The sequence below is a fragment of the Ambystoma mexicanum genome, chromosome 3q, assembly GCF_040938575.1.
Source record: "Ambystoma mexicanum isolate Mex_15411 chromosome 3q, UKY_AmexF1_1, whole genome shotgun sequence".
Classification (NCBI taxonomy): domain Eukaryota; kingdom Metazoa; phylum Chordata; class Amphibia; order Caudata; family Ambystomatidae; genus Ambystoma; species Ambystoma mexicanum.
In genome coordinates this window covers 262,965,692-263,244,784 of record NC_090926.1, presented here as the reverse complement: position 1 = coordinate 263,244,784, position 279,093 = coordinate 262,965,692, and the positions used below count along the sequence as shown (strand labels likewise).

The following is a 279,093-nucleotide window of genomic DNA, read 5'->3' as shown; positions in this document are numbered from 1 at the left end:
TGGGCTTCCTACACTATGAACAATAACCTCCCCAGATTTACCACAGATTGGGAGGTAGTCCTGTCATTCTTGAAAGATGATTACAGAACCCAATGGTGCCCCCAGCGTCTGAGACATTTAGACTTAAGTTGAATCAAACCAGACAAAATGACCTCACAAGGATTAAAAAGCATCAAGGATCCGAGAGGGGAGGTGGGAGAGGAAAGGCGGGTGGGGAGGGGAGAAGGTTTTCAGCGGTTGGGGGGAGTTGGAAGGGGACTTACAGTTTGTTGTAAAACCAACAAAAAGATTTTTTTTAAAAACCTACCAGCTGTGCAGTGCGCTAACTCATCAAACTGACTAACTTTCACCTAAAAAACTGACCCCCAAAGTAGCATTTTGGGCCCTTCCAAGGATGAATCCCATGCCTTTATAGCACAACATGATGGCAATAACTTATGCATTGCCCCATACACTCTTAATAGACAATAAACTCATATAACAAATACAAATGATTAAATAACAAACATGCTAAGCTTTCTCAAGAAAACCTGAGGAAAGGCATGCAGGTTCTAGGGGTGCATTTTGAAATGCTTAACAGACATGAATCCCATGCTCTTCATGCCTGCATGCAGGAATATTAGCTGAGCAATACATGCCCTTAACAGGGGCCTGCAACAAGTATCTCTCCAGATGGTTTAGGCAGCAACTCCCATGATCCTTCATGAATGGCTATACTAACTAGGCCTGACAGGAGATGTCACCCAAACATTTGGCAGGCCAAATGTTGCAGATTCCTGCCTTAAAGGCTCTGCGCTTGGACACCATTAGGGAGTAGCTAGTGCCTATGGGTTTCATTCAATAGCTGAACAATGTCTTTACCCCACATTAAACTGCTCCTGATCAAATGTTAGAGAGAAGTGAGCGCTTCATGTGTTCTGGCACTGAATTGTGTAACACACCACCATCACTATCTCTACTTAACATGTTTTTTCACCCCATCAGTGTCCTTTCATGAATGGATGGCAGTTCAACACTGGGAAACACCAGGGAACTGCACATGGATTGGCCAAAGGCCTGGAAAGATATGTGAGGCTTGGTGAACATGCCTGGGGTCAAGGCAGAGTAAAAACCTCCAGGGTTATCTGGCAACAGTCTGAATACCTCCTCACCCCCGAAGCACAATGCTGTGCTCCTTACCCATTCTCCTCTGCATTCTGCCGACTTGAGGAGTGAGCTTCAGTGAGTCACTCATTTAGTGCAGCTTGCAAAAGCAGGCTGGCAAGGGGCTACCACCATCCCACTGGTGAGCCTTTTCACTAGTCCAGAAGATTACATCAGGAGCCTACAGGCTAATATTGATAAGAAATTAATAAGGAGGGTTGGGAAAATCCTACGTGTTCCTAAACCTAAGAGGTGCTTCCCTGCCTCAACAAAAGTAAGGAGCGTCTGTATCAGGATATTAAACAAAAGAGCATACTCCGTTTGTATCCAAAATCCTAAACTGACCATCACTCTCTGAACGCAATATAATGTGTTCAAGGGAGTGCTGTTAAGTTATGTAACTTTCTTTCAAAGTTTCTCAGCATAAATTCTTTAACATGCAGAATAGAAAAGGAATAAAAGGTTGAATAGCGACAGGTGTCCTCCATTCCCATATGCTGTTTCTGATCCCGACCGCCTATCCAGCACTTCTAGAAAAATGTTCAATAATGTTCCACTGCGCCACAAAAACTGAGGTGGTTCCTCTCCCATGTGTCGCTCTCCTCCCACTGTTTCACTATACAATTTTGAAAGGAGACAACTTCCTTGAGGTCTTCCAGTCCTTATATTTCCATAGTTTTAAAGAAAATACGTATTTTTCCTTGACTTCTTCTGTCTTTCACATTCAGCACTTTAGATCCTTTCCGTTTCACACCAGGGGTATGATTCTTCCCTTTGAATTCATCCACTTGTTATATTTTACTTCCACGGTTCAACTTTGCTCAAGGGGTCTGTGTTCTCCCTTTGAGTTTTCCCTTTAAGCTTGCTGTTCTTTACAATGTTCATTTTCCCACACTCGGTCTTCCTTCTACCCTTGGTATACTCTCCTGCCAGGGTATTTGTAACTTAATGTTGGGTATCCAACCCTCTCTCAACACCATTCGCATTCATATAAAATCTTCTTCTCAAGCATTGGGTCTCTGACCCACCTTTAACACTGTTAGCATATGTATTAATCTCTTCTTTAAAGTATTAGTCCAGTGCCCCTTTTCCAACAATGCTCTCATCTGTATCAGTTTCTTTACTGTCTTCAGTTGAGCCCCCACCCGTGTTATCACTGCAACACGTCATTCACCTTCACGCGCCCCGGTAACCCATTCATTCTCCATGGGCTTACCGAGTGGCTTTGGCGGTCCCCGCGTCTCGTGTTCGGCTTCTCTCTCAATCCGCTGACTGGGCGTGCGTCCTGTCAGTGTCAGCCAGTCAACTTTCTCTTTTCCTTCCTTTCGCTCTGGGCGGCTCCAGCTGCCCACGGTCATCAAGCGGTAAGCTTCCTCCAGCTCGATCTCCCTGCACACCGTTCGTGTCAGCCTCAGTGCTGCTTCTTCTGACCGCCTTGTCTCTGGTGTCCCGACCGGTGTCAGAACAAGTTCCACACAGCTTATGACTCTGCCTCTCTCCTGTACACGGAACAGCTGTGGCAACTTTAAATTTCCCGGCATTGGTCAAAGGTTTTCAAAGATTAGAACGCAGCATTGGCTTCCTGCTTCTAGTCATCTTCATTGATCCATTACACTTCCTCCTCTTCTCAGTACTAAAATGGGTTGGGGTGGTAAATAGGGTGATTGGTTGGGAAAAACTGTAAAACCATTATCTATGGCACAGTAGGCCTTACAAGTATATTGTAAAGGCACATGGGTGTCATGGTAAATTGTGGCTGCAAGGTTATTTTGGTGCAATGTTTTTCCTACCTCACTTTAGTTGGTCTTCCCCTATGTGGTCCTCCTGCAGATACCCGCCTTGGGGTTCCCTGGCCTCGAAAGAGAAGATTCCCTCCAAAGAGTCAGTGACGATATTGCTAGATTCATCACACCAGTTTCAAATCACTCAGAATTAGATAAGGGAACTCAAAAACAAAGGAGGATAAATTCAGATGGGGACGAACAAATTAGATAGCCAAATCTCGGGCTCCTCTGGCCGAGGGCTTGACATGCATGCTGCTTCTCGTCTGTTGGCAGTGAGAGGTTTGTGTCTCTGATACTCTTGCCCAGCCCTAACCATCCAGTGGCACTGACCTACAAAAATCCATTCCCTGATGTTTTTTGATGTAGCAGCTGTAGGGTAGAGACAACTTGCTTGAACAAAAAGCAACGTAAACTAACAAACCTCTAGGGTGGGGCGATAGTTTTGTAGAAGATGATTACAAACACTTCTTCAAGTGAAGGCACATGTTTACATTGGCCCATGCCCCGTTCTCATACGTTAGAAATGCAAAATATGCTGACTTGTGAAACTTTTTATTATGTTTACATTGGCCAGAAGGCAGCAGCAGAACCTGCCATTCGGTTTGCAAAGAGAGTATTTGTAGCTAGGTTCCCTGGCCCAGCAAGTGCCCCATGGCCCCCCAACACCATCATTAACAGTGAGGCATAACACTAACCTAACATTAGGCTGGAGCTGGCTTCATCAGATGATTATTCTATGGGATTTGCAAGCGGTTTGAAGCAGTTTGAAGGTAGTTTGAAGGCAGCCAGGCTCTTTTATTAGGAACGTACTTAACAGTTCCTACGCAGATTAGGGGCACGTGCAAAACAATGTATGACGTCCCTGCCTGGATTCATTACACTTGCTAGAAACGTTCCGCCCACCCCAACCGCTGCTAGCCAAAGGCACACAGAGTCTGGTTGGACTTGGACCGACAGCCAGAGCCTTCCCGTTTCTCTCTCACTGAAAGTGCTCCGGAGTCCGGAAACGCTTCATAATATTTGCTCCGGAAAATCACATGGGTGACGTCAGGAAGAGGGGGCGGGTTGTTGCTATGGTCAGTTTCTCGAATGGGAACTAGTCGCTCATCCAGTCTGATGCTCGTGGCTGGCTGTGCGCAGACGCGAGAGGGAGAGAGCAGTGTTCCATCAAATGAGGAGGCGGACTCAGGCAGGGCGGAGTGGTGTCTGGGTGGAGGGTGCTGGGCTCGAGGAGGCGGAGCGAACTCTCTAGGCAGGTGCAGGGGGTGAGTGTGCTTGGAGGAGGTGGTAAGGATGGCAAAGGGGAATGGGAACGCTGAAAAGAGTGGAGGTGGAGGAGGGGGCGAAGAGGGGGAAGACGCAGAATGTGAAATCTACATCTGTGGAGGGGGGGAGGAGGGAAGTGAGGGGCGGCATCGCAGCAGGTCTCCACCGAGGGATGATGGAGGGGGCTGGACCGGGGCAACTCTGGGTCGGGGACCCAGGAAAAGTGCATTTTGGAGGGGCTGGGGGCCTCAGGGAGCGGTGTGTCTGGGGTGGAGCAGATGCAGGGTGACAGTGTGTGGAAGGTGGTGTTGAAGCCTGATAGTCGTGTGAAGACGTTTCTGGGGGAGAATCCGATCGTGATTGCTGGATGGGTGAAGGCAGCCGTAGGGGATGTCACTCGGGTGCTAGTGGTGGCTGGGGGCCGGTTGTTGGTGGAGGGGACGGATGCTGGTAGTAAGGCTAAGATTCTGGAGGTGCGTTGTCTGGGTAGGCATGCGGTGCGAGTGTTTGACCAAAGTGGTGTGTCGTGTAAGGGGGTGCTGTATGGAGTGCCGGTGTCTGTGAATATATCTGAGGTGGAGGAGCAGCTGGCGGATGTGGGGGTGGTGGAGGCGTGGAGGTTGGGGAGGAGAGATGCACATGGGGATGTGGTGTCTACGACTGTGGCAGTGGGGTTTGCGAGGGCGGAGTGTCCGGAGGTGGTGGAGTTGGGTTACCAGAGGTTCCGTGTGAAAGTTTATGTAGCGTTGCCTTTGAGGTGTTATAAGTGTCAGCAGTTTGGATATGTGGCGAGAGTATGCAGGAATGAGAGGCACTGTGGGAGGTGTGGTGGAAATCACGATATTAAGGAATGCAAGGTGGAGACCCCGGAGAAGTGTGTGAATTGTGGGCGGGGCACTCTACTGTGTTTAGGGGGTGTGAGAGCCACAGGGTGGCGAGAGAGGTGGTGCAGGTGAGGGCGGCGGAAGATTTGTCTTATGCGGAGGCTGTGGCAAAGGTGAAACCGGTACGGGTAGTGAGTGTGCTGAGTGGGAGAGAGCCGGTGGTGGATGAGGCTGTGGGAAAGAAGAAAGTGGTGGGTGAGGTGACCGGCGTAGAAATGGTGGTTGTCCCGAGAACTGAGTTTATGTGCTTTATAGTGAGTGTGCTGGAGCTGGTTCTGGGGAATTTTTCAGTGTGTCGGATCTTACGAAAGGAGTGGTGGAAGCTGGGAGGAGGTTTTTGAGTGTTGTGGATGTGTTGGAACAGGATGTGTTTAGGATGGTTGCTAAAGTGCGGAAGCAGAGTGGGGTGTCAGCATGAGGATTTTGCAGTGGAACGCGAGGAGTTTGTTGAGGAATGGGCAGGAGTTGAAAGCGGTGTTGTGTGGGGAATTGAATGTTGATGTGGTTTGTATTCAGGAGACGTGGTTAAGGGGTGATCTGAGGTTTGTGATTCCGGGTTTTGAGTTGTTTCGTAAGGATAGGCTGGGGGGAAAGGGGGTGTGTGGCTCTGGCAGTTCGGAAGGGGTTGGTTGCAAGGGAGATTGTGGTAGATGGAGCAGTGGAGGCTATCGGGGCGGGGAATCGGGTAGGGGGGTCGGAAGTATTGGTGTTGAATTATTATAATCCGTGTGAGGTAGTGGAGGTGGGTGTGCTGTCTGGAGTGATAAGGGGACATGTGGGACCTTACGTTTTGTGTGGTGATTTCAACAGTGCCAATACGTTGTGGGGTAGTGATCGGACGGATGCGAATGGGGAACTGTTGGAGGACATGGCGGATGAATTGTGTCTGGATTTGCTGAATGATGGTTCGGGCACGCGGTTGGATGTGAGGATTGGGAAGTTGTCGTGTTCGGATCTGACCTGGGTGTCTGCTGCGTTTGCGGGTGAATGTGATTGGTAGGTGCGTGAGGATGGGGATATGGGGAGCGATCATACTGGCATTTTGGTGACTGTGAGGGGTGAGGTAGGGGTCAGGTCCCCGATGCTTGGGAGTCGGTTGAATTTTAGGAAGGCTGATTGGGAGTTGTATAAGGGATTGTGTCAGGAATTGATTGTTCCTCGGGGTAGGGATAGGGGGTGGATGAATGGAATGAGAATCTGGTGCAGGGAATGAAAGCGGCGTCAGAGGCGGCAGTTCCGGAGGTTGTGAAGGGGAACAGTGGGAAGGTCGAAGTTCCTTGGTGGTCGGTGGAATGTTCACGGGCTGTGGCAGGGCGTAAGAAGGCGAGGGCCAGGGCTGTAAGATCGGGAATGTTGGAGGATTTGTTGGCATATAAAAAGGCTAAGGCGGTGGTGCAGAGGGTGATTAGGGAAAGGAAGCGTGGATATTGGAGGGGCTATTGTGGGTCCCTGGGGAGTAATTGTGGTGTGGGTGAGTTTTGGAAGCAGTTTAAGCAGATGTCCGGGTTAATGAGGCCGCAGGGTGGTATGTCTGTGTTGTTGAAAGGGGTGGAGGTGCTCAGTGAGGATGGGGAGAAGGCGAATTTGTTGGGGGAGTATTTTGTGGGAGTGCACAGTTCAGGGAACATCCCGGAGGCGGTGAGGCTAGGTATGGCTGTGGTTGAGGAGGAGATGCGGGAGTTGTTGGCGGATGTTGAGCCTTGGGAAGAGCAGTATGAGGTTCTGTTTTCTATGATGGAGTTGAATGGGGCGATTCAGAAGGGGAAGTGGTCTAGTCCAGGGGTGGATGGGGTCATGTATGTATTTTTGCAAAAGTTGCCAGTGGAATGTAAGTTGGAGGTGTTGGCTCTGTTCAATGAGATCTGGAAGAGTGGAGTTTTGCTGAGGTTGTGGAAGAGAGCGATTTTGAAGGGTGGCAAGGGGCTCTACGGAGTGTAAGTCATATAGGCCGATTGCACTGACTGCTGTGCTGTGTAAGGTTATGGAACGGATAGTGGTTGAGCGATTGGGGTTTTACTTGGAGTCGAATGGGTGTTTGAGTGATTTTCAGAGTGGGTTCAGGAGGAATTGGTCAGTGGCAGATCCGTTAGTGAGGTTGGTGACTGGTGTGGAGGAGGCGTTGTGTGATGGGGAGCTGGTGGGGGCGTTCTTTTTGGATTTGGAGAACGCGTATGATATCGTGTGGAGGAGTGGGTTGTTGGTGAGACTGTTGGAGATGGGTGTGAAGGGGAGGATGTTTTGGTGGATTAGGGCGTTTTTGGCTGATAGGACCTTTCAGGTGAGAGTGAGGGGGGTGATGTCTGAGGTTTGGAAGATGGAGAATGGGACGCCGCAGGGCAGTGTGATTAGTGCGATGTTGTTTAATGTGATGGTTGATGGGTTGATTCAGGTTATGGCGGATATCGGGTGTCAGGTGGATTTCTTCGCAGATGATGGTATGGTATGGGTAAGAGGGAGGAGTTTGTTGTTGGTGCAGAGTCGGCTGCAAGCTGCGATAGTGCGAATGGAGGAGTGGTGTGGGAAATGGGGCTTTTCGGTGTCTGTGGATAAAAGTGTGTGTATGGTTTTCTTGAGGAGAAGAGTGCAGCAGAAGTTGGACTTGGTTTTGGAAGGTGTGAGGGTGAAGAGCGTGGAAGAGTTTCGGTACTTGGGGGTGCTTTTGGATAGGAAGTTGAACTGGAATTTGCAGGTGGAAGGTGTGGTGGATAAGTTAAACGTAGGTTGAATTTGTTGCGGGCGGTGTCTGCGAAAGAGTGGGGTGCGCAGCAGAAGTGTTTACAAATGTTGTATAAGGGGTTGATTTTGAGTGTGATGGATTTTGGATGTCAGGTGGCAGTGGGATTCACGGCGAGTCAGAAGCTACGGTTGGATAGGGTGCAGGCGAGGGCATTGAGGGTGTGTTCGGGTGTGATGAGGTCCTCTCCAGTGAATGCGGTTCAGGTGCTTGTGGGGGAGATGTCGTTGGGGTTGAGGAGGGATGCGTTGAATATGAGGTGGTGGGTGAAGTGCAGTGCGAAGAGTGTGGCTGATCCGGTGCCTGAATGTTTGCTGCATAATTGGAGGTTTGACCATTATAGGGACCGGTGGAGGGGGCACTTTGGGGTTTCACATGAGGGAGAAGGGGGTACAGTGGGGTGTGGGCGAGATGTAGGCTGTGACGGGTACGGATTTGGTGAGATGGCTGATGTGGATGATGGGGTCTCCAAAGGTGTGTTTGGAGTTGGCGAGTGTGGTGTCAAAGAAGCAGGGTTTGCGGGGTGAGATCAAGGCTTTGGGTCAGGCGTATGTGGCAGGGAAGGAAGGGTGTAAGGTGTTCACGGATGGTTCGAAGGATCCTGTGTCTGGGAGAGTGGGTATGGCGTATTATCTGGAAAGCACTGGGGAGTATAAAGTGGGGTGACTGACGAATGACGTGTCAATTTGTACGGCTGAGTTGATGGCGATTGCATTGGTGATTGATAGGCTGTGCAAGTTGGGGTTTGAGAAGGTGGTGGTGTTTTCGGATTCATTGAGTGGGTTGCAGGCGATTGTGGCAGGGGATGGTGATAGGAAGGATGTGATTTTGGACATCAGGAGGAAGATTGATCGGTGTGTGCGTGGGGGGATGGATCTCGAGTTGGCGTGGGTCCCCAGTCACAGTGGCATTTTGGGTAATGAGTTGGTGTATTTGGCGGCGGGTGCGGGTATGAGGAGAGGAGCGGTTGATGTGAGGATACCTTTGAGTGTGGATGAGGTGAAGGCTGTGGTGGTGAAGCGGGTTATGGATGAGTGGAAGGAAGGTGGGAAAGTGGGGTGAAGGGCATGTGGATGTTTGGTGTTCGTGAGAAAGTGTCTGTGAAGGTGGATGCAGGGAAACTGGAATGGAGGAGGAGGGAGGAGGCGATGCTGAACCGGTTGAGGATAGGGCATGTGGGGCTGAATGACAGTCTGTTTCGAGTGGGGAAGCCTGAGTCGAGGGACTGAGCGGTGTGTAGGGTGCCTGAGACTGTGGGACATTTTTTGCTTGCGTGTGAGAGGCATGTTGAGGAGAGAGAGTTGATGAGGGTTTGGTTGTCTGCGCTGGGAGTGGCTGAACTGAGTGGGAAGGCTTTGCTGGGAGGAGTCGGGGTGAGAGGCAGGGAGAGGAGCAGTGTGATGCTAGATTTTGTGGAGCAGACGGGGCGTTGGGAGGAGTTATGAGAAGGTGAGGGCTGTGTGTAAGATTGGTGCGGTAGGTGCACATCATCCTTTTGGATGGGGAAGCGCCTGCGTGGGTCCGCCCACGCATTCGATAATTGGAAAGAAAGAATCACACTTGCTTTTCAGCACAGCCCCCAGCCCCAAGGTCCACCCCCTGGGCACATCCACCAATTGGAGTGGTGTTCTTTACTTGGGCCTCTTTTTCTTGGTGGAAGGATCCATCGGATTATTATGAGCCATCCATTCATGCCCTCGTTTGCTGCTGTTCAATGCCCCAGTCAGACACGCGAGTTGAGGACGTGAGCTCAGCTAACAGCTGATGTCTGTGTTGAATTTCGGCAAAAACCAAAAGGGCACACTGGCAGTTCCAGCAGCAGAGGCAGTGGTGCAGGGTTGCAATCCCGAGTCCTGAACATCTGGTGTCCCCCATAACCCGTTAGTTCCACTTCCGCAGAAAGCAAGGTAAGGTAAGGCCGAGCTGATAGCAGCAAGGTGGTGTAGCGTAGCTGGTGCTATTGATCTATGCGCTGCTGTGGGCAAGAAGAAAGATGGGCAGTATCCGAAAATCATAAGATGATGAGATGTGCATGTGCTGCTGCTGCTGGGGCTGGGTTCAGGTTATTGTCCTTGTTTTTTTAATGTAAGAGCAAATCAGATAGATCAGAATCACATGTATTATTAGAGGGAGAATCATGCTTACAGCCAGAGTCTGAGCCTGTAGAAAAGTGTGCTACATGAGGTCCCGCAGCAGAGGAGCACTAAAGCAAAACTGTCCAAATGACAGGCAAGGGTCTGAATCAACTGGCAACACTCAAGAGGGCTGCACACAGCAGTCCTGGGACAGTTGGATAATTCTGTAATAGGCAGCACAGACTGAGCAAGAGGGCTACACACAGCAGTCCCGTGACAGTTTGTTAAGGATTTCAATCAGGCGACACGCACACTGTGGTCTCGGTCTAGTATTTAGCACATAACTGAAGTGTTTTTATCCTTATTTATGTGGATTCAATTTTGGGATGCTACACCACTCATATCACACCCCTTTTTCAAATTCCCCTGGGTCCCAATGGGCCATGAACCAGGCTGGTTGGTCAAATGCAATATTTATTTATTTAAAATTCAAAAGAAATCACACACTTTTTTTTTCATAACAACATTTTATTAGGTTTTACAAGTATGCATTATACACAACAACGATGTATATCAGAGGAGTGTACACAACATGAACAACGGTGCAATGTTCGTTAGTAATGCTGAAACAGTAACACAATTTGCACCATGGGATAATCTTGATCATGTGGCTGGGGCCTTGTTTGTATTCATGCATGCCCGATCTTTTCACAAAGTTAGAGATTGGAGGTCTCTACATCTAGTGTTTTCCCTCCTGTGGCTTGGGTATTTTAGAGTATTCCCCCTCGGAGCCATCTGGTTAGCGGAGGTCTTCTATTGAGGGCTGGGTATTTTGCTGCGTAGTCCAAGAATGGGGCCCAGATGTTTAGGGCTTTGTTCACGAAGCCTAACCGGATTGCCGTAACCTTTTCGGCAACTGCTATGTCCCAACATTTGGACCACCATAATGCTACTGAGGGGCCTTCTTAATTTTTCCATTTCCGGGCCATCGCGACTTTTGCTGCCAGGAGGAGGTGCTTGCACAGGCGAGGTATAGGGCCTGAGATCGGGAATGCCCCTCCCCCTGTTTCACCCAGGAGGATTATACCCGGGTGCCAGGGAATGGATAGCCCCGTGATTTCCTTAATATGGTTCAATACTTCTTTCCAGTATACCTCTGCTTTCGGGCTGGCCCAGACCATGTGGAACAGGGAGCCGGGGGATGTGCATCCGCGCCAGCAAGAAGCGGGTATGTCCGGATTGGCTCTATTTAATTGAACTGGGGTGACATAATATCTGTAGCATAGTTTGTAGCCCCCTTCCCTGGTCGTAATGCATTGAGTGCTCTTATGTAGTCTAGTCCATATTTTCTCCCACTCCTCGACATCTATCTCTCGGCCTAGGTCTTTCTCCCATTCGAGCATATACCTTTCTTTTTTTGAGGGGTCAGACCTGTCCAGTAGTCGGTAGAGAGCCGAGTTTCGGCCTCGCAGCGTTGTGGATGTTAAGGAGAGTTCTAGGGCTATCAGCTCCCTGGCGCTTCTCCTCTTAACCTCTCTGTGGGATATCCAGTGCTGGATTTGGGCATAGTGGAATCTTTGCCGCTCGTCCACTCCAAATTTTGCCTTACATCTCTCTAACAATTTGGGGATTCCTTCTTCCAAAAAAGTCACAGTTTTTGGATAGTCCTCCCTCTTTCCATGGTTCGAAACCCAGTGGGGGGTTGCCTGGTGAGAAGTTGGGATTGTTCCAGATGGGGGTGAGAGGGCCCAACGTACCCCAGACGCCCCATTTCCAGGCTGCGGCTTTCCAACTACGGACAATTGTGTTTGTCGTGGAGAGGGGGCTGCTGTTCGATTGGAGTTTTATGTTTGGTAGGTGTGGGAGCTCTGATGGGGCAACCGGGCACCAGGCCTCCTCAAGCTGGATCCACCTTGGCTGATCTGTTGTCTGGGCCCAAGTGTATGCATGCGATAATTGCGCCGCTAGGGCATATCTAGCCACGTCGGGCACTCCCAGTCCCCGTGTGCCTTCCCCCGCATCATGATTCTCCTACCAATTCGAGGCATTACCCCTCACCCCCATACGAATTCCTGTACCTTCTTTTGCAAATAGGCCATGATTGACCCCGGAATGTGAGTTGGCAGTGCTGTGCAGTAGTACAGTCACCTGGGGATTATGTTCATTTTTATGGCTGTAATCCGCCCAAACCAGGCGATTGCATGGGACTTCCAGCGCTTTAGCTCGCTATGGAATTCGTTAATTAGCTGTGGGAAGTTGTTTGAGTACAGGCGGGATGGGTCTTCGGTGATCTTTACCCCGAGGTAGTCAGGTGCCCCTTTCGCCCAGGGGATTGGCATTAGTGGGATAAGGCTGTTTTTTCCCCCTTAAAGAGATTAATTGCTAGGGCTGAGGATTTGTCCAGATTCACCCTAAACCCTGACATTGACCCAAATTCCGTGATTTCCTCCCAGAGGGGCCCCAGAGATGCCGCCAGGTCTGTTGCTGTTACTAGGACATCGTCCGCGTATAGTGTGATTTTGTATTCATGATTTCCCACTGTGATCCCCTTTATTTTCATGTTCTGCCTGACTCTCGCCGCAAAGGGTTCCATGGATAAGGCGAAAATCACCAGCGAGAGTGGGCAGCCCTGCCTAGTGCCCCTGGATATATGTATTGCCTCCGACCTGGTGCCATTGATCCGTAACTGTGTAGTTGGGGTTTGGTAGTTGGCCATTACCCACGTTATAAAGTTAGGGCCGAAGCCATAATGCTCTAGTGCCCTCCGAATATACCCCCAGTCCACCAAATCGAAAGCTTTATGAGCGTCTAAGGATATGACTGCCATTCCCACGCCCATCCTATGAGCACTTACAATGAGGTTTATTGTTCGCCTTATGTTGTCATGTGTCCCCCTCCCTGGGATGAAACCTGTTTGATCCCGGTCTATTAGATTCGGGAGAGTCGCCCCCAATATGCGTGCTAGGATCTTGGCAAAGATTATCCCGTCATTGTTCAGTAATGTAATAGGTCGATAGGATGCAGCTATTTCGGGTCTTTCCCGGTTTTATGCAGCAGTACTGTGAGCGACTCAGCCATTGATTTGGTGACCGACTTCGAAGATGGGAAGGAATTGAACAGGGCGGACATATGTGGTGCTAATATGCTTGCGTATTTTATATAGAATTTTGGGGCTAGGCCGTCCGGGCCCAGCGCGGTGTTCTTGAGGGACTTAATGGCGTCGATGGTTTCTTCAGGTGTAATAGGGGATTCCAGGGTAGCTAGTTGGTCTTTGGTTTGGGGACTAATGGGCTGCAGGAATTGTGACAGGTTGCCTAACGGTGTGGGCTGCCCAGACATTATAGCTTTGTGGTGTTGCACCAGTTCGCAAATTTTGTCTGCCTCTGAGTAGTGGATCTTGCCATCATCTCCCACCAATTTGAGAATATTATTCCTACCGTGGATCTTCTTTAATTTCTATGCTAGCACTTTATTCGCCTTATTCCCTTTACTGTAGTAGAACTGTCTAGTGTAAGCTAGTGATTTGGTGGCCCGATCGGCCCAGTGCATTTCTAGTGCTATTTTGGCTTTCCTCAGGGCTCTCTCGGTTTTCCTGGAGCTTTAGATTTTCAACTCTGCATCCCACTGCTTGACCTTTTCCTCCATTTGGCTGCAGCAATGTTCGGGATCCGCCTCTGTTCCGCTCCTAGGCTAATCAAGGACCATCTGACCACTGCCTTCATAGCATCCCGTACGATGTTGACGGGAGTGTCGACAGTCGTGTTCTCCTTGAAGTAGTTGGTTAATGTTTCGCCGATTTCCTGCCTAATGCACTCATCTAGCAGTAGGGAGTCGTTCAGTTTCCAATGTCTCTGAATGGGCAGCTTTCGGCCAGGTATGCTGAGGTTCGCTGAAACTGGGGCGTGATCGGAAATCATGCATGTGTGTATCTCTGCTTTATTTAAACATGGGTATGGTATCGCGGAGATTATTAGGAGGTCTATTCTTGAGAACCCTTTGTGTGGGCATGAGTAGTGGGTATAGTCCCTTGACGATCCGTTGAATAACCTCCAAGCGTCGACCGATTCAGTTTTCCCTGAGCAGCTTTGCCATGGATAGTGCTTGTGCAAAGTCAGCATTCGTGGGCGGGAGAGTTTTTTCCACTTGAGGGTTTGGGGTTGTGCTGAAATCCCCACCCATGATCAGGTGCCCCTCCTGAAAGGCAAGGAGGGTCGGGAATAAATCAGAGATGAATTTACTTTGGGACATGTTTGGGCTGTAGATGGAGATGATTGTGATAGGCAGTTCCTCAAACAGACCCTTGAGCAGGAGGAAACGGAGGGTGATTATGAACCTGAACAGTTCCGACACATAGCTCCTTAGGTCCAGGTCTGGGATTGAGGTCGGGATCCCCCGCAAGCGGATATTATTCCTTCGGGAAAGGTTCTCTGCATCTTCCTGTTTTGCCTCCAAGAGGTCACACCTCGCTTCTAGGCAGCGATTCTATCCCGGCCTTGCTCGCCCTTGAATCTTTGGTCGCAGATCTCGGTCTCGATTTCAGCGGTTCGGTTTTCCACAGAATCCACCCTCTTGTCGCAGGAGTTGATCTTTTTCGTGACCTCTCCCGTGCTTTTCTGGATTTCCTTTGTTAATGCGAAGAGTAACTCTTGTAGGTCCGCTTTTGTAACCATCTGTGGTGTGCTGTGGTCCGTCAAGCTATGGCTAGTGCTGGTGGCTGGGTCCTCCGGCGGGTCCCCTCTCTTGGATTTTTCCCCAGGCGTGCTGCTCATCAGGGTGGCAATATCTGTTTGCCTAGATATTTTCCTGCTTTTTGACATTTTGCTTCTACTTGGCGTGTTCTCGGCATGGGATGTGGAGTGCTTCTGGCGCTTCTCCCGAGGTTGAGTCTGCTGGCGTATGGCGGGGTCAGCCGGTGTCTGTGTTGGTGCTCCGCTTTCTGGATCTTGGCTTCCTTCACAGAGGTGTACTTGGCTGGTGCTGACAAAAGAATGTGCAGGAGAGTGGGGTAGTGAGCCCAATGAGTATGTCTGAGGTTGGGGGTTGATGTTGCCAGATCTTGCGCTTTAGCCTGGCTGCGGCTGCAGGAGCCCCTCCAATGAGCGAGGGAACGTTCGTGGGTCCAAGGACCAGGGAGCGGGGGAACCCGTGCTGTTGTAGGTTGAGTTCCTGGGTGGGCTGGTGTGCCCTTTGGGGTCCCTTGATGGGAAGCACTGTGTTAACCCCACCTGGGGAATGTAGAATGGTTGCAGGGAGAGCTTGTGGGTGAAGGGGAGACAGGCTTGCCGCCACGGCTGACCAGGCAGGAAATTATGTCCGCTTTATTTGGGTTGCCGGAGGTGGTCTGCCAGTGTCTCTAAGGGCCCCGGAGTGCAGCATGGGCCATTGCCAGGTTTGTGTTGAAAGGTGAGGGAGGGTTTGCTGCTGGATGGTAATGTCCTCTTTATTTGTGAGGAGGAAGCGGGGGTGGGGAGGACCAGGGATGGTGCGGGAAGATAACCTGGGGTCTGCGCGGGCCGCAGCAGCATAGCCCCCCTCCCCACTCCTCACCTCGTTTGATTTGGTAATGCCTCCGCCTGGGCCCCAGCTCTCAGGTGGCTGCCAGCGGCAGATCTCGGGATCCAGAGATGTGGGGATCAGCAAGACAGCAGAGTTGAGGAAGGCGGGGAGCAGGAGTTCTCTGGCCCGGGATGCAAAGGTCAGTCCTCCGATGTCTCTGTCTGGGGGCTCTGGGGTATGGGACGGGCCTCTGCTGGTCCCCAGATGGTAGGGGGGGGGATGGACCGTCTTCACACCGAATTTGGTGCGGCACGTCTTCCTCCTCTAGGCCCCCCAAAGGAGTGCTGCCAGCAGTTTGGTCGGTGCAGCTGGGCGCTGGATGGGTCCCAGCTTGCGGAGCGGGAGCCGGCAGTGAGAGGAGCACAGGGCAAGCAGAAGAGGCCTCAGAGAGACACCCGGAATTCCGCCAGGCTCACCGGTGCTGAAGCTCAGGATGGGGCAGTTCCACACATATGCGAACAATACGGTCTCCAGACCTACGCGTTCATCGGGCCATAGTGCAGGCTGTAGGGAACAGGAGCATGTTCTGGAGAGCTGGGAATCGTGCAAGTGGAAATGGGTCCAGTCCGGTGGCGAGGGCTGCTGTCTTATGCTATGGATAGAGTATGGCGGCCACCATTTTTTGACCGCGTGTGTTACGGCAGGAGGAATCGCCCGCATCTCTGCAGTCCGGCAAGGGAGGGGGACCAGTGGTCAGCGATGTCAGCTGAAGGGGTTCTCCCAATGTTCCCCAGAGTTGCAGCTGAAAACGGGGTGCTGCATCAGATATTTTCAATGCAGTGCACTGCGCCACGCCGGAGCTCCTAGGAAGTCATGCCGATCACACACTTTTAATATAGGGCAGCAGTCACCAATGGAGTGATAGTTACAAATGAGAATGTGAGCACTGCACTGGGTTTGACTTTTTAGTGGAGTACATGCACAGCACAACAGGACAGGAGCACTTTTGATTTAGGACAGATAGCACCCAACTTAAAATTTCCCCCTGCAAAGTTCCCTCAACCCACAAATAATCAATTCTGAATGGATATAAGGAAGCAGCAGGTGATCAGGAATAAGAAGCTCAGAACGTAATTCAAATCCGACCCCCCCCCCCCAAAGAAGAGTGAAAAACGGATTTGAAACTATTGCAATGTTTAAAAGGACACTCGGAAATGGATGAATAAAATAAGGAATGTGTGCAAAAACCTTGAAACAAATACAGTTCTTCACTAAAGCAACAATGTAAAGGTACTAACAATCACAAGCAATGGATTAGCAAGAGCATACAGTAGAAAAATGAATGGAAGATTTAAAACAGTTTACAATCAAAATGACACGTTGGAAACTTTGCAAATATTTCCGTTTTCCCTGTAAATCTACTAAAACAGTTTCTTTGAAAAACAGGTGAAATATTGTAAATCGATGTGGTTTTTTGGTTGGGATTAGCTATAGATCACAGGTACACTACGGAAGTCAAAGTAAGTCTCTGGCTGCTAAATTGAATGAGTTATGCAAGATCTAAGAAGGAGCACTTTCAGCAAAATGAAGCGGTTAAAAAGGAAAGGAAATAAGTTGAGACAAGAATAGTTTTACTCTACACTAGAGTATTCAGGCTAGGCCCCCAAGAAGTGACACAGTAAGCTCTAGGGTTGATTTTTGAGTTCAACCCTCTCGCCCCAGCGCCCGCCCTGCCAGAACTAGTCCGATCACTCGAACTTGGATTAATGGTTTAGGATTTCACAAGACAAAATTACTAAAGAGATGGCGCTAGCACTAGAAATCAATGGCAGGGTTTCAAGAATGATTGTATCAGGATAAGGATAGGGTCACTTAGAGAGTGGGATGAGGACAAAGACAATATAGGCTATGGGTTTAGATGGGGTGGCAATTGATACTCACAGCCCACTTTTTAGTTTTTGGATTTTGCCCAGTCAACGGTTCTGGTCACTACACAGCAGGGCACCTGGCAAACAGCTGGGCAGTTCTGGTTACCGGGTAGCACTTCTGGACTGGCAATTCTGGTCACTGGGTACAATAGGTCATCAGGGTAGCAGGATGGCAGCAGCATGCAGTGAGTGGCAGCAAGCCAGGCTGGATCAGGATGCCAAAGGTACCACAGTTCTCCCCTGGTTAATGGGAAATGTAGTGTTTTTTTATATGGTAGGCCTTACTGGGAATGGGATCAGCACTGCTTGGGTACTGCAGCGGGCCCTGGAGTAGGATCAGCAATACTTGGCCTGGTAGTTGGAGTCTGGATCTGCAAGATGACGGGTACAGGAATGCAGCACAGGAAATCAGGAAGAGTGTGTCTAGAGTCTTGTCAGGGACCCTTATTTATAGTGCATAATGACATCATCAAAGAATAGGCTGGGCCGGGTTAACTAAGCCTGCCCCTAAACTACTTGGATTGGACAGAGGTGCTAATTTCCGCCTTGCTCTCAACTGGTTGGATTTCCAAGCGGATGATGTCAGATTTATGAGGTGAGTTTTACAATGTCCAAAAACTCCCACATTTACTTTACTTAAAATACGATTTTTCCAAAAACACACATTTATATCATTGCAATCTCTTGGCAAATTATATACACAGGTTACATATTTTGTGCAGCACATATCCGTCCAATCCTCCAGTCTGTGGGACATTGTTTCGCCCTTCTGATACATTTTGGTAATTTTGAGCATGAAAGATTCGGCCTAAAATTCCACAACTTTATACACAGATGCGACTTATCCCAAGGAATGAATGTACAAAATGTTATGTTTGCAACATCGATACTTTTCTATTTATCCTCAATACTTTGCCCTTTCTGTCCCCAAGGTGTCAATGAGTTCTATCATGTCTCAAAAGAAAGCACAAGAAAAATCACTTTTAAACTGCAAAACTTTGTACAATTTTTCAAAGTCTTGCTGCAGAGATAGGAGTCTTTAAAGTTTATACCTGAAATAGTCTTTGTGACCAAATGGCAGTTCCTTTGTCCCACCCAGGACCATTTCAGTTGCCACCAACTGTCATTTCCTTCAAAGCAAGGTGGGGTTTCTCAGCTTAATTGAAGGTTTTATTGCCCCTTGACACCTCAGGCTTCCTTCCCTTGGAGCTTCCTTTTCTGGGTCCCAGCAGCGACGAAAGTCTGTTCAACCCCGTAATTATCAGGGGACTGTCCGTACCTGCTGAGAGAGAGCACTCCTTTTGGTGCCACCCCTCCAAGCAGAAAGGCACATTTTTTAAAGGTGAAATGGATTTCTTTTCAATGGAGATTTTAGCTTTTGCAGCAAAGCACCGCTACTTTTTCCACTTTCTTCCTTTTAATTCATGTTGGAACACACTGGCAATCTCCTTCAATGTGCCCCCTGGTTCCATCCTGCCCGATTTGTGCTTGGCAGGACAGTGCAGCCATTTTGTTGTTGTTGCAAAACTCTGTTTTGAGCCATGGGGCTCACAGGAGCCAGAACAACCCTTTTGTGATGTGGGGCGATGCTGTTGAGTGGGTCAATATATCCCACCCATCCCCCCGACTTCTCCTGGGCTTCCAAGTCGAGGGGGAGTCAGGCAAGTGGGGTTTCTCCATGGGACCCACCAGGATCAGGCAGGTATGAGTCCTTCCTCCATCAGAGAGCAGTGAGTCCTGCTCCTCTCATGGTCTCTGGTCGGAAAGCGGAACTACACCCCAGCTTCCTCTTGGGTGTTCCACTCATGGTGTGGAGCGACACTCCCGGATCTCCTTTGGTTTCTCCCTTCCAGGTTGCTTGGAGGCCCTCCTTGGTCCTTACATAGGCACAACCAGTCCGAATCTATGAAAGAGAACACAGACCGGTTACGACAATTTCACACTAACTGCCCACCAATCGGGTTGACAGCAGTGGGATACACAGGCATTCAATGATAACAATTGGTAATGAAAAATACTCCCTGTTACATAATTATACCAAAACTCTACCTGTTCCCTTCTGGTTCTCCTTTTTCTTTTTCTCATGTTTCAGATGTCTCCTCTGTTTGATTCTCTCTGGGCTCCTCAATTTGTTGCAAAGTGTGCCTAGGGTGACAACTCTTTAGCTGATTAATATGGACCCATTTCTCTTCTGTCAATTTGCTTTTGGGGATGCGGATTCTGTAAGCTAGGCCTGGGATGATGACCTCTTCTCCATTTTTGAACTTCAATTTCCTACGGTAGCACTGAGGCTGACCGGAAGGCTTTCTTTAGGACTGCCAAGGCCCTGAGATTTACTCTCCAGTTGGGACCGGGCTTGGCAATAACTGGGATTCAAATTAATCTCGAGTCGGTTGAGGATGTGACTGCTCATGTAAAAGGCGGAAGGAACACCTCGCACGACCCAACCATTGTGTTCAATACTTTTTTCACCTCTAGACATTTTTATTATACAACTGCTGAGCAGACGATGTTTGAATCAGGGAATTTCCAGGACCCATACCCATTGATAAACTGACTGAACAGCGGGCAGGGTCTGGTCTTTTGGGAGTTTCCTGAATAATACTTCGCTGATGAAACTTTCTTTGCTATTCAAGTCAACTCGGGCGAGGACAGACTCCTTCCCGTCATTTAACTGAATCGGGAAGAAGAGCAGTTTGCCCTTCTTCTGAATGCCAGCTACACTTGGTGCTGGTCTGTTATCAATTTTGGCTCTAAAATTAGGATTTTCAGATTGTGAATTGGTATAGAAATTCAAAGTATTTCCTTCCAGTGCGGAATGCCACTTGAGACTGGAAGGAAGATTGATTTTCAGGATTGGAGAGGAGTTCCCATCACCAGTTTGTTGTCCCACAGCAATTATTGTACCGTCGGGTATTTCATTATTCTGAAGATGAAACTTAATTTGATCTGGTTTTTGTTCAACCATGTGGCATGTGTCATTTAGACTAACATGGTTGACACTCTGTTTTAATTTTATTGGCCTGTGAGTCTAGGTCCAGAGTACCTTATTCACACAGTCTATTAGGGGAGGCACCCTATGAAGGATGTCATTCCCTAATAGATAGGGGGTTCCCTCTGGAGCCACGACTATGACCAGGTGCTTCATTTTATGTCGCCCTATTTTAATTTCCAGCTCTGCACTCCCCTCGATAGGAATTTAATTCCTGTCGAAGTTCTGGAGTTTTCCAGGAAGAGGGGTGAGAGGGATCTGGTATTCCCCCCCTTCCTGAATTTAGCTGTTCAAAGGCCCTTCTTGACAGAAGAATGGCTTGGGATCCAGTGTCCACCAGTGCTGGAATTGCACATTGCCCTTGCATTTGGACAGAGGCGTAGAATCTACCTTCTTTCTCCTCCAAAAGACAAAGGTAATGGGCATTCTGGGCAAGCTGGGTAGTCAATTTCTTTATGTTGGACTCCAACACAGGGGTAGTTTGGGCATACTTCTGTGTGGGAGTTTGGGAATCTGAAAGAAATGTTTTGCACTTGGAGATTCGAGGAGTTTCGGGCTCCTGCTTTTCTGATTCTGGGCTGCCCCACCCCCCTTTTTGTAGACAGCCACCATAATTGCTTTGGGAAGTTTGGGAATCCTCTTTTAATATTATGTCTTCTTGATGCTCATTCTGGGGTTCTAGGATGGGTCATTCAGAATCAGTCCCCACTCCCACCCAGTCTTCATCTAGATCTCTTGGGACCCATTTTTCTTTGGGAGGAGTCCCCCCTTCCCTGAAGGAGAAGCTCTTTTTCTCAGGATCCTCTAAGTATTCTTCCCCTTCAAATTGGAGGACACTAACCTCCTCCACAAACTGGGCCTTTTTGAGTTCATTATTTTTCCCACCCTCCCCCTCTGTTCCTTGGGTGACAGGTTTTCGGGGGCAGGAGATTTTAGTTCTGGTTCCTGGGGTTTTCCATGGGCGAGGAAGGAAGCTTCCTCTAGGGCTTTACACCCCTCTTGCCCCCATGCCTCCTCCTCTGGAACCGGTGAGTTGTCAGGGTTCTCGTCCCGTCATTGTTCTGGGGTGCCAGGTCCTTGGTTTGTGGGGTTCTGGGATGCCATGTTTGTCTGAGGGTTCTGTTGAGCCCTCAACATGCGACCCAGATCCTGGGTTAGTTTCTGGACCTGGCACTCCAGTTGGGATACCCGTTCCGGCTGGTACGGAGGTCTCTGGTCAACCCTTGGTGGATCACGGGAAGGGTAACTATCCCTTCTCCCATAGTACACTAGATATGGCGAATTTTGGTAACCCTCCACCCTTGGCCTCCGCTCTCCCGGATTGGGTTGTCTGGGTTCCTGAAAGCGGGGAATGAAAGGAGGGTTGTCCTGCAGGTTGGGGTTTCGTGGGTATCAGGGAAAGAAACTTAACCCAACATTTGGGGAATTCCTGTCCTCCTAAGGGAAGTTAGGAGGGGGCAGCACTTACCTGGTTGGATCCCCTCCCCCTGGACCGGGGGAGTCCATACATACCCCAGGATTGGTCTGTTGCCCTTGTATTGGGGGCTGATATAATCAGGGGAGTAAGGGATCCCGTTAGTGGGATTACCTCCCTGACTGCCACCTGTTTGTGACTGGCCAGAAGGCCTTCTGGGTCTTTGATTTTGCTTACTTTGGGCAGGTGTGTTTTTAGGCTCCCCCATCTCTAGGTCTAAAATGGGGGCAACCTTCACATCCGCCACCTTAGCAGCAGCAGGGGTGTTGGCTGGTTTGGGGTTTTTGTTCAGATTTTTATTTTCTGCAGGTTTTTGGACCTCATAAATGCAGGTTGCTTGCTCTATGGCCCAGTCCAGAGTTCTTTTCTCGTGGAAGTCCCTCACCAGCTGAGTCATAATATACTTGGGAGTGCATGAAATAAGGTGGTTACAAACTCCCTGCTATCCGTGCGCACCCTCCTAGTGGTTTGTGCCTCCTAGTGGTTTGTGCAAAGGCGCGTTTGAGCTCCAGCACAAACTCTTGTGGGGCCTGATCTTCCCCACATTGCAGATTGTAGGCCGCTTTGCGAGCCTCTGGGGGTTTCTGTGGGCGGAAAAGTGTTTCAAGATGGCCGCCCTGTAGGTGGGACGTCTTGAATGGTTCTGGTCCTCCAGTCCAGCAAAGAAACTGGAGTATTCAGGGGAGAATGTCCATTTTACATACTCGATATAGTTTTGGTTGTCTTTCATATGAAAAGTGTCCATCATCTGTTCATAGAGCTCCAGATGTTCCTAAACAGAATAGTTCGCATTTTTATGGTAGGGGGTTATGACACTCCTAAGGGCCTTAATCTGCCTTTGGTCACAACTCGCTTGAGTTTGTTTGCCTTCTTTAGCTTAGTCACCCGAGTCCACTCACTCTCAGAATCTGAGGCGCGACTAGTTGAGGTCCCCTCATGATCATCTAGGCTCTCCCGGATTCTGTGCGCTTGAGAGGGGCTCACAGAATGGTGGGGCCTAGTTTCTCCACTCCTGTGGGGCACAGGAGAGTAGTGTTCTGACTCCACCCTACTCCCAGGGTTGGCAGAGTATTCCCCCCACTGCACTAATTGGGTAGAGGTCTTCAGGATGCTCTTTTTGGACCTGATTTCATTGGGTTTTTCATTAAATTGGACCAACTGGTCCCTTGGAAAGTAATGTTTCGGTGGATCTAATTCCCTGACTCTCCCCTCATAGGAGACTTCCTTGTCAGAGATAGCAGCCTGAATGTTTGGGTATCTAGACAGGGACGCCCTTCCATCACTTTCTGAGGGGAGCTGACCTGTTATTTCCATCATGCTTGGTCTATTGAATTCTGCCGGCCTCATGGTTTCTGGCGCATGTGAACCAGTAGACACGAAGCTGACAGTGTTCACAGTATTAAATGGGTTGGAGTCCCTTAGCATAGAGGTCCATATACTATGATCAGGGGTTACCCTGTCCCTCTCTACCTGTTCGTGATCCCTCCAGATAAGATTCAATCTAGCACCCTCTTTCTCCAACCTTGCTAGTTTCTCCTTTTCAGCCCCTGCTTCTAGATAAGAAGCAAAGATCTGAGCTTTTTGTTCAGCTATCAAGGCTTTACTGGCCTCTATGACCCGCTTTTGCGCTGCCACTTATTTTTTGAGCCCATCATTCTTTTCACAGAGAGCTTCATTGTCTCTCTGCGCTTCCTATATGGTCTGGGAATACTGAGACAATTTCTGCTGCAGGAGACTCACCTCCTGAGTTTTTGCATCTTTGGTTTGGGTGTTCTCTTCCAGAGCACCTTCTACCCATCTGGCGTGTTCCAGTAGCTTCCCATACTCTATTTTCAGTTCATGTAGCTCCTGGAGGGCTAACTCTCTTCCCTGTAACTCGGTTTTTAACTTGCTTATTTCCTGGCCTAAGGCGTCTTTCTCCTGATTTAGGGTGTATCTCTGTTCAGCCAGGTCATCTCTTTGTTGCCTGATGATATTGAATTTCTAGTGCTCTTCATCAAATTCTGTTTGAGAGTGGAGGTCTCTCAAGATTAACTTATTATTTTCCTCTTTCAATTTATCTATCTGATTTTGTAGAGTAACTATAGGCTCTATTAAAATGTATTTGTTGATTTAACTTCTGTTGACTCTCTTGTAGAGAGTCAACCTTTTCCTTATACTCCTCTTTCAATGCCTCTAATTGGGTCTCTTGATCTGCATTATTGTGTGTTGGAGAGCCAAATCCTCTTTTAATTTTATGACATAGTTTGCAGATTCTACCTCCAACTCTTGGCTCTTTTGTAATGTTTGTTCCGCTAAACTTAAATCAATCTGGATCTTATTTAATAGTTCAGGTCGATTCTGCGCTAGAGTTTCATTTTCCGACTGCTTTTCCCGCATCATTCCCGTGTGGAGATACAGGTTGGCCGTGTTTCAGGCAATTTTGATTTGCTCCTCTTTCATTTTTGGGGTCATATATAGCTCGCTCAGAGCTTGGTGTAACAGGCCACCGTCCTGCCATGTATCCAGGTTCATGGCAGTGACCTGTTGGTTTATTTCCTGTAGCAGAATTTTTCATCCTGTTCTGGCCACTCACTTCTGACAATTAACTTGTGCAGAAGGTGCTACCTAGCCATATTAATTTCTACTACGGTCATTTTGGACACTTTCTTTCTTTCTTTCTTTCTTTCTTTCTTTCTTTCTTTCTTTCTTTCTTTCTTTCTTTCTTTCTTTCTTTCTCTCTGTAGTTCTTTCTTTCTGTAGTTCTTTCTTTCTTTCTTTAGTTTCCGGGTAAACAGTATTCTATTGCTTTTTCTGTCTATTTTGGGGTTGACTTAGCTTTTATTTTAGACACAGGCCTGGTACTTAGAGCATTTATTTTGAGAGGCGCTTGTACAGTGTAACCCAGTATTCCAACCACACAAAGTATTACCGCCTTGCAGGTTAGTCTGCTGTGCTAAACTGTCACAGGTGGCAACCAAAAACCCAAATCCTGGCTTACGAACCCCAGGTTTGTCAAGTATTTCAATCAGGCAACACGCGCAGCATGTTCTCGGCCTAGAATGTAGCGCCTAACTGAAGTGCGTTCCTCCTTCTTTATGTGGATTCCATTTTGGGATGGTAGACCACTCATATCACACCCCCTTTTCAAATACCCTGGGTTCCAATGGGCTATGAATCATGCTGGTTGGTCAAATGCAATATTTATTTATTTATTTATTTAAAATTCAATAGAAATCACACACTTTTAATATAGGGCAGCAATCACCAATGGAGTGATAGTTACAAATGAGAATGTGAGTAATGCACTGGGTTTGACTTTTTAATGGAGTACATGTCCAGCACAACAGGATAGGAGCACTTTTGATTTAGGACAGATAGCACCCAAGTTAGACTTTCCCCCTACAAGGTTCCCTGAACCCACAAATAATCAATTCTGAATGGATATAAGGAAGTAGCAGGTGATCAGGAATAAGAAGAAGAAAAGGGAATTCAAATCCGACCTTCACTCCTCAAATAAGAGTGAAAAACGGATTTGAAACCCTTGAAATGTTAAAAAGGACACTCGGAAATGGATGAATAAAATAAGGAATGTGTGCAAAAACCTTGAAACAAATACAGTTCTTCACTAAAGCAACAATGTATAGGTACTAACAATCATAAGCAATGGATTAGCAAGAGCATACAGTTCAAAAAATGAATGGAAAATTTAAAACAGTTTACAATCAAAATGACACGCTGGACACTTTGCAAATATTTCCATTTTCCCTCTAAATCTACTAAAACGGTTTCTTTGAAAAACGGGTGAAATATTGAAAATCGGTTGAGGGATGGTTATAGATCACAGGTACAATATGGAAGTGAAAGTAAGTCTCTGGCTGGTAAATTGAATGAGTTATGCAAGATCTAAGAAGGTGCACTTTGAGCAAAATGAAGCGGTTAAAAAGGAAAGGAAATCAGTTGAGACAAGAATAGTATTACTCTACACTAGAGTATTCAGGTTAGGCCACCAAGGAGTGACACAGTAAGCTCTAGGGTTGATTCGCGAGTTCAACTGTCATGATCTCTGCTTCCAAAAGGTCAGGGTTTTCCCAACTCCCTTGGAAGCAGATTCATAACCCAGGTTCCAAGTGCCAACCAGTCCCAATTGGGACCTTTTGGACCCAGTCCTGGTGCCAGTGGCACCAGGCTCATAAATATGCCCAGTCCCAGCGCTGGAAGCGCCGGGCTCATAATGCTTGGGTGGACTTACCTGCAGCAGACCATGCTGCTTACTTGCCTGCCAGTTGAGCCTCTGATCCTCTTCTGTTTGGAACTACTTTTCCTGTTGGGTGGGGCAGAAGCCACTCCCTAGGTTCAGAACACTGGAACTCTTCTGGAAAGCAGGAACTCTTTTCTTACCTAGGCGTGGCTGTGGAAGGAGACACCTAAGCACTACAGGAGGCTATTTAAACCACACCCGATGGATGAATCTTGCTTTGCGTTATTCTGCATCCTCTGCAACAGAACGCTCATCGTGTCTTCTGCATCTGATCCTGGGCCTAAGGAAAAAGGCTTACCATCCTGAATCCAGTCTTCAGCAACACCTATAAAGACAAGAAAGAACAGGTTAGCATTACGGTCTTCAGTGACAGCTCTTCACTTACCTGGGCCATCGGCTGTCACCAACGCCTCGCGCTGCATTCTGAAAGACAAAGGCTTACCTACTCTTCGTGCGCTCCGGAGGTCTTCACACTGCATTCCGGCATCTGAAAGGCAAAAGCTTACCAACTCTTCGCACGCTCCGGAGGTCTTCGGCGCTGCATCCCGCATCTGAAAGACAAAACAGGGTGCATTTAAAGACATTGGGGAACTTTAATACTCACGTGCCATTACTCCTTTCCACATCTAACCCAGTGGGTATTCCGGCACCCTGCAGCCGCTCCGAACTTGTACCTGCAAAATAAAAAGACAGTCAGAGCGCATCGTGAAGCAGGCAACAAGCGCTTACTTACGTGCTTCCAGGCGCTTCTATTCATCACACGGGCTCCATCTTCAACTCACTTCAGCCCGTCATCCACCATCGCCGGAACCCTGCAAAACAAGAGACATCATTACTAAAGACTTTAAAGACATTAGAATTACTCGAAACTTACCGTTCGTGCAGTAAACGACGGACAGCAGTCCTCTGAAGTCAAGAGGCCCACTCCCCTTATCCAGTGAAGAAACTGGTTACAGCACCCTGCCCCGAGGCAGATGGAGAGCACGGCGTTCACTTACCTAAGGTGAGAGCGTTAACCTTCGGGGTTCTACAGGAGAAGAGAAAGGGAAGAAGAGAGAGACATTCAATAACCCAGTTCATTAATCCCATATTTTCTATCTGCAGACATCTTACCCTTCGAGTCAAACATACAGTGCACAGAGGTCCAGCCCAAAGAGCCAGCCGTGTGTTACACGTCACCTTTGAAGATACGGTATACGCCCAGTCAAGACCGGCGCCTCTACGGGAATCAGGTGAGCGTTACAGAACGCAAAGCCTACCACAAAACTCCCGTCCAGGCGCTATGGAAACCTCGGATACCGACCAACTAGCCGAGTTACTTGGGGAACTAAGGGCAGAAGTGCATGCAGCCCGTCAGGAAACGAACGCTCTAAGAAGGGAACTGATTATTTCCAAGGAGCGAACAGATGATCTGGCTAGACAATTGCTACAGTCACAAGCCGGACAGACCCCGTTACCCGCATCTGGGGGAAATCTTCCTTCTACATTCTCTATGAATCCAGTGCAGATCAACCTACCTGGGAATGTACCTCTGGCTCCACCCGAACGATTTTCTGGTGACCCAAAGAGGTTTGCAGTATTTATCAATCAGTGCCGGTTGCATTTCTTATGCCGGCCAGCAGCCTTTCCAACTGATCAAGCTAAAGTAGCTTTCGTGCTTTCGTACCTTAGTGGCAATGCGGCAGACTGGTCGATCCCTCTAGTAAATCAGGATGATCCGGTCCTCCATGATTTTCAAGCTTTTCAGCTCAGTATGGAAAAACTGTTCTCAAGACATTCACAGGGGCAGGCCTTGGACAATGAGCTTCTTTCGTTGCGACAAGGTAATCAAGACCTTTTGGCTTATATTGCGTCTTTCAACAGACTGATAGTGGAAACTCAATGGCCTGAGGACAAAAGGATTACGCTGTTTTATAGAGGTTTACGTGGAGAGCTCAAAGATGTGTTAGCCCAAGTAGTGAATCCCCCACAAGATTGTTCGAACTATATAGACTTAGTCGTTCAAATAGATCACAGACTGCAGAACAGGAAGGCCGATCGTTCCAAGTTTGATGCTCGAGTATTTTCCAAACCGCCAACTCCTTCCAAAGGAGTAGACTCCGGGGAACCCATGCAAATAGGGGGTCTGAAAGGTCCTCTAACACAAAAGGAGCGGGAAAGGAGAAAACAGTTGAAATTATGCCTCTATTGCGGAAACTCAGGGCACTTTCTTCGAGACTGTCCGGTGAAACCTGCTAAGAAGGCAGTAGGAGCTGCAGTTACCAAAGTTACAAACTCTGAGCAGGGAAACGACCTCGCCCGACAAGAATAGAGGTCCTCTTGCCGAGCGTGAAAACCAGTTCCGTGACCTCGCATTTCGTGATACCTATGGTCCTCATTAGCCCTGATAATCCGGATCGATTACATGCAATTGAAGCTTACGTCGACAGCGGTGCCATCGGCAATTATGTGGGTCATGAAATGGTTTTGAGGATGAATCTAACTCTTTGTCCCAAGGCTGTAAAGGACGTCATTACTACGGTGGATGGTACGGAGATAGCCTCCGGGCCAGTAACGCATACCACTCAAGAAGTGACGCTAATAAGTCAAGATGGACACCATGAGAAGATCGTGTTCGATGTGATCAAGGCCCCTCAGTTTCAGATTATTCTAGGAATACCTTGGTTAGAGAAACACAATCCTCTGATCGATTGGCGAGCAAGAACGGTCCAGTTTCCAGAATGTGTCTCTACTTGTCACCCTCCACCTGGTGTTGCATTGGCAGCAATTTCTTCAGAGACTCCCCAGTTACCTCCCGAATACCTAGAATACCAAGATGTTTTCCGGAAGGATCAGGCTAACTCTCTACCTCCTCATAGGTCTTATGACTGCCAGATAGACCTGATACCTGGATCTACTCCTCCTTGTAGTAGAATTTATGCCCTCACCGAGCCTGAGAACCTTCACCTTCGACAATACCTGGATCAATACCTGGCAAATGGGTTTATTCGTCCTTCCAAGTCCCCTGCTTCTTCAGCTTTGTTCTTCGTTCCAAAAAAGGAAGGAGACCTTAGAACTTGTATAGATTATCGCTCCCTGAACCAGTTCACCGTTAAGAATAGATATCCGTTACCTTTGATCCCTGAACTCCTGGACCAAGTCAGAAAAGCATGCATATATACAAAGCTGGATCTTAGAGGAGCTTACCACTTGGTACGAGTAAAAGAGGGCGATGAATGGAAGACGGCCTTCCGCACCAAGTATGGGCTATTTGAATATCAGGTCATGCCCTTCGGACTTTGCAATGCCCCGGCCGCCTTTCAATATTTTATGAACGATGTCCTCAGAGAGCTCATAGATGTGTGTGTTGTTGTTTACATTGACGACATCCTCGTTTATTCTTCATCGGAATCTGAACATCGGAAACACGTGAAAATGGTCCTCGAAAGATTGCGTCAACACAAACTTTTCGCTAAGTTGGAAAAATGTGTTTTCAACGTGACTGAAGTTGAATTCTTGGGATTCATATTATCACCTGGCGGAGTGCGTATGGATTCAAAGAAGGTCGATGCAGTTCTCAAATGGCCATCACCATCCTCCGTAAAAGGTGTGCAAAGCATGTTAGGCTTCGCTAACTTTTACCGCAGGTTTATCCCCGAATTCTCTCGAATAGTCCAGCCCATCACTGCCTTGTTAAAGAAAAACAAACGTTTTGAATGGTCTACCGAGGCGGAACAAGCTTTCCAGGATTTGAAGACTAAATTTATCTCTGCACCAATCTTAAAACACCCTCGCCCCGAACTCCCCTACATCGTGGAAACTGATGCTTCAAGCCTTGCCATGGGGGCAGTTCTATCACAAAAGGACCCGGTAACCAATCAGTTGCATCCCGTGGCATTTTGGTCACGCAAATTCTCGCCTCCTGAAATCAATTACACGATTACTGACAAGGAACTTCTGGCTATCAAGTCTGCCTTTAAGGCTTGGCGGCATTATCTGCTGGGGGCCCGACACACCGTTACTGTGATTACGGATCACCGAAACCTGCAATATTTGAAAACCGCAAAAGCCCAATCCTCTAGACAACTCCGTTGGGCATTATTCTTTGCCGAGTTTGACTTCATAATTACCTATCGACCTGGTACAAAAAACGGTAAAGCTGATGCCCTTTCTCGGATGGGAGTGGAAGAACACTTGATCAACCCTAAACCTGTACCAATCATTCCCGAACAAAGAATTCTGGGTGTAATCGCCACACAATCCATAGAGGAAGTTAAGGATAAAGCCAGGCAACTTGTAACTCCAGCAGACATACAGAATTGGCATCTGCAAGGAAAGGACTTTGCAGTAAAGGACAACTTATTGTATTTCCAAGAACGATTATACCTACCCAGCACAGATTTACAGAAAGAAGTAATCTCTTGTTATCACGATTCTTTAATGGAAGGACATCCCGGTATAGCCAAGACCTCAGAAAAGATCAAGCGCTACTTCTGGTGGCCGTCTTGGAAAAAAGATATCAGAGACTTTATAATGTCCTGTGGAGTATGCGCCCAAAACAAGAGTCAAAAGGAAAGACCAGCAGGCCTCTTACGCCCTATTGACATCCCACCTCGCCCTTGGCATACGCTTTCTATGGACTTCATCACCGATCTACCTCCATGCTCCGGATACAATACGATTCTAGTAATCGTGGACTTATTCTCCAAGATGGCGCATTTCATTCCGCTCAAAGGCTTGCCAACAGCAGCAACTCTGGCCCGAGAATTTCTCGAAAACATCGTCCGACTGCACGGTTTTCCTTCGGTTCTAATTTCGGATCGAGGTAGTCAATTTATTTCTCATTTTTGGCGAAGTTGCTGTCGGTCGGCTCAAATTGATGTGAGACTATCGACCAGTCACCACCCTCAGACCGACGGACAAACCGAGAGGACCAATCAAACTCTGGAACAGTATTTACGCTGCATGCTGCAACAAACTGAAAAAACTTGGAAAGACATCCTTTGGATAGCCGAATATGCCTACAATAACTCTGTCCATTCGGGAACTGGGAAAACCCCGTTTTTTCTTTTGTACGGTAGTCACTCTCGAACCTTGGAGTTGGATCCCCTCCAAGATCTTGAAACACCAGCAGTAGACTACCTGCATTCTACAATCACCCAATCCTTTAAGGAAGCTGTTTCTCACCTTCAAAGGGCTAAAGAACAATACAAGAAAGGAGCAGATCAACATCGGAAGGAAGCCCCTCAATATCGAGTAGGGGATCAAGTCTGGTTATCCACCAAATATCTACCTCTAAAAGGGCCACGCACATTCAACCCAAGATACCTTGGTCCCTATTCCATCACTACCATAGTAAACCCAGTAGCGGTCAAGTTGGACTTGCCCCCGCACATGAAGATACATCCGGTCTTCCACGTCTCTCTATTAAAACCCGTGCAACCTCAAACCCGACTAACTAAATCTCCAAAACCTATCCTAGTTGATGGGGAACTCGAGTTTGAAGTCAAAAGCATTCTGGACTCCAGGATCTCCAAATCTAAACTATTTTACCTAATTTACTGGAAAGGCTACGGCCCCCAAGAGAGATCCTGGGAACCTGCTGAATATGTCCACGCTCCTCGCCTAATTAAAAGATTTCGCCGAACATTTCCTGACAAGCCAAAACCCCCGGAGAAGCCCGGTTTGGGAGGGGCCTTGACGGGGGGGTACTGTCATGATCTCTGCTTCCAAAAGGTCAGGGTTTTCCCAACTCCCTTGGAAGCAGATTCATAACCCAGGTTCCAAGTGCCAACCAGTCCCAATTGGGACCTTTTGGACCCAGTCCTGGCGCCAGTGGCACCAGGCTCATAAATATGCCCAGTCCCAGCGCTGGAAACGCTGGGCTCATAATGCTTGGGTGGACTTACCTGCAGCAGACCATGCTGCTTACTTGCCTGCCAGTTGAGCCTCTGATCCTCTTCTGTTTGGAACTACTTTTCCTGTTGGGTGGGGCAGGAGCCACTCCCTAGGTTCAGAACACTGGAACTCTTCTGGAAAGCAGGAACTCTTTTCTTACCTAGGCGTGGCTGTGGAAGGAGACACCTAAGCACTACAGGAGGCTATTTAAACCACACCCGATGGATGAATCTTGCTTTGCGTTATTCTGCATCCTCTGCAGCAGAACGCTCATCGTGTCTTCTGCATCTGATCCTGGGCCTAAGGAAAAAGGCTTACCATCCTGAATCCAGTCTTCAGCAACACCTATAAAGACAAGAAAGAACAGGTTAGCATTACGGTCTTCAGTGACAGCTCTTCACTTACCTGGGCCATCGGCTGTCACCAACGCCTCGCGCTGCATTCTGAAAGACAAAGGCTTACCTACTCTTCGTGCGCTCCGGAGGTCTTCACACTGCATTCCGGCATCTGAAAGACAAAAGCTTACCAACTCTTCGCACGCTCCGGAGGTCTTCAGCGCTGCATACCGCATCTGAAAGACAAAACAAGGTGCGTTTAAAGACATTGGGGAACTTTAATACTCACGTGCCATTACTCCTTTCCACATCTAACCCAGTGAGTATTCCGGCACCCTGCAGCCGCTCCGAACTTGTACCTGCAAAATAAAAAGACAGTTAGAGCGCATCGTGAAGCAGGAAACAAGCGCTTACTTACGTGCTTCCAGGCGCTTCTATTCATCACACGGGCCCATCATCCACCATCGCCGGAACCCTGCAAAACAAGAGACATCATTACTAAAGACTTTAAAGACATTAGAATTACTCGAAACCTACCGTTCGTGCAGTAAACGACGGACAGCAGTCCTCTGAAGTCAAGAGGCCTGCTCCCCTTATCCAGTGAAGAAACTGGTTACAGCACCCTGCCCCGAGGCAGATGGAGAGCACGGCGTTCACTTACCTAAGGTGAGAGCGTTAACCTTCGGGGTTCTACAGGAGAAGAGAAAGGGAAGAAGAGAGAGACATTCAATAACCCAGTTCATTAATCCCATATTTTCTATCTGCAGACATCTTACCCTTCGAGTCAAACATACAGTGCACAGAGGTCCAGCCCAAAGAGCCAGCCGTGTGTTACACGTCACCTTTGAAGATACGGTATACGCCCAGTCAAGACCGGCGCCTCTACGGGAATCAGGTGAGCGTTACATCAACCCTCTCGCCCCAGCGCCCGCCCTGGCAGAGCTAGTCCGATCACTCGAACTAGGATTAATGGCTTAGGATTTCACAAGACAAAATTACCAAAGAGATGGCGCTAGCACTAGAAATCAATGGCAGGGCTTCAAGAATGATTGTATCAGGATAAGGATAGGGTCACTTAGAGAGTGGGATGAGGACAAAGACAAGATAGGCTATGGGTTTAGATGGGGTGGCAATTGATACTCACAGTCCACTTTTTAGTTTTTGGATTTTGGAGAGTCAATGGTTCTGGTCACTACACGGCAGGGCACCTGGCAAACAGCTGGGCAGTTCTAGTTACCGGGTAGCACTTCTGGACTGGCAATTTTGGTCCCTGGATACCATCAGGATAGCAAGATGGCAGCAGCATGCAGTGAGTGGCAGCAAGCCAGGCTGGATCAGGATGCCAAAGGTACCACAGTTTTCCCCTGGTTAATGGGAAATTTAGTGGTTTTTTTATATGGTAGGCCTTGCTGGGAATGGGATCAGCACTGCTTGGGTGCTGCAGTGGGCCCTGGAGTAGGATCAGCAATGCCTGGCCTGTTAGTTGGAGTCTGGATCTGGAAGATGACGGGTACAGGCACGCAGCGCAGGAAATCAGGAAGAGTGTGTCTAGAGTCTTGTCAGGGATCCTTATTTATAGAGCATAATGACAACATCAAAGTATAGGCTGGGCAGGGTTAACTAAGCACGCCCCTAAACTACTTGGATTGGACAGGGGTGTTAATCTCCGCCTTGCTCTGGTATCAGGTAATATTATCCCCACCAAAAATATCACCGTACATATGGTCATCGGGAACGGCCATAGGCGATATTTTTGGTGGGGATAATTTATGCAGTAAATGGATAGGGGGGATGCGGGGGTGTCCCCCACTCCCTTTTAAAATATATGGGATTGCGGGAGTGTCCCCCGCAGGTTCCATGGGGTAATATTGCCGTACAAATATGGCGAAATCTTTGTATGGCGATATTTTTGTGGCTATATTATTACATGGAACCCTTGCTCTCAACTGGTTGGATTTCCAAGGGGATGCTGTCACATTTATGAGGTGAGTTTTACAATGTCCAAAAACTCCCACATTCACTTTACTTAAAATCCGATTTTGCCAAAAACATACATTTACACCATTGCAATCTCTTGGCAAATTATATACACAGGTTACATATTTTGTGCAGCACACATCCGTCCAATCCTCCAGTCTGTGGGACATTGTTTTGGCCTTCTGATACATTTTGGTAATTTTGAGCATGAAAGATTCGGCCTAAAATTCCACAACTTTATACACAGATATGACTTATCCCAAGGAGTGTATGTACAAAATGTTATGTTTGCAACATTGATACTTTTCTATTTATCCTCAATACTTTGCCCTTTCTGTCCCCAAGGTTTCAATTAGTTTTATCATGTATCAAAAGAAAGCACAAAGAAATCACTTTTAAACTGCAACATTTTTACAATTTTTCAAAGTCTTGCTGCAGTGATAGGAGTCTTTAAAGTTTCTCCCTGAAATAGTCTTTGTGACTAAATGGCAGTTAATTTGTCCCGCCCTGGACCATTTCAGTTGCCACCAACTGTCATTTCCTTCAAAGCAAGGTGGGGGGTTCTCCGCTTAATTGAAGGTTGTATTGCCCCTTCACATCTCAGGCTTCCTTCCCTGGCAGCTTCATTGTCTGGGTCCCAGCAGAGAGGAAAGCCTGTTCAACCCCGTTATTATCAGGGGGCTGTCAGTATCTGCTGAGAGAGAGCCCTCCTTTTGGTGCCACCCCTCCAAGCAGAAACCTGTTTATCAACTTGCAACTCCAGTCACCATTGTTTTACCCTTTAATTTCTGATCTTAGATCCAGAATTAAAGCAAGCTGGTTGCATAAAATAACCCATGTTATATAATCTCACCAGCAACAAACCCCTTCATATTGCCAAAGACTCGCAGGCTTTTATTCATCAGTGTGCTGTTCCACACACAGGCATTTGTTTTTCTTTAGTTTGTAAAAGCCCACCGTTTTACACATGGTGCTGCTGGCCTTCCTTATTAAATTCAACTTTTCATCTCCAGCAGATTCCCACACTGTCTGCAGCTATATTTATTCTCTTGAAGTGCTGGAGATAGTCTGAAGCACAGATACATTGGAACAGGCAGGGCTCAGCTAGTTAGAGCCTCTCTCTGAACAGCTGAGTTTTGGATACTTTTGCGAAGAAAATGACTGTGTTTCCCGTGTGAGTAAAAGTAAGGTTCCTGGTTGATTTTCTTTTGGTTGGTTTGACTGGGCTTGTCAATTCAGAATCATGCCTGGTTTTGCTGAGGCACAGTGAAACACACAGGGCTTGGCAGGGCTTATTCATCACAGTGGCTTTAAGGAACAGAGGGAATTAGCGTCAAAGGCGCATTTTCTAAAGGTGAAAAAGGGCTAAAGGGTTTCTTTTCAATTGAGATTTTGGCTTTTGCAGCAAAGCACCACTACTTTTTCCACTTTCTTCCTTTAATTTATGTCGGAACACACTGGCAATCTCCTTCAATGTGCCCCCTGGTTCCATCCTGCCCGATGTGTGTTTGGCAGGATGGTGCATCCATTTTTGTTGTTGTTGTAAAACGCAGTTTTGAGCCTTGGCGCTCACAGGAACCTGTGCAACCGCTTTGTGGTTTTTTCTGCGCAATTACAGCTTAATGATGCGGGGCAATGCCGTTGAGTGGGTCAATATATCCCACACATTTGAATAATTCTGGTATAGGCAGCACAGATTGAGCAAGAGGGCTGCACACAGCAGTCCTGGGACAGTGGGATAATTCTGTAACAGGCAGCACAGACTGAGCAAGAGGGATGCACACCGCAGTCCTGGGACCGTTTATGATTTTGTAATAGGCAGCACAGACTGAGCAAGAGTCCTGGGACAGTTTAAAAAAACAAAACTTTATTTAAGTTGCACAGACATACTACAAAGCATTAGTTCAGCAGTTTTACATTTACACAGGTAGTATCATATAAGCAGTTTACAAGCATGTTATATTGAAGAGTATTTACACTGTTCCGTTTTAACTATTGTTCATTTCAGTCCTGTTGTTCAAGTATTGGCGGAATCACCCCCATATATCCCTTGGTCTGTTGGTGCTGGGAAGTAAGCTAGAGTACACGTCCTCCTGGTCATTCGCCCACACCATGTCATTTAGCCATTCCTCAGTTGTTGGGGGTGCCCCGATGAAATGTTTAGCCAGCAGGAGTCCAACGTTAATGAGGTTGTGCTTTGCTACATTCATTTTGAGTACATGGCCCAATATACACATTGTTCGCTCTCAGTCCACCGACTGCTCCACCATAGCTTCAAGTAGCTCACAGACCCCAACCCAGCATTCAGAGAGCTTCCCACAGGACCATAACATGTGTATCAGGTCGGCTTCTTCGCTCCCGCAACTAGGGTGTTTCCCTGTGGCTGTTGCAGTCATTATCTTTGAGTGAGCTGGGGTGAGGTGTACTCTGTTTAGTATTTTAAAGTGAATTAGCCTAAACCTGGAGTTAAGTGATACCTGCTTCATGAGGCCGCACAGCTGTGACCAGTGTGAATCTGTGAATGGGGTCCCTACGTCTCTCTCCCAATCCCCCCTAACATCGGTCACCTGCGCCCCTCTGGATTCCAACACCATTCTATACAATGCTGAGGCAGTTTTCTTGGTCGTCCCAGTGGAGGTTATGTAATTGAGGCATGGATGTGGCTCTGGTTCTTGTGGGAATCCCTCCCATGCTACTGCAATTGCCGATCTGAGTCTAAGATGTTGCAGCTTCTGCAGTGGGGTATCCCCTATCTGAAGTTTGATGCCCTCCCAGGGTCTAAACAGGCCATTGTGATACAGGTCTCCAACCTGTATAACACCAACCTCCCGCCAGTGTGTATAATGCTGTGTATGTTGACAGGGCCAGGTAGGGTGCATTCCAGATTGGTAGTTGGGGACTGTACATGACAACATTTTGAGGTTGCTGTGTTAATCCTGCCCATGCTTGTTGCGTGACCAGTTTCGGGTCCAGGTGGTTGCAGTTTTCTCTCTTTCCAGCGGCTAATCCCTCATGTTTCCAGATCCACGTATGAGGTTTGCTGTGCGTCCCTCAACCAGTTTGCAGCATAATATGCCTGGGCGGACAGGTAATACACCTCATAGTCAGGAGCCGCAAGACCCACCCCTGCTTATAAGGTTGCGTGAGGCGTCGCCAGCTGGCCCTCACATTGCCCTTCCACACAAAGCCAGAGCTGGCACCTGTTATTTTCTCAAAGAAGAGTATGCATGGCCAGAGTGGTATTGTGCTGAAGAGGTTAAAGAGTTTAGGCAGTAGGATAATTTTTACTAGTGCCAGCCAACCCATCAGTGAAATGGGTAGGTGGTTCCAGCGATTGAGTTTGGTGCATACCGCTGCGGCTAATGCATCATAGTTGAGTGCACGAACCAGACTGGCAGTACGTGCCATTTCCACCCCTAAATATCTAACTTGTTGGGGTACCCAGTGGAGCCCGCACAGGTCACCTGGTGGGCTTGTATCATCTGTTAGCGGGAACATCTCTGACTAATTTATATTTAGTCGGAGACCACAGAATTTTTCACAAACTCCTGAACCGCTTCTAACACCTTGTGGAGATATTTTTCAGTGTTAGACATGAACAGCATGATATTGTCCGCATATAGCGTGATCAACTCTACACACCCAGCCATAGGGATACCCGCTGTCGCGTGCCGCATCCTCATGAAATGGGCCAGAGGTTCAATTACAAGTGCAAACAATAACGGGGAAAGTGGGCACCACTGCCTTGTACCCCCCGCCAGCTCCAGCACCACGGATAGGGACCCATTCACCAACACCCTAGCATATGGCCCTGTGTACAGAAGTCACACCCACTTAATGAAATTAGGGCCAAATCCATAATTATGCAACACTCTGAACAGAAATGGCTAATACACAGTGTCAAAGGTCTTCTGCATATCTAGGGATATGGCAACCACCTTATAGCCTTGTGGGATTCCTGCCAATATATTATAGAATCTGCGAGTGTTGGATGCCGTCGACCTCCACAGCACAAATCCGCCTGATCCTCGTGCACCATGCAGGGCATCACTGTGATGAGCCAGGAAGCTAGAATCTTGACGAGTTTTGCATCCGTGTTGATGAGTTATAGAGGTTGGTATGAACCGTAATCTTCAGGAGCTTTCCCGGGCTTCAACAGTAGTGTTATGACTGCTTCACACATCGACTCCGGCAATGCGCCGGTGTCCTGTGCCACGGTCCACACCGACATGAGGTGGGGCGCAAGCGTCTCAACAAATTCCTTATAGAATTCGGCTCCCAAACCGTCAGATCTGGGGGCTTTCCCACCGTGAATGTCCTTTATTGCCGCTTTTATTTCACGGAGTGTTATTGGGGTTTCTAAGGCATTGCGTGTGTCTTCAGATAGCAGTGTTATGGGGATTGCAGTGAGGTTGTCATCGATCCCCTTGTCTGTGGCCTCACTCTGAGGGGAGTAGAGACCACTATAGAAGTCATAAAACACATCACTGACCTCGCTCGCTTTCGTAACAGAAACTCCATCCTTCCTAACGATACACGGGATCGTTGTGCTACCTCTTTCTGTGCGCACCAGATGTGCTAGAAGTTTGCCTGGCCTGTCCTGTTCCCCATATCTACGAGCCGCCATATGTCTATCAAAGTAGCGCAACTCTCTGTATGCGGCCTCATGGAATTTCTCTAATTGTTTTTTAATTTCCATATTGAGCTGCGGCGATGGGTTAGCCAAGTATTCTGCCTGTAACTGGGCTATGGATTCCTCTAATCTCTTGAGTTCCCGTCTAATGTTGCGCAACACCCCAAATTCGGTGGACATTGCTGTTCCCTGCATATAAACTTTGAATGCCTACAACAGGGTAGCATGCTCAGCTACTGAGCCATCATTGGTATCAAAGACGTCTGAGATATACTGTGTTATATTTTCTCTAAAAACTGTATCTAAAGGCGACGCAGGTTTGAAGCACCATTGGGCCCTTTGGGGCTTACTATCAGGGATGTTCATAGTGATTGACATATGGGAATGATCAGTGTCCTGGGAAGAATCCGAGCTGCTAGTACCGAGATCAAAGCCATGCTAGATAACGGCCACAGGTCTATACGTGAGTGCATATCATGCACAGAGGGGTAAAAGAAAAGTAAAAGAAGGACTTCTGCATTCCGTGTACTAAGCGCCAGGTGTCCCTCAGATCCAAATCTGTGATATGCGTATGGATAGTGAAGGCGGCTTTCGTCAGAGATCTGGGAGCGGTCAACGTGCGGTCCAAGTCTGTGTTTAATATAGTATTGAATTCCCCCCCACAGAGTAGCAGTTGGGTACTTGGTGCATTTTTGAAACACATGATCATAAAATTTGGGGTCGCCAATATTGGGACCGTAATTATTCATCAGCAATACCTCAGTCCTCCCCAGTTTCCCATGCACCAATACATATCTACAATGGTAGTCACTTTCCGTCCCATAGTGCGTGAAGGAGAGCGATCTGTGTATAAGGATCATGACACCTCTGGCTTTAGTGGAATATGAGGTGTAGTAGCGGCATTCACCCCAATCTGGGGCAAACGTATATGCATGGTGATCTTGAAAATGTGTTTCATGTAAGTATAGTATCTGGGCGACTTGCTAGTTTGCGTAAGCAGCCACCTTACAAGCTTTCATAGGAAGGCCCAGGCCCCTGACATTCCAGTTTAGTAATTTTACTCCAGTGAACCTGGTATCAGCCATTGCTTTCTAAATATGGGCAATTGAGCTCCATCAACCTGTACCTATCTATGCTGTGATCATTACCTGTTGGTACTGTTCTGTGCAATTTTTTTACTTTTTCACCCCAACTCCTGGCGTCCTCCCCTCCACCACCCTCATAGTACCCCGAACTTTGACTATGAAACCCTGACCATTCGCTGACCATTCCCTCCCCCCAACAAAGCAAACTAAACTATGCACTCGCATTTGAGACTACTGTTTCCGCAGTGTCCGGGATAGCCGGCTGCTTGTTTTACAACAAATAAACTTCCCTAAACTTACCACTGTACCAGTATAGTCCTACGTTTCAATAACACATTATGAAAACTTTTAGGCATTATGAATTACAGAATTCTTTATATACGGATACATTTACCAACAGTTTTGCGCAACTTCTGCAACCCCCTGCATACTTAATGGCCTGGTCGCAGGTTACTGTTCAGTTACTAGGATAGCATCCATAATGGTTATTCACTACCACATCAAATTCTGTCGGGATCAGTCGAACATCGCTGCAGATGGCGTGTGCCTTTGCTGCACCTTCATTCCTTCTCTACTGGGGGCTGAGACTCCGGCAAGGGAATATTGGCATCGACAAACAAGGCTGCCTCCTCGGGAAATGTGAAAAGTAGGTCTTGTTTTTGAACTGCATGCGCAGTCTCGCTGGGTACAACATAGCGTAAGAAGGGATTCGATGTTCTCGCAACAGTTTCTTCACCCCTACACATGTTCATCTCTCCTGCTGGAACTCAAGTGTGTAGTTTGGAAAAATACATATTACGTTGGATCCCAGTCGGAGCTATTGCTTCTCTCTGGCTGGCCTCAATCCTAAGTCTCTGTCCCTATAGTTCATCAAGCGAGCTATAATAGGTTGAGTGAACGCACCTGGCTTAGGTCTCGCTAAGAGTGATCTATGTGCGCGCTCAATGATGAAGCAGTCCTGGGACAGTGGGATACTTCTGTAATGGGCAGCATAGACGTAGCACACAGCAGCCCTGGGACTATTGGATAATTCTGGCCGAGCAAGAGGGCTGTACACAGCAATCTGGGGACAGTGGGATAATTCTGTAATAGGCAGCACATACTGAGCAAGAGGGATACACACTGCAGTCCTGGGACCGTTGGATAATTATGTAACAGGCAGGAGAGACTGAGCAAGTGGGCTGCACACAGCAGTCTTGGGACCGTTGGATAATTCCGTAATAGGCAGCACAGACTGAGCAAGAGGGCTACACACAGCAGTCCTGGGACCGTTGGATAATTCTGTAATAGGCAGTACAGACTGAGAAAGAGGGCTGCACACAGCAGCCCAGGGACCGTTGGATATTTCTGGCTGAGTAAGAGGGCTGGACACAGCAGTCCTAGGACCATTGGATAATTCTGTAACAGGCAGCACAGACTGAGAGAGAGCGCCCCGCACAGCAGTCCTGGCAGAGTTGGATAATTCTGTAATAGGCAGCACAGAGTGAGCAAAAAGGCTTCACACAGCAGTCGGAGACAGTTGGATAATTCTGTAATAAGCAGCACAGACTGTGCAAGAAGGCTGCACAGAGTAGTCCTGGGACCGTTGGATAATTCTGTAATAGGCAGCACAGACTGAGCAAGAGGGCTGCACACAGCAGTCATGGGACAGTTAGATAATTCTGTAATACACAGCAGCCCTGGGACCGTTGGATGATTCTGTAATAGGCAGCACAGACTGAGCAAGAGGTTGCACTCAGCAGCCCTGGGACAGTTGGATAATTCTGTAATAGGCAGCACAGACTGAGCAAGAGGGCTGCGCACAGCAGTCCTGGAACAGTTGGATAATTCTGTAATAGGCAGCACAGTCTGTGCAAGAGGGTTGCACACAGCAGTCCTGGGAGCGTTGGATAATTGTGTAATACACAGCAGCCCTGGGACCGTTGGATGATTCTGTAATAGGCACCACAGACTGAGCAAGAGGTTGCACTGAGCAGCCCTGGGACAGTTGGATAATTCTGTAATAAGCAGCACAGACTGAGCAAGAGGGCTGCACACAGCAGTCCGGGGACAATGGGATAATTCTGTAATAGGCAGCACAGACTGAGTAAAGAGGGCTGCTAACAGCAATTCTGGGACCATTGGATAATTCTGCAATGGTGGTTGGGGTTTTGTTGTGCCAACTTTATTTGGTCCTGGGCCTAAATTTCAGGTTCAATGCTAGGGTGTCGCAAATGTGTGGGGGAAAAAGGAGGCAATGACCTCTACCTCTTGTTTGAAACAGCAATGTGGTTGTTTCCTCACACACAAAAAATGTGCCACACAGATTCATGGTGCTTCAACAACTTTATCTTGAAACTTCAAATAATGAAAAACAAAATTGGAAAAAACCACTGATGTGTGGTGCCTTCTCGCAAACACATGAATTTGGAAACTGCTATAGTATGGAAGTGCCCTTTGGATTACACGTGTTTCAGCACTGCAAAGTGCCTTTCTAAAATCAGGGCAATTTCTATCAAACCAAAAAACAAATGACACTGTACATGCATTGACATCAAATAATCGGTAAACAGGTTCATTGAAAACGGTTAGCAATGGATACAAGTATTGGAAAATGGTACCAAAATAAAATGATAATCACAGACATTAGGGAGGGAGGTTGGGTAGGGTGGATAGAGTTTGCAGAAACAAGGCGAAATGTAAATAAAAATAAGTCAATATTGGTTCTGTGAACATGAACATTGTCGTAAGGATATAGTCTTGAATTTTCTAACTCCAAAAATGTCCAATCAGCACAACTTTGTCTTCCCTAAGGTTACACGGCATAGCACATAGAAGCAAATTTTGCAAAACACTGAGGCCAAGAGAGAAATAGGCAAAGGTCAAATTTTAGATTCCGAAAGCATTGTGCATGATCCCATTGTCCAAAATAGTTGGTACGTCCTTTCCATAACAGGTACAAGCTGTCTATGAATGCAAAACTACCACATTGGGAAAACGTGTCCCATTAGCTTACCTAATTGCCATGTGCATTAGGTATCATATCCAAAAGTCTTAGGTTCGAATCCCTCCTGAAAAAGCACGGGGCTTAACATTACTTCTTTAGTTAACATAGTCATCCCTAATCGTACATGTGCTTGTAAAAAACAAGGAAATACCTGAACCAGGTATATGTGCAAAGAAATGTGCGCCACTGTTTTAGTTTTCAATTTTTATGCATCTATTCAATTTAGATGCTCGTTTCATGGTGACCAACAATACTGCATGTGTTCCATGAATAATGATGATGTAAACAAAGCGCTGTTGTTAGAAATGTATGTGTTGTGATTTGTTAATCCCTCCGTTAGTTTTGGCGTGTGCTCGTATGTCTTATTACTGATATAAAAAGGATCTAGTGACATGTTAGTGCGCTCCCCCCACGTCCGTCTATACGGAACGTTAGGGCTTACCTAAAAAGTGTTTGACCAGTCTCCTCATGTTGGCTGGGAGTGTTGTGCCACATATCTGGCATATAATCTGTTTCTGTGGCTACCGTGTGTCACTGCTGTCTTTCGACCGCTCCAAAGAGTGAATCCTTTTCTCGGGGGCCATGTTTTGGGCTGTAAAACCCTAAACAGGCATTGCTAAATTATCCATACTCACAGTAGTTTGTTGAAGTGGGTAGACAGCATATAAATAAAAAACCCGGTTTTGTAAAGCACTCCAAACACCTCACCTGGGAGTTCAGATATTGATTCAGATGGAAACAAAGAAGACATGGGCAAGCAAAACAAATCCAATGCAGGTTCAGATTCAATGACACAAAAAGGAAACAAGATTAGTGAATACCAAACAGGTCCGTTTTTAATTACCAACCACCCCAAAGCAGAAAATACCTTCTAAATACCTTTGTCCGGATAGTTTCAAGAGACAGACACTTGCGAGCGCTCGAATACTCACAGGGACAAACAAATAAATAATTTGGTTCTGAACCTTTCCTCAAAAGAACTAACTGACGCTGAGATAAAAATACTCAACAAGGGCCTGTCATTTGCACCTTCTTGCAAGTATGACTACTTAGAAACACAAATTGATCTCTACAAATGTATACATAAGCTTAAATTGAAAAAGTGCTTTGCAACACAAATCAAACAATATCGGGAGACACCTAGCAGACTGATGATTCAAGATATTGAAAATATTCACCTTTTGCGATCACTTGAATCAGAAGAAATTGAGATGCATGAGATCCTACATAACATAAGAATTCCACCAGTAAGCATAATGAAAGAAGACATGAAACCTAATTCCACATTCACACCACATTTGGCCCAAGAAAATATGATTGATACTTTCTATAAGGCAGTCTCAACCGACATCAATACAATAGCAGAGCAAGGCAGGAAATCTGGGAGATCGAGACAGAACATCAATAATCTAACGAAAAGGGAACAAGTGGCATTGGAAAATTTGAAGAGAGATCACACCGTAATTATAAAGGAAGCTGATAAGGGTGGAAAGATTATCGTTATGGACAGGGTTGACTACCCGCAGATGGCACAGAATCACCTAGAAATACTGTTCTGTTATGAGGAACTCCGCTCGAACCCCACCAATGAATTCAAAGTTAAACTGACCGATCTAATAAATATGTGGGAAAGGACTGATCTCAGATGAGGAAAAAGCATATCTACAGGTACATCACCAGATAGCACCAACAATACACTTTCTACAAAAATTACATAAGACATTTGTGGACATACCGGAAGGAAGGCCAATTGTCAGTGGGATTGGATGGGCAACTGAGAACATTTCGGAATTTATTGACAATACGCTATACCCAAGGGTGGCAAAGAATAAGGCTTACATAAAGGATTAAACTGACATAATCAAGACTATTCAACAAGTAAAATGGCAAACCACATAACTACTAGCGAACTGGGATGTTAGAGCATTCTATACCTCTATCAGACATGACTCAGCCATACAAACTATTGAGTACACATTCAAAGATGAGTCAGCTTCTTACTACCACTACACGCACATGCTGAAAGAAATGCTAACTGCTACATTGGAATATATCTTTCTGTTTAATGACAAATATTACCAACAAAAACGGGGAGTAGCTATGGGCATGAAGAATGCCCCGGCACTCGCAAATCTCTTCATGGGCATGTTTGAGGACAAATTTGTTTACAAGGACCCTTCATTCTCTGGCAATGTTCAACTATGGGCACGTTTTATTGATGATGTGTTTCTAATTTGGAATGGTCTGGAAGAAGAATTGGCTGATTTTCAATGAAGAATGAAAGTGAATGATCTAGGAATCCATTTTACTGGTCAAGCCAATAGTACAAGTATAGATATCCTCAACCTTGCAATTTATGTGAAAGGAGAAGACCTACTCAACAGAATCTTTTGAAAGCAAACAGAGGCCAACTCAGCACTCTACGCCAGTATGTGTCATTACCAGTCGGTCAAACGAAACATACCCAAAGGTGAATTCATTTGGGCATGTAGGAACTGTGAAGATAACACTGTATTTATTCAAGAATGTGACTAAAAAGAAAGTTTCGACAGAGAGGATATGACCACAAATGTATACAAGAAGCATATGTGAAAGCCAGTCACATGACAAGAGAACAAACAATTACACCCAACCAGAAGAAGAAAACAATGGACATGGACAAAGTGCATTTCATAACCACATTTTGTGAAAATAACTATGAAATCAGGAGAGCTCTCTCCAAAAACTGGTATTTGCTCAAGTTGGATCAACACCTGGAGAAGCATATTGATAACAAACCGAAAATCATCTTCAGAAAAGCCAAAACATTAAAAATTAACCTGTGCCCATCACTACTCCCCCACCCACCAACAACAACTACAGATACATGGTTATCAACCACAACAACAGGGTTCAGAAAATGTGGAACATGAGAGCACACAAACCTTTCAAGACGCACGCAGCACAAGAATCAAAATCACAAGCAACATTAACTGCAGAACTAAATATGTTTTCTATGGAATAATCTGCACATGGCAAAGCATTTACATTGGGAGTACCATAAGGAAATTACGGATTAGAATCCGTGAACATTTCTCAGCAATTGGGAGCCAGGACGTAAACTTACCACTAGCTCAACATTGGTAGCAAAATCACCAGCTGGGAGATAAACAAAATTTGAGATTTGTGGGACTCAGGAAAGTTGTACTTGGAAAAAGAGGACAGTTGAACTTGGAAAAAGAGGACGCAACAGGGAAACACTGCTACGACAAGCAGAAGCAGGTATGATATGTTCATTTCGTACGATAGAATTCGGATTAAACAAAGACATTGAAATGGTGCACTTTTTCTGAATGACATATAACTAAATGTTTGTCTATGAATACCAAATGTCCTGCCTGTATCTTAAATCATGATCACATTTCATTTGGCAGAGGAATTTCATTCTAATCATATGTTACTATTATAAATGTTATATTAGTCTGGTGTACACTTTTTTGAACAATGACAATGTAGATCGACATGACACATGAATGCAGCTTGAATATATGTTTCTATTGGGATAACTGTATTACATACATGCCAACCCTCCCGATTTAGGCGGGAGACTCCCGATTTTTTCATTAAAAACAATACTATTTGTTACTGTCTCCCGCCTAAAATAACAATATCCCCAATGCATTCCTATGGGGAAAATGCATTCTCCCAATTTCGGTGCTGAAATCTCCCTCTGAGGGGCTTCAGAATGTTGGCATGTCTGGTATTAGTTCATGTGAATAACTAGAAACAGTTTTTGATATTGTGACAGATTATCACCCGACACAGCAACATAGCACCATTTTTGTTTAAGAACTATATTCGCTGAGATGAACCTAAAAATGATTATATATTTATCATTCTCCACAGACACTATATTCACTCTACCACTGTCGAGACTAACGCAGTACATTTTCTATAGACACTATATTCACTCAACCACTGTCGAGACTGACGCAGTTCATGTGGGAATATAAGAAGGCGAACGCCCTGACTCAAATTTGAGAGGCTTATCCCGAAACCAGGGTGCCAATTTTTACATTTTTTTAAATTTAATGAGGAGTTGCGAACTCCACCTTTGATATGTTTTTTCTTCTGTCGCACCATTAGAAACATTTTATGCCTTTATGTGAATAATAACATTAGTTTAAAAATCGAGATTCCATTTACACGCTCTCTCCTAATTTTAACAAACTCGTGTGTTTTTTTTTCTGTTGCACCATTATTAACATTTGTGCCCCGATGGAAAAATAACATTAGCAAAAAAAATGGTTTTTTTTATTTATATTTTCTCTACCCACTTCAACGAACTACCGTGAGTATGGGTAATTTAACAATATTAGTACCTGTTTAGGGTTTTACAGCCCAAAACATGGCGCCCGAGAAAATGATTCCCTCGTTGGGGCGGTCGAAAGAGAGAAGGGACACACGATTGCCATAGAAACAGGTTATAAGCCAGATATGAGGGACAACGCACCCAGCCGACATGAGGAGACTGGACAAACACTTTTTAGGTAAGCCCTAACGTTCAGTATAGACGGACGTGTGGGGAGCGCTCTAACATATCACTAGATCCTTTTTATATCAGTAATAAGACATACGAGCACACGCCAAAACGAACAGAGGGATTAACAAAACACAACACATACATTTGTTTACATCATCATTGTTCATGGAACACATACAGTATTTTTGGTCACCATGAAACGAGCATCTAAATTGAATAGATGCATCAAAATTGAAAACTAAAACAGTGGCGCACATTTCTTTGCACATATGCCTGGATCAGGTATTTCCTTGTTTTTTACAAGCACATGTACGATTAGGGATGACTATGTTCACTAAAGCAGTAATCTTAAGCCCCGTGCTTTTTCAGGGGGGATTCGAACCCATGACTTTTGGATATGATACCTAATGCACATGGAAATTAGGTAAGCTAATGGGACACGTTTTCCCAATGTGATAGTTTTGCATTCATAGACAGCTTGTACCTGTTATGGAAAGGACGTTCCAACTCTTTTGGACAATGGGATCATGCACAATGCTTTTGGAATGCTCAAAATTGACCGTTGCCTATTACTCGTTTGGTCTTAGTGTTTGGTAAAATGTGCTTCTATGTGCTATACCGTGTAACCTTAGGGAAGACAAAGTTGTGCTGATTGGAAATTTCTGGAGTTAGAAAATTCTGGTCTATATCCTTGCAACAATGTTCATGTTCACAGAACCAATATTGACTTATTTTTATTTACATTTCTCCTTGTTTCTGCAAACTCCTATCCACCCTACCCTTGTATCCATTGCTAACCGTTTTCAGTGAACCTGTTTCCCGATTATTTGATGTCAATGCATTTACAGTATAAACAATAAGAGAGATACATGCCTATTTGATGGGGCGGAACTCTGCAAGTGGGATATCTTACAGTGCTTACAAAAACATTTTTATCATTTATATTCCTTCATTTAAATATCATCATCACACATAACAAATGTTTAAAAAGATACATAAAAAACGAAACAGCGCATACATTGTGGTTCATTAGACAAATACATTTACAAAGTATGTTTACAAAATGCCATTCTGGTGGCCAGGGTGCTTTAAACAGACATGGATTGTTTTATCCTGTTAACCTCAGGTTTTTTTTTTTTTAAATCAATATATCCTCAGGTGTTCCACCTGTTTGGTGGTTAATTTTATCAATTGATCACGTAGTACTGTTAATACAGTGTAAAAGTCTCAACATGTTTTAGTTCATAATAAAACCATTTTTTGAACTTTCTTCAGGAGTAGGACCCTGGTAGTAGTATTGGCTTGTAGCATAAGCTAGTGTTGAGGATGTCACAAACGGTGGGGAGTTCAATCCATTCCCTATCAAACAAAACAAGAAAAAGCTGGAGTGTGCTAATGATGCTTCCTAGTCCAGTTCAACTCTTTTTAATAGAATAACACCTGTGAAAGGTATGAATATTACCTGGACAGGTGTTTTCAGAGGGCGATCCTGTTCATGGGAACGTGGATAGGTGATAGCTTTCGATGCTTAGAAAATCGCTAAAACTGGGGTCAGGGGGGCTGCTATCCCCTAGTGCTACATTTAAACTGCCAAGGTTCCTTAAATTGGTGGACCAGGTATGGAGGTGTAAATCCCATTACACTCGCCTCACTTGATGCTACTCCTTTTTGCGCATGCGCGCTGCGCGTCAGGTCTAATGAGCTTGTTGCCTCTCACTTCCTCTTACTGCATATCTTACTGATAATCCTACCACATCAGTATGTTCATCATCATAACTCCATTATCCTGTTTCAATCGTGTTGATAAATCAGGGGTGTACGACATGTGAAGTAAAAATGTCCCCACTTTATACATTAACTTCTTACTGTGCCCCTTTCTCCAGCTTCCTTTCCTAAAATGAACCAACATGGGGAGTATGACGTGTGAATGAAAAATGCCATTGTTTGAGGTATAACTCCTGACTGTAAGAAACATTCTTTACGGTTTAAGTCACTCACGTGTGGCCAAACTTATTATTTATTATGTGAAATATTAAGATATGGAGTTAATACATGAATAGGTACTCTAGATGGGGCACCCCCTAATATTAGGAAGATAGATATGCAATTGGCAATTAACACGAGCCCAACAGAGTTTAGCTGGTATCCATTCCCGTGCATTTTCCAATTCCGGGCTCCTCAGACTTTGTTTGTCCTTTTACCGCCTAGATGCAACTAAGTAACTTCGAGCTATGCTCCCTAGAGCAATAATGGGAATATCAGTCCATCTATAGTCAGTATATATAAATATATTAATTAGGAGACTAAGTTGGGATTCAATTTTTTGGCAAACATCCACCTTGATGAGCCATGTAATATGAGTGTATATCTCTAGATACGTATTAACATTAGCATCTATGCCATCCAACAATGTGTGGATAGTCCATCGTTTCGAGACGTATACAGCGCCCTATCTGCTGACCACTCCAAGATGGCGCGCGCCCTAATAGCCCACACGGCAGCGAAACAAACGAGGTCCAACACACGTTATTTACTAACCAGTTGCCTAGACAACGGTTGCTAATCAGAGGGAGACGCCGCCGGCCACCAGACACAAACCGCTAGCCGATATATGCACGGAGCAACTACCCGCCGGGTAAGAACATTGAACCGGCAGGTCGCCAAACTTAACTATTCTATTCTAATTGACATTGCCTCCAGTCAATGACAACAATAACGCACGGTTCCTTATCACTTTCACTCCCAATCTCTGCACAAGCACGGACTATTAAGAATTTCCGTGTTACAGTTGAACATACCGCTTCGGCGACAGAGGATTCTGTCCATCTTTCAACAGCGGGCAACAGCACCCGCGTTTCACAACTAGAGGTATTTTGTTTTGGTATTTATATACTTACCTATCCTAGGATGTGAAGTCTTGGGCTAAGAATTTTGACACTAGTTTTACGATTCGCTCTAGATCTAATTTTATGACCATAGCAGTACCAATTGCCTTGCATTGTGACTTGCAGAACTAGCCGGTGATGGTTCATCCCCGCTTTACCAGAGCTTTTACAGCACCACTGCCACTACACACTCTACAAGTGAGGTGAGTGTAATGGGATTTACACCTCCACAACTGGTCCCCCAATTTAAGGAACCATGGCTGTTTAAATGTAGCACTAGGGGATAGTAGCCCCCTGCCCCCAGTTTTAGCAATTTGTTTTAAGCATACATATCTTTTATGCTTCCCTATTTATCAGGTACTAGGAAGGACGAAAGCTATCACCTATCCATGTTCCCATGAACAGGATCGCCCTCTGAAAAACACCTGTCCAGGTAATATGTATACCTTTCACAGGTGTTATTCTATTAAAAAGAATTGAACTGGACTAAGAAGCATCATTAGCTCACTCCAGCTTTTCCTTGTTGTTGTTTGATAGGGAATGGATTGCACTCCCCACCGTTTGTGACACCCTCAACACGGTTATAGTTCAAAGTATCAAATCAAAAGGATTGAATGACAAAAGGCTCGAGTCAAAAGGACCGAAAAACAAAAGGTTCGAAAAAACGTTTTTTTTTTGTTTTTACATTTTTTATTTTTTTGGGGGGGGGCCCAACCCCTGTTTTTGTGGTAAAAACCACTTTTTTTTACCTAAACCGAAACCCCCCAAAAATATATAATTAAAAAAAAAATTGTAACCTTTTGTTTTCGACCCTATTGACTCTCACCTTTTGCATTCAAACCTTTTGTATTCGATCCTTTGACTGGACACCCCTCAAAACTAGCTTATGCTACAAGCCAATACTACTACCAGGGTCTTACTCCTGAAGACAGCTCAAAAAATGGTTTTCTTATGAACTGAAACATGTTGAGACTTTTACACTGTATTAACAGTACTACAGTGACCAATTGATTGATAGAAATTGCCCTGATTTTAGAAATGCACTTTGTAGTGATGAAACATGTGTAATCCAAAGGGCACTAACATACTATAGCAGTTTCCAAATTCATGTGTTTGCCGAGAAGGCCCCACCACATCAGTGGTTTTTCAAATTTTGTTTTTCATTATTTGAGGTTTCAAGATAAAGTTGTTGAAGCACCATGAACCTGTGTGGCCCATTTTTTTATGTGTGAGGAAACAACCATATTGCTAATTCTGTAATAGTCAGCACAGAGTGAGCAAGAGGGCTACACACAGCGGCCCTGGCACCATTGGATAATTCTGTAATAGTCAGCACAGACTGAGCAAGAGGGCTGCACACAGCAGTCCGAGGACAGTGGGATAATTCTGTAATAGGCAGCACAGACTGAGTAAGAGGGCTGCACACAGTAGTCCTGGGATCCTTGGATAATTCTGACTGAGCAAGAGGACGGCACACAGCAGTCCTGTGACAGCTGGATAATTCTGTATTAGGCCGAACAGACTGAGCAAGAGGGCTGCACACAACAGCCCTGGCACAGATGGATGATTCTGTAATAGGCAGCACAGACTGAGCAAGAGGGCTGCACACAGCAGTCCGGGGACAGTGGGATAATTCTGTAATAGGCAGCAGTGACTGAGCAAGAGGGCTGCACACAGCAGTCCGGGGACAGTGGGATAATTCTGTAATAGGCAGCACAGACTGAGCAAGAGGGGGTTGCACACAGCAGTACTGGGACATATGGACGATTCTGTAATAGGCAGCAAAGACTGAGCAAGAGGGCTGCACACAGCAGTCCTGGGACATATGGATGATTCTGTAATAGGCAGCACAGACTGAGCAAGAGGGCTGCACACAGCAGTCCGGAGACAGTGGGATAATTCTGTAATAGGCAGCACAGACTGAGCAAGAGGGGTTGCACACAGCAGTACTGGGACATATGGACGATTCTGTAATAGGCAGCAAAGACTGAGCAAGAGGGCTGCACACAGCAGTCCTGGGACATATGGATGATTCTGTAATAGGCAGCACAGACTGAGCAAGAGGGCTGCACACAGCAGTCCGGAGACAGTGGGATAATTCTGTAATAGGCAGCACAGACTGAGCAAGAGGGGGTTGCACACAGCAGTCCTGGGACATATGGATGATTCTGTAATAGGCCGCACAGACTGAGCAAGAGGGCTGCACAGAGCCATCTGGGGACAGTAGGATAATTCTGTAATAGGCAGCACAGACTGAGCAAGAGCAGAGGCGTAGCCAGGATTGTGTAACAAGTGGGGCCTGGAGCTAGTGTAGTATGGCCCATCCTAAGGGGAGCCTGCAGAGGGACGTGCATTTGTTCAAAATGCACAGGAGCGACACGGCATACATAGGGAGCCCAAACCATTCAAGGGGTGTTCATTAGAAGAGCCAAGTCACCAACAATGCACCAAAGAAGTTTCCAATGGATTTTCATAGTGAAGTAAATTCCCCCTACACCAACCTCTCCTTCAAATAATAACAGTCAATTTGGCTTTGTTGCACCCATAAAAGCTAGTCAAACATGCTATATACCTGTTAAACATTGTTCAAGGGCCAACGTCCCTCCCCAGGCCCCAGCCTCTCGTGCACAGACACACACTCAAATACACAGACAGACCGACAGACACACACATACACATACAAACAAACACACATACACAGACAATTCATCTACCAGTCACATACCCATGCCGTTTCTCTGTCCTTAACACAGGCACCCAGAACATTCATACTGCATTTCTTTATTTATTGCATTTGTTACACGGCCAAACCCGGAGGTATCACGGCGTAGGTTACTTAGGCGCTTGGCTAGTTACAGATCATTTTACACACAGAAGAAGAACATACAAGCATATATTTCATGCAAGATGTGGGTGGAATTGACCTGGAGGGAGAGCCAGAATCATACTTGCCAGAGCCTGGTCATATTTATCAAATAGCCAGGTTTTGATCAGCCTCTTGAAGCGCTGGTGCGAGAGTTCATTTCTAATGTGACTTGAGAGGGTGTTCCAGAGCATTGGTGCTGCTACTGGAAAGCTGGAACCCCCACCCCTTTAGTCTTGAATCCAGCGACATTCAGGTGGGTGCTGGATCCAGATCTTGAAGATCTAGTCAATCGTTTTAGGATACACAGTTGTTCAGGATTCTCATTCACACCCATTCTCGCACCAATCTACATCGTTCACATTGCATTAATTCATATAAATGCACTTACAGACACCCCCTCGCATACACACTTATGTACATACACACGTGTGCACTTACACACACCCTCGCAAGCCTGTACACATACATTCATACGTACATACAATCCTAGCACACACGCATACACACAAACAAAAAAACTTTTTCTTCTGTTACTTGTTTCCCTCCAGACTCGCCACACCGCTGCCTCGTCAGCTGTTCCGTAGGCCTCTGGCTCCTGCACAGACAGAAACCAGGAAGCAGATGTAGCTTCCTGGTTCTTGACATGCACCCAGCATGGTCCGTTCTCTGGCTCATCTGCGCAATGCGTAGATTTCCCGGAGAGCAAACCCTGCTGCTCAGGCTGCACAGTGGCAGTTGTAAATGCCCACTCAGCAGTGCTGAGTGGGCATTTACAGGTTTTGGGTGGACCTTGCCCCTCAGGCCCTACCCTGTCTACGCCTATGAGCAAGAGGGTAGCACACAGCAGTCCTGGGACATATGGGTGATTCTGTAATAGGCAGCACAGACTGAGCAAGAGGGCTACATGCAGTGGCCCAGGAGAAAGCTAAAGGTTCAACAATGTTTGTCAGTCAGTCATACAGAGGGCAAGAAAAGTAGTCCAGGTGCAAGCAGCGAAAGCCAGAAACAGGAAGGTGAGCTACTTACAGGCAGAAGAACACTACTACACGGGGCAACTAGATGCAAAGAGTGAAGTGAAACAGTTGACAAGAAAATAGAAGAAAGTTGGAAACCAACTAAAGAATAAGTAAAAGTGATTTGCGCTCAAAACGGTTGATAAGCGTGCAGGCTGAAGACACTTCTACACCTATGCCAGGTGTTGTGCGCGTGCCATGTGTGCATATGTAATGCTGCAAAACCTACAGAAATGTTAGTCTGGTCATATGTGTATTTTCCCTGGGGTCTCCAGTACCTTCTGGTTATTTCCTGGTACAGATGGCCGCAGAGGTGACCTAAGAGGAGGAGAGGGGCGATACAAGTCCATGTTCGAGGGGCCCCGCTGCCTCTTATGTTAGGAGTGCCATTGGGAAGAGAAGCTATGAGGATGCAGTCAAAAGTGGCATGGCAGTGGCATGTTGTATCTTTCGTAGTTAAAACACAGTAGTAGTGGAATGGCAGTCATCATTCCTGAAGCAAGAGAAGTCCACAGATTCTGCTAGTTGCCTTTAAATATATAAATAAATGTGTAACTAAACTTTTGCACCCGATGACTCTCTAATAGCAACAAGGTTCAGACTGGCGCTGGAAGCCACTCAGCTGCATTGCCACTTGTGTCTCTCATGGGTCCTGAATGGCTCCCTCTGCTATGATGGGGAGGAGGTTGGCTCTGCAGCGTGCCGCTTCCATGGACTCCTTCTCCTGGGGCTGGAGCAGACAGGCGCTTGGTGCCATTTGATCCTCCTGAGGAGGGGCTGCCATCTTCTGCTACCACCCTGCTCACTGGCAAGAGGAACCCTCCTTGTCTTGCTCCTGCAGGAGACTGGTTAGCAACCCCACAGCTAGGAGTATATTTTTGGGGAACGAAAGATGGCACCCAGGAAACCAAGAGAACAATGGAGGTATGGTTTGAGGTCGGGAGGTGGGGTTTACCCCGAAATCGTTTTCAAATATTGTCTAATCTGGTAATAAATTTGTTGATGTCTTTTTTTTAATTAAATTGTTAATGATAAAGCATGCAACATGAAGGTTTATTGGATAGGGTTAAAAGACAAGGTTATAAGGTGAGGGGGGCTCAACCACAGCAATTACCCACTGGATCAGTACACATGGTTACAAATGAATTGGATTAAAAGACAACCGTGCAGCGCTTTAGGAGGCCTTCCTATTAGAATGTTTCCTAATACGTCCTTTCACAGATGTCTTTTTAAAAGGGCGCACCTTTCGTCGAAATCGACCATTTACATATATGTGTATATGGGGATAGGAGAAGGGGGTTTGGGGCCGGAGGGAGTGGGGGTGTTTGCTAGTCAGGGGGCATGGAGGCAGACACTCATTACAAAAAAAGGGATGAATTAATTTAGACAAAATTGCACGAGCACGTTTAGAAATGTGTCTTATGAAAAACATAGAAGCACATTTTTCGGACATTTAACCTTTAGTAGGAAAAGGTGCATTCTGAAGGACACTGTACAGGTCATATTTGTTAAAAGTACATGCAGGTTTCGAGTTTACCCCAAGGAATTCCTCAAGAAATTACCATCTAATGATATCATTTAAATTGCATTATGGCAGTAACACATAGGTAAACATAGGATAGTTAATCAAAGCAACTTTACCAGAGGGATTGGGGGTCTTCTCCAAGTAATGCATTCATATTTATTGGGAAAGGGTGACCTCAAAAAACCCATTGGGTCAGTCCTATTGTTCAAGAATGGATGGAGTTTGACGCTAATTTTATCGGGATTTTATGGTTCGATGCAAGGAATTGCTGACAAAATGAGTGGCATGCGATGTGATAGGGACGGTTGTCACTCTTGGAATGTGTTTGGAAATGTGTGAAAATTTGCATTTATGAATATTTGGTCAACAACATCCATGAGCATTGGCTGGATTTGGCAGACAATTGTAAGGCGCTTGGTAGTCAAAGAGCTATCTAATCAGTACATTGCCGAACCACCCCCCCCCCCAGCCTGATGCCTAAATCAACTGATAATATCCACCCATAATAACTATCGGAACCTCTCCCAAAGCAGCACACAGAATAATCAGCGTCAATTTTCCAGCCGCCCTCAAAACAAGTGCCAATATCCATCAGTCACACTTATTGCTCAATGTCAGTACACATCCTCACGCCTGCGCACTGTTCTGACCAGAACATAATAGCCCCAATGTAAACAGATCATTGCCCAATGCCATCGGCCCAATATAAACGATCCAGATGTCATTAAACAGTTTCTTGCCATTCACTATTCCTAGGCCCTGTCAATGTAAGCCTACAGGACCTCCAATGGTAAATCAGGTTTGATATTTGCAGTTTCAACCATGTCCCATTCATCCACATATTTTCACAATTTCCCCATTGCCACATTATTACATGGATGTACCCAGGTCGAGCAATACCAAACTCTATGCTTATAAATGTGATCATTACTGCAGTATTCAGTAAAGGGGACAGAGATGTATGCATTACCGCAACATCACTGTGATTTACTGTGAGGTGAGAATGTGTAAACATGCATTGACACTTCATTGTGGCAACTGGAAAATCTGCACATGGCGGTAACAATTTTGTGAACAAACTAATCAAATAGAAGTGTGACCTTGTTTGATATATATTTTTTTACAAATCCCCAACCGCCATGCTCAGGTCCTAGTGCACGGAGCATATGGAGGGATAGCACAAATACCTGGGAACTCATTCATATTAAATTGCGAATGCAGATTTTAGTTAATCTAAAAACAATAGCTTCAAATTTGCAAAACCCCGCACTCACAAAAAAAGGCTAGTTCCTTTAGCAAAACATAATGCCACGGGCTCCTTCCCTGCGGAGGGACTTCGTCAGGCAAATACAAACAGAACTCAATTTCCCCCATTTCCTGAATCACATGGCTCTAACCATGTGATATGGGGTCTAACTACCTATGTGCAAGTGCCCAAACATGGCAGAATATATATTCAGTGAACACACTTTAGTGCAGACAGAGTTATGGTGATCAGATTTATCAAAACAAACCCCCGTGAAATTCACTGGGTGTGGGAAGTGATGATCATCTTAACTCGGTGTGTCCCCTGTTGATATACCCCAAGATGTTATTTCGTACCTCATTGTGAAACCCTTCTGTAATATCATGTATGCTCTCATGAGCTTTGTAATTACCTCCCACACCCAGTGAATTTCAAGGGTTTTGTTTCGATAAATGCTTGAGACTGTTTCAAATTATTATTGCTACAAATAAATTCATGGCATAATCATAGGCTTTAAGCAGGAGGGCATCAGACACCCATTACAATATTCCAATTACAAATTGAAATACATGGACATCAACATATTTAAGGAATAGAACCCGAGGAGCGGGGTATTAGCGGTCTGGAAATGAGCCGGGGCGTCAGCGTAAGCACTCGGGCATTACAAGACTGGTAATGCCCCCTCTGAGGGTTCTATTGCTATTACTACCCTGGCACGTTGTACCAGGGACTAATACTTTATTTTTCTCGAGTTGAGAAACGGCATGTATACCGTTTCACAACTCGAGAAAGAAAAGGCAAAAAACATGGCTGCCATGGATTGGAGAGAAGGGCTACAAGTAGTCCCTTCTCCCTTTCCATGGTGGCTATTTGCGCAGTGGAGATGCGCTGGGAACAGTACCAGTGTTGCCAGGTCCGCTTATTATAAGCGACTTTGGGCTTGTTTTTGCCCAAAGTCGCTTATAATATTTGGAGGTCGCTTGTCGCGGTTTTCGTCCGCTTGTTGGACCGTCTGTGCGCGTGTAATTGGGCTTGTTTATATTGCTGTTAAGCCCATTACACGTCGCACAGAGCGTCCTGCACTGGGCTGCTGGCAGCATTTGACGGCAATTGCTGCTTTGTCTTGCTCTCGGGTGCGCCCTATATTTTGAATATGCTTAAGTGTTTGGCACTGATGGGATCGTTACTTGCCCACCAGGTGGCCCATCACTGCCAAAGGCCTAAACATATGCAAAAAAAGCGCACTTTAAAAGTTTTGTCATGCAGGCAGACACACTGACATGTAAAGATGTAAAGAAGGGGATTGGTTTAGTTTAACAAGCGTCACTCTATAGCAATCTTACCCTGGTGATATCCCCAGTGCTGACGCATTATCCACTAACATCCTTTATTTATTTATTTTTTGAAAACTTTTTTTTGCAAGACTGGGTTAGAGGATTATTGGAATCTATATACAACATTTTCTCAGAAAGATGTATTCAGGAAGGCCATGTTTCTTTTCAGCTTCCAATTGGCCATGTTACAATATTATATAGCGCTTTGGATTAAGGCGCTATATAAAACAATAAATACAAATATTTCAGGGCCGTATTATTTTGCAATCTGGGACTTCTAGTCACCATGCAATAAAATATTGTTGTTCTAACACACTATGTCAGTGTTCTGTCTATGTATGTTTTTCTTGTTGTGTTATGTTTCTTACTTTTGAGACCTTTCCACAACTTTTTAGGTGCACGCTTGTTTTTTCCGCTTATTTGGATGGGAGTCAGCTTGTTTTGGGCTTGTTTTGGAAGGGCATTCAGCTTATTTTTTCCTTCCGACCTGGCAACACTGAACAGTACTGTCCCCGGCACCAGTGAAGGACAGAGCAGCGCAGGTAAGTGGGGTGTGGGTATGGAGGGGAGAGGATATGTGGAAAAGATGGGTGGAGGAAGGTCAGGGGATGCGGGAGCACACTTACCTTCATTCCCAGCGAGGGAAGATGGCGGCGTCCTGCTCTGAGAAGGCTTGGAGCGGGTTATTTTCTGGTGTGATAAAGACCCTTTCTGAGCCTCCTCAACGGCTCGGAGGCTGCCACACCTCCTCGCCAGTTACTAATGGATGGTAGTCCAACAATATAGCCTTTAAAAATTCAGATTTCGCACCACTATTGATCAATGAAGAAAAATAAGTTTTCGCATTCCATTTTGTTAATCGTCTAAAAGTGAGCCTTCGCGATTTACTTTGTTTCCATTAGTACATGTTCCAGAACATATCAGAGGAGGGGACAGAACAGTGAAATTAAATACATTTTAGTTGAGATTGTTTCAGTAAGAACTATAAAGCCACAGAGTCATCATTTTGACGAGGAGTTTGTGGTGTGCCCCTTTAAGGGCCAAGGTGACGAAGGAGTCATGTGGGGTTCACCTAATAAAGATGGGTCCCTATTGGGCATGTGCCAGACACAGCACGGGACCAGTGACTAGCACTTCTTGTGCTCCAGGGCCTCACCAGGACGATGTCCCCACTACAATGGCGACGAGGCAGCAGAACCACACGTGCGTGCTGGCAGCATTTACTTGCTCGCTAAAGGAGCCTCGCCGGCCCGCTCCCACTACTCCTGCGCGCTCCGATGTGCGATAGTTAGCAGAGTGGGCGAGCATGGCCTCGCTCTTCCTACCCCCCACCTCCCTCGTGTTTTGGGCTGCCTGCAGTGACTTGGCATTGGGGAGGCCCTGAGAGCAGGGGCAGCATCCCATTTTGGCTTCCAGAGCGGGAGCTACAACAAAAGAAATCAATAAAGTAATTAAGTCACCCGGGAAGATCTGTAACGGCAACACACACCCAAAACATGTGTAGCACTTCCGGCCTTTCACCCTGCATGTCAATTGGTGCGCGCACCACGTGGCACACAGCAAAAGTTGTGAGGGACAGCCACACTACTGGAACCACATGCTACTGTGCGCTCTGTCCCTCGCTGGTGGAACAGCACGGGTTGCAGGTCCCCAAGGGAGTGCTTGTGCGCCCATGCAGGCTGCCACCACCCTGGAGGTTGGTAGTGTGGGGTCTCACAGGGTTGCAGCTCCACAAGGGAGTGCTTGTGTGCCCTATACCCCACCCTCGACATTGCATCAATACAAGCCCAGTCACCGGCTGTGCCCATACTTGAAAAGCATACTGCGTCTCGGCGACACCGGCTGTTGCTCACAGCAGCAGTAAAACATGGGAGGAAGACGATGCACCTGCAGTGGCCAGAATGCCACGTCCATCTACACACCTTGCCCCACCACAGGAATTCGACATTGTTGGGGCCCCTTCATCACTGGGACCCAGATGGATTGCGTAGATGAAGAGACTGGACATGTTCTTCAAGGCCACAGCTGAGGATGATGAAAAAACAATGACATCCGTCATGTTTACTCGGCTAGGTCGGGTGTCCACAACATTTTGCTCGGGTGTTCACAACATTTTTGAGACTTTGCGGCCTACTGACTCGTTTGATGCTGCCAAAGCAGCTCTTCAAGAATACTTTACGCCCATGGCGAATGCCAACTATGAGGACTGCTGTAAAAAAGGATGGGGAAACGCTCAACGCTTTTCATAGCAGGCTATGACGTGGAGCACGAAATGTGCCTACAACTCATACATGGCTGCTCTTCAGTTAAAATGAGATGCCAGATATTGCACGAGCCCGGAATTATGCTGGGGAGGTCTTATGAGTTGGCAGACGTTCGGACGAACAAAATGTGCTCAGCAGTGAAAGCCAAGCCGTTTAAGTGAAGGATGCATGAGCTGTGGGGAGGCAGCAGTTTCAGAGAGGAGAAAAACGCCAGCCATGGAGCAGGAAGGAAGAAAGGGTGGGGGCGATGACCCCATGTCTCAATTGCGATTATGACCTACCCCAGGCCAAGGAATGGCCAGTGAAGGGCCACGTGTGCGGACGCTGCGGCATAGCCAACCAATTTGCGTGCATCTGCAGGGAGCCGGCATCATCAATGCACTCGAGAGTGCAGGCATCCCCGAGGCCAGTGGCACAGAGATCACAGTGCAAGGTAGCCCAAGTGGAACAACCTACAGTGGAGGAGGACGAGCCGGAGGAACAAGAAGAAGACGAGGAGGACGTGTACTTCATCTCGAGCATGTCTGTCCTGCAACAATCAAGGCGATGCCACCCCAAGTGCATGGTCCACATTTGTGACTCTCCTGTACCTGTGTTGATTGATAGTGGGTCCTCAGTGAGGGTCATGGTGCAGGGCCATTATGGGCAACTGAACAATGCACCACCCCTGAGCATGACAAACGTACGCATCTTCACGTTCTGAGGGAACAGCCACTGCCCCAGGAAGGTGTGTTTGTGGCACGCGTCCATCATGAGGACACGTCCATCAGGGCCTGTTTCTTTGTCGCCAAGGGGAGCAAGGTGACCCTTTTGGGGTGTGCCACAGCCGAGGTACTGCGGATAGTGAACTTCGCATTTCGGGTGTACTTGGAGGACATCCAGGCTCTGCTTGCCAGGTAAGCAAGTGTTTTCACAGGAATTGGGAAGCTGTTGGGTGACCCTTGTACGGCTGCACATTGACAGCACGGTCCAGCACCTAAAACGCTAAAACATCAGAGGATGCTATTCCATCTGAGGGAAAAAGTGTAATGAGAACTGGACAATCTGGTCAAATTGGACATCATCGAGAAGGTGGAAGGGTCAACCCTGTGGGTCTCCCCCATTGTGGTTGCAAGAAAACCCAAACAGCCCGATGCAATACGCATCTGCGTGGACATGCGCCTTCTGAACAGAGGAATCCGACGCGAGAGAGACACTCACCCTGGATGACATCCTGGCAGACCTCTAGGGTGCGTGCTACTTTTCCAAGCTGGACCTCAGGTCCGAGTACCATCAGCTGGTGCTGGATCCTGAATCCTGCTACGTCACCACATTCACTACACACAAAGGCCTGTACAGGTATAAACGCCTGAATTTCAGCATATTTTTGGCTGCAGAGGTCTTCCAGAATAAGAACAGAGGGGTGCTTGCTGGCCTGAAAGGAGCAATAAACATCAGCAATAATATAATGGTGTATGCCGAATCAGAACCATGAACACTTGGAAAAACTGGAGAATGTCCTAAAGCGCATCCAACACCTAGTTCTCACCTTGCACTGGGACAAGTGTACATGGAAAGGAAAATCAAATTTTTTGGATTTTTGTTCCAAGAAGGAGGCATATACCCAGACCCGGCAAAGGTGAAGGACATACATGACGATTGTGCCCCGGAGAACTTGTCGGAGGTGAGTAGCTTCCTGGGGATGGCCACATATTGTGGCAGGTTCCTATGGAACCTGGCCACCTTGGCAGAACCGCTCAGGAGCCTCACAAAGGAGTGTGTGTGGCAATGGACTACACAGGAGCAAAGTGCATTTGATGACATAAAAGGGGCCCTTACAGCCGATGACACAATGGTGTTTTTCAACCCAGAGCAAACGTCGTAGATCAGCGTGGACGCCAGCCCATGTGGCCTCGGGGTAGTGCTAATGTAGTCCGATAAAACTGAATCGGATCCACCAGTGGCATTCGCCTGTAGGGCACTTTCAGCGACCGAACAGTGATATTCGCAAATTGAGAGGGAGGCCCTTTTGGTGCTATGATGCTGCAAATACGTTTACCCATAAATCTATGGTAAACCCATGAGGGTCATCACGGGTCATAAGCCCCTCATACCGATCATGACTGGGTCTTCCTCCAAACCGCCAGCGAGGATCAAGAAGTGCAGGAGTAAGACATTGAGTTAACATTTCACCCGGGGAACACCAACGCAGCAGACTATCTGTTAATGCCACCCTAGTCAAGGAAAAGCGACTACAGAAGAAGTGGAAACAGAAGAACATCTGCATAATCTAGCGGAATCAGGGGCCCCCATCTCCATGTCCATTAATGACATTAGGAAGGCTTCGGCTGAGGACGAGTGTTTCAAGATACTCCATGATGCTGGGACCATAGGAGAGTGGCAGAGAGACCTCGAAAAACTGGACAAACGCACGATAGAGGCAAGGAAGGCATTGGAGAAGATGTGGAGAGTGAGGGGAGAGCTCACGTTCAAGGAGGTTGGTTTGATGTTGAGGGGCTCAAAGATGGTAGCCCCCTCCAGCCTTGTGGAAAAGTCATTGGAACTAGCAAACAAAGGTTACCAAGGAGTCTCCAAGACCACGACGCGTCTCTGAATGAAGGTATGGTTTCCAGGCTTGGAAGAGCGGGTGGAGAATGTTGTCCACAGCTGTGTGTGGTGCTAGGCGCATTGCCACACTGACGGGAGCCGCGCATTGAGTCACTGGAAAGGAGTTGTGAGCCATGGGGGACTCTGCACTTGGACTTCAGATTGACTTGCTGGGACAATCACTTTGTGGTCCTGGTCGACCAGTGGTCAAGGTACCTTGAGGTAGAGTTTGTCAGCTCCACATCTCTGGAGGACTTAATATCAGCTTTGGAGAAGACATTTGCCACTCATGGTCTTCCGGATGGAATATGCTCTGATAATGGGCCCCCATTCCAGGGCTGAAGGTTTGCGGAATACCGGCGAGACCGTGGTATCATGCACAGGAAGATCACGCTGCTGTGGCCAAGGGCAAATGGAGAGGCAGAAAGCCAGATGTGGACACGATCTTGCTCCCCCTTATCCCTCTTCCCTTCTCTCTTTCTACGCTCCCTCCTTTCTGCTGACCACTTCCTCCTCACTGTTCCTCCCTCCCTGTGTGCCTCCTCCCGTTTCCGCTCCTTCCAACTCATGGCCCCCCTCCACTGGAACTCCTTACCTCTCTCAATCCGCTCTATTCCTACTTTTTCCTCTTTCCGCACGTCCCTTAAATCCCTCCTTCACCATTCCCCACCATGATACCCCTCCCTCTTCTCGCTTCACCTCTCCCTCCCTTTCCCTCTTCCCCCTTAAGCCTATCCCTTCTTTTTCCCCCATCCCATCCTCACCCTCACCCCTCCTTGCCTCCTCCTCCTGCTACCCTCCCCCCTCTCCCTCCTAGCTCTCCTCCACTTCTCTCCCCCTTCCCTCTGTCAAATTGCTCTACATACTGTTTTGTTGACTGATTCAAAATTGTAATTTGCTTCTTTGTTACTGTTATTGTTATATTAAATGTATCCTGTTGTTGTTAATGTGCAGTGCTTTGGTATAAAGCGCTATATAAGCCTAATAAATACAAATACAAATACAAACAAAGTCTTCAGGATAGCCCATGGACAGGGAGAATGTAAGAAACAAGTTCTGTATCAGTTCCTCTCTGAATATCGGACAACTCCTCATTGTTCCACTGGGGTGTCCCCGACGGAGGCACTGTTCCAACAATGCCCACAAGGGTTTTTGCCAGACCTCTTGACATGAACACCTGGAGTTATTGACGACGATGATGCTGCATTGGAAGAAAGAAGGAGAGCCAACTAAAGGTAGAGTGATTGGAGAAGGTTGCGACATGAGTATCTGGAGATAGGTGACCGTGTGCTAGTGGGAACCAGAAATGTTAGAGGGAAACTATCTTTGCCACACAAGCCGACCTCACTCAGAGTGATGGAAACTAAGGGGTCGATGGTGACCACATCGGATGGGAACACAATCGTAACAAGGAGCTCCTGCTTCTTTCTAAAGAGGGGACCCTTGCCGGAGTGGAGTCCTGAGCGACGCTGGAGGCCTTAGCCTCCGCCAAGGGAGCAGAGGCTGGACAGAGAGGGCCTGGACAGAGAAGAGACCAGCCCAGAAGAATCGGCAACCAGCAGTGTGGAAGACGGCACGGCTGATCAAGGAGGAGGCCTGAGCTCTGCAGAGGATGATCCTGGTGGGTAGAGGTGCTATCCTGTTTTAGAGCGCCACAGGCAGTTGATCTCTCCTGATGGCTGATGGCACCCATTGGTGCAGTTATGTAGATGGTATCGCTGAACCTGTTTGTTTAGTTATACTGTTGTCTGATAAAGAGCATGTGTTCTATTTGTTGTTCGTTTGAAATATGAAAAAGGAGGAGTGTGGTGTCCCCTTTAAGTGCCAGGGTGAAGAAGGAGTCACGTGGTGTTCACTTAATAAAGGTGGGTCCCTGCTGGGCATGTGGCAGACAGAGCACAGGACCCGTGACCAGCACTTCTTGTGTGCGTTTCTTTCTTTGTGCTGCAGGGCCTCACAAGGACGAAGCCCCCACTACAGAGCTGTTTGTTTTTCAGAAATTATAGGTGGTTTGTTTTGGGAGCCCACACATTAAGTTGCCGATTCATGGAACAAACGTGCGCCGAAAATCTTTGCGCAAGCAGGCGCAAGCAGGCGCAAGCAGACGCAAGCGCAAAAAAACAGGCGCACGCGCACGCGTGCGATTCATGGAAGTCCCTGCGCGTATTTACCTCGGGATGTGCGCCAAGCCCGTGCATGGCGCACAAGTCACTGCAACATCCCGAAAGGCGTGCGCGGCGCGCACAGTGAAAGCGCACAACCTCGGCGCATACACCAGAAAGTGGGCGGGACACGGGACGTAACGCGCGGAATGGGGAACAACGTGCGAAAATAAGGGCGTAACTGGGGATGTACTGCAGGGAAGCAGACGGAACTCCCACACGCACTCGAACCACACGTATTCATGGAATCGAATAGGGCAAAGCCACGCACAGCCAAAGACACGCACAAGCTGAAACACGTCCGTAACACGAAGGCAGGCGGTAGAGTCCCAGCGCATCACAAAAGTGGCAACATACAGCAATTGGGCCTGTGCGAGCGGGGCACGTGTATTGTTCGGGTGCGCGGGAAGTAACACATGCGATTGAGCGGGGTACATGTATTTTGGGGGTGCGCGGGAAGTTACACACGCGATTGAGCGGGGTACGTGTACATCGGGGGTGCGCGGGAAGTCACACACGCGATTGAGCGGGGCACGTGTATTTCGGGGGCGTGCGGGAAGTTACACACGCGATTGAGCGGGGTACGTGTATTTCGGGGGCGCGCGGGAAGTTACACACGCGATTGAGCGGGGTGCGTGTATTTCGGGGGTGCGCGGGAAGTTACACATAAGATTGAGCGGGGTACGTGTATTTCGGGGGTGCGCGGGAAGTTACACACACGATCACATCAGGGTACGTGTATTTCGGGGGTGCGTGGGAAGTTACACATGCAATCTCATCAGGGTACGTGTATTTTGGGGGTTTGCGGGAAGTTACACACGCGATCTCATCAGGGTACGTGTATTTCGGGGTGCGGGGGAAGTATCACACGCAACATCAGCAGGGTACTTGTATTCCAGGGGTGTGCGGGAAGTTCCACACGCAATTCCATCAGGGTACGTGTATTACAGTGGTGCGCGGGAAGTTCCACACGCGATCTCATCAGGGTACGTGTATTACAGGGGTGCGCGGGGAGCACCACATGTGAATTGCACGTGTGGGTCCTCCCAGGTGTTCCCTCTACACCCTCCACGGCCCCTGCAGGTGGCTCACACCACAGGGGCCTACCCTGCACATGTCCTGCAGGCACCCCATCCACCATGGCCATGCCCCCCAGCCAACCCACATGTCAACTTGCACTACTGCCCACCAACGCATGTCCCCCTGCACCCCCAGCCACCAGGGGCACCCTCCACCAGGCCCCCACCCATGTCTCCCACCACCCCCACCCCCCAGCCACCAGGGGCAGCCTCCACCAGGCCCCCACCCATGTCTGCCACCACCCCCATCCCCCAGCCACCAGGGGCAGCCTCCACCAGGCCCCCACCCATGTCTCCCACCACCCCCACCCCCAGCAGTGCAGGGGCACCCTCCACCAGGCCCCCACCCATGTCTCCCACCACCCCCACCCTCCAGCACTGTGGGGCACCTGCCAGCAGGCCCCCACCCATGCCTCCCACCACCCCCACCCCCCAGCAGTGCAGGGGCACCCTCCACCAGGCCCCCACCCATGTCTCCCACCACCCCCACCCCCCAGCAGTGCAGGGGCACCCTCCACCAGGCCCCCACCCATTTCTCCCACCACCCCCACCCCCCAGCACTGTGGGGCACCTGCCAGCAGGCCCCCACCCATGTCCAACTCATGTCTCCCACCACCCCCAGCCACCAGGGGCAGCCTCCACCAGGCCCCCACCCATGTCTCCAACCACCCCCACCCCCAGCACTGTGGGGCACCCTCCACCAGGCCCCCACCCATGTCTCCCACCCCCCAGCACTGTGGGACACCTGCCAGCAGGCCCCCACCCATGTCTCCCACCACCCCCAGCAGTGCAGGGACACCCTCCACCAGGCCCCCACCCATGTCTCCCACCACCCCCACCCCCCAGCACTGTGGGGCACCCTCCACCAGGCCCCCACCCATGTCTCCCACCCCCCAGCACTGTGGGACACCTGCCAGCAGGCCCCCACCCATGTCCCCCACCACCCCCAACCCCCAGCAGTGCAGGGGCACCCTCCACCAGGCCCCCACCCATGTCTCCCACCACCCCCACCCCACAGCACTGTAGGGCACCTGCCAGCAGGCCCCCACCCATGACTCCCACCACCCCCACCCGCCAGCAGTGCAGGGGCACCCACCACCAGGCCCCCACCCATGTCTCCCTGCACCCTCACCCCCCAGCCACCAGGGGCAGCCTCCACCAGGCCCCCACCCATGTCTCCCACCACCCCCACCCCCCAGCCACCAGGGGCACCCTCCACCAGGCCCCCACCAATGTCTCCCACCACCCCCACCCCCCATCAGTGCAGGGGCACCCTCCACCAGGCGCCCACCCATGTCTCCCACCCCCCCGCCCCCCGGCACTGTGGGGGCACCCTCCACCAGGCCCCCACCCATGTCTCCCACCACCCCCACCCCCCAGCACTGTGGGGCACCTGCCAGCAGGCCCCCACCCATGTGCAACTCATGTTCCCACAGCCAACATGTCATCGCAATCTAGATCCCTGGTCCCTATGGTCAGCCTCCAAATGCAAAACACCCACCCGAGTATTGCATCCACCCACTCATTAATTGCAATTACATCACAGAACACCAATTGCAAGTTCCGAAACAAACACATTTCCCTCACATACACCCAATGGGTGTCAGTGAATCTCAAAACCCATATCATGAAATGCATGAAACCAATGAGATTGAAGTTCACCAAAAAAATATGTATTAAAAGAAACATAAATAGAATCAAAAATAAAGAAACAGAAATGTGAATGTACAAAAATTAAAAGAAGCATGTCCGTGAAAAAAAGCAAAACCAAAAATAAAATTCCAAAGTAATGCTGTCCAAAGTCACTGTCCACAAAACAAAATCCAATGGGAAATAAAAAAGAAAGCCATTGCTCCATGGTTAAAATGTAAAAAAAAATACAATCCAACAGTGAACTATGTACATGGGAACAAGCCAGGGTCCATTATCCCAACAAAAGAAAGGAAACCTATCTAACTACACTAACTAATAAAATAAACTATATACAAAAATGTGGCCAATGTCCGAAAGGTCCAAATAAAATCAAAAAAAAAATGAAACCTAACACTACCTACATAACTATGTACAAGGGCAGCGGGCTAGTTTGACGGCTCACTTGTGGATGTCCCGGGCCAGGGCATCATCGAACTCCTGCTCAATGTCCCGGAGGCGGTCCTCCTCCATGGCCCCGAGGGTCCGCAGGGCCGTCGACGTGTCCACCTCCAAACCTCTGCGGATTGCCTCGAGGTACTCGGCCCGCCTCAGGGCCCTCCGCATGGAGTTGTCTGCCCTTACCATTGTGAGCCGTGCCTCTTCCGCCCGCTGCCGCTCCGCATCTATGGCGTGGCTCAACCGCTGCCACACGGAAGACACTCTCTGTCCTGGGTCCTCCTGCCCTCCGGCCGATGCCTGCCCCTCCGATGTTGAAGGCCCCGAGCCTTCATGGCTCCCACCACATTGCTGCTGCTGCTGTGCCTCTGCCCGTGCACTGCCTCCTGCTGCCTGCACATCCTCCGCCGGCTGGGGTGCAGTCGTTGTTTGGCCACCCCTGCTGGACGTCCGACTCCCGACTGTGGCAGGGATGCCTCCTCCACCAGCCTGGCCGCACCGTCAGAGGCAGCTCCACAGGGCACCCAGGTGACTGATGGGTGGGAAGATGGCACGGAGGACGACTGGCGCGTAGGGGGTCCAGTTGAGGAGGGGGTCGTAGCAAACCCCATCATACAGAGGAATCCGGCCTGGGTAACCTGTCCCAGCAGGCTGACGTGGTCAACGAGCCATTCGAGATGACGTGCAGTCTCCTCATGAAAAGACTGCAGGTCACCTCGCATGGCCCGTTGACGCAACGCCACACCAGTCAGGACAGGCTCAACCCGGACCCGGATAGCCACGTCCGCAGGCAGAGGAAGGCCAGTTGACGTGAGCTCATCCCCTGCCTGAAAACGGGTCTGGACGTAGGCATCCCTGCTGGTGCAAGATGATGCAGGCACAGAATCAGGGACAGGATTGCACACAGGCACCTCCGCGGCGGCTTGTGCTGCCTCCTGTCCCTGGTCCTGCACTGCACCACTAGCACCAGTGGGATCCCCACCTCCAGACCCCGTCTCTGGTGCTTGCACGGCCTCCTCCTCCACCAAACCCCCCACCAACCTGGATGACTCCGTGCCATCTTCCCCTGTTGGGCCCTGTGGGGTCCCAGCTGCCCCTTCTGCTGCCGAGGAGTCCAACTCCAACCTCCGCCTCTTGGACCTCCCCCCGGCAGCTGCGGCCTGGGACGCGGCACCGGACTCCTCACTCCCCGACGAGATGACAACATGGGAGGGGAGCCGGGCCTTGCGTCTCCGGCTGGCGGTGGGATCCCCGCCGCTGTGCTCCACAGCACCTTCTCCGCCCTCTTCATCAGTTGACACTGCAGACAGAGAGAAACAAAACACAGGCATCAGGGCACTGTACAATGGACACATACACACATGACAGTTGTACATGAGTGGCATTGGCAAACCTCAGACATGTCATCACAATCCCAACACACATGTCATTTCAACTCGCACACATGAGCCATACCACAGCCATATCGCAACTGCCAGCACCATCCATACACATACAACAGCATGAGCAGGCAAAGGTGAGCCAGACATCACATGCAACACAGGAAGTGCACCACACATGTACACACACCACCACACTTGCATGCATGTGTACACCTCTGCCAAGTGTCGCAGTGTTCAGACGGGCATCCATGTCACATCTGCCAATCAGGCTTCCACATACCGCTGTCACATGCATCCATGTTGCATCACTGTTGCATCCTTGTCAAATACACACACATGCACATGTACACAGTGCTGATACATGCAGCCGAAAACAACATACATGCGTGACATCACGGACATGTCTACTTACATACACATTCATCCAAACATGTGTGCCCACACAACTGCATTTGGCATGCAAGCCTACACACACAAGCACCATCCATGTCTCACACATTCCAGCCCTCGCATGTGTTAGCCCCACGGCCCTGTACACCCCCACCCATACTCGACCCCATACAAACAGATGTGCAACCTGCACACTACTGAAAAATCACCACACGCACTGCTCACAATCAGGATGCATGTACACTTACCGCTCGACTCCAGACGGGTCTGCCTCTCAAGGACCTGGACGTGGAGCGCTGGGGATATGCGTTCCAGGACCCTCATCTGTTCTTCCGACAAGTGACCCCGGCGCCCCTTGGCATCCGCTGCCTTCAAGAGGCGCCGGGCCTTGTTCAGGGTCCTGGACCTGAAGTCCTCCCAGAGCTTCTTGACATGTTGTAAGTGGCGGACTGCCACCCCCTCCGCGTTGATGGCAGTCACAATGTCAGTCCAGATCCGAGTTCGTCCTTCCTTGTCGGCGCGGGAACTTCTGAAGAGGGCATCATACTGCCCCAGGACTTGCTCCACCAGGACACCAACTTCGGTGGCACTGAAGCTGGTGCCCCTCTGCCTCTCTGGCCGGGGGTTGTCAGTGGTCTCAGATGGTGTTTGCCCCGACATGACAACCCCAGAGGCAGGAGTGGGTGGGCAACTGGGTCCTGGGGCTGGGCTGTGGAGCGATGGAATACCAGTCGGGAGTCTTCGGTTCCAGCAGGGGTGGTCACAGCAACAGCACCCCTGGCTGATGTGCAGGCAGCAAATGGCAGGGCACGTGGGCAGCAGGCAGTCAGGCAGCAGCAGATGGCAGGTGGGAGCGTGCTCGGGGCTCTGGAGGGCAGTAGTTCGGCCTTCTGGGCAGGAGCGTGGTCTTCCGTGTGCTTACGCGTGGCCAGCTTGATACAGAGTGATTTGGCACGTGAAAAATCTGCACGTCAGCGTGTAATTCGAGGAAAGGCCCTTAGCGCGTAAGCGCGTCTGCACGCATACGCATTTTCATTGGACAGAAGGCCCCTCAAGCGCAAGCGCCCCTGTGATGTGACGCGTACAGACGTGCATGGGCATTTCAGCACACGTGAAAAACTGCACGTCCGCGTGTAATACGAGGAAAGGGCCCATGCGCGTAAGCGCGCGTGAAAAACTGCACGTCCGTGTGCAATACGAGGAAAGGGCCCATGCGCGTAAGCGCGCGTGGAAAACTGCACGTCCGCGTGTAATACGAGGAAAGGGCCCATGCGTGTAAGTGACGTGACGCGCGCATGCGTTTCCCTCAGCACGGGTTAAAGGTGAGTGTTGCTGCTTCCTGTTGTTTCGCGCGCCATCACAACTTCACAGCTATCAAGGACGTATCTCTTCTTTTGGCGGGGGTATTGGCTACGCGTGTTTTTCTGCATCGCGCTAGTCAGACGGTGAGTCGCACACGTTCTTTTTCCCACTGCGGGTGCCCCTGTGTATCGCACCCATTTTCGATGTCATAGTAGCCTGCGTGTCCCACGCGTACGCGTTATTCGTGTTACTGGGTGCCACCGCTTACTGCGGGAGGTTGAATCCACGCACGTAGGCTGCAGGGTTGCGTGCACGGTTTTACTGCAGTTTTGGGGTGCCTGAGCGTTGCGTGACCCGTCACCACATCACCGGGGTCACATACAGCCTTGCAGGTGCGGGGGGCTGTTAACATCTTGCTTCCCACCCCCTTCACCCCAATTGCCCAGGTCAATTGTGGTGTACACCTCCCATTGGCACCACTCCATCTGTGCCAGCACTACTACATCTGTGCCAGCACTACTACATCTGTGCCATGGTTGGGAGGGACGCCTCAGCTGGGTGTCCTCCTCGTGGCGGGCGTGGTCGGGGACGTGGCCGTGGTGACCAGGGAGTAGGGGGACTCCAGGGTGTCCAGGGCAGCCACAGAGGGGGAAGAGGCAGGGGTGCGCCACTTGAGCCCAATGTTGTGCCATGTGTCGGTGCAGCCATGCCACCACCCCCTGTGGTTCCGGGGGATGCAGCTCCTGCATCTGGCACCCGTATGAAACGGCAGTCCGTTCCATCGACTGCCACGGGCCAAAGGGTAGTGGTAGCTGCAGGTGCAGCTGTGGACACCGCCACCCAGGCTCAGGGTCTGCCAGCGCAGGCTGCGTTGGCACTTGAAGAGCCCTTGGTAGATCTCCAACAGGCCAGAGGGGAAACCATAGGGGCATGCCGGGCTGCTCAGACCAAGACACGTGTCCCTGGGGCAGTCATGTCATCTGCTGCCCCGAACAGCCGGGTGTTGGCAAGTGCAGGGGCAGATGCACCCAACAGCACCCCGTTTGTGAGTCTGCCAACCAGGACCGTTGCGGTCAATGACCCTGCCACAGCTGATGTTGCTGCGCAGGGTCAATTAGTGGGCACCCAGCTGCCACTGACACAAGTCAGGCCTTTGATCATCCCTCCACCTGCCACTCCCTTGGCTCAATCCACTGAACCCACTAGCCATAGTGGTCAGGGCGGCATTAGCCAGCCAGGGTCTGCGCCACAGTCCAAGAGGAGGAAGGTTGCACCTGCAGCACAGGCTGGGACCCCACACACAGCCACGACCTCCTGCACGTCGAGGAAGAAGCCTTTCTGTAAGCAGGAACTGGACTTCCTCGTGGACTACGTGCGGGGCCACAGCCGTGACATGCTAGTGGGTGCCAATAGTCAGACTACGGCTGCCCAACGTGACACCCACTGGAAGCATGTTGCGGAACATGTCAGTTCATTCGGCCATGAGGTGCGCACGGCGCAGGAGTGCAAAAAGCGTTGGAATGACATCAAGCGCAGCACTAAGGCTAAGCGTGCCTCAAATTACAACTTGACTATGGTGACTGGCGGTGGGCCTGCACCAGAGGAGGAAGAACTCACTCCGCATGAGGCTCTCGTTGCGGAGTTCATACCACCTGAATTGGTCAAAGGAGTGGGAGAGATGCTGGACTTTGATGCCCAGTCCAGTAAGTGTTGATGCGTGTTTGTTGAGGACGTGTGTGTTTCACTTGTGGGATGTGTTGTGCATGATTGCTGCTACTTGTGACGTGTACATGGTTCTGATGTGTAAGTAATGCAATGCTTCCGTCATGCATGTCTCCTCTGCCTGCATGCGGGACTCCATGTGGGCATGCTCCCTTGCCCCTCCTCTGCCACTCTGCACCCCAGTTCCACCTTTGCACTGGTCTGCTTTAATCTTGCCAATGTGTAGTTTCTTGTTCATGTGTCCTGTGTAGATGCTAACTTCCAGCGTAGAAACTGCCAGACATATGCCGTGTGGTACAGCCTTAGTACTCGATGCAGGGTATCTCACTTGTACTGTGCATGGGTCAGATGTCCCGCAGGGACATGAGTGCCCATTCATGCTCCATGTGCATTGGACGCATGCCCCTATGTGTTCTTGACTGGATGATCACTGTAATATGAGCCCTTGGTTACATACATTGCCTGCCATCTCATCGGCCTCCCCATGTCAAATGTGGCTCAGTCCTGCGTTGCACACATGTTTAGGCTCTGACAATCTGTGTGGCTCACAGGCCTCAGCCTGTTCAATGGCCAATGACTCTGTCCAACTTTTGTTGTGTCTTCTTCACACGTGGGCGGCCTCCAGAGTTTTCATCATGTGTCCTGCCCACTGTCCCAGCATCATTTGCAGTGTTGTAATTTGAATCACATTAAGCTATTGATGCCAGTCAACACTGCCTGTCAATACACAGGTGTATGGTCAGCCTTTTGATACCATGCTAGGCATCCCGGCCTTGGTACTGGGGTGGAGGGGTGCTTGGCTTCTAGACATGGTACACATTGAATGCACAATGCACGTGATGTGTGAATTTGACATTGCACTGCCTTCACATTTCCTGGCACACACCATGGAGTGCTTGTACATGTAAGTAGTGAGTGGCGTACACATTTTCTGCACTGCATAGACCCACTTCCATGGAAACTGTCACCTTTCAACAGGTCTGATCACAGAAGCTATTCAAAGTAGACCCAGCATGCATGCCATGTCATATGTTGTGTGTCACATGTCTGCCCGATGCCTTTGCTGTCGGTGTGTGTGTGTGTCGTGTGCTTCTGACATGTGTAGTGACCTTTTTTCTCTCTATTTTTCAGGTGATGACGCAATGGAGGCGGAGGATGGTGTTGTCATGCCAGACACAGGGTTGGTAACACCACATCAACCCAGCACTAGTGGGGGTCGTGGGGTGGTAGGCCACGAAAACCCCCAAGTGCTGCAGTCCATCTTGTCTCTGGCTGCCTATGAGTCCAGCCTTAATGACGACTCTGACGTCCATGTTGAGTTGGATGAGCATCAAGTCCATGTGTCAGGGGTGAGTGATTCTGATGTGGACACTCCTCTGTCTGCGACACCTGCACTGAGGGATCAGACAGTCTTGGTTCCTCCGCCCGTGGTGGATCGGGACGCAGGGTCACCCTCCACACCAGTCACTGATGTGCCTGGGACATCACATCGACGGGGGCATGTAGTCGTGCAGCCGCAGGCGGTGCCAACACAGCGAGGACCCCCGGTCCTTGGGTCCCGCAGGGGTCAAGCCCGGCAACGCGGTCGCCGCGCGCAACCGCTGTATACTGAGTGGGAGCAAGACATGACTGCCGATTCCGAACGGCAGGGGGCAGCAATGGAGAACATCGCTGAGAGCCTGGAGCGTGTGGCCCGATCTGTGCTCCCCCCTGCTACGCAGGTGCTTCTCCAGCAGCAGGCGGCACGGTCCACGGCCCGCTCGCTCAGGCTGGGCATGGCGGCCTCAGACAGGGCTCGCCAGGCTGAAATGTCGTCTCTGCGTCAACCAATTTCTGCTCACGCAGAGGCGCACATGGATGCCCTGAGGGAGGAGTATGCTTCCCTCAGATCCACTTTGGGTGTCCTTATGATGTCCCAGAGGCAGCAGGCAGAGGAGAGGTTTGCACAGCTTGAGCGTACCATCTCGGCTGAGCTACAGGCTTGCCGGGAGGTGCAGTGGTTGTCCAGCCAGGCCTTGCAGGAGGAACTCCGTGTTACACATGCTACCTTGCAAGAGGAAGCACGTGTATCACGTGAGGTTCTGCATGCAGACCTATGTCACATAGCCACACAGAACCAGGCTCACCCATCCGGCAGACTTGCTGCCGACGAGGGGCAAGCTGCGGCTAGGCGTGGCCAGGCTACTGTGCCACGTCCTCCTTTACAGGATGAGCCAGACTCGGACGACCATCTATCTCCCACATAGGTCGGGCTGTGCAGGCGTTGAGCCCATGGAGTTTTTTTTTTTGGCTCAGCATCATCGCATGTGGATGTTGAGCAGCACCCTGTACCTCCCCCCTCCTGGGTGCCTCCCCTCCCTCCCGGGTCGTATGTGGCCATTTTTGATTTTTCTTTTAGTTTAGTTAGTTAAGTTTCTGTTTGATAGTTTGTTTAAATAGGTAATGTAGGTTTTCCATTGTTAGTGCAATTAGTTAATAGTTGATTTAGTTTAAAATTGCTAGTCTATTGTGCTTTCATGTGACGGTATGATATGATATGATATGATATGATATGATATGGTATTTGTAACGCGCCTATACACAAGTGTTTCAAGGCGCGACGAGGCAGGGAGGGAGGGAAACAAGGGGAAGACAGACAAACGATCCTACTAGGCCAGGTGTCATTCAGATCGCGCAAGTGCAGAGGTAAGGGGAAAAGGAGAAAGTGCAAGGGGAGGAGGTGGGGGGAAGTGCAGTACAAGGTAAGTAGCGTAATAAAATAATAAATAAGAAATAATAAATAATAAATAAAAAGGGCCAGCTGGTGGCAAGTGCGAGGTAAGTGCAGAGCAAGTGCTGGGAAGGGGGGCTGTAGGGATACAGTGACAGTCCCACAGTGCAGGGGGAGCCAGGGAGGCAGTGCAAGTGGAGAGTGGCTGGGCCCTGGACCGAGGTCGCTGAGAGTGGCCCAGATGCAGGTTTAGTGCAGAATTCAGTGGGGAGTTAAGCAGGTTTAGCAGGGGAGAGGGAGAGAGAAGGCAGAAGCGAAGAGGAAGGTTTTGAGGTACTTCCGGAACCGGAGATGGTTCTCCTCAAGTTTCAGGGAGGCAGGAAGGCTGTTCCAGAGGGAGGCCCCTGCTGCGGAGAGAGATCTACCCCCAGCTCGTTGCTTCGAGAAGCAGCTGACCATGAGGGAGTTGGAGACGGATGAGCGAAGGGCTCGTGAAGGAAGATATTTAGGAAGAGAGAGTTGAAGGTATTTAGGCCCCAGAAGGCCTTGTGGACAATGCAGAGGGTTTTGAACTTAATCCTCGCAGCCACTGGGAGCCAGTGAAGAGATTTCAGTCCTGGAGAGATACGGTCCCTGGGCTTGAGGCCAAGGACAAGTCTCGCAGTTCTGTTCTGGATAAGTTGCAGAGGGCGGAGAGTGGAGGCAGGCAGATTAAGATAGAGGCTGTTACAGTAGTCCAGCTTAGAGAGAACCAGGGCTCGGGAGACAGTGAGCTTCTGGGGGAAGGAGAGGAAGGGAAGAATACCTCTGAGGAGGTGCAGCTGGTAGTGTGACTTCTTAGAGACGTCAGATATATGAGGAGAGAAGGAGAGTGTGGAGTCGAAGATGACCCTGAGGTTTTTAGCCTTGCAGGTAGGGGCGGGAAGGGGGCCAAGGGAGGCCGGCCAGAGAGCTGCAGGGAAGGAGGGAGTGGGTGTGCCGATGAGTAGAATCTCAGTCTTACTGGCGTTAAGGCAGAGGTAATTGGCGGCACACCATTCCTGGATAGCAGACAGACAGTCGGAGATGAGGGAAGGAGAGGAGGAGGCCGAGGGTAGCCTGAAAATGAGCTGGGTATCGTCCGCATAGCACTGGAAGTGGGGGCAGAGAGCGGCGATGCGGTGGGCAAGGAGTGCCAGATACTGGTTGAAAAGCCAGGGAGAGAGGTTGGATCCCTGGGGGACACCACAGGTGGAGAAAAAGATGTCAGAGAGGAAGGAGCCCATTTGGACCTGGGAGGGTCGACCGGAAAGGAAAGAGGTCAGCCATGCCAGAGCCTGACCAGTGATACCCAGGTTATCACGGAGACGGTTGAGCAGGATGGCATGGTTGACAGTGTCAAAGGCAGAGGAGAGATCGAGCAGAATGAGAACGCAGGGAGTGTTGGAATCGAGGTTCAGGAGCAGGTCCTCACGGATGTTCAGGAGAGCAGTTTCCGTGCTTCTGGCCGCTCTGAAGCCGGATTGATGGTCATGAAGATTACCAACAGATTCAGCATGGAGGTTAAGCTGGGAGATGGCCAGTTTCTCCAGGAGTTTGCCCAGGAAGGGAGTAATGGAGATTGGGCGATAGTTGGCCGGGCAGGAGGGGTCGGAAGAGGGTTTCTTGAGGAGGGGGTGCACAAGGGAGTGCTTGAGGGGGGATGGGAAGACTCCAGAGGCGAATGAGTGGTTGCAAAAGTCAGCCAGGGCAGGAGCCAGGGAGTCGATGTGGTCCTTGATGGTTTTGGAGGAACAGGGGTGAACCTGTTTAGACGAGGCTTTCATAGATCGGACTTGTCTGGAAACCTCATCAGCAGAAAAAGGTGGAAAAGCAGAGAAGGAGTTCGGAGGGACGGCTGCAAGAGAGCAAGAGGAAGAGCCGGGAAGAGAGGGAGGGAGGAGAGCGGAGGAGAGCGAGGACAGGATGTCCTGAGTTTTTGAGATGAAGTGCGAGGCCAGTGCAGTGCAGAGGGCCTGGGAGGGGACAGGAGAGGTAGAGACTGCAGCAGGGTTGGCCAGCTCCTTGCAGATTTTAAAGAGTTCGGCCGAGTTGTTAGATGCCTCAGAGATGCGGGCTTGGATAAGGGCTCTCTTCTTGGTGAGAACGGAGAGCCGGTATTGCCTTTGGAGCAGGCGGCAGGCCAGTTTGCCAGAGGATGAACATGAAGCACGCCATTTCCTCTCTGCCACCCTGCACTTGCGTTTTAGGGTGACGAGATCCGAGTCATACCAGGAGTTACATTTGGCTTTGGGCTTCAGGCGGATTCTCATGACGGGGGCAAGGATATCGAGAGTATCAGATATAGAGGAATAGAGCATGGAGAGGGCTGTGTCAGGGTGGGAGTCAGCCGGGGGGGGAGGAGGGGGCGAGAAGGTAGCAGCGAAGGCCTCAACTGACACGCGCTTCATGGGCCGGATGACCGAGAAGGTGGGTGGCAGTGAAGAGGGTGGCTTTGCCTGTGGGGTAGGGAGGGAGAGGTGGGAGGATAGGAGAAAGTGATCGCTCCAGGAGAGAGGAGTGGAGAGAGGGAGGGAGAGGGGAAGGTCAGAAGAGATCAGAGCATCAAGAGTGTGCCCTGCAGAGTGAGTAGGCCCAGACGGGAGAATAGAGAGTGAGAGAGAGTTGCAGAGTTCGCGAAAGAGACCAGTGAGGGGACAGGAGGCATCGAGGTGGATGTTGAAGTCACCGAGAAAGAGGAGTTGGGTGGTTGAGGACAGGAGTGAGGAGGAGAGGTCAGCCCACTCAGAGAGGAAGGAGGAAATTTGACCAGGTGGCCGATAGATAGTAGCCACGGTAAGGGAATGGCTAGGAGAGAGAGAGAGTCGGCAGACAAGATATTCAAAAGAGGAGTAGGTCTGCGTAGGAGTGACAGTGGCAGGAATCCACTCAGGGAAGATAAGGGCAACACCACCCCCTGAGCGGTTGGGCCGGGGCACGGAGAGGATCTTGTAGCCGTCAGGTAGGAGTGTGTCGAAGCTGGTGGCAGAGCTGGCAGTGAACCAAGTCTCAGTGAGACCGAGGACGTCGAGGTCCAGTTCCTCAAGAAGGCGACAGATATCAGAGGAGTGCTTGATGGCAGAGCGAGAATTTAGAGTGCCAATGTGGAGAAGGTTGCCACCCTTGAAAAACTTCCGGGGAGGGGTACAGATCAGAGGTACGCCCTGCGGAGGTGTTAGAGAAGGAGTTGAAGAGGGAGCAAGAGAAGGGGCAGGGAGGGAGGGGAGAGGCAAGGTAGCCGAGGACAGAGGAGGGGGGACAGCGGGAGCGGAGAGGAAGTTGATGAGGCATGGGAAGCGTCTATCAAAGAGGTGAAGGTTGGCCTGAGGGCCTTGGACCAAGACGGTCCCGTTAGCATAGGCGGTGCTTTGCGGCTTTTGAAGGCATCCACTGTCTGTTCCAGCTGGGCCCTTCATGGTTGTCTTGTGTATGTGTTTGCTGCTTGGGGTCCTTGACTCACATATGCCACTCCTGCCTCCCTTATCCATGGGCTCGCAAGGATGGTTCGGTGTTACAGAATATTACACAAGGGCTCTGGACTGTCATATCTGTGGCATGTCTGGTGCTGTGTGACTTGTGTTGACACCCCTAGTGGGGATGATTTTGGTGTCATTGTCCACTGTTCGGCTTTTGCTAGATGGGGTGTGTCATGAATAATGTGTACATTGATTGCTATGCATTGTGTAGTATGTTTCATATCTTTCCTGTACACGTGCTTGTTGCAATTCATGCTGTAGATAGTGTACCACACTTTGGATGTGAAAGACGGACTGATGGTGTGATTTGTGATGTGACTCTCTGACATGGTCAAGTAATGGGATGCCTGATGAGACACACACAGATGACTTTGAAGCATTAATCATGTGTTGCATGCCCTTGCTGCAGGGGGATGAACCTCCAGAGCACCTTTGCCAGCAGACATGGCCCATTGGACGACGGAAATCTGGACCCGTTTGTTGGTGCCCACATGCACATGTGTGCACAAGCAGAGGCACAGTGATTGCAGACCCACATCCTAGAACTGCTGACATGTTCCAAGGAACTCCAGGCAAGGTGAGCATCACAGGGGGGCCACGACACAGCAAAGCTTGCACCAGGCGATTGCACATGCAGGCTTAGTCACAGCACTGAGGGTGAACTTAGACGAATATTGGTGTTGAAGCACACAATGCAGCTCAGATGTGTTTGTGGACTGATGGCTGTTGATAGTAGGGTTGTCTGGGATGCAGGGGCAGTGGCACATACCCTCCGGTACACCAAGGTCCATTGAGGCACTTGTATCAACCATGTAGCCTTCCGAGACATGGAAAGGGTCAGCTCACAGGGACATACAGCAAGGGACATACTCAGGTGCAGTGCATTTCATTTCCATGTACTTTATGATAAATGCACTGCCAACTTTGCGACTTACAACATGTCAAGAAGCGCTGGGAGGACTTCAGGTCCAGGACCCTAAACAAGGCCCGGCGCCTCTTGAAGGCAGCGGATGCCAAGGGGCGCCGGGGCCACTTGTCGGAAGAACAGATGAGGGTCCTGGAACGCATATCCCCAGCGCTCCACGTCCCAGTCCTTGAGAGGCAGACCCATCTGGAGTCGAGCGGTAAGTGTACATGCATCCTGATTGTGAGCAGTGCGTGTGCTGATTTTTCAGTAGTGTGCAGGTTGCACATCTGTTTGTATGGGGTCGAGTATGGGTGGGGGTGTACAGGGCCGTGGGGCTAACACCTGCGAGGGCTGGAATGTGTGAGACATGGATGGTGCTTGTGTGTGTAGGCTTGCATGCCAAATGCAGTTGTGTGGGCACACATGTTTGGATGAATGTGTATGTAAGTAGACATGTCCGTGATGTCACGCATGTATGTTGTTTTCGGCTGCATGTAGCAGCACTGTGTACATGTGCATGTGTGTGTATTTGACAAGGGTGCAACAGTGATGCAACATGGATGCATGTGACAGCGGTATGTGGAAGCCTGATTGGCAGATGTGACATGGATGCCCGTCTAAACACTGCGACACTTGGCAGAGGTGTACACATGCATGCAAGTGTGGTGGTGTGTGTACATGTGTGGTGCACTTCCTGTGTTGCATGTGATGTCTGGCTCACCTTTGCCTGCTCATGCTGTTGTATGTGTACGGATGGTGCTGGCAGTTGCGATATGGCTGTGGTATGGCTCATGTGTGCGAGTTGAAATGACATGTGTGTTGGGGATTGTGATGACATGTCTGAGGTTTGCCAAAGCCACTCATGTACATCTGTCATGTGTGTATGTGTCCATTGTACAGTGCCCTGATGCCTGTGTTTTGTTTCTCCCTGTCTCCAGTGTCAACTGATGAAGAGGGCGGAGAAGGTGCTGTGGAGCACAGTGGCGGGGATCCCACCGCCAGCCGGAGACGCAAGGCCCGGCTCCCCTCCCATGTTGTCATCTCGTCGGGGAGTGAGGAGTCCGGTGCCGCGTCCCAGGCCGCAGCTGCCGGGGGGAGGTCCAAGAGGCGGAGGTTGGAGTTGGACTCCTCGGCAGCAGAAGGGGCAGCTGGGACCCCACAGGGCCCAACAGGGGAAGATGGCACGCAGTCATCCAGGTTGGTGGGGGGTTTGGTGGAGGAGGAGGCCGTGCAAGCACCAGAGACGGGGTCTGGAGGTGGGGATCCCACTGGTGCTAGTGGTGCAGTGCAGGACCAGGGACAGGAGGTAGCACAGGCCGCCGCGGAGGTACCTGTGTGCAATCCTGTCCCTGATTCTGTCCCTGCATCATCTTGCACCAGCAGGGATGCCTACGTCCAGACCTGTTTTCAGGCAGGGGATGAGCTCACGTCAACTGGCCTTCCTCTGCCTGCGGACGTGGCTATCCGGGTCCGGGTTGAGCCTGTCCTGACTGGTGTGGCGTTGCGTCAACGGGCCATGCAAGGTGACCTGCAGTCTTTTCATGAGGAGACTGCACGTCATCTCGAATGGCTCGTTGACCACGTCAGCCTGCTGGGACAGGTCATCCAGGCCGGATTCCTCCGTATGATGGGGCTTGCTACGACCCCCTCCTCAACTGGACCCCCTACGCGCCAGTCGTCCTCCGTGCCATCTTCCCACCCATCAGTCACCTGGGTGCCCTGTGGAGCTGCCTCTGACGGTGCGGCCAGGCTGGTGGAGGAGGCATCCCTGCCACAGTCGGGAGTCGGACGTCCAGCAGGGGTGGCCACATCAACGACTGCACCCCAGCCGGCGGAGGATGTGCAGCAGCAGGTGGCAGTGCACGGGCAGTGGCACAGCAGCAGCAGCAACGTGGTGGGAGCCATGAAGGCTCGGGGCCTTCAACATCGGAGGGGCAGGCATCGGCGGGAGGGCAGGAGGACCCTGGACAGAGAGTGTCTTCCGTATTGCAGCGGTTGGGCCACGCCATATATGCGGAGCGTCAGCGGGCGGAAGAGGCACGGCTCACAATGGTCAGGGCGGAGAACTCCATGCGGAGGGCCCTGAGGCGGGCCGAGTGCCACGAGGCAATCCGCAGGGGTTTGGAGGTGGACACGTCGACGGCCCTGCGGACCCTCGGGGCCATGGAGGAGGACCGCCTCCGGGACATTGAGCAGGAGTTCGATGATGCCCTAGCCCGGGACATCCACAAGTGAGCCGTCAAACTAGCCCGCTGCCCTTGTACATAGTTATGTAGGTAGTGTTAGGTTTCATTTTTGTTTTGATTTTATTTGGACCTTTCGGACATTGGCCACATTTTTGTATATAGTTTATTTTATTAGTTAGTGTAGTTAGATAGGTTTCCTTTCTTTTGTTGGGATAATGGACCCTGGCTTGTTCCCATGTACATAGTTCACTGTTGGATTGTATTTTTTTTTCACATTTTAACCATGGAGCAATGGCTTTCTTTTTTATTTCCCATTGGATTTTGTTTTGTGGACAGTGACTTTGGACAGCATTACTTTGGAATTTTATTTTTGGTTTTTCTTTTTTTCACGGACATGCTTCTTTTAATTTTTGTATATTCACATTTCTGTTTCTTTATTTTTGATTCTGTTTATGTTTCCTTTAATACATATTTTTTTGGTGAACTTCAATGTGTGGTATCTCATTGGTTTCATGCATTTCATGATATGGGTTTTGAGATTCACTGACACCCATTGGGTGTATGTGAGGGAAATGTGTTTGTTTCGGAACTTGCAATTGGTGTTCTGTGATGTAATTGCAATTTATGAGTGGGTGGATGCAATACTCGGGTGGGTGTTTTGCATTTGGAGGCTGACCATAGGGACCAGGGATCTAGATTGTGATGACATGTTGGCTGGGGAACATGAGCTGCACATGGGTGGGGGCCTGCTGGCAGGTGCCCCACAGTGCTGGGGGGTGGGGGTGGTGGGAGACATGGGTGGGGGCCTGGTGGAGGGTGCCCCTGCACTGCTGGGGGGTGGGGGTGGTGGGAGACATGGGTGGGGGCCTGGTGGAGGGTGCCCCCACAGTGCTGGGGGGTGGGGGGTGGGAGACATGGGTGGGGGCCTGGTGGAGGGTGCCCCTGCACTGCTGGGGGATGGGGGTGGTGGGAGACATGGGTGGGGGCCTGGTGGAGGGTGCCCCTGGTGGCTGGGGGGTGGGGGTGGTGGGAAACATGGGTGGGGGCCTGGTGGAAGCTGCCGCTGGTGGCTGGGGGGTGGGGGTGCTGGGAGACATGGGTGGGGGCCTGGTGGTGGGTGCCCCTGCACTGCTGGGGGGTGGGGGTGGTGGGAGTCATGGGTGGGGGCCTGCTGGCAGGTGCCCCACAGTGCTGTGGGGTGGGGGTGGTGGGAGACATGGGTGGGGGCCTGGTGGAGGGTGCCCCTGCACTGCTGGGGGGTGGGGGTGGTGGGAGACATGGGTGGGGGCCTGCTGGCAGGTGCCCCACAGTGCTGGGGGGTGGGAGACATGGGTGGGGGCCTGGTGGAGGGTGCCCCACAGTGCTGGGGGGTGGTGGGCGACATGGGTGGGGGCCTGGTGGAGGGTGCCCCTGCACTGCTTGGGGGTGGGGGGTGGTGGGAGACATGGGTGGGGTCCTGCTGGCAGGTGCCCCACAGTGCTGGGGGTGGGGGGGGGGTGGGAGACATGGGTGGGAGCCTGGTGGAGGGTGCCCCACAGTGCTGGGGGGTGGGGGTGGTGGGAGACATGGGTGGGGCCTGCTGGCAGGTGGCCCACGGTGCTGGGGGGTGGGGGGGGGTGGGAGACATGGGTGGGGGCCTGGTGGAGGGTGCCCCACAGTGCTGGGGGGTGGGGGTGGTGGGAGACATGAGTTGGACATGGGTGGGGGCCTGCTGGCAGGTGCCCCACAGTGCTGGGGGTGGGGGGGTGGGAGACATGGGTGGGGGCCTGGTGGAGGGTGCCCCTGCACTGCTGGGGGGTGGGGGTGGTGGGAGAGATGGGTGGGGGCCTGGTGGAGGGTGCCCCTGCACTGCTGGGGGGTGGGGGTGGTGGGAGACATGGGTGGGGGCCTGGTAGAGGGTGCCCCTGGTGGCTGGGGGTGGGGGTGGTGGGAGACATGGGTGGGGGCCTGGTGGAGGCTGCCCCTGGTGGCTGGGGGGTGGGGGTGCTGGGAGACATGGGTTGGGGCCTGGTGGTGGGTGCCCCTGCACTGCTGCGGGGTGGGGGTGGTGGGAGTCATGGGTGGGGGCCTGCTGGCAGGTGCCCCACAGTGCTGGGGGATGGGGGTGGTGGGAGACATGGGTGGGGGCCTGGTGGAGGGTGCCCCTCCACTGCTGGGGGGTGGGGGTGGTGGGAGACATGGGTGGGGGCCTGGTGGAGGGTGCCCCTGGTGGCTGGGGGTGGGGGTGGTGGGAGACATGGGTGGGGGCCTGGTGGAGGCTGCCCCTGGTGGCTGGGGGGTGGGGGTGCTGGGAGACATGGGTGGGGGCCTGGTGGGGGGTGCCCCTTCACTGCTGTGGGGTGGGGGTGGTGGGAGTCATGGGTGGGGGCCTGCTGGTAGGTGCCCCACAGTGCTGGGGGTGGGGGTGGTGGGAGACATGGGTGGGGGCCTGCTGGCAGGTGCCCCACAGTGCTGGGGGGTGGGGGTGGTGGGAGACATGGGTGGAGGCCTGGTGGAGGGTGCCCTACAGTGCTGGGGGGTGCGGGGGTGGGAGACATGAGTTGGACATGGGTGGGGGCCTGCTGGCAGGTGCCCCACAGTGCTGTGGGGTGGGGGTGGTGGGAGACATGGGTGGGGGCCTGTTGGAGGGTGCCCCTGCACTGCTGGGGGGTGGGGGTGGTGGGGGACATGGGTGGGGGCCTGCTGGCAGGTGCCCCACAGTGCTGGGGGGTGGGAGACATGGGTGGGGGCCTGGTGGAGGGTGCCCCTGCACTGCTGGGGGGTGGGAGTGGTGGGAGACATGGGTGGGGGCCTGGTGGAGGGTGCCCCTGCCCTGCTGGAGGGTGGGGGTGGTGGGAGACATGGGTGGGGGCCTGGGGAGGGTGCCCAAGGTGGCTGGGGGTGCTGGGGGACATGCGTTGGTGGGCAGTAGTGCAAGTTGACATGTGGGTTGGCTGGGGGTCATGGCCATGGTGGATGATGTGCCAGCAGGACATGTGCAGGGTAGGCCCCTGTGGTGTGAGCCACCTGCAGGGGCTGTGAAGGGTGTAGAGGGAACACCTGGGAGGACCCACACGTGCAATTCACGTGTGGTGCTCCCTGCGCACCCCTGTAATACACCTACCCTGATAGAATCGCGTGTGGAACTTCCCGCGCACCCCTGAAATGCGCCTACCCTGCTCGCACGGGCCCAATCGCGTGTGGAACTTCCCGCGCACCCCTGAAATACACGTACCCTGATGGAATCGCGTGTGGAACTTCCCGCGCACCCCTGGAATACACGTACCCTTCTGATGTCACGTGTGAAACTTCTCCCGCACCACGAAATACACGTACCCTGATGAAATCGCGTGTGGAACTTTCCGCGCACCCCGAAATACACGTGCCCTGCTGATGTCGCGTGTGAAACTTCCCCCGCACCCCAAAATACACGTACCATGATGAAATCGCGTGTGGAAATTCCCGCGCACCCCTGAAATACACGTACCCTGCTGCAATCGCGTGTGGCACTTCCCGCGCACCCCTGAGATATGTGTACCGTGCTCGCACAGGCCCAATCGCGTGTGGAATTTCCAGCGCACCCCTGAAATACATGTACCCTGCTGAAATCGCGTGTGGCACTTCCCGCTCACCCCTGAGATACGCGTACCCTGCTCGCACGGGCCCAATCGCGTGTGGAAATTCCCGCGCACCCTGAAATACACGTACCCTGCTGAAATCGCGTGTGAAACTTGCCCCGCACCTCGAAATACACATACCCTGCTGAAATCGCGTGTGGCACTTCCCGCGCACCCCTGAGATACGCGTACCCTTCGGAAATCGTGTGTGGAACTTCCCGCGCACCCCTGAAATACGCGTACCCTGCTCGCACGGGGCCAATCGTGTGAGGTACTTCCCGCGCACCCCAGTGATACACATAGCCCGCTTGCCGTGCTGGTACAGGGTTAGCGCAGCCCTTTGCGCTGGATTGGGTATATTGATGGCTTTTCCCTGCGCGAGAGGCATTCTTGGGGGCGTAACTGGTGCTGCTGCAGGGTCGCTGCGCCACTGTGCGTCACGGCTGGTTTTGGTGGCTGGAATCCATGAATACGCTGTGCGCAGAAATGGATTTTAGCGCACGCGGCTGGCGCAGGGATTCGCACGCGCACACTGTGCGCCAGCCGTGTGCGCCACTTGTGCGCTGAATTCTATGAATTACCCCCTAAGAGTTGACTCTGAAAATGTGGCACGCATTGAGATGGTGCGCACCTGCCATTTATCAGGCTGATTTATTGGTTATTGGCATTTTGCGCACTTCTGCGATGAAGCAAAACAAATATATTGTATTATGCTCTACTGCTTATTGCCTATTCGCAAACGGATTAGTGGCGATAATTCTTTTAAACAGTCACAAGTATTTTTTATTAGGCTGGACTTACACTTTGGGTTATAGTGTTAAATGTAATCATGGCGATATTTCGTGTGCTTTCTTAAAAAGGATTAACATCAACTATACCTGGCTGAAATCAATTTCAGCTTTGTAGTAGTTGAAGAGAGTCTCGGTTTGGTGGTTGATGTTAACGTTATGATACATTCCAATATGGCTGCTGTAGGTGCAACCGGTCCTTTTAGTAATCTTTCTATGTTTAGGCACACGAAACGAAGGCTGATGTAAGATGTAAAACGCCATCACCATTGTTGATGTTTACTGTTTGTAATTGCCTAAGTCCTAGTTTGGGGCAGAACGCATGGCGTTGAACTTCCCACACTGGCATGCTGTGCCCGGGGCATGTTTTTACATTTTAAATGAGAAAAAAAACGATCCAGCCGCTCAAACTGTTGAAGTAAAGCAAGCTGGTATTATTTAAATTTCCTTTCGCTGTACAAGAGCATTACAAGCTTACACTTGTCATCAACAAACCACACGTCCCTTCTCTACCAAGGAGACTCCATCATGTAAGTGTTAAAAGGTAAAGCAATGGAGGAATACTTACACTTATGTAGACATATCACACTTTCTCTGTTACAGTTTGGGAGAAGCAACACAGAGAGAATTTATCAATGTTTGCCGCCCCTCCTGCTCCCAACCCCCCTAAATTCCTTCTATAGGGATGGACAAAATACATAAATACATGTAGCAAACGCGCTCTTTTAATTGATATTAAAATCAACAGATCAGGTGGGCAATTTTTGTAAAGTGTTTCTGTATTGATAACACAGTAGACATTTAAAGCAGTTCTTACATTATCCAATTTCTGTACTCCAGCGATTGCTACATTTTTAAATAATGCCCACTCTCGTAGAGCATTTACAGCTCATCTACATCCTTAGTTATAGGTGGTTTTAGATCCCGCTGCTATTATTGCATACACTTCTCTAAAATACCCTTTAAAAAAAATCAGATATTCTCAGTGAACATAATACAACATTGCCATCTAGTGGGAAAAGTATGAAAATCTACTGTTGAGCAATTCAATTGATGATCCAATTTTCCCAATGCTATGAAAAACACGCATTGCTAATTTACACACACCACTTAAAGGGCAAGTTTTTTAAAAATCAGGAATGTTATTGCTGCAATGGATGGATAGGGCATCAATTTTCGAGCATATACCGACGGATCTGATTTTTTCTTCTCCAAGCATCATATCTTCGATTTTCTGGCATGCAAAGCTAACGGGTCGGAAACCACCATCTTGTGATAATCTTATCCGTTGATCCATCGCCCTGAGTTCCATTGCCCTCGCGACAGTAAATCAGTTCACCATCCCCTCAAGTTGACATTGACATGTCAAACCGATATGCTCCACCTCTTCTCATGACGTTGGTGCACATTGTAGCCAAATCCCTGTCACCAACGTCATCATGTTACCTAACACAAAACCTGTAAGATCAACACACACACACATGCACATACACACAGTAAAAGTTTACTTTCTTTTTGCAAAAAGAAGAAAACATACACTTTTCAATAAATATTCGTAGGCAGGAACTTACCAAGTCTTCATATGTCTTGATTCAACAGAAAAAAGTGCATTACATCCAACGAAAACCATCAGTGGAAGAACACAATGTTTACTACATGTCATAGTCTGAATTTGTAGGTCGGCTGTCACATTCCATACAATCTTTCTGATTCCGTTCCTCGATGGCCAGTATTTGAATCGTTAAAATCAAGGTTCCCTGGAGTAAAATATAATTCAATTATGTCCCATGATCTATTTTCTATCTAACACATTGCGTTCTGTTTGTGAGAAAAAACCCTTTTGCTACACATCGGCAACCAAAATGTTGCAATGCGCATGTCTTCATTACAAAAAAGGCTGGCATGTGAGGGCGGATGACGGGATCGGAAATGGGCAAACTGGGGCTGCACGATCATCCCAGAATATGGATATGACTGTTACATTCATGATGGTGAAATTCCAACTTTGGTTGAAGAGCCCATCGGCGGGCAGATGATTGCCATAACATACACACATCTTGATGACGTAACTATGTAAATTAGAGAAATGGAAAATATAATTTAGTACCCATTGGCAAAATAAGGAACATATTTCACTACATTTCAATAAAAAATTACCTTTTCTCTATATGTTATACTGCAAATGGTCTATCTTTGAGTCATCTTGAATATCAATGTGGCACATTGTTTCTCACCAAGCACACATTTGGATAAATATTATTGGAATTCAATCAATTTTGTTACATGATTTGTAGACTTTCCATGTTAGCAATGTAAAATGAAGCTTGTCTTCGTCAACAGCTCTTACAAATATAAACTTTATTTTCGCCAGTGCAATTTCTTTCAATTGCATCTTATCTTTTCTTTGATGTTAATTGATGTTAGGAAAGATTTCCATTCATGTGTAATTTCCCTCCAGTTGTGAACCCCCCAACTTGTTGCTGTTGTCTGACCATTCTAGCCTGACTTTTGCCAGTGGAGCCCAGCCTTCTGCTGTACACCGCTGGGTTTTCACTCACTTTGTTATGGGGAAACTGACATGCCCATAAAGTCAGTCAGTACTGGGAGTCTTTGTTTCCCTTAGTCTTTCACTTTGTTGCTAGTTCTTACCCACACTTTATCAGTTCACAAAGTTCCTTTCGTTTTTAAGGCACTAGACACCCTCAAAGTATTTTTCGGTAGGAGTACAAACGTGCGTTGGACAGAGCTGGTGGCAGCTGTTATTTTTCATATATTTTTAACCTTTTTGTGTTCTGCCCTTTGGCCATCTAGTCCCTTTGCCTTCCCGAGGTTGAGCAGACCTGGGAAAACCCTTATTTGGTCATGCAGATACTGGTGCAAACCGAAGCTTTCACAGGCTTCTGCATGCCTAGTGTGTGTGCCTCCAGGATGTGGGCTGGACTGTCTAGTTCCAATACACATCCTGGGTTCCAGGATGTCTGGTCTGCTGGGAATGACTGGGACCACCGTGGTCCGTGATTAGTGTTAAGATGGATTTCTGAACTCTGACCTGTGGGCAGAGGTTCAGGAGGCCAGCCTAGTTTCTTGGAGCAGGGTAACCTTCTGGACAAGCCAGACCAATCAAGGTAGCTTGGCGGCAGTCAAGACTAGGTCTCAGGAGGGGTGAGGCTGACTGAAAGACCTCAATGAGCACACAGAGTAAAGGACACTTACAAATCACTCCCAGTCAGATGTAGATATATTAGAAATACATATACATTTATTTCAAGGCCTTTGAGTTTCAAAAACACAAATCAAATCACAGTAGTACTTATGAAGCCAACACAATGCTATCTAAATACATATATACAAGACCAATGGGGTATAAAGGGTTAATGCACAAAATGGGTCCACAACCTAAAGAGGAAGGAAACAGGCAGTGCAAATAGTCTTTAGCCCCTTCTGCATCCAACACACTCCTAACTAAGAAACAGTCCGATCCCTAAGACGAGGGGGAGCCTAATGCTCAAAGGTACAGGCAATGCAAGCGCACGCGGTACTTCCAATGGGCAAAACGGGGTCTCTTCAAGGGTCTGTAGCAACTCAGGAAGGTGCTTGAGGCGATGAAGAATAGGTTCCCACTATTCGAGGAGGGTCTCCACTTGAGGGCAGAGTTGTTTCCAAGAGTTGGGAATAGGTTGCTAGTTCTTACTAGCAGTGCAAAGGATAGGAGCCCTCAGGGGCCACTCATGCGTAAAAATGGATGGAGGTGCTAGGGGCCACCGGCTATGGTGCGATTACTCACCGACCCCCCGACGCTCTCTGCACCAAACTTCGGCAGTCGAGTCCACTTCGGTTGCAGGTTCAAGTGCAGCAATTTGACGGCTATGCGGCTTTTCAGCGACGAAGATACAACAATGATTCCCAAATGGGACAGTGGCGATTTCTCTGCTTATGGTGGGTGGACCAGGCCAGTTTCACTGCAGCAGACTTCAGGGGAAAGAGGGGCAAAAATGCAGCGCATCTGCAAAGATCGTCACCACGGCTGGGCGACATGGTAACCGCGTATGCTCCGGTTCTGGCTCCCTCATCTCACTTCAGACCTGGGAATTCCAAGTGTACGAAATGTAGTGTGAGGGTGCCTTGAACACAGAGCTAGCAGTATACCAAGTTTCGAGGGTCTCCCCGAAACGGCGGCAGAGACAGAGCAAAGTTCCTGCATAAACTGGTCAGCCCACTGGATGGCCGAGGGACACTTCCGAGAAGGCTTACTTGCAGGTTTTGTTTGTCCCGCTATTCCAATGGGTCGAAGCGTCTTCGCAGACCTTCCAGGACAACCAGATGCAGAGGGGTCCCACGGGACGACAGCAGGCTCAGGGTGCCAAACCTTCCAGCGGGTCACCAGCAGTTCCTCGACTCGGCTTCTTAGCTTCAGGATACTTGGATCCTATCCTTCGTTCAGTGAGAACTCCAGAGATCGACATGGTATGGGTGTTTGGGGGCTTCTCTTATCCAGAATCTCCTTCGTGCAAAAACAAAGAGGACCCAATGGGTGATCTGCTCACATTCAGGCATACCACACATGGACCAATCACGGACCACAGTGGTCCCAGGCATTCACAGCACGCCAGACTCTCTGCCAGCCAGGATGTGTATTGGGAACAGGCACCCCAGCCCACATCCTGGAGGCACACACACAAGGCACGCAGAAGCCCGCGAAAGCTTGGCGTTTCACAGGGAAATGCATGCCCAAATAAGGACTGACCCGGGTCTGCTAGTCCTGGGGAATGCAAAGGGGCAAGATGGCCAATGGACAGGACAAAGAACCTCGTGGCATGGCCATTTTAGAGCCAGGTCACCATCAATACTCACGGTTTACCTGGCAGGAAAGGGTTACAATTATATGAAAATAAGCTGCCACCAGCCCTTTTCGTGAAACATCTGCTTATCTCCTAAAAAATCCTTCCAGAGTATCTAGGGCCTTTGGAAATGTCTAAGAGACCCAAGTTTACTGTACTGGAAGGTACATTGTACACTTGATACATGTTGCAGAAAAGTTGCAACATTGGAAAAGGACTAAGGGAAACAAAGCCTCCCATACTGACTGTTTTAAGGGCATGTCAGTTTCCCCATAAAAAGTGAGCGAAAGCCCAGAGGAGTGCAGCAGAAGGCTGGGCTCCTCTGGTAAAGTCAGACTATGGTGCTAAACAGCAGCAAACATGTTGAGGGGTACACAACTGGAGGGAAAATTACACATAAATGGAAATCTTTCCTAACAATTGGTCCAAGTCTGGGATGGCTGTATGTGAGCAGATCTCTCATTGAGTTCTCTTTGTTTTGGCGCGTAGGTGATTCTGGATAAGTGAAGGCCCCTTACACCCATACCAGGTCGATTTCTTGAGTTCTCACCAAACTCAGGATAGGAACCGAGTATCCTGAAATCAAGAAGCATAGCCAAGGAACCGCTGGTGACCCGCTAGAAGGTTTGGCCCCCTGAGCCCGCTGTCAGTCCGTTGGACCCCCTCGTTCTGATCAAACTTAGGTCTGCAAAGGCGCTTGGACCCATTGGAATAGTGGGACGAACTACGCTCGGAACCTCCACCTTAACCTCTAAGCAAGCCTTTTCGGAAGTGTTCTTGGATCGCCCAGTGAACTGACCAGCTTGCATGGGACCTTTCCCCTGGAACCGCTGCCGCTTTGAGTTGAAACTTGAGCATTTGGAAACTGTAAGCTCTGGGTATAAGGCACTCTCCTGCTGAGTTTCGTACACCTAGCATTCCTAGGTCTGGAATTAGGAGAGTATGCCTGAACCCAAGAATACGCGGTCAAAGTGTCACCCTGCTGTGGTGATGAATTTTGTGAGTGCCTTGCTGCTGTGCACCCCTGTGCCCTCAGACCTGATGCAGTGGAATTGTCCTGATCCCTTCATCAGGAGCAGAGACATCACCACTGTCCCACCATGGAATAATCTTTGGAACGCAGCCCCTGAAAGCCGTAGAACCTCACAACTGCAGGATTTGAACCCGCAACCGAAGTGGATTCAACTGGCAAAGTTTGGTCCGGACTGCGCTGAGGATCGGTGAGTACTTGCAACCCTTAACGGTGGCCCATGGCACATCCATCCATTTTTACGCACAAGTGTCCCCTGAGGGCCACTGTTCTTTATCGAGGTAGCCTGTGCTACTGAGCTATTCCCAACTCTTGGATCCTGTTCTGCCCTCTTGGGGAGACCCTCCTCGAATAGTGGGAACTTATTCTTCACTGCCTCACCTGCCTTCCTGAGCTGCTACAGCCCCTGCAAGAGACCCCGTTTTGGCCCAACCGCACGATCGAAAGTATATTTGAGTTCAAGGCTCTGCTCATCGTAGGGACTGTACTGCCTCTTAGTGAGGGTTTGATAGGTGAAGGACTGCCTAAAAGGTATTTGCACTTTATGCTCCCTTTCTTCACAGGTTGTGGCCCCTTACTGTGCACTATTCCTTTAAACCAGCAGTAACTGTATATATGTTTCATAGTAGTGTTGTGTTGGTTTCGTTATTACTGCTGGTATTTAGTGTGTGTTTGATTTAAAAGACCTTTAATCAAAGTATATGTATTTTTGCTGTATACACATGACTGAGAGTAATTTGAAGTGTTGTTTACTGTGTGTGCTCATTGTGGGCTTTCGATCACTCTCACCCCTCCTGAGACCTAGTCTTGACCACCACCAATGCTACCTTGATTGGTCTGGCTTGTCCAGAAGTTTAAAAAAATATATATATTTATTGGTTTCCACAGCAAACAACATACAGTGCACCTTAAAATGGTGCATAAACCAAACCATTACAAACTCCCCGCACGCCCCCCTCCCAGAGCCAGAGTCTCACCATCTACAACCACAGTCCATTAGATTACAGCCATCGCATCTCCTCCACCGTCCTGGGAGCTTTCCGATTCTGATTCTCCAGGCTCCGGTCTCGACAGGGAAGCAACTAGTTGTACCCAGGCCATTAACGTTTTCTCTTCCTCCTCCCCCCCTCTGCACGCCGCTTCCCTCCAAACCACTGTTTCAGCATCTGCCCATTTCAGAAGGTTCCTCCACCAAACTTCTACCCTTGGTCTACCTTGCGCCTTCCAGCCCGTGGCTATCCTGTGTTTTGCTAAAATATATGCCAGGTCCTTTAGTTTGCTGACGTGCCTCAGTTTACGTGGTCTAGGAAAGCCTCCCACCATACATGCCCATAAGGAGTCCACATTTAGCCTAATCCCTTTATTAGTCAGCCGGTCTGCTACTTCTCCCCAGTATCTGGCTATTTCCGGGCAAGCCCAGAACATATGTACCATCCCAGCATTCTCCTCCCCACATTTCGGCAATACTGTGTGACTGTTCTCGCAAACTTGGCAATTTTCATGGGGGTCATATATGCCCTATGAGTAATATATTGTTGGATCTGCTGTAATCGGACATTCCTTGACACTTTTTTTTGGTATCTCTGCATCCTCGCCCATAATCCATCACTTATGGTCTCCACACTTTCATCTTCCGAATCCCGCCTTAGTTGGACCACCTCCTTCCCAACCCTAGACATCAGTATTTCATAAATTCTGGAGACCTCATGGCCCCTTCCGACACTGTCTGAAGCGTTTCTATGGCCTCATCTGGCCGCTGGGCCAATTCTATCTCTGACCTTGTCCTCTCCACCAGCTTCCGCAGCTTAGCGTACGTAATAAACTGACCGCTATGTAAGCCTGTATCCTCCCTTAGCGTATCGAACCCTATCCTTCCCTCCGCCCCCCACATGTCTCCCAAAGTTATCACCCCCACGGGTTCCCAGTATTCCCTGATTGTCTTCCTCAGTTGATCATCCACCCCTTTCAGGGTCACTAGAGGGACCTGCTGGGAGCACAGTACTGGGCACCGCATCGTTCTGCAGTTTCTGTGCCAGATCTTCCTGCCCAGGGCCAGCAACGCCAATCCCTTCACCTTCGGGAAATCAGACACCCACATCCACTCATTGAGGAAATAAGGTGCACATTCTGCCCTCAATAATCTGGACTCCGGCGTGGTGTCCTCAGATAGCCATCTTACCACATATTGAAGTTGACCAGCTAGGTAATACACCTTGAAGTTAGGTAGTTTGATTTCTGCCCGATCGTATTGGTTCTGCAGTTTCCCTAGGGCTACCCTATTCCTGGAGTTATGCCAAATAAACCCCCTGCATATACTTTGTAGCTTGGAGAAAAATTGTTTCGGTATTAAATATGGGACATTTGCGAAGTTGTGCAGCAGCCTCGGCAACGCTACCGTCTTGAGCAGTGCCGCTCTCCCCATCATAGTCAAGGGCAGCCGTGTCCAGAATGTCAAACTCCGTTCCAGCCTCTTGACTGCCACCTCTGTATTATTCTTATGCTCATCTTTGTCCTTATGATATACATTCACCCCCAGATATTGGAAGGTACTACGGCCCACCCGATCTGCAACACTGGCAGTGCGCCCTGCGGAACCCCCCTGTATCTGCCTAGGGGAAATATGGTGGATTTTTTGGGGTTAACTGTTATGCCCCAAAGAAGCGCATATCTCTCAAGCACCTCAAGGATATACTGCAAGTTTTCTTCAGGATATTGTAAGTACAGCATCATGTCATCTGCATATAGCGAGATCAGATGCTGCCCTCCTTTTGTTTTGATTCCCACTTCCCCATACTGGTATCTAAGGTATGCTGCTAACGATTTAAAGCGCTATAATAAATAGCATCGGGGACCAGGGGCATCCCTGCCTGGTTCCTCTGCTCAGCGTCCATCTGTCTGAACTAACCGATTCCGTCCTGACCCTGGCGATGGGTTCGCTGTACAGTAGCATGATCCACCGCAAATACACCAGCCCTATCCCGTAATTCTTCAGCAGCCATTGCCACCTGACTAAGTTGAATGCTTTGACTGCGTCCAGGGATATTATCGCTAATTCTTGAGAGCTCTCGGCCGTCTGATCTATAATATGATGTAATCTCCGGAGGTTGTCAGAGATGCCCCTCCGGGGGACATATCCTGTTTGGTCATGGTGTATCAGGGTGTTAATTACCGGTTTCAATCTGTTAGCCATCACCGCGGCTAGGATCTTACTATCCTTATTCAACATCAAAAGCGGCCTGTAGGATCCGCAATCGGTGACCGGTTTCCCGGGCTTAAGGAGCGGAACTATGATTGCTTCTCTGAGAGACTCAGGCAGTCTGCCTTTGTCTAACGCTTCATTCAACATGGCCAACAATGGAGGGAGCAGGTCTTCCATATATGTCTTGTAAAATTCGCTTGGGAGCCCATCTGCTCCCAGATCTTTATTAGTGGGTAGGGTTCGGATTACGTTTTCCAGTTCTTCTAGCGTAAGTGGTGTATCCAGCCTCTCCCTATCCGATTCCTCTAGTCTGGGTAAATTAATCTCCTCTAACGTTTCTCTTATGTCAATTTCTTCCTCCACTATCTTGTCTGAATACAGACTCTGGTAATATTCACTGAAGCACTCGTTCACCCCTCCTTGGGTCCACCACTGTGCCATCCTGCTTACATATCTCTCGAATCATCTGCCTAGGTTCTTCGCTCTTGCACAGCCAGGCCAGCAGTCTGCCTGGCTTATCCCCCTCTGCATGCTGTCTCTCTACATACTTCCTATAGTTTAGGTTGCTCAGCCTTTCCCAGTGGACTCTGCACCTCTCTTTTAATTGTTGTAGCCTCACACCTACCCGGGGAATCCGCCTTGTCCTTCATTTTGTCTTCAATCTCCCTTTCTGTGTTGTGTAACTCTGCTAAAATGCCACCCTGTAGCCCTTTCAACCTCGATATCACTTCCTCCCTCATTACCACCTTGAATGCTTCCCATAGCGTTCCTGCTGACCGGACACTAGCAGTGTTTAATTTGAGATATTCCTGTATGGCCTTCCTTAAGTCTTCTCTGAATATCGTGTCCTTAAATGCCTCCGCTCTGAGCCTCCATGTCGGTATCATCGGTCTGGTCGGTGAGACCTGCCACATTACGACCAAAGGCGCATGATTCGATAGGACCGCTGCCTTGTACTCTGCACTTTTTATGTCCTCCATGAGGGAACCGGCTACGAATATATAATCCAACCTAGGATGCAAATCATGTGGGGCTGAATAATGCGAGTATCCCCTGTGTTGCAAGTGGAGCCTTCTCCATATCTTAGTCAAATGGAAGTCTTGTGTAAGTGTAGCCAGGGCCTTTGCCGCTGGGTTTGGTCTGGCTATCTTATCATCAGATCTGTCCAGCTTGGGATCTAGTGTGCAGTTGAAATCGCCTCCCATTATCACCAATCCCCCCATATATGGGCTGATCCTAGTATACATGTTGCTGAAATACAGTGCAGTATCATTGTTTGGGGCATAAACGTTAATGATATTGACCTCTTTGTTACCCGCTAGCCCCTTCAACAATACCATTCTGCCGTCCGCTTCTACCGCCTGTTGTAGCAATTTAAAAGGGACGTGTGATGCTATCCATGTTAGAACCCCTCTAGCATATGCGGAATACGTAGCTGCCACCGTGGTCCCCTTCCATTTTCTTTCTATCACCTCAATTTTCTCTTCAGTCAGGTGAGTTTCCTGCAGGATTGCTATATCTATTTTTTGTCGCTTTAAGTACATCATTATTTTGTTTCATTTGATATAGTTGTTCAACCCACGGACGTTCCAAGGTCTCCCATTTTAGCCATACCCCACCCCACCCACCTTCATCGTCTTCTTCCGCATGTTTAGACTGTGTTGAGATTGTAGACTCTGTACTCTGCCTCTCGGCAGCCTCCTCCTTCCCTTTCCCACCCGCCTCCCCCCAACACCCAACACAATTCCCCCTCCTCTGCCCCCCTTCCCAACTGTTGCCCAGCTCCATCCCTGGATCTCAGGCTCCCCCGCATCTCAACCTCCCCCCGGCTACGCTGGTACATAGGTTGTAGCAGGTGTATGCTACTCTACAATATCCTTCCTAAACTCCCTAATGGGGTTGAAGTCGCGCTCTCTGGTATCGCCCCCTTCTCACAACGTCAGTGTCTCATGCATTACTTGTTAAGGTGGCCCTACTCAATCACAGTTCCCAAATTAGACTCCCCATCTCCTCTGTCCCATCTCTTTCTAATGTGTCTCTAACATTTATTTGGATCACCACCGCTCCCCGTCCCCAGTCCCAACTCTCCCCAGGGGTAAAAACAGCCGTTCACTTATCCTACTCGTCAGGCTTCCGACCCTGTGTACCATCTGGGCAGTTTATCCTGTCCATCCATGTCATGGCATCTTCTGGAGTATCAAACAAAAGGCCTTGTCATTGTGTAGGACCTTGAGCTTCGCTGGGTAAAGCAGTCTGTACTTCAGACCAAGCAGTGATGGTCGCCGAAGCCCTGTTGATTGTTCCCCCTTTCTGGAAATATTCCAGTATCTTTTCCCTAACTCTATAGCTCAATATTTTAGCAATTATCGGTCGGGATGGGGCGCCAGGAGGGGGTCTCCTTGTCAGGGCTCTATGTGCCCTCTCCACTGCAAATCCTTGGGAGAGTGCCCCTGCCCCTATTTCCTGCAATATCATGGTTTCAATGTAATTCGTAGGGTTGGGGTTCTCTTCTCCTCCAGGGAGCCCAACAATTCGGACATTATTTCTCCTTGCCCTTCCTTCAGCTTCTTCATGTGGTTCTCCAGATTTTCTACTTTCTGTTGTAGGATGTGTATCTCCCTGCTGTTCGCCTTGCACGTTTCTGTACTGATTTTCACTTCTTTCTCCAGTGTTGCTGTCCGCTCGGCTATAGATCTGACATCCTGTCTCAGAAGATTGACATTGACGCTGACTGTGTCAATCTTTGCTTCAAGGGAGATTTTCAGTTCTCCTATCGTAGCTTCAAGCTTAGATTCCCGTGCTGATTGCAGCGCAGCAATTGCCTCTGGGATTTGCTGGTTGCCTCCAAGTGGTTCCCCCAACCTGGCGTGGCTGGCACCTTTGGGCTGGCTCCCTCGTCTGGCTAGGTTTGGCAAAAAATGTCTAATGAGGTTTGCTTCACCTTCGATTTCCCTGTTATGGACGCCATCTTGCTTCCTCTGCCAGCACTACTGGCTTCTCCTGTGTGTCTGTCAGGCTATGAGTCTTTCCCTAGGGCTGCTTCCAGGCTGCTCTGGGATGGCTTCTCCTGCTGGGTCTGTGTGCTCATCTGGGCGTGTTTATGGCTTAGTGCAGGCACTGCGGATATGATTTTCCTGACACCATATCACGGCGCCCTTGCCGCTACGGTGCTTATCTTGGTGCCCTGTGGTGGTGGCCAGCGCATCAGAATTCAACACTCCTTGCGCGGGGTGAGGACTCCGTTTACGGGCCTCCTCCGATGATGGTTGTGGGCACCCCCCTGTTGTGGTGTGGCTTGCCCTCTTGTTGCAGTTCTGAGGCACTGTCCAGCTCAGAAAAGCTAGTTGTGTCTCTCTGTATATCTCAGTGGGCTCACGCAGACTCCGCTCTACATCGACCCGTCCCGGTCAGCTTTTACGGCCAGGCGTTGGACACTCGGGATGTCCCCATTCATCAGCTAGGCCATTGGTACAGTCTCATGTGCCTTCCTCTCACTGAGAATTTCGGTGGCTGCCACACTCCAGAAAGCCTTCCATTCCCAGTTACATAGGTTCCAACCAGCCTCACTCCACAGGGCATCTGGCTTTGTCCCAGCTGTGCTTCACTGGCCCCTCTCGATGCGCTCACCAGACTGGGGTTGGCTAATGCGCCCTTTGCATGTATTGGGTAGTGTGTGGTCGGCTGCTTGCTCCATATCTTAAGTTCCAATGTCCTCCGTGCTGCCCACCTGCCCCGCCACGCACCATCGTAGTCCTCCCGTGTGTCTGTGCACTTATGTGGGCTCGCTCCGGCTGACGAGGGTATCAGATGTTAGGTCTGGTGGTTCGCAGCGGCCTGTTGCGCGGCTGGGCCACTGGGACATCTGGGCCATCCCTCCTCAAATTCCACACTTCGGCCACACTCCTCGCATTACCCGCCCTGACACCGCAGTATTCCTATGCAGGCGTCCCCTTATATGCCTCGTCTCTGCGCGTTGTCTGCCAAGATCAGAGTCACTCACTGCATTCCTTTGTTCCTTCTGTTGCACGCCATTTTGTGGCAGGACCCCTCGAGTTCTCTCATCCGCAACTGACCTCCAGTTGCCGGGCATGTCCCCGTGCGTAGATCACTTCATCCGTTTGTGGCACAGTGTCTATCGCACAGTATTAGGTTGCAATCACTCAGCCGCCGCTTCCCATGTCTGTGTCTGCCACAATGTAGCAGCCGCTGAGTGTCTCAGTCCCCAGCGGCAACTTTTGCACTGCCGGTCTGCCAAACGAGGATGGGTGCTGTCTTCTACCGCGGCCCATACATTTATGAGTCTGCTTCCACATGACTGGTCAGGCGGGCCGCCGCCAGCATCAATGTGGGGTGGGCACCGTACCTTCTTCAACTACTTATCCGCTGGGCATTGTGCAACCCAGCTAACACTGGCAGGACCATCACATCTGACGAGCTTCTCGCAGTTCTCATGCCCAGTCCCCTCGGTGTTACTTGCGGGGTATCTCGGGCCAATATCGAGCCCGTCCAGCAAGCCTCTTTGTTCAGGCATCCACCATCTTGGATCCGCACGCCTCCGGCCGCTTTGGTTCTTTTAAGCTCGTTGGTGCCGCTCTTCCTCGTTCCGCAGCTGCACGGTAACTTCTGATCGGGCTCCAGAGGTTCATGTGCATGAACCTAGCTTCCCGACCTCCATTGGTTTCAGCAAGCACACCTTTAGTTCGGATCAATGTCAGATGAACGGGAGCTCCTCCAGGAGCACGTCCTCTTCACATGGCTCTCTAGCCACACCCCCCCTCGGCTTGTCCAGAAGGTTACCCTGTTCCAAGAAACTAGGCTGGCCTTCTGAACCTCTGCCCACCAGTACAGAGTTCAGAAATCCACCTTAACACTTGCTACATTTTATCCCTGCCATTTTTACAACAAGGTATTCAGGGACAAATTATAAAGCGACTCTGTATTGTGTGCTCAAATTTCCAAGGTCAAGCTAGATTTCATTTTCAGCTTTAACACAGAATAGAAATTGGCCCTCATTACAAGTTTACTGGTCCGGGGAAAATGCCAGGAAAAGGGGCGGTTATACCATGACCGACACTTTTCCTGGACCTAACTACAGGTTTGCCGGTAGGGATTCCCTGATTTACCTCCACCCGCAGAGTTTGCAGAGTTTGTAAAATCGGACAATAGCAAAGTGATGTCATGAAGGAAAGATACAGAGACACACTGAAATGATATACAAATACTTAAAGATTGAAGCTGTAACTGGAGTAACAAAAGAAACATGCAATTGAATATGAAGAAATCATATATGCAAAGAGGATAAAGTAACCTGCCGACTAATAAGTGTATATATGCAGAAACGCAAGGTAGGCAAGACACATAGAGGCTTGTTGTAGAAGAAAACAATGTGGCCTGGGCGGCCATGATGGAAAGATGGATGTCAGACTCATGTTGAAACTAATCAAGCTACCTCCGAGACAGACCAGGGCTGCAGAGTCAGTAGACACTGGAAAAACAGCTTTGTGTGAGGAATAAAGAGGAGTCTATTGGCCTGGGATCAAGGATGCCACATCCAGGAATAATTGCAAGGAACAAGGGGATTCAAAAGGATAAGCCATGTACGTAACACATACTTCTCTTAGATGAAATAAAGAGGAAAACATCTGCAAGAGCCAAGTATTGGACTATTAAAGATGCAAAAAGCCTATAAGTCTCTAGAGGTCGAGACTACCAACTACCAACTTCCTGCAATGAATTCTGGGAGCTGACATCAGAATGCAAAACTCTTGTTATACCATTCTAGATTTTCCCCTTACAGAAGGCTTGAAATTGGCCAATCTGCTGTAGCAAAATAACTATATAAGGTTGTGAGTCCCCCTAGCCTCTTAGTAAATTCATTTTTGGACTGAATAAGAAAAAGGATTTTACTGGACCCTTATTGAGGTATCAGTCTGAGTCTGCCCAAAGTCACTTGCCATTGGGTTGAAGATAAGGATTTCCAAAGAAGGAGCAAGATCTTTTCCCCCCCACTTCAGGGAAACCTTTGGTGGGACCTGCTGCTGCAACACTGGTGCCCTGTACTCTGCCCACTAGATGTGGCACACCTGCAAGTGTTCTCTGGCACCCTTCCTGGCTGGGAAGGGCAGAATAAGTTCTTACCAATCCTTTTAGACCTTGATCAGGGTCCAGCAACCCACAATCATAAGGTGCAAACTTAGGCTCTGTTCTCCGATTCGAAACACTTAAGAGCTGACTCAACCACTCTCGAGCCGTCACAAGCCCCAACATATCTGTCTTTGACATTCTATGCTTTTTAAACTGCTTCGCTCCACTTCGATTCGTCAACTCGATCTCACCTACATGTTCCCCAGTGTCTTCGATCTGTAGATCCACATTGCCTGTTTCTAAGATTTGATTCTTCAACTCATTGAAGCGCACCATTTGTATCTCCGATCAAACGGAATCGACCATCTTGATACCGGCACTGCCCCGGGAAAAGCGCCCAGAATCCCTGCTCAATGATGTAAAGCCCCAGAGGTGATTTAAAGGTCTACGACAGGGGCTCTGTTTCCTTGGCCTGATTTTAAGGGCCTTAGTGACAATTAAAATCCCAAGCCATACCTTTTAATCAAATATACATTTAAACTTGACCTTTGCTACTAAAACAGTTGTCTACATACCCCCGTCTTCATACCCTGATTGGTCCTTTACAGGAGTGGGTTGTTAGTGTTGTTAATAGTGTGGTGTGTTTGTATCTGAATTTTAATTGAAAACTCCTATATTTTATAAAACCTTATTTTTATTTAATTTTTATTTATTTGCTTTTTGAAAGCACTCACACAGCCTGGGGGCATCGAGGCGCTGTTACAGGAATATGTCTCTTAGTTGAGTATTTATAACGCGCTTAATACCCGGAGGTTTCTAAGCATGGACCAGGGGATCGAACCTGTGTTGCTTTGTGTTGTCTTGTTTCAAAGGTGAGCATGTTGCCGCTGAGCTATCCTCCCGGGACGATTGGACGTGTGTTCTGTTTTGGTGCCACAGTACTGTTGTTTTTTGAGTGCCCCCTTGCTGGCTCACGCCCCCTTCTTTAGGAATATATCCTGCCCTCTGCCCATGCCACCTTAAAGAGCCGAAGGAGGTGTAGCAATCATGCTGTGTTGTTTTACTTTTATGATAGGGGTAACTTCTGGTTGAGTAGTTGTTGCAATGATTGATCTTCCAGACAACATGTAGGTTGGTACAAGTTCCTTTTATTAAGATGTAACAAGGTAGGAGCTTAACTAACGGGTAGAGCCCCAGAGGACACTCACTGGCACCCACCACCCAGGCTTACATTCTGCAACTGCCAGGAGTGTAGCCATTCTGCCCACACACACAACATTCTCTCAGTGACCTTGTTCACTCATGCATACAGGGAAAGAGGGTATAGCACAAGTAGCGTGGGGCTGAGCAGGAGTGTAGAACTCGCCATTCATTCATGTACTCCTGAAGAGCAGGAGCCATTTCCTCACAAGCTGACAAGAAAGTGGGTGGGGCGGGTGGAAGGGTGATGCATCACTTGAAAATTTGTGAACACAGGATAAGTGTGTTAAAAGAGAAACTGAGGACGAAGGACTTTCGTTTTATGAACGCAAGCCATCTAGGGTCAATTGTAGAGCACTCACTTGCCACTAATAAGGCCACGTAGCAGTTTGGGCAGTCTAGGTGTGCCTGTTTGCACAGTTCCACAGGGTACTGACATGGCATAATAAATGGCATTGAGAGGAAACCATATTAAAAGACATGGAAAACATAAAAAGGGCAGCGAGGTGTGTTAAAAAGTATGCCAGGCACGCAGAGGGAAGATGCATTAAAAGTCATAGAAGAGGCATCAATGCAAAACAGGTGCATTAGCAGAGAAAGTGCAAAGAAAAGGTGCATTGAAGCCATGGCGGCGGCGGCGATGAGCACAAAGGTTGTACGGGTATTTCCTGGTACCAGGAAATAGGCCGGTGTGTGTTGGGGGTGTGGGGGTTCCTTCATATGAGAAGGACTATTGAGCAAAGAGCAGGGGCCAAGTCCTAAAAATATAAGTGGACTCATCAACAAATGGAATGGGATGTGAAGTCGCCAGAAATTAGCACATCATGGTGAAATATGCACAATTCATTAAATTGGCTTTGCATAACCACCCAAATTGCACAGGACAAATGGCATTTGCCTTTCATAAAATCAACACACACACAAAACCAAGAGCGGACATTTTCTTCTAATAGTGTTTTGGAAAACGTTAACAAGGTGTGCAGGGTTTAAACTCCAAGAACCAATACACATGTTTTCCCTGGGACCTGCAGTACCGAAATGGGACATTTCACAGTTATTGTTTATTTTTCTTCACGTTATATAGTGCAGTGGTGAAATGTCCGGCCTACAATCCTGACAACTGTGGTTTGTTTGATCACGGAAGTCGGATTTAATTCATAAATTCAAAGAGGACATTCACGGTTTCATATTTTAGCTGGGGGTCTGAGTCCACCCTGTGAGTGGACTCCGTCCCCCCCACGTGTAGCCTCGACTTGAGCCAAGAGGTGGTCTGGGAGCGCGGGGGAGGCACGCACGCCACAATGCAATGGCTACCCGTGGTGGAGAGTGACAGGCGATGCCTAGACAGGCGAGCGAAAACGAGAAGTTGTCTGTCATAATCTGTGCTGGGATTGATTATGGCTATGAGTGTGTGATGGTGGTGATGTCACTAACATTCCAGGTGGAGTGTTTGTGTGGTGATGTCACCGGAACTCCAGGTGGAATGTTGATGTATGTTTATGTACAGGGTTCTACTGGTGCCAGTTGGACCTAAGATGCTGGGCTAGATGGATGTCCCAGTGCTTTCTCTACTTTACATCTTAGAGAATAAACCTACATGTAAACTACTTACCTTCTGGTGTTCCTTATTGGGGAAGGAGGCATAGTTTACCACACTGGTGACAAGAATGGTTCCTGTGCTGCTGGGAAGGGGCAGCTGGTGAGAAGCGCTGCCTTCCAGGGAGACATCCATCAAAGAGGAAGAGGCTGCAGGTCAGGCGGTGCAGTAGAGGTCCGAACTGGGGTCCAGGTCAGTGACCCTGAAGGTCCAGTGTCCTGGCGGGCTGGCTGAAGGCTGAGGTGGCCAGCAGGAGGATTACCAGGTCAGGTCCAATGTCCAGGCGGGATGGCTAAGGCTGAGGTGGCCAGGAGGAGGATCACCTGGTCAGGTCCAGTGTCCAGGCTTGCTGGCTGAAGGCTGAGGTGGTCAGGAGAAGGATCACCAGTTCAGGTCCAGTGTCCAGGCGGGCTGGCTGAAGACTGAAGTGGCCAACAGGAGGATCACGAGGTCGGGTGATCCGCACGTTGCCAGCTGGGCTATCTGAAGGCAGAGGTGGCCGGAAGGAGGATCATTATTGTGCGAGTCACACGGGTGTCAGGCGGGCTATCAGAGGAAGTGGTGCCCAGGAGAGCGGCTGTCGGACCGTGGCTGATGCTGGGCTGTGCTCGCACAGTTGCGGGACTGTGACATTACAGGTGACTGAGGTGATGCAGTAGGTTACAGGCGGCCGCTTTCAGTTGTGGTGAGGAATATTTCTGGATTCCGCCATGGCCGTGCCTGTAGGGCGGTGCAGTGGAGGTTCAGGTCGGGGTCCAGCTGAAGCAGAGGTGTCCGGCAGGCTGGGCGGTGCAGTGACCCAGGTAGGTCCAGTGCTGCAGCTTTGAAGAGTGCGGGTGGCCCAGAATAGCTGTGCCAGGAGAGGAGGAACAACAGCTGGTGGCGCTGTTGTATGTGCCAGCAGGGGGCTGAGGTTGCCCGGTTCCCCGAAGGTCAAGGGTCTAGGTGGCGCTGGGGCTGTGGTGGCCCATTGCCTGGAGCTGCGCACGCACCGTGCACTCTGGTGGGTCGGTCCAGAGTTTGACGGAGGTTCCGGAGGGGGCTGCCGTGACGCCTGAACAGCCGGAGGTACGGCTGTTATTGCCGCGTGGAAGGAGCGTTCCGTGTGTTTTGGACTAACAGCGGCAGGCGTGGTGCCTGGCCAGGTGGGCCATGAGGTGCATGGGGGGCTGCTCCTGGGCTGTGCGAACCTACTTTCTTATGTGCGTTTGCAGGCTGATGGACGATCCGTGCAAGTCAGAGCGGCCGAGGCAGGCACAACTGGGGGCGGCGCTGCTACATGGAGACAGCATCGTGGGATGCATCTGGGAGCCCGTTGGAGATCTTTCCCTCAGGATGCTAGGTGCTGTTATGGTGACGTCGGCAGGACGTGGGCCGGTGTCAGTGGGCAGAGGACAGGCGTTCCAGCGGTCTCAGCTGGAACGCAACGTTCATATGGAACGCAGCGTTACACAAGATGGTCACGCAGGGGCCGATTACGGGTGCTGCTCTGTGCCAGGAAGAAAGTCGAAGTGCAGGATGTTCAATGCTTCCGTGAATGGTGATGCTGGAAGGATTTCAGCATTTTTGTGGATGGAGAATGGTAAGGCACAAGCCATTTGTGATCCTAGTAGTCAAGGAAAAGTCGGATGTTTGACACAAGTGGTGAGGCAGGGAGTGTCAAGAGATTTAAGGTTATTTACCATGTGGGTCCTGGAATAAAGTGGAAGCTGCACGAATACAGCTGTCTGACAGGAATGTTGGTGAGGCGCCGTGCGTTGGATCCGGACCAGTGGGGCATATGTAACATGAAAAAGGATCTAACAATGGACTAAACAGAGATAGGTGTGCAGTGAGGCCAGTTTTAATAGTTAATGCTGTTTGAGTTTATGATGTGGCCTCTGGGTTTAGTACAATTATGGTTTGGGTCCTGGGTTAATGTTAGCGGTTTATGGCCTGTCATTTATTTATGATGTTGTGTTTATGTATGTGGCCTGCTGTTAGGACATGTCCTGTGGGTCGGTATGGACTCGTGGGTGTGGGGTTCATGGGACGTTGTAATGTTGTTTATGCAATGTTTTCTTTGCATGTTGGCTGAAGTGGACATGGGGGGGGGTATGGCGCAGGGACTTTGGCGCCATGCCACTTTCATTACTTTTCATTTTCAATTACTGCTGTGCATTTTGTTGCTATGTATTTCAGGGACATTGTGGGGTTTGACGCAGGGACTTTAGCGCCATGGATTTGATCTGGTTATCGCTTACTGTGGGGTTTTGCATGTTGTCCTGCAGTGTTTTTGTTTGTCGTGTTCGTAGGGGCATGTCCCCTGCCTGGTTGTGTGTGGATGATGCCAGCATTATTAGGGGCAGTGTGGTGCTGTCTGGTCATGTTTTAGGTGCTGTGAGGTGCTGTCTGGGTCATTTCAGGGGGCAGTGAGTTGCTGTCTAGTGCGCAGTAGGGTGCTGTTTGGGTCATTTTAAGGGGGCAGTGAGGTGCTGTCCACCGGGCAGTGAGGTAATTCTTGGTGTTTTTAGGGATTGTAAGGTGTTGGCTGGTTGTTTTAGGGGCAGTGAGGTGCTGCCTGGTGTTTTTAGGGATATTGAGGTGCTGTCTGGTTGGTTAAGGGGCCGTGAGGTGCTGCCTGGTGTTTTTAGGGGTAGTGAGGTGTTGTCTGGTGGTTTTCAGGGACTGTGAGGTGTTTTCGGGGGGCAGTGAGGTGCTGCTGGTGTTTTAGGGGCGATGAGGTGTTGCCTGGTGTTTTTAGGGATAGTGAGGTGCTGTCTGGTTGGTTAAGGGGCAGTGAGGTGCTGTCTGGTGTTTTTAGGGGTAATGAGGTGTTGTCTGGTGGTTTTCAGGGACTGTGAGGTGTGTTCAGGGGGCAGCAAGGTGCTGCTGGTGCTTTAGGGGCAATGAGGTGTTGCCTGGTGTTGTTAGGGACAGTGAGGTGATAAATGGTGTTTTAGGGGTAGTTGGGTGCTGTCTGTAGTGTTTTTAGGGACTGTGAAGTGCGGTCTGGTTGTTTGAGGGGCAGTGAGGTGCTATCCGGTGTTTGTAGGGATAGTGAGGTGTTGTCTGGTTGTTTTAGGGGCCATGAGGTGCTGCCTGGTGTTTTTAGGGATAGTCAGATGCTGCCTGGATTGCTAGGTGGCATTTACATGCTTCGGTATGGTGTTATGGGGTAGTGAGGTGCTGCCTGGGATCATAGAGGCTTAGGGAGGTGCTGGCGTTTTGTTGTTGTTTTAGGAAAGGCAGGAGTGCATGTATTCATTGTAGGGAGTGATTTATGGGGTGGCATAGTGAGGTGCCGCTCTCTTGTTGTTTTAGGTAAAGAGGCAGTTAGTGATGTCTACCTTTGAGGTTAGGTGTTGTTTAGGGTCCGGTTAGGGGTAGTGAGTGCTGTCTATTTATTGTGTGGCATTGTGGTGCTGTGTTTAGTTTCAGGAGGTGAGGTTCGTGGTTACTAGAGGTGCAGTGTGGTGATGCAGTTGCAAGGGCAGTAAGTGGCTGTTTGTTGTTCATGTTGTGGCGATGCAGTTGTGAGGGTAGTAAGGTGTGGCAGGTTGTTTTTGGGACATTTAGGTGATGTCTGGTTATTTTTAGGGGCAATGAGGTGCTGTCTGGTTGTTTTAGGGGCACTGAGGTGCTTTCTGGTGTTGTTAGTGATAGTGAGGTGTTGGCTGGTTGTTTTAGGGACAGCGAAGTGCTGCTTGGTGTTTTGTGGGTAGTGAGATGCTGCCTGTATTTCAAGAACAGTGAGGTGCTGACTAGTCTTTTAGGGGTAGTTGGGTGCTGTGAGGCAGCGAGGTGCTGTTAATTCAAGGCAATGTGGTAGGTGCTGTTAATTCAGGGCAAGGAGGTGCTGTTGTGATTTAGGGTTTATTGAGGTGCTGTTTAGTGCCCGGTTAGGGGTAGTTAGTGCTGCCATTGATGTACTTAAGGTGTTTTGAGGTGCTGTCCATGTTTTGGGTAAGGGCAGCTAGGTGCTTCTGGTCAATTCAAGGGGCAGTGAAGAGCTGTTGGGTTCTTTTAAAGGGTAGGGTGGTGCTGCCTAAGTGCAAGTGACTGGGTTACATGGTGGCCGATTATGGCTATGAGTGTTGGGTTGGTCGAAGAGAGGGATATATGTCATAATCTGTGCTGGGATTGATTATGGCTATGAGTGTGTGATGGTGGTGATGTCACTAACATTCCAGGTGGAGTGTTTGTGTGGTGATGTCACCGGAACTCCAGGTGGAATGTTGATGTATGCTTATGTACAGGGTTCTACTGGTGCCAGTTGGACCTAAGATGCTGGGCTAGATGGATGTCCCAGTGCGTTCTCTACTTTACATCTTAGAGAATAAACCTACATGTAAACTACTTACCTTCTGGTGTTCCTTATTGGGGAACGAGGCATAGTTTACCACATTGTCTTTCCAGGAGTCGGGAGCCCATAGCTTCCTTCAGTCCTCAGCACCACGAGCGCAAACCAGAGGAGGGGGGAGAACCAAGGATGCCAACACGGAAGGAGTTGGGGGAGGCGTCCCACGCTGGGAGACCGTATATATAACTCTGTCCTACCCACAGGAAACACCCCATGCCCTCGACACTAGGCATGCGGTGGGAAGCAGGCGGGAAGAGCTGGTGTGCAGCTAAGGGCCCAGGCAGCATTCATCAGTCATTTTGCATGTTGGGATATTGAGTCCAATGAGGAGTGATCCTAACCAAAAAGAATCCGCGCCAAGTAAGATGCGCACATCACATTGAGAGTCCTGGTAAGAAGCCCACTGATAAGCCACGCACCCACACTTCATCTATAGGCGTACAGCTGCATGATGGGATATCGAGTCTGTGCCCAAACTGTGCTGACTCTAAGAAAAGGAAGCCGGCGGGGCGAGGAGTAAGCACTTAATATTGAGAGTCCCGGCAAGAAGCCTGGTGAGAATCGGATCGCCAAGAAGCTTGAGTGTGTGGGGGTAGAGGGTAGGGGGGGGATCGAGTTCTCTGATTCTTCCAAAACTAGTCATTTTATCACATGGACAACTGTTGCTATGAGTCACTGTTCCCCTATACAAAGGCGCTGAACTATCCCTTACGGCGGTGAATCTTCTCTAGCATGCAGCGGCGTGCCACCTATCTAAAGGGGGTAGGAGGGAATCTAAATCACCATACCTCTACCTTTGAGCAGAAATATATTTCAGTCTGCCTGTGAACTGTTAAAGAAGGACAAAGTGGGAACTCTCATCACTCCTTTCATCTTCCCTCTGATAGATTCCTTAAATGTTAGCTCAACAAAACATTGCTTTTCATCTTCCATGGTAACAATAGCAAATGCCACATGTCCCTGTGGTATGTGGCCAAGCGGTTTCTGCAACACTAGTTATTCGTCGCATTCCTCAGGACCTTCGTCATCCTCGAAGAGGTTACGGGAGGATAGCTCAGGGGCAACGTGCTCGCCTTGGAAGCAAGAGGACACGGAGCACCACAGCATCGACCCCCGGTTCCGCGCTTAGAAACCTCTGTGTGTTTAGCCCGTTATAAATAAACAATTACAAGCCACCATTTTGGAAGCATCCCACATATGAGGAATAGTTTAGAACCTTTCAGCAGCGAAACGGTGACTAACAGCACAGAGAATCTGATTGCCAAAGCCACATCAGTACGGATACCAGTGACATGTTGGGAAAATATGTCCACTTCAAAGTGACCCTGACAATAAGAAACGAGAATGAGTGACGACGTGCCAGATTGCAATGCTTCAGAGGTGCTGTGAAGCCCTGGAAGGCATGTCCGTTGAAATAAAGGTCTGGAAAGAAGAAAGGGTGCATTCATTAAACGCATGGAGGGAATGAAAAAGGTGTAAATGGTGCATAAGCAGGCTATCCTGCCACCGAGCACTCGCAGGGCCTCCTGCCGGGAGACATTTTAGGAGGATTCTTTGCCAGGAGGTTGCACATGTTACATATTGATTAATAACTGGAAGCCTGAACTTGTTCAGCGGAGGCTCGCTTCTGAAAGTAAAAACAGAGCGACATTGTATCACTGCACACAGTAGGTTGCCGAAACTGAACAATGGCCGTTATTTCGTTTTGTCACGCTCTTCCTGCCCACGCCTTGGGCCCAGGAGATCTAGAAACCGCTGGCTTTAGCTCCCCTTGTTACTGTAAACTGACAATCCCTGCTTCAGCTAAACTTTCCACAGACCAGTGATAACGACGGGCTCCCACGCCATTCAAAGAATGGCTTCTTGGCCGGGGACGCCCTCATTGGGCACGGTGGTGAATGGAGTGTGGGGGGCGGGGGTGGGGGCACGCATGTTACCGACCAGAGGGGGGGTGACCCAATCAGCGAACAACGCAAGGGAAGCGCGCCATAGCCGGAGACCCCTATAAAAGGGCTCGGCACGAGATTGCAGGCCTCTTCTCTGCAGGCTCCCATTAGTGTTGGTGCTGTTCCTGTTGGGGTTTGTGTTTTGAGGTTCCTGTTGTGCTGGAAGAGCTACTGTGCGTCGGATGCCAGTGAAGGAAGGCCCGGTTCCAGTGAGGAAGGAGCGTCGTTGGCGTCGGGTCAGAATCGAAGGTGATTATGGAAGGAAGGGCATTTTGTCCACCAGGGAAGAGGGCGGTTACTGGTGGGTGCACGGCTGTTTAGAAAACCTATTTAGGCTATTGACGTTAGGCTAGGAGCTATAGAGCGATGGAATAGATGGTGACGTGAGTGTAAACCATTGTAAAGGGCGGGGAAGTGCCAGCACATTATATACTAAGTAAGGGGACGAGGTACATGCGGGCGCAATAAGGATATCATCGCTGAATGCGAAGTAAAGTACGAGGAATGGGGCAGAGAGGCCACACAGGTGTATGGCAAAGATACGGTATCGGGGGTGACCACAATTGAATTCAATGACGGGGGTGTAGTACGGTCGCGGGACCGGTGTAGGGCGATCACTGACCAAATCAACAAGTGGGAGGTACGAGGCAGGCCTACTTGATCCATTCAATTAGGCAGGAAGGCAAAAGATGGCTGGTTGGGCGGGAGTTTGTGAGGACGGGGCGGGGGAGTCGGAGCGAGGAAAGCTAGGATACATGTTTGCTAGCGCCGAGGGATCAGGTTACGGATGGGTGATTTATATAAGAAATGGAATGTATAGCAATCATCAGGGAGCTGCCTGGCACTTTATACAGCATGCATCAAAGTGGCCAAAGGCATGCTGATAGGGAGCCGTCGGGAATAATGATAGTAGCAGGCGCAGCTAGTATTTGGAGCTGGGACCATGGGAGCAGCGTGCACGGTGGGGATCAATACATTGCATAGTGGGAATTTTGAGCGGAACGCATTTCAGAATGTGGATGGTTCGAGCACCCAGGCAAGGGTTTGGTGAGCTATGTGGTGATACTTGGATGCGGTGGGGGCCCAGGTTTACCGCAAGCAGGATAGGCACGGTTTAGCAGAAGGGAGTGCAGGGGTCGCAGCAGCCACGCGGCTCAGCGCATAATCAGGAGGTAGTAACGAGATGGCCGTGGTCAAATGGTTAACTTTTGGGTGTTGTAGACGGTACATGCTTAATTATCACCTCAGGAAAGGGACGTCGCTGTTGGGCCTTCCAGTAAGGCCTAGTGAGTGGGCATTTGAGCGTGTAAATGTACAGTATGCATGCAACGAAGTGCTTGATTCACAGGGGAGGAGGCGATGGCGGCACAGGGTGGACCCCATGCGATACTGGCTACAACCACAATATGTTCAAAACCCACGCCTTTCACAGGGCAGGGAACGCTGACAATGTCTGCTTTAATGGAGCCACAGCGCCCCAGGCGCTCGGGCACGGATCCCCGCGGTGATCAATGTATAAAAAGTAGTTATATTGGGAAGAATTGCTGGCCCCCCTACGTCGCCATAAGTACATAATTGAAGTTCTCCACGTGTCGGGAGAATTTTGTTCAACGTGCTGCCTCTCTTCAAGGAAACGTGTTTTGTATTATCGGTGAGAACGGGGCGCATTTCCACGGCTTGGAGGTAGTGAACTTAATGGTTTGTACCGCTGATGGAAGGAAGGTAGTTGCGTCAGGGCACGATGTTAGATGCACTTTGGGGAGGTGAAAGGACGGCACTGTTTTTCTAGCAGAACGCAGCAAAAGAAGGGGGGCAGAGGGAGGACAGACAAGGATCCTACTGGGGCAGGGGCATTCAGCACTGGGGAGATTGTCAAGTTTAAGGTTATGCTGGTTTGGTTTGTGACAGACATAGGTTATGTCGCGTGCAATATTCTGGGGCAATGCTCATGCTTAAAACAATATCCATGGCTTATAAGCTGTTTAGGGTTCGAATTGTGGGCAGGACACGTGGCTTGGTGGAGGCAGCTGTGAAACATTAATGCCTGGCGTGAGCGTGTTAATAGGTTGCACAAGGTTGTTATCAGTAAGTTGGTGGAAGTGGTCTCGGTGCCGTGTGCACACACTATAACGCTGGGGTGGTTGACCTTCGCCCCGCAGGCCTCTAGTGTCCAGGCGGAGGGCTTTGGGTTGCAGCGTACTAGGAACCGTGGGATGGGGACGAGGGACGTGTTATGGGGCCTCGGGGGTGAAGTGTTTGGAAAGGTTGAAATGAATTTTAGGCATTTGAGTCATGAATTGGAACAAGGTATTGGAGGTCAATTAGTAATGTGTGCGTCGTAATCACATGTAGGAGTTCGGAATGTCATGGAATGCTTTATACAAAAAAACAAAGGATGTTTTGTTTCGGGGTGAGCGGAATGAGACACTGTTAGGTTGTGGTAGCTGCGGCATCGGGGGCTACCGCGTGGGCACACGTAGAGAAGGTTTGGGACGCAGGCTGCCACCATGCCAGTTTATGGACTGGTGCGGGATTAACACAAGTTGGGGGCGACATGTGGGCCTTGCGTTTCGGGTGAATTCTGGGGCATGTGGTTCAGTTTTCATGCAGTGGGATTTCAGGGCGAGAGGGAAGGGGGGGGTAGCCGCCAATGCCCCCACCCTCTCTACCAATAAAGGGATCCATTCAGCTAATTTGGCGGCTCAGTCAGCCCACATTGGAGAAGTAATGCAGCACAGGGTCCACACGCAGGGTGTGACCTTGGGCAATCTGGGCGTCATCCGAGAGAGTTGCCAGGTGCCATCGCTGGGGACGTATGGAAGGCTTCTACAACGTAACTTCACAGGTTGCGCGGTTGTGGACGCGTGTTTTAAAATGTGCTTCAGCACAAGGTTTGTATTTGAGCAAACAGTGCAGACACAGCCGCAGGCGCGGCCAGCGGCACACTGGTCCTCATCTTGTTTTGCAAGGAGAAGGGGTGGTAGGCACTAGAGCAGGGCTCGTTTTCCGTGGGGGGTTGCGTAGCTGGAAGCAGGGAGAGGTTGAAAGTACTAGTGCGGGGATGATGAAACGCTCATCTGATATCCACGGGGATGCCGCTCAGCATACTGGACCACTTGCAATCTCAAACCCCTCCCTTGGACTCTGTTCGGCCGAGGATCGGGCCTGAAATGCAGGAATTTCGGGTTTAATCTTACTGTCTTGTTGCTTGGATTCCACCTCCCTTGTGGACCCAACCTTCCCCTTAGTTCTCTCCTCACCTTGCTTTCTTGTATGATGCGCTCTCCGTCCTGCTTATCGGTGCAGGGGTGTGTTGTTGGTGTGGGCGAGCCGCAACCTAGTTGCTTCACTGGTGCGGGCCCTAAGAGTCCAGACGTGCTGTGACTCCAGTCCGTCAAGGTAAGTTTGCTGGTTTTTGCAGTTTGTCCTTTTCTTTCCAATTGTCCCTGTTAATGTCTCTCCTTCTTCCTCTTGGTGCAGGAAGAGCTCTTTAGTGGTGTCGTGCTGCTTGGGGCAAAGCACGAGGTGGTAAGTGAAAGTGCGATGCGTGGCGCTATCTGCCTTTTCTTGTGCTGACCTGTCTTCCTTTCTTTCTTCCAGGCCGCTGCAATGTTCCAGAATGGATGCTGGCTGAGAAAATAGTGAGCGGTGAGTAATGCGTAGCAGGCAGCGCCTTATTGACTTTTTGTGTGCTAATCTGTGTTTCCTCTCTTTTGCAGGTCTTTCTTATGGCCCGGAATGGATGTTGACCAAGAGTGACTCGAACCCAGGTAAGCGTGCAATTGTTTTAGCTATTTTCGGAATTGGAATGTAAATGCTTATTAATGCTGTTTCGTTCTCTTCTTCTCAGGTTGCGGCTTTTTTCGAAGATCGAGGGGACGTCGCCGAGATGCTGTGTTCTCTGTACCAAAAGAGCGATGGATGGCGAGCAGAATTCACTCACAGGTAGGTGTTATACTGATATGGTGTTCTTGTTCTTTCAGGTACGCGGCTCCGGAGGCAGGCGAAGATCCAAGCAGAACATGGTGAGCGTCACGCTGCAGAGCGCAGAGTAACGCAAAGCGTGTTTCTCTGCTCGGGCGTGGTTTATATAGCCCCCAGGTATCCCAGGTATCCCTAGGCCTGACCACACCAAAAACACTAGACCACATAGCATGGTTCATTGAACTGAGCTATGCGGGGGCATCCATATTGTACAAAAGTCAATTTCCAAGTCCAGTTCTCAAGTCTTCCTCACTTTATATATGAGCCTGGCGCCATAGGCGCCAGGACTGACTTCAGGAAAGTCTTCGATGAGATGGCAAGGCCTTTAAGGCCATGATGGAGGGTCGTAGCTTAGCCCCAATGCTTTGCCTATTAGGGCCAGGGGCAGTGGTCATGACAGCTGGACACAGTTTCCTTGGTGTCGCTGCACTGATCGGCAAGGTCATTCGAAATATGGAGGGTTCCCCATGTGCGGGGCAGCGTCATGCTTGGGTGGAGTGTGGGGGCGGTCATGGGCTTTGCACGATAGTCCTAGGTTAGTATGGTGGTACGATGCGAGATTGCAGGGGGAGCAGGCAGGTGCAGTACTGGGTGCCATGGTACATCTGCAACCAATTCATTTGGGGAAGGTAAGTGCGAGGGTCGGGGCTTTGTTCGTGTTAAGCAGAGGAACCAATTACATGTGGGGCGGTTCATCTGTAGCCATGTCACTCGCAGGACACATTATTTGTTACCTATCTGTAATGAGTATGGCGGGAAATCATCTTGCTAGGATAGGTACGGTCATCAATATTAATAATAATTTGAAAAACACAATTTATGCTATTGTTCCACATATTTGTTATGCTTCAAGATGAAACAATCGGGATGAATGTTTTGTCTTACACGATTTCAATCTCGTGGAGTTTCTAAATCAAAATAATAACTAACAAATGAATACATAGCTCTTTAAGCCTTTCTCCTGCAGGAGCAAAATTAAGATTTTATACCCCACTTGGCCCCAAACTGTGATCTTATTTGCTGATCGGGGAAAACTTTCCTCCACTCCACAAAGCGGACGAACCAACCTGGCCTAGAACCACAACCTGGCAACGTGCATTAAATAAGTATCCCCAGCTCAATTTGGAAGGGCACCCATCCCTTTACTTTCCCTCACTGCTAAATCATGTCACAATACCAGACCAACCATAGGAATTATTTTTGGATGAAGTTCTCATTCCAAGATGGACAGTCTGGTACGCTCCTATTGTACTCTTGCAAAATGACCCCATGAGAGTTGGGAAGGTGTCAAAGGGCATCAGTGAGGTTTCCTGTATGCTTGGCATCTAATCACAGAGCATTTCAGGATTATGAGCTCAGGTGCAACAGACTTGGAAGCAAAACGGCACAGAGCAACACTGGCGCAATCCGCTGGCCTGACCTGAGAAACGTTGGGGTACTAGCGCGTCATTAGCGCACTAAAACAGATACGGCAGCATGCAGGTTGGCTACATCAGGCAACGCCAAAACGGATTTGGGCTGGGCAAGGTAGGGTGCGCAGGCTGGATCCCCCTCTCCCTCTTGTAGGTGAGGGGTGCTCGGACTGGCCTAACAAGGGGGGACAAAGGGTGGGTTCAAGGAAGAGGTGGGAAACAGTGTAGAGTGGCAGTGGGCTGGAAAGGACAGTGGTGGGGGGGAAGAGCGAACACATGGTGGAGGAATACAGAAGGAAGCAGGGGCTTCCCTGCAAGTTTATGGAAAGTTGATGAGGTTTAAAAAAGTGTAAGAGGATGTAAAATGCAGAGCAAAGAATATAAATCAAATGGAAGAAAACTAAGTTTACTTTGGTAAGAAATTACACCCAGATGATGGGGGCGCGGGACTTAGGGCTCAAGTGGAGGGAGTAGTGTGGGGGGAAACTGATTTCCCAAGGTGGCACTCCCGCCAAGCACATAGTCTGAACCTGGGTGTTGGCCGTTCAGCGAGAGCCACGAAAACATTGAATTCATGCATCCTGTCTATTTTGAACAATAATTATTCCAGGGCAGTTTCCAGCCAACTTTGTGCCCAGGGCGAACCCCCTCTGGCACAGGTCCCTCCCAAACTACATCTCTAGAAAGGAATAATTGCGGTATAAATGAGGCTGGTTTAGGTAGGGGTTTTCTGTTATGTGGGCTTCAAGGAAGGCCTTAGAATAAATGCAGCTCCAAAATGCTGCTATGAGATTTTGTAAGGTGACTAGTAGCACCAGTGAGGTTTCCTGTATGCTTTGCTTTAAATCATAAAACATTTCAGGCAAATGTTTTGTCGTTTGATTCACCCGCATTACCTACTGGGACCACATGTCCCAGAATGCAATCTATTCAATGGCCCTGTTTTAATGCACGTTCAAAGTGTACGATCAGTAGGTAAAGTAATAAGCAATGTGAAGGATAGAGCTGTTTGGTAAATGGGGGGGGGGAAACAAGAAAAGATGACTTAGCTGGATCAGAATTGGGCTGGGCAAGCTATGTTTGAGGTAGGGTTCGCAGGCTGGATCCCCCTCTCCCTCTGGCAGGGGAGGGGTGCTCTGGGTGGCATAACAAGGAGGGGTAAAGGGGCGAGGGGTTCAAGGAAGAAGCTGAGCACATGGGGGAGGAATACAGAAGGAAGCACTGGCTTCCGGTAAGATTATGAAAAGGGGAAGAGATTTAATAAGTGTAAGGGGTATGTAAAAATGGAGATTATGGAAGGAAAACTAGGTTTACTTTGGTTAGAAATTACACCCATTTGACAGGGTTGGGGGCTTTGGGGCTCAAGGGGAGGGAGTAGTGCGGGGCGAAACTGATGGAATAATGGAAAAGGAAATAGGTTTAACTAAAATAATTACGCAATTGCTTACATGCGAGGGACCTCCTGGAAGGGATCACAATTGCAGAGCAAGGCCCAACACGCCCCCCCTGTCGGAGGGGGGGCCCTCCTACAAAAGGAACCACACGGTCAAGGGAAGACCTCACTCCAGCACGCCAATGTCTGGACTGTTGGCCCTCCTGTCTGGGAGCACAGACACAATGAAGCTGAGTTGCCAAAGAACGATGTCACGCAAGGGTGACAGGGGCAGGGGTGCCCAGCACAAATCATCACGCCCTTGGTGGAGTCCAGAGGGCAAGCTTGTCTGTTGCTAACGGAATGAATAGGAGGCAAAAGAACAGTGTTTAGAGCATAGCAGGGTTTTTGTGCAGCGCAAGGCGACCAGGTGCCTGAGGGGGAACTCACTGCCGCCGGTTGCCCGCAGTGAGTCGTGGCGGAGGCACTGGTCGCAGTGATGGGTTTTGTTCAGACAAGCCCAGCGGATGTTGCATGGTATTCCCGTTAGAAAGTACTGGCGGCTACCACAAGTGAGCTGCACAGCCATCAGTTTATTATGAACAGTGCCCAGGAGTATTAGACTCAGGGGAGGCCCATGTTAAAGGGGAGAGTTAGGGGGCTTGGAAGACCTTCCAACTCCAAATGTGGGTGGGGGAAAATGGGAAGTGCATCGATGGAAAAGAAAAAATGGAGGGGAACAATGAAAACAAGGGGGGGGGAATGAAAGGATTTAGAGGAAACGGGGCTCTGGCAAGTAGGTAGGGAAAGTTGGGGGGCAGGGGAACTGCCTGGGACAGAGGAGAACAAAAACAACAGGGTATGCCCGGGAGGCGGGGGGGGTGTCCTTGGCATGCAGTGGGAAGTGGCCCAAAGAGGAGCCGGGGGGAGAGTTGGGGAGGACCCCTTTTTAAGCGATGGGTAAGGGGAGGATGATTGGGAAGGAAGGCCGTTGGGCGGGGTGAAGGTAGATTTGGATGGGGTTCGTGCGAACATGGGGGCGTGAAGGGGAAGGAGGGACCTGGGGATGGGACAGCTAAGGCGGTGGGATCTAGGGCAGCCCAGGGTTTCGACGGAAGGGGAGGGGGAATTCATGGCATGACAGGCTAAGGGAAGATCTTTGGGGGGAGGGAAATTTGGCAAGGAATAGAGAGACCACCAAGGGAAAAGAGGGGAAGTGGGGAAGAAGAGGGAATTCAGTGGAAAACGGAAGCATGACGGGGGGAAAGATAAGTGGACTCATCCTAGAAAAGGAGCCAAAGCGTACAAGTGATAACGAAATGGAAATGAAAAGAAAAATGCACTTAAATAGAGATGGGAAAAGAAAATGAAATGAAAATGAAAATAAAAATAAAATAAAAATGGCCAAAGGGTAGAAAGGGATGGATAAGGAGGGATGGGGCCCTCGACGGGTCCGCAAGGACCCGGAAGGTGCAGGGGGGGGCTAGGATGCTATTGCTCAGCGCAGAAACCTGAGGGTAGCGGCAAAACGGAACACCTGTAAGTTAACTCCTGACTTTATGTATGTAATAAAGTTTGCTGTGGCAATTTTCTCCCACTCAGTCAACTGGTCATGCCTCTCATTGGGCTGTGGGTGTTTAGGCTCCAAGGGAGGAGGGTAGCGGTTAAGGAATGGGGGCAAGCCGGGGTGTGTGTGAGCAGCGGATGGAGTCGTGCCCCCACTGAGAGTGTTGCCGCTATGGTGCTGACACCAAAGGCCCTGTAAACTGTGTACACAAAGTCTAACTTTATTAAGTTTAGATGTCCAGCCTTGACACACCTAAAGGTGCTTACAGGCAGTGTCCTGGAGGAGGGACTCCATCTTCCCTCCTGCGGCACACCCTTCGTTTCTGCTATGCCTTCCTAGGAGCAATGCATGAGAAGCATCTGAGACCTGGCTGCCCGTGGGCCATGCAAGGTAAATCTGTGAACTCATAACTCCTAGTGGCAACATGCTACCATTCTGTTTTCGGAAGTAGTGTAGAATTAAGGCTGCCAACAATTGATCTATCTGGACCCAAATTCATTGTAATTTGCTTCTAAGGCTTAAGGTTTTAATACATTGTGTGACGAATCGTCGGGATTCGTCCCTTCTCCCCAAAGGGGGGCCCCTCTGTGAGGCTAGGGAGGTCAGCCCGTTCCTCAAATCCCTTTACAGGGGTCGAGACAAGTGGGACCTCACCAGGAGAGACTCCCGCTTCTATAAGGAACTCCACAGGCCAACTACCAAAGTCTCATATATGTGACTGCCTGTGAGAGTCAATAAAGTGGCATCTTGATCTTTGGCTGAAGGCAGTGAAAAAAGTTTAACAAGAGATCCATATTTTACTGTGACGTGTAGCAGAGGAAAAGGAGAGACTGGTGTGCAGGGGCAGCCTCCTGACATCATTACGCCTTGTTGATGTGAGTGTGAGCAATTGACAGAGCCCACAACATTCATCGAGGCGGAGAACACCAGTACGAGACGCCGGAAGACCCGGCATATGCAGATGGGAGGAGAGCATTGCGAGAAAAGAAGGAGGAACGAACTACTCGATGGTGGTGTGACCACAAGAGTAGCGCGGTGGGCAGGACTCCCGAAAAACAACACTGGGATCACTGGTACATGAAGTGTGTGCCACTTACAATCGCAAGCACCCGTGCATAGCAGGAACCTGATAAAGATCACAGAACGGGAACCCCGGTAGAGCGAGAAAGCAATCCTGAGCGAGGGCCAAGTCCCGCCGCTGTCCCAAGCACTGAGGGAGGTACTGGGGGAACCGGGAGAAGAGGGAGGCTGCCAGGACACAATTATAGATTAGAAGAAATTCATCCCAGTCCTAACAAGATGAGAAAATAGAACTAAAATTGTGTAGTTGAATTTGTAAAATAATAGCAAATAAACTGGTCAATGAGGAGGTTTATTATATGAAGGCAGAAACTCATCCCAGGCCATAGGACGAGATAACAAGCAGGAAACCAAGTAAATAAGAATTGTGAAGCCTAGAAAACAGGGGGGGTTAAACAACACAGGTGGGGAACTAAGAGAGAGTGGAAACAAGTTCCCTGGAAGAAAGGGAAGAAGCCACCTTCCTTCCAAGTTCAAGACTGGAGGAAGTCCAATACAGAATTATATTTTGAGAAACCGGATATAAAATGCCTGAATGAGCAAGCTAACCAAAGAGACACTAGGCCTCATTATGAGTCCGGCGGTAACCGAGCCGGAAAAACCGGCAGGTTACCCGCCGGACTCGTATTACCATTCCACCTCCATGATTCCCAGAATCACCGGGGCATTACAACCCCAGTGACCCGGTAATTCCGGAGGCGGAATTCAGTAAATGCCCATTCCCATGGAGTCCCATAGGACCATAGAACTCCATGGGAATGGGGAAGTGGAAACACCGGCACCATGCTGTAATGGTGCCGGCGTTTCCACGTCCGCCTGCAGGCGGGTGGTGTTAAACCCTCCAGGTCAGACCTGCAGAACTCGAGATCAGCTGGTCCGGAAAGAACGGTGGTGGCAGATTTACCACCACCGTTCTTTCCGGAACGGCTGACTTGTAATGAGGCCCACTATAAGAGAGAGAAAATAAAACAGTGGATGTGTAAAGAGGGGCCAAGATAAGCCCAACTCAGGAAATGGTGGAAAGAAAGACTGGGAAGAATATAGAAGTGGTAATCACAGTGTGAGGAAATGTGTGAGAGGAAGATATTCTAAACATAGGACCACAGAAACTACACAGCATTAATGGATTTCTGAAGAGCTACAAGAATTGATCTGATCTCAAAGACTATCCAAGGAGATTATATCAAGACATATCTGTATCACAGAGAAAATCTATAAATACAGAGACTATCAAAGGAACTGAAGAGACCAGGCGAAGACAAGACATTCCCTTGGTCTATTTAAGTTAGTTAAAGGTAGTCATAGGGCCTCATTACAACCCAGGCGCTAAGTGGTTCACGGTGCCGTAAAAGGCTGCGGCGCCGTTAACCACTTAGCACCTTACTACGAGGTCCCTTTGCGGGACCCGACCTGAACGGCTGGTCTGGACCAGCCGTTAAAGTAGGGACCCGCAAAGGGACCTCGCAGGCAATTACGGTACCGCAATTTGCAGTACCGCAATTGCCGCCTTCCCCATTCCCATTGAGCCCTATGGGGCAAAAATGGGAATGGGGAAGGGCCATGGGGAAATGGGGAAATACCGCCCCGCCAACCTTGGAATGGGGCGGTATTTCCCCATTTCACCATGGCGGACTCGTTACAACACCGGCACCAACCATGGTGCTAATAGCGCCATGGTTTAGCGCCAGTGTTGTAATGAGGGCCATAGGGTCATATAGGGTTAGTTTGGGTGGAGGACATTTTTACTTTGACTTCCTGACGAGAAGTTTTAGTTTCTTTATATAGGTAGGGTATTCCCTCTAGTAATAGGGAAAGTGAGGCCTTCTACTTATGAGTTTCATTAAATAATTTGAATCATGTCTTCCGAGTGTCCGTCTCCTTCTTCCGATCCGCCACAGTAGCCTCAAACCTATTGCCGCTTATTTTACATACCTATCATCTACTTTGGATGAATCAACAGGCGCCCACCTGATCACAGAAAATGCCTTGTTTCATTAACCTGCTGAACCTCTGTTTGATCTCCCTGTCTGTTTTATTTGTACCCTCATTCTTCCACTGCTTCACCCTTTCCATTTTGACTAACACAGGTTACGGTCTAGACTCTGGGCGGGGCATTTCCAAAAGGGAGCCCTCCCCTGATCCCTATTTCAGATAAGTGCCTGCCAAAGTGGGGGTCAACCATGAGCCCCACCTGCTTCCCAGCAGACTGCTGGTATAGAAAGTAAAAACATTTTTTTTAAAAAGTGCTTTCCAAACATGACCGCTGAACGTACTGGTGTGCTGCTGCCTGACTTCCTGTCCCACCCCTCCAGCACTCATTGATTAGCCAGGCAGGGCAGGGCGTCTGATGGCTTCCTGTTTTTGTTGGCGTCATGGCATGGAGTGGAGGAGCGGTGCTGCAGGGGACTGCCATTGATGTTTTAAGGTAAGTGATGCGTTTCATCCAACATGTATTTGGTGTTAGTCTCCCGGTCGCAGAACACTGGCATCCCATTTTGTCACCCCTGGTCCGCCTGCACCTCCGCTCCCTTAGCCCTGCGCCTCACTAACATCTGATTAGAACACAATGGCCCCTATTCCATACCCCTTCCCAGCTTTATAGTCTGGTCTGTGGTACTTGAACGGGCGGGGAGGCGGGTGGCAAGGGCCAGCATTTCAACATAGACCGGTACATTCCCCATCCCTCCTCCCTCTGTGTGTCCCCACCATCAGGCTCCTCCACGATCCCCACCCTATCATACCCCACCTCTTACCCGCCCACTCCCAGAAGATGTGAATTAAGGGACATACAAGAGGTTACAGTGAGTAAACCAAGAGGCAAAGAGCTTTGTGGTGAGCAGTATAAGAATTGACACTATTCTATATGGGTTGAGCAAACCTTAGTAAACCACGAGTGGGGCTTTTCTTTCTTGACAGAAGCTGTAAACTGAATCCCTTCTGAACATGCCTTTGCAGCCCCTCACTGCATTGCAGATGCCTCGGGCTACCCAAAAATCACTTACCCCGAAAAGAACACCTTAAAAAGAACTCTCCTTGGTATGGGCAGAGGCCACTGAAGCTACCCAAAAAAGAGATGGCTTTGGAAAGCACTTTCATTGGCTTCAACAAATCAAAGTTTTTTTTAATGACCAGGAGTGGCTACTACACTCCTGAGGACCTGCTCCCTGCTCTAAGGTAGGACTTGGTCATTTTTAAATCTCTTTCTGGATAATTGAGAGAAACCGGAGGACCTTGCACTACTGACAAGGAACCGAGTGGGCGTGCCGCGAGGATAGTCCCCACAAATCCATCAATGTCAGTCTCTGCTGCGGGGAATGATGTCAGACCTTGGAGGAGGAGAACTGCCACCACCACCCTGGGTACAGAGAAAGACTGCACTCCTGGCGACTTACCCCGACCTGAAAGAGTACAAAAAAACAGGTCTAGGTTGATCACGAATACCAGCAAATCCTACCCCAAAAACCAGCAAACCCTCAGCCTGTCTCCTAAGGTACCAGAGAGAGTTACTTGCAGGCGGAAGCTTAATGAAGGAGCCTAGTGATGGAGAAAATGTGTGGTGGTTCATGAACCAGTGTACCCGCTCCAAATGCAACAAGGACGCAAAAACAATTTGAAAGGGGGCCTGATCCGGGTGGTTCCATGTAATAATGTCCCTGCAAAAATGTCGCCTGACAAAAAAGTCGCCAAAAAATGGCAGTTTTTTGCAGGAACATTATTCCATTGAACATCTGGAGGGACACCTCTGCAACCCTCAAACCCTTTTTTTCAAGGGGAATGGGGAACACCCCCGCAACCCTTACTACCCTTGCCCCCATATGTATGGTCACCATACATAATGTTACCACGACCTTTTAACAGCAACATTATGTATGGCAACCATATATATGGGGAAATGATTACCCGATACCGATCTGGGCAGCATGAGGAAGAAAACGAAAGGGACAAGAGTCTTCAGTCAGTGTCCAAGGGGAGGAGAGCAATCCCAGGTGGGTCGTGAGGAAGAGTCCACACACGTTCCACAAAGAGCCCCAGACCGGATGGTGTAGGAGGAAATGGGGTTCCAGGCCCAACCAGGATAGCAAGCCCGGGAACTTGCAGGAGTCCAAGAGATAAGACTGATGATCAAACCAAAGCAAACAACAGCAGAGGAGCAAATCTTCAAGGAGTCCAAATAACAGCACTAGACTTAGCGAAAACCTGAATGGCAAATGCAGGAAGCTGAAGGGTCCCACTGCAGCAGTCCACCAGACAGCGCTGAGGTCCAGTGCCAGAGAGACCAGGATACAGTGACTGGAAGCAACGGAGCAACTGATTCCATGACCCACACCAAAAGTGTGCACATTTCCCTCACTAGATGTTTTGGCATGCAGATGGAGGCTGGGATTTTTGGGATGTGTAATGGTGGGCCTTAATCTCCACAGCAACTGGCAAGTTCAAAATGCCATACCAAGGCATTGTGCACCTACAGGACAAGCAGACGGCCCGTGACGCTGACATTGTGGAACTCTGACCTTCCTACAGCCCTCACCAGCGCGCTCTACCTTACGCGTGTTAGGACATCACTTGAACTTTTCTTTCCTGCAGGGACCCTGGGCGAGCATTCAACGTTGTGGATCCCTTGTTGCATCCAGCCCTGCGATCCACTGCTGGTAAAGTGACTATGTATGAAGATAACACTCCTGACCGGGGACAGACCTGGTCCTGGTACCTGACCACAGGTGGTCACAAGTCAAACACTTTTTGCCTAAAACCGGTCTGCAGAACCCATTTTGATTTATTTATTTATAAGGCGCCGGAGCCCACAGGCATCGGGCCCACCAACATGAACACGTATGATACACACACAATAAACGGGGCGCAAGGCTCAACTGGAAGGGAGGTCCAAAGCATTTTATTCGAAGAGGAGAGTTTTCAACTTACGGCGGAAACGGAGAGGATTTCCTTCAAGCCTCAAGTCAGCGGGAAGGGAATTTCAAATTTTGGCTATGATTAATGCACAGGATTTACCTGGACAATCCCCTGATTGAACCCAGCCAAACCTTTGGGCACATTAGGAGTCTGGTGGCAACAGTAAAATCATCTATTTTAAGAACCTCTTTTTTTAAAAAAAAAATACCCCCTAATTGGAAGTTGTCATCGAATGGCATATTCACCACAACATGTGCATGTGCTGTTTGGGGTAACTATGGCTTATTGATGCCATGAAGCTTGTAACTACACCCTATGCAATCCTAACTCATAGGCTGTTAAAATTCTGCATGTTACTGCCATTACCACCATCCCTATAATGATGCTCTCAGACCTATCCCATTTTCCTTTGTTTACCATTTCCCCCCCCCCCCCCGATTCTTGTTAATTCTTGATCCCATTGACTTTTATTGCAAATATTTGAAATGCATGTTTTCTTGCTGGTTTATTTCCAAACGTTTCATGGTAATGACAGGACTCACTGGTCTTGATTCTCGTGGTTTTTGGATGAAACACATTTGCTTTCTTATTGCTTCTTGATTTGGATATATGCCCCTCTGAATGTTGGTGTGTTTTTACCCTTATTGCGCTTTCCACGCCTTTTATGGGTTGGACTTGACCTTCGCACATGTTGTCTATGGATAAGACAAGGGAAGGTTTTGGGGGTTGTTGCTGGTTTGCCCAAAAAGTCCACTCACTCCTGAAAGGGGCAATTTATTGCATTGGGCTTACAAAAGGCATGCAAGGCAATCTATGTCTGGGGCAGTCAAATGCACAGAAAGCACCCCACGGGCATGGACAATATAGCTGGAACACGCAAGTAGGTAGGTAGGCAAGTAGGTAAGTAGGGAGTCAAGTTAAAAAAGATCACCATTACACAGAATCGACATTGAATTCTGATCTCTCATTTGTACTGCTGCCTTATTGACAGTGTATTCTGAATAACTCTGGCGGCATGGTCTAGCGGGTGAAACGCCCCACTTATACCATATTTGTGCAACTTGCAGTCACGGCTTTGAATCCCAGCTGGACCCTGCACCCTTCCAAGGTCGATGCATTGAGTAGCGCTGAGATAGGTATTGGTAACACTGGGTAATATAGTGCATAGAAGTGGGGAGAACCCACCATGAACCGCTATATAAAAATGTGATCTCTTTAACTGGTAGTCTAGGACACCCTGAACCCTGATCGATCCCAGTTTTGACCTTGATACTCCAGAAGTGTACACAAGTACTTCTTGCACACTGGATTTGTGGCCAATTGAAGTATGTTAAGACAAATATTCAGAAAAGGGGGGAGACCCCATTAAAAAGCTCTTGACATTATATTATATATCATATACATATTATATTACATGCTGGCTCACTTCTATGCAGTTGTAAAAATGTCTGTAAATATCTGTCCAGCGCCCAGATACCCACTCGTTAGGTGCGCTTTACAAATGCTAAATAAATAAATAAATAAACATATGGCAGTACATCAAAATGTACCTTCAGCCAATGGAGAATGAATGTCGAAAGATGCTTGCAAGTGGGTAACATATGAACAGGAAAGGGGATAGAGGAGAGAAGAAATATGAAAGACGAGGAAGTTTTAGATGGGCCAAAGCACCCCCATGTTTTATGCAGATGTGGACACACCGGGCCCCCGTCCCGTGCGAGTGCTCCTTGTGGAAAGGACATTTTTCCAAATGCAGATTTCTGCCTCGAGTGATTGATAGAACCCGCCTTCTGCCCCTTGCCATTCATCACCTCCCGCTCTCCACAGCATTTGCGGACTTGCTACAAAATGGCCTGTTTGGGGCACGTTTTCAGTTAAAACAGAAGAAGGTGTTATGTCTCGCGAGTTGTCTTTCCGCCTGGACCCCACAGCCTCCGTTCCCATAGCAGGAGAGTTGCTAGGCCTGGAAAAGATATGGGGCTACGCTAAAGGCGGGACTGTCGGGACTCGGGGCTCACTAGCCTTTTTGTGGTAGCCCCTCAGCTTCTATCCGGGGCTATAGCCCCCTCACCTCCGCCCCCCCCAGCCACGCCTCTGTCTCATAGATGCTGTACTCTGGCCTGGGCCTCTGAGGGTATCGCCAGAATATGGCCAGCACTCTTAGAATCATTTAACCCTGGCCCAGGTTCCTCAGGGTACTGCTCACGATGCCTTTTAGGGCCTGATTCACAGAAAGTTTTCCTATGCGATTGCGCCATTATAAAAGGCTTCCATGAATGACCCCCTTAATGTGTGTCTCTCTCTCTCTCTCTCTCTCTCTGTCTCTCTGTCTCTCTCTCTCTTTCTCTTTCTCTCTCTTTCTCTCTCTTTCTCTCTCTCTCTCTCTCCCTGGCTCTCACTACACACCCTCTTAAGTCCAAACTTCAGGGTCTCTCCCAATGTTGTGCTGAAACTGCAAAGTGGCCCCACTCCAGTCCAGGTCTGCACCCCTCCCCACTGGCTGTCACCTAGTTTCTATGTGAGGAACACCAGAGCCCTGCACTCTCCCCAGACACGGGGGGGCTTTCACACACTCTAGTGCACCCCTCTTTGCTCTAGATGTCAAGGTCCCCTCTACTCCAGCCCACGCCTGGGGTCTCGGCTTATGCACCTGCTCAGGGTTAATTCTAAAGCCAGACATGGATCTGGTGTCCTCCCTCAGTCCGTGCCAGCTACGACCCCTCCATGGGCTGCGTCATCGCTCTTCATGCTGTTATAGAGCTTCTGGCTCTGCCTAAACTTGGACCTGTGGTCCTTGTGGGGGCCCCTGGTGATGGCCTATGTCTGTGAACCTTCTTCTACTCCATTGTAGGCCCCAGAACGTTCACAAACTCTGCCCTAAGGCTCCGAGCTCAACCCCAGTGTCAGAGTTTTACCCACACTCCACTTGAAGGCTAGTCTTACTAGACTCTGTCTGGTCCAGGCCACAAGGTCTCCCCAGAGACTACTCTGGTCCTTGTGACCATGACCTTCCTAGACTCTGGCCAAATCCAGGTGTCCCCAGACTTGAACACGGCAAGGGTTGAGCCCCTCGGGTTGCAGGGAAACTCTCCATTAGGGACCTATGCTGTGATTGGGCCTGGATACATGTTTGCTTGGCGCTATCCCATGTGCTATCCCATGTGTAGAATATTTTGTTTGGGTATTTCCATAATGTAATGGAGCATAGATTACTTCTGGCTTAAGCTAAGGAGGGCAACTGCAGAGCCAGGCCACACATGCTCTCATTCCCTGCACAGGGCTCTCCCCACTCTCGGCTCCAGGATATCCCATTTGTGCACTCTCTTGTCAGGCCCCGGGCTCTCACCAGACTCTTGGCCAGGCCTTGAGGACCCCATATGCCGAGCACTGAGATCCCTCACGCCTGTCGCCTGAGGTTGCCACCTTCTGACACAGGGGTCTTCCCATTCTCTGGCGCACCGCACGATGCCACCCTAGCCAGGACCCCCAGGAGAGCGCTCTGCTCTTTGGCCCAGGCCTCATGCTCTCCCCCGACTCTGGCGCCCTCCCAAGTGCTCTCTGGTGCGCCTGTGTGATCTTGGCATGGCTCCGGGCACCTGCCGGCCCTCTTTACAGCTCCCCGCATTCTAGCAGAGGAAGCAGGGTGGGGCCTGGCTGCTTGGGATGCCTGTGGCCGGAGACAGCCGCTGGGTTGGGGAGGGCAGCCCTGGGACTGGGAGTGAGGAGCGTGGGCACCAACAATGGGACAGAAGAGCGGACTGGAGTGAGTGACTGCCAGGGGAAGTGTGCAGAGATGGGAGTTCGAGATGTTGGGGTGATCGATTGGAGAAGGGGCGTGCAAAGGGCGCGTGCTGCAAATGTGCACACCGGGTGTGAACTGCGTCTTCATAACAACATATCACTCTTTGTAATAAAGTGGACATCCCCTATTACTCACAGCTCAGGGGGTGGAATGTCACACCTGCTCATGGGTGCAGGCCACGAGGCTCACGAGGCTCGGAAAGCGCGGAATTCCCACATGCCTCTGCGGGTGTGTCGCAGCAGCGCTCGCGCTGTGCGGGGAATAGCCCACTCTTCACAAAAAAACTCTCTCTCTCTCTCTCTCTCTCTCTCTCTCTCTCTCTCTCTCTCTCTCTCTCTCTCTCTCTCTCTCTCTCTCTCTCTCTCTCTCTCTCTCTCTCTCTCTCTCTCTCTCTCTCTCTCTCTCTCTCTCTCTCTCTCTCTCTCTCTCTCTCTCTCTCTCTCTCTCTCTCTCTCTCTCTCTCTCTCTCTCTCTCTCTCTCTCTCTCTCTCTCTCTCTCTCTCTCTCTCTCTCTCTCTCTTTTTTCTTCCCCCCCCCCCCCCCCCCGACGTTTTCATTTGTTTGGTCACAATTTGATTCTCGGATTCCCTTGTCTTGTATTACACTCTCTACCCAAGCACGTCTTTTAACATTTGTACACTTACTAATGAAGCCCAGGTACCCCCTGCTCAGCCTCCCTCACAGCCAGGGCTGCACGCGGCATCTTTTTAAGGGATGTCAGCAGCAGACCATTTGATTTGTGGTGGGAACAGGTGACTGCCATACTTCTTGTTTTCTTAGACCTATGAGGTTTTAATAAGCTATTAGTCTGGTTGCACGTGTTGAAACATCAAGCTGCGTGGAGCAATGACCCTGCCATGCACTTTATTTCACTTGGAGTCTGTAGATTTGTTGTAGGCCCTCACTAATTGGCTTTTCTGAAACTTGTAGGCTCCCATTCAGTACGGGCGAAATAAAGCTACAATCGTAGAGGGTCATTTTCCAATTCTTGTGGAGTGGAAAGGGAGGTGGTAAAGGCATTTTCCACCATTTTTTATTACCCACAAGATTTTGTATGATTCGGCGTACGAAGTTGGAGAGCAAGGCAGACCTAATCCGTGCTCTTCTAGCTCTGCCTGCCCGTGCTTGTGGAAAACCAATGGATTCCTATGGATTCCCCCGACTTTCACATTCGGTCAAAGCAAGTCGATTCCATTGGAGATGGCTCTTGCAATCTTTTAATGTGGGAGGCATCCACACTTACCAAGACACATAGTGGAAAAGTGGCGAATAAAGGCGAGTTCGCTTGCGTTGTATTATGTACTGTTCCACTATCTGATGGAAACAACATTGCACAGGGGGGTTTCATCTGCTGAGCAGTGCAAACAGAAGTGGTCCTTCCTGTTTAGGATTTTTTAAAAAGGACCCCCATACTGTTTTTGATCACAATGCACAATGTTTCTCCAATAATGCATACATTGCGAGGTTGGTTTTTTATGTGACTTGTGAACGTTTAACATCATCTGTATAAAATGAAGCATTATTTTAGATTTTTGAATTCAAAGATTAACATATATTTGTACCAACTTAAGCCGGGGACATACATGTGTGTGTGTGAGCCTCAGCAAATCATGCAATCTCACTGTGCCTTGTCTGCCAACATTAGGGGACCCTAGAAATTACTCTGTTTGTAGTGGTTGCTATTCCGGAAAAGCCTCTTTCCTGGTTTCAGAGACTAGTTTTGTGACCCTTCATATTCCCCGTACAAAGTAGCAGATGTTGTTTCTAAATCCTCAACTCAATTACCAATGTGCTGCGGAAATGCAGCAAAAAAATAAAATGTGCTTTAAAAATGTCATTTTTAAGCTGCATAATGTCGCATTGCATGCTGTATTATGTTGGGCTGGTCTGTCTTTCACAGCAAGATGCCGGAAACCCCAAGCTTTGCTCCTGCGGCCTGCTGGGAGTGGCCACCATGTTCAGGAAGGCATTGTTGGAGTGAGCTGAAGCTGAGATGGAATAAGCCCTCGCAGAGGAAAGGAGGGGAGGGTGGGTGAGGGAGGTGGTAAATGGGAATGGTGGCAGGGGGGAGTTGATGGCAGGTGACTGGGGGTGAAAGGTGAAGAGGGATAGGATCGCACAGAAGGGGGAGAGCAGATGGAAAGGGTAAATTAGTATATTGATCTTTACACACTACTTGTCTTGCTTCTCTTTTGCTCTGGATTTGTACAGTTTTTATAGCTCAATTAATGCATTCATGTTGAATAAAAGGTACACAACCTCTAGTCCTAGGTCATGATTAATTGGGATTTATCTCCCAGGCTCTTTTTGAGGGGTCTATAGTGTACAGTTTTCATTTTCCATGTTATGGTTCTGGAACAGTCGATGAAAGGTGAAGAAACTAGTGGATATAAGGTGCGAGGGATGGGGCTCTTATGATATAATATAATATGCCATTTATAAACAGCCTGTACACAAGTGTTTCTAGTCGTGACAAGACAATGATGGGGAAACAGAAGGAGGACAAAACGACGATCATAGTAGGCCTTGTGCCTTTCAGATTGCGCAAGTGCAGGGAAAGAGGGAGGGGCGAAGTGCCGGGGAGGGAGAAGTGCAGGTGACTCAATAAGTGCTGCCAGTCGGTGGCTCATAAGTGCAGAGAGAAGGGACTGTAGGATTGCAGATACAAACCCTTAAGTGCTGGGGGAACCCAGAGGTAGTGCAGGAGCAACTGATTATACAGTAGCCTGGATCCGAGTTCAATGGGTGGCCAGGTGACCAGTGGCCAGGTGACCAGTGTGCAGAGCAATCAGGGACACCAGCAGGGGAGAGGAAGAGAGAAAGCAGAAGTGAAAAGGAAGGTTTTGAGTTGCTTCCCGGAACCGGAGGTGGTTCTGCTCAAGTTTGAGAGAGGCAGGGAGGCTGTTCCAGAGGGAGGCCCCAGCCGAGGAAATAGATCTGCCCCCAACTCTCTGCTTGGAAAAGCGTCAGACCCTCAGAGAGTTGGAGGTGGATGAGCAGAGAGCTTGAGAAGTAAGATGTTTAGGAAGAGAACGTTGGAGATAGTGCGGTCCCAGGCCCCAGAAAGTCTTGTGGATGATGCAAAGGGTCTTAAACTTGATCCTTGCAGCCACAGATAGCAAGTGCAGAGATTTCAGTGCTGGAGAGATACGATCCCTGTGCTCGAAGCCAAGGACAAGTCTTGCAGTCCTGTTCTGGATACGTTGTAGTGGTCTAAGAGTAGAGACAGGCAGATTAAGAAATAGGCTGCTGCAATAGTCCAGCCTAGAGAGGACCAGGGCTCTGGAGCCATTGACCGCCTGGGGGAAGTGAGAAAAGGCAGAATACCTCTAAGGAGGTGCAGCTGAAAGTGCTACTTCCTGGAAGATGAAGAGAGTAGAGAATGGAAGGTGAATGGAGTTGGGGGCTTATCAAGGAGACTTGAGAGCGGATGGGAGAGGAGAGCAGAAGATTTTGCAAGGGGTATGGAAGAGCATTTTATTTTGAAAGGTATGAGCAGCAATTTCACTTGAAAAAATTGAGTGATCCTGGGAAAATCACTTTGTCAACAAAAACCGTTGAGGTGGCCAGGCTGTCTCCAGCCAGATTCATACCCATAGACACCGAACTCCAACAGGAAAAAAAGCCACTTAACAAACATGGAACCTTTGTTCATAGAGGTTAACATTGTTGCAGTTATGACTGCCACTAAGTTATCCCACCCTAAGGTTCACCCCACATCAGTCCTACCCAGGGCCCACTTTCATCTTGCCCATGGAGCCCTTGACCTTAAAGTGGTAGTTCGGCCAGAAATTGTATTGGCCATTTAGAGGAGGAGCCAAATGCCTCGACCGGAAGCCCCACCCCTATTTTGCCTATATGTTGGAAGCCAGAAATTGCGACATGCGCAACGCCAATAATGGTACCTATCCCACGAAGAATTCCTGAAACAAGGTATCCATTGAGAAAGCCCTACATGATCTACTCGCTGAGAAATGACAGCCTTTTAAAGGAAGTCCCTGAAGAAGTGTGAAGTGACAAAGGCAAGAGACTGGTGGCGTCACATGAAGCAGAGGTGACGCACCAAGAAGAAATGCCAAGGAAGATAGTATATATACCTTATAGAATCTGATGACGAAGTAAAGAATTGTGTAACATTTCATGTGTGGTACAAAGATTGCACGAGCGAAGAGCACTGAAGAAAATGCAACATCGCTTTATAAACTGTACAGATGCTGTAATGCAAGTAGGATAAGTAATCATGAAGGCTGACTATATGTAGTGAATAGACTGCAGGCAGACGAAGCCCGAGTAGGGTGAAACGCGTCGTTCCTTCTTGCACCTAGGACCGTTGCTGCCTCCTTTGTCCATGTATCTTAAACAATAAAGGACACTTTGACTGCACGGAATACAAGTCTGCGTGTGGATTTATTGAAGACATCCAGCCTTTCACTTCGATCACAGCCGGAGTGCCGATGTAATCCGGATTGGTTTCCAGTCCTTTTTTATATATATATATATATATATATATATATATATATATATATATATATATATATATATATATATATATATATATATACACACATAGAGTCTGGGTGTTCCCCATCACATTTCAGTAAGCCAGGCCCCATGAAAGAGAAGGGCTGAAAGTGTGGCACAGCAGAAAAAGGCAGCTGACGATGAAGCAAGAATTGAGAACGCTTGTCTGGTCCACTGTCAAGGGTTGAGGCAGCCAAGAAACTGGTTATCTATTCGAGAAGATACATTGAACGTGAGAAGCAAGGCAAGCTCCTGCTGAGGCGTAATGAAAAAACACTATGAGTGCCAAGTTTCATTCATTTAATAGTATTAAATGCAAGGAAGGAGCTAAAACACAGTCTCCTGTCACATGGGGTAGATGGAAATAGACTTTGGGCAAGTTACATCGAAGATAAGAATGTGCTCACACTCCCTTCTAGTCTCAGGCGCAGTGATACTTTGCAAGGCTGAGTTCAAAGACAATTCAAATGGCAGACAGCAGGAGTGATGATGGGCTAATTGGGTGGGAAGGCATGGTCAAGTACACCCACAAGCACCTGTGATAGCAGCTTGTGTGCTGCTAGCGAGTGGAATATTCCAAAAGGGTACAAGCGTGCCAACCAATCACAGAGGGCCACATAGTAAAGAGCTCTATAGTTTGAAAGCCAATGATACGTTGTGTATTTGATGACAATGAAGATGACTTGCACTAGGGGTGGGCATAGTTGTCCATCTGACTTTAGGGATCCAATCACAATCCTATCCCCCATAGAAAGTATACCTAGATGTTCTCCGTAGATCAACCACAACCCTTACTTTGCCATGTAGTATGATGTCAATGATGACAAGTTTTTGCTATAAATGTGTATCTTTTTATGTGAAATGTTGAGAGACTTGAGCGAACCTCCGTTGATGTCCGCTGTACTCCCTGTTTTAGAAAATTGCAAATAAAACATCTAAGTTTTGCCAACTTCCTGAGTCGGTCTTATTATTGGTTTAAGAGTGAATTCTGCATCCCCACCCGTCCGATAAAGCGCTACCTTGCTTAAAGGGCCTAGGGGTCCAGCTCAATCGGTGGGACATGTATATTCAAGCATACATCGATTGTTCTTTAAAAAAATTCCAATGCAACTCACCTGAGTTTTTCTCACTTCAACATATGCAAAGCAACAACGGGTCGGGTACCGCCATCTTGTGCTAATTTTATCTGTTGATCCATCGCCCTAAATTCAAGTGCCCTTGCAGCTCTAATTCAGATCACCCGCCCCTAATGCTCACATCACTAGATGTTCAGAATTAACTCCACAGATTTTAATGACGTTAGTGGGCAGCGTAGCGAAATGTACCCTGTCATCGGCAACATTCTACACATTATTTAACAAGGAAACAGGAACATACACACACACATCCACAACAGGTGCAACACATTAAAAACAGTTCATTTTGAGGAAAACAGCAATAGTCGGGAGCGTAACAAGTACTTTTAATTTTGACATAACGCTGAAAAGAGGTAATTAAGTCCATGAAAACATGGGTAACTTTTTCCAATAGAACGTATAGCTAGCGAACATCGCATGGTTGTCACGGTGATCTTATAATGCTGATTCTGTTCATCGATGAATTAATCCTAGTCTTTGCATTCTTCACAGAAAGTTATTATCTTCCATCACTGACTTCTGATCGAGGAACATGGCGTTCCATTAAAGAGAAGAAATTAGTGGTTTAAATTTCAAACACAACACTTTCCCATCCACACGTTTTCAGAACCTCTAGGTTGGCATGTTGCTCCTTATTACTGCAACTGCAAAAGGACAGATTGGTGTCTGGTGATCGTCCCAGATAATGGTTATCACAGATGCGTTGTTGATGATTATTGTCCAATTGTGGTTGAAGAAGCCGGCGACCAGTAAACCGTACCCATGACAGGCACACATCGGTATAATATAACTATGGAAAATCGAGAATGTAAAAATATATTTCAGTACCCAATTTGTTATTGTATATACACAGTACATATTTATGTTTCTGTCACGAGATGACACCCTGAAAGGAGAGGCACAGAACACCCAGGAAGGGTTTCGGGTGGTTGTGCCGAAGTAAGGTGGACAGAATAGTACACACACAGCTGAAAGTAATGAGAACGAAGAGTAGTCAAGTGTAGCAAGGAATAAGATACAACAGAATGGATTCCCTCTAGGGGTGTATGCAGATATAGGAAAAGAGTATTCCACGAACCTCAGGAAAAACTCTAGCCTTCTGCACAGTTTGCTATAACAGAGGCCCATGCTGTTTGCTCATAGCTTGGAACAGCAGCTATGGGTGTCTGTAATGTAGAAATGAGACAAGGGAAGGGGCAGAGGTTGACTGATGGGAACCAACAGACAAGCTCTGTACAAAAGGGTCTACAAACAGTGCAAGAGAAGATACTTACAGACAAATCCAGGAAAAGGAGGTTGATAGCAAACTAGCAGAAGGAAATGAAGGGAAAGTCGTGTAATAGGATTGGATAGCAGAGGACACTAAGGAACAAGGTTGAGAGCTCAGAGGAGCAGGAAAGCAATGAGCAAGCCCACAGGAGCAGGGCTGTAAGGTAGAGAGCCCAGAGGGAAAGGGCTTAGGGCAGCAGAGTAAAGCAGGCTGCACGGCAAGGAACCCAGAAGGGCCGGGCAGCAAGGAGTGAGCCCTGAGGAACAGGGCCGCTGACCGTAGAAGGTTGCAGAGGACTGTAGAGGGCTGCTAGGCCGAGAACCCAGTGGAAAAAGGTAGGTAGTAAGCAGCGGAGCGTGATTAGCTGCAAAGTAGGAAGCCCAGAGGACAAGGGCTGTAGGCAACCGGAGTGAGGCAGGCTGCAGAGCAGGGAGCCCAGAGGACAAGGGCTGTAGGCAGCCGGAGTGAGGCAGGCTGCAGAGCTGGGAGCCCACAGGACAAGGGCTGTAGGCAGCCAGAGTGAGGCAGGCTGTAGAGCAGGGAGCCCAGAGGACAAGGGCTGAGGCTGGAAAGCAGCAGAGCGTGATCAGCTGCAATGTAGAGAGCCCGGCAAGGCAAGGGCGGAGGCTGGAAGGCAGCAGAGCGTGATCGGCTGCAATGTAGAGAGCCCGGCAGGGCAAGGGCGGAGGCTGGAAGGCAGCAGAGCGTGATCGGCTGCAATGTAGAGAGCCCGGCAGGGCAAGGGCGGAGGCTGGAAGACAGCAGAGCGTGATCGGCTGCAATGTAGAGAGCCCGGCAGGGCAAGGGCGGAGGCTGGAAGGCAGCAGAGCGTGATCGGCTGCAATGTAGAAAGCCCGGCAGGGCAAGGGCAGAGGCTGGAAGGCAGCAGAGCGTGATCAGCTGCAATGTAGAGAGCCCGGCAGGGCAAGGGCTGAGGCTGGAAGGCAGCAGAGCGTGATCAGCTGCAATGTAGAGAGCCCGGCAGGGCACTGGATCCAAAGCCGGAGTAAGGAGGAACCGCAAACAACATCCGTAGCTCAAAGCAACAAGGTGCCGGGAAGACTCCTAATGCAAGAGACTGAGCCCCTGCAGGCAGCAGCATTTATACCGCCCAGCCCAGCACAGAGGCAGGCTAATTGGTTGCACCTGGCTAAGCACACCTGTAGACAATCGGCCACCTCCCTCTCTGTTCCTGAGCTGGTGGAAGCAGAGGAGATCCCTAGGGCTTCTGGGGATTGTAGTTCCGAAGATGGCGAATACAAATGGCCAGGAAAAGATGGTTATAGCCAAGTGCATTGTGGTAAGTGTAGTTAAAGCCTCGCAAATGGGCAATAAGGTCCATATTGTTCGTAAATGTATGCGCCCATGGCGCAGGCATGACAGTTAACTATCAATTTAAGTTACAATGAATACATACCATGTCTATTATTTGTGTCAAATTGAACATTCATCCGTCACAACATAAATCATGTAGCATACAGCACACTCGCCATCTTCACTTGCATAAATATTATTTAAAACGTTTCTTACATTGTGTGTTGTGTTTCCATTCTCCCTATGTGACGGATGACCAACTGGCTTAAAAGACAGATCTCAGTAATATAAAGTTAACATTCCTACGTAAGCTTTCAATATAGAGAATCTTATCACTTCTTTGTGGATATTTGACACATTTTGGCCTTCAAATTGTTAGTGCAGTGGATTTAAGGACACATAACATTGCAACCCTTCATCCAGCGTTCACAGCATGCCAGAGGGCGTTTCGTTTTGGAACACATGCCACACAATTGAACAATATTAATGGCAAGCTGTGCAGTGAAAAACAATGAAATATTTCAAGTAGCCATATATGAAAAAAGTACTTCCATTTCAACTGTATCAATGCGCCTTATCCCACAACATGATCGTATTCTCAAAAAGATTACCCTAGGTGAGGTGCAACAGGCTTGAATAGGGCAATCCCTGGAAAAAAACAAATGACTAGTGAGGGGCCGTTTTTTTGGCCAAAGTTGGCCATTTATTTTTTGAAATAAACAGAATTGAAATACAAAAGCGGTTGATTAATATATAGAGATGGCACGAACGGACCGGGAAGGGAGGGGGGAAAGGGCCAATTTTGCCCCAGGCTGGGTGGGCTGTTGCAGCCAGGGCAACACATGAAATGAGCAACAATAAAAAGAAAAGAAAATTGACATCACTAAAATTCCAGCATGCCTCGAGATTCGAAATCTGCATTGCGCACCATAAATCCTCGTTAGCTGCAGGAAGACAGCGTTTTGAAAAATCTTTTGCATTTGCTTGCCAAAATTGCCATTTGTTTCCTGACGCCATTGGCCTCCATGAGGCAGTCACCTTTCCATGATGGCCGCCCGAAAATTCGCCATGGAATCTACAGCCTTCTGCAGGCTGCATTCGCTGTGATTGGCTCCCGGAATCCTCTTCAGCCAATCACCCACGCCGGCAGGCGAACACCAGCACACCCACTAAGGCTGCCCAACAAGGCAGCCCTGTCTTGAGCCTGTCGTGAGCTGACGGGGCACAGGGCCACGAACGCTGTTCCACCGCCACAACACTGCCTGCAGAGCACTCATCTGGGTAAGTGGCAGCCTGGTTCATTGCTGTATCAAGGTCTAAACCCTTCCCATGCTCGCAACAGCACCAGAACCTTTATGTTGTACTAAACACGTGTCTTGCACTGCATTTGACTTTCCACGCTAGTGCAACCGCCCCGTCCCATATGACTCTGACATTATATGAGCATTAAGCATTGCTTTTATTTATTGTCTGCTCAGCATATTGCGTCATATCTTTAAATTCATGAGAATTGTTAGTAATATACTGCACCCGATTTGCGCACCCGGCATTGTCTATCCACCATGCTCCTACAGTCAGCCACCCTAGGCCTGTTGAACACGGGCACTGCCTTTCTCTCACAAGGCATTGCCCTTCGCCTGTGCCTTCTTAGGGCGCCTTCTCATGTTGCAGCTTGAGTATATTGCCATATTGACCGCTAGCATAATGTGTACTTGTATTTGGATTGTGCCTATTGATTATTGGGCCGCAGCATTCATTCTGTGTACCTTGCACTGCCCTATCGCTATGCCTCTATAGGTTGCCACCTTAGGTCCGTTGCATACTGCCACTGTTAGTCAACTGTAAGACATTGTCCTGTTTTTGTGCATTTTAGTGTGCCTTCGCATAGCTCTGCCTGCTTATAATGCCACTCTGCCTGTTAGCCAACTGTGTACTTGGACTTAGATCGCGCATTTAGAATACTGTGCCACAGCACCCAATTGGGGTATATTGCCCCACCCGTTTCGCACAACTCACTTAGCGTGCCGCCACTGATTGCCATTCTTCCATGTGCCTATGTGCCCTGATGGTCAACAGCAGTGCTCAGCTCTCCTCTACTCACTAAAATGCCTCGTACCTTTGGTACACATTCTTACCATTGTGCAACATATACGAGTATCCTAATGCATTTACATTTGACTATCCTGCCCAGCCTACACTTCGCCACTTATGTAACACTCTCCTCACAGGCCTTATCCAGGTCACCTTTCAGCCCCATTATTGCCCAGCACTACGCACAGATAGCCACTACAACGTGCACAACCGCACCTCATGTGCCACCACCCCCACTCATCATGTCAGATCACAATCCCTAATTAAACTCGCCGGCTCTCTGGATACAACACTTCACCACCAGACCTACCCCTAACCAACCATGCCCTACCCTCATTAGGAACTTTTGGCTGTGCTCACACCTGCACCACATACTTGGAATCCAATCCACCACGTCCAATAACTCAACATCACCCTTCAGGCACAACAATGTGCCGGATACAGCCCCACTGTACCGCGCTGTGAGTCCCCGCTCCTCCCTATCGCTGGCTGATACAATCGCCATTAAAACCGGTCTATCTCGACCCGCCAAACCGACCATACCTAACCTACCTTGTCAACCTTGTGCAACTTCGGACAGAAACCTCAGATTAGCATCCAGATGTCACCACTGGTCCTATCACCGGAATAACACCTCTACTGACAAAATTACCAATCCTAGCATGATTAGCACCACTGCTCCACCAGCTCCCAAAACTGACACGACTCTCCCCGCACAGAAGCCTAACACTGCCACTAAACTCAAAGGTGCACTCATTAATGCTCGCTCTGTCCCCGCCCACGCACTAGACATTGCTAATCTTATCTCCCGTGAAAACCTTGACTTTCTTGCAATCACTGAAACGCGGTTGCACGCGGCCTCAGGCCCTGCCTTGACTTTGGCCATCCCCAACAACTACTCCATCATCAGGTGCGACAGGGATACTAACCAAACCAAGGGGCGGCGGTTTAGCCTTTATATTTAAGAGTTTGTTCAACATCAGAGCTGTCAACAGCCTGCAGGTGCCTTCAACGGAACTCCTCTCTGTCAAAATACCAATCTCACCCAATCACACCGCATCAGTGCATCTCATAAACAGGCCGCCGGGACCCACCGCCTCCTTCGTGGAGGACATCTCTTCTATACTAGCTACCAGCACCAAGCCTAATTCTCAAGTCATATTATTGGGTGACTTTAACTTAGGATACCTAGACACTAATGATGCTAAAGCCACTGACTTGGCCAGTGCTCTGGCCAACTTCGGCCGTACCCAACATATTAGAGAACCCACCCACGTCAAGGGGCGCACCTTTGACTGGGTCTCTGAGATGAACTGTGCGCTCAACATAACCACTATATCTCCATGTGCTTGGTCTGACCACCACATAATTTTGTTCTCCATCGTTTCCAGCCCACCTATTGACAAACCTGACCTTGCCCCGTCTACATATACTCGCAACAAGAAGGATATCTCGGCTGAGAAATTAATCCCACTTATCCCCCCCCTTATTGGACGCTGCTACCTCTACATGCTCGGACCCTCCTGTCCTAGTAGATACCTACAACCGTGTTATATTATTATTATTATTATTATTTATGTTAAAAGCTCTTAACACCATTGCCCCTCTTAAACTGCGCAAACAAAAACCTTGCAACCACCTTAATTCTTGGTATACCCCTCACCTTCGTGAACTGCGCAAAGAAAAAAGAATAGCTAAGGCCCATTGGAAAAGCTTACCCTCGCTTGCCAATAAAAACATCCTCACCACAGCTTCCCTTACATACAAAGAAGCTATCCTATCAGCTGAAAAAGAAGTGTATAACAATAGGATTATCCAAGCACAATCAAACACCAAGGAACTCTTTAAGATCCTCAAGGAACTTAAGTCTCCAGTTGCCCCTCTTGTCACGTGCACCCCTGACGCTGAGTGGTGCTCTAACATCCAAAAGGCACTATTAGACAAAATTGCCTTGCTACAAGCCAAAATTAATAAAAAAAAAAACACCTCTCAGACTCAAACGGGTTACCCCTCATTTTATAAAACTCCCACACCCAAGCACTCCTTCAAACCATTTAGCTTGACCCCCCTTTCCATTAAGGAAGTTGAAAATATCATCCAGAAGCTCAAGCCTTCCAATTGCCAAGGAGATGCTTGCCTTGCTCCGATTATAAAGGAAGCTGCACATGACCTTGCCCCTTTCATTACCACCTTCATTAATGCCTCCTTCAAATCGGGCTCTGTACCGGATAACCTTAAGGATGCCTGGGTCATACCTCTTTTCAAAAAACCTAACCTAGATCCTAGCAACCTGGCTAACTACAGGCCCATCACCACGGTGCCTTACCTACTCAAAATTCTGGACCCAGCAGCCTATCTCCAAATCCAGGAATATTTTGATACCAACAACTTATTAGAAAAAAAAAAAAAAAAAAAAAGGGACTTTGGCCACAGTGGGGAACCAGCCCCTGAACTCACAGTTGCAACGTTTGAACAAACTCCCATGTTCTGGGAATGTACCACACTGTATCAGTAACAGAGACTGCTTCAGTTATTTGCCGCTTATTTTCTTGAGGAGAATCAACTACTTTAGAATTGGCCCCCCCAGGAGGGCTTTGGGTTTTCCAACGCAGTTTGAATAACATACGTCTTGCCTTGAAAAGGACCCGTTGTTCTGGGTCGAAACACGTGTCGGCAGTCTTGTTTTTGCATCATTTCATAAAATCTGTTTCAACAGCGTATTTTGACTGAAGAATCTACTTGCTTTGGACTCTTTGTTTCACCGTATCTGTTGTCCAGTTACACACTCAATTTGAATAGGACATTTACCATTTGCTCAGGGCTGCGCAATCATTTAGAGGTGACAATTTCAAGTGTTTGCAACAACTTATTAGGGCTTAGACAATCTGGTTTCCACCCCAGACACGCCACGGAGACTGCCCTGATTGATCTGAAAACCCAAATCGAGGACCTGAAAGACAAAAGCAAACAAGCACTTTTGCTCCTCCTAGATCTCTCAGCGGCCTTTGATTTGGTTGATCATCAAATCCTCTGTCATCCTCTCAAGATTGCTGCTCACTTCTCCGACGCAGCGATATCCTGGATCAGCTCTTTCCTTGCAAACAGATCCATGAGGGTCTTCTCCCCCTTAGCTGCAGCTGACCCGTGTGGAGTCCTGCAAGGCTCTTGTGTTTCTCGCAAGCTTTATAACGTATTTACTAAACCGCTCTTTGATATACTGGACTATTTGGGTGTCTCCTACGCCAATTACGCAGATGACACCCAGATACTCATCCCTATCACTGGCGATTATGTAACCGATGTCAAAGCACTAAATGCAGTCTACACCGTCATCCAGGCCTGGATGGCTCATCACGGGCTATGCCTCAATGATGAAAAAACTGAGTTACTCATTCTAGGCTCTCAGTCCAAACTTGCTAAACTAGACTCCAAATACAAATCTTTCATTATCGATGGCAACATTATTAAAGTCACTAATGTTACCAAAACACTTGGTATTTACCTAGACTCCACCCTTTCTCTCAACAGACAAACAAATTCAGTTATCTCAGCGTCTGCCTATACCTGTAAATTGATCACAGCGTGCCGTCCCTTTTTGACAACGGGCAACTGTTTAATTCTTGCTAGAACCCTCATCATGTCCAAAATTGATTATTGTAACGCCCTATATCTAGGGACGAGCCAAAGAAATCTTGATAAACCCCAAGTCACGCAGAACAATGCCAATGCAGCTCTCAATGTCCCCAGGCGCTCCCACATCTCATCCACTAGACGCAACTTGCATTGGTTACCCATTACTCACCGCATTTCCCTCAAAGCACTCACCCTAACACAAAAAGCCCTGCATAACGCAGCACCTGCCTAGTTGTCCATGTTCTTTACACAACACACTGCAACCAGACCACTGCGCTCGGCACAGGTTCACACCCTAACCATTCCCAGCTTCAAGATGCAGACAGCCAAAGGCGCGAGCTTCCCAGTTCTGGTGGCCAAGCTGTGGAACTCTCTACTGAATGCTCTCAGAAATGTTCCTGCCTTCCAATGCTTCAAAAATAAAACCAAACTGTGGCTTTATGAAGACATAAGCTAGGCAACTGTTAGCAGTAAACTGTCTGCACACTGTACATATTGTATACATTGTTCTGTTCTGTTCTCCATTCAAATGTCTTATCGTCGCTGTAGATATGTATAAATGTAATTTACCTATTGCTGTAACTTGTAACTGCATCCTAAACATGCGCCCTGATGCCCTCGGGCAGGGTGCGCAATATAAATAAACAAAATACAAATAGTGTGAATGAGTGTTGTTTTGAAAGGCTTGCTGGCTTCTGTTTATATCTATTCCAGCAATCATATTAATTTCTGCATTGATGCATGCGTGCCTGGTTGACCTCCACATGTGGGCCTCCACAGTAAGATATAAATGTGCAAATGCCACAGGCGCATGTTCATAGTGCACATGGGAATGACATATTTCTTTGCTCGTTATTTCAATGTTGGCTAACACTGTGGCACATAAACCTTTGGTCTATCGCTATCTGCAGCCACTTAACATGAATCCTACTTTCCAGCGAGGTTAGACTTAATTTATCTTATTTATTTATTGGTTATTTATAAAGCGCTTATACAAAAAAACTATGATTCAAGGTGCCACAAGACAGACAAAGGGGGGCAGGGAAGAAAAACAGTAATGGTCCTACTAGTCCTTGTGTCATTTCGGATCATGCAAGAGCAGTAACAAGAAGTGGAGGGGCTGGGAGTGGGGATGGGGGAGGTGTAGGTCAGGGCAGAATGGAAAATGCTAGATTGGGAGGGAGGTGCGGGGCAAGAGGAGGCATATAAGTGCAGGGTAGGAGGAGGGGAAGAATAGGGCCAATTGGGCTAGGCACGTGCTAAGGGGAGGCCAGGTAAGCAAGTGCTAGGGAATGCAGGGAGTTTGGACCACATGCGAAGTACGAGGACAGGGGTAGACCAGGCTCCGTAGGGATGCACACCCCGAAAAGCTTGTCAGGGAAAAGGGGCCAAGAAGGGCAAGTGCAGGTTGTGGGGCGGAGGTAGCAGGAAGACAGGGTTGAACTGGCAGTCCGCCCAGCCCTTTAAGACGAGGTAGCAATACCCTGGAGATGCATGGGGATGCAGAAGTTACTCAAACATCAATAATCAAAACGACTCAGGTAGTTGGCAAAAGGTTAACTGTTTTAATATCAATTATCTAAAACAGGGAGTACAACAGACATCAACAGACGTCTCAGCACATGGTTTTTCAATTTGCTTCAGAAAAAACACTGTATTTATAGTAAAAACTCTTAATTGATGACGTCAACCTACGTATTTACTAACATCATCCTACGTGGCAAACTACAAAAACCTAGTGGCAATTGTCATAGGGTCTAAGGGAACATCTAATTATATGTTCCATACTAGTCTAAGAAAGTAATAGGCTTCTTAACGTCAGGTGGGGCAACTAAGCCCTCCCCTACAACAGGTCACCATGAACGTCACTAAATACACAACATCCCATTGGTTACCCAAACTATAGGACCCTTAATCACGCAGCCCCCTACAATTGGTTGGCACTCTAACCTCCGTCAGTACTTTTCCACCTACGTTAGCAATACACAGGCTGGACTGATCATAACCATAGCTTCCCACGAATTAGCATCCATCTATCATCACCTCAGCGGTCTGCACATCAATTAAGGCATTGAACTTGGCCTTGGAAATGTTCTCTGCTCTGGAGAATTCAGGGGAGTGAAGGCACGCTCTGCCTTCATGCATAGGTGTGGTCGTCATGTTTTTGTCCATGCCTTCTGAACAGGAGTTTCGTTCTTTCACACGATTTGTATCCAATGTCTGTTCATCCCAGTCTGATACGACCTTGGGTCTTGGGGGTCATCCAGCCTTGCTTTTTGAGTTTCACTCTTGCTAATCAAATTTCTTTTTACAACTGTGACACACTGGAAAGGCCTTCCTTTTTTTGTCCAGCACTGCTATAATATGTATTGGAAACATCCATTCTTTACTCACTCGTGTATATGTATACGTTGGCGCATGCCGCAATCTATTCTCAATAAAGCTAGCCTCAAGAATACTTCATCTGCTTGCGTTTCTTTACATATGCACACATGTAAACTGACTTGATATCTTCCTTGTTTTTGCAGTATACGTTTCTTCATCTTGAGCCCAAGATGTCACTTATCTTTGATACTTTCTTTGATGCCTTATAGAATATCTGCATTCTCTTGTCTCTGCATCTCTTCTATGTACATCAGCCTTGCTTCATGTGTGACATCACCATCCTTCTCTTCCATTTATCAGGTTTGTTTCTTCCGGGATCTCATTCAAATATCCATCTTATTGTCATGTATGCAGGTATGGCTTTCTCAATGGGAACCTTGCTTCCAGGATTCTCCTTAGTATCTGCAGTTTCAATGGTGTTGCAAGTGTCTCATCTTCTGGTCCCCAACATATAGGCAATATGGGTTAGGTGATTGAGGTGGGGATACTTGGCTCCTTCTCTACAGGGTGCTGTAGTATACTGGTCGAGGAAGGCCTGTTGCCCTGTGGAGCTCGGGAGGGACCAGGCAGCCAGTCAATGCCACAGAGGGGGAATGAAGAAGAGAAAAGTTGGGTCTTGAGAATCTTTCAGTACTTAAGGAGATCAGGCAGAAGCCTGAGAGGGGCAAGGAGGCCATTACAGAGGGATGCTCCTGCCGAGGAAAGAGATCTACCCCACACTCTCTGCTTGGAATAGCGTCTGATCTGCAGAGAATTGCAGCTAGATGACTGAAGGTCTCTAAGAGGGAGGTATTTAGGGAAAGATTCAGATGAAGTGGGGTCCCTAGTCCCACAAAGCCTTGGGGGTGATGCAGAGCATCTTGAACTTGATCCACACAGTCACCTGGAGCCAGTGGAGATATTTTTGGGCTTGAGAGATGCAGTCCTTTTGCCTGAGGCCAAGGATAAGTCTCACAGTCCTATTCAGGATTAGTCGAAGTGGGGGGATTTAGGTAGATCGAGGAAGAGGCAGTTGCAGCAGTCCAGCCTGGAGAGGACCAGAGCTCTGGAGACTTTGAGCATCTGTATGTCTTCTGCTCCAATATTCTGCTTAGATTCTTTAACTATTGTGAGTTCATCACAAACAGGGCTAATAATTAGGATTGGATAAGCAGGAATTACAAGCATTGCCTGGGTATCCAGCAGTAACCAGTCACCAGGAGCTACCACTTTGGAACAAGGAGATAGTTTATAGCGTTACATTAGTTGGCCTGGCAGAGCCAAAAGTAGTTCCTGGCAACTGTTGGTTTTAAGTTCACCACTCTCTTCTACATTTGATTTGATTTGAGTCACATACTTGAAATAATCAGACTGACATTTATTATTCTATTATAAATCAAATATATTTATGGTAATAAATACACAAATCAAAAAAATAGAAGGTTTAAGGCCTATTTAGTGACATTACTTCACAAACAGTAATTAAGTAAAAATAAATGATTTAATAATCACATCTCAAGAGGCATCCTATTCCATTTATTGCACAATGAAAACAGTTTCAAAACACTGTGCAAAAGCTTGAAACTGGCTTTGTTATACACTGTGAAAAGAGCCACAAATCATTTGAATCTTGAAGTTAACGTTTCAACAAGTTCAAGTTCGGGAGGGCCAACCTCTTTTGAAATGTTCTGTGGCATAGACTGGGCCCCGGAAACAAAATCTGGATCAATTCTATGTGTTTGCATTGCCAGCACATTCAATGTCAGATCTATCACAAATTCAAAATCCACCTGCTGGAAGATTGGCTTTGTAACCCACTGTTTGCTTCTTTTGGTAAACTCCTTGTTTTAAAGATGAATCCCATAAATTCCTGCCATTTTTGCGTGTTTCCTTCCAACGTTCTTGTACTGTGCAAGTACAGCCAGTCTTGTTCTAGCCTCCATACCGCCTCATGTCTCATGAAAGTGTTTTGTCGTACACAATCTTCTCAAGTGCTTTGTGAGGAGGAAAGCCTGGAACCAACCACCTTTTCTTACACTCCTTCTACTTGTTCAATGGTCCATGTGCACATTCGTGGAAATATTCGTTTTCTTTCCAAGAGTGTATGTTAGAACAATGGTGCATCAATGAATGCCATTTTTCAAGCAGAATATCTGCAGATCCATCACAAGTTTTTGAGCGCCACCAAAGATGGTTTCTGATACATTGTGACCAATTTAAAATGTTTTCTTTAGCCTTTTTTTGCCACCAGCTATATGTTATTTCATCATATTGATGCTTTATGTCTAGTAACTGCTCTTGCGTGGCCTTGGCTATTGAAATGTGCCTTTCAGTGGCTATCAGACCTATTTGCATTCCTCTGAATTGCAGGAGTTGAATGCATTTAATAAAACCATATTTTTCCATGGCAATACACAGATGTACATTCAGATACTTGCACAACCATGAACTCACTATTTTGTTGGTTTACATGTCTTGGAAGTGGTAAGTGCAGTATTTAGCAGAAAAATCTGGACGGTCACACTGTCCATCACCAGCAAGCCAGAGCCTTTTGCCAGCGAGAGCATTGTCATTGACATCTGTTCAAATGTCCATGCCTGGCTAATAGCGGAAACAAGAAATCCTTCTGATATTTGTAGTACTGGGTTTTTGAAAGGAACTCGAATCCCACAAAGTTAGAAACACTTGACATTGTAGTGTACGTTGATCCGCTAAACAACTAAGCAACTGAACAAAGTACATTTCCAGCAGGCACTTTTCCAAGTATAGTTTGTGCAGACCATGAAAATGAGTTATGGTGGTTTAGACAGCTACCCTTGATCTTCAGGTTGGTGCCTTTGACTACACGAGTAAACTTTACCCATAGCTCACCACAAATCCTCCTATGCAATTTATGATCACATTTAATCATTTTCATACTCTCAATCAGGGAGCTGTCGAATACAATGTATTTTGGTTCCTTTAAAGCCAATCGTCCTGAAGTATACTGGTTTGCGATTCCATGTTGGTGGATAAATCCTCAAGACTAGGAAGAATGAAGTCCACATTACAAGCACGTCTGTCAATCAGTAGCAAAGATGCTTCGGTTATTCCTGTGTTTGATATTTCTGATTTGTCCACATGTATTGGGGAAACTGGGAACGTTGTCTTGTTTTTTAGATAGCATTTTTTATTTATTTTATTTTATTTTAACATGTATAGCACTGCACCGAACACTTGGGCATCTGGGCGCTAGTTACATAGGTAGGTAGAGTTGCATGGTGGGAATAGTTCAAATTGGTGGTGGTGGCTATTAGTTAAACAGGTGAGTCTTTCGTTTTTTCTGAAGAGTTGGTGGGACGTCTCTTAGCGAAGGTAGAGCGGGAGATTGTTCCAGACATTAGCTATAACAATGGGGAAACTTGAGCCACCTGCTCGTTTCCGTCTGAAACTGGCAGTGAGTAGGCGCTGTCTGTTGGAGGATCTGAGCAGTCTGGCTGGTGAGTATTTCTTAATCCTCTGGGCAAGGTAAATTGGGGCTTTGTTTGCCAGGCAATGGTGTGCAATTGTGAGGCTTCTGAATTGTATTCTTTCCCGGACGGGGAGCAAATGAACTGTGCGCCTTAGCTCAGAAATGTATTCAGATTTGGTCAGGTCAATGCTGCTTTGAAGGCATTGTATTGGATGATCTGGAGCCTGGTCAGGTTTATTTCAGAGGTCCCACATAGTAAGGTGTTGCAATAGTGTAGCTTGGACAGCACCAGGGCGTGGGCAACAGAAAGGCAGCTTGTGGTAGATAGAAACGGTCTGCTTGCCCGAATTAGTTTTGTTGTATAGGCTGTTGTAGAGGCAATGTTAATTTGGCAGCTCATGTTGAGGAAGGCGTTGAGATAGATGCTCAGTGTTTTCACAGATGAGGAGACAGAGATGTTGTGACCATCTATGGGGAATAGCCGGCATGCTGCATCTAGGTTGGAGAGACGAGCTGAGGGGCCGATCAGGAGCAGCTCAGTCTTTTTGTCGTTGAGACACAGGCTGTGTTGGGCCATACAGATTTGGGTGGTCTCGTAGATGGTGTTTACAGTGATGCAGTCCTGGTCATAAGAACCTGTCAAGGGGATGAGTATTTGCGTATCATCCGCGTAGTTCGTGAATGAGATGCCTAGGGAATCTAAGTGGTAGAACAGAGGTTTTTAATAAATATTGTAAATGGTAGGGGAGAGGCATGAGCCTTGTGGGACACCACATGGCATAGCGGTGGGTGGAGCTGCGGCTACGCCAGCGAAGACTCGTGTGTTTCTGTTTTCGAGGAAGGAGGCAACCCAACTGGCTGCTTTTGGAGCAAAGTGTGCAACTGATATCAGGTGGTGGCAGAGAATCTTGTGGTCCACAAGATCAAATGCTGCAGAGAGGAGAGTAGCATGTGGAGGGAGACTTTTCCAGCATCGTTGGTATCATCGAATTGATTCTTGAGGTCGAGGAGGGCCGATTCCATTCCATGACCGGCGCAAAAGCCCGATTGGCGGGGGCTGAAAATGGAGTGAGTTTCCAGGAAGGCTTGTATTTGGGAGTAGGCGATTCTGTCTAGGATTTTCAGCAGGAATGGGATGGTGGTGATGGCTCAGTAGTTGGTAGGTATATTAGGGTCAAGTGCTTTTTTTTTTTAGTAGGGGAGTGATCCAAGATTCTTTGAGGCAGGAAGGGACGATATTGGTGGAGAAAGAGGCAAGGCATTGACCATGGCTGTGATGAGCGGTGTGAGTGGTGTGAGACACTGTTTGACCAAGGTGGCAGGGCAGGTATCTCCTTTGCATCGTGAGGGCTTGAGGCATTTCACTAATTTGGCGAGGATGAGGGGTGTGAGTGGTGTGAGACACTGTTTGACCAAGGTGGCAGGGCAGGTATCTCCTTTGCATCGTGAGGGCTTGAGGCATTTCACTAATTTGGCGAGGTTGGGTTCGGTGATGGGAGAGAACTGGAAGAGCTGTAGGTGTGCAGAAGGTGCATTACGTGCGTTGATCGTTGGGCTGATGGCTAGGTTGTGTACTTTGGAATCAATTTTATTTGTAATTGTGAAATTGTTCCTGTGAGGGCATTCTGGATGTTGCTGCACCAAGTGTCATTTTTGGTGATGGTTGAAGGAGATGAGGTGGGTGTTTTGAGTTCTCGCAAAATGATGAACAGTTCACATGAGCTTGAGGTGGCTTCTGCTATTCTACTGTTGTAGGAGGCTGCCTTGATGGTGAGGACGGATTGTTTTTATATGTTAGACTTTTCAAAAAAGAGGGCTTTATTGGATGCACTTGGGTTCTTCTGCCATGTGGCTTCGGCAGCTCTTTTTTTTGCTCGTAAGGAGTGGAGCTGCGTGGTGAACCATGTGTTTTTGTGGTTGATGTTATTTTCTTTGTGCAGCTTGAGGGGGGCTAAAGATTCCACTGCGTCTGAGAGTAGAGAATTTGCTGGTTCACTAAGGAGTCAATGCTGTGGTCTATCAGTACAGTGGTTGTGACTAGCATGAGTAGTCATTCATATGTAACGTTACGTCTGCTTTGTGCGAGAGTAGAGGGTAGGCAGGGGGTTTGGTTGATATGCCTCTGTGGAATGGGTAGGAGTAAGGTTGTAGCGTGGTGGTCTGTCCACAGGAGGTTGATGTTGGAGGTGATGGATGTGTTGCAGTTATGTTCAAGTAGTCAATCGAGAGTACGGCCTTGGATGTGTGTGGGGTCTGTGATTCGTTGGATGCAGCCTAAGGCAGAGCAGGCTTTGTCCAAGGATGAGGCATGCATATCTGAGGGAACATTGTAACTGAGATTGAGGATTAAGAGCTGAGTATTGGGTTTGAGGGTGCCGCGTATGGCTTGGAGAATGTTCTCTTCAAAGGTGGATGGGGGACCTGGGGAGTGGTACAAAAGGTACATTACTATGGAGTGGTTGGGAGAGACAGTGAGCTTAATGTCTATGGTTTCCCAGCAGGGAGAAGGGGTGATGGAGATCTGGTGGAATAGGATAGAATCTCTGTATACCAATGCTACCCCCCACCTTTGCTGTCTAGTCTGTCCTCTCTGAGTAGGACATAGCCTGGGGGGGGGCCTGCGCTGGAAAGTGCTGGGCCAGCAGAGGGACAGAGCCATGTTTCAGTGATGGCCAAGATGTCAACATTGTTGCAGGCTATTAGTTTGTGAATGTCGAGTGCATCAACCATGACTGATCTGACATTGATCAAGGTGCATTTCAGAGGGGGGAGATGGTTGGGGCTTTTTCTTTTCCGTGGTGTCTTCAGGGGCAGGAGTTTTAGAGGATGTTGAAGGCTTAGGGGGAGAGTAACGTGTATGGGTACAGACGCGCAGGAATGCATTTTATATGTTAGTGCTAGGGGAGGTATCTAATGGTGGGCTTTGGCACATGGATGGAAACACTGGTGAGCTTGGGCACATGGGTGGCAACACTGGTGAGCTTGGGTGCATGGGTGGCAGTGCTGGTGAGCTTGGGCGCATGGGTGGCGGCACTTGTGAGCTTGGGCGCATGGGTGGTGGTGCTGGTGAGCTTGGGCGCATGGGTGGCAGCACTGGCAAGCTTGGGCTCATGGGTGGTGGTGCTGGTGAACCTAGGCACATGGTTAGCGGTGCTGGTGAGCTGGGGCACATGGGTGGCAGTGCTGGTGAGCTTGGGTGCATGGCTCAAGGGGCTGGTGTGCATCGATGCATGGGTACTGTCATGAGGCCAACTGTTCACAGATGGGGTGGCGTTATAAATCATGGGAGTGTCCTGGTTGGTATTGGTTAGCGGGACATGCCTAGTGAAGGGTGTGCTGTGGTAACTGGTCATTGTGGAGCTGAATGGGCAAAATAGTGGTAGGAATGGGGTAGGAAGTGGGAGGAGGTGGGAACAGCAAGTAGTCACTGTCTCTGCCGGAGTAGCTGTATTATGAGGACTGTGCAGGTTTGAAGGTAGACAATTGGTGAGCGGTGCCAGTGGTCTGCATACTGAGACAAGGTGCAGGGGCATATGATGCATCATGAATAGCATTTGTGTGGCGACTCTTTGGGACGCACATGAGTAAAGAGGAGGTAGGAAGGTGGTCGGGGCGGGCAGGGAGGGATAAGACCTGGTAGGGTCACAATGCAGCAAGGCCTAGCAGTGGGGGATGGCCGTTATGAGCGCCTGTGAGATACCTGCTGTGGATGTAGCGAACAGGTTGGACATGGGTTTGTAGAGTGTGAGGCAAAGTAGGAGTGACACAGGCATACAGGGCCCAATCTATAAACTGCAACGTGCCAATTATATATGGAGTGGGTGACAAAGAGAGGTGTCTCTTCTTACCTTCTTTAGCTGGTATGCCAGGTGCTTCACTGGTAGTTGGATGTGAGCTGGAACGGAATGTAGGCAACTCTGTACTTGTGGCAGGTGGGCGCAGATCTCCAGAGAAGGTAAGGGGATGGCCATTGCAGACCCGGCAAGGACAAGCAAAGACAGGGGTGTCTGACCTTGAAGCCGGGCCTTTGAGAAGGGCTAGGTGGGAACAGCTCATTTGGTGCTTCCATGCACCAATCAGGTCGTGCTTGGAGCCGGGCCCTCCTTGGCAAAGTAGGTGGCTCTAATCTGCGTCAGACTCCGTGTTGGCCATCTTTGCAGGCCTCATCGAGTCTGCTGGAGTCATGTCCATTGTGTGTGCACTTGCTGGGACATAAATGGGGTGAGTCAGCAGTGCTTCAGCATTAAGGCAGGCAAAGACAGGAGAGGGTGTGGATTGTGTGAGCAGTTCTGCAAGCAATTCTGGAACATCTTCTGTGTTGTCTGTTTTTTCTGGGTGACAATGATCCAGGGTTAATTTCCATGGATCACTGCTGACATTCAATTCAAATTCTGACCATTGGACATCTGCATCACGACACTGAATCTTGCGAGGACCTTGTTGACATGTTGAGCCTCAAAATGTAGCTGCCCCCAAGTGTCAATGTTGTAGCAACGGACATCATTACTTTGTGTAGTTGTCTCAGTCTTTATACTCCTCTTCTTCCTAGGCCTCTAATCAAAGAGAAAGAACATGCTTAATTTATAGCATACATACAGAATATATGAATTACAACCTGAAAATGAATTATCAATAAAATGTGATAACTTATTTTTTTAAGTATGTGATAAAAATGTGATTTTATTTAAAAAAAACTTTCAGTTATGTTCAATTTTTTCTGAATTTTCCATTTAAACAGTCAAATTGGATTTGCCGACCACCAGACCAAGCATTTTGAAATTGTATGAATCTTGAAATTTGCTCTTCCACTTAAAGAATCATATATACATGTATAACAAAATGTCCCTATGGAAACAATTAGAATATATTAAATATTACATCACAATTAAAATGAATGATAACTGATATTTTACAATATCTATGTATGTCTTATGTATACCTCTTGTCCATGTGTCTCTTCAATTTCGACCACTTCAGTAGTACATTCCTTGTACATGACAAATTCAAAGAACATTGATTAAATTGTTAAACAATTTAATGTTAGTCTTTGATCTCACAAATTACATCTTGAGAAAGTTGATTTTATGATTTTCGACCTTACAATATAAGTTACTCTATATAAAAAGATAGGGTTAACTGTCTGATACATTATTTTAAATTAGTATTGACAAAGTCGAACACTGTAAATGTAAAAAACTGTACCTGATAACCTTCAGAGATGTCGCAGGGAGTTGGTGTGAGATCATCCTGCAAATCATATTGATTAAATTGTGGCCCCTTTAATGCATTGTAATGTTATTTTGTTTCAACGATTCCATTTTTCGCTAAGCAGCTAACCTTTATAAACAAAAACATACACCATTCATATAGTGAAAGGGTCTATGTTATTCAGTGACAAAGTACATTTTTCTGAAGGTTTACTTTCATTGTTGCATGCCTTTCTACAATAAATGCATCAAGGTTGTTGATGGAATGCTTTGCAATTTGCTAACAGCATTGCAAATTATAAAAAAAAGTTCTCTTAAATGTCAAAAAATATATTTCTAATCAATAACTATTAGTATAAATCAATAAATAATCACTTCTCATACCTCATCCTCCAGACTGGTTGCAGAAGAAAAATAGTGCATTGTTGAAGTTCCAGGCTCCACCAATATAAAAGTAATTGTAATAATAAAGATGTGAAATCAAAAGATAATCACATGTAAAAGATGGTCGTTATTCACAAAGAAGCCTACAAGCCAGTTTATATCAAAAGCTAATATTATACATAACAATAATCAATATGTTTTAAGGGTGAACTTGAACAAATACATATTTTGTATAGTTGCATCTGAAGGAATATTCTAAAACAATTACTTGAAAGGTGAGTGAGGTTGCTGTTGGCTGCGGAATAGTGGTCGATGTAGCATCACAGGCCTTTAATCGATGTATATATTCATACCATTGTTCAATAGAAAGTGGGTATTAGTATTATAATTTAGACCATATCAAAAACTATTTTAAAAAGTTGCTTGGCATGACTATTAGGATGTTGGACGTGTCTGTGGTTTCCTCCATGGTAACGGTCTGTAATTCCATCAGCGTGGTCTATGTAAAGACAGACATGGTAATTTTTTTTAATTACTTAATTTGTAAAGGATGCGATGTGTGTGTGTGTTTGGAAAGGCTCCCATTGCACTGAACTATTTGAATATCTCTAAAGTAGGGATACACAAAGTAATCTAAAGTTAAAAATGTACATTGTGTCATGAAGGAAACTTGTGTAATAAAATATGAATGGAAATATTCCCCAAAAACTGAAAACCATTCATTATGTTACCTGTTCACAGACCATTTCAATATGTTGAGTTGATAAGACATATTATACAGGCACATTTAGAAAATGGTAAAACTAATTTAAAAATTCAGCGTCCGCTACTCACCTGGGTCAGCGTGTGCTGAAATTCAGTTGGAACTGCATTGGGAAGTAATTTGCAAAGCAGGCTGGGGCAACGCTTTTTAGTGTACTGTGATTGTTCGTACATATCTTCTGAGAAGTGAATGCTGCAGGTGTGGAATCTATTGCCCCTCACGTCATCCAAGGCCTTCTTGGCTCTGCTTTCAATTTCAGACACTGTAAATCCACAGCTCAAGAGACATTTTCTTATTCAATTTGGAAATACATACAGGACTGTTCTCTGACTTTTAGCTTGGCTTTTATTAGTGCAACCCAAAACGATACAAAAAGAAATTGTTGGATTGTCCCTATGATCTGTTAAAGAAATATAAATAAATATTACTATTAAAAAAGTATCACAGTGAGTAAATCAAACATCATATTCCTTTGATAATAAAACACATTTACTTTATAAAAAATGGCACCTAAAGCAAACATGCATTAAAAACATGCACTATGAAAGATTACATTTGGAAACAATACTCTGTAATGTTATGTGCTAATAACAGAGATAAAAATGCATAGGACGGTTGATAATGGTGTAGACTTTTTGAATAAAATAAAATGAGAATAGGGTGTACATTGAGTATAACCCAATAGAAAGTGGCCTAGCAGAGAACGTTGACACTACAGAAAACAATAGTAAAAGTTCACTAATCCTTACTTAGAAGAATAGATGAGCTGATTCAGCAAACAAGGTAAAAAGTGGAGAGCTGGTGATATCCGTTGTCGGTCTCACAGAGGTTTTCTTGTTAACTCCTACAGTGTTTATAAAGGATTACAGAACTGGGTGTGTATGTGAATGTCTGGCGTGTTCGTTCACACCCACCAGGCCTCTATGACAATGTTTGACCTCCTCAATCCCGCCGATGCAGCCCCCTTGTGAGTGCACGCCCACAGGTGCAAACTGTCATTGATAAAGGAGGGGGATGGATGTGGAGGAGACGAGTGTGATAGGCCCACAACTCAGTAAAAAGACACAGACGTATGCTGATTGCAGGGACGGGGTCTTCAAAGGGGAGTCTGGAGACACTGTGTCTGGGGTGGCCATTGGGATAAGGGTCCCCATGTGAAAGAACCCTTTCTGGTGTACATGGTATTTGGCACCTTTGGCGTTCCCATCATCCCAGCCCCCTTGGAAGCGTACGCCCACAGCTGCGTACCATCATTGATGGTGGAGGGGGATGGATGTGGATGAGGCGAGCGCGATAGGCCTGGAACACAGGCAAAGGGCACAGACATATGTTGATTGCAGGGACTGGGTCTTCAAAGGGGAGTCTGGAGACTCCGGGTCTGGGATGTCCATGCGGATAAGTGTCCCCATGTGAAAGAACCCTTTCTGGTGAGCATGGTATTTGGCACCTTGAGAGTTCTCACTCGCTCAGCCCCCTTGTGAGCGCACGCCGACTGGTGCGAACTGTCATTGATAGCAGATGGGGGATGGATACAGAGGAGGGGAGTGCAATATGCCAGTAAACTTGTTAAAGTACACCAATCTTTTACGATACTCTTAAATGTTTGGACTTGTTGTGGACTTACAAAAAACTTTTAACAACTCTTCAGATTAACTCATTTTTCAATTGTTTTATTTAGTTTGGTATAGTGGATGGCAATGCCACTAGAAATTATACTACTGCGATTGATGTACTGTCTGTATAAATCCACAGAATTATCCATGGTGACTGGGGAATTCATCATGAATGGCTCGAATCACACAGGCAGGTAATTACTTGTTGAACACGAAATCCCAGTCTTCCATGAATCAATCATGCAAAGGCACGATATGCCACAAGTCTGTACCACCTGTGTAAGAGATACAGAAATAGTTTACTTGAATGAACCAAATAATTGCATTTGTTTTGTTTGCAATACATTGTAAAATGTAATGCATTATTATGCTTTAAAAAGTACCTTTCTGGCCAAAGTACTGGCACTACTTGTAATTTCAAGTAGGGATCAATTAAAAAATGTGAACGCACATTCTGGCAAAAACAGTTTGGGAGATACTTCCAAGTGAAAGAAACTAAATTGTTCGGAGGATAAATCTAAAGATGAACACTTTGTTTTCAGATTAGAATGAGTTTTTCATTCAATTTACAGAAAAATTCTTTCATCAGTGATCCATCAAAGTTATATTGATGTAGGGGAACAACATATTATGTTAGCCGTCTTGCTCATCAAACACAAAACATATATAGCGTGAACTTACTCGTTACTTGGATTACGAGGGCGAACTGTAGCTTGAAGTTCGTGCATAAGGACCATCATCATTCGCAACACAGATCTTATAAGGCAGGCGGCTCTGAAGTCATGCAGCTTGGTAACGCATGGCGTGGTGTCTCTACTTCGGCAATTTAGGTAAAGCAGCCAGTTTTCTCAGCAATAGCAGTTCTCCTGCAGGGTAGGCATAAGTGCACAACGATGGCGGGTACACCAGATGGAAATGTCTTTGTTGTGACTGGGTTCAGGCTCCGGTGATTGATTCTCATGACTTTCATCTGATTCCACATTGTCTCAAGTTTTTTCCTCTTTCAAGAATTTCCTCTTCTGAATATTTGGGCTACTACATTTAGGGCGGAATAGTTGCTTTTGTTTCCAAATAGTGAAGAAACACAGAATCAACAGTGAGGTCAATAAAAACGTGTTTGTTTGTATACACTCAAGAAAAGAGGTTTCCCATTTATATTGAATGTTACAGAAAGACAAGCAAAGAAACAGCAATGTTACAAAAACACATTGTGAAAAGACAAGATAAATAGGCTCAAACTTTAAAGGCTCGCAAGGACACATGTTTAAATATGGTTTGGTAAATACATGTGTCCATTAAGCAATTACTGAGTTAATTCATTTTGGGCAGTATAAGTACCGGTTCTCAGTGTGTCGTACTTGGCAGATAGCTGAACAGAGCAGAAACAAGTCAGGGAAGCTTGAAATTAAATACACTGACACGAAGGAAAAAGAAACTCCTACGTTATGTTATCAGAAAGGGTTTGTTTACACTTCTCGAGGAACGAGGCATCTTGGCATTTCCATGGAGAAACGGCAATAAATTGCGCACAGAGGATGTTGACATGAGACGTGCATTGAGGTTGTGAAATGGGGCGTGAGCATCTAATGATGTCAGCATTAGGGGCAAGTGATCTGAATTAGTGCCGCAAGGGCACTTGAATTTAGGGGGATGGATCAACAGATAAGATTAGCACATCGTGGCGGTACCCGACCCGTCGTTTTCGCATTTGTTAAAATGAGAAAAACTCTGGTAAATTGCATTGGAATTTTTTTTAAGACCGATCGATGTATGCTCTAAAATACATGCCTGGTCGATTGGCCCAATACAATTTCTGATCAAACTACCCTTTTAAATTTGCCACTAGTGAATGTCCCAGCAATGTAGTTGCAGAGCCTGCAGAAGTAGGAGAACTAATTCTTCTGATGTGTTGGAACATCTTTCTTTCCCAGGACATGCACTGACCTTATTGATGCTTTTGGGATCTCTTTTGGGGGATAAGGCATTTCCCTCCTATAAAGGGAATTAACTACGAGACTCATTTTGGGGAATTCGGATTCATTGCAGGAGCACCTGCACTACAGGAACTACTGAGTTTAGGACCTAGCTTATGTAGGGCTATTGGTCCTACTTGTTTTCAAAGTTCATTAGAGCAAATCTCAGCGAGTATTCAGTCACCCTTACATACTGTCACTGTAATGCTGACTGACCTGTGGAGCCCACCAAATCCTGCCAGAGTTTCTTTTCTCCCAACAGGAGAGTGAGACTCTCTACTGGGAGAATTGCACGCATGGCAGGAGAGCCCTGCCCTCAAGACTGTGTTCCCAGAAAAGGCAGAAGGATTGAAGCCCCTTCCCCAATGCCCACGAGGGCCATTGTGGTAAAGTGGCCGACAAACTGCTCACGTGCCAAAAGGTGTGGGTTCCCACCCTTGACAAAATGGTGCAGTCCGATCATGTCTGTCAGAGCATTGCAAGAAAGGCCCCGCCCAAACCAAAATGAACAACCCCATGAAAGGTGGTGGCAGCACATTTCTTCAGTCCACTTCATGCAGGCCAGTCCTGGCTAACTATTCAAGATGAATATTCAAGCTCTCCCGACACCCCATCGGTGTCGTCCACCTCGGCGGATGCGCACTCCTGATGTCTGATAAGATATTCTCGGCATACGGGATTCCTATTCCTCAAATTGACAAAAGTGCCAAGGAATGGATTTTCAGTAATTCGCAGATCACATGCATTTCTGACACCAGAAAGTCACCCAACTGTGGTTGCAGTCGAACGTTTCAGTGGACAGGTTCAAGGGAAATGCCAAGAAAACTGTTCAAATGTGACACTTCAAAGGCGTCCCTCTCATGTAGGGATGTGCCAGCTTCTGAGAGAAGCTAATAACCACTTGCCATTATCAACAGTGGTGTTTGGTCAGATAGTTTGTGAATACTAGTAAAACCGGGAGACTGCAGGAGAGATTCCTTTGGTCTCAGTAATTCACACAAGAATCGCTTTCAACAGCAGTGAGTTCTAACCGTGCAGCTAATTTACGGCGCCACTTAGTCCACTACTTGTTAAGCTTTTGTGGGTCTGTAACTTATTTAGTAAAATTGGAAAATGTAATCCTCCTGCAGGAAAATTCAAAAGAGTGAATATGCTAACTCAAAAAATTGCTCAATAAGCAAACTACAACTTGTGAAGGAAAAGTATGAAAGAACCAGAAGAAAGGCATGAGAGAGTTGGGTGTAAAAGTAAACTGAAAAAGCAAGCACCAGTTAGTAAAGGCGCGATTACATCCTTTTTCTCGCCTAATCCACAAACGCAGGAGAGTTTGAGTATATCTGAGAAAGGGGAGTGAACCAGCTTAAATGGCAGTAACACCCAAGACAGGTCGAACGAGGTTGAGATTAATAATAATTCCCTCCTAGACATGTGCTTGTCGATGCAAAGATCGATGACTCCTGCATTAGTTAATCCTGTCGAGAATGGTGCCCAGGGAATGACAATGAAAGAACATCTACAGTCTACGATAACTACAGACAGACTATCTGTATCTCCAAATCTGGCCGCACACCCAGTTATCTCAGAAACAGAGTTAAATATTGACCCTTTTTCATGCCCTAACGCTTTGGTTGAGATATAGTCATCACTGGCCTCATTGCAATTTGCACTAAAGATCTTACTTATAATGTGTGGCCAATATTGGAGAATACAATAAACTTTGCATCGCTTAAGGCACCTAATATAAACCTCATTGAGGAGGCTGAGAATAATCTTTCTGAAGGAATTCGGATGACTAGTGAACCAACTGTGAATCCAGAACCAGATCTCAATCTGACAAACAATTCAGTGATATACTTCTCCCGCAAACAACGGAGATTAGCAAATAGGGCGGCAATGAGGAAACGGCCCTGTAGTGTCGCATCCCCACTCACGGAGACGCTACAACCGGACAAAAACACAAAACAAAACAAGAAGAAAGATGCTCGCGGATGGGCGTCTTACAAGTTGGCTCATTCCCGAGAAGGATAAGGAATCAATAGACAAAGAGGAAGAACTACCTGAACTTATTACATTGCAACTTGAGCAGGAAGCAGACAAGATTTCTTCCACAACCAGCAGTAGAAGATCAATTCCCCTGCCAAGGGAAATCTCAATACCATCATCAATGGGTAACGGACTGAAGCCAGTACCAATTAATAGCTGTGTTTGTATTATTAAGACTCTATATCAGAACAATGACCATGATTGGCTATGAGAACTGAATTATTGACCAGACTGTATTCTGTTGCACAGCTGAGAGTCTTGAGATCTGAAGACTTTGGGTATGTAGAACCACTCAATGGCCTAAATACCAGCGTATCGGCTATCCACTGTAAATTCCTGGCAACCGCCCAAATGATGCGTATGTATAAAGAGAATCTACTAGAGGCTGACGTGAAAATTGATGCTGACCCAGAAAAAGAAGACCTAGAATGCCCAAGGAGAATGGCAGCAGAACCCAAGATCAGGCCCAGCGTGCCCCAGTTACCACTAGCGAAGGAGGTCCAGATGACCGACATTCAAAATATTCTACAATGGTTGGCTGAGCCCCTTCCAGTGGTACTACATAGGAAATGAGGTTGCTCAATCTACTCATGGAACTGCAGGGGCTTCAGCCATTTATTTTCTCCTGAAGGCTTGCTGTCCTATATAACTAACCATACCTGCATTTGCCTTCTGGAGACATGGCTCACTGCCCTGATAGTATTGAATGGCTACACACTATACCAATCGCCTGCAAAAAATGGTGCACGGGCGGGGTAGACCGTATGGGGGATTCATTGTTGGTGTTCGACATAATGTAAAATCGTACCGCATTGACACTAAATTAGATGATTTTGTTATTGCTGTTGAGCTAGACATTCCAGCTGAAGGTATATCAGAGAAAATGCTGTTGCTAAGCCTTTATAGCCCACCGGGATCTACACAGAGTGAGAATATACAGGAAATGCTCCACAATATATTGATAAACTGGACGTTGAATCAGGAAAATAAATCTGTAATTATTGTGGGGGATTTTGTGATATGATAGGGGGGGCTGGGACAATGAGTAATGCCCAGTTAAGACCGAAGAGTATAAGGACTCGTACGACTGAAGATCCCGAGGTTTAGTTTCTTTGAAATGTGGGATATGGAAATGATAAATGGTAGAACTCACAGTGATTCTCCATGTAAAGAAACCTGGGAGAATGGTCGATCTAGGAGTACACTGAACTACATGTTTGTTACCCTTGAAATAGCGATGCGTGTAAAGGATATGGAGGTGTCCAAGAATGTACGGAGTGACCATGCATCACTTGGATTAACAATAACTTCGGATGAAGTTAGCCAGTATGTGAAACCTATGGGGGACATAACGGCTGACCATGCCATTACACTATCTGCTGGTCCGAAAAGAACATCCTAAAAGTGGCTGATGCACTGTCAGCTGAATGTTATTTGGATTTTAGTTTATTCTGGGTGATGTCTATTGATAATATCGAAAATTGGATTCCATCACTTGCTAATACCCACACCACAACTGGCAACGGTATTGCTATGAACGGTCCACCAGAAGAAATCCATATGACAGAGAAATTAGAGATGCCAAAAGATTGCTTAGATCTGAGATTGGAAGGGCTAAGAAAACATGCCCTACAATTAAATCATATCTCTCTGCCTGTAAACTATTTAAGGGGAAGTTCAGAGCCTAGATAAAAAAAAATCTAAAGAAGCTTAGACAATGGCAGGCAACGGTACAAATCCTGTGTACTAAGAAATATATGGTCATTATTGGGGATGCCAGGGGTAATAAGGAAACCGCCCTGATTAATACCATTGGAGCGCATAGATCGGAAAGATTTCTGGTGGATCGTAATATTCCAACTATCGAAATGGGTAAGACATTAGAAAACGCTGTTCCTCCCTGTCCACCCTTTGAAGTTACAGCTGACTTGCTCCTTGCCAAGATTAAATATTTAAATCGTCGTGAGCTCCGGGACCGAACGCTCTTGCTAATATTGCACTAAAATGCAAACCGGAATTTTGGGCAGAACTACTGAAGATTTTTTTCGAAAAAATTATGCTCGAGAGAAAAAATAAAAAATCTTGGCAGAGGGCTACACTAATACCAGTATACAAGAAGGAAGATAAGACTGACCCTGGCAACTATGGATTATTATCTATGCTTGACTGTACTGGGAAGCTCTTTGCCAGCATTCTATTAGACGAACTTCAAGCATGGGCTTACAAGGAGGGAGTGTTAAATCGCTTCCAAAGTGGATTTAGGCTGGGACACTCTACTAGACACAACCTGATCATCTTGGATACCTTGCGCACTAACGGCAGGAAAACTGGTAACCCTCCTCTGTATGCGCTCTATGTTGATTTTAAGGTGGCCTTTGACCTAACTCAAAGGGAAATACTGTGGTGGAAACTAGAGTCATTAGGATGCCCACAAGGACTATTCTATTTTCGTAGGCTTCTTCACCAAAATAACACAGTTTTCCTCACACTAGACTCTCAGGGGAACATGACTGCTCAAATTGAGCAGAATGGCGGTGTCAAACAAGGCTGCGTCACGGCGCCAACATTGTGTAATCTTTTTGTTTACGATCTACCGGCAGCAATTGATGTTGTACACAACTGTCCTTCATTAATTGGAGAAGAACACTGCCGCGTCCTTGCATATGTGGATGATTTGGTCATTCTTGACCACACATTTTTGTGGTTTACGCAGATCAGCAGAAGCACTATAGCGCTATGCCAAAAGGAATGGCCTTATAATCAGCCTGGAGAAAACACAATTGATGGTGTTTACAAACACAAAGATTGCATGCACCAGATTAATGATACAGGAATCAGAGATCCTATACACTCTGAATTATAAATACTTGGGAATAGAAATTGAAATTAAGGGGGATTATCTCGAGTGCAAACAAGCCAGAATGATTACAGCTGCCCGAATTACTGCCATGGTACACCATTTTACTATCAGCCACAGTGGATTCACTGTTTGGGCCGCTCGATTATTGTACCAACAGGTTCTAGCACCTATGATCACATATGGTCTGGTAACCCTACAGTCGGTCGATCTTAAATGGTTGCAGGTAGTTGAAGGCAAATATTGGAAAAAGATCTTGGGCCTTCCTACCTGCATCCCTATGGCAATAATTAGACTGGAACTGGGGCTGCAATCGTTAAAATCTCTAGTGCTCAAGAAAAGGGCAGAACTGTAACTAAACACGTTGAACATCTCGGGTAGTCAGCTATTGTCATCCATGCAACACAACATTTTTAAGGGAAAAGGGAGGTCGCTCCTAAAAAATAACATGGACAACTATCTAAATGAGATAGGCTGGAACTCACAAAGTGGGGGATTTTCTCTAACAGCAAAGTGTTCCTTATCTAAAAAAAGTTGATTTATGGAACTGGCTGGAAAACTACGCCCACCTTGAAGGTCTAAAGAGCTACCACTTTGTGAGTATATGTTATATACTTTTAAAAAGCCACAGTTATAGCTAAACTTATGCCTGGCGGTTAGGCTAAGACGTTTTATAATATTAGTCACGCTTAACCATTTGCCGGTGCTTGCAACTACTGGAATAATTAATCAGCTCCCATTTCCTGAGGGTTTCTGCCGATTATGTAAGAATAAAGAACTCACTGAGACATGGAAACATGTGTTGACTAAGTTCCTAAGATGTCAACAACATATAGCGCTCAATATGGCAGTTACGCACACTGCAGAAAACATACTGCGGAGACAATCTTTAGGTGACGTAGTATCAATATAATTAACATTAAGGTTTTTATTGCAATGTACAATGTCTGGTTAGTCAATGAAGGCCTGTTAGGGATCTCTATCTGAACTACTACTGACAAGGTTCCTTAGCTGAAGTGCATTATATTTAATTGGCCATAACTTGCTAATCTTGTCTTTAGTAATGATTTCGACTAGGTGTCCTGCTATTAATTTTTGTAATTTTTGGGTATCATACTATGATCTTATTATGAGTTGATGAATTAACTATGTGAAAATCAATTTTAATGAATTGTATGTGTACAGTTTATTTATAAACGGTATCACATTAATAAAAAAAAGAAAATAGTCCTAACCATGTACATTATTAGAAACTCATTGCATATGAATCATTTGCAGGGCGAGGCGAGAGATGCACCATTCAATTGAACACAGGGAAGTGATGAACCCATGGTGCCAGCTTCACCTGCAACCCGCTAGAAGAAGCTGACCCCATCGGTGGCGCCAGGTGACCCATGGGAACGTCAGGAGGCCCTGCAGATGGATCGAAGAAATAGACTGAAAGGCAGGTGCTGCCTTTATTTGTGTTTTTGTGTGTTATAGTCTTCGGAACGTTCATGTTGGGCAAGACATGATGCATGGGTAGCAGGGAAGTAACGAAGGAGGAGCAGATGTGTACTAGAATTGTGGCGCATTTTACTGATATATAATAAAGGTTTCACCATTTTAATGATATGTCTCTTGTGCACTTACTCGCCTCAAGTGTGTATGAAGTATCAGATCAGTGAAGGATTTGTGTGGAACGTGAGCCAAATAGGGCTCGGCTAGATAGGCCTACATGATTGTCCCCTAAGGGAAACCTAGAAATAAAGACCCATACACCAGGGTTTTTAGAAAACAAAAAGAGAAAAGCTCCCTTGTCCAAAGCTGGGCACCTAGGGGGGCACAACCTCGAGTGGCCCCTTGGGGCCTAAAGACATAGGGCCTCATTACACGGAAGGCGGTAAGGGTTAACGGTCACCGGTAATGCTACCGGTGACCGTTAACCCTTACCGCGTTACTACGAGGTAGACTAGCCGTTAAAGTAGGGACCCACAAAGGGACCTTGGTGCTAATTACAGTACCGCAATTTGCGGAACCGTAATTAGCCCCTTCCCCATTCCCATTATGCCCTATGGGGCAAAAATGGAAATGGGGAAGGGCCATGGTGGCATGGGGAATTACCGCCCCGCCAACCTCGGAATGGGGTGGTAATTCGGTAAATTACCGGCATGGACCATGGTGCTAATAGCACCATGGTTTAGCACCTACCGTGTAATGAGGCCCATAGCGTGGTTGTGCCCTGTGTTGGATGACCTGCCATTCTTACCGTGGGTCAGGCTGCGTGCCCGGAGCAGCCCTGGCATTCATGGGGCCATGGCTGCAGTCAGCGCGCCCGGTGGCCAAACCCGACGGGTTCATCATCAGATGGCGAGTCAGACCCAGCTGAAAGGTTTTCCCGGGCCACGTATGCCAGGTGGCAAGGGGGGTGAAGGCAGGGAAGCCACTATGGCGCTGCAGACATGGAGGCCATTGTGGGCAGCACAATGGGGCACAGGGCCACCCAGAAGATGGTACAGTGGCCCTGGGTCTTGGCAGTGATGTTGGACACCCCCCCAGACCATGGGGGCTGCCAAAAAGCACAGTGTATCCCATGGGGTATACGGGCGGCCCTGCAGATTGGCCACAGAAGAAACAGATTTTGGTGAGCAAGCCACCTTTCATCTGGGTCAAATTCAAACACCATGACAGCAGCCATGAAGGTATTGAAAATAGGTGGCTGGCTGCAACAGTCACCCCTAGGTGACATGATATACTATATGTTATATGTTGTTTGTGTTATGTGTGTATATTTATTTAAATGTATACGGTATTTATAGTTCTTGGGTTTCTATTTAGTGCATGTTTATAGGTGGGAGTATGTTTAGAGTAGGTTAGTGTTAAAATAAGACTATTATGTAGGGGCAGTGTTATTTAGGTGTAGGATTCTAGTGATAAGTAGAAGGGATAGAGGGGTTGTGTACACTGGCGTGAGAGAAGTGAGGGAAGTGGCAGCCTGCCTGAGGCTGCTGTAGAGGAGCAGACATGTACGTCACTGAAAGACTCAGCCCCTTCACCATCGTCATACTGGATGAATAACAGGAAGAGACTGTGGATGACACCAGATATGAACCCAATACCGCATCGAGTCTATGAGAGACGTTATGGACTCAGACAACCGTATCAAACTTAACCTCGTACTGAGGTGGTAGCAGGAGATTTGCAGGCACCACTGAAAATCGAGGAGTTGGAAAGAAGATCTGACAGGTGCAAAGTGATGTCATAGGGAGAAGATACGACACACTGAAGCAATATAAGAATATGTAAGAATGAAGATGTAACTAAAGATACAAGAGTAAACATACGTACAAGTAAGAAGAAACCATATATACAAAGTAGATAAGTAACCAGATGAGTAGTGAATGTGTATACGCAGAAATGCAAGGTAGATGAGCCCTGTAGAAGCTTGCTGCAGTAGAAAACATAACACAGGTGAAGCGGCCATGTTGAAAAGATGGACGCCGGCTCTCAATAATAGTAAGCAAAGAGTTTGAAGGAGAGAGACCAGAGATGCAGAGCTGATAGAGGCTGGAAGTACAAATTCATGCATGAACAAAGAATAGCTGCTGGCCAGAGATCAAGGATACCACAGGAGAAGCTACTGAAGGGTCCAAGGGGAGGTAACGAGGGTGTACAACGTACGCAGGACATATTTCACTTTGATTAAATAAATTAATTAACATTTACAAGTGCCAAGTATTGACAATAAAAGATGCAGAAATGCCTATGTGAGGTACAGCAACCAAGCCTCCAGAGGCCAAGAGGAGTAATGACTCCCATCTTAATTGAATTAAATAGTAAATAAGAGGTTGTAATGGACAAAATCTTGGTCTCCCTACATGTGATTCAGAACTCGAAAATAAGGCCTATTCATTAAGCTCCAGGCGAAGACAGTGGTGTATCTACACTCCCTTAAAAGTCCCTGAGAAGCGAACAGCCCGCAAGGTCAACTACAAAGAAGAGGCATTGGTTGGGCCTGACCGATGAGAGATGATGGACTAATTGGGCGAGTGTGTAGTAGTCTGGCATTCTCTGCACCTGAGTTTCGTTTTGCTTACGTGCTGCTAGTGATCTGAGTGTCCAAGGTTGGGAGTGGATGCCAATCTATCATGAGGGCCTATGCAATGAAGCATACAATGTTGCATGAGCCAGTCCGCTACTATTATACTGTTATAACCTGTATTATATGTAGTTAGAGGGAGGTTCGAGGGTTGCCTACCAGGGAAGGAGCAGCCAATAAAGTTACTAACACTTATAGACTCTATTTATTTTTATTTATTTTTATTTTATTACATTTGTTATACGCCCAGACCCGGGGGTATCACGGCGTAGTTACAGACAATGGGGGAATTAAATCTTAAATGCGAACACAGAAGTACACAGGAATAAACAGTCAATAATATACAACAATATACAAAATAGTCAGCTATGTACAGTCAATTGGAGCAGATTGGTGCTCTGGTTCAGTTAGTACTTGTTGAATAACCAAGTCTTCAAAGAGCTTTTGAATTTTGGGAGGGATGTTTCGTTCTTAATGTGGGAGGGTAGAGCGTTCCAATGTCTGGGAGCCAGTATTTTGAAGCTACTGCCCCCTGCTTTCTTTCTTTTGTATCTGGGGGTTTCAAGGTATGCGTTTTTATTGGATCTGAGGAGTTTGGTCTTGGGCTTCTTCATGACTGTATTGTTGAGGTATTTAGGTGCTTTGTTGGCCATACATTTGTGAGTGATGCTCAGGGCTTTAAATAAGATTCTGGCTTGGATAGGGAGCCAGTGTTGGTCTCTTCTGGTGTTAGAGATATGTTCAGATCTTTTGATGCCTAGGGCTTCTCTGAGGGCCTTGTTCTGCATGAGTTGAAGTTTGGCTATGTTGGCTTTGGAAGTGCCAAGGAACAGGATGTTACAATAGTCTAGCTTAGGCAGTATGAGTGCTCTGGCTAGAGTAACGCAGTTGTTAGCTGAGAGTAATATGCGGATATGGGAGATGAGTTTGGCAGTGTAAGAGGTGGACGAGGCTAATGTGTTTACTTGTTTAGACATGGATAGTGTTGCGTCTAGGTAAAAGGCAAGGGTCTTGACTTGTTTAAGAACGGGGATTATGGTGCCATCGATGGTGAATGATTTGAAAGCGGGCTCAAGGGAATCGATTTTGATGGAGGAGCCTAGTATGATGAGCTCGGTTTTGTCGTCGTTGAGACAAAGGCTATTACTGGCCATCCAGTTTTGAATGAGTGAGTAAATTTGGTTAACCAGGAGTGAGTCTTGTGCGTGATTACCTGAGAGTGGAATGAGGATTTGGGTGTCATTGGCGAAGTTAGTATAGATGACACCCATGGCATCCAAAGCTGCGAATAGTAACTTAGTATAGGCATTATACAGAGTGGGGGATAGGCAAGAACCTTGGGGCACACCTGCAGCGACTGGCACCGGGTCTGCTGATTCTTTGCCGATGGATACTCTGGAGGTCCTGTCTGCCAAGAATGATTTGATCCAGTTGGTGGCGTTCTGAGCTAGGTTGAAATTGTTCGCTAGAGTGTTACAAAGTTTATCGTGGTCAACCAGATCAAAGGGCGCTGAGAGGTCCAGGAGCATTAGTAAACATAGTTTACCTGCTTCTCTAGTGGCATCCATTTGGATCTTTAGATCAAGGAGGGTTGTCTCTGTGCTATGGTTGGGACGGAATCCTGACTGACGGTCTTCTAACAGTTGATGGTGTTCCAGGTGGTTCTGAATTTGGCAGTAGGCTATTTTATCAATTGTTTTTAGGAGAAATGGTACCGTTGTAATAGGTCGGTAGTTGGTGGGTATTGATGGGTCCAGGGATGTTTATTTTTTAGAAGTGGTGTCACCCATGCTTTTTTGATGCTGGTGAGGACTGTGTTAGTGAGGAAAGAGGCATTGACGAATTCGGTGATGATGGGTGTAAGGGTGGGGGCTCAGAGTTTCACTAGGTGGGAAGGGAATTGGTCTTCTTTGCAGTTGGAGGCTTTGAGTTTCGTTATGGTGTCAAATACTTCTTTGTTAGAAACTGGTGTGAATTGAAATGTTGGGACAGTAGTGGTATTAGATGTGGTCATTGATATGGTGGGTGGTGTTTTGTCAGCTAGGAGTGTTTTTTTACTATCAATCTTGTTTTGCAGTAGGAGGATTTTGGATGAGAGGGCGTTTTGTATAGTGGTGCACCAGTCTTTACTAGAGGTGGTGGGTGCTGAAGTTTGGCAAGGGTTTTCAAGCTTTCTAAGGATGGTAAACAGTTCTTTACTGTCTGAGGACGCATTAGTAATACAGAGGTTAAAGGCATTGGCTTTTTGGGTGATTATTGCTGAGTTGTATGTTTTGTTGGCTTCAGCAAAGGCTAATGCTGATTCTGGGGTATTGTTTTTTTTGTGGAGGTGTTCAAGTGATCTTTTTGTGCGTCTTAAGGCTACAAGTTCCTCATTAAACCTAAAGCAGGATCGTTTGTCAGGTCTGTGGGTTTTATTGGTGATGGGAGCAAGTAAATCAATAGTTTGGGTGAGGCATTGTTGGTATTGTTCTGCTAGATAGGAAGCGTTATTGGTACCTGGAACCGTATGGGCAAGAGCAGCACTCAAGGCTGGAGTGAGTTTGTCGGGTGAGAGCTTTTTAATATTTCTGGTTTCAAAGGTGTCTGGTTTTTTGGGAGTGATGTGATCTGTACTAACATTGTTTATTGTGAAGTTGATTACAAGATGATCTGACAATTTGACTGGGAGGATGGAGTCGATGGCGACTTGAGAGTTAAGAGTGAGAAGCCAGTCCAGGGTTCTTCCTTTGGAGTGGGTGGGTTTGTCTATCAGTTGTGCGAAGTTCATTTCTGACATAGCTGTATAGAAGGTTGAGGCATCAGAGTCCAGGGGGTCATTGTATCCTAGGTTGAAGTCACTGAGTACTATGCATTTAGTTTTAGGCTTGATGCGAGGAGTTAGAAGTAGTGGGATGTCCAAATCGGGGTGTGTATTTTTATTGGGTGATCTGTATACCACTAGTAAGTTGGTAGTGGCTTTGGGGTTGGAAGTATACTTTACTAGTAGGAGTTCATAGCCTTGTATCTGTTCTATTGGGCAGTCTCTAATTTCCAGGGTGGTTTTGGCTATTATGGCGACTCCAGCTCCTTGGGTGTTTGTCCTATCTGTTCTGAAGATGCTGAATCCCGGGGGAATAGCAAGGGCTAGTAGTGGTCCTGCCGCTGGATGAAGCCAGGTTTCAGTGACTACCAGCATATCAAGATGTTGGTCCTCGATAAAGTCATGGATATCAATTGCATGGGCACCTAGTGAACGGGCATTGATAAGTGCACATTTAAGGGTGGAGGTGGGGGCAGGGGGTGGTGTGTTACCTAGGATGGGGGAGAAATCAGTGGTTTTGGTCTTAATTTGGTGTTTGGGAGGTGAGTTGTGGAGGCTTTTGTGTTGGAAATTAATGGGCGTGGTGTTTAGTTTGGTCAGTGTGTTGGGTGTGGTGGAGAGTGAGGTAGCTAGTAGGGACGTTTTAGTTCTAGACATACATCTATTGAGTCTTTCAATACCCAGGATGGGTGTGGTCCTATTGTTAATACTAATAGGTTGGATGTTTTTGTATGTGGGCAGGTTGGGACTGAAGCACGGCATATCTGAGGTTGCTGCGTTCTTGATGATGGCAGGTGTAATGTAGGAGTGAGAAGATAGTGTGGGGAAGGGGGGGTGTGTGGGGAGGAAGGGAGTAGGGCAGGGGATTGGGAAGTGACGTTGACAACCTAGTCTGGCTAATCCTTCACCAACCTTGAATTGTCCTCTTGTGCAAGGTGTGGCATTAGGAACTATGCAAAAAGGGAACATGATGGTGATAAGGAGAGCCTGCATTATAATGGTAGGGGCTGAGTGGGCTGAGATAAGAGTTCAATAAGCCATTTAGGCACATGGGCTTAATGCAATAATCCAACGTGGGCAGGTAATGCACTGATGCAAATCACAATGGACACATAGGCTAGGTACAATAATCCAGCGTGGGCCGGTAATGCACTGATGCAAATCACAATGGACACATAGCCTAGGTACAATAATCCAGCGTGGGCCGGTAATGCACTGATGCAAATCACAATGGACACATAGGCTAGGTACAATAATCCAGCACAGGCCGGTAATGCACTGATGCAAATCACAATGGACACATAGGCTAGGTACAATAATCCAGCGTGGGCAGGTAATGCACTGATGCAAGTCACAATGGACACATAGGCTAGGTACAGTAATCCAGCGTGGGCAGGTAATGCACTGATGCAAGCCACAATGGACACATAGGCTAGGTACAATAATCCAGCACGGGCCGGTAATGCACTGATGCAAATCACAATGGACACATAGGCTAGGTTCAATAATCCAGCACAGGCAGGTAATGCACTGATGCATTAGGTTGAATTAAGTAAAGTTAGGAGGCAAGCTCGGGTCGGCATCTATTAGCATTTGTGCATATGTGGAGGGTACAAGTGGTCACCAGTAGATAAATGCAGCATAAGTATGGAAAAAGAAGTGGCATTTGGAACATGGGTGAGAGGGCTAATTGTTGGTTTGCTTTGACATTGTGTTTGTGAGGTCGCTACAATCGCTCCTGAGAAAGGGAGTTGGAACATGTATAAAACAATCTGTTATGGGCAAGGCAGTACATGGCTGCAATTGAAAGTTAGCATATAAAGTGATCACAGGGTAATGCGGAATTATTGTCGGCGTCTGAGCGCTAATGGGCTAAAACAGAGAATTTATCTATAAGTAGATATGTTCCCCTAACCAATAGTATTTTCCACATAGGATGACATCATAGCAGACGCATATTGAGGTATAAAGCCTTTGTGTAACCAATTTGCATTGTGAGTGTGTGACTACAATTCGTTGTTCGTTAGATTGCCCTACTTTATTGAACTGATAATAAAGTAGTACTTTTCCATATTCTTTGAGTCTGTCTAGACATTTGGGTCCAAGACTGTTTATTATGGTAATCTCATTCTGCGCATAGATACGCCCAATAATTGCTGTTGCACACTGACTAGGGGGTGAATAGCATCTTCTGGCCTCATGCTTGTGTAGGGCGGGGTCTTTTTTCCTCAATCTCGTTCTGTGGGACTTCTTGTGACCCCTCTCAGTAAGGATAGACTGACTGGGCAGATCCCTTTTTAGAAAGAACTCCCAGCAGTGGGAAATCTAGAGGGATAGAAATGTGTATTATAGAAGGTTTATGTGTTTATATAAATAAAGAGGGTTCCCGATGGGATTCCTAAAAAATCCACCTTGGTGTTTGTGTCCTATGAATGGATAAGGTAAGACCCCAGGGTGTAGCACATCTCCTGTTATCAGCAATTTTATTTTGCACAGCACTCCTCCCTATCCAGCTGGCCTGTGGGATGTGGGGTGGAGGTTCCACAGGGATTGTCCCTGGTCTGGGGGAGGGAAAGCTTGATCCATGGCCCGGATTAGGGCCAGAAATCAGTGACTACATTTGCACACCTGCTGCCTTGGTGTATGTGATTGTGTGTGAAGGCTGGTATCAGGGGAACGAGTTGGGCCCTAGTTTCCCGAATGTCTGCTTCAACGAGCAGACAGATCCGTGCTTGCATCGTGGACGTACTCATCTGCCTCTGGATTAACATGCAAAAATATGTATACGTCCATAAAAGGGCTGCTGCACTGGGGTTCCGGCTCGTTGGTGCCAATATCAAGCGGCGTGAACTTGTTTTCTGTCCTGGCTCATCACGTGATGCAGTTGGCCCTTTCCATGTGGAAAGAGTTTCCAGTGACGATCCTGGAGAAAGGGCAAAACAGGAAAGGCCTCGCTGGGAGGCCTCGCTCTGCCTGGCTGTGTGAAGACCTCCAGGCTTCCTCTCAACCAGGAAAAGGCCCCTCTCCTGCTATCACAGAGTGGAAAGAGGGGCCGAGTTCGGGCAGCGTTCAGTGCCCCAGCGCTATTGGGTGAACGGTTATAACGTCAATGTCCATTGTGGTGTGAGGCGACTTCCTGTTATGAGGGACCCATTGTCACACATAAAAATAAAAAGCAGGCGCCACCCTTGTCATATTTCGATTGCTTCTGATTTCTGTTTTTTTTCTCCCACTCCTCTGCTCCAGCATAGGCGTCTCTACAGGTGGGTAAAGAGGGGCAAATGGCCCAGTGGTGACCCCCCACACCATAGTTGGTGCCCTGCCTCTGCCAAGGAACATTTTTCGGGAGTCTCACATCTCGTGTTTACAGTCTCATTGTTTGGATGGCTGTTTTTGCATCTTGCCTCAGACAGGTACCAAGGGATTAGATGGACCATGAACGCCATTGGCATGGGGGCCATCCGTGTTAAAGGTGGGCTTCCCACATGCTGGGCACGTTATTGTTTATGAAGCTTACAATTTTACAGAAACAACAAAACAGACATTTCCAAGGTGAAAAATGCGTCTTGAACTAAAATCCACCCGTTTTCTTTAAACTGTTCATTTTTCTGTCATACTACCACCCACACACGTCTTGTGATCGTTGTACCCCCGCCTGTAAGTTTTACCTTTAAGTTTTACCGCAGGGTATACTTCAAAAGATAGTTGCTTGTCAAACTGCTGTATTCAAGAAGAAAATGTTCCTCTTGGTTGATATTGGGCCTATCCTAATAGTTAACTGGGAAAAGGCGCTGTCTTTTAATTATTAATAACCAAACAATGTCTTTTCAACTCTCATGTTTTAAAATACTTCGATTACAAGCCAATAGTGTTTCATCTCCAGCCACAGCGACACTGTCCCCCATGTACATCAAACAACGACTACCAGCAGGTGACTATGCCATGCATAACCCAGTGGCAAGAATAAGTCAGATTAGTGCATGACAATTGTGAGATGCTCAACCAGTTCTTATCACATTGCATTCTGGTACTTATGCGCTTGCTTTCGAGTCTGAAAGTAAAGCTACAGTGACTGTATAGGAATACTGAATAAAGTGTGCTTAAAGCAAGAGCTTACAGCTCACAACTCAAGAGCTTTCTTTCTCCATATTATACATGGTGTAAAGAAAAGGCAGAAGGCTCTGTGGCCATATAGCCATTTCTCCAGACTGCAGGATATTTTCAGGAGTGGAAAAGGGCAGGAAAATAGGTGTCTAGTTGACATGTACCTATCTGGTCATACTAGTCGACCCCACACTAGGGGTGTTGCTAGGTCTGGAAAAGATCAGTGGTTAAGCTAATGTCAGGACTGGCGCGATTCGGGGCTAGCTATAGCCTTTTGGTTGTAGCCCTTGAGCTTCTATCCGGGGCTTCAACTAAAAGACCCGGGGCTATAGCCCCCTTGGGCCCCCATAGCAGCGCCTCTGCCCCCGACCCCTCCATTGGCACACAACTACAAATATGTTATCACAATAACAATACATATAAAAGCAAGCTAACCCTTTAAAGGTAGTCTGGGGGCAGAAGGGTCTGGCTAACAACAGGAAATATTCATCGCTGCATAGGCAGGATTATTGCAAGTACCTCCCACAGAAGTAATGCTGTGTAGTGCAGCGCCAGCAGTGTGAGTGCATGGGCAGTACAAGTGAAAGCTTCTCTCAAACAGAATAGGTACAGAAATTGCAAGCTACACCTAAACGGACACCTTTCCCTTCTTGCCCACCCTCCCACTCTACCCTATAGACCTCACTCACCTCTATTGTAATTTCAATATTTGGCAATGCTTTTCTTCCATACAGCTAAACCACCTGCACCCAAGAATTAGCTTCATAAAACTTAAAGATGCCTCAATAAATGCTTCACTGATACCTTCCAAAGTGGTCCTCGGATTCTTAAGAAGGTTGTACTTTTCATGGGTTTTCATGGGTATTTGGTGCCCTGAATAATGCCCTATGAGTTCTCCATGACCAAAGTTTGAAAGATTACCTTTTTTGCTCGGGAGCCAGTATAGAGATTGCAGTGCATGGGTAGTGTGTGCCGATTTTTTCAAACCAAGTATGTCTGGCTGCATGATTTATGTTATCTTACGCCATATGGCATTTGTATAGCTCCTACTGCCATTGGTATGGCCTTGAAGCATTGTGGGATGACCACCCTTCGGAGGACCGAGATGTGAAGGAGGAGTCTAAAATGTGTGTGTGCATTTTTAGCCAGCACAAAGGTAGGTAAGGAGTGGAGAGGTCCCTGCTTGCAGCCCATGGACATCAGAATAGTGGATGGGTGCTGTGACAGATTATCAGGAGAGTAGCAGAATCACAGAGACTGATTATGTGCACAGCAGGACCGAATTTATTTTGTGGTCATTCTTTTGGAAGTGGTGATGTGGGTTGTGAAGTCGAGTAGTGATAGTTACAGATGTATGCGAGTGGGTGGCTGTGCCCCGGGAGGGATACAGCAATGTTCCATAGTGATGGAGTGCTACACATACCGGTGAATCAATGCTGATATCTAGTTACCATGAGGTTTTGCAGAGCATATCATAGGCCTGACTGGGATCCTTTCCGAGTGGGCTAGGTACCACCTTATTGTCTCATCAGGTGCCCCCGCCTTCCTGTGTGGGCGTGATAGTTCACCCTGGAGGTGGGCTAGGTCAGTCACGATGCAGAAGGGAAGAGCCAGGTCTTGAGAGCCTTGCGGAAAGAAATGTGATTTATAACTAATTATGAGTTCACCTGTGTCATCTGTGTGCAACCTGAAGTTACACATTTGGATTCTGGCAGAGTCGATTTGGCCCTTCCTCCTTCAGAAAGTGATAAACTGAGTACCTTAAAGATCCTCCTCTTTCCTATCAATTAATCTGTGTAACGCAATGCCCAGTCGACTCTTCACAGAGGAGGCATCACCAAGTCTTCAGAAAATCTCTCGACAAAACTAGCATCACATCCTACAAAGACTGAACCAGGCAGAACATTTACTCTAGTCACCTTGTAAAACCCACTAGAACCACACAGTTGACCCAGCATGGCCCTGTAACTTCCAACGGATGCACGCATAGGATTTTAACAACACAATAGCCAAAGATTGATCAGAGCACCATCCTCTCGAACCAGGATGAAATAGAGACCTCCCATTCAATGACATGTAAAATAAGCATGTTCATAACACGTCAAAAACAAATTTGAGATCATAACACAATCAGGTCAGTCTCTGCATCACACATTAGATACCGACACCTCCCGACAATCATGATACAATGGAACCCAGAACAGTAACAAAACCTCATCAAGATGGATAACAACACTACGTGAATTCTACTGAGTCAGTAAAACACTAACATTCTAAAAGGACACGTCAGGAGCCCCCAAACCACCTCTTTCAACCTTTCAATCTACTAGCACCTTTAAGCTACACACTAGGCCTATAACACACATGGCTTGCTCCAACTGTAGCTCTATCACTGTGTGTGCTCTGCCACAAGCTCTCACAGTGTCCTCAATGGAGCCTGAGTTTCCCTTCTAGATAGAACACATGCCCAAGGTTCAATGCCACAAAACCCACAGAGCCATACCAGCCCACAGAGCTGGGGTACTTCCGGCCTGCACTCATCAATGCCACATGTTTGGTACCTGCTTCTCCTCTATAACCGCCCCTTACTCTATCTTGAGAGAACCACATGCCACAAGACCATAACTTTCAGAGGTGTGCAATACAAGATCACTTTACATGACCATTAAAGTGGGTAAAAATACTTACAGGAGGGAGTTATCTGCCATAAAACGCTGTACAGAAATAGGATATTATGAGTGTTCAGCTTTAAATAATGGACCGGGGTTAGATGGAACATTGTAATGTGTTATCTGTTTAAAGCACTGAGTGGGCACTTTAAGGAAGACAATTGAACTGTCATGTTGGTGTTTTAATGTGTAGGGTTGGCTGGGTGACGTTCAGGGTGCTGACCTTGAAGGTACCTGATGAAGGAGAAGAGTGGGGGGTGATTGTAAGCTGTTACTTTCTCTTGTTATGCAATTTTTCATTATTTTAAAGCTAGGTCAACAAATGGTGAAAAACACACCATAAAACACGCCTAAGATTAAATGACTTTCAAGGTTTTTTGGAGGGCCTTTTGCTACTGTTCAACATGAATTACCTTTTAGGGTGGGCATGAACTTAATGCAAAATGGTTATTATCTTAAACCTAGTTTGAACTCGCATACAGTACCTCTTTTTTAATCAGCTTGGTAAAATATATGTTTACTTAATCCGTTGTACTCTGTGGACCCTTATTTGAAGTGCCATCACCCCGCCCATTGTTCTATTTTTGTCCCTGGTTTGCCGCTCCTAATTGTGGTTTCTAGAGATGCCGCTGTGCCCGTGCCAGTCGCAGACTCGCCTATCCGGGTGCAGGGAGATATCCCGGTAGTTCTATGGTAGAGCCCGTCACATGTCAGACAGGGCCTAATATCTGACAAACCCTGCAGAGGGCGAATCTCCCCATTTCCCATAGGCCTGCCCTTCTTCCGTCACCATGTGCTTTCAGGGTCACTTTCCGTTTCTTTTGCCTTGACCTAGTAATGCCCTCAGTTTGGGTTGAGGTAATGCTATGATAGTGTTGAATGTCCCTACTAGTTCTCCTACATCTGTGTGCCCTCTTCCACTGATCGTCCTATTCCGGCAAATGCCAAATGGTCTCATACCAAGTGCGAGTTAAACTCCCTCAGCCTTGCTTTTTGTGTCCTATACTCTGCTTTGCCATTCAAAATTGCAAGAAATCAAAACGAAAATGAACAACAAGACTGGGTGAAGTACTCACAACTACCACCGGGCAACTTGAGGTTTCTGGATGAGGTGAGTTCATTACACCTATTATGGGACTCTGAGATCCAGTGATGAATTATTTAATTGGAGGGGTGTAAATATTTACTACAAATATGCCAGAGTGACCAAGCGTAGCGAAGGAACTAGAACCAACCAAAGGGGGTTTGTGCGGGTTCTCCTCGCAAGAAAGCCTTATGAATAATAGGTGGAAGTTGTGCATTATACAGCACAGTCTCTGTAAACCATTGGGCAACAAGCCAGACAGTATGTAATGAATATTGTAGAGTAGCTCATGAAAATAATTCAATAGATGCAAGTTACCAATAGTGCACAGGAGCGTTTCACAAGGCAAAGTAATTTCCATGATGGTGTTGCCCAGAATATATTTCAATCTAAATATATTTGAATACCTGCTGTGCCCATACACATCTATGATGGCTGCACCAATATATGACAGTATTCCCTCATAAGAACATACTCTGTTTGCTTTGTGCATAATGCCATTAATGATCTTGTAGGAAAACATGTCCAGGCTGGCTCTGCCAAAATATGGTAAAATCCACATGTAAGAACATACTCATGCTCGCTTTGCCATTAAAAATGCCATGTCACAATAAGAAAACATGCCCAAAGTAGTGGCACCAATGTCGCCCATTATAGACTCGAAATAACATTTATCATGTAAGCATTACCCTTCATGCCCAGTGAAAAATGCCATGCCACAGTAAGAAAGTATAACTATACTAACTGCAAGATAATATACCAGTCTAGCCACATTATAGCATTGATCATGTTTGCTCTATCATAAATGGGCAGTAAGAAAGTGCTATGCCACAGTACAATTATAGCCAGACTAGCTGCACCAAAATATGCCTGACTAGCCAGCTAATAACTTTTATCATGTTGCTTTATCATAGACATCCAGCAAAAAGCCTGACTGCACCAGAAATCCAAAATATGCCAGTCTGGCCACTTAAAAACACTTATCATGCTTGTTCATCATAGGTGCCCAGTTAGAATCAGCACCCAGGCATGACAGAAACACAAGCGCACACACATTCATACAAAATGCACTTGCTCATTCACACACAGCATTCATTTGCCCATTCACATGCCTACCCGTACACCATACACTTGCTCATTCACAAGTGCACCCAACCAACCATACATCATACACTCACTCCTTCACACACATAACATACACATTAAGTTCATCTTACCTTCAGCCCTAGTCCATACTCTGCTCCTCACCATCTCCACTCCATGAAAGGGTTCAGGTTCCTGCGCACTACGAACAAGAAGCAAGGAGCGCAGATTGCTTCCTGGATACTTCATATGCCTGGAGGCGTCTCAGCACTCCAAACGAAATGCCCCAGGCCATCTGAATTTGTGGAGAAGTGCAGGAGCGCTCCATGCGCATGTTCAGGGGTGTAGTTCACCATCCTTTATTCCCAATGGGTCATGCAAGGCTGGGGAAGCAAAACGCCAAGGCCTTGCATTGTCCTTTAGACATGTACGCCAGAAACTGACACTGTCAAAGGGAAAACAGGTTGCCCTTTGACAGTTATAGCCAGCCCAGGAGCGCGTACTCAGCTGCAGCAGTCAGCTGAGGGAGCACTCTGTGTTTACACTGGGCTGGCGTAGCTCGTCCATAATGGCCAACGGTACCTGCGGGTTACCACCACATTGCCCATCATGGATCAGCCGCCCCTGTGAAATCTCTCTATTTCGAAGTTTGCATCAACAGGAAAACGTTTTAAAATACCCACATTTCTTCCAATTCAGACAGGCTGAACTTTCCCAAACTTCTTTCCGTTTGGATGTAGTCATTCAGGTGAGTTACGCATTGCACGTTTTAGAAGAGGCATGAATGGCTTGAGTTTGTGGTCAATCTTGCCGCAGAGGCAGGAGTTGCTGGCAGGTTTGCTACAGTAGATAGGTGGTGGAGTGGTTTTACTTTGAGTTCTATTAGTGTAGTTGTGGGAAAGGATCAAGCAGAGGCATTGCTAGGGGGGGCTGAGGGGGCTATAGTCCCGGATAGAAGCCCAGGGACTACAACCAAAAGTCCTGACAGTCCCGACATTAGCGTAACCCGGATCTTTTCCAGATCTAGCAACACCCTTGGGATCAAGATACGTTTTTTAATGCATACACTGACTCACACACACACACACTATAATGTTGTGACTTAGTTGAATGAAGATTGCATTCGTTGAATGTAACTGAGTGTGCAACAAACATGCCATCTTGTGATTGGGAAGGAGAGATTCCTAGTGACCACTTTGGATGACATACTCACATGACCTTTGTTTGTCAAGGACTGCTAAAGAGGCAAACATTTCAGAGTTGGCTGGAGGCAACATATGACATTAGAACACAGGACAAAAAAAACTGTTCAAACCTCTGGTCCCGCAAGCCCCTTTTTTGTCAGAATTAACAATACCATGGAACATTACAAAATCATGGCAACATTGGAAAACAATTTCCCTTATGCAGCTCTTTTTATCTCCCTTTGCGCATGTCAAAACTCTCAATATGACAGCACAGCAGACTTTGAAAAACAGCACATTTATCATATATGGAACTTTTCTTCCTTCACCCCTATGCATTGCAGAATCTCTCTCTATCATGAGTCACTCTCTCCCTCACTGGTGAGAGTGAGCCTTTCAATTAGGGACTTTGTTTAAGTTGGCCAAACACTTCTTGGTCCCAACACAAAAACAATTCAGTTTACATGTAGCACCCGTCTGCTTAAACGAATGTTCTGAGGAATGGTGACAGATAGGAATTTAGGATCCCCCTTTCCTTTAGGGAGTTTTGGGGTTGGGAATGAAATTTGCAGTACCCGCACACTACAAATGACTATATTTCTATTCACACTGGGAGAAATGTTGGTTTCGATCTCCAACAAAATGACCCCATGTTAGTTGGCTATAGGGGAATTCATTAAATGAGTATTTATCAAAATATACCCCCACCACCACTAATTAAAGGGGAGGTATTACATCACACAGATCCCCACACTTTGGTTCTGTTGGACAAGCCACTTACATTGTATATCTCTGGGCTTGGCGCTCAGGAAAGACATCAGTATTTCTGGACCCTCTATTAGGCTCTGCTCGCAAAGATCCCAGCATCTGTGACTGTTTCCCTGGTTTCCTTCAGCAATCTAAATAGTACTTCCAACCCAGGTAGTGACATGCTGTCTGTCTCCCAGGCAAATTTACATCTCCATAAAGCCTTCAATATTTCCACTCAGATGACTTCAGGCAGCTGTCCCATTGCCCATTGGGCAACCATTTTTTAAGCTTAAAACCACACCTTCAAAATATTAAATGTATGAGGTGTTAGCCCTGATGTTTGATTGGACCACTATGGTCCCTCCACCACCAAAGTCCAGGCCGTCTCTGTCGATAGGCACTTGGAGTTATGAAACTTAAATCAAGGGAGGGCTGAGTCTACCCAATGGGATTTTGCACTCAAAAAGTCCTGCATCATAACTTACTTTATTTTACCCATAAACCTAACAACATATATATATTTGGGTTCCTCGAATCATGCCGCACTTGATTAACTATGTCCCATCTCTGCAGGAGGTTGCAGGTGTGAACCGCAATTTTTTGAAGTTTACACACAGATAATAAAAGTCAGCATCACCATATTTTATAGACAGTTGCATGAGTCATTAAGCTAATGTCTCTCTGAGTTGCGGCTTCACCACATTTTCTGGGGAGCTAGAAATACATTGGAGATTGTAGCTTAGGTTCCCCAGGTTGATTTTTATGGGAATTAAATTAACAGAATGATCTTGTAATACGCTTTAAAATGAGACCTGAATGGCCCCTGTAGTCTTCACAGTTGCTGAGAAAATCCCTAAAGTATGATTCTACATACACTCATATTGGCATCTCTTAATTATATGCGTATTATTCAGTTCCTTTGTCCCCTAGGTTGCATTTCTCCTACAACATGTGTTCCAGGCCACTCTGCTCTGTTGATTTTGACCTGCAATAAAGTCATTAACCAGTTCTGCAAAGTCGGAGGTCTGCCAGATTGATCTTATCTTGTTAGGCCATATGTTTCACCTTTGCCCTCTCAACATCATGAGGCAGTTCTGTAATTTGTCATTTGTCATTCCAATCATAGGCCACACCGCAAATTAAATTTCAAAATCATGTATTTTGAAGAGTTCACCCCATGAAGGATGGCCTTTTTTGAACCAGTCACACCAATCATTTCCTCTGTCATGCATAAAGGCAGCTCTTCTCTCTGGCCCTGAACTTCAAAAAATTGTCTTTCAGATAGATAGCTGAGCAGAGCAAGTAATGGAGGGACAGTATATTTGCCTGGGCCTTCGGATCTCATAATAAAGGTAATTCTGGGCTAAACACAGAGCTTTTCTCCATGCACAAAACTCACCTTTAAATATTCCATTTATATCACACATGAGGCCTTTGAATATAGCACATCATGACATCAATGTCCCCTTTATCTTATTATATATGTTTAAGTTATTCAGGCCAAGGAGTTTCAATGGTAAACAGTTCCTTTTCTTCCAAACTCTAGAATGCCCACCCTGTTCCATACTGCAAAATGCACTCCTTTCTCCAGGACATCTTTCTAGTGGGAAATATGCATTTTTTTGAGCCCTCGGTTACTTATATTCAAACAGTAGTCCTTTAGTTTTGGATTTTATTAATGACAGGCAGGGCCCTTTTGAATAAGTGTATTTCACTTTATTTGAACACCTGAGTGTAATTTGTGTCAGATGCAAGATACTGCTTTGCATTTTTCTTCACAAGGTAATGAAGGGTAGGCCTTTGGTTTTTAGTTCTTTGGCAACAGCATTTTGATGTGGCCGTTTAAAATGAAATGCTGCCTCTTTGCTTGTCAGCTCACATTATATTTTCTAGATCCTGTGTTTTCTTTTTTAGGCCTCTGTCACTCAAAAGTGAGTTTCCCAGGTTCAGCACTTTTTAGGCCCAAAATAGCTGCATGCATTTTCTTTTGTCTTGGGATAAATTATCCCACAAAGTGCTGTTGGTCCCCTGCTTGCAATTTCAAACATTCACGAGTCGGGAGGGAGAAGGAAAAAGGAAAAGCGAGGAAACTCACTTTTACGCTTTCATTTTCTTCTCTGTCTCGTGAAAAAGTAAATGCTGCCTGCAAATAAGCACTACAGGCAGTGTTGACTGATGTATTCTTATAGAATCTGCCGATTTTGACCCAGTGCAGAACCAAAGCAGATTCCAAAAGAATTCATTCGTTGTACACCTGCATGAACCTATCATACAGGTGAACAACGTGACTCACAAACAAGACAGAAGAGGTCCACAATGCGAAGATCCTATCTCTGCGCCATGTCCCCCTTTGCCTCGTCACTGCTCCAAAATGGGGTGGAGCATAAAATGTAAAGGTGGAAAAGCATTATTTGTGGCTTTTCTGTCTCCAATTACCATGCCACACCGTTTAAAACAAGCGTTGGCAATGCCAACATTTTAAGCTTTTGTGGAGGCATGGAGAGGCTTTTGCCAGGCACTGCCGTAATGGTATTAACTGGCCATTGATGATAGCAAGTGCAAAATGTTGTCTACTATGTAGACACAAGCCAAAACTGTTGGTGTTGCCAATGCTTCTTTTTTAAAAGGACTTCAGTGAAGGACACAGAGAGTGCTTATAAATCAAGTGGCTGAAAGCAGCCCTGGTTAAGACATTTTTATTACACCACAAAAGCGTTTACTGGTCCAATTAACTCTTAGAAGACAGCTTTGGAAAAAAACTGGCAGACACTTCAAATGCCAGGTTTGATGGTAAGGCTTGATTAAAGCGAGCTGAAAGAGTTCCAATGAGGAGGTGTTTTGGGCGGGGAGGGGCTGAAACTGGGTGGGAATGGCCATAGGGATTACCATGGCTACTGGCAGTCAATGGGTGGGAAAATAACCAAGCAACACCTACAAGCTGCTATCTCATATGACGTTTCTCCCTATCTGTACTCTGATGCAATAGTTTCGGCTTATATTTAAAGCGCCACCTACTAGCCCAAACTAATGAGGCTGAAAATGTCTTTCCATGTAAACCATTAGCACGTTTTGCTTGTCCACTGCTCAGTTAAAAAAGCGCACTATTTCATGACCCCAGGCCTGAGACACTGGTAACACAAAAAAGGTCCTGGAATGCTATGTAATATGTCTTTGTTTTTAGCAGCTGCACAGATAATGGCCTGCTACTGTGTAATAAAAGTCAGCAGCAGGAGCTTCAACAACAACAGGCTGCCTCCCAATGTTTGGCGGTAAAACACAGAGGCTATTTTACAGGGATCTCACTCTGTTCTTCTCATGTGTGAGATTAGGAATTTTGGTCTAGAATTTATTTATCAACTCATTAAAAAAAGAACAAGCCTACCAGGAAATTTAGAGAGCACAAGCACTGGTGGGGAATAAAGTAAATAATAACAAAAAAAGTTACAGCATGAAAGGTTAAACCATCAAAAAGTGTCAATATATAAATAATATGACAATTATTGTCTTTAGCATATCTCTATAGAAAAAACAAACAAAGGAATAGGAACGTTTTTGTTGCAGTTAGTTGTAGAATGGTGTGGCAATTAATCTCATTAATTAATATCTATAATTAATTAAACATATCACTATGGAAACCCCCAACACCCTGAATAAAAAACAAAAAGAAACAGTACAAATGCAAACATTAACACACAAAAAAGGAAAACCCCATAAGGAAAGGTTGAAAATGGGGAAAGACCACCTGTTACCACTTGAAATGGATAGTCCCAATGGTGAACACAAAATGAATTCAAGCATGAAAGCTAAAATAAACGATCACAAGTGAAGACAGAGGTCCAGGAATCGGCCCTCATGACCCCCATACAAATCTCAGCCTGAAGACAGAGAAACAACAGATGCACCTCACTCATAGGTCCTTCACCGCCATCATCAATGTATTGTAGATGTGAGAAACGTTACTCTCTCAGACAGCACTTCAGACCATACCCAATCGATGATCTGGAGGAGATGGAGATGCCATCAATCGAACAAGTCGACTGACTGCAAATCAAGAAATCAATGACATCATCACTGACATCACGACGTAGTCGCACGTAGACATGAAGTACATAGATGTCCATTCATGAAGTTACACGAACATACATTAGTTTGTTGCACAGACATGAAAAACATGCTTATGACTCACACAGGTATATCCAAATTATTCACCGAAGCTGAGCCGCAAGGACGCCAAAGTATACGTATACCAAGCTTGCCCATGCTCGATAGCCACTAACATAAAAAGCCATGAGGAAAAATATGGAAGGCATGATCGCTGCAGCCTTAGCAAGCAGAACGATGTACCCAGCCAATGACCAGTGGAGAGGGAAAGTTCCTGGTTACCAAGACAATGAGCCACCTGCAAGAAATTCAGACTAACATTCTTATAAATACAGTCAGGAGAGCTCCATTTTGTGGTCTCAACACACGTGACCCAGCAGAGCAAGACAATGCCCATTTAATCAAGGTAGAGCGAGAGAAGCTGTTCCCATTGAATCAGAGGTGGAAAGATACAAGTGTTGCTTATGAATTAACAACTGAATGCACTCTCCAGGCTTAGGTGATCAGAGATGGCCACATTAGGAAACACACAGAGCCCCTCCATGTTCATTCTCATTGCCCTGAAAATGTACACTCAGCCTGGTAACCGTCCAGGGTCCCAGGGCTGAGAGGATCCAGTCTGTACAATCCAGTGTCACCTTTCACGTGAAGGTAAAATATGTTGCAGGAGCCAATGGTTTCCCTGCGGTCTTGCCACATTGTAGGTTGATAAATGTAGAGGTGGTCCCAGATATGGCTACCCAATAGTAGAATTAACCCTTATAGAATGCATACATTGTTTGCCTAAACTGACCAATGTGAACACCCGATAGGTTTCAGGGACGGAACTTGGTTTTGTGACATCACACCTGGATAAAAGTGGGGTGACACCCGGTCAGAAGGTGAGAACCCTGGAGAATTCATGTTTTTCTAGTGTGATACCTGTTTTTCTGTTAGATAATAAAGACAGTAAACCCATGGCTGAGTCTACCATTCTAGCGGTGGGGAGTTTTTGATGGACCTGAGTCTCTCTTTGCTGGTAATTGGGGTTACCCATGCTGCTCGTTGACCCAAGCACACCAGCACAATAAATGCTGGGGTCTGAAAAAGGTTTCTACAAAAACATACAGAGCACATATCAGAACTTACAAACTATTTAACTACCCTATAAAAACAATGAATTGTAAGACATTTAGATTACCTGGGACACTATTGCAGTGAGGTGAGATTCGAAGCAGACCTGTCCCATTGGTTGCATTGACTTCATTAAACAAGATAGGAAAAGAAAATCAAAACAGTTCCTACCTTTATGAAATGCTAGTGTAGCATGAAAACACTCCAGTAAATAAAATAGTGTGCAGTAGCAGCTTTGAGCGTTCTTATGCGCAGAATGGGATTACCATAATAAATTATCTCAGACCCAAATAACCAGGCAGGCTCTAAGAATATGGCAAAATACTACTTTATTAAGAGTTGAATAAAGTAGGGAAACCTGGTGAACAACACATTTTAGTCCACACACTCTCAATGATATTTCAGGTAACAAAGGCTTTATACCTCGATGTGCATCAGATATGACATCATCCTATGTGGCAAATAATAAAACCTACCGGGTGGAAGGATTGGTTAAGGGAACATATATACCTTTATACCGTTTAGATGTTAGTAACCTAATTGGCTGCCCCTTATATGGCAGGCATTCCTTGAACCTCCGTCTAACTACATATAATACAGATTTTAGCAGCATAACCGCAGATTAGCTGCTGCAACAATGTAGGCTCACCATTGCATAGGCCCTCTGATTGGTTGGCATTCCCTCCCAACCTTGGACATTCGACTCGTTAGCAGCATGTAAGCAAAATGAAAACCAGGTGCTGAGAACAACATCAGACTACTGCCCACTTGCCCAATTAGTCTACCATCTCCCATCAGCCAACACTTCAGCCAAAGCCTCTTTTTTGTACTTGACCTTGCTGAATGTTCTCTTCCCTGGAACTTTAAGGGGAGTTTAGGTATATAGTTATCTTTGTCTTCATCTTTATGGTTGACACAGGTGCCACTAAATCATGCATCAGTGAGGGAAACTTCCCACTATCAGATGAAACACTCGACACACAAGGATTCTCTGCGTCTGTCGCAATGGTTCCCTACATAGAAGAGGTAGCTATCAAAATAGGAGGAAAAGGGGTGCATGCACACTTACTGTACTCAGAGGCCTCCCCGATAAATTTGTTGTTACAGGATTTGTTGAGCAAACTGAACATGACCATCTCCTTTACGGACCCCAGGGTGGTATGTGTCACCCCAGACATGTGCGCCGTAAGGGCAATGGTCATCATACAGGCCAGAGGAGGGGAGGTGGTGGTTCGCAGTATTTCCATGTGTTAGGCAGAATTGCAAGCAGTATCCTCTGGGACCACCACATATAATTAGGATTACAGGTGTAAGCAAAACTAACCTTTGGTATAAGTCTGTACTACACAGTTTTTGTAGCGAGCTGAACAGCCAGGCTCATCTCAAGAGGTAATGTGAACAGTAAAAGAGGTTACATAGAGATCTTACAATCACAGTGGTTCAATTAGAGACTCTCAAGGTTTCTTGGTAAAACACGTATTAATTTATTACACAATCATTTAGAAAACATTCACTAGAAGGAGGCAACTTAATAACGTACACAAATACACTTCAATAGCAAACCAACAGGTTTCTGAGTAAATTAGACGCCTCTGAAATAGGAGCAAAATGGCATTTCAGTCACTTTAAATAGGAGTACAAAGGCACAAGTTAATAAAATAGATCACAATTACTTTCTTAGGCAGTGCAAATAGTTTAGTTCACTAGAGGACTCGATTCAGTTCAATAGGCCTAGGCCAAGGTCAACGGACGAGTGTCTTGGGTAGGAAAGAGCAGTTCTCGTAGTAAACAGTAAAGTCTTTGCTAAGGTTCTCAGAAGTAGTTTGTACAAAAAAGAATCATAAGTTGGGTCACAAGCTGATTAGGCCTGCAAGTTGTGAAAGTTTCACGAACTTTCACCACGAGAGGTAAGTTCTCTTAATCGGGTTGGCACAGTACCTTGATATGAATAAAAGATGCAGCTGAAGACGTTGGTTCCTGGCAGTTCCTGCAGATCTTGCTGTTCCTGAGCCTCAGTCATGGGGACAAGAGGGAGGATGTCGGGGGACTCCTGCACTGCACATGGATGGGTCAAACAAGCTGGCAAAATGGAAGATCTTCGGTTCAAGTAGCTATAGTGAAGCACACACGCTGGTGTCCCTCCCCCTGGTTAATCCTAACTAGCTCCGAGAATGGTATCCAGGTGGCTTACAAGTTCATTGGTCCCACCAACTCAAAGGAAGAAGTCATCCTTGAAGGGGCTTCTCTGTCGAGGTGAACGTGACAATTCAGACCTGCAGCAGGGCTTCACCGGGCAAACCAACACTCCAGGAGTTGCAGCAGCCATCCTTTTCCAGCTCGTCTTCGGTTCTTTCATTCCAGTGGTCGACTCTGCCTTCCAAGCCAAGAGACTCACCTTTTAAACAGTTTTCTCCCATTCATTCCAGCCTAGCTGCCACTCACCCAGCAGGGTGGCTGTCCTTGCCGAACAGTCAGCCAGCCAATCACACCAGAGTGTATTTGGGTCTCCTAGGAGACTAAGCACCAGCAATTTCGGGCACCTCCCTCACTTCCTTCCTACCCCAGACACTCAGACGCCAGAGGCAGTCCTCAGTCCTGAAGCCCGCCAAAGGCATAGAAACAGAGGCACCAAACCTAGTTTGGCGTGCAGATAGAAACTCTAGAAGGACCTTTCCAAAAAGAAAAGGTAAAAAAAGAAGACCGGGACCCGTTTAAACAAAGGGGCTTAAGTCGCCATTTTGAAAAACATGGCTCCTGCGATTTTTAGCTATCGGTGTTCGTGGTTGGGAAAAATCATGGTAGTTTGTTGTAAAACCACTGCCACCAGCCATTTCGATAGGAAATGGTAGCATTGACTGCTACATGAGTTTCTAGACACAGGGGATACTAGGTAACCCCTCCAGCACTCTGTAGGAAGATAGTGTGTGCTGGGTCTAGGAATTTAAAAAGACTAGTAAAGTCAATTTAACCTACATTCTCTGGGAAACACTAGTTGATCCCAGAGAAGGTATTTAAACCTTGATATTTAAACCTAGGCTTCCCTGTGTCACTGCACTGAGGGTGCTGTGTGACACAAAAAAGAGATGATGCCTATGGAGTTGTCTAAAACACCATAACCAAAAGAAATAAACACAGAAAACAAACAGATTTCAAAAGTCCAAAGCCCCAAAGTTCAGCAAAAGAACTAGAGGGCACTAAGGTAGAGGGAATTAGCACATTTATGAGAATTCTCCCTAACACCGTGGACCCAGACATGTTTGCATTTGGGATAACAGTACTGCTTGATGTGGTGCCCCAGATTGGTAAGGCATGTTGATGGGTGCCATCTGATTTCATCTTCTGACCCGTGGGGACCCCAGAGCTTGTGGCAGAAATGATACTCCCTCTAGGATTACAGGGCCTGGTTGTGTCTGCTAAAAGGATTGTTGTGGTGGGCACGGACACTGATGGCTGCTGGTGTACTGTACTGTGCATTGACCCAACGGTGCCCCTCAAGGAAGTGACAGATATTTGAAGAGCGGCTTGATGATGGAGAGATTCTGTTAGCAATTTGTATCCCCTGTGACATTATGGTGCAATATTGAAAGGCACAGTGTTCCTTAATGGCTCTTGTCGCCCGCCCCCCCTTCACTGAAAGTGACTTAGAAGAGGTCCCACAAAGATTATGGACAATCAATGCCCACGATATTGGGCTCTTGCAGGGGGTGACACCGGGCCAAATAACACTCATGCCAGGTGCAGTGTTGCCCCCAAGTTAAACAGTATCCGCTGTCCAAAGAGACGAAGGACGGCATACGATACACCATTGTGCCACTTCTGAATCAGAGAATAATAGTGCCCTCCACCTCCCCATACAATGCAGCTATCTACCCGATCAAAAAGGCAAAAGGGGGAAGTTGGAGGAGCTTACACAACCTACGCCCTCTAAATGACATTGTACAGGCAGCGTTTCCTGTAGTTCTGGACCCTGCAATGATACTATGCAGCATCCCTAAAGAGGCGACCCACTTCACTGTGTTGAACCTTAAAAAGGCCTTCTTCTCCATACCCCTACAGCCTGATTCACAGTTACACACTGCGTTTACGCTTGGGGGATGTGTTTCGAGTACATGAGATTGCCTCAGGGGTACTGTATGTCTCCCAGCATCTTCAACAGGATAATGCATGCCAACCTAGGGAACATTGAAGTGCCCAGTGCCATCATTCAGTATGTTGATGATTTGCTTGTGTGTAGTGACAGTGAGCAGCAGTGCCGGATGGACTCTATCACTCTCCTGCAGCTGCAGCTGCTGGCATACAAGAGGTACAAGGTAGGCAAGGCAAAGTTGCAATATTACTTCCTAGAAGTCCTCTATTTGGGCCAGCCGATATCAGTTAATGGGAAGAAAATTATACCCAATCACGCCGCCCCAGTGTGCAGCACCCCCGAGCCCAAAACTGTTAAAGAGATGCAGACATTTCTATGGTTGTGTAACTGCTGCCGCACATGGATCTTAGATTATACTGCATACATCAGGCCCCTGTTGCAGGGCCTCAATGAGGCTCAGAAAAAAGACCATAAGATTGCATGGACAGAGAACATGCTGAACAGCTTCAATGATCTGAAGGAGGTCATTGCCACAGCCCCAGTGCTAGCTACCCCTGATCACACCCAAGAGTTATACCTGTTCTCCCATTGTAATGGCCAGCTGATGCCTGCAGTCCTTATGCAAAAGAGCATGATGGGCCACAGGCCATTGGACTATTACAGCAGAGTGCTAGATTCTGTGATGGAGGTCCAGTTCCCATGCAAGCAAGCACTTGCTGCAGCTACATTTGCAGTTGAGAGCTCCACAATTGTCATGGGGTATTCTGTAACACTGTATGTGGAGCATGCAGTGTTCCCTATCTTGGGACGCTCCAAATCAACTGGCAACGCAGTGGGCATCCACATATGAGATCATCCTGTCCAGCCCGAACATTCATATAGTGAGTTGCAAAACTGTAAATCCTGCCACCTTATTGACAGAATTGTGCACAATGGAAGAACTTGTGATGCACGACTGTGTGACATTTGACGGTGAGGAGAAAAACATCCCAAAAGCAAGGGACAGCCCACTCGAGGGGGAGGTACTTTTCATTGACAGGTCAGCAACTATTGACCAAGGAACAGGTTTGAGGCATACTGGAGCGTCATTGGTCCACCTAGTAGACTCCTATAATTCCTTAACGATTGCACAACTGATTGAGTTGCAGGGACGGGCCCTGAAAGAGGAGAAATATCTATGGTTATAAAGGGATTCAAGCAGTACCCTACAGATTTATTGTGGTGACAAGAAACATTGGGCAAAGCAGTTATGCCACATGAATTGCTGCTGGTCGCATTCGACCAGCTGCATCATCCTTTCCATGTGTCAAAAAACATTGCTGCAGATATACAGGAGGACTGGTTTGTCACCATTCTGCAGGAGGCAGTAACAAAAATGGTTATTAACTGTACTACCTGGCAGACTCACAGCACTGGTCTCAACCTGAGAACAATCAGATGTACACCCCCACGCCCTACTGGGCCATTCCAGGAGTTACATATTGACTACACAGACATGGGCAAAAGTTGTAACGGGACTTGCTACCTAATAGTTGGTGTGTGTCCTTTCTCACGGTGGGTGGAGTCTGGCCCTTGTGCATACCCCGATGCAAAATGTGTGGCCAGGTTCTTGGTCAGAGAGGTTTTCACTCAATGGGGCGTGTGCAATGTTTTGAGGTCTGGCAAAGGCACACACATTTTCAATGAGCTCACAGCATTATTGGGCATTAAGCATCGGATATGTACAATTTACCTCCCCCAGGCCAATGGAGCTGTGAAGACGTTAAGTGGTCTTCTAATAAGCAAATTATCGAAGCTTTGCATCCACATTAAAAATGAACTGGGTGCACTGCTTGCCTCCTGCTCTGTTTAGCATGCGCACGCAATGCTGTAAGGATCACCACTTATAGCCCCATGAGGAGGTACTGGGGCGGCGTATGCACATGCCCCTATCTCCAACCAGGAGAGCATCTGATGCACACAGGGCTGCTTCTATTCTAGTGGACGTATTTTGATGTTACTTATGTGTCTTACCAAAAACAATGCAATTTATCTCTCAGGTAGTGCCATCAAGGACTGAAGAGGTGACCAGCACTGCGTCTGGTATTCCACCAATGTCACCTCCTCTCCAGCTGTTCCCTGGTGACCTTATCTATGTGAAGAACTTTGTCCGATGGTAGAGAGAGCCTAGATATAATGGCCCCTTTGAGGTTGTCTATGCTACTCTCCTTGCAGTGAAAGTTTGTGAGTTGTGATATTGGGTGCATCTGTCTGATGTTCGCAAAGCACCCCAGGCCACCCCACCCACCAATGTTCAGTAAACCGCTAACATTGCAGGCTGAGCACGGCACTCTGACCCTCTCCTTCTAATAGTAGTAATCAAGAAACATGTGTAAGTGCATATTGACTGCTGCTTCCTTCCATGAGTTAATTTTTGAAAGTTCAACAACGATTTACCTCTGTGACACACAAAAAAGGCTTCTATGAACTATTTTCACAAAAGCTCTCTCTCTGTCTCTCTCTCTCTCTCTTTCTGTCTCTCTCTCTCTCTCTTTCCCTTTTGTCTACAGGGCAATGGATATACACAGGTCTAATCATTCCATCCATAAATAGCAACATGCTTGTTTTCAGAAATATTCACTTATAACAGTGTTTTCCTCTAAGTATACATGTGGTATGCACTGGGTAGCTGGTCTATTTGCTATTTATATGTTTGGATTAGGAATATATCTAGGTTGTAGTTTTATATGGGGGTAGTCATAGAAAAGGGGGTACAAGAAATGCAACTATTACTAATGGGTCGTTTACTACTGGCTCTTTGGGTTTTTTAATACATGACAATGTTGCAAATATAAGTGAAATGAATAATATAGAGGCTGCGGTCCATTATACACAAAAGATAAGTTAGACAGGCACATATAAAATCAGTACAAAGGACTTGGGTTAGACACAATAGAAGATGGGCACCATCCAGAGTGAAGTAATAGTTGGTATGCAGACATGAGGTCAGTGCGGAAAAAGAAGGTTAATGAAAGTTGTTATGTTTGTTCCTTAATACCAAACATGTTGGGAGCCCCCAAGGTATTAATGCTACAGGAAACTCCAATGTTTGAGGCTCAATGTTTACTTTATCTGACCTTGTGCAGATTGCAAAGCACTTTCCAGGCATGAAGCATGCGACTGGAAGTAATGGACGCTGATCAACTGCAATGTGCTCAAAACCTCAAGAGGGTGCAGTGCTTGCAAAGCCTACCTAAATTTGGAAGGCGTGAGGTTCGTGACGAGCAGATGGCAAGAAACTACAACAAGCTGCGTGTCAGGCGGACTCATAGGATTCGGATAAGAAGTGATTGAAAAATAAATGCAGTACGCAGCGGGTACTGGAATGAGCAAGTAGCAAAACTTACATGGATCGAGGCAATGGAAAAACCAGTGAAAGTGCAAAAGCAGGAAGAATACAAACCGTGTTTTACAATGAAGGGAGTGTCTTTTTGGGGATGAATTGTAGGTATAAAAACACATTGTACATCCCAATTCTCAAGAAGGGGACAGTAGCTGTGTTGGAAAACTACTGGGTGTGTGGCCAGCAGGCATTTTTGCACCTCCCGTCTTCATTGCACTCAGCACTCCGGTGGTCGCTGAAGAACATTTGATAGTGGGACCAGGTGGCTTGTCGGCCCCAACATCGACACCAGCATCCAGCACCCCCACCACAGTGACACCATAGAAGCCCATATTATGTATCTTGCCAGAGAAGAAGAAAAAAAGAAAAATTGCAGAGTAGAAGGTTGAATTATCTATTGCAAGATTCTTCACAATTACTCAAGGAAATACCAGATCAATACCGACTCTACAGCAAAGAAGAAACTTTTTTCGCATCGTTACTGTTACCAGGAGTGCAGACTGCTGCAAACGCCAAATGGCTCCAAATTGTGCGCTGGGAAGTGATCCAGTTGGCCAGTTGGTCAACGCTATCAAGATTGAAATGCGTGCAATCTGGCTGATGATGTTGCAGAACCGCTATGTGCTGGACCTCCTCGTGGTCTTGGAAGGGGGATCTGACAAAAGATTGGCGATTCCTGCTGCACCTATGTACCTCTTAATGATGCAGAACATGGGTCCCTCACCAACATAATAGGGGCCCTGCACATCCTCAGCACTCACATGCAAACAGAAGTCGGCATACAGGGGAGGGATTGGTTTGGCAACCTTTTCTCTTGGGCACCATCCTGAATGAGGGCTTTCATGAAGATGTTGGTTCCTGTGATCGTGTTTGTATTGGTGATCTTCTGCACCTGTCAGGCAGGGCTCTGATGCTGTGCCAAAGCAGTTCCTAGCAGCGCAATGATGATGGTCTCAAATGGAGTACAGAAGGCACCTTGTGGCACAAAAATGAGCGCAGTTCAAACTGATGACCCGGACAAGCCATGCATGGTTGCAATAGAGCAACATCTTCACCCCCCAGGCACCACCAGAGTTCCCTGACCTGACCCCAAGAATTACACAGACCATTGGGTAGATTTAGCAGGAAATGGAGGGTGTATATATATGACATGTACTTCCGAGCAATATATACGATCTGTATGCAGGGAATGGGTACCAAAGGAAGGGTCACCTACATACTTGGTAGCTGAAAGATTTGAAAGGGAAAGAATGATAAAGGAGGACAGGAAGCTCACCTCCTGGGAGTTTGTTAATGTAGTATTAATGAAAGGGTTATGTTGGGAAGGAGGGATGATTGTCCCAGACCCCCAACCACTTTCAGAGGAGGCCGAGGCCTGGAGGTGTGCTGTAGGGACTCGGGGAGGGTACAGAGGAGAGGTGGGTGTTGATAGGAGCTATAGTGAGGGGAGGGTGGTGCATGCTTTGCCTCTAGATCACATGGGAAATCAAACATCATCTCAGATAGTAGCAGCCATATTGAGATCGAGGCCTAGCTTTGTGCTGCAGCCAGGGTCGCAGGCCCGAGCCACACACATAGAAATAAGTGTATGCATGCAGGAATAGATTGTAGCTTGTTCACCGGTGAGAAAGGCCAAAACTAAAGAGATTCATAGACCCTTCATTGTCTCATGTTGATCCCATGAGAAAGAGGGCATGAGCCTCCGACCTTCCCCATCCAAGCTCTAATTAATAGTGCCCAAAGTCTCTGTCCAAAGACCCCAGCATTCCAATGTACCAGTGAGTCCCACACCACCGACCATAAAACTGTAAGACCTTCAATTGATCAGAAAAGATCAGAAAGCAGGGACCAATTGCCATTAGCATAGGTCACGAGAATTGTGCTGCGATGTGCCGGAAGGGGCAACATAACAAACCTTACAAGTGGGTGGGGAGCTTTGGATGGGCTCCGACGTGTCTGGAATCGAGCTGTATTCTGTTAGATGCAATGACCTCGAAGTATCCTCTTAGCACTTGTCTGCAGTACCAGGTGCACCTTAAGTTAGAGATAAAGCTTGTATTGTTTTTCTTCACATAATGACCAATTAGTTGTAGCTTCATGCCTGATGACGCATAAGGAGGAACCTATGTGGAAGAAGATGGACAGAAGGGGCTGGAACCAATGACCTGGCAGCAGGTAACCTATGCACTGGGTCGTACCAACCAGCCATTTGGATTTGTACATTATGAAATGTACATCATTGATGATGCTGTGTGCCTTCATAAAGTGTTGCACATACTTATTTCGGCAGAACATTCCGTGGCAGCAGAGTACTTTGCTGGCGCATCTTAATTTTTACGGGAATAAAACCTTTTTCTCCTCACAAGAGGTGTGCTGGGCATTTTTCCCTAGTGGGTTGCATTTTTTCTGGTGTGAACGTTGAGGGGTTTCTCTACAGCTTTTTCACAAGGATAATGTCCTTTCATTAGTGGGTCTACAATCCCACTATAATAGGTTAATGGTTTGTGTGCATGTCCTAATGTCGTCTTCTGTGTAAGTACTTCTGTCATCACTTCTCCATTTAAATGCGAGAATAAGTAAAACTCATCATTATAGTCTGGTATTCCTAACACAGGGGCTGGGCAAACCACCCTTTTCAACTCTTCAAATCCTTCAATCATGTCATCTGTCCATGCTATCTTACTTTTGCCTATCTGTGTTTCCTTGAGTCCTTTTAAAAGTGGTCAAATATATGTACTGTAATCAAAAACCCAGGCCCTTCAAAAATTACATAGGCCTTCTAAGAACTGTTGTATTTCTCTTACTGTCTCCGGTTTTAGAGTTTTCATGATTACTTCTGCTCTTTTAGGTGTGACTTTTCTCCCCTCTTGAGAGATGAGCTGTCCTATGTACATGACCTCTTCCTGACAATATTGTAGTTCTTCCTTGTATCCTTTTTCTGCTAGTATTGTCATTAGTCAAACTGAGTCTTCCCTGCATCTTTCCTCTGTCTCAATGCGCACTACTAAATCATCTACATACTGTATTATTGTGCTCTCGATTTATATGTTACATAGGTCCATTTGAAGGACTCTATTCAAAATTGATTGGGAATCACAGTACCCCTGAGGCAATCTTGTATGTGGTGCTGATTTTCTACGAGAATATACTCAAATCCTGTGAGCATTCATGAAGAGGAATTGAAAAGAAGGCATTCTTTTAATCTATTACTGTAAAATATTTGGATTTAGCGGGGATGTTACATAATATTATAGCAGGCTTTGGAACCAAATGAAACTCTGCTTCAACAATATTTTTTAAGCGGCAGAGATCCTGAATAAAACTCCAAGAAACCCCAGTTGATTTCTTCACTGGGTACAGAGCCGTGTTACATGGGGACTCTAATGGCACCAATTTTCCCAGCATTATTAAAGCGGAAATAGTCTCAAATGTGCCTTCATCTGATTCTCTGGACATGCAGTAATGCTTTGCACGTGTCAAAATTGCTCCTGGTTTAAGCTTGATTTGAATTGCTCCTGCGCCACTCAATAGACCCACGTCAAATGGACTGCTGGTCCATAAAATGCTTGGCACCTTTTCTAAATGTTCCTGAAAAATTTTAAGTTTCTTTTTTACCAATGCCATTCTCTGTGGTATTTCTCTATTCTCAATGTTCATCCAATAAGTGAGACTTATGAAAAATACTAATTCATCATCCGAATATTCATCTCTGAACAAGTCTTTGTCTGTCAAATCTGTCAGTCTTTATCCTTCCTGAGGGGCTATTACTGTTCTCCATGTTCTTACCTCATCAACTGTCCTATGAACAACCACCCTTTCTCGATTTACTGCTGCTGCCTCTAACTCTATGGGAATGACATGTCCCTCCTCATCATGCATAGGTATTTCTGGTCTAAACATAAACTCATCAGATATTCTCAATATTTTCCCTGTCAATCCGGGAAGCCATGTCAACAAAATATTTACTCCACACAAAAATATTTCTGGATATAAAGCGACCCCTCATAATGCTTTTTGGCCTGTAAAAGCTAGTACAAACTCTCTCAAATTTAGATAATGTATCCTTGGAGTTGAACACACTATCCCTTTGTCAGTAAAACATATTGGGGCTCATTACAAGTCCAGCGGTAACCGTGCTGGTACTACCGGAAGGTTGCCGCTGGATCCGTAATGACTTGCCGGAAACACCAGGGTATTACAACCCAGGCATTCCGTAAAGCCAGGCGCCGGTAAATTTTAAGTCTCCATTCCCATCGAGTCCAATAGGACTCGATGGGAATGGGGAGTGCCGGTTTTTCCATGACGGTCTGCCTACCATGGCCGCTGTGTCCGGCAGGGTCTGCCCTGTTGGACACACCAGCTCCGGCAGGCAGACTCATAGTTTGCCAGTCCGGAAACAACAGTGCCGGTAAGTTTACCAGCACCATTGTTTCCTGACTGGCAAACTTGTAATGAGGACCATTGTCATGTTTAATTTTGTCATCAAGTCATGCCCTAATATGTTAACTGGTGTCTGCCAAGAATATAAGAGTGGCATTGACACGTCATGTTCACCTATAGAAAGTGGTAATTCGCCAGTAAATGGAACCAAACTTGTGGCCCCAGAGAATCGCTGTGCATTCATGGCGATCCCAGAAATTGGGTATTTTCCCTCTCAAACGCAGGAATTAGTTGCTCCTGTATCCACAAAGAACGAAAGTGTCTTGCCTCCTAGCATTATCCTGAACCTTGGTTCCTCTTGTGGGTCTGGTGTCACAGATAGTACTGAACACATGAAGTTGCTCTGTGGGCTTTTGCATTGTGGATTTAAATTCATCCCTGTACCCATTAAAGGATTTCCTCCTACTACTGTCACACTCTCTATCCTGGGTGAGTATACTTGTGGGGCTCCTGTATTCTCCTTCCATTGTGGCACTGTTGCTTATTGCACCGGTGCGTACTGTGGTTGTGTCTGTACTTGTTGTGCCTGCATGGGTGCTTGCTGTGGTTGCCCTTGTGGCGACTATGTTTTCTGTGGGATCTGCTGCACTTGCTGTGTTTGTGGTGTGCCTATCTGGTATTGCATGCTATCTTGGGGGTTCCTAGTCATTGCATCGACTGCTAAACCGTTCAATGCCATACCACTGAAAAAAATGCATTGAAAAAAAGCATCTAATGCATTTTAAAAAAAAAATTTAATGGGCGGTTCCCTCCAACCCCCCTTTTTTAACCTTGAAAAACCATTATAATTAAATTAAACACATTACCATTTAAAAAATGCATTCGATGCATTTTTTTTCAATGGTATGGCATTCGACGGTTTGGCAGTTGATGCAATGACCAGATACCTATCTTGGGCATAATATTCCTGTGGTTCTGTATGATACTGAGGAGAATAACCCATCCCCCATCTTGGAGCTTGCCAGTTTTGTTGCATGTGTCCTCTACCTCTGCACGTTTTGGCTAAATGTGCTGTTCTCTCACAATTCCAACATTGCTGTGGTTGTGCCCCATTAAATCATTCTCCCTCTTAAGGGTTTTGAAAACTGCTTCATCCTCTAGGTCCATTCCCTCTACCTCGTGATCAAATGTTGTACCCACTCTGATCTATAGGGTACACTACATTACTTTGCTGTCCTGACTGTACTTCTTGTGTGGCCACACCTTCATTACTCGTCAATACTGCTCCTTCTATAGCAAACTTTGACAATTTCTTCTGAACTAACTTTGCTTCCTCCTGCTTTCTATTCTCAGTTTTCTTCTTATTTTTCTCTTGCAAAAATTGATAATGATGTACAATAGTCACCTGTATTTCTGGCCATAGTTTCGCTTCCATCCCTACCTTTTTCTTCATCTGCCTTTGCACTGGCTCAGGCCGTCCCTGACATAAAATCTGATAAAATAATGCCACTGTTTTATCCCACGGTTCTCTCATCTCAAGATGCCAATGTTGCTGAATCTCTTGAGTAAAAGCAAAAGGATATTCATCCTCTCCCATTTTCCTTGTCATAATCGCACCAATGTCTGATGTGTCAGGATACTGTACTCCAAGTGACCTCCATATGTCTGATCTTCAATTATTAAATGGTGCTCCGTCATGTGTCGTGTTCTGTGCTGTTACCCTTGTATATTCTGCTAACTTCCAAATGTTGTCAGTTCTCTCCCCTAGAATAGCTGCCAGTAGGTCTTTTAGTCACCCACTGCTAGTGTCATTCTTTCTAACTCATAAATCCATGTTCTCACACCCGCAGTCAAACCAGGTAATTTACATTTCAAATTCTCTTCATGCTCGTCGCGTTGTGGACATATATTTATGTTCTTTATTCTTACTTTCTTCCATGCTGTCTTCACTATTATAAGCAGGAGGTGCATATGTTGGATTGACATACCTCACTCCTGTTTAAATTCCTTTAGAGGATAGATTTCCTGTCTGTCTTACGTTGTGATATAATTTTATGGAGGAGAAAGAGGCGATGAGGGCGTTACGTCCTCCTCTTTATGCTGATTGAGCATCCACTCCTTCTCGGGTGTGTCTTCTCTCTCACCCTGATACATCTTCCATAGTTCTAAAGCAGCTAACCTTTTCTATAGCATCTTCCCTGTATATGTAGCATGCAAGTAAGTTGTCATGTGTCGTAGTATTGTTTTTGATAAGGGTCCTTCTTGAGGCCATTGCATGAGTGTTTAATTAGTTGTGCCTTTTTCCCCCTCAGTGTGGTACCTTCTAATCTTAGGTGTGTACATTGGTAATGTCCAGCATACATGTAAAAGGGGAGTGTCCCCCATAATGACAAGTCGTTTATAACTGTCAATACTTACAGTTGTGTTTTTGCTCATTATTTATTTAATCACACTCAACCATCACTTTAGGCCAACACAATCAATCGCCGCCCATTTCCCCGAAACAATTTATCCAAACAATTTCCAACCCTGTACAACAATATCCATTGAATCGCTTCATGTATAATGCTTATCAATTTGTACTATTCTGTTATTATTTTTGATAATTTAAGAATCTTATTTTATTGTCTTTTTCCTCAAATACTACCCTCCTCGGTTTGATTGGTGCCAATTGCTTGCTTTTGTAGCGTCTAATAACTTTATCCCATTTTATTGGTGTCATTTTTATAGTTTTATAGTTGTTTAAGCTTTCAACCCATTTCATCACAACTAATACAAAACACGTCAATACATTTTTTACACTGATAGCTTTTTTCAAACCCCCAAACATGTGTGCACACTTGTTCTATGATCGGCTTGTCTTTTTCTCCTGATAGACGTATCTCATCTATTTTACTCTATTTTGGAGTGTGCCGCGCACCCTTCTTTAGCTGTAGCTGCAGCTATCCCTTAAATCATACTCCGTTCCAGAGTAATTGCGGTCCCTTCTCCCTCCTTGAAGACTGGTATCCAGCTATTCTCCTTTTCCCTAATAAATGTTGTTGCGTTACCCCTATATTTATATGTATACATTTAACATGGCCCCTCACCTTTTATTTGCCACTTTCCGATGTGTCTACCTACATCAGTTATTCAGTTTGAGCCCTTCATTATCGACTCTTCCCCAATCAACCACTTCGCCTTCAGTCCACGGAGCGCCTGAAGGGACCGGACAGGAATTTCTTCAAAGGGGCACTTTCCAACCGTCTCAGGTCACATGTTTTGTACTACTGCTCTCAACAGGAAACTCTGCGGTCTTCCGGCTAATGGTGGAAGCGTGCAGTAGCACCTCTGAGCGTTCTTATGCCCACAATGGGATTACCATAATAAGTGATCTCAGACCCAAATAACCGGACAGACACAAAGAATATGGCAACATACTACTTTATTATCAGCTCAATAAAGTAGGGCAGTCTGGCAAACAACAAATCCTAGTCCACACACTTTCAATCATATTTCAGTTACACAAAGGCATTATACCCCATCATGTGACATCATCCTATCTGGCAAATAATAAAATCTATTGGGTAGAGGGATTGGTTAAGGGAACATATATACCTGTATATCGTTTCAGTGTTAGTAACCTAATTGGCTGCCCCTCATCTGGCAGGCATACCTTGAACCTCTGTCTAACTATGTATAATACAGATTATAGCAGCATAATAACAGTGGATTGACTCCTGCAACAATGTATGCTCGCCATTGCATAAGCCCTCTGATTGGTTGGCATTCTTTCCCAATCTTGGTCATTCGGCTCATTAGCAGCATGTAAGAAAAATGAAACCCAGGTGCAGAGAACAACGTCAGACTACTGCCCACTTGCCCAATTATTCTACCATCTCTCATCAGCCACGCCTTCAGCCAAGGCTTCTCAGTTGTACGTGACCTTGCTGAATGTTCTCTTCCCTGAATTTCTAAGGGGAGTTTAGGTACATCATTATCTTCATCTGGGGTTTATGAATAGGTCTTGTTTTTTGATCTTGCACCACGTGTGAATCTACCATGATTTTGTCCATCTCGCCTTTCTATTTAGTACAATTTAATTCAATTATACTGGGTTTCATTGCTCTCTTCGGCCTCTGGACACTTGGTTTCTCCATTTCACATATGCTTTATGCATCTTTAAATGTTCAATACTTGGCATTCACAAATGTTTGCTCATTTACTTAATCTATGAGAAATATGTCCTATGCATATTGCGTATCCTGGTTGACTCCCTTTGTACTTTGGCAAAAAGCTATTCTTTGTTCATGCACAAATTCACTTCCAGCGTCTGTCAGCTCTGCAGCCCTGGTCTCTCTTCTTCAAGCTTATCGCTTACTACTACTCAGAGCCGACGTCCATCTTTTCAACATGGCCGCTTAACCCATGTCATATTGTCTACTGCAGCACGCTTCTATGTGACACATCTACCTTGCGTTTCTGTGTATATACTTTTACTACACATCAAGTTACTTATCTTCTGTGTATATATGGTTTCTTCTCACGTGTATGTAGGCTTACTCTTGTTTCTTTAGTTACATCTTCATGCCTTAAATATCCTCATTTAATTTTATCATTGTGTCTTCTCCTTATGACATCACTTTGCACCTGTAAGATTTTCTTTACAGCTCTTCGATGTTCAGTGGTGTCTGCAAATCTCTCGCTACCCCTTCAGTTCGAGGGTACATTCGGGCGTGTTCTATCAATGACGTACAGGTATGCTCCTCTACAATAAGTTAATGAGTTAAATACATGTTTTACCTCTGCTTTTGAATCAAATACGCCACACTTCTCCGTCTGAAGGGACAACCACGAAGGGCAAATAAAAGGTCAAAGTTGTAAAGAATGCAAAGTAAGTGACCCTCAATTATTACACTTGCTTCTTTTAGTGATGTTGATGCTTGGACTCCATAACTTTCTTTTTAGTCCAAGGGGTAACAGAAGAAAGAAATTTTTGTTTTTTTGTATGTCTGTCTTTGATGTTACGCTATGAATAACAGTTCATAGCACTCATTTCACATAGCACTATTCGTGCGGCTGGGACACACGTCTTGAGTATGCCATAGGATTGGGGAAATAGTGAACAAGCCTGAGCACCAGCCCTGCTATTTTTAGATGAGCTAGATGGTCACCAGGTGGAATTGAGGAATTCCTGCAGGGGCGTTGCTAGGGGGGGGCTAAGGGGGCTATAGCCCCTGATCTTTTGGTTGTAGCCGCGGATAGAATCTCAGGAGCTACAGCCAAAAGACTAGCTAGCTCCCAGTCCCAACAGTTCCGACATCAGCTTAGCCCCGGGTCTTTTCCAGACCTAGCAACTCCCCTGAATTCCTGGGTTAAGAAAAATGTAAACAAATAGTTTACACATCACATACATTTACACACACATTATATTAAACAGGAGCGGAACACTGCAAAGTGCTCAGTTAAAACTGAGTGAAGGGGAGCGTATTAGATTCCCAAGATGGCTGACAAAAATGCAGCAGCATTGAGCTGCCAGCACACCAGACGGAATGTACGTTACTTAGGTAACATAGATGCTGCCGGGCGACAAGCAGAGTAAGCCTAGTGACTGGAACACTGACACGAAGCGGCAGATCTCTGGTTCACATCCCACGTGAGTACCGCAGTATCGCAGTACTTAGAGAGAGACGCTGACACGAGATACATGAATTTAGTTATAAAAACAGTACCAGGGATTTGTTGTCCATGGTAGCTTTTCAATGGTCTCTCCGTATTTCTGTACACAGGGTGGAGAGAGCAAATGAGTGAGAGAGCAATACACTGTAGATGTCAAGCTGGTGGGCGGACTTAGAGAGAGAGGAGAGGGTGAACAGGAATTGGACAACATGAATAGTAAGTTTCACAGTTTTTGTTGTGCTTTTGGTGCACTTAATTTACAGATGATTGTATGGAAGTGAGTTACGCAATAAAGACATTTTTTTATTAAATAATGGGTGTTTAATTTGCAGAACTGCCCTTGATATTGTGAGATATGATGAAAACAGAAAATGGAAGACGATAATGTTGAAGTAAAATCAAACTGAATTGTATTGACTCGTGAATTGGTGCCATTTACAGGTTCCGAGTAAGTGCCACCTGGTGATGGGTTCACTGTGGTGATTATTTAGAATAGCGAATTGTATTTACTAATGAATACACCCCATTTGTGCTTTATTGCAGGTTCTCTAACTGCGCAGCAATGGGGACTTTGTTTTAAACTTAAAACACACAGCTATCCATGAATGAAGAAGGCATGCATTAGTATTGGGACGTCCTGATGAAGGTCTGGCAAAAACAAAGGAGGGTCCCGTGCCATTAGCAGGAGAAACTGAGTAGAATTTTGGGCCGAAACGCAGATGTGTCGAAAAGTAGGTTTTGGACATCGTATGTGATGACTTTGCTGTCATCAAAGTTTGCAGGTGTACGCATGAGCACCACACTGGTGGAAAGAGCTGTGGTGTGAGCACAGTGAAAGTATGATGAAATAATATGTCAACAGTTTTTCCATGAATTCAAATATTGATCTGTGAAAGACCTCAGGCTAATACAATGTGCTTGAATGTTAGATGCCCAGTTTGGAATGTGAAAACTGCGTGTGAGTAAAAATTCTGCCTCAGCTACTAACCCCCGCTGAATATGTTGTTGCCTTTACTAAAGTTGGTATATTATTTGTTGTGATGTAGTCGGATGGACTAGAGTATGCATTTTGTATATTTAGCCCTTTAATTAAACTGAAGTTATGAAGCTGCCTTTAAACTAGGTGCGGCGGCAGGCAGGGCTTCCTTTCTGGCCTCTGGCTGCGTGTGCTGTGTGAGATCGGGTGAGGACTTTTGGAGACACTGGGTTAGAGTTCCGGGAGAAATAACCAGGGATTTTGGCTCCTTCTCTGGTTGCCTGATGATCACTCAAGAAACACTGCACATTCATTGACGGCAATTGCCAGACAGGCAACATTCCCAGCGGGCCCACTGAACAGAGCACCTGAGCTAGTTATAGGCAGGTTTGAGCGAGCACTCAGGCTGCCAACCAGTATACCGGGTGGAGTGAGGTCCTGGGGTTTCCATATCTCAGCAGTTCGATCTCTGACCCTAATATTTCTGTCCACCGAATTCTCTAGCCCTCTGCTTAGGGTAATGAGCTGAGTCACCAGACTGCCTCCTCCTCATCCCCAGATCAAAGTTGGACACAGTACACAATATATCTATTTCAGTGACAGAGAGATATGGACAGAGAGAGAGCAAGAGTAGGATTGAAAGAGAAGAGAGAGAGAGAGAGAGAGAGAGAGAGATATTTACAGAGGCAAAGGGAGAAAGTGAAGTGGCAGCTGTCTGAAGAGGCAAGTGTTAGGGGGGCGACCAGGCTGCTTTGCCATTTTAGGCCTTTGCATGCCTTGCAATGAAAGCTAATGCATTGTTATGCCTTGTTATGCACTTCTTGTGCCTTGCTAGACCATGTCATGGCTTGCTATGCGTGGCTTGATTGCACCTCCTGCTAGTCTGCGCAATATTGAACTTCCTACCTTATACTTTACTGCTCCCAGGTTCCCCACTGTGATTCTGCCTGCTGGCATTTGCCCCATGTGTCCCACAGTAATTTTGCCCCTGGTTGTACAACTGCAAATGTCCCCCTTTGAGGTATTATTCCCTAGTTTCCCACTGTGATTTCCCCCCTTATCAATTAAACGCCCTGCAGTGTTTTTGCTCTCCGAAGCCCAATGTAATTCTCTTGACCTCATAGCAGGCTGAAGTGTTCCTAGCGACCCTCCTATGAAGTGAAAACCAAGTGTAAATGCAGGTGTAATTGCCTGTAAGCCTTTGTTTTTTCACTTTTAGTGCAAATTGAGTAAATCCCGCCTGCACTTTATGTGTGGCAGGCAGTGTTTTCAAACGATTCTTTTGGAATCCGCCTGCTTGTAGCTGGTTTTAAAAGATGGCAGATTACATAGGACTCCAAAGCATTTTCACAAGCATCAAAATGCTGTGTTGACATAAACAGGGTAATTCATAGAATTTCGCACAAAAATGGCACACGCGGCTGGCCCACAGTGTCCCCGTGCGATACACTGCGCCAGCCGCGTGCGATAAAATCCTTTTCATCGCACAGCGTATTCATGGATCTTAGCCTCAAAAACCAGCCGTGGCGCAGAGTGGCGCAGCGACCCTGCAGCAGCGCCAGTTACGCCCCCAAGAACGCCCTGGCGCAAGGAAAAGCCTTCAAAATTCCCAAATCATCGCAAAGGGCTGCACTAACCCTGGACCAGTTCACAGGGCAGCAAAACAGCAAACGCCAAGCGGGGAACGTGTATTTCAGTGGTTCGCGGGAAGTTTCACATGCGATTGTCCTGGGTACGTGTACATCAGGGGTGCGCGAGAGGTAACACACGCGATTCCATCAGGGCACGTGTATTGCAGGGGTGCGCGGGAAGTATCACACGCAAAAACAGTAGGGTACGTGCTTTTCAGGGGTGCGCAGGAAGTATCACACACAATTCCATCAGGGTATGTGTATTCCAGGTGTGCGCGGGAAGTATCACACGCAAAAGCAGCAGGGTACGTGTATTTCAGGGGTGCGCAGGAAGAATCACAAGCGATTCCATCGGGGTACGTGTATTTCAGTGGTGCGCGGGAAGTATCACACGCAAAATCAGCATGGTACGTGTATTTCAGGGGTGCGCGGGAAGTATCACACGCGATTCCATCAGGGTACGTGTATTTCAGTGGTGCGCGGGAAGTATCACACGCAAAATCAGCAGGGTACGTGTATTTCAGGGGTGCGCGGGAAGTATCACACGCGATTCCATCAGGGTACGTGTATTTCAGTGGTGCGTGGGAAGTATCACACGCAAAATCAGCAGGGTACGTGCATTTCAGGAGTGCGCGGGAAGTATCACACGTGATTCCATCAGGGTACGTGTATTCCAGGGGTGCGCGGGAATTATCACATGCAAAAGCAGCAGGGTACGTGTATTTCAGGGGTGCGCAGGGAAGGATCACACGCGATTCCATCAGGGCACGTGTATTTCAGGGGTGCGCGGGGAGCACTACACGTGAATTGGCCGTGTGGGTCCTCCCAGCTGTTCCCTCTACACCCTCCACGGCCCCTGCAGGCGGACCACACCACAGGGGACTACCCTGCACCCCTGTACATGTCCCGCAGGCAGCCCATCCACCATGTCCATGCCCCCCCAGCCAACCCACATGTCACCTTGCACTACTGCCCACCAACGCATGTCTCCCAGCACCCCCACCCCCTAGCACTGTGGGGCACCCTCCACCAGGCCCCCACTCATGTCTCCCAGCACCCCCACCCCCCAGCACTGTGGGGCACCCTCCACCAGGCCCCCACTCATGTCTCCCAGCACCCCCACCCCCAACCACTCAGGGGCACCCTCCACCAGGCCCCCACTCATGTCCAACTCATGTCTCCCAGCACCCCCACCCCCTGCATCCAGGGGCACCCTCCACCAGGCCCCCACTCATGTCCCCCTACACCCCCAGCCCCCAGCATCCAGGGGCACCCTCCACCAGGCCCCCACACATGTCCCCCCGCACCCCTACCCCCCAGCATCCAGGGGCACCCTCCACCAGGCCCCCACTCATGTCTCCCAGCACCCCCACCCCCCAGCACTGTGGGGCACCCTCCACCAGGCCCCCACTCATGTCTCACTGCACCCCCACCCCCCAGCACTGTGGGGCACCTGCCAGCAGACCCCCACTCATGTCCAACTCATGTCCCTCAGCAACCCCACCCCCCAGCACTGTGGGGCACCCTCCACCAGGCCCCCACTCATGCCTCCCTGCACCCCCACCCCCCACCAGTTAGGGGCACCCTCCACCAGGCCCCCACTCATGCCTCCCTGCACCCCCACCCTCCACCAGGCCCCCACTCATGTCTCCCAGCACCCCCACCCCCAGCACTGTGGGGTACCCTCCACCAACTCATGTCTCCCAGCACCCCCACCCCCCTGCATCCAGGGGCACCCTCCACCAGGCCCCCACTCATGTCCCCCTGCACCCCCACCTCCCAGCATCCAGGGGCACCCTCCACCAGGCCCCCACTCATGCCTCACTGCACCCCCACCCCCCACCAGTCAGCGGCACCCTCCACCAGGCCCCCACTCATGTCTCCCTGCACGCCCACCCCCCTGCATCCAGGGGCACCCTCCCCAGGCCCCCACTCATGTCTCCCAGCACCCCCACCCCTCAGCATCCAGGGGCACCCTCCACCAGGCCCCCACTCATGCCTCCCTGCACCCCCACCAGTCAGGGGCACCCTCCACCAGGCCCCCACTCATGTCTCCCTGCACCCCCACCCCCCTGCATCCAGGGGCACCCTCCACCAGGCCCCCACTCATGTCTCTCAGCACCCCCACCCCCCACCAGTCAGGTGCACCCTCCACCAGGCCCCCACTCATGTCCCCCTGCACCCCCACCCCCCAGCACTGTGGGGCACCCTCCACCAGGCCCCCACTCATCTCCCCCTGCACCCCACCCCCCCTGCATCCAGGGGCACCCTCCACCAGGCCCCCACTCATGTCTCCCAGAACCCCCACCCCCCAGCACTGTGGGGCACCCTCCACCAGGCCCCCACTCATGTTCCACTCATGTCCCCCTGCACCCCCACCCCCCAGCACTGTGGGGCACCCTCCACCAGGCCCCCACTCATCTCCCCCTGCACCCCCATCCCCCTGCATCCAGGGGCACCCTCCACCAGGCCCCCACTTATGTCTCCCAGCACCCCACCCCCCAGCACTGTGGGGCACCCTCCACCAGGCCCCCACTCATGTCTCCCTGCACCCCCACCCCCCAGCACTGTGGGGCACCCTCCACCAGGCCCCCACTCATGTCTCCCAGCACCCCCACCCCCCCAGCACTGTGGGGCACCCTTCACCAGGCCCCCACTCATGTCTCCCAGCACCCTCACCCCTCAGCACTGTGGGGCACCCTCCACCAGGCCCCCATTCATGTCTCCCTGCACCCCCACCCCCCACCAGTCAGGGGCACCCTCCACCAGGCCCCCACTCATGTCCCCCTGCACCCCCACCCCCAGCACTGGGGGCACCCTCCACCAGGCCCCCACTCATCTCCCCCTGCACCCCCACCCCCCTGCATCCAGGGGCACCCTCCACCAGGCCCCCACACATGTCCCCCAGCCAACATGTCATCACAATCTAGATCCCTGGCCCTTATGGTTAGCCTCCAAATGCCAAACACCCACCCGAGTATTGCATCCACCCACTTAGAAATGGCAATAACATGATAGAACCCCAATTGCAAGTTTGGAAATGAACACATGTCCCTCAAATACACCCAATGGGTGTCAGTGAATGTCAAAACCCATATCATGATATGCATGAAACCAATGAGGTGATACTACACATTGAAGTTTGAAGAAAAAATATGTATTAAAAGCAACATAAATTGAATCGAAAATAAACAAACAAAAATGGGAATTAAAAAAAAAAAACAGCATGTCCGTGAAATAATGCAAAACCGCAAATCATAATCCAAAGGAAAGGTGTCCAAAGTCACAGTCCACAAAAGTTAATCCAATGGAAAATTAAAATCGAAAACCATTGCTCCATGGGTAAATCATAAAAAAAATGAAAATCCAACAGTCAACTATATACAGATAAACAATCCAGGGTCCATGATCCCAACAGAAGAAATGAAACCTAATAACACTACCTAATAAAAAAAAACTATATACAAAAATGTGGCCCATTGTCCAAAAGGTCCAAAAAAAATGCAAAACCAAAGGAAACCTAACACTAACTACAGAACTATTTACAAGGGCAGCGGGCTAGTCCGACGGCTCACTTCGGGATGTTCCGGGCCAGGGCATCATCGAACTCCTGCTCAATGTCCCGGAGGCGGTCCTCCTCCATGGCCCGAGGGTCCGCATGGCGTCGACATGTTCACCTCCAACTCCCTGCGGATTGCTTCGAGGCACTCGGCCCGCCTCAGGGCCCTCCGCATGGAGTTCTCCGCCCTGACAATCATGAGCCATGCTTCTTCCGCCCGCTGCAGCTCCGCATCTATGGCGTGGCCCAACCGCTGCCACATGGAAGACACTTCCCGTCCTGGGTCCTCCTGCCCTCCGGCCAATGCCTGCCCCTCCGATGTCAAAGGCCCCAAGCCATCATGGCTCCCACCACGTTGCTGCTGCTGCTGTGCCTCTGCCCGTGCACTGCCTCCTGCTGCCTGCACATCCTCCGCTGGCTGGGTTGCAGTCGTTGATATGGCCACCCCTGCTGGACGTCCGACTCCCGACTGTGGCAGGGATGCCTCCTCCACCAGCCTGGCCGCATAGTCAGAGGCAGCTCCACAGGGCACCCAGGTGACTAATGGGTGGGAAGATGGCACGGAGGACGACTGGCGCATAGGGGGTTCAGTTGAGGAGGGGGTCTGAGCAAGCCCCATCAAACGGAGGAATCCGGCCTGGGTGACCTGTCCCAGTAGGCCGACGCAGTCAACGAGCGATTCGAGATGACGTGCAGTCTCCTCATGAAAAGACTGCAGGTCACCTCGCATGGCCCGTTGATGCAACGCCACACCAGTCAGGACAGGCTCAACCCAGACCCGGATAGCCACGTCCGCAGGCAGAGGAAGGCCAGTTGTTGTGAGCTCATCCCCTGCCTGAAAACGGGTCTGGACGTAGGCATCCCTACTGGTGCAAGATGATGCAGTGACAGGATCAGGGACAGGATTGCACACAGGCACCTCCGCGGCGGCCTGTGCTGCCTCATGTCCCTGGTCCTGCACTGCACCACTAGCACCAGTGGAATCCCCACCTCCAGACCCCGTCTCTGTTGCTTGCACGGCCTCCTCCTCCACCAAACCCCCCACCAACCTGGATGACTCCGTGCCATCTTCCCCCGTTGAGCCCTGTGAGGTCCCAGCTGCCCCTTCTGCTGCCGAGGAGTCCAACTCCGACCTCTGCGTCTTGGACCTCCCCCCGGCAGCTGCGGCCTGGGACACGGCACCGGACTCCTCACTCCCCGACGAGATCACAACCTGGGAGGGGAGCCGGGCCTTGCGTCTCCGGCTGGCGGTGCGATCCCCGCCGCTGTGCTCAACAGCACCTTCTCCGCCCTCTTCATCAGTTGACGCTGCAGACAGGGAGAAATAAAACACAGGCATCAGGGCACTGTACAATGGACACATACACACATGACAGTTGTACATGAGTGGCATTGGCAAACCTCAGACATGGCATCACAATCGCCAACACACATGTCATTTCAACTTGCACACATGAGCCATACCACAGCCATATCGCAACTGCCAGCACCATCCATACACATACAACAGCATGAGCAGGCAAGGGTGAGCCAGACATCACATGCAACACAGGGAGTGCACTACACATGCACACACACCACCACACTTGCATGCATGTGTACACCTCTGCCAACTGTCACAGTGTTTAGATGGGCATCCATGTCACATCTGCCAATCAGGCTTCCACATCCCGCTGTCACATGCATCCATGTTGCATCACTGTTGCACCCTTGTCAAATACACACACATGCACATGTACACAGTGCTGATACATGCAGCTGAAAACATACATGCGTGACATCACGAACATGCCTACTTACATACACATTCATCCAAACATGTGTGCCCACACAACTGCATTTGGCATGCAAGCCTACACACACAAGCACCATCCATGTCTCACACATTCCAGCCCTCGCATGTGTTAGCCCCACGGCCCTGTACACCCCCACCCATACTCGACCCCATACAAACAGATGTGCAACCTGCACACTACTGGCACATCACCACATGCACAGCTTACAATCATGATGCATGTACACTTACCGCTCGACTCCAGACGTGTCTGCCTCTCAAGGACCTGGAAGTGGAGTTCTGGGGATATGCGTTCCAGGACCCTCACCTGATCTTCCGACAAGTGGCCCCGGCGCCCCTTAGCATCCGCTGCCTTCAAGAGGCGCCGGGCCTTGTTGAGGATCCTGGACCTGAAGTCCTCCCAGCGCTTCTTGACATGTTGGAAGTCGCGGACTGCCACCCCCTCCACGTTGATGGCAGTCACAATGTCCGTCCAGATCCGAGTCCGCCTTCCTTGTCGGCGTGGGAACTTCCGAAGAGGGCATCATACTGCCCCAGGACTTGCTCCACCAGGACACCAACTTCGGTGGCAGTGAAGCTGGTGCCCCTCTGCCTCTCTGGCCGGGGGTTGTCAGTGGTGCCAGATGTTGCAGTGCCCGACATGACAACCCCAGAGGCAGGAGTGGGTGGGCAACTGGGTCCTGGGGCTGGGCTGTGGAGCGATGGAATCCCAGTCGGGAGTCTTCGGTTCCAGCAGAGGTGGTCACAGCAACAGCACCCCTGGCTGATGTGCAGGCAGCAAATGGCAGGGCACGTGGGCAGCAGGCAGTCAGGCAGTAGCAGATGGCAGGTGGGAGCGTGCTCGGGGCTCTGGGGGGCAGTAATTCGGGCTTCTGGGCAGGAGCGTGGTCTTCCGTGTGCTTGCGAGTGGCCAGCTTGATACGGAGTGATTTGGCACGTGAGAATCCTGCACGTCTGCGTGTAATTCGAGGAAAGTCCCTTAGCGCGTATGCACGTCAGCACGCATATACGATTTCATTGGACCAAAGGCCCTTAGCGCGTAAGCGCGTCTGTGACGTATGACGCGCGCAGGTGTTTCCCTCATAACACGTGATGACAGAGCACACGTGGTAAAACTGCACGTCCGAGTGTCATCGCGTGTAATCGGAGGGAAGTGAGCGTACACGCGATTGGCCTGGGTACGTGTACTTCGGGGTGCGCGGGAAATATCACACGCGATTCCATCAGGGAACGTGTATTCCAGGGGTGCGTGGGAAGTATCACACGCAAAAACAGCAGGGTACGTGCATATTAGGGGTGCGCGGGAAGTTCCACACGCGATTGGCCTTGGTACGTGTATTTCAGGGGTGCGCAGGAAGTTCCACATGCGATTGGCCTGGGTACGTGTATTTCAGGGGTGCGCGGGAAGTTCCACACGCGATTGGCCTGGGTATGTGTATTTCAGGGGTGCGCGGGAAGTTCCACACGCGATTGGCCTGGGTACGTGTATTTCAGGGGTGCGCGGGAAGTTCCACACGCGATTGGCCTGGGTACATGTATTTCAGGGGTGCGCGGGAAGTTTCACACGCGATTGGGGGAAATCCACGTGGGATCTGCAAGCCCTGACAGGGCAACGCCCGTGCGCCATACGTCACAGATGCGCTTATGCGCTAGGGGCCTTTGGTCCAATGAAATCGCGTATGCGTGCTGACGCGCTTACGCGCTAAGTGCCTTTCCTCGAATTACACGCTGACGTGCAATTTTTTCACGTGCCAAATCACTCCGTATCAAGCTGGCCACGTGAAAACACACAGAAGACCACGCTCCTGCCCAAAAGGCCGAATTACTGCCCCCCAGAGCCCCGAGCAGCCTCCCACGAGCCATCTGCTGCTGCCTGCCTGCTGCCACTGTGCCCTGCCATTTTGTGCCTGCACATCTGCCATCTGCGGGGGTCCAGTTGCTGTGTCCACCCCTGCTGGAACAGAAGACTCCCGACTGGTATACCATCGCTCCACAGCCCAGCCCCAGGACCCAGTTGCCCACCCACTCCTGCCTCTGGGGTTGCCATGTCGGGCACTGAACATCTGGCACCACTGGCAACCCCCGGCCAGAGAGGCAGAGGGGCACCAGCTTCACTGCCACCGAAGTTGGTGTCCTGGTGGAGCAAGTCCTGGGGCAGTATGATGCCCTCTTCGTATCATCACGCGCCAACAAGGAAGGATGGGACAGGATCTGGGACGACTTTGTGGTTGCCATCAACGTGGAGGGGGTGGCAACCCGCAACATCAAGCAAGTCAAGAAGTGCTGGGAGGTCTTGAGGTCCAGGACCCTCTTGAAGGCCTGGCACCTCGTGGAGGGGGGCCGGGGCCGCATGAGTACCATCCAGCTGAGGGTCCTGGAACGCGTACACCCAGCGCTCCACGCCCAGATCCTTGAGAGGCAGACCCATCTGGAGTTGAGCGGTAAGTGGCCAAGCATTGCTGTGTGAGACCGGGCATGTTGCAGTGTGCTGGTTGTCTGATACTTGCCTGTATGTGTGACTTAGGTCATGTACGCATGTATGTGTGCAGGGATATCATGGTCATGCATGTGAGGCCAGTAATGTGTGTACCACATGGTTGGTGCATGTGTTTAAATGCAACATGGGGCGCCCTATGCCGAATGGACACATGAAAGCATGCCAGTCTGTGTTCCTGTGACATGGGTGGGGGTGAGGGATGGGTGCTGATACCATGTACATGTATGGTGTCCATGTCTGTGTGTCTGACCTGCGTGTCTGTGACTTGTGAATGCCATGGATGCATGACACATGTCTGTGACAATGTTCAGATTCAATGATGCAGCCTAGTTACCCTTGTATCCACTGTGTCTGGGGTGTACGAGGCCAGATGGATGAAACTACGGTGAAGTGTGTGCATGTGATAGGCATGACCCATGATGCATGTGAGTTCCAAAACAACATTGTATGTTTAAAGAGTCCTTGGACATGTATGCTAATGTCCATAGCATGCACCATGCCTGTTACTGCATGTGTCTTGCCTGCACTGGCCCATGTGTTGTGGAGGGACATGATGGAAGTGATCTTTGACAGTGCCACTCATCTACTATTGCTTCCTGTCTAGGGGACCATTGTACAGTACCCTGATGCTTGTGTTCTATGTCTCCTTCTACACAGCGGCAAGTGAAGAAGAGGGCGGAGACGGCGCTGTGGAGCAAAGCGGTGGGGATACCCCCACGGCTGCAGCGGAAGGGGTGGGTGAGCCCCCACAGGGGCTTGCAACGGCGGAAGACGATGTGGAGCCATCCATGTTGGTGGTTTCCACAGAGGAGGAGGAGGCCGCTACTGAGCCGCACATGGGGCCTGGTGAGGGCATCCCTGCTGGTGCAAGTGGTGCAGTCCAGGGGCAGGGGCAGGGGCAGGAGGCAGCACAGGTCGCCGTGACACTGTGACTGCAACACCATGCACCAGCAGGGATGCCCCATCCCAGGCCGTCCGCAGGTAGGGGGGATGTCCATGTCATCTGACTCCCCTCCACCTGAGGACGAGGGGACCCCTGGCCATATGGAGAAGGTCCTGATTGGTGTTGCGTTGCGAACGGGTGTCATTCGTGATGACGTGCATGCTTCACGGGTGGAGCACGAACGTCATCACGAAGAGCACCGTGCCAACGTGGCCCAGTTGGGAGTGGCCATGGTCAGGGGTTTCGTACATGTGTCGGCCACTCTGGCAGCCCTCTCCTCCTCTGTGGAGACTATGCGCCAGTCGTTCTCCATGCCGTCTTCCGGCCCAGATGCCACCAGGGCCCCCTGTGGACCTGCCCTGACCAACGCAGCCAGCTCAGTGGGGATCCCAGCCCTGCCACAGTCGGGAGTCGGAGGTCCAGCAGGGGTGGACACACCAGCAACTGGACACCAGCAGATGGAGGATGTGACGGCATCATCGGGCAGGGCACGTGCACAACGGCGTCAGTGGATTCCATCAGCCTGGATGCCGTCGTGCTTGCAGAGGCAGTTGCATCGGAGGCAGCGGCAGGCTCGACGTGGGAGGCATCATGGCTCGGGGACATCTACATCAGAGGGGCAGGCATCGGCCGGAGGGCAGGAGGACCCTGGAATGGGAGTTTCTTCCATATGGCAGCGTTTGGGCCAGCAGATAGGTGTGGAGCGGCGGCGGGCGGAAGAGGCGCGGCTCACAATGGTCAGGGCGGAGAACTCCATGTGGAGGGCCCTGAGGCGGGCCAAGTGCCTCGAGGCAATCCGCAGGGATTTGGAGGAGAGCATGTTTTCGTCCCTGCGGACCCTCGGGCCATGGAAGTGGACCGCCTCCGGGATATCGACCAGGAGTTCGATGATGCCCTGGCCCGGGACACCACGGAGTGAGCCGCTGGACTTGCCCGCCGCCATTGTATATAGTTAGTTAGTTAGTGTTAGGTTTCCTTTGTTATTTTTTTCTTTTGGTTGCGCTTGGACTATGCACCACATTTTTGTATATAGTTTTTTTCTTAGGTATTAGTTTTTGATAGGTTTCATTTAGTTAGTTGGGCTCATGGACCCTGGATTGTTCGTTTGTACATAGTCCAACATTGGAATTATCTTTTCCTGATTATTTTTAGTTTCACCATGGAGCAATGGCTTTGTTTATGGTTTTTCCCTTGGATTACTTTTTTTTTAAATTTGATTTTGGACTACATTCATTTGGATTCTGATTTCTTGTTTTTGATTTCAAAAGGGACATATAAGTTTCATTTTTTCATTCCCACTGTTGTTTTTTTAATTTCATTCCCATTCATGTTTTTTTAAAATACATTTTTTGGATTCATACTTTGATGTATGGTATCGTCTCATTGGTTTCATGCATGTCATGATATGGGTTTTCACATTCACTTGCAACCATTGTGTGTGTGTGTGACGGACATGTGTTCATTTACATACTTTAGATTGGGGGTGTATCATGTAATTGCCTTTTCTATGTGGGTGGATGGGATACTTGGTTGGGCCTTTTGGCTGGGGAGGCTGGCCATAACAGCCATGATTGAGGATTGTCAGGACCTGGGTGCAGGGGAACATGAGTGGGAGCCTGGTGGAGGGTGCACCACAGTGCTGGGGGGTGGGGGTGCTGGGAGACATGAGTGGGGGCCTGGTGGAGGGTGCCCCACAGTGCTGGGGTGTGGGGTGCTGGGAGACATGAGTGAGGGCCTGGTGGAGGGTGCCCCACAGTGCTGGGGGGTGGTCGTGCTGGGAGACATGTGTTGGTGATCAGTAGTGCAAGGTGACATGTGGGTTGGCTGGGGGGCATGGCCATGGTGGATGGGTTGCCTGTGGGACATGAGCAGGGGTGCAGGTTAGTCCCCTGTGGTGTGGGCTGCCTGCAGGGGCCTGCAGGGGCCGTGGAGGGTGTAGAGGGAACACCTCCACATGGCCAAATCACGTGTAGCACTCCCCGGCACCACCGAAATACATGTACCCTGCTGAAATCGTGTGTGGGACTTCCCGAGCACCCCGAAACACACGTACCCAGGCCAATCGCGTGTGGAACTTCCCACGCACCCCAAAGTACACGTACCCAGGCCAATCGTGTGTGGAACTTCCCGCGCATCCCGAAACACACGTACCCAGGCCAATCGCGTGTGGAACTTCCCGCGCACCCAGAAACACACGCACACGCTATTTTTCACACAGCGGGTGTCCGTGTTTGTCGGTACCCCTTTGCACCTCATTTGTCCTAGAGATCCACTGTATGGACCATTCATCATGGCTGTATATGGGTGCTTTTTGTTAGCGCACATTTTGGCACACATTTATTTCAGGCGCAGGGACGCTACCGCCTGCTTTCTTTTGGCGTACTTGTTTGGCCCTGTGCGCGTCTTTCACCGTGCGCTGGTTTGCCCTATTCGATTCCATGAATACGGGTTGTAGGCGAGCGTGTGGGCGTTCCGCGCACTTGCCTCCTGTACTTCCCCCGTGATGCCCATATTTTCACGCGTTGTTCCCCATTCCGAGTGTTACGCCCCGTGTTCCGCCTACTTTTGTGATGTGTGCCGCGCTATGTGCGATTTCGCAGTGGCCGTGGCGCACTCTGTTGGATGACCTGTGCGCCGACGTGTGCCGCGCACTTTTTCAGCGCACATCCAATGTTTTTCTCGCGCACGGACTTCCATGAATCGATGTGCGCTGGTTTCCCTATGCGATTTTCGCAGTTGCACTGCGATTTTCGCACTTTTACTGCGATTCGCACGTTTTGGCACCTCTGCGCGGGAATTTTCGGCGCACATTAATTCCATGAATCGACCAGCATGGCTTTTGTCTTTGGATGGCAGATATGGTGTGGGGGGGTGAGGAGGGGGTTAGAAATGGCAATTCCATTCCATGGCCCCTCCCTTCCATTGAAACGATTGAAAATATGGTGTGGTATAAAAATGCAGACATACATGATTTACCCACACATTTTACACATGCTTTTTATGCTGTGCCATAATAAACATGATATCCACTCTAAAAGACATTGTGTAAAAAGGTCACCTGGCATAGAGATGGTTTGTAAAGTTGTAACTTGCTGTAATGCTTTTGAATGTCAAGGTAGTAGACATCATGCAAAGACACTAATCCTGCTGCTGCACCCCTGTGAGCAGTGGCATCCTGCAGCTGCAGCCCTGGAGGGACGTCATTTCACCAAAATGCCCAGGGTAGCGGACCCTTGACCCTTGACCTCTGATGACATCACAGGAAGTGATGTCCTTTGACCCCACCTCGAAGTGACATCACAGGAAGCGGCGGAACACAATCTTTCACTCCTTGACAAAACAGGAAGTGGCATCACATAGCATTGCTCTTAAATACACTACGAAAAATATGGTTACAATATCATTGTAAATTAATATACATTTTCATACAAGAATGGTTCACCATATGTTTTGTTAATATCAGTGTGTGTAGACCCATATTACCAAATTATTTTGAATGCAAGCAGACGTCCAAGGCCAAATGATAATGATGTGATATTATATAGCACTTAAGCACATTATATAGGATCAATATACATACAATGTCACCCAACCTGTGTTGGTACTCATTTATCAACCTCAGAAGGATGAAAGGCTGAGTTGGCCTTGCCAGGATTCAAACATGCAGCCTGCAGATCATACACCCATTGCAGCAGCGAGCGCTCAACCCACTTAGCTTTCTTACTGGCTATAGCTATCTGTAGCTATCTTACTGGCTATGGTAAAATGAGCAATTACATGTCTGAATGTTCTCAAAGTCAGAAAGCAAATTATACTCTGTAGTAGATACCATTAAACTGGTAACTGAGATTTAACAGCAGGCCAGGTCATCTGCAGGTCTTGTGCAAAGTTAGCCCCACGTCAAGGCTGGGTGGATCTACTTTTCAGGCTTCAGAGGTTTCAAAATACATAACATTTGGAGGGGTTCATTACTGTGCTTTAAATAATTCAGTGTAGAGCAGAGAAAGCAATGCACTCACACAGCATCCCGTACTCTGGGCACTTGTTACCTCATATATGCAAACACACATCCTCAACAGCATGCCATGGAGATAGGAAAGATAGGCACATTACAACAAAGCATTAATTGTGGCAGTATGTAACCAAGGGCCACTTTATGTGATATGGTCAAACATGTCTACACTGTACACAAGCTTTTAGGCACGAGGATTTTTTGAAGTGACTGAGGACACCGAGATGATTCATGGAACAATTTCCTATGGGATTTCACCATTATAAAACACTTCCATGAATCAGGCCCGTAATATCTTGTGATGATCCTAACAGAGACAAAGGCAGTAAAAAACATTCTATATCGGTAAATTGCGAAACGCAAAATACATAGTCTTAAATTGATGCTTATTCTACTGTTTGCATTGTGGATTTGAGATGTTTAAGAACAGACTAAATCAGTGACTCACCCCCTTTAGTGTGTCTGAATTAAACCTTTAATGAGTCTAGCAATTATTGTATAGAAATCCACAAAGACAAATTATTTGTTATTCCTATTCCTTCCTTTTTAGCGTCACAGCTCAAAATGTTACACTCTTGGAACACCATGTTTTTCAAAAGGCCCAAACAAGGAAGCCACAGCCCAGGAGCTTCCATCGGGCCTGCAGAGGCTAACATAGGAGACAGGAAACCCCAACACACTTTCATATGTTCTGTGTCAACCTGAAGCCAGCTCCCACCCTCACTATCCATTGACAGTGAAATGTGATGTCTGGGACTTCATGTTGACAGTAGTCATCCCCGGAGGGCGGCCCCATTCAGAAGGTACGAGGATGTGGTTTAGCGGAGCACAAACGTCTGATCTCGCCACAGCTTCAAGGGAGACCTGCCGCTTTAATCACGAACAACAAAGAGCTCCATTAACCAGAGAGACCTTTTGATCCACAAAAGACAGGAAGATGGGTGGGACTTAGTATTAAATGTTTTCACCCCTTTACGTTTTCTGTTGCAAAGCACTCTGGATATGACCTCACGCATACAGGAGATTGTTGGTGGGGACCCAGGATTGGTTAATTATGGCAGGCTTAGCCTACACCAATCACTGTGGCCCATTTGCCTTTAAAAGAGGGCTGAGCCCCTCTTTTGGCAGATCATCTGAAGACTTTGTGAGGAGCAGCAAGAAGAACTCATCATTGGACTCTGACATCTTCCGCCAGTGAAGGAAGGCTAGGGCCTCCAAGAGGCATGATCCCTCCCCTAAACATCTCCCAGGGAACAGAGGGAGATACTGAATCCAGAGGATCCTCCAGCAACTTCACAACTGGTACGCAGCCAGCGCACAAAGTGCCCTGCTAGGCTCTGCAGCAAGCTTCCTAGGTGGGAAGTGCCAGAGTGTCTCTGAACCGAACGAAGGATAAGGCAGCTGCCTGCAACACTCTCCTCAGCTTTGGGCTCTCCACCTTAAAGGACGACACAAACCCAGTAAAGAAGCTACGAGGCATGAATCAACAAGCATCTACTGATGTCTTCCTTCAAGGACATTTTTTCGAGCCAGTGAAGCCCCTCGTGATGCACCCGACTGCACCGCTGACTGTTGTTACGCTGCAGCCGATAAAGCCATCCAAGACGCCTTGACCAGTGCTTCAGAACTGCTGACCAGAACAGAGACAACGATTCCTGACTCTGTGCCGATGTATAGGCCAGCCTGCAGCCATCCGTCCAGCTTCGCTTGCCAAACTGCCTGCCACCTGATACCCGCAGCTGTTTCCCATCTTGGACTCTGTCGCAGAAGCTGAAAAGCACCCTAAAACCAACTATACTCTGTCGAGCACCAAAAATTCCTACAGCATAAGGTACATTTTGGTACTGTTACCCTGGTCCTTCTCAAAAGGCCCCTAGTGACATTTTACAACCCATTGCTCCCTTTTGTGTTGAAACCAAGTATTTGGGAACTGTTGTGACTAATTACCATACCACATACCATCCTGTCAGTCTCCAAATGGCCCAGTAATTGTTCTGCCTTTTAACAATGTAGCGGCTAGAGAGCTCATGTTGGCGGAGAGGAGACTAGTGCAGGAGGAACAAAAACAGCTAGACAAGGTTGCAATGGAGCGGGACAGGATCGCCATAGAGCTGCACAGACTGGCACTCGACGGGAAGAAGGAGGGCAACAGATCCACCTCTAGCGAAAGCGGCGGTAGTGGCTTAAACCAAGGTGCCCGGTAAAAACCCTGGTTCCACATCCCCAAAGACTTAGTGCAGGCTTTGGAGGTGGGGAAGGAATTTTCTGACTAGTTTGAAGCGCTCAAGCCTGCTTTTCAGCTACAAGAGGTGGGTTGGGCACTGTTGGGTGCAGCCCTGATGAATTGCTTACCAGGGACAGATGCAATTCTTCAGGTAACTCCTGAGGAAATGGCGGTTTATGAGAGCATGAAGGCAGCCCTCCTTAGGAAGTTCAGTAAAACCCCATAACAGTATCTCAAGAGCTTCACAGAGCTCGGAAATAAAATTGGGCAGACATTTGAAGCGTTCACACACTTCTTATTGAAATATCTGAACGGGTGGGTGGCTGGCAACAAAGTTGACACATTTAAAGGGACGTACAATTTGATTGTGTGAGAGCATATATTGAAGAATTGTGGGTTGACCTACACCTGCATCTTGTGGACAAGACTATCACAGACCCCAGGGAGCTTGCAAAGGCTGCTGACAGGTTTGTCAGTACTCGAGTGCAAAAAAAGGCTCATGGGAGCACACCCAAACAGGAAGAGAAATCTTCGGACAAAAAAGTTAACAAGAATAGGAAGGACAAGGGTCTAACCCAATCCTCTTCGAAGTCAGGTCCACAAAAGAATGAAGGGAAATCCCAAAACTTTAGTTTAGCCGTACACCCTGAAAAGAAGAGTGTGGGCACCCCTAACACTGGGACACCTGCGTTCTCACCACCCAAAGGTTGTTTCGTATGTAAGGAGCTGGGCCATAGGAAAGGCGATCCTGCTTGCAAGGACTTACCGAAGCAAGCCACTGAAGTGGGAGAATGGGACAAAAGAGTCCCACCAATCCCCTCACGCCCCTGGCCTAGAGGATCGCGGCTCAGACACCCGCCACGAGAGGAGTTTGCCTATCTACCAGACGACCAAATACCCTGGTACAGGAACATACGGATGTGCCCATCAGCCTGCCCACCAGCCTGCCCTGCCCAAGCCGACACCTGCGGCATGGATGAACTCGACTGAACCATTCAACAGTAAATAAACACATCGTTAGAGATGCCATGACGACCTAGCCAACGGTCAGAACACCCGTGCAAACATGCACACTGGACACTCCCACACCAATCCACACGAAGAACATATTCAGTGCTATAACGTAGGTGACGGACACACCCACTGACGCGCATCTTTATTATTTTTCACATAGGTTTTTCAAAATGCAGAAACGCAAGACGCACAACAAACTCATCTAAAATGCTTGCTGACGCTTCTCCTAACCCATGCATTGCAATGAGAAATATAACGAAGACATGATACTGGGGATAAAGCAATATGATACCGTAACTTAAAGTGCCGTGCATCAAACATCCCCACCTATGCACCAGGCCCAAGTAGGCCGCAAGCAAGAGCCTCCACGAACATTGAACGAGCAAGAGTACAATTGCTGACCCTGCAGAATGAGCCCGGCGAGAACGAACAGCCAAGGGAACAATGTTGCAAACTCGCATGCCACAGGCCGAAGCCAAGGTCACACTTGCAAACTAAGCCAGACACACAGTGGAAAATGCAACATTAAATGTGCAGAATTCTGCCTATACCACGGTGTCTCTCCTCACGTGACCAAGCCGAACCTGACAGGGTGCCAGACCCAAGGGGGAAGAAGGCGCCTGGGTCCCACGTTTTGAGAAGCAGACAGCAACAATGAAGCGACTCAATGGACACCTGCGGCGGTGGGAGTAGTCTGCTCTCAAGCATATGAACAAATCCACGCATTGTCTGCACAAACACATAGTTACATATTGTTGCAAATGACAGGTGCACCGCGAGCTGGGAACAACGATGGTCCCAGGCTGGGGGGCTTGCGAGTGGACCAATCAGAACATGGGGCACTCATCACTGGCGCCATTAACATTAGCCAATCATCAGGGGTCTTTGTGTAACAATTTTCATGTATCTAATAGAAGGGACAACCCAAGTATACCACCTGACTGACCCTTAACCACTAACAGCGTTCTCTATACGTATGCTATACTAACCCTACCACCCGAGGAACCAATCCAGAGTGACGATAGGTTTTTTGCTAACTTTCCCAGGTGACGCAAGTAGCGCGTCATACTGAGGTAAAAAGGGCCTGCGAGCCCCACGAATTTCGAGAGTCAGGACGGACGCGTACGATCCTTGACCCATCCCTGCCGTTGTTTAATAAACAGCAGAACCACCTTGCTTCTTGCGTGTGCCTCATACTCATTTTTGGGATACGCGGGAGGAGTTGGGACCTCCCTGCCCGGGGGTCCGCGGACGGCCCAGCAGACCCCGGGAGAATTTCCCCCCGACAAGTTGGAGGCACTGCTGAGATCTGTTTAAGATCTGCTTTTATTTTTCCGAGTGCTCTCGTTGCGAGGAGGCCCGGCGGCGCGGCCCCCTCTGCCGCTGCCCCCTTTTTGAGGACTACAGGACCATCGCGGAACTGCGAGAAGACCGGACAGCGCAATCCGGATATTGGCCTTCGGGAGCCGGTTCAGAAGTATCCCGCCCGCGGTTGGCGAGTGTCCAGACGTGGTCCAGACGAGGGGAGGTGGCGAGCCGCTTGGAGGGGTGCACGCAGTCGAGCGGCCCCGCATCAAGAGAACTTGGTGAGTATGCCACGCCCAACAAGCAATGTGAAATTGTAAGGGAGGTGGAGGGAATAGAATACGGGAGGTGGGAGGTGTTACACAGGTGCGCGGCGAAGGTTTGATAAATTAGTGTTGAGGGTGAAGTGAATGGTAGCTGGACAAGTGCGAGAGCAGTCCGCTACGTTACGGAAGAGGAGGGGGCGGAGCACGAAAACATCACGTGCGGCTGCTCGTAGACACTGATTGGCCTAGGTCGCGACCACCTGTAAGGGTGTGTGTGTGTGTGTGCGGTTTCCTACGATTTGGTGATTATTGATCAATGAGTATCCCTATTGATCGAGCAGAAAACTCGATAGATAGATGACGTTTCCCTGTAGGCGGTAGCTAGCTGGTTGCCTAATACGGAAGATAATTGGCTGGTTAAGCCCTCCTGTCGAGGGGCGTATCACACGCGAGGCGACGCAGCGTGCGCAGTCTGATTATATTGTTGATTACCTTGTTCCAGGCGTGACAAGAGGACAGCTGTGGGGTTAACGGGGGTAGATTGCAAACGTATTTCGTACTTTTAAAAACATGTAAAGAACTTAACAGTAGTTTTGGAAGAGATCGGTGACGTCACCAGTAGGGCTTTCATAGGATATCTCGAACACAAGGCATTTTTTTTTGGAGAATGGTGGGGAAGAGAATAATGGTAAGGGAGTGGAGATGAAGATAAACGGTAACGAGTAGATCGGGACAAAGGCGAAGAGGGGGACGTGGCCGCGCACGGAGAACGCCGGCCACGACAAGTGAAGAAAGAGGAGGAGGGGTAAAACAAAGTGGGACGACTGTATAAGAACGTCACACAGGGCACGCAGCCGCAGGGGGCTACGTGCGCCTCGGCCGTAGGGGGCCGTAAAGGTGTTCGGTGAAGGAAGACAAGAAAGAAAAGAATATACAAATGCAAATGCTATATCTTACTATTTTTCTTTAGCGGACGATCGCAAGTCCCCAAAATTACGGGGCCAGGTACAGATCTGAGATTGTATAGTGTACACTGTTAGCAAGATAACCGCTACCATATAGGGGTAGGATAACAAGTAAAGTGCTACTATGTCATACGGGACAGGATCGGGAGGGTGGGGGAACACCCTCACTACCCCGCTACAGCATATATGTAAAACACTGTCACCCCATAGGGAGAAACTGATCAAATACAGTATAGAATGGACACAGGGGACGGACAACAAAATGACGACACCATGGCCGCCTAATGGCAGTTTCGATCCATATACCCAACATTCACTATTAACCCATCTGCATAACACATACAAGGGGAAGAAGTTGACACACCACGTGGAGGTGTTTAACTTATGGAGGATGTTCCAAGGGTCCCGACCAGGACCAAACGGAATGTTCACTATGGGGGAAACAACGGAAGAGAAGAAGATTAAGGAGGAAGAAGAGAATGGGGAAAAAGAGAGTGAAGGTACACAGAACACGGGGAACGGACAAGAGGGAGGAGAAAAGAGTAACAACCTAAACGAAAAGGAAATAAAAAAGGAACAGAGCGACGATATGCCCCTAGCGAAGGTAGTGAAAAAGGAGGGAGGGGGGTTATATCCTCTAACAGAACTACGAGAAATAGTAAGAGAACAATTAAGGGCGGCTGAGGGGTACTCGAACCCGGCATACAGCCCGCCACCATATACAGCTACAGGTGGCCACACGGGAAGGGAGCAGACTAGTACGACGGGATCAGCTCATACGAAGATGCCCGCAGGGGAGGGGAGGACTGGCGAAGAACAGATCGCGGCAATAGGACATGATGAGTGGGTAGCTGCGCAGGTATTATTAAAATTACGAGGTTCATTAACAGGAGAAGAGAAGGAGGTAGTAAGGAAAATGGACGAGGATAATACCAGAAAGAGTGAAATGAAAGGGGAAGAGGGAAAAAGAAAGGAGGAAGAGCTGTTACGACAAAAGGAAGAGATTTTGGAGGAACGATTAGCAGAATTAAGGGATGAGCAGAATGCACTGATCAAGCAGCTTGAGAGAGAGGAAAGAGGGAGAGCACGGGAAAGGAAAGAAAGTAAGAATGAGTTGGAAAAAATGAGGGAACGAACTGAGGAGCGAAAGAGAGAAGCCGAAAGGGTAAAGGCAGTAGCAGAAAGAGTATCAAGAGCGGCACTGCGTGACAAGAAAAGAGAGGAAGAAGAGAAAGAAAAAGAAATGGAAATATGGAAGAGGAGAATACTATCAGAAACAACAAAGAAATACAAAGAAGGGAGGATGATAGAGAGCATATTAGAGCCGGAAAGAGAGAGATGGGAAAAGAAGAGAGAAGAGGAAAGGATATTGGAAAAGATGAGTAGTGAAGTAATGGAGGAATTAATAAAGAAAAGAGAGGAAAGTAAGGAGGTATGTACGCAGAGACACAGAAGTAGCAACAACATCAGCACAAAGGGGAGCAATTGGTAAAGAAGAAACGGGAGGAACGGATCTAATAGACTTAAAAACAGTAACGATTAGGGGGAAAAAGACAGATTGGGGGTTGTCACTCCTGGATGACTTTTGTAGTGAGGAGGAAGAAGAAGGAATGGAGAAGGAAGGAAGAAATAGTGAAAGGGAAAGCCTAGATAAATTATACATCACCCGGACAAATAGAGAATCACCATGGGCCTGCAGGAGAAAGGAAGAACTGAAGGGAAGTGAGGGGGAAGAGCAAGGAATGGCGGGAAGGCAGACACGCGCAGCTACACCCTCATCATCCCGTCCAACATGCTCCACCACCCCACACTCAGCCCGTGCAACATGCCCACCTACACCCGCCCCATACGAACTCACACCCTATGCAGGCAGGCTTAGAGATCTCCCTGGACGCAGGCAGGAAGGACGAATACACACACCCACATCAAATAAAGGAAATGATAAAAGAAGGGGTAAAGATGGAGGAGAAACAGTTACGAGCAGGGGAAATATGGACACAATTGACGATGTAGACGACACGGAAGAAGAGGAGGGGTACACGGACTCGACTTTGGGGAACCCAGGGGGTAAAACAGGACACAACTTAATGCCACTTCCATTGGAAGAATGCAGACAAGGAAAATATAAAGTGCAGGCTCCCATCATTAAGTGGAGGTGCGGGAAAATGGATATATGAAATGGAAAAACATACCGCAGGACAGAAACTGGCAGTAGGGGATGTAAAGGGCCTCCTAATATCAATATTGGGGGATGCAGCAGATGACATCTGGAAGAGAGCAGGCTTCCCCGGGGTAACAATAACAAACACATCACACGATGGGGCACCATTTGCAAACTGCAGACATGCATTATGGCAAGCGCTGAGGGTACAGTACCCAGACACATCAGACATAGGAGCAATTACATCACGCAAGATGCGTGAGAACGAAGATCCTGTTGATTATATCCAGGAAATTCAAGAGAAGTGGCGTATGGAAACTAGAGAACAATAGGACAAAACACCAGCAATGTTCTATCATATACTAATACAAGGGCTCCCAGAAGCAGTGCAGAAACAACTGAAGAAGGTAGTAGGGATGGAAGCAAAAGCATGGCCAGAAATACAACTGACGATAGTACATCATTGTAGGACATGGCAAGAAAAGATGAAACAAAAGGAAGAGGATAGAAAAGCGGAAGAGGCTAAATTGGTACAGAAAAGACTTACTAAATACACGATGGAAGGTGCACTAATAACTACACCTACAACAATGACTCAAAACCCCACACAAGTAGTGGCTGCACAAGATCCCTCCCAAATACAATCATCACAGATTGTAGCACAACAGCTGCCACCACCCCAACCATACACAACTAACATGGGAGGAGGATACTCAACGCCAGGAGCTGGATATTATAATTATAACAGGGGAAGGGGAGGAATGATGAGGGGGAGGGGATACGGCTATAACACACAACAGCAAGGGGGAGGATTCAGAAATTTCTACCCCACCGGGCAACCAGTATATCAGGACAATTCAGGGAGCTTTCCATGGCAGACCAGGGAACCACCGGTATGTTGGATTTGCGGATTACTAGGGCACATGTCACGCACATCTAGAATGCGACCCGGTACACCAGCATGGGGAGAACAGGGACAACAAGGGCCTACAAGGGAACAGCAGGGCATCCAACAACAGCAGGCACTGCAACCGGGAAATGTGCAGCAACAACTAGTAACACAACAACAGCCACAGACATATTCACTACCACAACAACAGGTAGCGATAACACAACAACCTCAAGTGCAGCAAGTACAGCAACCTGCCCAAATTCAAGACCATAAAATAACATCTACCAATACACAACTACAGCAAACACAACTGGGAAGGGTGACGGTCCTGCGACACAACCCTTACACAGGAAGTGGTCAATCATTATACCCTCAATAGGACAGCCCACAGACGGCCTTGGTGTGTCCCATCCTGTCGGTAACCCCTAATAGTGCGGAGGAACCACGCATAGAGGTAACGATAGGTGACAAAAAATTATCATTCCTTGTTGACACCGGGGCGACCCGGTCTTGCATAAGAGAAGGTAAATTTAAGATGTCAGGTGAGGCCATGAACACCCAAGGATTCTCTGGGGCTAGGGGGTTGGTTCCCTTTACTGATAGCATTCCCTTATCGATAGGGGATTATGACATGTCCGTCCCGCTTTTATATTCAAGGGACTCACCAATAAACATACTTGGGAGAGACATAATGAGCAGGTTTAATATGACGATCTCCTTTACGGAGGACGGCATAATTTGTTCGACTCCTGGAATAAACATGCTCACTGCACGGCAAATTATGCAAGCATACTGTGGACAGACAGTGATTAGGGCTGAGCCAGTAGATGGCGAACTGTTCCAGTACGGGACAGACATGGCATTCGCATGGATGCCAGGAATAGAAGGAAAGATCTGGAGGAGGCCAACAGCCTATTTGTTTAGACCAGAAACACCAGCCAATGAACCAGAAGGAAAGGTGATTTCAGTGAGCATGGAGAGCATTATAGCAACTGCTGATTATATCACAGTACATGCCCAAGACAGGGAAGGAAGAGCATGGAGGGCAGTGATAGCCCTAGCTGAGGGATGCAGGCTCACCCAGGTGTCAGACGAGGAGCTCTTTTCAGAAGAAAAGGAAGAAGGTGAAATGGTATTTATGATGAGTGTAGATATATGGCTAAGAGTGACATACAAACAAGTGGCACAGAAAATTGCAATGGCACTTGAAGCACCCACATCCACCCCAGTTCCCTTCTTTGAGGAAGATATGGCAAAAGTCCCAACATCATTATGGACTACTAGTCCCTATGACGTGGGGTGCATAAAGAGTATAGGGGGAGTAAGAATAAAATTGAAAAAAGGTGCAATACTCCCTAGAGTAAAGCAATACCCACTATCAAAAGAGGCAGATGAGGGCATATATGAAACAATAACGGCCCTTATAAATAATGGCATATTGGTACCATCAGAATCACCATGTAACACAGCCGTATATCCAGTGCGTAAAGCTAAAGGAGGGTCTTGGCGTTTCATCCAGGACCTCAGACCCTTGAACAACATAGTGGAAGCAGAATACCCCATAGCAGCAAACCCGGCCACAATATTGTGTGGCATTCCAGCAGAGGCATCACGATTTACAGTGATTGACCTAAAAAATGCAACGTATGTCAAGGAAATAGGTACATGATTGTAGTGTTATGCCCATTCTCCAGGTGGATTGAGGCAGGACCCTACTCACATCCAGATGCATTTAGAGCAGCTAAATTTCTGGTGAGGGAGGTTTTCCCCAGGTGGGGAGTGTGCGAAGTACTGCGGTCGGATAATGGCCCGCATTTCGCTAATGAAATGTTCCAGCACATCACATCCTTACTGAACATCAAGCATAAATTTGCATGTGCATATCACCCACAGGCTAACGGTATATGCGAACGCCTGAATGGCCTACTGAAGGAGGCAATTGCAAAGATACAGCAAACAACAAAGAAGAGTTGGTTGTATTGCCTTCCGCTAGCTCTATTTAAGCTGAGGAATAGACCAGGCTCCGACCACCACCTCACTCCTCACGAGGTGGTGACCAGACGTCAAATGCGCCTTCCTCTAACGCCAACATCAAGAGCATTCACAGACTATGAAAACACTGCAATTGATCTTGGTGATGAAATGTACCAATATGTGTCTTCTTTGATTACTAGTGTAGTGTTTGTGTCTCAACAGCTCGAGCGCACGCGGGGCGGGTCTAAGAGTGATCAACAAGAAGACACGGATAAAGAATTGGAAAAGGAAAAACTGTGCAAAATTGCTAAAGGTGACCACGTGCTGCTCCGCAATTTCAATAGAAAGTGGAACAGCCCACGCTTCACTGGCCCCCACCTGGTAGAGGAGGTATCTACGAGAGCAGTAAAGTTGCAGGATAAACGTGCTTGGAATCACCTACACGACGTGAAGATCTGCAAACTCCAGACCCGCCCTAGCATCACCGACAGGGCCATCGGAAGAACAGCGACAGCGTCACCCACGGAGGAAGAGACTTCTACCACAGCTGATGACCTAAGTGTCTCCATACCCTACCACCCCCCAGATTCCCCAGAGACAACTACTGAAATAGAAACTGGTAATTCCCATACTACCCACCCCATGGTCACACGATCAAAGAGTAAAGAGACTTCTGCCAGTTGAACCCCAAACCCTCTGCCCACCGACCTCCTACCCACTACAGTAACCACCCAATTGAAGGACATTGTCTTGCCCATATACACATGTAAACACTTGAATGTTCTCTTTTTCTTTCTCGCACATGCAGGTACCGCGTATTATTGTATTGCTAAGAAAACAGCTAACTAATAAAGTCCATTGCCCAGGAGTAGATGCTACCCTCAGACGATAACTACCCTGAAGCCCTATCACACAAATTTGTCTATCACATAAAAAGGCCAAAGTACCTAAAAAGAAGGAGGGTACGTGTCTACTACACAGCATTTATCTTGGCCATAGAACAATCAATGCCCCATCTTCACCAACACTTGCCTGCACTAAGAGACAGATCGCTTAGATTGGCGTGGGAACAGCTCTTCGCCTGGGCACTGAACGACTACTTGATAGGGAGAGCTTGAAAACAACAACTAACACTAATAACAAGCCTATTGAGAATTTTCAGGCGGGCAACTTTAACGTCGCAAGAATAAGCTGCCGGACTGCAGCAAGGTAAGAGCAAAATGCCGGTGAGACTAGCTTCTGTAATAAAGATGATAGGGATTTTGATGATCGCTGGGTTTTTGGCTGCCTCTGTATGGCAGAAAAGTTATGCTATCAATATTTTGGCTGTACCCAATATTTTGGCTGCAACAGGTGTTACGTCAGGTGGTACTAGCAAGCCTCCACATAAGGGAAATAGAGTTAAACCTAGCACATACTCAGATAATAAAGGTATTGATAATTACATAAGATTCAGCACACGTCTCAAACAACATGTGGTACCAACATTTGACCCAAATAGGTAAGCAGACACCAGAAGACAGCTGCTACGTCTGCTCATTGATCCCATACGCCATGAGCGCTTCTCGAACATTTGTTGCCACGGAAATAGATGAAAAGACAGCACGATGTATAATATACCTGGCACTGTTCCAAACGAGAGGGAGATTTCAAGGGACGGTGGTGAGACTGGTGTGGAAAACGCGAGACACGTATCCATACGAAAACAACTTCCTCAAGACTTATTTGAGTTACCACAAAAGCAGTTTGCATGCTGAAGCATTCCGATACATGACAAGTGGTCCTGAAAAGGGAGAAACAAAGAAAGTAACACTACAATACCTACCATGTGACTGGTACGCCACTGAAGTTCCTGGTACACAAGGATGTTGGGAAAGACCACTGGTAACAATAACAGGGAAGGTGTACATGGACAACAAATGGGACATAGGAGTGATTGGCAGCAACATGGTAACAAGAGAAAATATTACAACTATTGATGAACACAATAACAGATGTTGGACAATTTGGGGCAAGTACGTACCCATGCTGACGTGGATGGAGAAGGATGAAGACCCAATGAGCATACTGCCGCTGTCTGCACCTAAGATATGCTACCAACATAGAGGAGAAGTGGACGTGGGATACAACACCAACTGTGCAAGCGTGATAGAGCTACCTGAGGGGGGAGCAGGAACAGCAGTATTAATGGACCATTACTGGGCCTGTGGAAACAAGGCATACCAAACACTGTCCCCTCTGTGGAATGGTATATGCACAATGGTACACATTAATGTACCATCACTAGTGGTGCCCCAGAAACATGTGAACATGGCGAACTTCCCTAAAATGGATGAGGGAAACAAGAGGAAGAAGAGATCTGTAAAACCTCAGAAGGGGTCGGAGAATGAAAACAACAACAACAACAATGTCCTGAATAGAAAGAAGAGACAAGGAGAACCTCTGACAGGAAATTACCTATGGGGAAGGTCGGAAACAGCACTCACTTCAATCCCACCAGAACACAGACTATTCAGCAGAGCAGCAATGTTCTTCTCGTCAATAATACATCCGGGACTACAAGCTTACGCAAACGCAAAATGGCTCCAGATAACTCGATGGGAGCTAATGATGACAATTAATTCTACAGTAAATGGATTTAACGCAATAAAAGAGGAACTGCGAGCAGTGAGGATGGTAGCACTACAGAACAGATATGTATTAGATCTCCTTACAGCAATGGAAGGAGGAGTTTGCGCAAAGATAGGACAATCATGCTGCACATTTATTCCTGCTAACGATGCTGACAATGGTACACTGACAGAAGCAGTATCACAACTGGCCCAGATGCACTCCAAAATGATGGAAGAAAGTAAAGGAGTGAAGAGGGATGACAGCTGGTTTTCAATGTTATGGTCATGGATGCCATCTTGGCTGTCGGACGGACTGAAGATTATAGTTGGATGCATAATACTGGCTGGAGCTGCACTGATCATAATAAGATTTTGGAAGGCCCGGAAGGCACGCACTACAGACAAAATGATCAAAATGGTTGGTATGCACCCCTTGATGCCGACAGATGATGGCCAGCACACAGACACAATAATAAAAGAAAGAGAAAAACTGCGCAAACAGATCATCACCAACCACCTGGACCCACCATCTGTGAAGCTCGAAAACCCAAGAAACCCAAGGAGCTACATAGGGAAATGGGTATACTGCACACCTGGAGGAACCTGTGTATATATGTATTGGTCATTTGAAGACCATGTCAACCATTATGGACACTTGGGGGGAGTAACTAAAATATGGAGAGTAAGAGGAGATAAGGAAAAAGATATGTTTGTGGTCGACCAGAGGGGGGACTGAAGTGGGAGAATGGGATAAAAGAGTCCCACCAATCCCCTCTTGCCCCTGGCCTAGAGGATCGCAGCCCAGACACCCGCCACGAGAGGAGTTTGCCTATCTACCAGACGACCAAATACCCTGGTACAGGAACATACGGATGTGCCCACCAGCCTGCCCACCAGCCTGCCCTGCCCAAGCCGACACCTGCGGCATGGATGAACTCGACTGAACCATTCAACAGTAAATAAACACATCGTTAGAGATGCCATGACGACCTAGCCACGGTCAGAACACCCGTGCAAACATGCACACTGGACACTCCCACACCAATCCACACGAAGAACATATTCAGTGCTATAACGTAGGTGACGGACACACCCACTGACGCGCATCTTTATTATTTTTCACATAGGTTTTTCAAAATGCAGAAACGCAAGACGCACAACGAACTCATCTAAAATGCTTGCTGATGCTTCTCCTAACCCATGCATTGCAATGAGAAATATAACGAAGACATGATACTGGGGATAAAGCAATATGATACCGTAACTTAAAGTGCCGTGCATCAAACATCCCCACCTATGCACCAGGCCCAAGTAGGCCGCAAGCAAGAGCCTCCACGAACATTGAACGAGCAAGAGTACAATTGCTGACCCTGCACAATGAGCCCGGCGAGAACGGACAGCCAAGGGAACAATGTTGCAAACTCGCATGCCACAGGCCGAAGCCAAGGTCACACCTGCAAACTAAGCCAGACACACAGTGGAAAATGCAACATTAAATGTGCAGAATTCTGCCTCAACCACGGTCTCTCCTCACGTGACCAAGCCGAACCTGACAGGGTGCCAGACCCAGGAGGGAGGAGGCGCCTGGGTCCCACGTTTTGAGACGCAGGCAGCAACAATGAAGCGACTCAATGGACACCTGCGGCGGTGAGAGTAGTCTGCTCTCAAGCATATGAACAAATCCACGCATTGTCTGCACAAACACATAGTTACATATTGTTGCAAATGACAGGTGCACCGCGAGCTGGGAACAACGATGGTCACAGGCTGGGGGGCTCGCGAGTGGACCAATCAGAACATGGGGCAATCATCACTGACGCCATTAACATTAGCCAATCATCAGGGGTCTTTGTGTAACAATTTTCATGTATCTAATAGAAGGGACAACCCAAGTATACCACCTGACTGACCCTTAACCACTAACGGCGTTCTCTATACGTATGCTATACTAACCCTACCACTCGAGGAACCAATCCAGAGTGACGATAGGTTTTTTGCTAACTTTCCCAGGTGACGCAAGTAGCGCGTCATACTGAGGTAAAAAGGGCCTGCGAGCCCCACGAATTTCGAGAGTCAGGACGGACGCGTACGATCCTTGACCCATCCCTGCCGTTGTTTAATAAACAGCAGAACCACCTTGCTTCTTGCGTGTGCCTCATACTCATTTTTGGGATACGCGGGAGGAGTTGGGGCCTCCCTGCCCGGGGGTCCGCGGTCGGCCCAGCAGACCCCGGGAGAATTTCCCCCCGACACCATATTGAATGGTGGACTCATGGCGGAGGCCATCATTAGTGTGGGCCTCCTAGAGGAGGACTTCTCACTAGGTTAAGAACGGGCCGAATGCGGATTGGTTACACTGAGTTGGAACGGTACCAGTTCTCCAGAAGAGATCTCAGTTCCCAATACTACTCAACTCTATTTAGAACATGTGTATATCAATGGACACAAAACTCCTGTGGTCCGAGACACCACTGCTTGATTCCCTGCTGTCACCCCGCAGTGCGTACAGCCAAGCCAGTATATTGATGGGCCTGATTGTAGCATTGGTGGGTTTGACAGAAAGAGTAAGTGTCCCTTGGCAATAGTAGAGTTCTGCTGACGAGGTGAAATGGTACAGCATTGTGTAGCAGTGAAAGACTCCATCCCAGTCCCATGCCTGTTGGGTAATGATCTTCCTGATCCCAGGATAGTTGCAGCGGCTACCCAATCGAGGGCCAAGGAGGATGCCAGATTTAACACTCTCAGAGACTTAGGACCTGGAGTGCTTTCAGAGGGCTTGTTGGAGGGACCGTCATAGCCGGTAGCCCCTGGTACAGTTTCACAGACTGCTGGGTTGCCTAATCTTGCGGGAGAGGGGCCAGTAGCCACCGAGGACCCTACTTTGGTAGCAGAGGACTCAGTGGCTTCAGAGTTGGCTGGCGCAGCACTGGAACCTCAGGTGGAGGACCAGGTGAATGTAGATCTGAAGGGTCTGCCCAAGCTGGAAGAGTTTGTATCAGCTGGCAGCCCGTATCAGACTGACTTCTTTAAAGCCCAGAAAGAGTGTCCCACTCTGGCGGGTCTGCAGGAGCAGGTGGAGGAGCAAGCTAAGGGCGAGGCTCCTGGATTGTTCAAAGTGCACATGGAGGATTGACTCCTGCCCAGTGTGCGAAACGACTCTGAGGGTGAGGGCATCAGAAGGATGGTGATTCCCCAATGCCACTGAAAGTTCCTTTTGGATTTGGCTCACCAAATTCCTTTACCGGGTCACTTGGGAGTGACTAAGACATCGGACCAGTTGTCTGCGCACTTTTACTGGCCGCAGTTCGGCATAAAAGTTAAAGAATTTGTCCGGTCCTGCCCGACTTGTCAAGCTTCTGGCAAGTCAGGTGGTTATGTTATATTATGGTCACTTGTATAGCGCACAGTCGCCCGAAGGCATCATGGAACTGGAGAGGCAAGTAACTAAATAGCCAGAACAGAACCAAGCAGGCCAAAATCACGGCAGAGTCAGAATAAATTAGTTTTTAAAGCTTTCCCAAATACCAGGTGATTAGTCTGCGTTTTCATTGACAGTTGGAGATCATTCCACAACTGAGCTGCAGCGATGGAGAACACACGTACCCCCAACCGTGCACGACAAAAAGTAAGCACACATAACAAACCTGCTGCTGCAGAAGGCAGGGAGCGATTAGGACTATAGCGCACAAACTTAGCATGAAGATACTCTGCACCCTGGTCATGCAGAGCCCGATGGACAATACACAGCACTTTGAATTGAATACGCTGAGCTACTGGCAGCCAGTGCAGGGAGCACAGGACAGGGGAAATATGGGCCCCATGCGATGTCCTAGCTGCCACCCGGTCCGCCAGATTTTGGAGACGCTGGAGTCGGCAGACCAGCCCCTTGGGCTGTGCAAGATAAAGAGAATGACAGTAGTCCAGCCAAATCAATATCATAGCAGCAACCCCCGGAGGACGTAGAGATACTGGGATCAGACAGAGCACCTTTCTAGGAATTCTCAGGTGGAAATGCCCAGCATGACACACAGCCGCTACTTGGGCGTCCATAGACAGAGTGGCAGACATCATCACCCCCAGATTTTTCACTTTCACAGAACGCACAGAGAGCAAACCCAAAGAAGAAGGCCAAAACGAGGCGATCCAAAGTGAAGGATCAGGGGGAGAACCCACCACCAGCACCTCTATTTTGTCCCCATTCAATTCCAACCAGTTGTGGCCCATCCACTCCCCTACGGCTGCTAGGCACTTATAAAGACGCGACAACACCTCAGACTGATCAAGATCTAAACGGATCAGAATCTGACTGTGGTCGGCATACGAATAGCACCTAACACCGAAGGAGCAGATGAGATGCAGCAACAGAAAGATATAAATGTTGAAAAGAATGGGGGACAAAGTGGAACCCTGAGGGACAGCGCACCTGAGGTGACAAGAATTATAAGTAAAAGGAGGAAGAGACAGAGATTGGGATCTGTCAGACAGAAAAGAAGAGAACCATGGCAATACCCGACCCGAAATACTAATCTGGCCCAGGCGGGTGAGCAGGGTAGCGTGGTCCACGATTGTCGAAGGCCGCTGAATGGTCTAACAGAATCAGGGCACCGGCACCCCCCATGTCCACGAGCCTGCCCATTTCGTCCTGGACAGAGACAAGGACACTCTCTGTACTCCTGCCTGGACTGGGCCGGGTCAGAGAATTGGAAGTTTCCAGAAAGGAGGACAGAATAGGGGAGACCAGTGATTCCAAAAGTTTCATCAGAAAAGGGAGAAGAGAGATAGGCTGAAAATAAGAAGGTATGGAAGAATCTAAAGAAGGTTTCTTCCGAAGGGGTATGTCCATGGTGGCATTAAGCTTAGGGGGGATGAACCCCGACTGGAAAGAGAAATTCACTGCTGCCGTAATCTCACCTAGAAGGTCAGAAATTTCTTTCATCACTCCCAAAGGCGCCGGGTCAGACGGCAAACTGGATTTGATTAGATGAATAGCATTACAGACCACATCCTCTGAAAATAGAGGGTAGGAAGAGCAGCTACGGCACAGACTACTCGTGTCATCATCAAAAGGCAAGTTGCCAGAGGTAGAATCAGGAGCAAGGAGGGCAGAGCTCTCTGTGATGTTAGCACGAATAGTCACAACCTTTTTAATAAAAAACTGGGCTAAGGAGTCACAAAGCTCCTGAGTAGGCCTAATGCTAGGGCCACATTTGGTAGAGGAGGATACAGATTTTATAACCGCGAAAAGAGCCTTAGGCTGATTCAATGAAATTTCAATTTTACGGGCAAAATAACGTTTTTAATTAATTCCACTACCCATTGCTCAGCAGCCTTTCGAGAGAATAGGCATGGATATTGTGGGTCCTTTGGATCCTCAAACCAGCTAAGGCAACAGATACATCTTGGTGGTGGAAGACCATGCCACAAGGTACCCTGTGGTTCTCCCTGTGAGGAGCATTAAAGCCCCCGTGGTTGTGAAGGCTCTGCTTAGGATATTCTCCCGTGTTGGATTCCCCAAGGAAGTCATTTCTGAAATGAGTCTTACTTCATATATGTCTATATGAAGGCTATGTGGGAAGAGTGTGGAGTTCTCCACATCCTTTCATCTGCACACCAATGGGCTTGTAGAGCGGTTCAACAAGACCCTGAAAGGCATGATGGGAGGCTTGGAAGAGCATGTGAGGAGAAAATGGGATATTCTTCTGCCATGCCTTCTGTTCGCCTACAGGGAGGTGCCACAGGACAGAGTAGGGTTTAGCTCCTTTGAGCTTCTGTTCGGACACCCTGTACAAGGTCCCCTCGGTCTAGTGAAAGAGGGATGGTAGGGCAATCCCCCATGCCCTATGCAAGATGTGCTGGACTATGTACTTGGCCTTTGGTCTAGAATGGTAAAGTACCTGGAACAGTCCAAGAAAAAACTAAAGGCCAGTCAGGTGCTGATGAAGCACTGGCACGACCAGAAGGCCACAGTGACAGTCTGTTCTCCAGGTCAGTGGATGTGGATTATGGAGCCTGCCAAATCCAGTGCCCTTCAGGAGAAGTGGACTGGGCCTTGTTGTGTGCTGGTAAAGGTCAGCAAGGTGAATTATCTCATTGATGTGAAAGGACATAAACAGATGTACAGGGTCTTTCAGGTCAACTGGCTTAAACCCCATTATAGCCTGGATGACTTCGGCATGGCATTAGTGACTGATGGAGAGACTGAGAATGAGACTGATCCCCTCACAGAACTTCTGCACACTGAAGCCACAGATGGGTCAGTTGAAGGTGTTAACCTGCAGCAGACCTGTCAGAACAGCAACAGGCAGGCTGTTACTGTTTACTGGGACGGTTTGCTAGTCTGTTTATGCTGACTCCAGGTCCTGCAGATTGGTGCACCCATGATGTGGACACTGGAGACCGTATGCCGATAAAGAGTAGGATTCACCAGATGTCCAATAAGGTCAGGGACACCATAAAGGTCGAAGTTTCCAAGATGTTGTCCCTATGAATGATAGAGCCAACCCACAGCCCCGGGATAGCCCAGTGGTACTGGTCCCTAAAAAAGCCAATGGTGGGCAGACTAAAGTTCGCTTTTGTGTGGACTACATGTCATGAAGACAGATGCTCCCCCGATTCCTCAAACAGATGAGCTCATTGACAAGCTTGGCGCTGCCAAGTACATGAGTTCCTTTGACCTCACGGCAGAGTACTGGCAGGTCAGCTTGACAGATGGTGCGAGAGAGAATTCAGCATTCTCAACCCCAAAAGGACATTATCAGTTCATTGTGATGCCCTTCTGATTGAAGAATGCCCCTGTCACTTTTCAGCAGATGGTTAACCAGGTTTAGTCTGGCCTGGAAAACCTCAGTGTTGCCTATTCATACGACATTGCTGTGTTCAGCCACAACTGGGAGGATCACTTATACCACCTGAAACAAGTGCTTCAGGTGGTGCATAAATGCAGGTCTGCCAGAGAGCGCAGGGCACAGTGACTTCCCTAGGCCACCTGGTTGGTGGAGGTAAGAAACAACCTCTCGAATTGAAGGTACAGGCTGTGAAGAATTGGGACAACCCCACCACATAGATGCAGGTGAGAGCCGTTCTAGGTCTCACCGGGTACTATCAGTCATTCATCAAGGGGTTTGGGACCATTGCCATGCCCCTGAATGATGTAACTTCCATGAAAATGCCAAAGAAAGTAACTTGACCTCCGTCTGTCAAACCTCCTTTCAGGATTTAAAGGATGGATTGTGCAGGGTCCGAGTTCAGAAAGTGCCAGACTATGGTCAGGAATTCATTATCCAGGCAGACGTCTGAGATTTTGGGATTGGAGCAGTGTTAGCGCAGCTGAACTCTCAAGGGGTAGAGCAAACTGTTGCCTACATTAGCAGGCAATTGACAAGAAGGGAAAGGAACTGGGCCGTTGTTGAAAAAGAGGCTTACGTGGTTGTGTGGGCCGTAAAGATGCTGAACCCTACATCTTTGGATCGCACTTTATGATCCAGACAGACCACAGGCCTCTTTGATGGTTAATGGGCATGCAAGGGGAGAACCCTAAGCTTTTGCGTTGGGCCATATCCCTACAGGGATTAGATATGGACATCCAGCACAAGCAAGGCCCCAGCATGGAAATGCAGATGGCCTCAGCCGGTACTTTCACCTTGATGACGAACCAGACCCTCAGTAGGGTGGTGGTTAACATGTTGAGGCTGGGGGGGGCATGTGAGGGATTCGACCATCCACATAGTGGGTATCCGCTTGCCTGGGTTTTTTAAAATTTGAAATGAAATTGAATGATGGTATATCAACCTCCGGAAGAAGTGTGGGGCTAATCCGCACACATTTTCTTATGCCCACCATACGACATACGCATAGACCCATGTACTCTGGGTGGACACAGCCTACAGGTGCAGTGCGCCTGTCATATTTAGTTGGGCTCTGACAAGTGGAGTAAACAAGGCATCTCCAGAAGTCAGAGGGACAAACTTTCTTCCTGCCATGGCCAGCCTAATTAACTAACAAAGGCTACATAGATCCACCCTGTCCTTTTGTTGAGCCCTTCAGTGGTGGCAGTGATTAACATAATTAACTTATGAATAGAATGCACTTCAAACAGGCCCATATGGGGCCTGGCTGCAGAGGCTAACAAAGGAGACAGAAAACCAAATACCCTTTCCTAAATCCACCTACCGCCCTCAGTATTGATTGACAGTGAAATGTCCTGTCTGGGACTGCATGTTTGCAGTAGTCATCCCCGCAGGGGGGTCCTATTCACAAGGTATGAGTATGTGATTTTGTGGAGCCAGAACATCTGGTCTTGCCACAGCTTCAAGGGAGACCTGCGGCTTTAATTAGGAACTACAGAGAGCTCAATTAACCAGAGAGACCCTTTGATCCACAACAGGCAGGAAGGTGGGTGGGACTTAGTATTGCATGTTTTCACCCCTTTACCTTTTCTGTTGTAAAGCACTCTGGTTATGACATCACGCATACAGGAGATTGTTGGTGGGGACCCAGGATTGGTTAATTAAGTTAGGCTTAGCCTACACCAATCACTGTGGCCTATTTGGCTTTAAAGGAGGGCTGGGACCCTCTTTTGGCAGATCATCTGAAGACTTTGCAAGGAGTAGCAAGAATAACTCATCATTGGACCCTGGCTGAAGGGCTAGGCTGCCTTACATCTTCCGCGAGTGAAGGAAGGCCAGGACCCCTAAGAAGGAAGCAAGATCCCTCCGCTAAACATCTCCCAGGAACAGCGACAGATACTGAATCCAGAGGACCCTCCAGCAGCTCCAGAACCGGTACCCAGCCAGCACACAGTGTACCCTGCTAGGCCCTGCAGCAAACTTCCTAGGTGGGAAGTGCCAGAGAGTCTCAGATTCAAACCAAGGACAAGGTAGCTGCCTGCAACACTCTCCTCAGCTTTGGTCAGCCCGCCTTAAAGGACGACACAAGTCCAGTGAAGAAGCTAGGAGGAGTGCATCGACAAGCATCTACCGATGTCCACCTTAAAGGACATGTTCAAGCCAGTCGAGCCTGTTAGAACTGATATAATATTGTTTCATCCTCATCGTATATGTTGGCCTATGCCCAGTCGCTTTGCGAGGAAATTCGTATTACAAGCTTGTGACCTTAAGTGAATCAAGCCTCCATTTTAGGTTAGAGCCGCCATTCTAGTAAATTGTACAAAGTCACCCTGTGGCCTAAAATGGCCGTCTTGTGTTCTCTTGTTCTTGCTTTAACCTCTTCAACCTCCGAAGGAGAGTTAATGTCCAACCTGCCTTCAGGCTACATGTTAGGGTCATGTAGACCTTGTCCTTTGTTGACCTCGGGATCAGGGGATTACTTGAATTGGTGATGTTAACCTACAAGTATACAAGAATAATAACGCTATCCAAATACGACATGCGAGACATTTGTTTGATCTGTATTAAAGCAATGTGTAACAAGTGTAAAGTAAAACTTAGAGAATAATAATGTTTGTTAGTAAATGTATTAAAAGAAGTAAACCGCATGCACGAGATATGTAAATTAGGAACGAACCTGCCGTGACCCTAGCCCAGTACATGATTAACTTGAAAGAGGCTGGACATCGTTATAACGAAAATGTATCAATACGCTCATGTCCAGCTAGCAAACACTGCTCACTGCTCACATTGAACCCTGCTGGTGGTCTCTGTGATGTATTGACAGCCAAATAGCTATTTGTGTACTTTGTTTTGTAACTGTTTAGTTTTTTAATAAAGATTCTGGGAATCTTTACAAGCCCATGTCGGTGTATTTCTCTTTGCATGGTGTAAAAGCCTTCATATTGTATTTTTCTGATTCCACAGATGGCGCCCGAATAGGGACCCTCAAGATCGACTTCGTCTTGTGAAGGTTGGCTCGGCTAACGGACCGGGATCGGACGGTGCCAACAGAAGCGGCCCCTTTGGACGAGAAGTGAATTCCTCGACAGTACTGCACAATCCGATCCCTGAACGGTGAGCTGTAGCCCGAGATGACGTCTTGACGAGGGTCCATATATCGAGGTGGGTAAATTTGCCGAAATCGCCAGACACGTGGGTCCTTAGCATTGTCCTTAGTAACCCAATCGGACCTCCCAGTTCTTTGGTCAGTTGAATCGTGACCCGATTCTTAATTTAACCCTGACAATTTGAATTTGGTGCATTGTACTCACGAGCACAATTACTTGACCAGGTAACACCAGAACTTTGATATGCCTGGGAAATTGTCTGCCTGCTTTAGGGCATTATTCCGCAGTGACAGACAATCTTTGGAAGATAGCCGTCCCGCACCACAGGAGGGGTCGCCGGCATATACTATGTACTGTAAGAAAGGCTTTGGTAGTATAGAATTTAATGACATTTGGCACAGACAGACCAGACATAATTCTAATCTTCGGCGGCCAACCAATGGTAGCTTTGAAATCCCTCGTATAGAATATCTAGAGTCTGTATTAGTAAAGAAAAAGGCTAGACCTGCAGCATTTGACTCATTGCATAGTTGGAAAACAAAGGCTTTGCAGCAGCAAAAGAGTAGAGAGAAACATATGCGTAGACATATGACAAGTGCCGAAAAGGCACGGTTATATGATCAAAATAAACAATTGGAGTCAGTTAGGAACACGGACAGGGCGTTTCAATTAGGCATTCAGAAAATGTACCCTTCAAAAGATTTTCATACGTCAGATGAATTGATTAATAAACTTTTACATGAACGAAGGCCCGGTGCCTCCGCGCAACTTCCGTACGTCCCTCCTCCTGGTGCTTTGCCCCTTCCCGTTGTTATTCCCCCTCCTATAGTTCCTCCGGGCTTCCCTGCTGTTCTTCCTGTTCTTCCAGCCGTCGCTCCTTTGCCTGCCCCCTTGATATTCAGAATGTGCCTACTCTTCCTCTTCCAAATGATTCTGCATCACTTGTAGTAGACCAGGGAGCGAGACCAAGGGTTGTGACTCGTAATACTGTGTCCCCAGAAAAAAGAATGAATTGATCGCTTGGGCTAAACATTGTATGGAGAAGGGTGAACAAGCTGATGTTTTTTCCAGACTCGAAAATTTTAAAGATATTCCTGAGAAAAATGTTTTTATTGAAGGATTAGGGACTCATTTGAGTATAATGTGGAATAGATTACATGATGTAGATTTCCCACAAGGGTTACGGGATCTGAACGCCTTAGCGTTGTCCAGAGATACTGCGGAGAAGGTATGTGAGCATGTTGAGAGGATTTATGTGTATAGGAAGGAGTTGGAAGAGTTACAGAATGTGGAAGCAGAAGGTGATAGTTTAGGTATTATGTTCTTACAGAAACGGTTGTCTCCTCGCCGTGAATTAAAAGGTGAGGAAGCACGAATTTGCACAAAGGATGCGATAAGATGGATTTCGGATATGTCGATAACTCCAGATGAAGTATATGACACATATAGTCAGTATACGTTAGAAATGCAAAAGAAAGTGATACAGGTTATGGTAGAATACCTGCAGAATGAGTGTGTAAAAAGAAAGATTTGTTGACCTGCAGAATTGTTGATTTGGCTCTGTTGCTTAGTAAGCGCTCGGAGCTGCCTACTCCTCAGTTGCCTATGAGAGAGGTCCCTCCGACATTTGTCCCGAAAGTTGAGATCGCGGCCGATGCTGCGCGAGGAATACTTGCGGTGGACATCCCTGCACATTACGTATCGCAGTTCGTTCACGTCCCATTTTCAAGACAGGAAGTAAAGACCATAAAGAAATCTATTCCCGATGTAAGAAAGAATCAGACCGGGTTCTATAAAGAAATAGAGTAGGTCTTACAGTCATCGGTATTCACCTTAAGTGATATTGATTTATTATTTCCCGTACTCCTGCCAGTTGATTTGTGGAAACAGATTAGGACTGTAGATGATGTACCTGGGTTAGGAGATACATGGGATAACATGGTTAGGCTAGATAGAGAAAGACCAGCTGGCGAGCGACCGCCTCAAGTGATATTAACCTTGCCTGATAGGATTATTGTAAAATTGAAAACTATAGTTCCTGAAAAAAAAATCATTTGGGACAAGCTTACGGCCTGTGTCCAAGGAAATTCTGAGGGTGCTACTGATTTCTTCAATCGGTTTGAACAGGTATTTTCAGATTTCAGTGGACAAGACTTAGGCACAGAGTCAGGGAAAAGGGTGTTTGTCGACAAATTTGTACGTGGATTGCTGCCTGACATCCAGTTACAGATTATGTCTTCCGAAAGCGCTTGGCAGGCGAAGTCTCAATTGGAAGTATTGCATATGGCGGCTCAGTACTATGAAAATTGTGTGAATAATGAAAAGGAAAAACTTGAGAAAAAAAGGTTGACCTGAAAACAAAAGTCCTATTACAACAGATTGTTAGAAACCCTAGAGGGGGTAATCAATTTAGAGGTCAGTACATTCCACAGGGAAGTACGCCCCTGGCTCTGGTAACCATTAACCAGTGCGCCTATTGTCGACCGGAAGGCCACTGGCACAATGTCCGACCTTGCAGCAAAGGTCATTTGGGAAAATGGGTAAACGATCCAGAGGTCGCCCAGGTGCAGGGTGCCCTGGAAGAGGTCAGTTTGCACCAGAATCACAGCAACATCCTTCACAAGATAAGCAAGTTTCGAATGTGGATAATAGAAGCATTTTTGATCACCCTTCTGCCGCGTACCTCTCTGAAGAGCTTCCTTTTGATAATATTCTGTTTCGCTAGGATTGCCCGAAGCAGGATTTGGAACCGACGCCTATTCCCGTTCATCAGAAAGGCCCCTACGTTGAGATGGCGGTGGGAAATAGGAAGCATCTATTTGTAGTAGATACGGGAGCACAGAAATGTTCCATTGACCATTCACTGGTTCCAAATATTCCCCTGTCAGGGAAGTCCAACGTTTCCGTAGGGTTTTCAGGCACACCTGTAGTTTGTCCGGTCTCTTTGCCGGTACCGATAACACTGGGTCCCTTCACGGAGCAGTGTCCATTTCTACTTATCACAAACTGTGGGGAGAACTTGCTGGGGTTAAATTTGTTGAAGGAATTGCATGCAGTAATACATTGTTCTCCGGACGGAGTTTGGTTAACAATTTCACCTCAGCAATCACTCGCCTCTCAGTTTTTGACTCGACCTTTACAGCCAGAATTCAGTAATGTTCCGGATCCGGAATGCTTATGGGCAATTGATGATAATGATGTGGGCATTCTTCAAATCGAACCTGTTAAAATTATTCTGAAACATGGAGTAAAATTGCCTCACTGTCATGATCTCTGCTTCCAAAAGATCAGGACTTGCCCGACTCCCTTGGAAGCAGACCCATAACCCCGGTTCCGAGTGCCAGCCAGTCCCAATTGGGACCTTTTGGACCCTGTCCTGGCGCCAGTGGCACCAGGCTCATAAAGATGCCCTGTCCCAGCGCTGGAAGCGCCGGGCTCATAATGCTTGGGTGGACTTACCTGCAGCAGACCATGCTGCTTACTTACCTGCCAGTTGAACCCCTGATCCTCTTCTGTTTGGGACTACTTTTCCTGTTGGGTGGGGGAGGAGCCACTCCCTAGGTTCAGAACACTGGAACTCTTCTGGAAAGCAGGAACTCTTTTCTTACCTAGGCGTGGCTGTGGAAGGAGACACCTAAGCACTACAGGAGGCTATTTAAACCACACCCGATGGATGAATCTTGCTTTGCGTTATTCTGCATTCACTGCAGCAGAACGCTCATCGTGTCTTCTGCTTCTGATCCTGGGCCTAAGGGAACAAAGGCTTACCATCCTGGAATCCATTCTTCAGCAGCACCTGTAAAGACAAAGAAAGAACAGGTTAGCACTACGGTCTTCAATGGCAGCGCATCTCTTACCTGGTCCATCGGCTGTCACCAACGCCTCGCGCTGCATTCCGGCATCTGAAAGACAAAGGCTTACCTACTCTTCGCATGCTCCGGAGGTCTTCGCACTCCATTCCGGCATCTGAAAGACAAAAGCTTACCAGCTCTTCGCACGCTCCGGAGGCCTTCAGCGATGCATCCCGCATCTGAAAGACAAAAGAAGGTGCGTTTAAAGACATTGGGCAACTTTATTACACACGTGCCATTACTCCTTCCCACGCCGAATCCAGTGGGTATTCCAGCACCCTTCAGCTTCTCTAAAGCTCCGAACTTGTACCTGCAAGATAAAAGGGACAGTTAGTGCGCATCGTGAAGCAGGCTACAAGCGCTTACTTACGTGCTTCCAGGCGCTTCTATTCCTCACGCGGGTTCGATCCTCAACTCTCATCAGCCCGCCATCCGCCATCGCCGGAACCCTGCAAAACAAGAGATATCATTACAAAAGACTTTTAAGACATTTGAAGTGCCCAGAACTTACCGTTCGTGCAGTTAACGACGGACAGCAGTCCTCTGAGGTCAAGAGGCCTGCACCCTTATCCAGTGAAGAAACTGGTTACGGCACCCTGCCCCAAGGCAGATGGAGAGCTCGGCGTTCACTTACCTAAGGTGAGGGTGTTAACCTTTGGGGTTCTACAGGAGAAGAGAAAGGGAAGAGGAGAGAGGCACCCAATAACCCCAGTTCATTAATCCCATATTTTCTATCTGCAGACATCTTACACTTCGAATCAGACATACAGTGCACAGAGGTCCAGCCCAAAGAGCCAACCGTGTGTTACACATCACCTTTGAAGATACGGCATTCACCCAGTCAAGACCGGCGCCTCTGCGGGAATCAGGTGAGCGTTACAGAACGCAAAGCCTATCGCAAAACTACCACCCAGGCGCTATGGAAACCTCGGATACCGACCAGCTAGCCCAGTTACTTGGGGAACTAAGAGCAGAAGTGCATGCAGCCCATCAGGAAACGAATGCTCTAAGAAGGGAACTGATTATTTCCAAGGAGCGAACAGACGATCTCGCTAGACAATTGCTACAGTCACAAGCCGGACAAACTCCGTTACCCGCATCAGGGGCAAATCTTCCTTCAACATCCTCTACGAACCCAGTGCAGATCAACCTACCTGGGAATGTACCTCTGGCTCCGCCCGAACGATTTTCTGGTGACCCAAAGAGGTTTGCAGTATTTATTAATCAGTGCCGGTTGCACTTCTTATGCGGGCCAGCAGCCTTTCCAACTGATCAAGCTAAGGTAGCTTTCGTGCTTTTGTACCTTAGTGGCAATGCGGCAGACTGGTCGATCCCTCTAGTTAATCAAGATGATCCGGTTCTCCATGATTTTCAAGCTTTTCAGCTCAGTATGGAAAAACTGTTTGCAAGACATTCACAGGGGCAGGCCTTGGACAATGAGCTCCTTTCATTGCGACAGGGTAATCAAGACCTTTTGGCTTATATTGCGTCTTTCAACAGACTGATAGTGGAAACTCGATGGCCTGAGGACAAAAGGATTACGCTGTTTTATAGAGGTCTACGTGGAGAGCTCAAAGATGTGTTAGCCCAAGTAGTGAATCCCCCGCAAGACTGTTCGGACTATATTGACTTAGTCGTTCAAATTGACCAAAGACTGCAGAACAGGAAGGCCGATCGTTCCAAGTTTGATGCTCGAGTATTTTCCAAACCACCAACGCCTACCAAAGGAGTAGACTCCGGGGAACCCATGCAAATAGGGGGCCTGAAAGGACCACTAACACAAAAGGAGCGGGAAAGGAGAAAACAGCTGCAATTATGCCTCTATTGCGGAAACTCGGGGCACTTTCTTCGAGACTGTCCGGTGAAACGAGCCAAGAAGGCAGTAGGAGCTGCAGTTACCAGGGTCACAAACTCTGAGCAGGGAAACAACTTCGCCCGACAAGAATAGAGGTCCTCTTGCCGAGCGTTAAAACCAGTTCCGTGACCTCGCATTTCGTGATACCTACGGTCCTCATTAGCCCTGAACATCCGGATCGATTACATGCGATTGAAGCTTACGTCGACAGCAGTGCCATCGGCAATTATGTGGATCATGAAATGGTTTTGAGGATGAATCTGACTCTTTGTCCAAAGGCTGTAAAGGACGTCATTACTACGGTGGATGGTACGGAGATAGCCTCCGGACCAGTAACGCATACCACCCAAGAAGTGACGCTAGTAAGTCAAGATGGACACCATGAGAAGATCGTGTTCGATGTGATCAAGGCCCCTCAGTTCCAGATTATTCTAGGAATTCCTTGGTTAGAGAAGCACAATCCTCAGATCGATTGGCGAGCAAGAACGGTTCAGTTTCCAGAATGTGTCTCTACTTGTCACCCTCGACCTGGTGTTGCACTGGCAGCAATTTCCTCGCAGGCTCCTCAGTTACCTCCTGAATACCTAGAATTCCAAGATGTTTTCCGGAAGGATCAGGCTAACTCTCTACCTCCTCATAGGTCTTATGACTGCCAGATAGACCTGATACCTGGATCTACTCCTCCTTGTAGTAGAATTTATGCCCTCACCGAGCCTGGATCAATACCTAGCGAATGGGTTTATTCGTCCTTCCAAGTCCCCTGCTTCCTCAGCTTTGTTCTTCGTTCCAAAAAAAGAAGGGGACCTTAGAACTTGTATAGATTATCGCGCCCTGAACCAGATCACCGTTAAGAATAGATATCCGTTACCTTTGATCCCTGAACTCCTGGACCAAGTCAGAAAAGCATGCATATATACAAAGCTGGATCTTAGAGGAGCCTACCACTTGGTACGAGTAAAAGAGGGCGATGAATGGAAGATGGCCTTCCGCACCAAGTATGGGCTATTTGAATATCAGGTCATGCCCTTCGGACTTTGCAATGCCCCGGCCGCCTTTCAATATTTTATGAACGATGTCCTCAGAGAGCTCATAGATGTGTGTGTTGTTGTTTACATTGACGACATCCTCGTTTATTCTTCATCGGAAACTGAACATCGGAAACACGTGAAAATGGTCCTCGAGAGATTGCGTCAACACAAACTTTTCGCTAATTTGGAAAAATGTGTTTTCAACGTGACTGAAGTTGAATTCTTGGGATTCATATTATCACCTAGCGGAGTGCATATGGATTCAAAGAAGGTCGATGCAATTCTCAAATGGCCATCGCCATCCTCCGTAAAAGGTGTTCAAAGCATGTTAGGCTTCGCTAACTTTTACCGCAGGTTTATCCCCGAATTCTCTCGAATAGTCCAGCCCATCACCGCCTTGTTAAAGAAAAACAAACGTTTTGAATGGTCTACCGAGGCGGAACAAGCTTTCCAGAATTTGAAGACTAGATTTATCTCTGCACCGATCTTAAAACATCCTCGCCCAGAACTCCCCTACATCGTTGAAACTGATGCTTCGAGCCTTGCCATGGGGGCAGTTCTATCACAAAAGGACCCAGTAACCAATCAGGTGCATCCCGTGGCATTTTGGTCCCGCAAATTCTCGCCTCCTGAAATCAATTACACTATTACTGATAAGGAACTTCTAGCTATCAAGTCCGCCTTTAAGGCTTGGCGGCATTATCTTCTGGGGGCCCGACACACCGTTACTGTGATTACAGATCACCGAAACCTGCAATATTTGAAAACCGCAAAAGCTCAATCCTCTAGGCAACTCCGTTGGGCACTATTCTTTGCGAGTTTGACTTCATAATTACCTATAGACCTGGTACAAAAAACGGTAAAGCTGATGCCCTTTCTCGGATGGGAGTGGAAGAACATTTGATCAATCCTAAACCTGTACCTATCATTCCCGAACAAAGAATTCTAGGTGTAATCGCCACACAATCCATAGAGGAAGTTAAGGATAAAGCCAGGCTACTGGTAACTCCAGCAGACATACAGAATTGGCATCTGCAGGGAAAGGACTTTACGGTGAAGGACAACCTATTATATTTCCAAGAACGGTTATACCTGCCCAGCACAGATTTACAGAAAAAGGTAATCTCTTGTTATCACGATTCTTTAATGGAAGGACATCCCGGTATGACCAAGACCTCGGAAAAGATCAAGCGCTACTTCTGGTGGCCGTCTTGGAAAAAAGATATCAGAGACTTTATAATGTCCTGTGGAGTATGCGCCCAAAACAAGAGTCAAAAGGAAAAACCAGCCGGCCTCTTACGCCCTATTGACATCCCGCCTCGCCCTTGGCATACGCTTTCTATGGACTTCATCACCGATCTACCTCCATGCTCCGGATACAATACGATCCTAGTAATCGTGGACCTATTCTCCAAGATGGCGCATTTCATTTTACTCAAAGGCTTGCCAACAGCAGCAACTCTGGCCCGAGAATTTCTCGAAAACATCGTCCGACTGCACGGTTTTCCTTCAGTTCTAATTTCGGATCGAGGTAGTCAATTTATTTCTCATTTTTGGCGAAGTTGCTGTCGGTCGGCTCAAATTGATGTGAGACTTTCGACCAGCCACCACCCTCAAACCGACGGACAAACCGAGAGGACCAATCAAACTCTGGAACAGTATTTGCGCTGCATGCTACAACAAACTGAAAAAACTTGGAAAGATATCCTTTGGATAGCCGAATATGCCTACAATAACTCTGTCCACTCGGGAACTGGGAAGACCCCGTTTTTTCTTTTATACGGTAGTCACCCTCGAACCTCGGAGTTGGATCCACTCCAAGATCTTGGAACACCAGCAGTAGACCACCTGCATTCTACAATCACCCAAGCCTTTAAGGAAGCCGTTTCTCACCTTCAAAGGGCTAAAGAACAATACAAGAAAGGAGCAGACCAACATCGGAAGGAAGCCCCCCAATATCAAGTAGGAGATCAAGTCTGGTTATCCACCAAATATCTACCTCTAAAAGGACCACGCACATTCAACCCAAGATACCTTGGTCCCTATTCCATCACTACCATAGTAAATCCAGTAGCGGTCAAGTTGGACTTGCCCCCTCACATGAAGATACATCCGGTCTTCCACGTCTCTCTATTAAAACCCGTGCAACCTCAAACCCGACTAACTACATCTCCAAAACCTTTTCTAGTTGATGGAGAACTCGAGTTTGAAGTCAAAAGCATCCTGGATTCCAAGATCTCCAAATCTAAACTATTTTACCTGATTGACTGGAAAGGCTACGGTCCCCAAGAAAGATCCTGGGAACCTGCAGAATATGTCCACGTGCCTCGTCTAATCAAAAGATTCCATCGAACATTTCCTAACAAGCCCAAACCCCCGGAGAAGCCCGATTTGGGAGGGGCCTTGAGGGGGGGTGCTGTCATGATCTCTGCTTCTAAAAGATCAGGACTTGCCCGACTCCCTTGGAAGCAGACCCATAACCCCGGTTCCGAGTGCCAGCCAGTCCCAATTGGGACCTTTTGGACCCTGTCCTGGCGCCAGTGGCACCAGGCTCATAAAGATGCCCAGTCCCAGCGCTGGAAGCGCCGGGCTCATAATGCTTGGGTGGATTTACCTGCAGCAGACCATGCTGCTTACTTACCTGCCAGTTGAACCCCTGATCCTCTTCTGTTTGGGACTACTTTTCCTGTTGGGTGGGGCAGGAGGCACTCCCTAGGTTCAGAACACTGGAACTCTTCTGGAAAGCAGGAACTCTTTTCTTACCTAGGCGTGGCTGTGGAAGGAGACACCTAAGCACTACAGGAGGCTATTTAAACCACACCCGATGGATGAATCTTGCTTTGCGTTATTCTGCATTCTCTGCAGCAGAACGCTCATCGTGTCTTCTGCTTCTGATCCTGGGCCTAAGGGAACAAAGGCTTACCATCCTGGAATCCAGTCTTCAGCAGCACCTGTAAAGACAAAGAAAGAACAGGTTAGCACTACGGTCTTCAGTGGCAGCGCATCTCTTACCTGGTCCATCGGCTGTCACCAACGCCTCGCGCTGCATTCCGGCATCTGAAAGACAAAGGCTTACCTACTCTTCGCATGCTCCGGAGGTCTTCGCACTCCATTCCGGCATCTGAAAGACAAAAGCTTACCAGCTCTTCGCACGCTCCGGAGGCCTTCGGCGCTGCATCCCGCATCTGAAAGACAAAAGAAGGTGCGTTTAAAGACATTGGGCAACTTTATTACTCACGTGCCATTACTCCTTCCCACGCCGAATCCAGTGGGTATTCCAGCACCCTTCAGCTTCTCTAAAGCTCCGAACTTGTACCTGCAAGATAAAAGGGACAGTTAGTGCGCATCGTGAAGCAGGCTACAAGCGCTTACTTACGTGCTTCCAGGCGCTTCTATTCCTCACGCGGGTTCGATCCTCAACTCTCATCAGCCCGCCATCCGCCATCGCCGGAACCCTGCAAAAGAAGAGATATCATTACAAAAGACTTTTAAGACATTTGAAGTGCCCAGTACTTACCGTTCGTGCAGTTAACGACGGACAGCAGTCCTCTGAGGTCAAGAGGCCTGCACCCTTATCCAGTGAAGAAACTGGTTACGGCACCCTGCCCCGAGGCAGATGGAGAGCTCGGCGTTCACTTACCTAAGGTGAGGGTGTTAACCTTTGGGGTTCTACAGGAGAAGAGAAAGGGAAGAGGAGAGAGGCACCCAATAACCCCAGTTCATTAATCCCATATTTTCTATCTGCAGACATCTTACTCTTCGAGTCAGACATACAGTGCACAGAGGTCCAGCCCAAAGAGCCAACCGTGTGTTACACATCACCTTTGAAGATACGGCATTCACCCAGTCAAGACCGGCGCCTCTGCGGGAATCAGGTGAGCGTTACACTCACATCCCGCAATATAAGATCTCAGTTGAAGGCGAGCAGGCTTTGAAATGTATAGTCTCTGATTTTGTACATCATGGAGTAATTCAGGAAATTACGGGTAGCCTATGTAACCGCCCCATTTTGCCAGTATACAAAAAAGGTGATAATGCGATTCCCTTTTGGTTTATAATTGATTTACGTGCTATTAACAAAATTGTGGCTCCTCAATTTCCTATTGTACCTGATGTTACAACGATACTAACCATGATTCCGGCTCATTTTAGCGTTGTTGATCTTAAAAACGCGTTTTTCAGTATTCCCATACACAAAGATAGTAGGTATTTGTTCGCGTTTACCCTAGGTGGACGCTCGTTCACATTCACTCGTGCACCACAAGGGTACACTGAGAGTCCAAGTATTTATAGTAGGGCATTAAAAGAGCAGCTCGATACTCTCGAGTTGCCTACTACTTGCATGTTAGTACAGTGTGTAGATGATCTCCTCTTGGCTGCTTATTCTGAGAGTGCCTGTAAAGAAGGCACCGTCTTGTTGCTTTGTCATCTAGCGAAACATGGCCACAAAGCTTCACTCCAAAAATTCCAATTTTGTTGTCAGGTGGTTGCCTATTTAGGCTATCTCCTGTCAAAGGAGGGAAGACGGTTGACACCTGAATGAATGAAGACTATTTCTGGCATGTCTGTCCCAAATACGCAGAAGGAAGTTAGAGCCCTGATAGGTATGGCTTCTTACTGTAGATTGTGGATCCCTAACTTTTCGTTAATGATTAAACCAATACTGGCTTTGACAAAGAAGGGCATTTCTTTGCCATTGCCATGGACTTTGGAACACCAGACAGCATTTGATTTGCACAAATCCATGCTGTGTTCAGCGCCGGTTTTAGGAACTCCGAATTATGACAAGGCCTTTGTGTTGTATCTGCATGAACGTGATGGATGTGCTTTGGCTGTGTTAACGCAGGAACATGGAGGGAAGAATAGGCCGTGCGGCTATTTCTCATCCGCCCTTGATCCTGTTGCATGCGCTTTGCCGAGATGTTTGAGAGCTGTTGCTGCTGCTGCTGCTGCGTCTGTAAAACAGAGTGAGGGAATGGTCCTGGGTCATGCGTTAACCCTAATGGTACCTCACTCTGTAGATATTTTATTGAATAGAACTCAAACGCAACATCTCACTTCCGCACGATTAACAAGATATGAACTGATCTTGTTTGCCCCCCACATTCAAATTCAAAGGTGTTATAAAATCCGGCTGAACTTTTACCTGTCCCGCAAGATACTGTTGATGGTGACGAAATGTCACACGATTGCCTTTATGCGACAGAACAAGAGACTAAAGGTAGAATCGATCTGAAAGACACGCTCTTGAATAGCCCACAAGGAGAGCTATTTTGTGATGGCTCTTGTTTTAAACTTCCGAATGGTACATCCACAGCTGCTTATGCCGTTACTACTTTAAGCACGATTGTGGAAACCAAAAGAATTATGCATAATTCCGCGCAGGCCGCAGAAATTATAGCGTTAACTCGAGCTTGTGAACTTTCTGAAGGGCTTACAGTAAATATATATACCGATAGTCAGTATGCTTTTGGGGTGGTTCACAACTTCGGTAGACTTTGGAAAGAACGAGGTTTTTTGACCTCGCATGGCACGAAAATTCAGCATAGTACTTTAATAGTGCGATTACTTTCAGCACTCACACTCCCTGTTCAGCTAGCTATCATAAAATGTGCAGCACATCAAAAAGTTACAGATGATATAGGAAAAGGGAATACTTTCGCTGATCAGATAGCTAAGCAAACTGCCACTGATTTTAGTTCAGAAATGTATGCTGTAAGAGAAACTGTAAATATTTGCACTTTTGGTGAAAGTATCGATTCTGTAAAAGACATTCTAGCAGATGCTACTATAGAGGAAACTAAGAAATGGGTCGAGGGTGCAGGAAGGTTGGATGATGATGGGTGTTTGGTGCACAATGTTGAAGGAAAATGGTTACTCCCTGACGCCTACATTACAATGATGGTTATTATGGCTCATGGTCCGACACATGTTTGTGCGCGTAAATTGACTAAAATGCTACACAGTGTATGGGCCAATGATAAGATTTTCAAAACTGCGGAGTGCTTTGTCCAAGGGTGCATGGTCTGCTTGCAGCATAATGTAGGAAAAGGTACCTCGACTCCTAGAGGAAGTTTCGCTCCACCTTCTGTTCCGTTTGAGGTTATTCATTTTGATTTTATTGAAATGGAACATTGCAATAATCTTAAATATGTGTTGGTTGTTATTTGTGCTTTTAGTAAGTGGGTTTAGGCCTACCCAGTTAGAGATGCAACGGCCATAACCACGGCAAAGACTCTGTTGAAAGAGTTTTTTCCTAGGTTCGGGCTGCCGAGAGTCATCTGGTCAGATAATGGGCCACACTTTATCGCTGCTGTAATCCTACAAATATGCAAAGGATTACAGATTGATAAACGGTTCCATTCGGCCAGACATGCCCAAAGTGCCGGATTAGTGGAAAGGCATAACGGCATTATAAAGAACAAGCTTGCTAAGACGTGTGCTGGCACCAAGTTAAAATGGCCGGACGCCTTACCGATCGTGTTGCTGTCGATGAGAACAACCCCTCAAACTAAGAGTGGGCTCTCTCCTTTTGAGGTGGTAATGGGGAGACCTGCTAATATTTGGGGTATGCCAAAAAGTAGCTTGTTGCGGGATATAGAGAATGTGCTTCTTTCAGATTACTGTAACCAGTTGACTAAAAATCTGTTTTCAATTTATCACCAGGTGCGAGAGGCATTACCTGTACGATACGAGGGTCCTGGTCACAGTCTACGACCGGGGGCCTGGATCCTCACGAAAGTTTTTGAGAGGTCGTCTTGCTTTGCACCTCGGTGGAGGGGTCCCTACCAAGTCCTGCTAGTCACCCAGACTGCTGTGCGGGTAGCGGGTCGTAAGAACTGGATCCATGCGACGCACACCAAATGGATCCCGCAGCCCGTGCCATACGATACAGAAGACACAGAATCCCTTCCCATTGCTGTAACCAACGTGCCTGAAACAGCAACAACCGACAAGAGAGTATCTGAGACTGTTCCAGAATTCGCAAGGCCAGACAAAACGGCCATCTTGTCTCCGCACTCTCCAACAGTGGAACTTCCGGATCAATCCTTTTCTGATCCCATTTCCGTTTACTCGCCACCTCCAGTAGGAAGTGACGACACTTTGTTTTCTGATCCTTCCACCAGGAATTGTGAAATATAATTTACGTCCAATGAAAGAGACGTACAGCACGGTTTGACTGTGCGATTGCGGAAAATCATTTGAGGGCTTGCTTTTTGGCCCGACTGTACGGAAGGATTCTGTTGGCTAAGGGTTGTGGGAAAGACATTAAGAAGACGCGCGACTGGAGTCGCCAGCAAATGAACAATTGGTGTTTTTTCGATTGAAGACTACAATGCCTGCACCCGCTACCGCTCGTACCGAACTTTTAGATAAACATGTGACTAACAGAGACAATGATCAAGCATGCAATGGGACCCCCAAAGTGTATTGTTGCCTTTTTGTAAAAATAACTGGATTTTTAGTAACTGTTGGTTTTGGGTTATGGTATTGTTACACATTATCAACGTTGGTCATGGTGGCAAAGCCGTAGAATAGGGAGAACAGCGCATAACGTGATAATGCAGGCTCCCATAACGGCGACTTTTCCTAGAGACAACAAGGGTCTAGTTGTTTCACGTACATCTGACGTACTCGCGCCGGGTCACGTGACTCCTGACATCAAGAAAACATAGAATTTGATCTCATCCGGACGGCACATTTTCCAATAATCTTGGGGCTCCCGTGGTTGAGATTACATAATCCCTTCATCAACTGGTCAGCGGGCAATCTCTTTTTAGGCTCGGAGTATTGCACCACTCATTGTTTGTCCCATACTACAGTAGGAGTACATATTCCGTCTGAAATAGAAAGATGTCTGAGCATTCCATCTATTAGTCACATTAGTAGGATTCCTGATTGTCATCAGCGATTTCTGTCAGTTTTCTCTAACCCCAAATTTCCTACTCTTCCACCTCATCGCAGAGATGATTGTCGTAGCGACCTATTGCCTGATGAGCCTATTCCTTTCGGCCGCATGTATGTACTATCCCAGAAAGAAAAGGCTGCTCTGAAAGAATATCTTCACCAAAACCTACAAAATGGGTTGATCTCAGAATCCACTTCCCCTGTGGGTGCATCACTATTTTTTATTCCAAAAAAGGACTCAGAAGAATTACGACTGTGTATTGATTTCCGCGGTCTAAACCGGATCACAATCCCAGACAAGTACTCCATGCCACTTATTACTGACATCTTGGAGGCCGTTCAAGGGGCCTCGGTGTACACCAAACTTGATCTCAGGGGAGCTTATCATCTCATCAGGATAACACCGGGAGATGAACGGAAAACAGCATTCCGCACTCCCTTTGGCCATTACCAATATCACGTCATGCCCTTCAGGCTAGTTAACGCACCGGCGATCTTTCAAAGATTTATGGGCCACCTATTTTCTGATGTCCTCATTCACTTTGTCATAATTTATCTCGATGACATCTTGATTTTCTCTAAAAACAAGGAAGAACACATCAGTCATGTAAACCTCGTATTATCTCGTCTGGAAGAAAATCAATTCTATTGTAAAGCAGAAAAGTGCGAATTTCACCAGAGCCAAGTTATATTTCTAGGATTTGTGCTGTCCCCTCAAGGGATTTCTATGGACCCCAGAAAGGTTTCCTCAGTATTGGATTGGCCTCCTCCATCGTCAATAAAAGAAATCTAGAGGTTTCTAGGATTTACTAATTTCTACCTTAAATTTATCCCATGCTTTTCAGAAACCGTTCAACCCATAACCAGACTGCTTAAGAAGGGAGTTTCCTTCGAATGGAATACTGAGGCGCAGACAGCCTTTGAAAAACTTAAATGTCTTTTTACTTCTGCTGAGATATTGGCTACCCGGATCAAAATCGACCATTCGTGGTAGAGTCGGATGCCTCTCACCATGCTCTGGGGGCCGTGTTACTCCAGAAGAACGAACAAGGAGACGAGAAACCAGTAGCTTATCTATCCAAGACATTCAATCGTTCGGAAGAAAACTATTCCGTTCCAGAAAAAGAGTTATTGCCCATTAAAAGAGCCTTTGAAGAGTGGAGACACTTGCTCTTGGGAACAAAGTATCCAGTGGAAGTGCGCACGGATCATCAGAACCTTAAGGTACTGCAGCAAGCATATACCACGAATAGCAGGCAGGTAAAATGGGCACATTTTTTTTTGCCTTTTAGGATCAAGTTCACCTACCTCCCTGGTAATCGTAATCTTTGGGCAGGCACTCTTTCATGAAAAGACTACTCCTCCTATAAATTCTCTCCAGAACCCTTATTTGCCAAAGCTAAATTTGTCGCAATGAGGGGTGACTTTCTTCAAGAACTAAGACTGGCCACGTGCCAGAACAGACAAAGATGCGAAGAGTTAGCTGATCTTCACTCGCTCAATTTGACCCAAGGTTGCTACTTTCACAAGGATCAAGTTCTTGTACCTTCTGCATCCTTACAAAAACAGGTGCTCCACATGTGCCATGATTCCAAGGCTGCAGGACACAGAGGAGTTCGAAACACTCTAGAATTTATATCTTGACATTTCTGGTGGCCTGCGATAAGGGGTGATGTAAATGATTATGTCTCCGCCTGTGTCGTGTGTCAACAGTCTAAAACTCCTTGTGTGTCTCCATACGGTCTGTTAAACCGTATGCCTATCCCAGATCGAACCTGGAAGTACATTTCTACGGATTTTATTGTTGATCTTCCCGTTTCATCTCAACACACGACCATTATGGTAACTATCGATTACCTCACTAAAGTGGCTCACTTTTCTCCTCTTCACAAGCTTCCTGGGGCAGAACAGATGGCAAAGATATTTTTAGCGGAAATATTCTCCCGACATGGCCTTCCAGACACCATTGTTTCCGATGGGGTTCTCAATACACCTCTAAATTCTGGAGAATTTTATGTCGGAAATTGGGCATCAAGAGATCCCTTAGTTCCGGATACCACCCGCAGACCAACGGTCAGACGGAACGCTTGAACCAGACATTGGAAGGGTATCTACGATGCTTTCTCTCCGCAGCTCAAGGCGACTGGCTGGAGTTGCTTCCACTAGCAGAATTCGCATACAATAATGCGTATCATTCTGCATTGAAGAGTACTCCTTTCCATTGCTCTTATGGTTATCACCCTTCCTTTCTCCCTACCGTCTCTCCTTCTTTGTCACAATGCCCAGGGGTCAACCGCATTATGAGCAACATTCAGGAAGGTCATCACTTGGCCCGCAGGTCTTTGAAGGACGCTCAGGACCGAGCCAAACGATATGCAGATCGTCATCGCAGACCGATACCTACACTTCAGGAAGGCGACCTGGTTTGGCTGGCTTCCCGTTTTCTCCCCAAACATTTAGTTCCTTCTAAATTCTCTCCTCGATTTTTTGGTCCCTTTAAGATCCTCTCCTTGGTAGGATCTTCGGCGGTACGTTTAGAGCTGCCTCATTCTTGGTCTCGAATGCACCCGGTCTTCCACATCTCCCAGATTAAACTATCCATACCAGACCGTTTTGCGCGAAGACCTACTTCTCACCCTCCTCCAGTGGACACAGACACAGGTCCGGAATACGAAGTGGCCAATATCTGTGACTCAAGATTCAATCGAGGTCGACTTCAGTTCCTTATTGACTGGAAAGGGTACTCACCTTCAGAAAGGGCGTGGGAAAACGCTTTGGGGGTTCATGCCCCCAAATTGATGAAAAGGTTCTACCGTTTCCACCCCGGAAAACCAGGAGCACCTCCCCTGAGGTGTTACACATTATCAACGTTGGTCATGGTAACAAAGCCGTAGAATAGGGAGAACGGCGCATAACGTGATAATGCAGGCTCCCATAACGGTGACTTTTCCTAGAGACAACAACGGTCTAGTTGTTTCACGTACATCTGAAGCACTTGCGCCGGGTCACGTGACTCCTGATAAGGAAGGAAGTGCTGTCTGTATACGCGTCTCTACTGCCTTTGTGGACGCTCCGTAAATTCGCTTCTAGGACTCACACTCCTTTCCTCTACTGACTCAGAGTTTCTCCTTATTCCTTACTTCTGTTCTGATTTCTATTCCCTTGCTTAGACTCAGCTGCTGGCCGTATTTGGTGGGATTCGTGGGTTTTCTGGCGGGTTGGCCGCCCGTTTTAGTGAGTACAATCAGACTCATCTCTCTTCAGTAGATTTCTCTTCCCGGCATTCTAAAGCTTACTTTCTATTCTCTGTTTGCTAGCGCCACCACATCCCCAGAACAGGACCGGCTTCTCAAGCCCTCGGACACTTCCGAGAGCAGTCTCTTTCCTTAGAGGACACCCTCCTTAATCCCTTGTACGTGGTTTCACACTTCCCACTCTCACTTATTTCTCGCTACCAGTCTTCCTGGAACTTACCTGTTCTATCTTGTTTCCTTGGAAAGGTCTCCGACCCTCTTTGTTGTCCAGCGCGCATAGAGGATCCGTCCAGACTTCCACCTCCCGTTCCGAAGAGTTGCAGCAGCTCAGCGTTTTTTCCCCCAGGAGGGTTTCCCTGGGGATCCTGCTCTCCTCCTAACTGGTTTATCATTCAGGGAGCTGGGAAGCAGGACTCCCACGGGGGATTCATCCATTTCCACGACATCCGCCAGTTGTCTCCATTCCGGGTCGCAGTCTGCCCAGGTTAGTGCAATTTGTTACCGATTTGACAGGTATCTGGAGGAAGCATATCCGCTAGAGGACTTTTTATCTATTGAAAATGTATCTGTTATCCCCACTCCTTCCGTGCAATTGCATACTTCATCGCCTAGAGATTCTTCGCATAGACAGAACTATCAGAATAATACCCTTTTGTTAATCATGTATGCCACTCATGCAATTTTAAATAGAACCAGTTGCTGGATCTGTTCACAAATACCGCAACATGGGGATAAGGGGCTAGGTTGGTATATTCATCCTTTACCTTTGACAACAGCTTGTTATGCTTCTCTTAGAGCACTATTCTTTGGCCGATGGAATGACAGCATCTCAGGGAACTTTGATGGTACAAATCTGAATAGTTTTGAAAAACGTGTTTTAATGCCCCTGGGATGCTTGCTTTTTGCAAATAGGAGTAAACCAAACGTTGCTTCTGTTAGGCCCCCTGATAGATTGTCTCGTTCTTTTCAGTCTTTAATCTCTTTCCAAATGGCTCCTATAGGCAATAATGATGCCACGCCTCCATCTTATTCTGTTAATCATAGCCCCGATTCAGTATCCTTCTGCATACAAGGGAATGGAACACGGTCAATGGGTAATTTTAGAAAATGCGCCAACTTTGCGAATTTGACTAGTGAGAACAGACCTCTGTAAGTAGGCGAACCTGTCTATTTTGTTTGCTGTAATGTGGCATTTCCATGGTTGCCCAGGGATTGGCAATGAACCTGCTATTTAGGGATTCTATTAGCTGGGGTATTTATTGCCAGTACTGCAGAAATTTCGAAAACTCGTCCACGACGAGGTGTGAAAGGGGATACTCCAGCGCAAACTCTAGGAGACCTCATGAAATGCTTTGTGCCATTTCTTGGGCAAATTACAAATTCAGAAGATATCAGGGGACTAGCGAGAGTATTGGAGAGAACCATGAACCGGACCACTGACATACTCTATAATATGACGTTAGAACAGAAAGCGATAAGATCAGTGGCTCTTCAGAACCGGATGGCATTAGATGTCCTTCTGGCTGAGTGTGGAGGAGTATGTAAATTAGTGGGGTCCGCTTGCTGTGTTTACGTACCAGACTCCTCTCCAACGATCTTTAGGGCTATCCAAAATCTACATGTTCTTAGTTCAGAAGTGCATGTTCCTGAGGGAAACTGGGAACTTAGTGCATGGTTTTGGGACTTCCTACGGTCGTGGGGATGGAAGTTGTTTTCGGCCCTGCTGATTATCTTGGGAAGTTTTCTATTCCTTTGTTGTTGTATACAGTGTCTCCCTGGTATATGTTCAGTATTAGGGGGGTGTTGCGCGCAAGCAACAAGTGTATTAGGGCATAAAATATATGCCGCAGATAAGGTTTCCAAAGAGTATGTGTTGAAAGAAACTCTAGTGTCTGATCTAATGGCAATAGATATGTCTGACAATGATTCGGGGTGTATAGACGTTGAAATGTGGAGTTAATCGCAAAATAATTAAAGGTAGTTTAGCGCTTGGCATAGGCCAAAAGGAGGGTTTGTTAGAACTGATATAATATTGTTTCGTCCTCATCGTATATGTTGGCCTATGCCCAGTTGCTTTGCGAGGAAATTCGTATTACAAGGTCGTGACCTTAAGTGAATCAAGCCTCCATTTTAGGTTAGAGCTGCCATTTTAGTAAATTGTACAAAGTCACCCTGTGGCCTAAAATGGCCGTCTTGTGTTCTCTTGTTCTTGCTTTAACCTCTTCAACCTCCGAAGGAGAGTTAATGTCCAACCTGCCTTCAGGCTACATGTTAGGGTCATGTAGACCTTGTCCTTTGTTGACCTCGGGATCAGGGGATTACTTGAATTGGCGATGTTAACCTACAAGTATACAAGAAAAATAACGCTATCCAAATATGACATGCGAGACATTTGTTTTACCTGTATTAAAGCAATGTGTAACAAGTGTAAAGTAACACTTAGAGAATAATAATGTTTATTAGTAAATGTATTAAAAGAAGTAAACCGCATGCACAAGATATGTAAATTAGGAACGAACCTGGCGTGACCCTAGCCCAGTAGATGATTAACTTGAAAGAGGCTGCACATCGTTATAACGAAAATGTATAAATACGCTGATGTCCAGCTAGCAAACCCTGCTCACTGCTCACATTGAAACCTGTTGGTGGTCTCTGTGATGTATTGACGGCCAAATAGGTATTTGTGTACTTTGTTTTGTAACTGTTCAGTTTTGTAATAAAGATTCTGGGAATCTTTACAAGCCCGTGTCGGTGTATTTCTCTTTGCATGGTGTAAAAGCCTTAATATTGTATTTTTCTGATTCCACAGAGCCCTCGAGCTGCACCCGACTGCACTGCTGACTGTTGTTATGCTGCAGCCAGTAAAGCCATCCGGAACGCCTCAACCAGTGCTTCAGAAGTGCCGACCAGCACTGAGACAACGATTCCTGACCCTGAGCCACTGTGTAGGCCAGCCTGCAGCCGTCCATCCAGCTTTGCTCACCGAACTGCCTGCCGCCTGATACCCGCAGATGTCTCCCAAAACCAACTCGACCGTGTTGAGCACCAAGAACTCCTACAGCACAAGGCACATTGTGTTTCTGTCCCCCTGGTCCTTCTCCGAAGGGCCCTGGTGACATTTTACAACCCATTGCTCCCTTTGTGTTGAAACCATGTATCATTGAACTGTTGCGATGAATTACTATACCGACTGCCCTCCTGTCAGTATCCAGAGTGCATCCCTTTACCTTCTGTGAAGCTGTCTGTACTCTGCATTCCTTTACAGGGTGGGTGGTATTTTGTAGTGTGCTAGATCTGTCTGTTGTGATAATAATAAAGTAGATATTTGTATACAACCTTGACTGGACAATCCCTTTTATCATTGGGTAATAATTGAATTTTCGTTGTGTTGAAACTAACCGACAGTCCTCGACCTAACAGGGCAAGTCTGCTGTTCCGTCCAAGCTACCAAAATTGGACAAGGAGGTTTATAATTTGCTTGTGTTTCCAATCTGTTCAGACCCCTTCTACTAAAGGTGTGGGGCTGATTGATGGTTTAGAAACCGACATTCATCCCTGGACCACTGGTGCCTTGGAAGTTGATTTGTCACAGACAGGACAGCCATGAGGCAGGGCACAGAATTCTGACGCTTCAGCTAGCCTTAAGGAGCTATACCTTTAATTTGCACCAGTCCTGTACAGATCATCCCGCCTGTGTGCATGGGACGTCGTAGAAAAGCTGCGTGTCAGCAGGCAGCCCAAGAGGTCACAAATGTATAGCGCCTCGCTTGCTGCTTCCAGTAAAGGGTGCACAGCACTCCTTTTCACCCCAAGTCTTGGGTAGCAAAGCTGCCTAGATGCAGGTAGACTTGGCTGCGCCACTCAATGCCTGCACATTGATTTGAGTGCCCTACTACCATTCCAGTCTCTTCCAAGCACTGCCGCGCTATCGCTGCCCCTTCTGGCACTGCACTGACCTCAAACAGCTCTAACTGGGTGTGGAGGAGCTGCATGCCGAGTCTCCATGCAGGAACCTGCAGGAAAACAGTAGAACAGAGCTTACCACAAGGATAGTCTACATACAGTGGTGCACAACATGCGGCCCGTGAGCCTAATGTGGCCCTTCAGGACATAATTTGTGGCCCTCCAAGTCACATGATGAGTTTAATGATGAAGTGTTGCCTGACCTAAAGCAACTCACTCACCAAGTCTGTCATGTCATACGTGTGAAGCATCTGTGTTCCAGTTTTTGGCTTTGCATCATGATACATGCATTGTTACATCCACTTAAAAACCATGATTTCAGTCACATAATACAAATAAATCAAACTGGTAGTGCCATTTAAAGGCAGGGTATCACGTGTTACAGTAGAAAAGAACTAGGTAAAAAGTACACCTTAAAATGCTACACTTTTAAAATTGAAATTCGAAAGGTTTGTTTAACTGTTGACCACGCCTGTCTTTATTTCTATATATGTTTACTGGAACGTCTGAAATTACCTTTCTCTGGAGTTTCTAAACCTATAGATGAGTTACAACTGCGTCTAGGATGCGCAGAGTGACGAGTATTTGTATCGCTTGCACACACAATTGTGTTTTTATTTTGTCTCTGCTGTGTCATTGAGAGAGTTGCTGTCCACCAGCCTGTTTGTCGAGTTACCGGCCCTGCGCGCGCGCGCACACACACACACACACAACATAAACTTAAAAACACACAACATCATAACCTAATGTAACAGGCAGAGGAACACGGACACAGAAAATAACTGACAGAGACATTGATGGGACACAAAAGAAGGACAAACACACGTGCAGAAGAAGGACACACACGAACACAGTCAAAAACACACACAAGATGGTGAGAGAAAGGACACAAATATACAAGGAGAGGAAATGCACACACGAACGATACATACATTTATCTGTAGACAGAAAAGATGGTGCTGAGAGGAAAGAACCACAGCAACAGAGAAATAGAGCGAAAGAGAGGCAAAGCAAGCCGGAAGCAAACACATAACAAGAGGGAAGAGAGAGGCGCACGCGCCGAGCAGAAACGCAAAACACACAAAGCGACGAGCGGCAACATTCATTGGCAAGAGATCATCATGCGGCAAAAGACGTGAAGCACCGAGACGACGTGCGAATTAAATAGAGACAAGCTACACACCCCACAGGCTAGATGCACAGGGACGAAAGGGTGGGGTGTGGGGGCCTTGAAACACAGGCAACTAACTAAACGACACGTCCACTGTACATCCCCACTGCGAGAGCCACGTCCTCCCCGCTGCGTGGGGGTGGGGTCTGGAGAGTCCAGCCCTGGTGAGGGGGTCCTCCCCGGCAGTGTTTGCTGCGCCTCTGCCCGCCACATTCCCCAGATGGTTGTGTATCTAGGGAGGGACACCCTGGCACCAGAGGATCCCTGCATTTATTTTCAGAGAGTCAGCGTGCTCAAAATAGAACATTCTTGCCTCGAAGCCGCCAGCACTCGACCTCCATTGTAGGGCCATCCTGCCGTTCACATCTCAGACCTTCATGATAGCAAGTCTGGATAATCGCACCCTAGACCTTCAGTATAGGGCTATTCTAGACTATCATATCCCAGACCTTCATTAAAGTTACATTAAGGCCGGGCATTCACTAAAGGGCCATTCTAACCTCTCACACCTCAAGCCTTCAGTAAAGCGCCCAATGACTACTCATCTTGCTGGGCTATTCAGCCCCTCGAAATCTTCATTAGGGGGTCATTCTAACCTCACGTCTCAGGCCATTATTAAAGTGGGCCTAAGATCTCACACCCATGACCCTCATTGTAGAGCCATTCTAGCCTTTCACATCTCAGGCCTTCATAAAAGTGAGTCTAAGCTATTCACATCTTTACCGGTCTTACACCGCCAACATCTCAAACTTAATTAAAGCGAGTCTAGGCTATTCACACCCCAGATCTTTATTATAGAGCCATTCTAGCCTTTCACATCTCAAGCTTTCATTAAAGCGAGTCTAGGCTATTCAGACCCTATATCTTTACCATAGAGCCAGTATGGCCTTTCACATCTCAAGCTTTCATGAAAGCCAGTCTAGGCTATTCACACCCCAGATCTTTATTATAGAGCCATTCTAGCCTTTCACATCTCAAGCTTTCATGAAAGCGAGTCTAGGCTATTCACACCCCAGATCTTTATTATAGAGCCATTCTAGCCTTTCACATCTCAAGCTTTCATGAAAGCGAGTCTAGGCTATTCACACCCCAGATCTTTATTATAGAGCCATGCTAGCCTTTCACATCTCAAACTTAATTAAAGCGAGTCTAGGCTATTCACACCCCAGATCTTTATTATAGAGCCATTCTAGCCTTTCACATCTCAAGCTTTCATTAAAGCGAGTCTAGGCTATTCAGACCCTATATCTTTACCATAGAGCCAGTATAGCCTTTCACATCTCAAGTTTTCATGAAAGCGAGTCTAGGCTATTCACACCCCAGATCTTTATTATAGAGCCATTCTAGCCTTTCACATCTCAAGCTTTCATGAAAGCAAGTCTAGGCTATTCACACCCCAGATCTTTATTATAGAGCCATGCTAGCCTTTCACATCTCAAACTTAATTAAAGTGAGTCTAGGCTATTGAAACCCCAGATCTTTATTATAGAGCCATGCTAGCCTTTCACATCTCAAACTTAATTAAAGCGAGTCTAGGCTATTCACACCCCAGATCTTTATTATAGAGCCATTCTAGCCTTTCACATCTCAAGCTTTCATGAAAGCGAGTCTAGGCTATTCACACCCTATAAAAATGTTACCAATAGCCTGTCTGGAAAGATGAATTTAGTGACACGCCCAAATAGCCCGTCTGAAAGTTCCACTAAAGTGTGCCCATTAGTCTCTCGGTGAACTTAGAAAGCATTCCTAATAGCCTTTCTGTGGAAGAATACCCTCTGACGTCACCACAATAGCCTCTCTACGAAAATTGCAATAATGTAATATCATGCTGGACCAAACCGATCAATCTCACTAATAACCTATTGGTACAAAGTACCTAATACCCTCGCTGTACAAAGTCGAATTGAATGAACTGCACCTACTAGCATACCCTAACTAATCATATTAATATAACTAAACAGTATAGATGTGTAATATAAACCCTAAACGGCGACTAATAATCTAATACAAACTTGATTTAGATTCATACCTAACACCCTCCCAGTATAACAGTGAATTGAAAGTAGTACCCCACTTGCTTGCCCTGCTAAACCATATTAAGATAACTAACAGTTTAGATGTGCAATGTAGAATCTAGAACAGTGACAAATAATCTAATACCCCCTCAAAGTAAATTGAATCTAGTGACTGACCGAACATCTTCTCCTGTGTACAGGAGAACTCAGAAACGTACCTAATAAACTAATAATCATCTGCCGACTATTGTATCTAGAGAGCACCAAATAGTCTAATATCATCAAACCCAGAAGTGCGCCTAAAGGCGTGACACCCCCGATCCTAGAACTACAATCAGAAAACCCTCCTAAATCAACCGAACGCCAGCACCAATCATGAGCGCACCCACTCCACCAGAGTCTGTCAGAAATGACCGCCGGGGACCACCCCTACTCTCCGATCTACCTTCCCTCCCGCCCCCTCCCACCCAAACCACCCCACCCTCCTCCACACCCGCTGCCACTCCCCTCTCCAAACACCAAGTCAGAGGAGCACGATGGCGAACCACTCACCCTAAAACCACTCATCCCCTGAACTCCACCCCCGACCGCCAGCATTGCCCACACCCGCTCCCCTCTCCATCAGACCTGGCACACCCCACCCGGAAATCACCCACCCACCGCCCTGCCCTCATACCCCTGCCACCTTCCCCCCCCGACTGCACTCTTTCCCCTCCCTAAAAACTGCACGCCGAGCCCTAGCACGAACCAAAGCTGCCTCCCTCTCCCCCTCTGAACTCCCTACCCTCTCCCACACACCAGTCGCAGCAAAGAAACTAAAGAGGAAACACCCCTTGTCCCCCTCAATCTCTCAGCACTCCTCGCCTCCCCTGTCTCGACCCACCCCCTCTCTCCCGCATTCTCCGCCTTCCCCCGTGGCCTCCCCCTTCCTGAAACCCCTCTCCCTCGATTTCTCATCAACTGCAACTGAAACTCCCCCCGCCCACACCCCTCCCTCAAATCCCCCAACCCAAATCCGATCATCCTATCACACCCAGCCACCCAGCCCCGCCAGAAACCTGCCAAGTTTTCTGCCCGCCCACTATTCCCTTCTAGCATCACCAACCTTAACCACCCCCCTCCGCTCTCTCCGCCACCGCCACATCCCGGTCCAGCACCTAGACCTAACTTGCCTTCTGATGTGAACTGTATCCTATTTAACGCCCGTTCCGTAGCAAAAAACAGACATTGCATCTATGACCTCCTCACCTTTGTCAATCCAGACCTAGTTTTCATCACTGAAACCTGGTTCTCCGATGACTTCAGCCCAATCGCTAGTGAAGCCTTTGCTCCTGACTACTCCCTCATCCCACTGAACCGTCCGTCCAGAGGAGGTGGGGTAGCATACATCTTCAAATCTCTCTTCCGCGCCTCGATCATCGACAACCAACCCTCCATCCCATCCTGCGAATCTCTCCTCGTTAAACTTTCCCTCTCCCCATCGCTCTCTCACAGCTTCCTAATAATCTACAGGCCCCCTGGCTACGATAGACAATTCGCAAACAACCTTTGCGACTCAATCGCCACCCTCCAACTAAACCATCCCAACCTCACCCTCCTTGGTGACTTCAACATATGGCTCGACATCCACACCAACCCTATGACACACTCCCTGGTTGACGGTTTAGATGCAATTAATCTCCAACCCCACATAAACGGCCCGACTCACTACAAAGGACACACTCTCAATGCCATCTTTAGCTCCAACACCCTGATTCATTTAAAGCCCCCCACCCCAATCATCTGGTCTGATGACTTCATTCTCTCGTTTGCCATCCACTCACCTGACCCCCTTCCCGTACTTGCATCCGAACCTCCGATTTTACGCAAATGCTGGAAAAAACTAACGATCACCCCGGACCTAGCCGAGGCACTCCTCCAATCTCCACCACCCACCTGCCTTCCCGACAACCAACTAACCCCTGAGGCCTTTGACTCATGGCTCAACGCATCTCTTCTGCGACTCACCCCCCCATGCAAACCATCAACCCGCTGCAGCCCTTTCCCCAGATGGTTCACTCTTGAGTTGAAGACCACTAAACGACTTTACAAATACCTAGAACGCAAATGGCAGAAAGAGAAAACCCACGAAAGCAGGACCACCTTGGCCCGTCACCTATATCAATATAATGCCGAAATCCGGATAGCAAAAAAAGCCCACTACAACACCCGAATCCTAAACTGCAAAAACCCAAGCAAAGAACTCCACAAAATCATCTCAGAATTCACCAATCCTGCTTGCAATACAACCATCCCGACCGCCACACAATCACTGTGCGACTCACTCTCCCTCCACTTTCACAACACGGCTATCGAAAGAACAAAAACCCTAAACACCAAGATGGCTCAACTACAGCCACCGGGCAATCCTCCGCCCATACCGCCCAGCCCTGCAACCGCAACCTCTACGCAACCAACGTTTGAATCCTTTAGTCCAATATCGCCAGAACAGTTTCTCAAACTGCTATCTGCCCGCAAACCTTCTGGTTCGCCACTGGACCCCTGCCCAGCCACAACCCTTAAATACATTTTTGCTTCCACCTGCGCAGAAGAACACGCAAGATCTATCATAAATTCCTCCCTCTCCTCCGGTATCTTTCCCGACGCATTCAAAACGGTGCACGTCAAACCTCTAATTAAAAAACCATCGCTCGACCCTCTCGAGCCCAAAAACTACCGCCCAATCTCAAACACGAGGTTCCTTGCAAAACTCATTGACCGAACCACCTACTCCCAACTAAACGCCTTTGTCGAAACCAACAACCTCCTAGACCCAGCCCAATCAGGCTTCAGATCACGTCACGGAACTGAAACCACCCCAACCTCGATCTGGGATGACCTTAAAATGACAGCAGACTCCGCGGGATGCGCCGCACTAATCCTCCTCGACCTATCGGCCGCCTTTGACACGATCAATTACTCAATCCTCCTAGACCGACTCTACTCCATAGGAATCCGCGGAACCGCCCTTAAATGGATAGCTTCATTCCTCAAAGACAGGCACCAAATAACAACACTCTCCAGCTTTACCTCACAACCCCGACCTGTCGACACGGGAGTCCCTCAGGGAGCATGTCTATCCACCCTCCTGTTCAATCTCTACCTGATCACCCTCCCACCAATAATTTGTTCACACAACATCCTGTGTTACAACTACGCCGACGACACTCAACTAATTCTAAAAATCCTGAACTCGAAACCCGACTCCCGACCTGACCTGGCATCCTGCCTCCTTAACATAGAACTCTGGATGACCCAAAGCCACCTCCTGTTAAACCCCCCCAAAACAGAAATCATGATTTGCGGCAACCTCGATCTTCTTCCGCACCCACTACCCTGGCCACCCGCCATGGGCAACTCACCGACACCCTCCAACACAGTGAAAAATCTTGGATGCACCCTAGACTCTGACCTAACACTCTCGCGCCAAGTCAACAATGTCTCAAAATCCTGCCACTACCACCTCAAAAATCTTAGGCGCATCCTTCCATACCTCTCATTTCCCAACAGAGTCTCCGCGGTCCAATCAATTGTCATATCAAGACTGGACTACGGAAACCCCCTATACCTCAGAATTCATGCCTACCAACTAAACAAACTCCAAAGAGCACAAAACGCGGCAGCCAAAATGCTACTTGCGCTCGGTCCAAGAGACCACGTATTCCCAGCCCTTAAGATACTGCACTGGCTTCCAGTAGCCCGTAGGATAGCTTTCAAAACCTTATGCCTCTCCCATCGAGCACTACATAAAACTGGACCGCAATATCTTCAAGACAAGCTAATACCTTATCACCCCACTCGCACCCTAAGATCAAGCTCAGCCTGCCTCCTAGTAATCCCTAAGACAAACTCAGCCAGGTTAGGCGGATCATCATTCTCAGCGCTAGCCCCAACCCTATGGAACTCGCTCCCACCCCACATCCGCCTAACTGAAGACTTAACGGCCTTCCGCAAACTACTGAAAACCTGGCTCTTCCCCTAAAACTAACCAGCAATTTGACCGGAAGCAAGAAATGTACAACTAAATAAAATCGAATGTAAACCATAAGACAAACAGTACCAAACGGATAATGTAGATCAAAACAGTGAAGTGGATAATAGGAATAAATCATCAGGAAACTAGGAGATCTGGATGGACGCTTGACCAGACGAATGTGTAAGAGTGAATGAGCATGTAGAGGGGACGAGCCAAGAGGGCGGATGAACGTCGAGATCGGATGAGCATGGAGAGCGGATGAGCGTGGAAATCGGATGAGTATGGAGAGCAGATGGGTTTGGAGCTTGGAGAGCGGATGAGTGTGGAGAGCGGATGAGTGTGGAGAGCGGATGAGTGTGGAGAGCGGATGAATATGAAGAGCGGAGGAGCATGGAGAGTGGAGGAGCGTGGAGAGCGACTGAATGTGGAAAAGCACAGAGCGAGTGTGGAGAACGATTGAGTGGAGAGCGCAGAAGCGTAAGAAGCAGTTGAGCCTGGAGAGCAGATGAGGATGGAGAGCGGATGAGTGTGAGAGCGGATGAGTGTAGAAAGCGGATGAGTGTGGAGAGCGGATGAGTGTGGAGAGCGGATGAGTGTGGAGAGCGGATAAGTGTGGAGAGCGGATGAGTGCGGAGAGCGGATGAGTGTGGAGAGCGGATGAGTGTGAAGAGCGGAGTAGCGTGGAGAGCGACTGAATGTGGAAAGCACAGAGCGAGTGTGGAGAACGACTGAGTGAAGAGCATAGAAGCGTAGGATGCAGTTGAGCCTGGAGAGCAGATGAGGGTGCAGAGCGGATGAGTGTAGAGAGCGGATGAGTGTAGACAGCGGATGAGTGTAGAGAGCGGATGAGTGTGGAGAGCGGATGAGTGTGGAGAGCGGATGAGTGTGGAGAGCGGATGAGTGTTCTGAAACAGACGAATACGTGGAGCGGACGTAGGAGTGGTGCAGATGAGCTGATGGAGCGGATGATTGTGCGAAAAGGTGAATGGGTGGTGTCGGGTGAGTGTGTGGAGTGGATGTTGTGTGGGGAGCGGATGAGCGTTTGGTGCGGATGAATAGTGTGGAGCGGACGAGTGTGCGGAGCGGACGAGTGTGTGGAGCGGACGAGTGTGTGAAGCGGATGAATGTGTGGTGCGGATGAATGTTGTGAAACAGATGAATGTGTAGAGCGAACAAATACACAGTGTGGATGAGTGTCTGGAACGGATAGTCACGCAGAACAGACAAGTAATATTATCAAGCCAACGAGTAGTATGTTGTGCCGATGTGTGGGTGGACCGGATGATCGAGTATCAAGACTGTACGAGTGTCTAGACCGAACGAGTGTGTAGACGGGACGAGTGTGTAGACGGGACGAGTGTGTAGACGGGACGAGTGTGTAGACGGGACGAATGTGCGGAGTGGACGAATGTGCGGAGCGGACGACGTTTAACCAGACGAATGTGTAAGAGTGAACGAGCATGTAGAAAGGACGACCGAGGAGGGCGGACGAACGTCGAGAACGGATGAGCATGGAGAGCGGATGAGCGTGGAAATCGGATGAGTATGGAGAGCGGATGGGTGGGAAGCGTGGAAAGCAGATAAGCGTGGAGAGCGGATGAGTGTGGAGAGCGGATGAGTGTGGAGAGCGGATGAGTGTGGAGAGCGGATGAGTGTGGAGAGCGGATGAGTAAGAAGAGCGGAGGAGCATGGAGAGCGGAGGAGCGTGGAGAGCGACTGAATGTGGAAAGCACAGAGCAAGTGTGGAGAGCGGATGAGTGTGGAGAGCGGATGAGTGTGGGGAGCGGATGAGTGTGGGGAGCAGATGAATGTGGGGAGCGGATGAATGTGGAGGGCGGATGAGTGTATAGAGAGCCTTTGAGTATACAGAGCGGATGAGTGCGTAGGCAGACAGGAGTTCATACGCTGGGTAGACTGGAGTGCATGCACAAGAAGGACAGGAGTGCACACTTATGGAACACATGAGAGCATGCGTGAGGCACACTGGAGAATGAAGGATAATCTTGAGCACGCAAGGTGAACCAGAGTACATGAATAGGTCAAGCAAGCATGAATGTGTAGGACAATCCCGAACGCCTGAAACGAACAAAATGAATAGAACGGACCTGCCCGCTCGGAACTGCGTGACATACATAATATGCTTTGGAATGCAGGGAACATTTGAAAAGAATACTTATCATAACACACCCTACGCTTACTCTCTCCCTTACACCACCACTCAACTAGAACACAGAGATACTATGACACCATTCGGTATAACTGTTCTCATATCTACATCTCCCGCTCACTCCACAACACTCTAAGTAAACATTGCTGGTTTCACACCCCCCAGCCAGGCGTTCTCCTCAGGCCTAACGCAGCCACACTCGTCCTGGATAAAGCCAGCCAGAGCGAACACATACTCCTGATCTCTCAACCACCACACCTACCGCTAAGAAGCAGCTATCACTTGAATTCCGCACCAGCTGCACACATACCTGGTGCACACACGCACCTTTTGACTCTCTCTTCTCTCTCTACTGACCCGAAATTCGGTTCCCGAGGGCATTCAATCTACCAGCGCCTTCAGACCATACCAATGGTATATAAGGCGCTATATAAATGCAAAATAACATAACATAACATAATATATCTTTACTATGGAGCCGTTCTAGCCTTTCACATCACACGCCTTCATGAACGCGAGTCTAGGGTATTCACACTGTGGGTCTTTCATAAAAGGCCATTTCACCCTTTCACACTTCAAGCCTTCATTAAAGCACCCAGCGACTCCCTCCAACTTGCTAGGCTATTCACAACCTATAGACCTTCATTATAGGTCTATCCAGGTGTCCCGAGGCAAGGCGCTGCTATTGCATTTAGGGTGACTGTATTTACTGTTGTCCCCCCTGTGTTAGGCCCATTCTCCCTCTATCCAGGTGTCCCAAACGTAGGCGCTGCTACTACATCTTGGGTTTCTACAATTTCTGTTACTGCACTTACTGCTGTCCCCGTGTTTGGCCTTTCTCCCTCTCTCCGGTTCCATGTAAAAATATCCCTGGAAAAATGTCCCCATTACAAAATATCGCCGTGATTTGGCCGTGCTAATGACGTTCAGTGTAAATAAAATAAGAAACTTTGAATTAACTGTTGTACATCTGTCTGTGTAAGAATACACTTTTTGAAGGCATATAATATGTAATCGAAATCAAGTGGGAGAGCTGCTTGTCAATGACATGTGAAACAGTAAATAAATGAACTCCCCGAAAACAAGGATTGCAACTCGCGATGTTCACCTAATTCCTGCAATGAACGATCCTCAGAGATCCTTTCCATTCCAAAAGTCAGGAGAACATTGTAAAATATGCTTGTGTGTAGCTGATAATCCAAAGAACATTGCTGTTTAAAAAACGTCTTTACCAGCAATTTAAAAAAAGTGACAAAAACAACGCAGTTAGTCACCAATGAAGTGAAGTTTCTCTCTGTGGCCATTAACCTGTCCCACAGAACCCCCGCGGTTCTCTCAGCAGTGAGCACGTCATAAAGATACGTTCATTTATCCACGGTTCGTTGTTTTTCTAACAAATAATTCTGCAGTACAGCAAACGAAATGCGGTTCATTCCATCAACGTTTCTCTCCGTGGTGCAGTTACTTGGTGGCCGGAAAAGCACAACCAGTTTAAAGAAACATGGAATAAAGACTTTGTGAGGCTTTTCTTCACGGCGGTATGAATTAAATAAACTGTTTTTTTGTGAGCGACTTTTAAAATAAACATGTTCACTTGAAAGGCAATGTTTGTGAGGCGCATTTGTAATGGCAAAAAGGAATATGTTCACTTGAAATACTTTATTAACGGCGATATCTGGAATATGTGTGATGCCTTTTTAATGGCGATATTTTGTAGGACGAGTTTTTAAGTGGGATATTATTACGTGATACCCTCTACGCAGGTGTCCCAAATCTAGGCACTGCAATTGCACCTAGAGTTACTGCATTTACTGTTGTCCCCTTATTGGGCCCTTTCTCCCTCCATCCAGGTGTCCAAAATCAAGACACTGGTATTTCATTTAGGGTCATTACACATTTACCGTTGTCATCTATTACATCTCTATCCAGGTGTATCAGACTGTAGGGGCTTCCCTTGACCTCCCCTCCGGGACTGAGATACCACATCAACAAAGACCACCTCTCTGACCCCTCGTCATTCCTGGCCTTTCTGCACCATACCCACGCCATAACTCACACCTCCGGCGCATAACCTCTGCTCTAGCACGTAACTTCATGAACTCCCCCTGTATCCAACCTAAGGTCGCCACCTACGACTCTTGCCCCCGAACAACAATACACTCTGACCCCCCCTGCCAACCCCCAACCATCACTCCACCTCTAACTCTAAGATCAGAGGAGCACTCTGGCATGCCAAACACCCCTCGCCTCAAACCCTCATCCCTCACACCTCCACCGACCCGAACACATCAACATCTCACCCCTAGCATCTATTGAGAACAACCCCACACTCCCTGTCCATACACCCCACGCAATATCAAACTCATGTGCCAGAGGAGCTCTCTCGTGCTCCAAACATCATGAGTCCCCCGCCACTACTACTCCACCCTTGTGCCCACTGAGGAATTTCGTACCCTATCACCCTACCTCCCATGCCACCCCTTCAGCCCATACTCGACCCGCGCCCGAGATCCCTCCTTCATGCCCTTTTCCTTCTCTGAAAGTAGCACATCTCACCCTTTCTAGAACAGTTGTTTCATCCTTTTCTCCCTCTGATCCTCCTACCCTATGTCGCACTCCTCTGGCACCAAAACCCACAAAATGGGGACATTGTGACCGGCCCTCTCCCTCGACACTCCATACCTTACCTTACCTTACCTTACCACTTCTCCATCGGTCCAACTTCCCATCATTTCCCACCCCAACCTTCAGATCCACCCTCCCCGCCTCCACACCCTTCCTCTCGACTTCTCACCCAGTACAACTAAACCCCCTGTGCCCTCCAGACTAGAACCACAAACAACTATCCTAAACCCCCACACCACAAGTGCTCCACTCACCACCCTCCCCCTGATCCTTCCCACTGTGTCTCTCACATACCTACCACCAACCGACTACTCTTCCCACCCCCCATCGACCTAACCCTCTCTACATCCAGAACCCCCCAGTCAGTCTCAACCACCCACACTGATCCTAGCACACACCCCATCTCACCAGGCACCGATGTCCACTGAGCACTCCCAGCGATGAGTGTCATGAAATCCCCCCCCTCTCATGAAGTCACATGCATCCTTTTCAATGCTCGCTCTGTAGCAAGAAACACGCACAGCATCTTAAACCTTCTGACAATCCTGACCTCATTTTTATCACCAAAACCTGGTTCTCTGATTTTGCACCAGTCGCGTACGAGGCCTTTCCCCCTGGCTACTTGCTAATCACCCACAACACACCTTCCAGAGGTGGCGGAGTGGCAATCCTCTACAAACCTAATTTCTCCATCTCTCTCGTCGAAACCCAGACGTGCAACGCTTCCTGTGAATCCCTTCTAGTAAAAGTCTTGCTACCATCAACACTCACCCACAGCTTCCTATTCATCTACAGACCCCCTGGATGCAACAGACATGTTGCCAACAATCTGTGACTCAATAGCTACAATTCAGGTAAATCACCCAACTCTTAGACTATTGGAAGACTTCAGTATCTGGTTTGATAAGCCCAACAACCCCATGACCCAACCTCTAGTCGACAGTCTTGATGGACTCAACCTCTCCTGACATACCACTGGCCCAACTCACTCAGGTGGGCACACCCTTGATGCGATCTTCAGCTCCTATGACCTCGTCTCTATATCCATCCCCAAACCGCTTATCTGGAGAGACCACTCTGCCATCCCTTTCTCTATCCACACACCAACCCCTCCTCCCACAGCTACTCCTGCCCCCACTCTTGATCACAAAAGCTGAAGCAAAGTCAAGGTACTCCCTGACCTAGCCAAAACCCGCTACTCCGTTCCCCAGCAACGCTGTCCTGTGGTAGATTTTTAACCATTGAATCCTTTGACTCCTGGCTTAAAGAATCCCTAATTCCTCTCTCCCCCTCACGACCCGCAGTCTCACTCAAAGGACCGCCCCCCCAAATGGTTCACACCCCACTTGAAGACAGTCAAAAAACAAAATAACTCTCATCAACGCAAATGACGAGCATCTAAAACCAATCTCAGCAGATCCATGTTCACCCTCCACCACCGCAATTACAAATCCGAGATCCGAAAGGCCAAAAAAGCCTATTACAATAAACAAATTGTGAACTGTGGCAGCAGCAGCAAAACTCCACAAGATCATCTCCGAATTCGCGAAACCTACTTGCACATCTGCCCAAACCACTCCCACACAAACACTCTGCAACTCCCTCTCACTACATTTCTACAACACCACACTTGAAAGGCTGGCAACCCATAACACCACATTTTCCACCCTCACCCCCTGCCCTACATCTAACTCTCCTGATTCCGTTGCTCCGACGACCACTATGCCAACCTTCGACTCCTTCCAACCCATCTCGAGAGACAAGTTCCTAGACTACTATCTGGCAGCAGACCCTCTGGATCCCCCCTCGACTCCTACCCCACCTCTCTTCTGAAAGAAATATTCTCCTCTACCTGCACAGGGGAACATGCAAGATCCATACTAATTGACTCCCTCACCTCTGGCACCTTTCCAGGAGCCTTTAAAATAGCACATGTCAAACCGCTTCTTCTAAAAAAGGCATTCCTCAACCCCCTTGACCCTAGGAATTACAGGCCGATCTCCAACACCAGATTTCTGGCCAAACTCATTGACCGGACTGCGTATTC

The 279,093-nt window shown here is 47.8% G+C and overlaps 1 long non-coding RNA gene across 1 annotated transcript; it reads left to right on the top strand.

Moving 5' to 3' along the window:
• The first annotated feature begins 47,348 nt into the window (after nt 1-47,348).
• On the top strand, nt 47,349-165,542 carry LOC138581845 (uncharacterized). Its single transcript, XR_011304817.1, has 3 exons — nt 47,349-47,438; nt 157,130-157,258; nt 165,216-165,542. It is a non-coding gene; the product is annotated as an uncharacterized lncRNA (long non-coding RNA).
• The last annotated feature ends 113,551 nt before the right edge of the window (nt 165,543-279,093 follow it).